This window comes from Xiphophorus couchianus, chromosome 14, assembly GCF_001444195.1.
Source record: "Xiphophorus couchianus chromosome 14, X_couchianus-1.0, whole genome shotgun sequence".
Classification (NCBI taxonomy): Eukaryota; Metazoa; Chordata; class Actinopteri; order Cyprinodontiformes; family Poeciliidae; genus Xiphophorus; species Xiphophorus couchianus.
Window position 1 is genome coordinate 12564883 of NC_040241.1, and position 263900 is coordinate 12828782.

Consider the following 263900-nt stretch of genomic DNA (forward strand, 5'->3'; position numbering starts at 1 on the left):
TCCTTTTTGGAGCAAATTCTGAAGTTTGTAACCCACTTTAGCAACTTAGCTAATGCTACACTTAATCTAGATCCAAAGCTAAGCTACTAACTTTGAGACAGCTGTCGTCATTTTGTACAAGTAAAACAAATAAAAACTTAACCATTTTTCTTGAGTGAGTGAAGTTCAGAAATGTAAAAATAGCTGGAGTGCTTAAGAAGTAGAAATTAAACTAATTTATTTAGGAGCCTTTTGTGCCTTAGTGTTTGTACTTTAAGCTATTTGTCCTCAGAAACAATCAAACATTGTTTAAGTTTTATTTTCTCCTTGCCAATTTGCCTAAATGGAAGCGACTAATTGGATAGTTGGGTTGTTTATTCGTGAAGAAACTTTTAGAAAAGGGTTATCCAGGTCATGTGTTACAAACTAAGCTCTAAACATTATAAAGGAGAGGTGGTGGGTAATTTCATTATCTTATTATAACACAAATGTTGTCTAAATTGGACAATTCCCACTGTTGCCGTCTCCCCGGATACAATTATCCATGATTGTCACAAAGGAAAACAATCAGCCCTTCTATCTAGGATACTTAACCTTTATTACACTGATTAAAAATTTAAAAAATGATGTAAAAAAAACGACTGGAATTTTAAAATGTCACTTGCTAATTCAAACATTTTAAAGATATCTATATTCATTTTGGTTGTTCTATATTAAAAAGAGACCAAAATAATGAATAGTATGTGATGGCAGCATTAAAATTGAGAGAAATGATAATAAACTGACTATTATGCATTCGTTATGTTATCTAAAACACTTACACTTGCTAGGTCATGAGGGGGGCTTGTGTCCATCTCCAGCAGCCATTGGGCAAGAGGCGGGTTACAGTAATAAACCTTTTTAATTTATTATGAGAAAGTGACAAGTGTACCATTTTATTAGCAAAAATTTCCCATGCATACGCACTAACTAAATCATCTTAAACTCAGAGTTGAGAAGGTTAGCGTGGAAGTGACTTTAGCATTAGCGCTATCAATAAACTAGCTTAACACAAACCTACGTTTTAAGCCTACATAGAAGGTTTCTCAATCACAACAAGTCTTATGATAGTTTTTAAATTTTTCTGAGTTGATGTATTCACTCATTATCAAATTTGGAATGCTTTATTTAATGTAGAGGGAAAATGAGTTATTTTCAGTTTAACCCAGTTAAACTGTAAATCTGAAACATTGAAAATCCATCCATCCATCCATCCATTGTCTGTTCACCCTTGTCCCTAATGGGGTCGGGAGGGTTGCTGGTGCCTATCTCCAGCTACGTTCCAGGCGGGAGGCGGGGTACACCCTGGACAGGTCGCCAGTCTGTCGCAGGGCAACACAGAGACATACAGGACAAACAACCATTCACACACAACACACACCCCTAGGGAGAATTTAGATAGACCAATTAACCTAACAGTCATGTTTTTGGACTGTGGGAGGAAGCCGGAGTACCCGGAGAGAACCCACGCATGCACAGGGAGAACATGCAAACTCCATGCAGAAAGACCCCGGCCGGGAATCGAACCCAGGACCTTCTTGCTGCAAGGCAACAGTGCTACCAACTGCGCCACTGTGCAGCCCAACATTGAAAATAAAATAAAAAATACAAAAGAGAATAACAGAATAGAAACTGTGGGACGGGAGAAAGGGAGGCACCTGCCACTCTTGTAAATCTTTGTATTAACATTAATTTAACGGCACAGATGGTAACACTTTTTTTATGAGGTGCAATATTTACCTTGACAAAACTTCATAAATGCCCACTCACTCCCGGCCACGCCTCCCTCTGTTTAGTCACATTGTTACAAAACTGCTGAAATTTTGTTTTCTCATTTGGTCTTGGTGTGCCGGCTCCTAGATTTAGCCGAGGCACCCCATCTGGTCACCCCTCTGAAAACCTTCTGGAGGCGCCTCTGCTGTTCTCTGGACACAGTAGCTATAGCCGAGTTAACGGACATCATCTGCTAAAAACAACAAACTAAACGTTTGGGGTAAGGCCTGTTACCAACATAAAAGTAGTTGATTTATTCGAACTGGCTACTACAACATTTGAAGTTATTTTAATAGGTAAAATTTAATATCCTCCAAAAGTCATTTTTACAGTGCAGCTGTTTCGAGCCAGCAAAGAAAGGCGCAAGATGGGAACTCACCTCCAGTTTTTTGAAGCGGCTGTCCCGTTTCCAGCACCCTACTGACCATCGGGAAGGGCGCAGCCCCCCAAACTTTGAACCCGGAGGTCTCCACGCTCTCTCCGGCCGAGGAATCCGCGCCGGATGTCCGCAGCAGATTCTCGATGTAAAAAGACGGAGCACCGAGTTGCAATCTCGGCGCCTTACAGTCTAACATTACGACTTTTGCGCTTATGGAGCCAGCTGGGTTTTGCGCCTTAAAAAAAAAAAAAATTCCCACGGATGAGAATATTATAAAATCCTTCCTGGGAGAGACGTCAGTTCTTTCTGCTCGACGTAAATCATCGCGACGCACTCCAAGAGGTCCCGTTGTTGGAGATCCAGGCGCAAAACTCACGTTGGGGTTGATCTGAGGACAGAAAGGCAGAGGTATTAACTACTCCGAGAGAGAGAGAGAGAAAGAGAGAGAGGGTGAAAAAGCTCCACAGCGTTGTTTCCTCGTAGCTTATCTCGCAGGCTGTGTGATAGTCCGCCGTTAGGGACAGCAGAGAAACTGGATTTAGGTCAATTAGGAGGAAAGCCACGCAGAGATACGGTGATGTCCTCAGGGCTGGAGACGGACAGCGCGTCCCGAGGAATGGCACAGTACCGCCTATCGGTTACATCTGTGCATGCACGCCTTTATTTCACAGTGTTTCTAAAAACTGATTTTCAGAATAGATTTAAGACGATCGGGAAAAGGGGAAGCTTGTTTTTGTTCCAATGGTCATTTTTCCACATCTCCTTTGTTGTTTTTGTCCCCCTCAGAAAACGTAATTGCACTCAACAGGAGACGGCAGGAAAAAATGTCAGAGCAGCCGAGGGCCCAGAAAACCTTTAATTGATCAGTTCTGGACACAATTTCGATGTTTGGTTGACAATAAAGCTGCTAATGCGAAAACATCTATTTTAAAATTTCGCATATTTTATGTTAAACTTCCGTTTTGAGTGTTGTATTTTTCCTCGGACAGGAAAAACAACAAAACATCACGTGTGTTTGTGACGTGTTTGTTTGCTGCTTTAACATACAGAAATAAGGATTACACTTAGTGATATGAAACGCATTATGTAGGTTACACACAGACTGTTATTTTTATGCCTTTTTTGTGTTAATTATGATATTTTTTTATTTACAACTAACGAAAACATGACATTCAAGATTAGACATTTGACTCATAAAATATTATATATATATATATATATATATATATATATATATATATATATATATATATATATATATATATATATATATATATATATAAATGTTTGCTTGATGAAAGGTTTGCCTGTTACCTACTTGAAAGTTGTTTTTTCCAAAAGTCACTTTTAATCTGACAAACAAGCCTATGAAAATATAACAGATAGATAGATAGATAGATAGATAGATAGATAGATAGATAGATAGATATAGCTACATTGTACTTTTATTTTACTTTTGTACTTTTTCTAGCCAGTGTGTGATTGTATCTTTTTGTTCTTTTCTTTCGTTCTTTCTTTCATTTTCTCTTTTTTCTGTCTTATGGTCTTTCGTTTTTCCTTCCTTCTTTCTTAATTAAGTCGTCTTCAGTGACAGCTGTACAATGTGTGTGTGAAGAATCAAAATAACAAAAATAATAATCATGACGATAAGAAAAAAAACATTACTAATGCTCAAATTTAACCCCCCAAATTATTGGCATGTATTATTGCATATAGGTCGTTAATTTAAACAATCCTAGTCATAATAATGATAAAGTTTCTCATTAAGTAAAGGAACATGAAGATATCCTCTTATAAAATGTCACAGTGAAAAATTGTAGCCCACAGTTATTTCCAGCCTGCTTGTTTGTTTATTTTTGTCCAGCCTGAACAAACTTGTCAGGTGGTTTTGTGACTGAGCTCTGCCTCTGACAGACTTAATGAACCAATCAGTGATGAATTTCGAAGCCCAACAATAACTTAACCTTCCAGGTCAGAACATTTTCTCCATCCTGCTCTGACAAACTGACACAGAAGTATTTCGCCACGGTTAGCGGATCCTCTCAGAGCCTTCAAGCCGCTGATTGTTCATGGGGGAAATTATTGGGAGTTTGAGCCTTAAAGCCCATAGATGGACTGACTGCGAGCGTTCCTGAAGGTGGGGAATGTTTAGTCATCTAAGGAGCTGTGAAAAGTGGAGTAAAATGCCACTGTGTGCGTGGAGTTGTAATCGGATTTTAACATTTTGAAAAGCTTTACTTTCATCTGTGGGCAGCAGTGTTAAAAAAAAAAAAAAGAAGAGAGAAATGCTCAGAACATTCCAGGCTGCACAGTTTTGCTCGACTGCGCTCACTTTTCACAGAAAACAACATACAAACCCTTTACTGATGGTGGGGATTAGTGAAATAAACAGAATGCGCAAAAAAAAAAAAAATCTTATCAGCGAGAAAGAGATCAACAGTTTGTTTTTTTTACCCAAAAGAAAAAAAAATGCTCTTACAGTTCTCTGCTGCACCCCTGAAGTTACTTTGTGAAATCCTCTTTGCAGTAATCGCTTATGAATCTAATAGCCTGGTGGCTATTTGCAGTTTAACACCTCCACTGAGCTCTGGAGGGAATTTGTGTGCACAGAATGATTTACATTTGGCGTCTGATATGTTTCTAATTTCCTGTAGAGCACAGAAAAGCTGAAGAAAAATATTTACAATTAATAACCTGGAGATTTTTCAGGCAAAACTATCAAACTCACACTTGAGAACTCACACTTTTTCTAAATGGGTACAGCTTCATCATCAGGGTCAATGTTTTATTTGTGACTATTTTGCCTCTACCCTAAATAAATGACCATAACTTGGACAGCCAACTTAAAAAAAACAAAACACACATTGCGTTCCCATGCAAAAAGATGTAAGAGCTCGTCAGGACGGTCAGGTTCACTTTGATTTAAATCCTATTTAGTTTGACTCTGGTTGGTGCAGGAGTGATGTATTTTCTTTTTTTTCTTAAAGAAAAGTCCAGACAGCTTTAACCCTGTGACCAAAGCCAAATACAAGACAATGAAAATTACAGGATTCTGATGTTAAAAATAGTCGTATGTTAAAGTTCACGCAAACCCCACTGCTTAAAATCCTCTCTTGGTATTTTTGTGTTAAATGTCAGACTCTAACATTTGACACTCTTCTCCAGCAGACACCAGCAGAAGGTTTTGGGTTGAAACTGACTGACATTTCAAAACGTTTGAGCCTTTTGAATCAAAGGTTCAAAGTTCAAGGCTTCATCAGCCCATAAGACATGCTTCCACACCTTAAAACCGTGCATGATATCTCTGGAAACTCTGGCTTCATCTAGTTTTTTCAGGTTTATTTTGTATAGCACATTTAGCAGCAAGGCAGTTCAAAGAGCGTTAAACAATAAAAACAAAATACAGTTAAAACAAGAATCAAATTGCAGAAATATCCAACTAAAGGATGAAATTGAGCAAATGGTGTGTCTGAGTTTTAATTCAGTGAACACTGAACGCTGGAACTTAATAAGTTGGTTCAGCAACGCAAAGTTGTGATACACTACATGTGATCAGACCAATTTATTGGATATTTTCCCTCTAATAGATGAATTGTACACAATGCATGTCACATTGAAGGTGGAAAAGGTTTGAAATTACTCATTTTTTTCTCTAAAATCATAAAAATACAGCATTTAACAATGGTATGCCAATTTTTTTTTTTCAAAACAGCAGGTGAAGGTTGTTCAAACTGCAGCTTCATTTTGTATGCCATGAAGCGTTCATGATAAAAAACAATTTTAAGTAATCTGTCAATGCATAATATTCACATGGTAATCTTTAAAACAGCATTTTTCTTTGGTAATCCAAGCAACACAGAAACAACGTTTCAATCTGCATAAAAGAGCTGAAAAAACTGCATGTTGATCACTTTATAATGACTGCACACCTAAATAAATGAATGACCACAACTACAATGACCATGTATGAGATCATAGTGTGTTTCTTTAAAGATAAAGATACTTGAAGAATGATCATTTTGTATGTAGAGTCTTTTTTATATATATATATTTTTTGCAGTTTTGTACAAAAGAACAAGTTAATAAATGATAAAAACATTGACCACAATTAATGTTGCTCGTGATTTATGTCGCTCTCATCCTCGGTTTAACCGCATATTTTGTTTCTGGAAAACTAGAAATGATCACGTTGTCATAATTTGTGCCTTTTTAATGGACTTCTTCAATGATAGGAGGTGCTGAGGTAAAAGCCACGTCCCAGAATGACAAGAGTGTACGAGGTCAGCGAGGTCCAGACGTCTTAACAGAGTCACTCAACCAGAAGGGCCCTTTTTATGCCACATGGAGCACAGAGTGGACTCATAATGACAGATCTGTCTGGGTTTTTAGCCTCTCTTTCTGCAGCATTCACTCTCTTTGCTTGATATTTTTTCTTTAAAAAAAAAAAAAGCAGAATTTTCCATCTCTCAGATTTGCTTCCAGATACAGACCTGGTTCTTGCTGTTGTTTAACAGAAAACCGAGCCTAAGGTGTGTTTTAAACCTGGTCAGAAACACTGAGAAAGTGCTGCAGACCACAACCACTGAGACTGACACATACTTGTTCTGCCTAATCCCCATTAGCTCTCACCTCACTGCACCATGAGCCTTATTCACTCTCAGCTGCTTGCTTTGCTGCAAAAACATCAGAAAAACCTCTACAAGACTGATGTTGCCTGTCTTGGTTGTGATTTGCCTAATTTGAACCCTTTACGGCATAAAATACAATAGATTTGGCTAAACAAACTATTAATGCCTGTTTGTTTAACCCCTGGACTCCAAATTAACCCCGTTAGAACCGTGCTGTCAGTTTGGCACAAAGGAGGGGAAATGCCTGCTGCTTTGAGCTCATACTGTGCTTGAAGCCATTTGTATTGACTAGAATCAAGCTTCTATGTGATTCCCATGTCCGTCTGCAGAAAACATGACTCCATATACAGTGGAAGGGATCAGGAATCATGTGGGAATAGTCAGGAGTGGAGTATGCATGCACAGGAAGCAGGTTTCATCCCCGTGGGTTGGTAATAAAGGAGCACTTCTGACGGAGAACAACAATAAAATGGTTTACGGACCATCAGATCAATGAGAAAACATCAGCTTCCCTGATGTCTGCAGCTGGGCCAGAAAAACAGGGTCAAAAGGTCAAGAATATGGAAAGACCTCTTGATAAAAACTCACATCTGAGGCATTTCAAGTTCCCAAAATAGAGCTTCCATTCCCCATTTTTGCATCCACTGTTTCCCTCAGTGCACTCAGCCTTTACACATGAACTTTAATAACTACAACAGAGAGCAGCAGCAGAACATGGAGCGGGAGACCCCTCTGATCGAGAAATCGCGTGAGAACCGAGCCTAGAACACTCAAGGAGCTGCTTCAGTCTCCTCCCCCCGAGGTCAAAGCACTTCTGTCATATTAGCTTACACACACAGCGTGCATATTTCTCAATAAATCATGGACCCTGAAGGATCACTGCGAGCTGCAGGACTCTTCTTTTAGTCTCTATGGCTAGATTATTTAAAACCTCTTATTGGAGTGAAGAAAATAATCTTTGAGAGTAACAAACAAAAATACTGGTAAAAAAAAAACGAAACAAATACACCAATAAAATCAAACAAAAATAATTCAATGGAACTTTTCAGTGAAAAATCTTTATAATTGCGGACTAAATTGAAATAAACTAAACAAAAGTAAAATTCAAATCAGTTCATTTCCAAGAAGGGAATTGTTCACCCTAATAATAATAATAATAATAACAATAATAATAATAATAATTAATAGTATCCAGGGTCATTCTTTATTGTAAAATACAAAAACAACACAGGACTTTAAATAAATGGCATGAATTATAAAATGCAAGAGTTGAATAATAATAATAATAATAATAATAATAATAATAATAATAATAGTTTCTAGTCGTCCGTTTGATCGCGAGCTGCTGGTCTCTGACAACCTCCTGATTAAACATAGATGAAAGATGAAAGAGTCCATAAAGCTCAGCTGCCCTCAGGACACATTTCTCCAGAAAACTCGTCCTGTTTTCCCTCTTCTTGTCACGCAAGTCCCCGCTGCTGCCGCTGCCCTGCTGGGAATCCAACCCACAACCTCCACCCCGGTCACACGGGGACAAGGCCTGTTTTATTTCGTTTTTCTTTCTTACAATATTTGATTAATTTATCTGCAACATCACATTTTTGTTCACGATAAGCTAAAAACGGCCCAAAGAGCCTGGAGAGAAAATACTGAATTGTTTTTTTCTTTTGATTCAGAAAATCTAAAATAAGCTGTAATTTTCTTTTCTAAATATTTCATTGAGTTTGACAAACTTGGACATGCATCGCTTTGCTCAAATCGCAGAAGTCTACTCAACATGTTTCTGTCTGTTCTTGCGAACTTTGCTGCGTTTTTTTTTTTTTTATCTAACAAAAACCCCGCAGATTTTTTTTATAGATAAAAATTAAATTGTAAGCCAAATCTTGATCGATGACGGCTAAAAAAATAATAATAAAAACACAACAAGAAGGAAAGACAGAAAGAAAACGAGAAAGAGCGAGAGAAAATGAGAATTAGATAAAAAAAAAAAAAAGAAAACTCGTGATCTAACTAAAACTTGATGAACAAAATAATAATAATCTGCAGATTAATTCGATGTAGAAAAAATAAACACAAACTTGCAAAACTTTAATAGAAAAAAGAAACAATTCAGCGCTATGTGAGATGTGGGAATTTAAAATAAAACTGCAGCAACAACAAAGAATAATAAGTAAAAAAAATAAATAAAAAATCGAAGGGGCATTTCATCTAAAAACCCAAATCTGCTACCAAGCAGCGAAGCCAGGCTCAAAGGAAATTATGACGCCTCCCCAACTACCTTTTACATTATTAGTCTTTTAGAAGTTTCATTTTTTAAATACGAAACTAAATGTAGACTGCATGAAAATAGTTACTTTAAAAGTAAAAAAGACGTAGAACCAACTGACGACGTCATTTCGAAAGTTTGAGCTCAACATATATCGCTGTAACAATGACAATAATTACCGAGGATGATGATCATTATTATTATTATTATTAGTGAGAATAAAAAAACCCAACAATAATAATAATAATAATAATACCATTATTATTTGTAAAAATGGCGATGAAAGGCGTTACTTTCCGTTGTGACCGAGAAGTTTTTTCTCTTCTCAGCATCTGAGTCAGAACAGGTCAGAGGTCAAACAGAAACCCACACAAGTTTTGTTGAAGTGCTACAAGTGTGTCGTGCTCTTCTCATTTTCTGTACAGTCCTGCAGCCAAACGGAGTGATCTGAGGTTCATGATGCCGTTTCCAAAACTCGAAATAAATATGCAGTTTACTTTTTTTTGTAGGTCAAAACGCCATCTGTGGGTTTAAAAAGAAAAAAAATAACCCAACCACTTCGTTTTGCATCAATTTGGTTCTTGAAATTCTTTCAACATTAGTGTTCGTGGGTTCAAGCTTCGTTTTTAATTTATATCAGCTGTGAACGTCACACAAGTTCATGACTGAAAGATGTGAAGGTAAAGAAACACAAAGTCAAAAATCCAATTGACAGAATATCTCATCTAAAACCTTAATAATATTGACTTCTCCAATTACAGTTATAAGGGATGACATGTGTAGATCTGACCAGCTGAGGGCAGCAAAGAGCAAATTTTTAAACGGAAGTTCAAGTTTCATTTTTTCGTTTGGAGGAAAGACTGATTTATACAATAAAACACAATTTTTCAACGACTTTATTTTGTGCTTTCTGAGGAAAGAGGCATACATTTAACTTCAGATTTCATTAAAACAAATGATTATGTAAATTATTTACAGTTTACTTTGAAAAATAAGTTACTGTTAATGGCGCCAAAAGCGTATGATGAACAGACGAAAATGTAACAACTCATTGCAACCACTAGATGGCAGTGTTACACTCTCTTTGGGTTGACTCAACCACAGTTTGTTCCGAGTTCCCACATCAGCTTTACACCCTCAGAGAAATCCAACAGCCAATCATTGGGAAGCTCGCTGATGCATCATTTATTAGAAACACAGTAAAACAATTCAGCCTCAGTGATCACAAAAACCGTATGGGCTGTCAAAGGCTTTCCATTTTGTCTGTAAAAAAAATTAATAAAAAAAGAAGCAGTTTTCAAATAAACAACCAAAGCAAAATCATTGTGGTGTGTAATCATAGCAAAATTACCTCTAAGAATTTTAGATGTTAGATATTGTACCATTAATGGGTAAACCACCGGGTCAGGGGTCAGTGTCAGCCTGGAGGAGTTCAAGTGCCTTGGTGGCTTGTTTACAATGTCATGATGGAGCAGAAGACGAATAGATTGTGACCTTCTCTGGATTAATGCTGACGTTGCTCTGGTCTATGGTCACGAGATAAAGACCATGATAGAAAGAACGAGACACAGCGCCTGAAATGAGCTTCCTTCACTGGGGGGCTGAACTCAGCCTTGTAGAGAAGGTTTTATAGGGTAAAGGATGCATATCCTGGGTACTCTGGGCACCACTCTCATCCACAATAATAACACCTCTCAAGAAACTCAAGAAAACTTCACAAAAGAGTAGATAATAAAGGCTGAAGGCCTTGCTGGAGGGATGAGTCTTGAGGAGTAGTTCAGTATTGTTGCATTTAGGAGCTCAGATGGGAGATGTGGGGTGTCGCCTTAAGGTTTGAACCCAAAAGTTGTAGAGGTTGGAGCGAGGGACATAAAGTCGACCTTTTTCTGAAGATTGCAATACTCACAACCATTTTTATCGGCTAAAGTTGAGTAAGTTAGATTGTAATTATATTTTAAATTCACTGTGACAGTGGAGGAAGCTGAGTGGAAGATTTGGTACTGAGACACAACTGTGTATCATCAGCATAGAAAGAAATGTCTCGAAGCAGAGACCTTGGTGGTGTACGATATGACCAGATGGTAAACAGAAGATGGCTAAGAACCAAACCTTGAGGGACTCTAGTCTAGGGGTGAAATGTGAGTCGTCCACGGTGACAAACTGCGGTTGGTTGGAGAGGTGGTGAAACCAGCAGCCTGGGGTTTTTTGAACACCTGCAAGTTCCAGGTTTTTCCCCGGAATGGCTTTTTGTCCCCTTTGTTTCAATCCTTGACTTCTTCATTCTACAATCTGATCTTGGAAAAGTTGAAGACAATTAGTGGGTTGATGACAATAGAAACTAAAATACTGATGGTTGCAGCTCGTGGCAAAACTATTTGCCATCGTGTCTAGACATAGATCTATTTTCTCCCTTCAGATCATCAGAAATCTTTAATTTTATGGAAGTCAATGGCATTAGTTCAGTGCTGTCCGGCAGCACAGTCATCAAATGTACAGCCAGCAGAGAAAGCCCCAAACTGTCATCGAAGACAAACAGAGCAGTCTGGAGGTTGAGTATCTGCATCTTAACTCAGAGGAATTAAAAGGATGCCCAGCTTGCAAATGAAGACAAAAACAAGTCAGTGGCAATCATGCACGGTTGGCTGGAGATGTGAAGAGTTCACGTCTGGGGCTCAGGCTGCATCTGGAAGCACTGCTTGATGTGCAGCTTAATTCATTACAAAAGAGATGGAGCTCTTTAGCATGCGGCATGTTTTCCCTCTTCAAAGCCAATCTAATGAGAGAGGTCCTTCAGATGGGCTGCATCAGCTGTCACTAAGTTCTTGTGGGAACGGAGAAAGAAACAAAATCTGCTTTCCCTTGCAAGAGAAAAACACTTTCATAGCAATTTGCAAGTGAGCTTCCAGATCAAGAAGATGTTCGGGTGGCGTTTGGGTGAGGCTTGTTCGTTTTCCTCGTTTACTGGAGAAAAATAATTTCCTTATCGATGGGGGGGAAAAAAAATCTAATGTAACCAGACACAGGTGGCTTAAAAGACAGTTCAGTTTTGCAGATTTAAGGACAGTTGTTACATTTCTGAACAATGAAGTTCTCATAACTGAACCGATACATTCAAATATAGTCCAATTTCGCAAAGAATTATCTCATATATTATAATTTTCTTCTACTTAGCTTGTCTTTTAAATTGTTCTTCAGAGAAGTAAATACATCAAAACCCGAACAATTTACGTTTTCATACCACTATAAATAAATTCAGGCTGTAAGAGTTTAAAGTGGTGTACTTGGTACATTTACTTTTGCGTTGCCCTTTAATGAAATTGTAGTACAGTAAAAAAAAAAAAATCTAACTGCTGACAATGAGTGAATTAGAGTAGCAATTGCAGCAAGGCTACACCAAACGTAAGACTTCTTTTATTATTTTGATCATATTGGCAATAAAAGACACTCAAACTATGGGATACAGCTCCACATCTTTAAGTTAACACACCCAGGAGCCAGATGTAGGTATAGTAGTCACAAATTGTACTGAAGTAAGAGTAGTGTTACCGGTACTTTAAAATAAAGTTCCTCAAGTAGAAGTGCAGTAAAAATGTATTTTACTGCACTATATTTTGCTGTAGATTTTTTTTTCCTAAAGGTTACTAAAGTAAGTGTAACTAGTGACACCCACCTCTGGAAGAATCACACCATCTGTTGTTACTAACATAAAATTTAATCCCTCTTGTTTTTCTCTTGCCGTACTCGGCGTCAATTATCCCTCTTTCCAAACACACACAAACACACAGTTAGGTTTTTGTTTTTCAGCTCTGCCACTTTAATTGTTTGCTCTCCTTCCATTTGGTCTACAAAACTCGTCTTGACGTAGAGGATTTTTCCAATGTTTGAAAAAATTTGAATAGTCCCATTATAAAACAGCTTTCATGATGTTCTAAAAACGCTTTAAAACAGAAATAAAAAAAGTACCAGAAGAAAGGAGTAGCATGGTATTCATAGAAAATCAATAAAAATACATAAAAACACCTCTCTTCACCTCTCCTTAGTAGAATATTTTACTTTTGAAGACATTGCCCACCATAACATCTGTTTGTCTCTGGTTTCTTTGGACTCTGCTCTGCTGGACCATGTGATGCAAAAGATGCTGCATTTGCTTTTTCTTCAGAGTAAAATCTGCAAACCTTTACCAACTCCACAGTAGTGCACTTTGAAACAGCTGTCATGGCACCCAGGTTTAATTCAATCAGCACATCCAGCCAAAACCTGGATTTGCTCTTATCTGTGCTGTTGAATTATTTAGCACTCCTCCTGCCCTCACAAAAACTCTGTTGGCTTTAAATAATACATGTGGTAATGAAATACATGCAGTTTCCTATAGGACTTATTGACAGTTTTCAAAGATCCAAATTCTGAGTTATGTTGAAGATTACTCATTTAAAACTGTATCATTCGTGTTTTAGACAAACCTATTCAAAGGTTATTTTGTAACGTTGGGCATTTTGTGTGTGTTTTTTTAGGGTGAAACTACACTTATCCTCATTTGACCTTTGCAGTGAGGTGAGAAGATTTGCAGAGGCAACAGTCACAACTTAGACAGGTGCAGAAATAACAGCAGCTCTCCAGAGACAGCAGAAGAAATGTGAAATCCCAGACAAAAGGCATGTTTTGCTCAGAATGCTGTTTCATCTAATAGAGGTGCACCATTCCCACATCAGAGGCACACTTTGATTTGAAGATCGAAGAAAATGTAAAGGGAGTAGATTCTCTGAGGACCACTGAGTTAAATTACTTTTTTTTTTGCAACCTTAACATTTTTTTTCTGTCTTTCAAGCAGTTTTTCTTATACGTTTGATAAATGTACATATTTGTGAAAGATGGCTTTGCTGCTTCCTGGTCAGGGTCCTGCTGTCTCCAGCAGCTGGTTAGAGACAGAGGCACACATCAGTGTTCAGCGACACTCAAAATACTCAAAAGCTGGAATTTACAATAATTTTCACAGCAGCTAGTATGTGGCCTTACAGATGTTGTATGTACTATATCTGAATGTTATTGTCTTGCAGAAATATATACTTAGCAAAGATTAGACAGGCACAGCAATTTAAATGTAAAACCTGATTCCATCATAATCATTTCCTGTATTTGCTGGAGAAACCGGGATATCTGAAAAGGGAACCCCACAATGAGAAGTGCTTGACGACATGAAATCATGATTTTCTGTCTAGTTATATAGTTATGATACAAACATTTACACATTAGTTAGGTACTGAATACATTACTGAGCTGAGTTCTGAGTATCCTTGTAGGAATTTGAGGTCTGTTAGCTTCCCTTGGTTTTGTTGGCTATGATTAAAGGATTCATTTGTCTTGCCGGCGCTGTCTGCAAAGTTTCAGCCTGCCAAGTAATTAGGAAGCAGTGGAATACCGACCGCCGGATGGCCTCCGGGGTTTTCACTTTTGCTTTCATGCAGCCATTAACAGCAGTGCCAATTCCTTCCATATGTACTCCCAGCCTGCAGGGTGTGTAGCGAGCTTCCTTTACGGGGGTCTGTTTAAATTGCATTTGATGTGTAATTATAGTATTCTTTAAGGCTTGTTGAAAGGTGGAGAAAATTGGACATATCATTACATCTGAATATAATTTCAACCTCTTTGCTTAAAAAGCCAGAGGGAATCTAAATCAGCGGCTGTTATTTGGTCTGATTTGTCAAACCCTGCAGCACGTTCGCCACAAATATATCGGGACCCAAATGCTTCTTGGCTAGTATCTCATCTCAGCCAGGTGGATTTGAAAAGCATGAACATTAGGTCTCAGACATCAAAAGGCTCCTGCCATGATCACAGATGTCATGAATTGGGAAATACTGGGATCCATTCAGGGCCGCGGACAGGTGGAGCCCACAGTGTGAACTCACAAAGCTGCAGGACGAAGTTAAAATCAAGGAGGATGCAGCAGGAACTCTAGAGGTGATCACAAATATTCATCCAACTGATTTTGAATACCTTTATTAATTTTAGTTTTTTCTGAAGCAGCTACAGACAGATTAGTGAAATGGCTTCTTTATTGCAACAGGAAAATAAAAGCATCCATTCACAGGAACATAATCCGGGATATGCAACCTCAGGCAGCCATAACCAGGTCCACGTCGCGACACTTCTGAAAGCTTCAGCAAGAGTCGGAATCAGCAGGTAGTTTTATTTTTGTCCATAAAAATAATAATATTGCATTACTGTTATGGCACAAGACTGCACTGTTGGAAAAACAAAAACATGCTGAAGGTCATTTAAAGCTTCCTGCAGAACATTTAGGCAAACAGTGAGATGCTTGGACATTGAAAACACAATGTACTTCTTCGGATGTATTAGCACGCTCCATATTTGGAAGGGGGAATGAAAATGCATCTCAAACACCCAAAACATCAGTAAAGCTGTTTTCAGCACAATGAACCCGTAGACATCATATAACAGAAGGATGATGAAAGGAGAAATGAACCGGGACACTATGGATAAGAATCAGAAGATAAAAGACAGATGAATATTTCTGTACGATAATGATCCCCAACACACAGCTGACCCAGTCAATCACCCGACTTGAATGTGACTGAAGATCTGGAGTGTGGATAAAGCTGAGTGCACAGAAGAGGCCCAGATAACTTCAACTTTGGAAACAGTTTGTGAGGAAGAATGGCCCTGATCTCATTTGTATAGAAATCTGAGTAGAGCTGAAAAAAGGTGTTTGGCGACCTACGAACCCGACTCCGTTAAACCAGTCCTGTCAGGAGGAATGAACCAAAATACCAGCAAGCTCTCATCAGAGTCTTGCAGAAGAAAACCCAAAACATTCCACCTATTTGAATTTTAACAAATGTAGCTAAAACAAAAGAATCATCTCTCGTCATGTTGCCAAGTAGTAAACAGAAAAATTTTGATAGTCATTACTGGCCTGAAGTCAGTAATTTAATGTCAAATTATGTTAAGAAAATTTTCTATTTGTAGTTTACAGTGTATGTAAATATGCAGTTTCAACTGCCAGGAGGTAACAGCTTTAAAAACTGGACAGAAAACTTAAATTTTTTTTTAATAATAATTAGCTCTTTTGCACTGCCCTCTAGTGGCTAAAAACACAGTTACAGACATCTGAAAATGTGGAGTAATGAACAGATTTTATAATCCACATTTTCATTGGAAACTGGTGGCACACAACCGCTGGCAGCCTGGGAATAAGCTCTTGTCGCGGCCCGACGGCTGTGTTTGAATCTAATGACGCATCGGGCTCAGGGGACATGCTTCAAAGTAGAGCATGTTTTTAGATGAGAAAAGTCCCACCGAGGCTTTTTTTTTTTAATTTGTGGGAATTTCTCATGGCAGCTGGAGTGAAAGTCCAATTCCCTCAACAACAAATCTAGTTAAAGAGTTTGAAGCATAGCTCAGATTTTTAATAACACCAACTGGACCTCCACTGTCGTTCTTCATTTTACAGTAAAACACTGTTTTTAATCACACGAAGCAGTCACATTAAAAGAAAATAAATGTAATCTTTTTTCTTAATTATTAGTTGCAATTGCATCTAAATTTGCAACATGCCTCTGGGTTGAAATCTAAGCGATAATTAGAATTTTTACATTTGATAAAAAAATGACATAGAAAAGCAGCTCTTTACAGCTGTAGTGACACTGGAGCAGCTACATGTCTGGGAGAAAAGGTTCATCTTGCTGATCAGGTTCTTTGTTTGGCTTCATGGCTTCCCTGAGGCTGCTTCACTCTCCACACAAACAAAACAATAAAAGTGACTTAAGGGGTGTTTAAGGATCTGCTTGTTCCTCTGTTGCTCAGTAAAATCTGTGGCCCGTCAATGAAAACAAGGCAAAAGTAGATGATAGTTCTAAGAATGTTGCTGAAATGCTTCCAAAAAGATGTGAAGGTTGAATAAAAAGCAGGCTGTAAGAATTTGACCCATTTCTTTCAGTTCTAATAATCATTTTAACCTATAGCTGTGAACTCCTGACCGCTGTTTCATAATCGTGCTTTTTGCCACCTTCCAAAATTTGCGCTCTTCAAAATTTGTATGTAGAGGAAAACTGACAAATATTTACACTTGTTGGCGATCACCTTCACATTTAGAGGACAAATGTAAAAGCGAACATCCAGTTTTATTTCCTGTAGGAAAATGATTGAGTGAATCTGAACAAAAGTTTTCTCCCTTTTTTAACTCAACAACATGTAAACAGAATATCTATCTTCCTTTGATGTTTCCTGTAACATTACTACAGGGTATGCTGTGTACAGAACCCTTTAATTATTCATGTGTTTAGATCTTTTCACTAGATTTGTTTGAAGACCCTCTGGCTTATTGTGCGCGGCTGGATGATTATGTCTCTATGATGAAGAAATTACAGAATAGCCCCATTCAAAGACTATTCTGTGCCTTTCTTCATGTCTGAATGTTTTGAATAATCAAACAAATTTTGATATTTTACAAAGACAACTTACCTAAACACTAACTGCACTTTGTGAATGAGGATTTGATTAATCAACAAGACAAAAAGAAAAAACAACCGACCTAGGAGGGAAGGATGGATGGGATATGTGCGTCATGTGGCATAGATTTTTTAATGCTTTATTTCTTTCAGATTGGACACTTTTTTAACAATTAATCGCCTGTTTGAAGTTGTGTCGCTTCATCTCAAGTAGATTTAAGTCTTTACTTTGACTGTACCAATACAAAATTCTCATTTTCTTTGAAAAAATTCATGGGTGGACTTGTGCGTGTCTTTGACTGAGAATACTGCAAGCAGATTGTTGAGAGCAAAAGTCAGCAATTACAAGAAGTCGTTTTCATTCTGAAGCAGCAAACAGCCTCAGACCATCAAACAGCCACAACCCGGCTTGACTGTATGTTTAATATTCTTTTCATGAAATGTCCTAAATTTACACCAGATGTAACGGGACACACTTACCTTTTAAAAAGTTACACTTTTGCCTCATAAGTCCACAGAAAAATTTCCCTCCAGGTCTTGAGTTTAGGTCTGCATGTTCTTCTTGGTCAGCAGAGGTTTTGGCTGTGAAGTTTAACCAAGTCTCTCCGAGTTGATTAATGAATCTTAACGTAAACAACTGAAGTCTGTGGTTCTTTAGATGTTCTGGCTTCTTGTAAACTCCTGGATGACCCAATATGTCCATGAGGTGACCTTGCTGTTCCAGACATTTCTGGGAGGGTTTTCCATCTTTCCATTTGTGGATTATGGCTCTTACTGTGATTCACTGCCGTCTCAAAACCAGTGTGATGGCTTTATAACACTAACTGATATCAGTGGCTTTGTTTCTCACCTGCTATTAAATTTATTTAGGTCAAAATACGTTACGTTTATGATCTTTCAGCCTAACTCATCTTCTAAGTGATTGCTTGATTCTTCCGGTCAGGCAGGTAAGACTAAACCAAAGCAGAGCGAAGGAATGATTTTTTTTTCTTTTGATAAAGGACACCTGAATTTTTAAACTGCTTTTTGTATTTGCTCAAGTTCTCTTTGTCTTGTCTTGTGGAAGCAAAAATCTAGATTAATGAGCTGAAACATTAGAAAAAGGCAAAATGGAAAATTATTTTAATTCTTTCTCAGTTTATAATTAAGGGAGTAATTGCTGCAGACAATGCACAAACTCACGCCGGGTTTCAGATGACAAAAATACTTTATTTTATATCAGTTTGTGTGACTGATTGTGAGCTAACCCTTTTGCTCAAATTACAGCAGTTGCAGGAGCCGAGTTACATGGAAAAAAATAAAATGCTAATTTCAGCTGTACAGAAAATCAGACAGACAACTTCGTTTGGATCCAGCTGAGTCAGTCTTATCATTTCCAAGCTGTTTGACACAACAGCAAACAATGGCTCCCATTTCAGGCTGCAAATTCCAGAAAGTCTGCTGCGACAGAGTATTTGGAGCTACAAAGCTCATAAAACCTTCAGCATATTATATCACTAACAATTTTCATGTCAAATCCTGTGTTATTGTGTGGCTGGAGCAGCGTAGGATGTGACGGAGGTACTGAACGTAGACCAGTACCTCTGTCACGTCTCCGATCCGTCCGGAACAGGTTATCAGTTCATCATATTTATCTGAGGCAGATTCCTTCAAAGCAAAATATGTATTTGTATTTTTATTTATTTGTGTGAAGGGCTAACCCTCTGCTTGTTGGTGGTCCTGCTGTGGCGGTCTCATAACAGCCTGCTCATATTTTTCCCTCTTGGGTTCTGAAGCTCCACAGAAAATTGAAGCCAGTCATGTGAGGCGGCATCGTATCCACAAGACTCAGAGGATTTCCGCCTTTCACCAAAATTTACTTCCTTTAGTAATGAGAAGGGGAACCTAAGTGGCTTTTTCAGACTCATCTTGAATAGCTGCATAAATGTATAAGATACCAATAAAACATGCTTTCTATAAAAGCCAGATGCCACCTCCCTCACATAGTGCCCTATGCACTTTGTGAACAAAACCCTGAAATCTTCAATGTTTATTATAGTAGAAAATCTCATCTGAAAACTCTAGAATAATCCCACTTTTAATTTAAGTACATTTATTTTCATGCTAAATGATTATTCGCAGAAAAGTCAAAGCGTCTACCTTTCGAAATGTTTGTTTGGGTGGAAAACAAGGAGAAAAAAGCTCCTTTTTACTTATGATTAAAACATAACTGAGTGCAGTTTGATGAAAATTAACAAGAACTTTTTCTTTAGCTCTGAGCTATAGTTAGATGTCACAAAGGTTATTCTCTACGGCCACAAAAAAACAAACAGTAGAGAAGATTGTTCCTTCACTGTTGAGATCATTTTGGTTGCACATATAATGAGAACACAACTTTCATAGAAGTCATGAATTCACATGTTTACGGTTTTCTTTATTAGCTCGGCTAAACTTGCTTAATTTCTTCCCGTCCTGTAAATCTACTAGCTAGAACAATCTAACTTTCCTTACGGTACTTTGTTTCATTTGGATTTTGATCCTAAATGAAAAAAAAAAGAGCAAAACCTCTGGAGCCCTAATATCCAAAATCTTACGGCATGCACCTTTAAACCTTTAGCTGGTTTGGAGAATCCAGTCGATTGTTAGAATCTGAGATCCAGGTTCATAAAGTGGACAAAAGGTATTATCACTGAGAGGGTATTTTAAATCATCTCTAATAGTCTTGCAAAACATTTTTTCTTGTTTTTAGTTTTTTCAGGTGTTCAAAGTGATCAATAAATTTCATTACTTTACACAACTTGCAGCTTCAGTCCTCACAGTGGGGTACGCTCTTGTAAAAAAAAAAAAACCCGAAAGAAAACGTCTTCATCAAAAGCTTTTGGTTACAAAAAATGCCGACAGATTTCCCTGCTGTCTTCTATCACACTTCCCACCCGTCACAATTACACGAGGTGAGGAGCGGTTTTATTTTTGTGCTTTTTGGACATAAATCTCCGGTGGCTGCGAATAGCATTTGGAACAACAGCAGACTGGATCGCTATACTCGCTACAAATGGCGTTTAGCTGCGTACATGCGCGCTCACCCACATGAGGAAAACGTGGAGTTTTCGAGTGGGGAATTCAGGTCCTCCTCATTCTGGCCCACAGGGGCTCCAGGGAATATTAGATTATGATGCTGCCAGAACCAACATCGAGTTTGTTGTGGCGAAAGGTCACCAACGCCCTGAAACACATATGGCGGCACTCCATAAGAGAAACTAAACGCCTCTTTTTCTTTGATTTAACTTCAGGCCCCTCTATTGCTTCCTGGGTGACCTGTGACCCGCACACCTGTCTCAAAATTTCCACTTTTTGTTGCTGCCAATCTGATGCTTACCAATTTCCCCTCTACCCTAAAGCAGCATCCCTTCTTTGTTGAATCAATGTTATGTCAACTAGGCCTGGGGAGTTAGTATTTTACTTTCATATAACAGCAGGCTAAGCAGTTACAACTATTCATCCACCCTTGATTTATTTTTCCTTGCACTCAGAAGAGCTCCCAATATCTGCCGTCTTCTGGGAGATCCCAGACCGAGTTCAAGCACCTGAACTAATTCAGCATTTTTGCAGACAAAGCTATGATGTTTCTGTTGGGGATTGAAAAAGAAACCGACAACAAACCACTGTCACCCTGGACACGAACCTGACCACCATTCTTCCTTCTAAATTATTGATTTTTCCCTTGATGTTAACTATAAACGCGTCTTTATGTGCAAAACAGACGAACAGTCATGAAATATGGATCTTGACCGAAAGGACGAGATTCCAGATCGAAGCAGCTGTGGGACGACTGGCCTCAGCTCCAGCTGTAAGATGAAGAGCTGCGTCATCAGGGAACAGCTCGGTGAAGAACGCCTGTTTTCTCCCTCAGAAATGAGTACGCTGTGGTGATGTAGACATCTGATCAGGATTTCTCCTGGGCGTCTCACTTTCGGTTTGCCCAAGCCCAATATCACATCTTGTCTGGGTAAACCTTGGGAAGAAATGTAACGAGTTCTACGTGTAGATTGACTCCCTTCTATGTAAACAAGAAATAAAGTCATGCTAGCATTTTCCAAGCAATTTATTCACCATTACTGTGCATGTTTCAGTATCACACCAGGTGGCATTATGGGTTATCTATCTTTTTTTTTTTTGCACAACAGCAAACAGATGAAGCAGAATAAGGATATGCATTTTGTCAAATCCAGAAGCAGCAGAAAATAACAGAGGTAGTTTTTTATTTTCTTAAATAAAATACTTTCAAAGTAAATGTATGTTTCTTAGCAGTTTAGGGTCACTGTGAAAGTTATGACCTTGATTGCGGGTCATAAGAACATTTTCTTATATCCAAGTGAACATAATGTCAGTGCCTCTCAAAGCTAAACACAGAGCAGATTTCAGTGTCAGAGACTAACGTATTATGTTCATGTCATCATCGGTCAGAGTTATGTATCGCCGTGACAACACTCAAGGCCCCCCAGCCTGACCATTACAGTTTTAAATTATGTTTACAGCAGGAATCATGAAAAATTCAACAGTTTGACGTTGGCACCAGCAAGCCAAAGCGAGGAAACTGGATGGCAGAAGGAATACCTTTCAAATTTAAGGTTATGGTTTCTATGCACACACAAAAAAACCTGACATACTAGTCCCATTATCCAATTTTTGGTGGTTAAAATGCCAGCCCAGTGTGGCGTCTCACACAAGAACTGGATTAGTGAAATGGCCCAGCAGTTTTTCAAGTGTGCAAACTTAGGTTTCATCATTTAATTTGAATTATTTTAATAAAGAGGAACAATCAGGGCTTGGTTACGCTTCCAAAATGACAACCAAGTTTCATTTTTAAGAAAGAGTCAACAAGAAAGAGCTGAAGCTGTGTATATAAGTTGACATCTTCAGAACTGCCAATCAGGTCAATGTAAACATGAATTCAGTTTCAGAATTAAAACTGAACTTTAATATTACTAAGGTTTTGAAAGTATGAGGATTTTGAAAGCAGGTTCTGTTGAAAAGTTATCTATCGACTACCTTCAAGTAGATGTCTCTCCTGTTGTCTTTATTTGGCATAAATACAGAATAATTAGTCCTGGAAGCTAAAGCGAAGCTAGTTAAAGCCAAAGTCCTGCAACGTTTAGACGTATCTTTGCTCCCACACCTGGACAAAATGAGGCCTGGAGTTAAAGATGGCTGTCCTAGACCAAAGTTTTGCCATCTTTAATTAACATCAATCTCAGAAACATTAAATAAATTCTCACAAGCTGCATTTTGTTGACTCTTGAGCCGTCATGCTTTCATTGGATTTTATTTATGCTCACGACGACAAATATCTACATATAAGGTTGGAGCCGCCAATGATCTCCTTGAACAAAATACACTGTGAAAAAATAAAGTGCAACGGTGTGACTTTAAAGTGCAGCAGTGTAAAAATTAGAAATATTTACAAATCTTTACTTTTATATCTCATTTTACATGTAAGTAATTATTTGCTCTGCTGTAAGTAACTGCGCTGCAGCACTCATAGGTCGCTGTGACATTTTTGAGATTGTGGTCGTTTTAAAACTCTCAGCTGCTTCAACCTGATTATCTAGATTTAAAATAACTGAAGGCTGAAGGAGAATTGTTCAATGCAGGTAAGATATTGTCTGCTAATAACGTCTTCAGAGAACCTCCCATCAAAAATGTGAGATTAGTCCTTTAAACTTTTTCCATTTATGGAGATATTATTATCTGCTGTCTTGAGAAGGTTTTAGATTTATTTCTTTTTAGCTTTGTCATATATTAGAAAAAATAACGTGATGGAAAGGCTGTTTCAACCAGCATTTCTTAGCTCATTACACATCATTTACTGGTCAAAAAGTGAAGCTTAACATTAGGGACTGACCCCACTTGTTACTTAACAACAAAATCCAACACCTCTGTAATGAAAAACTGACAAATTTTTCCTCAGATTGACCAAATTGTATAACATATGGGAATCTGGTTAAGTCTGAGGTCCATTTCCAAACATAAAAGCTAAAACAAAACAACCTGTTGCTTTTATTTTTCTTGCAACATGCTTGACCACTGGTTATACCTCATTTATCAGACACTAAGTTATAAACTACACTTCCCAAAATGTCAAGCTGTTCTTTAAAGTGTCACTATCTTAATGAAGATACTCACTTTGTGCTTCCTTCATGCATTAAAGCTTTGAATAAAACTGGGCAAAATGGGAAACTCCAAAACAAAAGCACAAACTGAAAATGGCTTGTGGCTTGTATCTACTTATTTTACCTTTCAGCCTCCACATAATGTTATCTTTTGTGGATATAGAGGTTTTTAAAAATACCCCTTTACAGCATTACAGCTCAGACATAAAGGATGGCTCCACTCAATAATCAGATCAGGAAGTTCTGTAAGAGGCATAGTGATAAAATATACAGCATGTCGCTCCTGCAGCTGGTTCAGGGTATGCACTTCCATGAAAGACGCAATACTGGACAATGAGATTTAACAAAGAGCAAAACACAATCCATCAAGTTTTCCTTTCAGGCCTAGAAGGACTTCTTCCACGACTTGCAGAGGATTTTCTGAAAGGCACGCCTGAAGTCCCGGTTGAAGATGGTGTAAATGGCTGGGTTGAGGGAGCTGTTGCAGTAACCGATCCAGAAGAAGAACTTGAAAAGCGGGAGGGGGATCTTACACGAGTCTCCACAAATCCCGTACAGGCTGTAGCTGAAGAAAAAGGGGAACCAGCACACCACAAACACCCCCATGACCACAGCCAGGACGAACGTAAACCTCTTCTCTCGCGCCTGGGAGACCTTTTTCCTGGCGAACGAGCTCCGGCGACACTTCCTCCTGGAGACGAAGAGGTCCACGGATTTGTTGCTAACCCCGGAGATGCGAATTGGGAGAGAGCTTTTCTTCTGGCCACTCACAGGGGCTCTCTGGGAGTCCCGCTGCTGCGGTTTGTGACCTTTGCCCTCAGAGGAGGAGCTCTCCTCCATGTCGGCCTCCTCAGTCTGCGGACCCATGGTGACTGTGCGTTGGCTAGGTGTGGGAGGGCACTGGCAGTGACGGTTCTCCCCCTCCCCATGGAAAGGCGAAGACGGCTTGCTCAGTCCATTCTCAGTTTGTGTGACACCATCCGGTCTGGGGTTCTTCCCCGACACACTCCTGGTTCTGGTTTTGGCCACCTGGTATATTCTGATGTACACCAGGATCATTATCAAGCAGGGCGCAAAGAAGGAGGCAGTGCTGGAGGAGAGGATGTACCAAGTGTCATCATTCAGCTCACACTGAGGCTGAGAGCCGACCTCCTTGTTGCTGTCGATAGACATGAGAGGAGGGGATGAGATGAAGGCAGAGATCAGCCACACGATCAGGATGATGCACTTGATGCGCTTTGGAGTCCGCTTCAGGTTGTACTCAACAGCCTGCGTAACGGACCAGTACCGGTCCAGGCTGATTGCGCACAGGTGCACGATGGAGGAGGTGCAGAACAGCACGTCCAAAGCCAGATAGATGCCGCACCAGACTTTCCCGAAATACCAGTAACCCATGAGTTCATTGGCCAGAGAGAAGGGCATCACCAGAGTGGCGACCAGGATGTCCGCGGTGGCCAGGGACACCAGGAACAGGTTCTGGGGGGCTTTCAGCGCCCTGCTCGTTAACACGGCGATGACCACCAAAATATTCCCAACTACTGTGAAAAGAATCAGGAAACTTACGAGAGCGGCGATGCCGGCTATCGCGGCCAGAGAATAGCCGCTGTCCGGGCTCCAGGAGGAATTCAGCTGGACCACCGTGAACGCGTCCATCCCGCTGGCGTTCTGCGACTCCATGCTGGGTGAATATTGGGATAAATTCACCGTCCAGCTCCTCTAGCAACACGGGAGTCCATCAATAACGCACGGCTCCGATGCAGGTTTACCAAATCTGACGAGACAGGCGCGCACCAGTAGACCCCCGGTTAGGGTGCAGTGTGCAGCTTTGACTGTCCGCTTCGTCGGAGGACAACGCATGTTGAGAGAACATGTCTGCTGCATGTTGGAGTATGCGTGCCATGCCTTCTCCGGCTTGTGAGGCGCTGAGCAGCGTCCAGCCGTAGCTCTGCCTCTTGCAGCACGGTGCGCTCTCGCTCCCAATAATGGCCCATGTGTTCTCATAAAAAAAAAAACCTCAGGCGCTGCCCCTCCCTCCGCACATTGATTTCCCGTTTGTGACACGAAATACACGCTAAATTTCCCTCAAATTGCACATTTTAACTTTCAAAAAATGTCCAAAATGGTACATGCACTGTACATTTCCCAAATAACAACTGTCAAGACAGCCACACTCTAAACAAATCTCCCCTTTTTCTTACAACAAACATCACTTCAGTGGAGGTCAGTGTTGCAGCGCTCAACATCAAGTATTTCCCCTCTGACCGCCGATCTCGCAAAGTCAGCTGAAGTAAGACTTTGAAACATGTGAGACAGAATCTTACTCAGGCCGAGATAAGGACCGGAGTCCTGGAGCTTTTCGCGAGCCAGCTGTTTTTTAGGAAGGGAGGAGATGATGGGAGACCATCACTCTGAGAGAGACTCGCGGCGCCGCTGCGTAAAAACCCAAGAGCAGGAAGACAGATCAGCCCCCATTGCGCACATTCACATGGATCAGATGGATGCACCGCGCTCACACGGTGGCGCGCCTGCTTGTTTTTTAAATGCGGTGAAATGGTTTGGAGGATGTGCAGCATCTGTTTTATAGCCGGCAGGCTGAAGATCCCGGCTGTCATCAGCATCTGTTCTAGTCGATCATCGGGTTGAGATTTATTTATTTGTTTACTTACTCTTGCATTCTTTTTTTCATTATTGTGTTATTTTTGATTTATATATTTTTACATCCACTTGTACTTTTTGATGTATTTATTGAATTATTTATTCTTTCGACTCTTTCTTCTGGACATTCGTCATTCGTCAAATTTTTGTATTAATATGCACTTTACAATAACATTTTATTTTGCTTATTTAGTTGATTCTTTGTCATTTGTGAAAAAAATCCTTTTCAAGTCAATATCATAGTTTGTAAATATTTATTTATATCTTAAATTGGTACCATCAGCTAGCAAACTTACAAACAATATTTCCTGACAATCCCATTTATTTTAGATTTAGCTCAAATCGAAAAATAAAACTCAAAAATTTTATGGAGAAATATTTTTCAGTCATTAATAGAAAGCTACCCAATGAGAGAGCGTTCTTCTAAGAGTGAGTTTTAGTCATTGCTATAAGGTAAAAAAAAAAAAAAGTCATGTCTTCTCTGCTGATGTTTTAGTCATCCTACTGTGGAGATGAGATGACCATGGAAGAAAAAGCGGATTTTGCATTTTAAACCATTTCTGTGTTCATTCGGCCAAATGTTTTGCATCATTGCCCTGCTAAAAGACCGAATGAAGACATATGTTCAGTTTTTAATAGAGGCTCAGAGAAGTTTATCTAAAATGTCCTCGCATTTCAAGAAGTTTATGATGCCATGGGCATCATTAGCAAGGTTTCCCAAGCTTTTGGAAGAGGAAGAAGCCCACAAAATTGATCCTCCAGTAAAGAGTTAACGATTTTTTACACATCTTATGGTGGTAACATTTATATGGGTCTTGTTGTGGCCCAGAGAAATATTTCAGTTTAAGTCATTTTAAAGGAATTATTGGAGATGTCAATAATTGTGCCACAATTGACTTGAACTATTATTTTTGTAGCATGGGATTCCTCCCCCAATCCATGCTAGGGTTGCCAAGAAGTGTATGATATAAAAACAGACTCTGTCAAAGTATTTATTGTAAAGTTCCTTCATCTCAGTAATTCAGCTCACCAAGTGAAACACACCATATAGATTAATTACACACAGACTGATATTTTAAAGCCTTTATTTCTGTTAATTATGGTTATTTTCCGCTTACAGACAATGAAAACACGACACTTGCGATTAGAATATTATGAAAGACAAATAATTAAGCACATCAGTAATGTAGAAATGTGGGCTTAGTTAAAAGTACTTTAATACCTACTTCAGACACGACTGTATATTTCTTAAAAATAGGTTAATGCTTCCCAAGTAGGTTGGGTCTCATGTCACAAACATTTCTCTCTCTACTTTCATTGTTTTCCAAGTGATCTTCAGCAGAGCTACTGTGTTGCTCTGTTTTCTTTTTTTTTTGAAGCTGTGCCTTTTGTTTTGCATTGTTGTGCACCTCCTGAATAACAATAAACCAATAAAAGTTTCAAAATGTTTTCAGTTCCACTGGTTTCCGATTGTTACAGTCCATATTGAGCTCATCTCTCCTTGTTGATTGTTACCAGAGGGTGTAATAGCGCCGATACCTTTTTCTCTCCATGCACACAATCCATCTGACTGTAAGAAGTTTAACCTCTAATGATGCTTTTATGGACTTTTGTTTTTCTTGATCACTATTAACTTCTCTTTTTTGGGGATCACCGGATGCTCTTTGTGTCTTTCAGAATAAACGCTAAGACTCACTGCGGAAAAACGTGCTGACTCAAACCTGACTGAAAATGCATGTAGAAAGCTCAGATGATGCATGGATGCATGATGCGCGCCTGTCTCGTCAGATTCCTTTGAGGAATGATGTTTTTGTTGTAGATATGCAGGAGAAGTAGATTATTCTATGCAGGAAGAAGGTTTTCCCTGCTGTTTGAGGCCCATAATGTCATTTTGATTCTACTTTTCCCATAAGATTTTTTTTTTTACTTCATGCAAAATAAGGAGTGTGAGTTAGGAAGTTTTTATTGGTTTGCCAGCTTTATTGCACAACAATACAATCTCACAGAAACTCTGCCTCTTTATTTGAACTCCCTATCCACCACTGCTCCATGTTAAGACCTCCTTTTTTCTTTAACTTTTTCAAAAATGGCTCTTGAGGTTTAAAGAGGACTTGAGCGCAGAGACAAACTCTGATAAAATGAGAATTTTAATAAGGAAAAAGCAAGAGGACTTGCAGAACACAAGGGAGACGGGGATAGTTAAAGGAGAAGCTGGCAATAAAACCGAGCCAGAAACTAAGAGGCTTAAATACAGTGTGATTGTTGAGAGAGTCAGGCGGTTGATAACAAAGAGGAAGTAGAGAAGAGAGATGGGGAACAGGTAGACTGAGGAAAGATGAATAATTAACACAAGGAGCTGAACAATACTATAAGAAACAGCAAGAAAGAATCCCACTGATCGAATACAACTAAACCCAATTGTGCAAAGAGCAGAACACGAGAATAAATACAGAAACTGAAATGCAAAGGATTGAACCAATATAGAGGGATCTTAATGAATACAGGGACCTGAACAGGACGTGGCTAAACCTTTTAAGAAACAACACAAACAAATAGAAGCCAAACCCAAACATCCAAGAGTCATAACACTTTACTATGTCGGTATTAATGAGATCTAGATCTCAATGGGGTTTACCTGATTAAATAAAGGAATAAAAAAAAAAATTTTTTTTAAATTATGTTTTTTTTAAAAAAAAACTTCTGCGTTGGTTGCACACCAAAATGTTTCACCATCGACTAGTCCGACGACCAATTTATATATTATAATATTTAAATATTTAGTCAAAATGAAGCTTTGGCGACATGGGTTACATTCTTTATGATCCTCATTGATTCTTACCTGGAAACTCTCCCTGTAATGTTTTTCTTTTCTTTTTTTTAACCCATTTTCTTTCTTATTGTTGAATAATCAGTTTTGACTGAAGTTGTGATTTTCTGATTCAGTTTTTTTATTTATACTTGTTGAGATTGAAGTGTCCTCTTCTTATTTCTTAGAAGGATTAATGATTTATTTTTTTATTTTCACCATGTGCTGTTAAACACGTCTGTTTAATATTTTGCAAACAAGGAAAATGAAGGAAATTTTCAAGCCTGCTCTGAACATTTTTCCCCCCTGACTCCTGAAACAAGGAAGCTAATTAAATGATGCCAAAGACACAATTTAATCTACATGAAGTTGATATGACTAAAATCATCCGCTTCTGTCATGAAGAAGCGTTAACAATGGCTTCCTGCTCTCAAAACGTAATCCTTTCCAGATGAGTGGCTGATGAATTATGTTCTTCTAATGGATCTTATGCTGTTTTGTCTAATGTGTGACCCTCAACCTGTTTTTGTCTCGCGAGGTTAACTGCCTTCATTTGAGTACAGAGGGCAATAAAGTTTAAAATGACAAAGTTTAAAATGCAAATCAGGATTGTGAGCAGTCCCATTCAGCGGCCATGTCCCACATATTTATGAAATAGTCAAAAGGAAAAGAAACCATGCCTGTATGCCCAATTTGGTTTTATGTAAAGATAAAAATCCATCCATGTTTCATGGTTGAATATGAACTGATAACATGATCCAAGGGATTGACACTGACCTGACACTGGAGCTCATCTAATGTGGATTATGTTTCCTGTTTCTGTTCTGATTGCATCGCTATTCCAAACAGCCACACAATGTCGAGTCGTTTTCTTTTCAGCTTTCAGGAACAGATGTTGGGCCGACTGTCGGAGCTTTCATATTCGGAGAGCTTGTCTGAAAAGCATCTGTGTTACACCAGCAGTCACTTCAAAATTCCCCTTTTAATGCTGAGCTCAGAGTCGGCTCTGCCAACAAAACAGAGGCCGACGCCGCTTCACAAAATCGTTCCCGCATTCAAAGTTCTCTTGCGCCGAGTGTTACTGTCAGTATCTGAACAAAATGACAAACATGAGCTACACATTTCTACAATATGACGTATTCTTGAGTTGTCTGAATAGGCAGCATAAACAAAATTGATTATCTGATATATTTGACAGGCAATGTCTTCTTTGATTATAATAATACCTCCTACCCCAGATATGTTTGCATACAAGTTTGCACTTTCTTTTCAAACATACTAAATATAGATTCAAAAGCAGCAGAATCTGGTTGTGGTTTAATAAATTGCGTTACGAATGGCAAGCTGGTAAATTTGCTTATTTTCCTCCCAGAAAGCAGTCTCTGAGCTTTCTGATGATCAGGACACGTTTGCAAACAGGCAGATATGCTAAAGTTCGCACCAGGAAAGCCTTTTAAAGATCAAACCCTGAGTCTTGTGCAAAGAGTTTATTTCGCATTTAAAACCTAAAAGAGCAAGCAACAGGATGTGAATTGTTTACTTTTATTTCCTTAAGCAACGACACATATAAAATCTCTACAATCCAAGTTATAAACAAGATTTTTACTCATTCAGGTCTTGTGCTGAATGCGGTTAGAAAAGGGCATCAATAGTTTGGAGCTGACTGTGAGAACAGTTCACGGTACTCTTGTAATGAACTCAGTCACATTGATCAATGACTATAATATGCAAGCAGCCTGCTGGCAGCATTTGCAACTGCAAAGTAATGAGATGTACATTGTCTCATTAAAGGGTATAAAGTTTTGCATTGCCAATAGATAAATGTTTAATGACAAATACTGTAGATGATCCAGAATGGCATTGATGCTTTCATCTTAGTGCCATGATGCTTATAGGGAGAGTTTTTGTCTTCATTAAAATGCTTATTGGTTGAAGTTGCAAAAACTTCAGTCTTCATGCTGAAATTGAAGACATTTTCTACAGTTTGGTCCTTTGTTGGAATTTTGAGCTTTATTTCACAAAATACTTTAAACACCATTCAATTTTCTCAGCTCGGATGTTTTTTTTTATGAGTGACTGAATCCCTGACATATGAACACATAACTTCTTATGCCTGTTGTTGGCGTACTGTAGCTGCTACTCTGCTTATAGCCAGAGAGTCAAGAGGTTGCTATTATTGGGGTTAGCTATAAAAAAAACAAGCTTTAATTTTATATGCAAGCTTTGCAAATGCATATGATTTTGTCGCTCTAACAAATCTGGGTTTTGGACTTAATAGAGATTTCACTGGTGCAACTTCCTGTTTATTTAAATCACCTAATTGGTGATAGAAGTTACCTAGCAACAACTTATCGAGTACCTTGCCCAGCAGCAGCAGTTTATAAAAATGATTGGGATGTTGTGAAAGGAGAAAACAATGCATAAAAACCAAAAGTTATGTCACTAGTTTGGCTGTATTTCAGATCATTAAAACAAACAAAAAAACAAATCAATAATCATCAACATCGACTGATGAGAAACGCTAATATTGTGATAGATTTTTCAGTCTTATCATCCTGCCCAACCAATCAGCTTCAAGCTCTGACTGAATGGACCTACTGCTGCCTCTCTATCATCTCTAACAAGCTCACCCGATACGCTCCGACTCATCAAGCAGTTTTGGTCCACACAGATGTTGCTCACTAGATTTGTTTTGCTTTTGTGTTAGCTAACGGTGTTAGCTCTAGCTAATACAGTAAACAGTAGATCACAAGCCAATCACGTTTGTTTGTTTCATCAAATATCTTGTGTACAGCAGCACATAAAAAAGCTTTGGGGCACCGCTATAACCGTACCGCTCACTGGTTTAGCAGAATTGTGCCAACACTTAAGAAAACATATCAGAACCCTTCATCATAAGGGTTCTGATAAGGCACCAAAATGTTTATCATAAGGAACCAAAATCTTCAGGGTATTACTACAACAGAAGTCATTTTCACACATTTTCTTAGATTTATAAACTCAGGTTTTAAATTATAACTGTAAGTTACAGCTTGTTTTTTTTTTTTTGTGTGTAACATATTTCCACAGAGAAATAACCTCAGGCAGTGGACCAGCGTGTCACAGAGAACCAAACCTTTGCTGGACTGTGTGTCAGTTTCTTGCTTTGCAATGATTGTTTCCTTTCTATTTATTCAGTCAGCAATGCATGAGAAATCTGAATAGGTTCCCCATATGCACATCAGTTAATAGCTGCCCTCCACTTTGTCTTTGTTCTGAAGTCAAGCAGTTTAAGCATTTTAACATTCATCAGGTTGAGGGCTGATGAATGTATTCATGTTTTTTTTTTCCATATTTCAATTGGTTGTTTGCTCTTTTCATACAAAGACATTAGACCAGATGTGATAATTAATTTATGATGAATGTTCACTAATGCTATCAAACAAAATTAACGCGTATGTTTTTGAAGGTTGAGTCAGAAGCAACACACTGATACAAGAACTTAAGGATTCCTCAGACGGCAGCATTTTCTGTATCATTTGCTCTATTTTGCAGGATGTTATAGAAATGAAGATTAGTTGTTGAATTTTCTAGTTGAGAGAATAAGGAGATAAAATTATATAAATTTGTTAGAACTTTCAGGGAAAATATCTGCTCTGCTGAGGTGTCCTTGACTGACAACTCACAAACCTTTCAGAAAGAAAGAATTCAGAATAGATCTTTTATTTATTGTTCCTTTCAGGACATCATGTTTAATTTCGCAGAATAAAAATCAAGTGAAGTTCTTGTTAAATGGTTGTTATTGATACAGAAAAAGATTAGACAAAAATACATTGATCGATTTGATTTGTTTTGTATTGTCCTATACAAAAAAAAAAAATGCATCTGTGCAAACATTTGTGAATATTTTTGATTTTTTTAGATTCTGTTTTTTGGTTAATAGATACCAACAACAAAAGTAGACAATTTTGAGGAACCAAATGGGCATGTGATGTTTTTACAGTTTATGCCAGTTCATAAATCAGAGCTTTGATAAACCCAATGTAAACTAGCAGAGGAAGCTAACGCATAGCTGAAAAGCTGTGTGAAAAAGAAACCACTATGTTCAGCCCTCCTGAAGTTGATGCATTACAGTCACAAAACGAAAACATGAAACGAAAATAAATAACTAATTAAATGATTTGCATCAGATTCTTGAAAATAACCTTCTTACATCTATTTCTGATTGTATTTTTTGTCTTTTTAGCTTTACTGGTGGCAGCTAGCTAAACAGCTAGCATGAGTACAGCTGAGATGGTGAGGAGCAGTGCAGCAAAAGCTGCTATGGTTACCATCAGGAAGGGAAAAAAATGAGTTTCTGGTACTTGCAGAAAGGTGTGAATATTATCTGGATACTATTTTAAGAGGCCAACAAAGAGATAGCTCTATGCTGGTATAGAGCTAACGTAGGCACACACACAAAGCCTGGTGAAAAGCAGCTGCCTCATATGTCAATAACTATCTTAAATAATAAAATAAAAGTGTCAACGACTATCTGAAGGGGAAGAGGAGAGCAGAGCGAAGGTCTACCTCATCATATCTTCCTACCAGTCATTTTGTTCTCATGTCCTTGTGCTGTATGAAACAGGTTTTTCTCTGTGTGAATGCAGATCTGTGAAAGTGTTCTTGTCCTCTTCCCCACAACAATTAAAACACACACTATTATATTTTCTTGGCTGGGGTCTGGGACCCAGAATGGCTTTGAATCTTGCATAATTTCCAGAACAACAGAAAAAATTTAAATACTCGCTTCAACCTCTGGAGTATTTTTCTAGATGACATCACTGATCTAGGATTTATTTTTTTTGTTGCATGCTAGCAATTGTTGTTACTGCTTAGCAGTGAAGCTGAAAAGCAGCATGTTTTCTCTTAGCACTCAGTAAATAAGACATAAAATAATAAACTGGTCTGTGTAAACGTCTCTGCTGGCTCCTGCATGCGTTAGAGGATGAGTTCTGCTGGCAGGTTACAAAAGGCTCCCAAACAGCAAGAACAAATATTTATGAGAGACGATCTAAAACCACGCTCAAAAAGTAATGTTTCTTTGTGTCCACTTCAAACCTGAATACAAAATGTAAAAAATCTAAGTAAAAAAAATTAAAACAACTATGAGATGTAAAGCATAGTCGTATGCAATCAATTAGAAAATGACTGAAGCGCTCAAGTGAAGCATGTTATATAGATAAATTACAAACTGACTGTTTCAAGCTTTTATTTCTGTTGATAACATTTAAGATTAGAATATTACATCAGATCAATAAAGAAAACGCACATTTTAATACAGCAATGTTGGCTTTATAAAAAGCATGTCTAATATCTCCTAAAAAAGTTATTTTCAAAAGGTGTTTTTAATCTCACAAATCAGCCTTGTTGTTACATATATTCTATGAATATGACTATAAATTCATATACTGGTAGGCTTTTCATAGTACCTACTTCCTCCTTTAGGAAGCTTATGTAACACTTTTAAAGTGTGACGCTTGAAACAAATAAGATATTGAGAATCTCTGCTTTCGTGTGTCGACTCTGGAACAAGGCGGCCTGCGCTGTAGTGGCTCTTATCAGTTCATTGAGCTGTGAGTGGGTCATCCATGCTACACATCGTGCTGCCATCTGTGTAAATAATGTCTGACACTGCATTAAAACGAAATTATGAATTACTGCGTCCCCTCTGATGCTTCAGTTCTCTATTCTCTGCAGCGGCAATTCAGCAAGCAGAAAAGTTGTGAAGAGCTCATGGACAAACTCCCTGCCAACATTCCTAAAAAAACAAAACTTGCTTCAGCAAACTGCTGTTGTTCTGCAGAAAGGGTTCACTCACACAATGACGCCGGGTAGATTTTTCATTTTGTTGCCTGGCGTCGGCACATTGTTCCTTTGTGGCTGCAGGATGTGTTAAATTACACTTTGATTGCTGTTGAGTCACTGACAATTTATCGCTGGAGATCGGGTTAAAAGGTCTGTTAATGGACTCCAGAATGCAAATAAATTTATGACAGGGAGGCAATTCCATCAAGACCCCCAGTGGATCATTTTAATGAAGAACAACATTAACCACTGTTGAGGGATGAGAAGCAAACACTGAAATTATTTATAGATGTCATGTAAAATAAATTAAAGCATACAGACAGAAAAAAGTTGAAAATCAAGAGTAGGAAATTACAATAATAATACTTTATCGCAACAGTTGTTAAGATGTTGCGCATGTAATTAGTTACACCTGCACTGAGTAAAAGAAAGTCTTCAGGATTGATCCCGGACCTAAAACACCTCAGTAACCTTATGCCTGTTTCAAATGGCAATATTTTAAAATTATCTGTCAATTTTTTAAATTGACAGATAAAAAACACACTTGACAATAATAAAAAAAAACCCCTCAGGTTTAGCAGGTTTGGGGTACAGCCTCACAGCAGGAGCAACACAACACACAGAAAATTCAGAAAATTATTATTCAGGTGAACACCCAGGTAAAATCCTCTTGTTGACCAGCATTCAAGTTGTTGTGTTTAGGAAAACGACATTGTGTTTTCCAGTCTCCATGTAGTTTTTAACTCTGCACTCACTTAGGATTCAGAGAATCATTTGTTGATTGAAAGTTTTGAGGTTTTCATAGATACTAAATCAGCTTGAAGTACCTGACGCCTCTGGGCGTCTCGGTGGTTCCTCTCTCTGGACTCCAAACCAAGTTATGTTCAATCTTAATCTTGAAAGAAAAGTTGGGTTTCTTGATTACTGCCAATCTAAAAAGGCGAAGCAAGAAATAAGATGCAAGAAGTGTGATCTGACTGGTTTGTCTGATCCTCTTTTATCAGATATAAAAAGGTGATGATCTGATTTGCAGCAGACTGGAAAGCAGTGGTATCTGCCCATGTAAAGCCAGGCAAAACAAATTCCTACGGGTATCTTGTTCCACCTCTGGTTCTGATAAGGGGATGAATGGAGAGGTTAGAAAGAACCCCTCATGTGAAACCGAATGCATTCAGGCTGAATTAAAGACCTGTGTCAATCAAGGCTTTTCTGGTAAGATTGAAGACATGGGCTGATGAAAGCTCCTTGACAACAAATTTATTCCACTTGCCTGCAGGCCTGATAAGCGGGACCCACTCAGTTGATTATTATTTGATTAGGCCTGTTATGAATCATCAAACATTGTGCTCAGAATGCATTTCACCTTTTCTAAATCTAATTAAAATCAAACTCGTTGATGAGCCCCAGAGATTTTATTACTGCTGCTGCACAAAGTATTTTTTGAATCCTGGTCAGCGGCACTGTGTCGTGCATCCACCGCTGGAACAGCTGAAGGCTACGCATACAGGCAAATTTCCTTTATGAAAGATGCATAAAAGCCTTAACCTTGTTCACCAGGAGAGGGTTACTAATGAAAGAGACAACGTAGGAAGGAAGAGCGCATACATGAGACTACGGTACTCTCTTTCAGCCAATCAGGTGCAGCCTAAATGTCAAGTTAGACGAAGGCCATGGTTAGGAATGGAAACTGTTGTTGACTTTCGGAAATGTCGGTGAATGTTTGTAACATTTTGGAGCAACTCATGTTGGAAATGCTGGTACACAAACGGCGCTGTGAAAAGACCAAATGAATCCACTGGGACTATTGGCAAAGTTAAATGTACATCAGTTTTTTGTGAAGTGAAAAAAAGAGAAAAATTCTAATTTGTTTGCAGATTTGTCGAAATTTACGTATTGACTGAATTGGGATTCTTTTCCCTCTTTCCCCCTCTGAGCGTTTTGATGAAGAGATTCTCACTGTCAGCCTTTTGAGAGGGGAAACTCGCTATTAAGCATTTCTTACTTTTCTTGCTCTTCTCGTGCATTTAGTCACAGTCAGTCACACGGCAGTTTAGTTAGCTGCCGAATATGCGTGAAAAAGAAATTTACACAAAAAAATACAAAAAGTTTAAAACAAGATCAAAGAAATAAACTAGCAAATCTAAAAAAATATCTAAGTAATATATTGATAATGATAATGTTGCAAGTGGCCAGTTTTCTGAATGGTGTTTTAAAGGCTTATCTTTATAAAGAGGAGCATTATGTAAAACTGACTTTTTTGAGCTTTTGATCATGTTATGTTATTCTGACATAAAAATAAATACTTGAACAGTTTGACTATTTCATACATGTTTAAGAAATCTCAGAATCTCCAATGGCAACCACTCAGGGATGCATAAATGCTTGCTCCCACTAAGCGCTGCCTTGTTCTGCAAAGCTCCTCCAGTGCAGCCGCCAGTCATGTTTCAGCCTTCAGAGCATTCCTCCCTCAGCTCCTCTAGACTAGCAGCAGCAGCTATTAGCAAACACCTGGTGGAACTGCAAATCTGCTGAGCTTGTCATACAAGCTTCTTCTCAAACAGGATAATGGAGTATTTTTGTGATGATGTGCTAAAGGCAGTGTCAGAAAGAGTAAGAGCTTCTTAAAGACATAGACGCTCAATTTCAAAGGGTCAAATTGCTAAGTCGATTCTCTTTTAAGTTTTGTTGTCATACATTGCATTTTTCTAACAACTGAAGGTAGCATAGTTCCTTGATTTTGCTATAAAATGGCACCATGTGCCTGGAAAATACATTACACTGGCCCTTTAAGTTATCATTTGTCAAAGAAGGCGGTAAACCAGGATGAAATTTATCTCAAATCAAAAGTATAGCCGTCACAATGCACACTCTCCCCATCTCAAACATAATTTTACTTTTGTGTGTTAGGGTTTTCTTTCCATTACTTTCTAAATAGATTCAGTTGCAAGTGTGTTTTCCCTTCAGGATTTCCTAAATCCTCCTTGGTATCAGCAGCAGTTAGATTGAAGTGCCAAGCCATGTCCAGGCAAAAATAAGTCCCATCACTAAGCCTGAGGATCAACAGTTAAGAGCTTTTCTTGCTCCCTTTCACGGAGAGCAAGTGTCCGTCTGCTCTTTGCTGATTTTCAACAGTCAAAAATTTTTTTCTCCAACGATTCAGAACTATAATATAAAATAATACAGATGTCAACAGTGAAATATAAACATATCTCATCTATAAATCTGCACTGTTTGTAAGGCTGGAGCTTTTAATCATTGCTATATACAGTAACATGAAGGTATCATCAATTTATTGTTTAGCCCATTTTTACACTAGTGGAAACAAATGCTTTTTCTAAATCAGATCCCAATAAGCCTTTATTTTTATTTTTTCTTTATTCTTTGCTTACTCGAGCGAGTTTCTCCCTGAGGTCTCCTGCTTTCTCTCCTCTGTTTTTTCCGTTTTGCCTGAAGGACTGTAGAGAGACGGGCCAGGTTAAATGAGAGGCAAAAGGGATTTTTTTATTTTATTTTGTTTTTAAAGAGTTTGTGCTTCTGTACGTCTTCATGTGCATCCCCAATTTTCTATTCTGACAGCCGGTTTGAAGGCTCTGCTGCTTTATAGTTTCAGAGCGTCATTTGCACAAGTTATTACACCCTAAAATACCAGAAACTTGAATGATATTTTTCTAAATCTGGAGCCTCTTTCTATTTTCTCACAGCATCGACAATGTCAACACATTGTTATGATTTCAAGGTCATTTTAAAAAACATCACCCTGCTTTCCCAAAAGCATTTATCCATTTTTCAGTTTTTCCCATTACAACCACAAACCTCGGTAGATTTTTTCATGATTTTGTCAGACAGTTCAGCACTGATGTTAAATGTAGGAAAAACAAAACATTATGTAGATTTTTTTAAATGAATGAATATATTGAAACGGTGTTATCAATTTAAATCCAGTGAGTCAGTGTCCCTATGAACCATGTTTCACTGAAATTACAGCTGTAAGCTTTTTAGGAAACGTCTCTAGTAACACATCAGGTTAGATGAGTATTCATCTTCTTTCACTTTCCTTCTAATGAAAAACAGTATTAAAATGACAATAAACTGCTGGGGTCTTGGTTTGTGGCTTTTTTTTATATGTTTTTGTTTAATGCATTTAAAACAACAAGGGAGGTATACAGTATCTACCCAAAGCTATTTGAAAAAAGCTCACAATGCCCCCTGGAAAAACCTTCCCTCCGTGCCATGTCACGGTCTCTGCTGCTGCTGAGTTAACAAAAGATTAAACATGACAACACATTTGCAAGTGTATCCTGTTGAGTCTGTTGGAGGTTTTGATTGCTTCAAGCACCGCTAAATTTGTTTTCCTGACAAGAAACAGTCTCAATCAAGGTATTGTTTGAACAACTGTTTACAGATTCTGGCTTTTCCGAGGTGTTCAGCAGAGAATAAACACACCTTGGCATCACTTTGTGTGGCATTTATTTCAGTTTTTGCTCTCGCTGCCTGGAAAGATTCCCAGTGTCTGATGGGAGCTTGTTGGTCTCCATCGGGCCACCCATGGTGGGTTGCTCCTTCCCGGTAAAGGTTTTTCAGCCCAAAGTGGGGGCGGCCATATTGATTCTGTCCTCACTTTCGATCCATTACCAAACCAGCCAGCAAGCCTGTGGTTTTCCTTTATAAATGCAAGTTTGAGTTTGCAGTCTGGTCTTTGTGGCACTGTGTGTTTACTCATGACACTCATAGCTGTATTTTTACTGGATTTCCTTTTTTATTTTGTCTTTCTTTACTTTGGCACTCCATACTTGGTGATGTTGTTCCCATATTGCTGATTGCAGAGCGGAGTAAGTGACTTTGTTATGCCTGAAGCCTGGTTTTGTAATTACACTACTAGGTCTGATAATTACTTTATAATGACTTTGTTTCCCTTTGCTCTCTTCCTTGCCATATTTCTCGCTCTCTGAACAGGAGCTCCTCATAGCTTCGGGTATTTCCCCCAAGTGTGCACCTGCCAAAATCTCAAAGAGTCTCACTCAATCTGGCTGATTTTTTTTTTTTCTGTTAATACAGTTTACCTTTTTAGTTAAGAACTGCTGACACTGGTTAATTATCCTTTTCTGGTCGTCACGTTGCTCCAGGTTTGAATCTATTGTGCTGACATGTTTTTATTTATTCATTTTTTCCCTTTTAGAGTATTCAGGCCTATTTAGTGAGAATAATTTAGAGCAGCGGTCTCAAACTCGCGGCCCACGGGCCAACTGCAGCCCTCGGGATGATAATTTGTGGCCCCCGCCTTAATATGAAAGTTTAATGTTAGTGCGGCTCGCGAGTTTGATATAATTGGTACTTTTCAGTGTTTGTGTGCGGAGATGAACGAACTTACCAATCATGGTAGAGTATATTGCTCTCGGGGGCGGGACATCGGCCAGGCCTATTTGCATTTTCTATTTGTCATTATTTGCATGCGGTACATGCGCAATTTCCGCGGCCGCTCCCCCTTCACGTGCTTCAGCATCCAGTCTAGACCCGGAAGTTGCTGATCAGTATAACGTAATTAAGGTTAGATGCTGTAACGCTTGGGTTGTGTTTAAGGGAGGAGAGGAGGCGGCAGATTCGTCAGGACGGTCAAAAACTCACAACCACACTGGTACTGGGAATTCCACAGTGTTGTCCTTTAATAAATACACTCTTCACCAACCTTACAAAGCCCGGTTGAACGGCTGCTATATTATCAGACATGAAAATTGAGCAGCGTCCAAACAACCCGTAACATTACTGAAAAGTTAGGGAGCTAACATGTCCGTCTAGCACATTTCTCCCAGGCTCTCTACAGAGAAGCCATGGCGCATACTTCTGACGTCATTAGCAATACTAGAGTATCTTAAAGAGACACTACACAATTATGGCTGTTACAGCACCTGACTACGGCCAAATATGGTAATAGGTAATCAGAAAGGTTCGGCTGAGGAGACAGTGTGTGTGAATGCGGCCCAGCCTCACCCAGACTCTACCTCCACCGGCCCCCGGGTAAATTGAGTTTGAGACCCCTTATTTAGAGTATTAGTTAAAGCAAGATTAAAACCATGGGAACACACTCTAGAACAAAACTACTCATGCAGAATCTCGTCCAACTTGGTGGTTCCTGGGTTGTTCCAGAACATTTTAGATTTTCCCTTTATTTGAGGATGACAGTTCGATCTTCCTCTACACCTTGGCAAAGTTCTGACACTTTGCTCTCAGGCAAAGACAAACTTCTAGATGCAGTTGAACATGATCACTATTGACAAATGACCAGTTATGTCAAGCTGAACGACACATCTGGCGGGGAATACAGCTGTATCCTGCCTGTAAGATCATTTCATACATTATTATTAATGGCAGCCAATCACACCAGATGTGCAAATTCCTTCAGCAATAGGAAGTAGCTGCTTGGCCGTTGTTTCTTCAAGTATAACTCAAAGGGACTTGGAGAAAAGTCGGTCAAAGGTCACATTCGATCAGAGCAGCATGGCAGCAGTCTCTTTACAATCTGGGTTGGAGACCTGCAAGAATATTGACGCTTGCTTATGGATTTATCTTAATATGTCTTTTAGCATAAATCTAAACGGTGTATGCCAGAGTTGTGTTAATCAGTAAGCTTTATTGGCAGCAGTTTTTAAGACAAACTACTCTAAGAAGGTTGTGACGTAGCTACGGCATCACACACATTGATTGGTACTACTGAGCAGCTGAGTGTTAAAAGTGTCGCCATTGAACACCATTGAGTTGCTACACAGTGTAAAAGAGCTGCTGGCTGATTAATACAGCCTGTAAGACGCAGGTACATTTAAATGGAAATCAATGGGAACATGAAGCATGGCTGGGAAAACAGCCATTCTTCTGTCCTCATTTATGAGCTTTTCAGCATCGTCTTTAAATAACACAATCGTCAGAATATTCACCGTGACAGAGCATTCAATACCGATGCCCAGTCAAAACTTCATACAATACAGCTACGGCTAATCACAACAGCATGTATGAGTCTCATCAGCTGTTTTTTTTTTTTTTCCCCACCACACATCATTACACCTACTTAAAGGGAGCAGCCATTACCCTTCATCAACAAAGCCGTGTCAATTCCCCCGCCTGCATTAAAATATATGTGAGCCAATTATTCATGAGAGCATTCATTACAGATTGCAAGAGGTGCAGCGCTGCTGCGTAGGTCCATTGTGTAAAATCTGTCAGAGGTGGCATGCTGCGACAAACACCCACTCACCCTTTTGTGTTCAAGGGAGAAGAAAATGAAGAAGAGCAGGAAGACTGCGGAGCCATTTCAGATTAATTTGTTTGAATAAGATTAGATTTAAATAACATAAACACAAAACTGCAATGAATTTCATTGTCGTACTTAATGTTGTATGACTGTTCAACGCTGTTTAACAGTAATTACGGATTACTGCTCAAAGAATTAGAGCAAACTAAGATATCATATACAGTGCCATTCAATAAATGAGAATGCTTACATTACCTCTTTGCTGAGACATAATGGAAAAACTGTTACAAAGACACTGAAGTGAAAAGGCAAAAGTTTAACTTTTATCCGGTTACTAGGGCAGTATTTCAGAACATCAAACTCAAAGTCAAACATGGTGATGTTATTGTAAATAACACATGTTCTGTTGACAGATAATTTTGTGCAAGGCGCCAGCAGGGTTACACACACACTGGGAACATTAGATTAAAAAACTCAGGTTTGGTGGAGAACCTAAGAGCCCAAAGTGAAAAACACTCATATCAAAGAGCTCTTCGTGGGGTCAAAGTGTAATAATTTCACGTTCGGATCAGCCGAGGAACCTCACAGTATCCACACACAGTTCACATTTATTGATCAAACTGAGATAATCGTGCAAACATTTTGCTCATTGATAGCTCTCCGTCTTCATGGCCCACGCTGTTGAAACCTTGTGACTCATTTCCAAACTGTCTAGGCTTCCTGGGTGTGTGACGAGGGCGTCTCATCTCATCTGGTTCTGCCTCGGAGAGCTAATCAAAGTCCACATTTCCGTTCCTCACAGATGTGATGGGAAGCCCTCCAGAAGACATTAAGCTAAATAACTCCCTTGTCAGAGGCAGTTCAGTTTATTTTCTCATAAAGTCACAAACTCTGGAGGAGTATTTTTTACATAACCGCCTTTGACCACGCTTCAACAATACCAGGGGCATGCTAAAAAATGTTTCATACGGCTGGGATGCGATGGCCCTCACAGTGAGCCAGACTGTGTGATCTCGGTACTTTGACAGGTTATTTAACTCTAAAAGTCCAGCAGTCCTCCCGGTCTGCTTAGAGAGACGGATGACGTTGCGTTTTCCTGTTCGGTCAGTAGGTGTCACATCTAATGTAGCACAATAGAAGCACCTCTGCTCAGGTCTCGCTCCTAATGGTGCTGCAGAACATTTTCATTCACCTCACCACATCAGTGTTTGTGATCCCATAGGAGAGGCCCCGGCGACTGCAGCCCTGCTCATTTCATGCTGCCATTTCCTTTAAACTTTGTAAAAAAAATAATAAATAGAGGGACACACAGCTCACTGTGTAGCAACACCAACACAGCTTTTCATGTGGCAGACGGATTTGTTTCACTCACCCCACTGTTTTATTTGTCACCCCACTGTCACCCCATTTGTTTTTATGTATTTAGAAAATGATAGAAGTATAAAACGACAGACATGAACAAGGAATGCAAAAGACGCATTTTTTTTTTTACCACAATAATCTTAATATGCTTGAAAATGAAGAAGAAAGAAACTTATGAACTCCTACCGCATAAACTCATAACATGTTTTCAGATGGACCCTCATGAATAAATCAAATAATAATAATTTTAAAAAACATAGGTTAATTCATTTTTTCATTTTATCAGTTTTTCTGTTGTTTTTGCCACGGACTCACCAAACACACATATACAGTATATCTAAATATATTCATGCACACATCCATGCCCTCACACACACGTTAGCTAACTCTGACTCATATTTCTATATCTTGTGAAAATGGCCTCCTTATATTTCCTTTTAAATTATATAAAATTTTGACTTTGTTTTAACTCCTCATTTAACTTCTTCCATAATTTTATACCATGAATTGAAACTCTCTCTTGTTGTGCGTATACTACGAATCCTTAAGTTTGAATAATCTCTAATATCCTCCTTCTCCGTCTTCGTTTTCTTGTGATATTTTATTATTAGTCAAATCCTCCTCACATTAAGTCGGAGTATCTGGAGACGTCCCACGCATGGGGAGAGCATCCAAACTCAGAAACACCCCATGAATCCACAACCTTCTTGTTTCATGGTAAGAGAGCAACTGTGCAAATGTTTGGCCTTTATTTTATAACGACATATCTTTTGAAGAAAAGATTTATTTCTTTGTCCTGGATGGAGACTGTAGAAGAAAAAAAACATCTACAAATAAACTTAGCTGGACGTCGGCTGACGTTCCTCATTTTCCTCTCCATTTCTTTCTCTCAAATTAAAATTAGGTCCTGTGAGTTAGAATTAAGCCATAAAATCATTTCTTTTGGCCTCTGACCACCCAAAATCTCTTGGTAATGTTTTAACATTAATTGTATAGTTAGCTGCCTGGAGAACAGTGAGCGTAGTTCATTTTTGTTTGCTAGTTTTGTGGTTTGAATTGGTCATTTGTAATAAATGTAATCCATGATTTTATGGTTTTCATTGTCCAGTGATTCTGAATTCTGAGAAAAATACAGAAGTGCTCTAAATTTTTCTTTTAAAGTAATAAATGTAGCTCCCTGAAAAAAGTACCCATTCTTTAGGAAAATGTTAATTTATGACATTAATTAAATAATGGACGTTAATGTAATTTGATGTATTTTGATTACATTTTAAAGACGGATAAAGTTCATACTGTGTGTATCCTTTTTGATAACAAACAGATGAAAATCAGTAGTCAAAATCTAAAACGGAAGTGTGTCACAAAGATTTTATTTCTCGGTGGATTGTTGTTTTCCTCTGAGCCAGTTCGGTGTTTTCGTTGTTTCTCCTTTCCAAGCATTGTTCATTAAATGAGCATAGGGCCAGCATGTTTGGGTTTCATTTCCCGCTCCTCAATGCCTAACAAATAAATGTCAGCACCCTGTTTGGCACATTATGCTAGTCACCCCGAAACAAAGCTCGCTGCAGCAGTTCAGCTCCCAGGCGTTTCCACAGAGAGGTCAGAGATGGAGCTTTCTTTTAAATTATTTTTTTAGCTAAAAGAATTGCTCAGTTGTTCAAAAAACAAAAACAAAGCCACATGAGCCGTTGGTCAGCTTGACACATGTCGTGTTGTGAGATCGACTGTTCAGATATGTCATGCGTACAATATTTGCCATCCTGTGTCCTGAAGCTGTCAGTGGGTGAACCAAATTAAAACATGGCCTGTGGACGCTTTAACTGATGATGCGAGACTGAGAAGTGACACATCAAATATGTCAGCTGGACTAATTAGCCCCTAATCTGCTCTCTGCTGCAAGAATCAAGCCCCATGGGACCATCTTACCCAGACATCTTTTTGCTTCTGATAACTTTTAACAACAAGAATGTCTCTGTTCGTAAAAGAAATCCGTTCATAGTGCAGGTTAAGGGATAAAGTAGTGGAGATGTTTAAAGCCGTAGCCATTGGATGTCCACTCCACAAATCCGACTTTTACTGAAGAGTTACAAGAGTACAAGGTGGACTTTTCTGATGATACCAAAATAGAACAAGGCGGTATGTTTGATAGAAAACTAAATGTCATTACCCTGAACACATCATCTCCTCTGAGACATGGTGGTGGCAGCATCATGCTGTTGGGATGTGTTTCTTCTACAGAGATTGGGAAATTGGTCGAAGTTCATAGGAAGACGGATGAGCTAAATAGACAACACAAAGCCCATAAGCTTACAGCCAGAGTCAGGGGTGGACTGGCAAACGGGTCTACAGGGAATTTACTCGGTGGGTTGATGTGTTAGTGGGCAGGTGGTTTAGCCTGTGGAAGAACAAAATCATAGTCATGCAGCTAGCTGTTGTTTTGCAGGCAACAATGCCTCAACTAGCCACATATCAATCACCTTCTCTAACTCTCCTCCACTGCAGTCAGGTAGATCTGAGGAGTAACAAATTTGAACATTTTTAACTTGTTTGGTGATCTTTCCTCTAGTTCTGGTTCTGGTCTCTCCACCAGACAGGAGAAGTCAGAAGGTACAGCTAATAGCAACTTTAGCGAGTATAGCATAGTTTTATTTTTCTAAATTGAAAATGTTTTTGTTCTTAATTCCACACCACTTTAAAACATGGACAATTGTGATTTGCTGCATAGACAGCCAGAGGACTCACAGCTCTGATTTTAGTCTTCTAGTTAGATTTTATGTTATTGTTGACCTTATAGGCTACACATATATATTGTTGTTTTTACTTTTGTCACTTTTTCTCCCCACTCTGCCCCTGCCAGAGCTAGAACGCATTGAATCAGACCAAAGCATATTCATTTGACAGAATGGTTTAGTCAAAGTCCAAAATTAAATCGTAGTAAGTAATAACTTACTTTGTTTTGTAAATGATTTAAATCCAGTCTGATTCACTTAGGTATTTTGGGCAAAAGTCTTAGTCTCTGGATGGGTAAAGGCTGGACTTTTCCTCACTTCCTCCAGTGTCCTGCACTTCTCAGGAACAGAACATGGTGAGAGTGTGAGAAAGAGCAGATGATAAGAGGTACCACAGCATCTATGATGTATGAGGGTGAATGTTAGTAAATCGGATAATAATGATGCGTAGAACCTCCAGCTGCCCCTTTCGCCATATTGACCGTCTGGAATATCGTACTAGTTTATGAGACCAGAGTGCAAGTATTGCAAATTATACTCCCTTATTTTCCACTGAGCACATTTGAATCTGAACACAAGTGCAGAAATCATCTGAACAGTGAGAATGAAGGCTGTGTAGAGCGGTAGAAAAAATAGATTAAGGCATATCCTCTCCAGATGCCTCGTGGGCAACCACTGTAAGAGCCTCTTTGTGTGTTTTTGTGAGACATTAGCAGTTGTAATTGAGTTGGGCTGAACAGGGCCAATGACCAGAACAAAAAGGTCAGTGGCTCGAGTTTATTGGGTTGGCGTTTGGAAATGCTACTGAACCCTGCAGGCTTTGACCATTTGCAACAAATCACCTCCGACAGATAAACTAATCAGCCGCTATTTGGGGATGCATAACATTTACTTAGAAAGCACAAGGCTTTAAGCATCTGTGCGTCGTGAGTAAGGAAACCACAGCCTAACACTTTGTGGAGCCATTCTCCACAATTCAGTCGTCTGGGAAGGACGATCTACGCTTCCATTTAAGCAGTCGTCTTACAAATAGCTGATTTCAAAGCGCTCTAGTGGACACCCCTTGGTAACTTAATCTGCTATGCGTCACTGATGAGTTCATACATTAAAGTGGGAATTCAAAGTTGCGGTGTAAAGATGGAGGAGGTCCAATTCAGCTCAATCAGGATCATATTGTGGCCGTTAGCAGATGATGTTGCCCTTTCAGAGTTGGTTTGTAGTCAACCTTGCAAATGCAGAACAAACTTACACTAGTATTGCAGGACTTGATGTACCAGGAACTGCAAACAATTTCATAAAATCTGCACTCTGACTATGCGTTGAATTTATTATTTTGACAATAAACGTTAACTGAGAAATATAGCAAATTTAGACACTTTAATGTGTCTTACTGATGACCTGAAAACAATATTCAATGTAATGCCAAACAGGGAAAACCAACATCTAGTTTTATCAGAACAAGAATCCAGAGAGTTTATAGTTTATAAATTATGGACAAGTTATTATTATTCTTATTGAACATGGGGAAACAATATGTAGTTTTATACTTTGTCTTTCTTTCTTTTGGTTTTGTTGTTTTGTTTGTATTTCCTTGTAATTTATGTGAAGCACTTTGAACAGCTCTGTCGCTGAAAATGTGAGTATATATAAAATTACCCTACCTTACCTAAGGCAGTTATAAGTAAAAATAAATAAATAAAGTTTTTAGGTCAATAAAAGAAACTTTAAATTGTAATGGTGATCATTGCAGAATTAGAAAACATATATATTTCTTTGAAGCTGGGTGTTTCCTTATGTGGACCCTTTTGTATCAAAATGTGGAAGAGATTTAGTTACATGCATGAAAATTGTGTTTCCTTTCTTACATTTTTGTAAATTAACAACTCATTTAGCCTGTTCCTTTAGAAGGAAATAATCTGACAGCTGCAACATTAAACTGGGTCATCAGCAACAATAATCCTCGACACAGCAGCAACTCTGAGTAAAAAGAAAAGATCAAGTTGCTGTAACATCACTGGAAACGCTTTTCCAGGGTCATAAATGAAAAGAAATACAGTAGCTTTAAATTACTTGCAATGAAGATTCACAGATCCATTAATTGTATGAGGTAAAAAAAAAAAAAAAAAGCAAATGCTTTCTATTCTCTTTGAGTGAAGGAACAAGTAATCACAAATTGTGATTATTGGTCCTGCTTAATGCACCTTTCCACTGAAGTTTAAAAAAACCCCTAATTTCTTTAAGTGTAAAACATCCAGTTATGGTAATTTAACAGTCGCTGATGGCCAGACTTTCTCTTGGGCCCAGATTTCTTTTCTCTGAGCATGCAGTAATGTAATTAATTTTCTTGAAGCAATATTAAAGCACTTCAGTGTGGAAATTTCCTGAGTGCTTTTTTGGTATCTTGTATCCAACCGTTTCTCGTGGTTCCTACATAATTAATTATACCGAAGTCAATAGTTCCTCTGTGAAGACAGAAGCTGCCTCAGTGATGACGTGTGAACATGCGAGCGAGGAAAAGTGACATTGCATGAATAATTAAGTTGACTGAGATGTTTGAATTTATTTTCTGACAAGTGTGTGCAGGACTGACAAAGCAGAGCGGACAGTTTGATTAGCAAGTACCAATTACTTATTCAGCAGACGTAATTTTCTTAGAGGCAGAGAAAGGAGGTTTCACATGACTGAACCAGTACAAGGAAAAGAACCAAATGCCTCGAGATTTTATGTGTGGCCTTTGTTGTTCGATCCCAAAAGGCAGAGCAATATAAAAACACCGGCCTGTCACATTCCTGTGAAGCATGCTCTTAGTCAGACTGAATCTAAACCATTAATTCTGGTTAAAGTGACAGTATGACCCACTTTCAGCCACGACTTACGGCTGATGAAGTCAATAACTGATGCTCCAGGCTCTGCACTGGTGGCTATGTGTTTCTGTAGTTCACTCCTGGCTTCTGCCAAACATACAGACTTAAACTAAATCATATTTGTGGTGGAAACCAGATATTAAAATGTAAGCAGCCACTATTAGGACTCCATCTCCAACCAGGTCTTTATTATGTGTGTTTTGAGGCTGATGTGTACAATTTACACCAAAACAAGTTGATCTTTTGTAACACAAAGCCAATCTACGATGGCTGGACATTAACACTGCGTTTACACTTATATGTTGGACGGATGTATGAATGAACCTTCAGGCATCAGGCACGGCTCCCAGAGATAAACCAGACTTGTGGAGGTCCGCAGTTCTGTTCCTGACATGTTAGCTGATTTCCTTTGACTTCCTCAAGGAGTTTTTAGTCAGATGTCAGCTGTGACAACATAATTGGACCTTCCTCAAATTGTTTAATTGCACAGGAAAGTATGAGGGCATGTAAACTCTTGAAGAAAGCAATAAAAATGTTCCTTTCATGATTCTGGCTTTAAGCAAATAGAAATAACTGGGGTAGTTTTAAATGACATGAGACAAAGTTGAGTCTAATTTAATGTCAAAAAGTGAGGAAAAAGTAGCTTTTTGTTCAGTATATATAAATATGCATACATATTTATTTGTGTTTATAGCTTCAGCTAGACAACTGTGCCTGAAGTAAATACGCCTCTCGTCCAGTAACCACTAAGATTGACACCAGCCTCCCAGTGACTCTGTGAGGTTTGGGACAAAGGATGGATGGATAATATAGTTGTTCTCATAAGGAGTGTCTGTCTCCTACGAGAGAAGAACATTTGAAGAATAAGTTAGTTCATTTTACTTCAGCTCTGAATGACGGAATAAAAACTCCCGGCTGCATTTTCAGACGAGAGGAAAACAACCGAGGTCGAAAGGTGCTGGCTCGTTAGAGCTTTTGTGTGGATTTATGATGATTTGTAAAAATTGTTCTGTTTTTTTTTCATGTGAAATCCTCAGGATGCTCACATTCAGTTCCAATCAAAATGCTCAGCTGGGGTGAGAACAGTGAGCAATGGCGCATATCTGACACCTACAGTCAGTGTCATGAAACATGTGGCTTGTGGACAGAGAATGTGTTTTTGCTAAAGTGTTACATTTTTCTGAGGTGAGCCTCATGTCAGCATTCAAAGAGCATCTTAACTTCAGAGCCAAACTCAACTTGATCCCTAAAAAACCTTGAATGTTTTACCCTTTTTCAAAGGTCTTTAGGGATGGAATATAACGTCTGTTGTTCAAAGTAGTTTGTTTCCACCACAAAATAAATCAAGTATTTGAACCTTCAAATATTAAGGATTTGAAAGTAGAACTGACAAAGATGAGTGTAAAAGATAAAAGCACCTGATTATTTCACCTCCAAACCAGCCAGGCTTCATTGTTATATTTAATTTCGAGTAGCTCTCCAGACTTTCTGAAGTGTCCTTGAAAGTTTTAATCTTATAGATGTTTTAGGATGTTGCCCAACAAATGATATTTTATGTTATTTTCCCAGATTCAGCTGACGACTTTGGTTCCTTGATGAGTGGCCACTGGCAAAGACTCAAACTGATCAACGAGGAAGACTTGAAGCAGAAACCAAAAACAGTTACCATACCACAATGATCATTTCCCCACTTTTTATTTGGCGAATTATTATTCAGAGTGTAACTATCCTAATGAATAAAAGTGATTGAATCATTTCAATAGCTTCAGAAAAGATTTTTGACAAGGGGAAATAGAAATAACTTTGTGCTCCACAACAGTATTTGATGTTTGGTCATAATTTCTTGGCAGAGGTCAGAATATTGCAGAGCCCAATGCATAGATTTTAAACCCTAATAACACAAATGATTAGTTTATGATGTAATGACTTTTTGCTTTTTTTCAAAAGTGATGTGAAAAAAAAGAGTGGTGTATCTCTGACCAATTTGGTTTTTTGTAGCTCCTTTTGTTAAAATGTGAACTTTTCCTGCAGTGCTGTATTCAGTGCTCCTTTGAAGGTAATTTAAATTCAATTGAAGGTGTTTATATAACACCAGTAAGTCTCACAGGTCTATATATCTGCTACCTGTGTGTCAGTGGTGAACAGATGGCGCTCACCCTGCTCTTTACTTTTTATACGAACCACAGCAGGGATTAAAGCCGAGCTGCTTCCCTCACAAACATTCACTGCGCTCTTTTATTGAATTTTCAATCTTCATTTCTATTTCTTTATTAAGATCAATATGTGGCCACAGAGACGCTCAGTCACACTTTCTCAGTTCATTTGAAGCAGAGGAATTTCTAAGAAACACTCGCAGTACGTCGCCCTGTGTGGTTTTGCACAAGGTTAGTCAATTTAACAACCAATGATCTACCTGCTTGTACGGTAAACCAATGTGAATAATGATGCTGTACGAGCTGATATTGGTTGTTCAATTCAAAGCACAATTGTTCTTTAATGAGTGACCAGTGATTGGTCACAGCTCTGTATGTTGAATATCAACAGTTTATGTTTAAATACTAATACATAGCACTAAATGTACTGTTTTATCACCAAACTGACTTCATAGATGTACTTCAAGTTGTGTCATTAAAATAGATAATAATACATCTTAAACTTTTACCAGTTGATTGTAAATTAACTTTGGGGCAGAGGAGAAATTGTTAGTCCTCTGTTTTAATGCTTTTTTTTTTATGTTGGACTTTCATAAGTCTGGTTCAATTTCCATGTGATGTCTGAAGTTGTCACATTCATCACCAGGCAATTATTAGGCAGCACAAATAACATTGGAATGTCCAACAATCATACAGTCGAGGAAGAAGATGGGTTTTTTCTGGAGATGAAATGTGGAAATTAGTCCCAGAACAAAATCAACGACCTTGTGAAGAAAATGGTTGACAATGAGCAGAACAAAAACTCACGAGACGACGAAGGCAACACTCTGAAAAAAACACACATAAAATGCCTGAATATAGTTTGTGGAATAAATTATATTTATTTCAGAGTATGAAAATGCGGTTTCAGCTCATCCAGGAGGAGGAAATGCTGCAAGTCAATAACTTAGTGCAACCTGCTGGGTTTCCTTAGATAGAAACTTTTTAACTTGAAAAAATGTATTAATTAATTAGAAAAATTAATTGAGCTCACTGTACTGTCACTGATAGCTAGGACCAATTGGAATGCATGTATGATTTAATTAAAATGATTCTTTTGAGACAATGTTTTTGTTAATTGGTGCCATATAAATAAACAGAATTAAACTGTATATTTAAGAATATTGCAATTAAATTGTTTAGCAGTGCTTCGTCATGAGCCACTTCTGAAACCTCCAGCTCTAAGTTGCTGACAAGTTGTCCAGATTATCCTTTCTGTACGTTTTAGACATTTACACGTTCTTCAATTTGTATCTTTTTTGTTACCTTTCCTGAAGTTGATCTGTTCAGGTTATTCCACTCCCAGCTGCCGATGGGAGATGTTTTAACTCCTTGAAGAATCCAGCCATCAAAATTAAATTAACACAAATTTTAAAAGGTTTAATATTCATCCCATTTTATTTACAATTTACATATTTTTGGGAAATGATTGTGATTCAGTTTTCTTTCTTACTGCATTACATGATTATCAAACTGTAGTAATCAACCACCAATGTTAGTGGAGAAAATTAAAGCCAGAGACATAAGACACTAACCTCTTACAACATTGATCGTTTGAAAACAATAAATCTGAATCTCTGACTTTTGTCTGCACTTTTATAAATGCATATTTCATATCCCAGCACATTTTGCATATTTTATACTCAGATGTTTCAGATGAAAACATTTTCTGCAGAGAAATTACAAAGGAAACTACAATGTCCCTGTCAGACACGAGAGTTCATCTTTACATTTTAACTTATAATAAGTGTTCTGGATGAAAGAATTCAGGATTACCGTATTTTCCGGACTATAAAGCGCACCTCACTATAAGACGCACCCACAAAGTTTAAAAAACAACTGGAAACGTACATATATAAGCCGCACCGGGCTATAAGCCGCTGGTATCTCTGCCGCTCTCGGTTTTTCATAAGGACACAGCAAAGAGCTGCGTCTTTAATAAATCTGCTAGTAAGGACGCAGCCCTGCGTCTCCAACGCCGAACCTTGGATACGTTCACGCCGAGCTTACGTACAGCGGCTATCGATCTGTACTGCCAGATCGATAGCCTTCAACTTAAAAGCTGCATCATATGAACTTCTCCGTGTGATTTCCTTGATGAGTGGGTCTGAGTTTGAAAACATTTCTCCGTCGTGCTGCTGCTAGCATGTGCTTGTTCTAAATGAAAATCAGCACTTTCTTCTTTGATTTCCAATTTTGACTTCCAATGATTCACTTCCTGCTACAGAGCCCCCTGGCGGTTGGAGAAAAATCCACAGAAGAGCCGCACCGGGCTGTAAGCCGCATAGTTCAAAGCGTAAGAAAATAGTAGCGGCTTATAGTCCAAAAAATACAGTAAATCTCTTTTTATTACATGTTGACAATGTGCAGTGATTGGTGTCTTTTTGGGGGGCATTCCCAGAAAAACAGTCGGGAAATCAGTACTTGGCACTCTTTAAGGTATGTAGACTCATTAATGTGGCTCTGTGGTTTCTCAATGCTACTCTATTAATGTCTTCTGAAAAAATAGACACTGAATCTGACTGGAGTTTGACTGTATAGTTCTGGTCAGAAGTTTACACACTATTAGCAAGAGCATAGATATTATGAACCATGGGCACAAACCAAATATTTAATCTTTAGCTTTTTTTCCCCCAGTTTAAGATTATTTCACTTACTTTCAGGAAAGTTTGGACAAAGACAAAAACAACACGCTCAGATGGAAGAAGATTAGTCAGTTCAGGAACACGCCACAAGGCTGCAAAGAAGTAGAAAATACAGGATCATAGGTATCTCTGCCCACAGAGTATCAACCCAAAAAGAAGCTGATGCTCCAAAATTTACACCTTGAAGAAAGACTAAAATGTGCAGCCGCCTACATGAATGAGATCTTCTGGAGAGAAATGTGACACTCAAAGGATTTGGTCTCAGTGTAAATGGGTGAGCTTGGATGAATCAAGGTGAGGTTTTCAAACCCAACAATGCTGCACCAACTATAAAGCATGGTGGGGGCAGAGGCATGTTGTGGGGGTCGTTTGCCAGTAGTGGTACTGGTGCATTATCATCAAATCAATCATTAAAAATATAAAACATAAATAAAGGCCCCTAATGGGTGCATGGAAATTTTTCACTGCAACTGTAAACACTGAAATACACACAAAGTTGTAGTAATAAATAACTTACTAAAAAAGAAAATTTTACCTAAAAAGCACAAATTATAAATTCTCCATATATCTTAACTTATGTATCAAATGTTATGCTTGAAATAAACGTCTTCTTGAAGTCAACAGCAGGGGAAACGTAGCAGAATATGAGACAAAGACAACAGTCTATCGAGGTTTACCAATGTACGCACAAGAAAAGAGGAAAAATTAAAGGACACAAAATAAACATTGTTGTCATTTAAAAATCTCAAAGAAAATTTCCAAACATTGTTTTTCTCATCTTTGCAGAATTCATAAATAGTTTCCCACAGTAAATCCCGTCCCACGATGACAGAAGAAGCAAAGAAAGCAGCACTCAGATTCTGTTCAAACAATAAACAGCATCTGTTAGTCACAGCAGGCCAACGCAGGTCACCAGGCGTAGTGGAGAAATGTGAAACAATTACAGATTCTCCTTTCCACTACAACTCACCCTTTACTTCTCCTGCACAGCTCTCTGAGTAAGACTGGATGGACGGTTTAGGCCAAATCCGAGCAGCTTAGCACAACGTAATTAATAATTACCTCGTGGAATAATTACCTCTTGCTTCATCTCTGTTGTTTTCCCAAATGATGATAAAATGCGCTCTGTGGCATGGTCCACAGAGGTGTAGCTGAGCGAGGGGGAGGTATTTGGGCTGTGACTCATCTCTGGGTCAGTGCCTTCTCCTTTCAGTTGGCGCAGAGCCATTTAATGATGCAACCAACTTCTGAGCTAACGAGGTGGAAATATTGCACCTGGCTTCATGCAAAACCGCACAACCGTTATCACAGCTTCTTGGTTACAGAAGCAAAAAGCCTGCCTAACAACGTGAACACGACATGTTCTTGGATTCTAGCATGTGTAAACCCAACGTGTGCTTAGAAATCGTAAAAGAACAGAAAACAAACGCTCCCATCAAGTTCTTCACATCTCTGATGGATACAGTCCAGTGCAGCGAATCCAAACCATGGAGTCAATGCGGCGTTCCCTTTCTCCTCTGCTCCAGGCCGTGCAGGCCCTCCTGCCTGCCCAGGGCGTGCTGCGTGCCAACTTTGTGAGCCATCTCTGTCGCGGTGATGTCGATCTGAGCATACCTGGTGGAGCTTTTTCCTGTCAAAATAATTGCAGAGGAAACAAGATTTTCATCTGGAATGAATCTAGAAAATGTCTTTTCTAAAGTCTAAACCCAGAAAAAGTTAATTATTTCACCGACTAAATCATCGGAGCTAGTAGAGTGCAATAAGAAGGCGATAAACAAAATCTAACAGTAAACATTTTCACCTGAATTGTATGAGCTGTCTAAGCCAAAATCAAAAGACTTCAAAAAGGAATTACCTACAGATATATCAGCCAGGAAATTCAGAAAAAAATCTGCTTTTCTTTAATTTATACCTGTATATAGCCACAGAACAAGTTGCGTCACTATGTTTTTAAAAACAAGAAACACACTCAGTGTTACTTTAATCAGCCGTGTGCATGGCGCTGAATGTGATTACTCAGTGCCTGAGCCTTTGATGTGTATGCCTGCTTAAACCTGCTTAAAGTTGAGTTCAGTTCTAATAAAAGAGATCACAAAGATGTCATGAACAATACAAACAGTAATGCCTTAAGCTGTTTGTGAACTGGAAGAAGAGGGTTGTTTCTAAAGCCAGGCTCAGGGCAAATTTGTGTCTGGATTGAACTCGGATGCGAACGGTTCATCAAAAAAAACAAAAAACAAAATCATCAGGTAGAAATTTTTAAAAAGTTGTTAATTTTTCACTGTCTTTTCTGTAGAATATTTGCATCCTTTTGCTGCTGGTAGTTTTAGTTCATCTGATAATTAATACAAATAGTCGGTCAACAGATTCTGGACCAGTACAAACATTATATAAGGAATTATAAGCTGCAGTATCTTCTGGTCTTTAAATTTCTCCTTTTGCGCAAACTGGATAAAGCTACTAACCACTAATGATACCAGTTTCCCCACATAAATCAGAGAAAATGTGCAAATAATTCAGCTGAATTTCCTTGACACTTTGTCTTTCATATCTCTATTAATACAATTACTGCCAAAAATGCTTCTTTTCATTCGTCTTATATAAAATTCAAATTTTCTGAAAAGCAACATCTTGTTTATTTCTGTTACCAAAGCTAACAGAAATAAACAATTTAAACACGTCTGTATGTAATGAATCATTATAACACCCCTTTCAGAATTACTGATGTAGATCTCTATAAACTGGATTATATCCCAATTTATAGAGTTGCACCAGTCACATTTAAACTCAATATTAATGCAAAAAGCTGATATTCCACACCTCAGTCGTGTTTCATCGTCTCTCAAAGTGAAAGAAATTCAACCCGGCTTCTCCCGGCCATCAGCGGCCCCGGTAGGATGATCCCATTAGAGAGGGCGAACTCACAGCTGCGATCTGAGGGCCTCTCAGTGGTGAGGCAGGACACCCTTCCTCCCAGGTGACAGATTAATAAGAGATAAACTGCAACGCTGCCATCAGACACTGACCTCTGACCTCCCACCCTTCTCGTGTTCTTGAAGGCAGCGACGATAAGACTGAACCCGTCGGTGAATTACAGCTCGCTGGTTCGTCTCCGGTAACAAGGACTCCGATGACTTTTGGTAAAAGTTTCAGTGAAAGTTTTGCGCAGTTTTGAGCCGAGTCACTGATGATTCATGTGGCCACAATGACTTTTTATCCTGCCCTGATGCAGCCTTGATATTAGCGCGCTGACTTATTGTAAGCAGGCTCTTTCAGAGCGGTCTGCAGGGTTTGAAGAGAAAATGCCTGATTTGAAAAAGCGGCTGCAAACAGAGGGTGATCAGAAATAGGAGCGCTTTGTGACAAAACAACGTGAAGGTTCAGTGCTTCAAACACTTGCTTCTATTTTTTTTATACCTCAGTGTAAAGTTCATGAACACACCAAATCTGAGCTTTTCTCACATTTGACTGCTTTGCTCCTGGACTCTTGTCTTGACTAAACATTAGCATGTTGTCTGAATGCCTGTGAATATGTGTCAAGAATGTTTCTTATATAAATTAGGTTATTTTGGAAAATTTAGAAATTCAGTCCATAGTTCTTTAGCTAGATTTAAACAATAACTAATATCTTACTACATGTTATTCAAAAGAATAAATGTGGCAAAGCTTTATTGTGTTACTCTGGAGAAACGTTCATGTACAGTGATGATTGTATATATTCTCTCTATAGAACCAAGACCTGATCAATATTTTACGATACAAATGCCGTGATAGTTTTTGTCTGGACTGAGCTGTGCTCTAATTATAATCTACATTTTATCAAGTTTTTATATTTTTTCTCTCAAAGACAACTTTCAGGCGTATCCCTCGGTTCTGAATCTCATGTGCATGAAAAAGCAGCACCAGGAGAAACCAGCACCGCTCGGCGTTTTAGGAGTGACCTCAGGCCAGAAGAGGAAAGCGCCTCCACCTGAGAAAGACTGAAGTCTCATCGGATTAACAGCAGGGAGCGACTGTGGATCCGGATGTTGTCGGAGCTCATCTCTCCTGCTCATTGGATAAATTCCCACTGGAAATCACGACTTCCTCCTGGTTTGTCTCTTTTACAAGCTCGGTGTTAACAACTTTTCAGCTGCGTTCTTCTCAGTTTCCAAGAGCATTTATGGATAAAAAAAATAACTATTTAGAGAGAAGCCACTGTAGTTATTAGCAGCAGCCTCTGTAACCATTAATTTGAATACTATATTAAACCAGTTAAGTAAGCTTGTATTGACAACAGGAAAAAAAAAACACTCAATTTTCCTTTGATTATCACAAAGATTTACTTTTAAAATCCACAAAGGGTTTGCTGAAGAATAAACAGATTGTTTCTTGAGATCTGTTGATGAAAAGTCATCAGTCATTCAATGGTTGAATTGTTTCCTTAACATATGGAGGACGCTCAGAAACCAAACCAGACATGCTTCAGGGACTGAGGATGAGGCCTCTTATTTAGCAGATGTCACTCCCAATAAATTCTTACTTTGAGACGACAGATGTGCGACAGTCCCTCTGGTGCTGTGGCCCGGCTCCTGCAGCTCCAGCTCCATGTAGTTGAGTTGTTTCTTAGACGTCGGGCTGACGGGAATATTCACGTACGTGACGCTTTCGCTCCGGGGTCTCTCGGGAAGCGCAGCCTCTGGAGGGAAAACAAACGCTGCCCCTGTAAATACAAAAGCAAACTAAAATCAGGCGGCTGCTTCGTTTTCTGTATTTATTTCTCTCGTTTCGATCAGAGAAACCAAATCCAGAATGGGACTTCTTTTTCTGCTGCACATCTCATTACACTCAAGTACCTCATTTTTTATTTATTTATTTTTTACACTGGCAAAATGTCATGCTAATGCAACGGGGTGCGTCTACTCATTTTGTCATCGCAAACGTAATCAAAAGCTAGACTAACCTGGAGGCTGAGAGGCTCTTGAGACTTCAGCACTTAATGACAAACTAATGTTATTTGGAGTTATTTAAATACAAAAGCTGCTAAAGGCTCTGCAATCATCCAGGAACCCTGCATCCCCCATTGCATTGTTCATTTGCTCTGGAGGCTAATTATGCACAATTAGTAAACCCGACCAAATTATTTTCCTTTTAATTACACCATTTAGTCATTTGTCGACTCCTTCATGCCGCCGGTTGCTTCTTATCCAAGATCCAAGCTGTTAGAAATAAGGCCCACAGTCACTTCTCTGCTAATACTGAGTTCGGATGAGAAAAGGGAAATAGAGGGGCCTAAATCTGTTCGCTCAGTCGGCAGAACAAAAAGCCAAAACGTTCCCTCAATCCATTTTAACTGAACAGCTTTCTTCTGTCAAACAGAAATTATATCGCCATGTTGCCTAAAGCAAGTTGTCGTCGGCATAATTTAGGGTGAATAATGAATGGGTTAAAGTGGGAAGGCGTCTAAAGGCCAGGCTCAATGAAGGAGTGTAAAGTTGTGATCATTACTTGTATTTCAGAAACCTTTTACTCTGAATCAGCTTGAAGTTCTTCAGCAGCTTGAGTGACAGCAGATCGAACCACACCCACCTGACCTCACTCACAGCACATACATGATTCAACCCGTCAAAGGTTCACCACCGTTCGCCTTCTTGGGCCAATTTTTACCGCTGCAGACGAGGAAAACCTTACAAAGGCTGCAGTTTTAGGAACAGTCTGACCCAGTCATCACAAGATAGCAAGTGTCAAACTCACCCAAATCACTAAACTTTCCAGTTTCCTCTGTTTTGAATGCATCTGCTGCAGCAACACAACACACCATTGTGTCCCCCCCTCCTAACTGAGGCCATGATGGAGAGAGAATGTGTGTTAGTCACTTCACATTTTTGTGGTTGCAGTTTTATGCTTGATTGGTGAAAGTGGACATTTTTGCACGGTGATTGTGTTTCTCGACAAACTTATCCATAAATACGACAGCAACCTTTAAAAAGACAAAACGTTTCTGTCCCTAATGTGGGGCAATACAAATGAGAGAAACATAGGGAAGCCTTTTGGATCAAAGTTAAGTCTGTAACTAAGTTGCTGATCAAACTGCTCTGTCATTTTCCACGCTCTACCACTTTGTAACTAAGTTGCATCCACTTGGGATGTAATTTGGTATGCAGCAACAGGTGTCTGTGAAAAAATCCTGACTGCGTTGATTCATTCTGTTTTGCTGCCATTATTTCACGGCTGGTTGTAGACAGTATCTGCAGGCTTAGGAGCTGCAGTCTGGAAGTATTTGAAACACCTGAATTGTACAAAACACTCTCAATACAGAGCACACACGTCTTGTGATTGTCCGGAGAAAGATCTAGCATTTCTACAGATACCAACTTAAAGGTGTGTTGATTCAGCCCCGCCTGACCTTTACGCTCCGTGTGGATAAAACACAGATTGTGTTGAGAAAGAAGAAGACAGACTAAGGTGAATCCTTATTTTTCAGGGACTCTTCCTAAATGGCAGCAAGCAGTGGCCATTACCCACAGCTCAGGAGCATCAACCCCAGGGGACACTTACGATCAGTGAGAGGCCATTAGACGCCAGCAGAATCTCGGTGGGTACAGCCTTTGGCAGCGACTAACCTAATTGATCAGACAGCAAGCCAGCCCTCACAGAAGTGTGGTGTTTTATAATGGCCGTCATTAGAACATTGGGTTTGCCCACCGCACTATGGCTGGGGGCCTTTTTTCATAACAAACTTTGCAGAGCCTTCAGGGGAATCGTTGGAGGTTCAGCCTGCTAGAGCTCAGCGGTGAAAACCCTGCAGACAGAAAAGGAAAACTCGTGGAGAGGCTTGACTTCCAGTTGGTCTCCCATCTTTAATGTGACACTGCTCTCTATCAGATGCAGCACGGTAAGTAAAACAAGTCTAAATAAAGCTGAAGGAGTGAAGAATGTAATCCGTAATATTAAGCTGTGCAGCCAAAGCTGCACAAAATAAGAATTATTTTCTTATTTAGATACCAAAATAAAGCATCTTTGCGTTATTTTGTAAGCTTGTTTTTGTCATGTTATGTAAGTTTGTCAAATGTTTACAATAAAATAATGACCTGGTTTCAGTATCTCCTGTCATTTATTTTTTCTAGCAGCGGACCTCTGCCTGTTTGCAGTTCAGTAGTCACAGATTCACCTATTTGTGGATTTTTTTGTGGAGCTCGACACCAAATTATTTGCAGAGATTGTGCTTTGTTGTGGGTTTTTGTGTAGATCATATATAAAATTTTAAAAACAAAAATGCACCTTAAGAAACTGAAATACCAAGATGTAATGGGTGGCACGTTAAAGGCTGGCGTTTTCCAAACAGCCAATCTAGGAGCGGCATTAATTTTCTTTCTATCCTCCGAGTGGAGATAAGGAGGAAGCATGCATTTTAGCCTCTGCGGTTGTGCTAAAATGATTTCCACTGTGGCCATTAATGCATATTATTGTATTTGAATGGTTAAAATGCGCAGTTCTAAGAGAGGGCCCACCAGCCGTTCAATGTACCACGTTTGGCCGTTGTACAGCAGTCAGTAGTGACGTGTGAAGGCTGCTGTTCAACTTGACCAGATAATTAAAAACTGTTTTACATTCATTATGTGACTGCACCGTAGTTGAGCTCTACTTTTTTTCATGGGTCACCATTTGGGAAGAGCGTGGAGTTATCTGATCAGGATCCTGCCATGTGTTCAGTCTGAATACTGATTCCTGGCTAAATGAAGGCAACTAGTCAAATAATTATCATTTCCACATGCATTTTAAGAAGAACCAAATGAAAAACTCATCACTACACTCTGACAAACTCTGCACTCTAAAAGCTTACAGGTGGTGAAATTAGGGCATCCCGAATACGACAATATTTTATTAAGCTTGCAAAGGTTCAAAATCTCTAAAAATGTAAGACTCAACAGGGTAAAAATGTGCCAGAATCATCAGTTTAACATTTAATGTGATGACTTTATTCACTTCAATAAGTCACAAAAGTTAAAAACGCAATAATCGGGTCAAAACGTATTTCAAATTTACAGCTGAATCCAACAATCCAACCTTCTTCTCTATTCATGAATAGCTATTTTTTTTCTTTTTTTTTTTTAAAGTTTAACCTTTAATCAGACGAAAAATAAATAAATCACAATTTGCAATTCTGCTTCCTGGTGCAAACCTGTGCCAGCGGGTCTGAGCACCTCCTGCTCATCCTCGCCCATTAACTGCCTGCTGAGGCAGGATAATGAGAAAGATGACATGGAGGCTGCCGCCATGTGTGTGCGTGAGAAGGTACCCGAACATGACTGATGGGTTCGGTGAGAGACCGTGGCAGCTGCTGTGGCTTCTCGGAGCAGGTACGCGTTGGACTTAGGCCGTGTGTGTGAGTGTGTGGGATGCTTAAAGTGGCCAAATGTCCACTGAGAACTGTCCTCTCACCTCACGTCAGCACAGCAGCACCGCTGCACGTCCCAGCACTCGTTTGGTGGCACTTCTGGTGGCTTTACATACGAGAGGCTGTTATGCAACTGAAGTCGTTGGTGTTACATAAAATGCAGATAGCGACAGAAGAGGTCCTCGGATACGTCACGACAGCAGCAGATGCCAAACTCTGAATTACATTAAAATATACACAAACTCTGCTGCTTTAAATCCCGGTGACCTCCAAGTGCGAACCATGTGCCATAGTAACAGTATTAACTTTAGCTTAGCAACTATTCAAATTTACATCTACAGGAAAATCACTGATGAAACCATTACTGAATTCTTAGAGCATTTTTATGTTTTTAAAAATAAATTCACAAGATAACTTGTATTTGGGTCAGTAGGTGATGAAGAACAATGTCTATGTCACATCTTTTGTAAAGTTATCGATTTTACAACCAAATGCTCCACTTTATTTTTTTTTTAAAGATTTTCTGTGACAGAACCAAACCAAGTGGTGTGTATTTATGACATCGAAGGAAAATAATTTGTGGTTTCAGTGACCACAAATAAAAACCTGAAAAGTTTGTCCAGTTTTCCGTCCTTGCTGAATAAAAGCAAAGAATAAAAGCTTTAACTTTTAAGTCATAAAAAGTGTTTTGCATGCAGATTAAAGTTAGATTTTGTTCACATCTGACTAGAACACGTCCTTCTACATATTTGCTGTGTCCATTCCAGGGCCTAATGAAATGAGTTTCCTTGTGAGCACATTCTCCCAGCTGAGTTGTGAATCTCTGCAGCTCCCCCAGAGTTGCCATGGTCCTCTTTGCTTCTTCTCATACCTCAACTGAGCGGTCCACCTCTCAGTTGAGGTGGACCGCCATGTCTTGGTAGGTTTGCACCACACTTTTAGAGAAACCGGATTACAAGGGGTTACAAACATTTACCAATTTTCATCTGCACATCTTTTCCTTTCAACTTTAAAGTTTTTCACTACTTTGAGTTGGTCTATTACATAAATTCCTGACAAATTACATCAAGGTTTTTGGCCATAACATTATAAAATATGGAAAAGTTGTGAATGCTGCTGCAAGGTAGTGTATTCATGTTTATAAGGTATTATGAACATAGAGAGGGAAACTGATCCTTTTCTAGCACTATGGCAATAAACTTGTGTTTATGTTCTTTGACTAATAAATCTAAAATACTGCTCCGTGATATTTACTAAGACAAGACATTAAAGAAGTTATTTACATCCTGCAATGTTCCAATTATCAAAATGTGATCAGACATTATTACCAGTCTTTTGTTACTGAATATGAAACCATCTTCAGTCAACTTGCTTCAATTTAAATTCATTTAACTTACTCTGTGATGTGACTGCCATGTGGGTGGCGGTCTTTGAAGAAAGTTAAACACCAGCTTGTCGAATCATTTTTTCATTAAATTTATACAAATTTAGAATAAAGATGTCAACACAGCTTCACGAGTAGATTAACTGGAGCTGTGAGGATTTCTGAGGGCTTTGAAAAAGTTTTTCCTCCTCTCTTTGTAATAAGCTTTCTGTTTGCACAGGCTCCACAATTACAACAAAACTGTTGAAACTTTTCCAAAGACGGACATTTTGACTTCAGCTAAAAGAAAAATTCTTTGGAGAACAATCGGAGCTCATGTTTGTTGTTCTGTCTTACTCAAAAACTTGTTCCAAACATAAGTAAACATCTATAGAGACAAGGTTAGGGTGTCTGAGGTGAAATGCAGATAGAATCCAGAGGAAAAACAACTTAAATGTTGTTTCAGTTTTTCGCCCAGACAGATACCGGGTGATGAACGTTACATTACTGCTTCTAAAACAATTTGTTCGCCGAGTTCAAATGAAAGTGCTAGAAATGTTCAGCCCAGAAGCACACTTGAGTTTGAAAGGCTGTTAGTCACAAAGACAAAATGAATACTATGCTTTTGTTTTCTTTTAACCTAAAATGAAAACCAGCAAAATATCACCAAACTATAACAAAAGCAGAAACTTTCAGTTTTGGCTGGTTGAAGCACTTCAACTCAAATTTAAGCTGTTTTTAAACCTTGAAAAGGCATCGACCAAGGTAATGACTTTTTTCTTAAAGTTTTAACTTTAATTAAAATGAAATCAAAAACCCGACGCTGGTAAAAAGGGAGATATAAACTATACAAACTATATCACTGTGGTGCAGTTGGCAGCAAGTAAATCCTGGAATGAGATTTGATTGGTTTATTTTGAGCTACATAAAGGAAGAAAAACTAACATGTTGTATAATTTACACGTATTATACTCCATACTGGATAAAAAGTACTACAAAAAAAATGTGTATACCGTATATCCTGGTGGATGTACAAAGCAAGACAATATTTTATTGTCTCAGTTTTAAATTTAAACTGCTGAAAATTTGGTAGAAGCCCAGAAGTTGCCAAGACAAACAAATCAGTCAACATTTATTTTAAGAGCAATGAAACGGACAGCATGGAAGAACAAAAATCCGTTTCAAGACATTCGTGAGGCCATGGTTAAAGCCGGAGGGAAACAAATTGAGATTTTGACTGAAAGGTTCTTGGCATCTTGGAAATGAAGAGTCACTGTTGTCAAAAAATAAATAAAATATCACAAATGTTAATTCTGTAAGAAATGTAAGAAAGAAAGCCGCCTCGTTGCCAGAATATTTCAAACCTTTTTTCGTCCTTATTTGGAAAAAGATGGCTAACAATCCAGGATTCTAATTTTCACCAACCATGAATCATTCAGTTAATTTTAACAACTCCCTTTGTCATTTTTACACCACGCTTTGTTTTTTGTCCATTTCTTTTTGAGCTCATCGATTCGGCTCAAATAATTCATCAAGATATTTTAAGAATCAACATGAGCTGCTTTCTGGTGGGAAGTTGAAAAGTAAAAAAAAAAAAAAAAGTCACAGATTCAAAGTCTGGTTGCATTATTTCCAAAGTGAGCTTCCCCTCCTCCACCTATTGCAGAGTCTTAGGAGAAAATAAAAAAAGATAACTTATACTATGGCATAAGGCATAAAAGACATCTAAACATGTAACTCAAGATATTATCTAAGCCAAAATAGTGATAGTAGTCACTGAGAGGTGACTCTAAGAGATAGAACGTATTATTCAAAAATCAAGATTAAAAAGCCACAACGCAGATTCCAAATGTAAACATCATATTTACAGAAATGTGTCCTGTGCCCTGGTTACATTATATTTCAAGTGTTTGGTCATGATGGCCACGGTTACATCAGAAGGAAAAAGGACGACAGTTACCGTGTCGTCCTGGTAACTGCATCACAGTTGTGATGCACAGGAGAGACGGGTTGAGAAATAAAATAGAAATTTGGTGTTTCCAACACTTGCTTTGGAAGTGTTCTGAAGACTGGAGACTTGAGCCAGTGTCCGCTCTGAAAGTTGAAAATGAGTCGATTCCTGTCACAAAACAATTTCTCAGTGCATTTTTTCAGAAAACAGCACAGGTGTCTGTGTTGGTAACACTGAGTGATTTCTTACACTAAACGTTGAGTTAAAAGTTGTTTACGACCCTCAACTTGACCAAATGTTAAAATGGGAAACTTTTTCTCTGCAAAACATAACGGTTTTGGGTATATGCAACAATTTTCTAGCCATACTTTCAAAGCTTACATAAATCAACACAAACTTTAAGGTGCAAATTTTGACAAGTTTAAACGAGCCACACCCGCTATGTTTGTGTTCGTCCTTTTTTTCATTAAAACTATTTCCACCGACAGCTGGCGTGTGACGTGTTGCTCTGCTCCATACCTGTAAAACAATTTGTAAAAACAATGTTCATCAACGGCACAGTCCACTTGGTCCATTTGCCTGAGCAAAGTGAATTGCAGTGTGGATGTTCCTCCCTCCTCAGGGATATTATGCCTTCTGTTAGTTTGCTTCTACAGACTGAGTTATTTTAATAGACTCATTTCGATTCTCGCACACCAAGCAACAGGTGAAGCGTCAAAGCAATCTTGATTCAAGTGGGTGACTCATCCATTTATTTCACTATCAGTAAGTGGCGTACGGTTATTTTAGGAAACCTGAGTACCGTAAGTTAAAGTCACTAAAATTGTAAATGTTTGACAGGGTGGTTGGATGAAAGCAAATTAAGTCAAAACCTGCCTGGATATGGTGACCAAATAAAGTGGTTTTCACTCACCTTCAGCCTCTTGGAGGAACCTCTGCTGGCTGTAGCTGCCCATTAGCTCGTATTTGCTTTTCTCTTCAGCCTGGAATACAGACAAGTGAGAACTCTTAAACATAATTTGCAGTGAGTGGCCATACCAAGTGCATGAATTCATTACGTAAGTGTGATTTTCTACTTTTTACCCTACTCAGTGGACATGTCAGGAGGATTTATGGACAGAGTGGATGAGCAGGATTTACTGAGAAGTCAGACCTCGTCTCATTTGTGGAAACCAAGTCTAAGGTGTTATTATCCAAGACGCTGCTACTCTCAGAGCGTGTAATCCCAGACACCCGACAGCAACGCTGCTGGGAAAATTTATCAAAGACCCCAGACTTCATGTGGCCACCATTACAATCAAGGCTGGAACATAAAATGTAATATATTTAGTGAACAGTTTCTATCTGAGCTCACTGCTAAATCATAGCACATTTTTTATCACAATGTTTCATGAAAGTCATGAAATCATAAGTCATAAAATTTGTCGCCATCACAGCAATCAAACCCTTCTTATAATTGCTGAATAGCGATTTTTGATGTGCGATTTCCAGTAGTATTTAAAAAAAATATCTGATGATGAGCTGCTTGGGATAATCTTTGTCTGTTCCCATAGATACGACATCAAATTCAAGTGGGATGCTGCCTGGGCCACTCTAAAATATTAAGTCTTACTTTTATTTCTAAGAGACTGCTGGGAAAATTAAAAGTTTACTTGGAACTTTAATCTACGAAGGCTACATTAAATAAAGTCCTCATATTGAAACCAGTGTTTGGTAAATATCAAGTTGTATAATCTGAAAACTAGTATTAAATTTCTATTAGAGCAATCATTTTAAAAAAAAATCACAGTCCACAGAAACTTATTTTAAGTCCTTTTTGCTGCTTCCATGTCTGTAATTCTGTGCAGCTGCAGTCTACATACTTAAATTTCACAATAAGAAATGACTTGATAACAATAAGAATAAAACATTGGGTTTGCTTTGTAGTTTATTGTCAACTAAAAAAAAGTTTGCGCTGCTGCTGTGCATTTTCACGCCAGAACAAAAGTTTGCCTGGATTACCGCTCACTTTCGTGCAACACTCATTTCTGTACGTGCCGAGTTCTGGGTAAAATATTGCGCAGGTTGTTTCTGCGTACACAATATTTTTATATGAGGAGGCAAAATACCTCAGAACAACGAGCGTCTTAAACATATTTGCCATTTTACCACAGATTTAAACTTTCTGCAGAAGCTGGATGAATTTTTGTAAAAAAATAGCCTTTAAATTGTATTTTTGATACATATTTTAGCAAATGATTTGTTCTGACAACCCTAAAAGAGGCCGCGTTGGTCACTGTATGTTAACTATTATGCTCCTGTCTGCGTCTGACGCAATCGGCTCTGTGGGAAGTGCAGAGCCAAGACGGTTGAAGTGTTGTCAGTGTAGCAATTCTGCAGCTATTATTGAGCCAGTTTTCAAATTCCCCTATAGAAGCTTTTTCAAAAAAGCAGCTAAGGCTTTTTCTGGTGTTACTGAAGACTTTCTCTGACATGAGAACATGTATTGTTCTTCCTCTGCTAAAGGCCTCCACCCCAAAGCACAGCAATCCTTCAGCTGCAGTCAGCACCGACTCTCTTACATTCAGGGTGGGAAGTAAATGGGATTTTTTTTAGAACGGAAAAAAAGAAATATTAACGCCCTTATTTGTCAATTCATGAGTTATTTGGGTTGTTAATGTAAGTTTTATACAAACTAAATTTTAAAAATGCTAAAAATATTTGTTTTATTTAGATGAACCTCTGAAAATCAATTCAACTGAGAACATTAATGTTAATATCAAAGAGTAACACACACTGTAGGTAACGTGCATTGTATGTTACTAGTTGAAATTACTGAAACTAATCATCACCTAAACCAAATGTCAACAAAAAAATCTAATAATCCAGTGATTTATTTTATTCCAAACATAAAATGAGAAACTATAAATCAGCAAGACTGAAAACAAAAAATGCTGAAAAATTCTATTTTATTTTTGAATCCGAGATTCAGGACTTATGAACTAACACGACGTCCAGTTTTCTGGTTTAAATAAAGTTACATGTGTGTAAAAAGCTGATTGTGTGAAGCGGATCACGGCGTTGTGTCGACGTACCTCTGGGTGTTTCTCCGGCATCCGACTCTCCATGACCTCATAAGCAGGATCAGCTCTGCGTCGTTCTTCTTTACCATCAAGCTTTTTCTCTGGTAGAACAGAAGAATATGTTTGCCTAAGTGACGCCATGCTCTATATTAAAGTCTATATTTAATATATGCTCTATATTAAAGTCAACACTCAGCACGTAAATTATCCTTTCTCTAAGAACAAATTATTCAGATACGTTCATTACAAACAAGAGACACACATATTTGTAATCGTAATCGCCAATCAAGCACAAGAGCCATTCAAAGAGGGAATACAATTCAGCTTTTTACTACACTTAAAATGCATTTTAAAAGGTCTTTGGTTAGTGTTTATTGTTGAATTATTATTGAATAGCCATATGTCCAAATATGTTAGCAAACACACAGGGTGTTCTAGGGAGTTTTTACAGGACTGAACTTTGCATGTCCAACACACAATAATACTAAAAACAATCTTTATACGTTGTTTAATCCTCCATTGTTTGGAGACACTTTTTTAAAAGAAAGTGTTTAAATTTGAGCCAAAGTGGACTGATGGATGACACAAATGGTGCCGACACTAATAGAAGTGATGGAAGTATCCGTGCTTTCTTGTTTCTGATACATAATTACCTACATATGACACAGTTACAGTCTGTTTTCATAATCAATTACAAAAGGACATTTTAGCACCAACAAGGTGATTTCCAAAGACTCATAGATCAAACCTCAGTTCGGTCTTTCAGACCTGATTCCTCTCATCCTTTCATTTGACTTCCATCATTTTATAAGCACACGCAGCGTGATATGCTGTGGTGGTCAGATATAAGGACTGTGATGAAAATGAAAAGAAAAAGCATCTAAAGTTCAAAGGAAAAACTGAAAGGTCTTCTGAAAATCTAAGTAACTATTAATCATAATCACCTTTTCAAAAAAGTCTGAGTATCATTTAGTGGTGGTCCAACATATTTGCACAGCACCAACATAAACTCAACATGTTTTAACTAAAGCACTTAAGAGGATAATTGATGCATATTTTGGTGTAGATCTTTGGTTGAATTGCACTTTATAATCTTGCATAAACTCTACCAAGTCAACAACCTTATTCATTAGATGTCATCTTAAAAGGAGTAGTTATTCATAAAATATGAAGAAAAAAAATGTACTAGAAGAATATGCAGCCAATATAAATAGTCTAATTCCTCAGTCTTTATTGTGTAAGTTCAGGTGAGCTTAGTTGAAAATGACAAAAGAGACAAACATCAACCGGTGCAAAGAGTAAAACCTTATTTGATTAAACAAAAGCTGGCAGGAAGAAGAAGAGGTGAAAAAAGGACGAAGAGAAGATTCATTTCAGAGGAGAGTCACAAAGGACACCGGGGGTCTTTCTTACCCTCACTTCCTGTCGAGTCATTTACATCTTCCGGCCGCTGCCGCTCATCAACGTCCCTGAGGAGTTCGTGAAGCAGCTCCTCATCAGCAGTTCTGTCACTGCCTTGGCTTTTCTTCAGGTACAGTCCAGTCGGGAAGCTCCGACAACTATGAATTGTCCTGCGGGGCATTTTAGCAGGCACGACCTGCAGCGGAGGTTGGCAGAGCTCTCCTCGACACTTCAAACAGTTTTCATAAACGACAGCTCTTTTGTCCTGCTGGGAGCCCCACGGCGGCGCAGCCTGTGCCAAAATGAGCTCATTTGCCGGAGCGGGGCTCATCGACTCGTACAGGTTCGCCATGTGCGGCTGGCCGCCTGCACTCAGGAAGCTGAGCAGATCAGATAAGAGGTCGGATATTTTTCTCTCTCCTCTCTTTGGCGGCAGAGACTCCTCACCCGGCTGCCCTCTTGGCGACTCGGTCATGCATCCAGTGGAGGCCCGGTACGTGTCCAGAGTATTCTTCACTGCAGTGGTGTGCATGATGGTGCACGGCTGATGGATTACTGAGTTTTCCCAGCATGCATCGATGCTTCTGTTCATGCAAGAAACAACACATGCACTATTTAAAAAGCTTTAAAGGGATTTGTTCTTACCTGGTAAGGTTGGTATTCCTGAAGAACCCATTTGGATGCAGGGGTTACCCTATGAAACAATGAAAATGTGACATTATAATGCATCTAGACTGTTTCCTTCATAGTTTGAGTGGCTTTAGAGTCAATCAGAGTGGCTGAATTTAGTTTATATCAGGTTGCACATCTAAAATATTAAAAATTAGCTGCCAGTGTTGTGTTTTTGAAGTTTGCAGTTTCCCATCTTTCCAGCTTTCCTGTTGGCTTAAGATGACTTCCAGCAATTAATGCATTTGGTATAAAAGAAACTGTGAGCAGCTTAAATGCTTCTTTGTCCAAGCTTGGTAAAGAAGTTTAAATTTAACAGGACCACTCATCAAGCACCTTGAAAAGCTTGATGAAGACAAGCGCTCAAATTTTAATCTATTTAAAAATTATTTTTTTCAAAAGAGTGAAGCTGATTGGAGAGTTTAAGAAAGCCCACCAGTTTCTTTGAGAAGCACTTTATATTTCATGTAGGAACATTAATTTTCAACGTATTGCTGAAAATTACTCATTCGATGGGTACAGTCATCTAATTATTTCAATACAGTCACCTTTTTAGGTTCAATTGTTCAATTGCTTGTTAGCAGAAATGGCAAATCGATCAATCACACAGCAGCAGATCAATGAATCGAGGCATCTAGACGCTGTAAAACAAAGCTGAAACGGAGCTTTAATCTGTCAGTGAAAGAGATTTTAAGTGACTTTGAATTGCTGAGCTTGTCTCAATATTTCAGAAACTGCTGCTCCACTAGTATTTTGAGACACACCAGTCCCTGAGATTTGCATGAAATGGTCCAAAACAGGAAAAAAAAAAATCAAGTATCTGGCCGCTATGTGGATGAAAATGCCTTGCTGTTGTCATAGGAGATTGGACAGAACGGTATGAGATGATAGAAAGGCAGGTGTAGCTCAAATAACGACCCTTTACAATCAAGGTTGCCAAGGTTACCAGTCTTAAATCAGGTAAAAGCATCAGACCACATATGATGCCACTCCTTGTCAGCCAACAACAGGATGCTGAGGCTAAAAATAACTCACACTCAACAAAACTGGACAATATGAAAAAGATGTTTCTCTGGCTCTATGAATCTTGATGTCATCTAAATAGGAGATTTTAATTTGTTGGATATTCAGCTAATGAGGTTTTCATGACAATATGGACCATGACATCTAAGGAATGTCAACACATTTAATCTGTGCCACAAAAATGTAAGAGAGTCCAGAAGCCAAGAAAGGGTCCTAACTAATCATCTGTACCTTACCAAGTAGCCGGTGCATCTTAAAAGGATCCCGCTATCAAAATTAGAGTCTGTTTTGATCAGGCAGTGAGCAAACTTACAAAATCAGCAAACAACCACATACATTACATATATAATTAAGGGAATATGTCACATTCATAATTTTCTGAGGTTTGATTTCAACCCACCCTGAAAACGAATTGTTAAAATACAAGCACTGAAAAAAATACGTACTAACAAAGAAGTTGATAAATGAGATGAATTACTGTATTTTCAGCCCCAAAACAATAATTTTGAAGCAGGAATATACATCATCTGTGGTGACGGCATAATCAGACAAATCTGAAGAATGAAGACTACATTTAGTTTTAATCAAAAGCAAAGCCTTCACCTAAATGCTTCAAATGTAAAAGATGCACCAACAAAAGTAGAAAGAAAAGAGTGAGAGACTCGCTGGCGGCTCTGTGTAAAGACCTGCTCTGAACAATGACGGTGTGAAGCTAAATGGGCGGCTCTGCTGACTTGTTAGACAGATGGGCCGTGGGTTTGTTAGTTGTTCTGCCACCAAAACGCAGCTTGAAACCACAAAGGTCAGTGTTACAGAAATCCCCAGAGCAGATGAGACGCTCGCTGCTGATAAAGCAAACACACAAGCTGAGGCTGCCTGACAAATCAAAAGGAGAAACGATCAGTTTTTCTTACCTTAAACCCACCACACACTGAGCAGATGGCCACTACAGTTTTGGAGGCAGAGAGGGAGCTGCAGGTAAGAGAGGACCCACTAGAGGGCAGCGCCTTTGTTTTCCTGCCGTCACTTGAAGGGCCCTGTGCCTGTGCAGGATCTGATTGTCCATCCGTCGCCTCTGACTGAACCTCAGCTGCTGTCGCTCCACCTGCGTCCCCCAAATCAGACTCTGTTGGGCAGTCTGAAGGAACAGGGTGGTCTTCAGTTGATTTAAAGGGCTCACAGTCTTTGTCGCCCCCACTCGCTTCATGAAACACTCTCCTGGGAGAGTCATAGAGGTACCCAAGAAGCGATGTTGGCACCTGGTACTCCTGTCCAGGAGCAGTGGGACAACTGCACGGGCTTAGCTCTTGAGCCAGCTGTGGGGGTAAACTGAACACGGAGCCAAAGTCCTCCCCTGGGGCGATGTCCAGGCTGCCTGTGTACGAGGAGAAGCTCCCGGAGTAGGACGACTGGCTGCCGGTGGCGATGCCGCTGTCTGAAGAGCTCTGACGGCCGATGTCCTGAAGCTGCCGGGGCGGCTTGGCCGAAGGTCGGCCCACGCCTCCCTGGCCGGCTGAAAGCTTCTCTACAGTCTGCAGCGGCACCTTAGCGCCAGCGTGGCAGACGCTTCCGGTGGCGTTTGAGGCGGGTTCGGTCCAAATGGCAGGCCTGCTGCCGATGCTGCAGTCTGACTGGCTGGTGTCGGACGTGTCGGAGGAGCCAGATATGCTGCGGTCGTCTCCCCCAGCAGATGGGAAGTACGTGGATGAGACTGCCAAGAAAAAAATATATATATTACGTTTAACATTTCATAAAGCAAATTAAAGCACAATGATATCATCAATTGGTTAAACATAAGCATAACTAGTGCTGTCAGTGGACTAAAAAATCTGATTAATCAGATTTATCACTCTAGCTCTGCGATTAATCACTATGCTCAAGTTTGTAAGCTTGAAATGTAAAATTGCGCCTTTTCAAAACATTTCTTAACAGAAACTATCTACTGTCTCAAACCAAACATGTCTGAAGACTTTGTTTTCCAGGTTTTCATATTCAGGACGTTTTGCTTCAAACATTAATTTAGAAATGTTAACTATAAACTGCTTGAGGTTTGGTGGAAGGATAATTCATCGTTGCAACATGTACATACTACCTTTGGTTTTATCCAAACATCCGTCACTGTGTTTTTTTTTAAAGCGAAATTTGCCACTGGTTACAAGAGTCTGATTCTCCTCGCTCATCCTTTGACTCGTGTTTGTGACTCTGCATTGCTGACCGCAGCACAAGACAGAGGAATGCACAGGAGAGAGGTTTTTAGGTCAAAATATGTAATGCAGATGAATCTGCTTTATAAAATGTAAAACTTTTTAGATTATTTCCATTTGTTAATGATGACAGTCCTAAAAGTAATATTTACAGTGGAGACGTGAGCGTTTGATCAGCATTTTGGTTTAAGTTTCCATTCTTGACAGGCTAAAGCACAAGCGTCAAACACCAGTGTCCAGCTGAATGAAGTAACTAGATAGATAATTCAGCCATTTGATTCGACTGTGTTGGACAAGGGACACATCAAAAAGTTGCAGGACACTGGAGGACTGGACTTTGACAGCCCTGGGTTGGAGGATCCCACCTGTGCTGCTCTCACTAGAGAGCATGCTCAGTCGCTTCTCCAGCTCCTGGGTTTCCAGGTTCAGCTTCTCCTCTGAATTGGTTTGGCCTGAATTTAGTTCTGCAAAAAAACGAAAAAAAAATCTTTAAAATTATGAACAAAAAATAAATCTTCAGGATAGATATATGAGAAAGGTGTGATGTAAGCTTAAACGGTGAGAATCCCAAAGCTTTGGCTGGGCCTGGAAAAAGGGGTCTAGCATTGCAATGTTTGTGCACCAGTACAGGGTTTATTTATAGCACTGCCACGTGGCTCTTTCGGCATGCTTTCTATTGCTGCTGCTGGTAAGATTCTTGGAGCCGAGCAAGGATCTAATGTACCTCGAATAGCCAAGGTCAACTCTGGCGCTGAATTGATTCAAAGGTCTGATTCCTGTTTGATATTTCCAATCCTGAGCAACGTTTTTAGTAAATGTTAGATTGTGTTTTGCTAAAAAGAAAATTTTTTACTTCGCGTGAAATTCCTTAATCTTACAAAAAGGCACAAAGAGACTAAACATTTCCCCTACTATGTTAGAGCGGGCGCTTCATTAAAAGCCTAGCATGAGGCGCTTGAGAAATTTTCATACAATGTATAAATCCGCGTCTGTGGTTTAGAAAGTTGTGACGTGCAGCGCTGCTCGTTAGTGTTGATTCTCATTTAAGCAACGATCCATGTATCAACATCAAAACAGCAATAAATGAATGTGCCAAACAATGCAATGTGACCTGCAATAATCATTTTTGCTCCAACTGTACAAGAAAACATAAGTTTTGTTTTGCCAAAACACAGGCCGGTTTGAGAGGAAGATCTCCATTTTGGGATAACAAAACACACACACAAGTGTGATGTTTTAACTAAATATGTGATTTAGCTAGGAGGCTTCCCTGGATTTTATTTAAGAGTAAATAAGTAAAGCTGGCTGAACACATAGATGCTGCAGTTTTAAGACTTTTTAAAGACCTTTTCAGAACATTGTGTTTTTTCCTTTCCACTCATTTCCATGGACCAGAATAGGACACACATTCACACCTAAGCGCAATTCTAGAAAGACCAAGTAAATTTATCACAGTCATGTTTTTGGACTATGAAATTAAGTATTTTTGCAAAGACTTTTAATAAGAGCTACTCTGTTTAAAAAATTTGACATTTTCTTTCAAAGCTCATGTTAAACAAACTTTGAAAATGTTCCTGTGTCTACAGGTACGACAAATAGAATGAAAGTTTAATAAAGGAATCCAGAATGACGTGCAAATTACAAAACATGCCAAAAAAGTCACTGCTATTTCTCTTTAAGATAACCTGCTTTTACATCTCTAATTAATATTTCAAACTTAAAAAATCTTAAATTAAGAATGCAGATCAGAAAGCTAATAGAGTTTATGATATAGGGGCCGGAGCAACATAACAGCTCAGAGCGACAAGCGAACTCAGCGTCATTACAGCAGTTAATCAAAACTGTCAGCCAACCTGCAGGACGATACGGCGAACCAAAAGTGAAAACAAGACGCATAACTGTTCACCACAGAGAAGATTTATGACGGTAGAACCTTAAAAAGTGACAAAAACATCAGCAGGGAGAGTTGAGCGCTGGTTGACTGATCAGTCGAGGCAGCAGAGGAATCCTGAGGATGAGGTTACACACATGCTCAGAGTGATTAGGAGGCTTTGGCTTCTCTGCTTGTGTGAACTGTGACTTTGACCCCTAAGGCCCCTCTCCAACATCGTCCCTGCTATTTATTGCTCTTCGCACTCTAATAATAGGAAAATTGGCTCAACCTGTGATTGGTCGGCGAGATGAGTGAAAACTGGGACATGCACAAACCTCTGCAGGTAGCACTGTGGGAAATAAAAGATAGCAAAGTTCCTTACAGGACAGAGGTCATCAGTGTTCTGCACTCAGTAGGTGTATAATAAAAGTATGTAAACTTCCGACTGACTCAATTTCACATATCAAAGTTTTTAAATAAAAAACAAATGTGGTTGCAAACCATTGTCTACTAATTAAAGCAGAAAAATATCTTTTTAAATCTTGTTTGACCTCATAGGTCTCGGTTATCTGTTTCCAACTCCTGATAAAAGAAAAATAATTGTTATTCAAGTTGGCAATTAACAGAAGTGACTTTTTGTTCTTAGTTCAGTGTTGGTTCCCCTTGTATCTGCAGAGGCTGGAAGAAAATCTTTGTACGTGTGTTACATTTCAGGTGGACCAAAGAATTTCTATTCCTTTCAAAACACCTTAAATCAGATGTTGTCTGAATTACTGACTGATTCACAGGATTATCAAACTGGATAAAAGGCATCTTAGTCAAGGATACTTGAATCCACCAACTTCTTTTGCATAAATTGTTTCACTCCATGTGAGCAACACGGCAGCTTGGATTGATCTTTGCATGAAACGCAGCAGACGAGTGCAGTACTTGCCTGGCAAAACGGGCCGCAGTCCGAACGGACCTCTGCTGGGGCAGATGCCTCTGACGATGCAGTCGAACAGAAAGCTGATCTGCTCGCCCTCTGCAGATGCCAGAAGAAAAACACCAGCCCCTGTAGGAAGTGGATGTCATCAGTCTAAGTTTTTTTTTTTTAATAACATCAATTGGCTAACCATGCTAATATCTCCATGAGCTTTAAATACAATAAGACTTATGGGCAAAAATGTAAAGATCACACAGTTGGTCAAATGTCCACCATAGCCTAAAAGTAGGTGAAGTCAAACATAGCAAGTGTCACGATCTTCAGGACTTCAGTCATTTCTTCAGTTTTAAGATTCCTTGTTCTTGACGTTTGTTTTTCAAATGTATTTTCAGCTCTTAGTGGCAATCTTTAGCGAAAAACTGTCTTTACTATATTTGTTTCTTCTGTGTTCGCTGGTCTTGAGTTTTGTTTGAATCTTGGTCATGTCTAACGTTGGGCTGAGTCTCTGGTTTGTTCACGTTCCTGTAATTGTTTCCCAGGTTCCCCGTGAATTCTGTCAAATATTTCTTTCATTGCCTGAGATCTACTGCAGTTACTTGCTTTCATCACAGCTGCACCCAGTTTCTAACCAGACTTCTCGTTCAGTAATCACCTCTCCAGGTTAAATATATTTTGGTGTTAGTTCAGATCCTATCGTTTCCTCCTGCATGTCCTCTGGTCCTCGTTATTCTTCCTGACTTTTGGTTTTCATGAGTTTTTAGTTTTTCGGATTTTGTTAAAGTAAGTAGCTTATTTTTTTAGCCTCCTGCCTCCTTTGCGCTTTAGGTCCTGCTCTACACTATTCTATAACAACAAGAGGATTTCTCGCATCAGATAGTCTTGGTAAAAACAAAAACACACCCTTTGCCATCTGTAGCATTTCAATAGGAAATATAATGTGGTCTTTATCAGGGTTTAAAGTTATTAAAATCATTCCCAAATTTCAGCTAAGACCTTTATGAGACACTACTAAATGTTGAAGATGTTTAAAAAAATGTTTTAAATTCATAGTTTATACTTTCCAAATAATCCAGAGGCAAGTCGTACACAGTGACTGCAGTTAATGAGTCCATTTCACACACACAGATGATCTAAAGAGGAGTAATAAACCTCAAAGCTGACATAGGTTTCACTGCTAACTTGTCACTAAAAGCTCTGAGGTGACAATCCTTACGCTCAGCACGTCACTGTTAAATTTAACATCAGACCAATGCAGTAGGTTGAGACTAAAACGTCCGTCTTTCAGCTCGGAGCCTCAAAGAAAACAAAAACCATCGTGAGGTCAAAGGTCTCCGACATCTCTGACTGTACAGCTGCCGGTCCACTTCAAGACACAAACAATAAAAAAGGTCACTCCATTCCTCAAGACCACCCTTGTAAATCGTCTTTCCAATGCCGCCGAGGTCAAAGGTCAGCAGTGAAGTCTGCTCGAATGTCTGCACCGGTTGAAACTGAGAATCTGCAGGCTGCTCGCTGTTATGTTATCTAATCAAGACATGTCTCGTCCAGCGAACTAGCTGTTTATGAAACTTGAAACCTGCGACTGTACACCCACAAGTCGAACTTTTATTAGCAGACAAAGAATCATCAGGTGCACTGCCAAAAGCTAGAGTGCAAAATAACCACAAAGCACAGGTGGCAGAGTTTATTTGGCTTGCGTTATTCAGAGTAAAAACAAACAAAATAAAAACTCAAGTGGACCCTTCTGGTCTCTGCTTCAACAAGTGACAAAACACCATCTCTATAAAAAGCAGCAGAACTGATTAAACTGGTTCAGGAGGTAGGAGGTGTGAGCTTGCCTGGATCTTCACAGGCAGTCAAGAGCCAAGAGATTCTGTTAACAGCAGGAAAGTACATGGTTCTTAGCTCTTTCTTAAAAATCTGAAAAGAGTGCCGCGCCGTTGAATTCAACCTGCTGAGGTTCACTTGTTGGTGTAAGTCAACATCAGCTTTTTTTTTTTTTTGCCCACTCGTTTTTGTAAACCTCACAAATCCTGTAACAGAATCTCAATTGGATTTACGAAGATGAAGGCTTTTATTTGTCCATTTCAATCTATGAATATCTTTCTAAGCCATTCTTTTGTAGTTCTGGCTGAATGTTTAGGGTTGTTGTGCATATGGAGGGACTCTGTCCTTCAGAGTTGGGCATCTTGACTGGTTTTGATTAAAGCTCTCCTTGCTCAGTGGGTCAGTTTAAATGCAGAGCCATGTCTGTGTAAGTTTGCATGTGCATCATTCTCTTCTCATGTACAATAGGATTAAAGAGATTCATAGTGATTTTATTTTTACTTCTGAATTCAGAATGATAAGATTGTTATACAAATATAAAATTTAACATGAGCCTTACTGAGTCCTTAGTAAAAAAATGTGAGGCAGTGAGTGTGATCCCAGCATTCCCTCTGCTACAGGTTGAAGTGTTCTTGGACAAGAGACTAAACCTGAAGCTGCTGAAGAAACTGGGCGTTTAAAAGCACTTCCAGTCCAGTCCATTTATCATTTAGCAAACAAAGCTAGTGAACTGGTAAAAGATTAAACCAGTATATGTCCCTCAAAGCGTCTAACAATGTTGCTGAGGTCACAGATGTGCTTTAGAGAATTCAAGTTCTTCTCAGCACTATTATGATCTACAGTCACATTTTAGAGGTGCTGGATGAGGTCCGAAAAGCTCTCAGAACCATATTAGTTCAAATTAAACTATCCAGTCCAATATATGTTCATAATTTATTCATTTCTTAAATGATATTATGCATCTTCTCTAGCATCTCCTCAGACCTCATTAGGCCTAATTGAAATGATTCTGCAACATGACTTCATTTCTTCTGATCATCTGAGACCCGGTGTGGGTTTGGAGCTACTCTCACAGCAAAACTGATCAATCTGGAAATTTTTATAAATGTGACCATACACCCGTTTCTGCAATATGCACAGGCTGATATGATTTATGGAAATTGTCCCAGAGAAAACGTGGAAACTATTTTGTTTCGCAGCACAAAGCAAACAATGTGCCAAAGAGATGCAGGCAGCAGGTTGCAGAATACACAGAGTATACTTTTATTGCTAATTATTAATGATGATAATTACCGATGTTAATCTAGCATACTGTTCACCGAGGTTTTTTTTAATTTTTTTAAGCTGTTTATCATCTGCTTTGCTGGAAAATTGCATTTGAGTTCTTGTGTGAATTCCTTACATAGATAAATGTCTTGAACATAATAAAATAATTCTGATGAGACCTAAGAAAGTTAATTTAGAGCAAAAAAATTAAGTGAGCTTGAAGACGTGTTTGAGGCAAATGTAATTCACAAAGCTGAAAAAAGTCTGTGGTATATTTCCAGATGTAATATAATAAATTATTCATAAAAATAATTCTCACTTCATCCATTTTAAATCAATCACTTGCATTATTTGGAAAGTAACCAGGCAGTCAAAGATTATTCTCATTACTTAATGTGTTGACCTTTTAAGATTAAATATATCAGCTTACGGCAGTAAAAATGCTGAACATTGTTGTCTAAGATTGGAGATAAAATCTAACTTATGAAAGTGAAGCTTACGGTAATTTGGGAAATTAAACTACTCTGATCTAAATGTGCATTTAATAGTACATTGATACAAAACTTGAGGGCAAGTGAAAAATTATTAACCTGAATCTTTTGCTGCTTTCATTAGCCATCTGTCAGTGCAGCACCAAGCTAAACACCCACTGTTAGCAGAAAACACTGAGCAGAACCTTAAGAGGTTCTGGGAGAGCGGCTCATGTTTCCTACAAAGGAGCAGCCCTGAGAGAGGACACACACACACACACACACACACAGACAACAGCTTAGTGTGCTGCCAAAAGAAGAAGCGTCAGCTACACTCGTCCCTGAGCTGCTGCGGATAAACTGTACTCAGAGATTACATTACCAGGTTGTACTTGTTGTTTTGTAAGTGAAAGTAAAAGCCTGGTGGTTTGATGTCCTGTATGTGGATCTGTTGCTGGAAAGTTTCACCATTCTCATCATATTCACTTTTTTTTAAATGTAGGAAATTATGCTCCTACATTAGATTGCTTCATAAATGAAAATGTCTAATGTTGCCATATATTTCCTCACTCCCAATCCTAACTGCTTTAAGTCAATTCTTTGCTTTGCAGAACTACGCAGTTAAATTCGCCAACAATCAAACATCTTCGTGTTTGGTTTGTTTGGATTTAGCCATCCAGCTGAGCCGAGACTCTCTCATCTCAAGCCACCTTCTTCATCCTCTGAGCTTGTTGAGCCCGAGGCGCTGAAGCCTCATACGCACCACGGATGAAGTACTGCAGTGCAATACCTTACCTGGCACCTCTAAAGCATCATGCTGCAGGGCAAACCTGACCATACAACATAGTTAGAGCTTGTTCCAGCCTCTTTTAGGGAGATTTAAAGTACAAGTAATCATCAAGTTTCCCCCAGAAAACCTGCTAAGCCCAGTGGTTGGGCGCTCAGCAGTCATTCATCCAGCGGTCCGTCATCTTATTGAGTTAAAAAATGTTTAAAGTTGACAGGAAATTTGAAAATATCACTTGATAATTATGTGTTATTGAAAGATTGGAATACCAACTATAAAGTCTTAAAAATGCAAATATTTTAAAAAGACTTTAAAAAATAAGCAATGCTTAACCTGGTGGTCCGCCAGGCTTATAATACACTGGGGGAAACCCTGAATCGTGCATTTTGAATCATTTTGAAACATTTTTCTCCATATTTGGAGAACAAGGCATTGGTTTGCATATTAAAATTGATTTCTCAACAAGGAAAAAGATCTTCCTAGTCAGAAGATTTTGAATAGATGTGTAGTTTGTAAAATAAAAGTTTGGAGTGAGAACTCTTTTACTTTCCCCAAAGATTCTTCACAGACTAAAAGGTCATTGATGCTCCCCGTATGCAGGCCGAAAGCTCTAATATATTAAAATTTTAGTTCTTCACTTAAAATACCTAAATAATTAAACAATAACACAATCAATGTTTGGAATAATGAGGCTAAAGTTGTTCTGAATGTCAGTTAAGAGAAACATAGAGGAGTCGCTGCAATGAGCTCGCACTTCTACACACAGAGCTGCACATCATATTGTGGTAATCAATGAAAAATGACAAATAAAATCTAACTAACAAATAAAATACTTTCTGAACTTTGAATTGAAGATCAAATCATGGAGAAAAAATGAACAACAAAAAATAGGACATGAAAACAAAAGTTACCAACGTAGATTTCTCAAACAAAAGCTACAAAACAAACAATTTAAAAATGTCTTCTTGGGGAGAAATCTGTGGAAGTACTCTTAAAAATTCTAGTTAACAATAAAATCCATCTGAAGGCTGTCTTGGTTAATGAGTCTGCCTGAGAGAGACCAGATGGACAAGAAGAAGAAAAAGAGAGTCTGAAGCCAAAAATCCTCCATCTTGACATTAAAGTTCAAAGAACTCAGATTTGACAAGGAGTGAGAAACATCTGATTAAACTTTATATTTTATATCCTTATCCACATGGTTTTAATAACCAAATCATAAAAAGCAGAGCAAATGCTTTGTTGTGTTCCTTCAATCATTTCTCAACGCTGGATGAATTGTACTTCACACGACTAATAGCAGAAAAAATCCCCAACTTGAAGCTAATACTTCAACAGGAAACTTTGGAAAAAAATGTTTGACACATCATCTGTGAATTAACGAGAGAACGTTTGCATTATTAAGAAAATCAAAAAGCTTCCCTGATTGTAGCATCAAAGGCTTCTTTAAGTGCCGAGTTGTATGGAAGCGATTGGCAGACAGAAAGCTGGAGCGTCATGACTAAATCTACTTACAGTATCCACATCTTGTTCCCCCTTCAAACACAAATCCATTCGGCACCGGTCCGTATCTGCGCAGGTCCGGCAGGTTCCAGTGGCCGATGATGACGGGAGGAAAGTCCCGGACGAGGGCCAGAAGGTTGTTGCACAGGTGAAGAGTGGCAGGTCCGCCCTCCAGCTTGGTCCCTGGTAAAACCCCAACGCCGAATCTGTGAACTGAGCAGACGGAGCAGCAACAGATGCAAAACTTTAATCCACTGTCCAACCTCTGGATGTGAATAATGTGCGCAAGAAAATCAGAGGAAAAAATGTAAAGTACCGTATTTTCAGAACTATAGAGCGCACCTCACTATAAGCAGCACCCACAAAGTAAAAAAAAACAAAAACTGGAAACGTACATAAATAAGCCGCACAGGGCTATAAGCCGCTGGTATCTCCGCCGCTCTCGGTTTTCCACAAGGGCGTCCTGAATACATCTGCTATTTAGGTCTCCAACACCGAACCATGGATTCGTTCACGTTTACGTGCAGCGGCTATCGGTCTGTGCTGCCAGATCGATAAATGATTAATCACAAATGATTAAATTACAGACCCTTCTCCAAGATTCTTTTTATGTCAAAGGGTTTTGAAAAGGTAGTGACTAAACAGCTGGTTTCTTTTTCTTTTTTTTTTTTTTGAGAAATGGGAGCCGTTTAACAAATTTTAGCCTGGCTTTTACAAATGTCACTCCACAAAAACTGCTTTACTTGAAATTTCTAGTTATATTTTGGGTTCTCCTGGACCTTCCACCACCTTTGACCCTGTTGATCAAAGTGTTTTTGGATGTAGTTGGTTTATCAAATATTTTAAAGCTGTTCTCCAGTTTTAAAACCTTTTCAAATGAATTTTAAAATATCAGTCTTCACTTTTAGAGCCCTGTTGAGGTCATGCGGTCTGAAACCAGAGGGGATAAATCCTCCAGAGTCGTTTTAACTAGCCTGAGTTTCTATAATGTTAGATGTCTGCCGGCTTATCGACTCTGTTCTCGTTTATGTTTCATTTCAACTAATTTTAAGCCCATTCTTACCGTAAGTCACTTTGTTAGATTTGAAAGTTGCTGTCGAAATAAAGTTTACTTACTTAAAATAAGCAACAATCATAATCTGACAAACACCAAAACTCAGACGTAAAAAACTGTGACGTAATTTCTCTCTGCCATTGTTTGCAAAGTTGTTTCCAACAGGACTGTCATCAGAGACATATTTACAATTCAGCTGCCAACTGATGAACAGTTCAATGCTATTATTAGTTTCTATGTAGGTTATATAATAGCTCCACAGGGTTACACGGCAGTGAGTCTCACTGCAATGCCAAAAATGCTCCTTGTACAAAGACAAGTTGTCATAAGTTGTATAATAGATGGTCTGAATACAAGAATTTCAAGTTACAAATCACCATAATGGAAACATTCACTTGTACTGCATTCAGTTTAGTATTATTATTTGATATTAAGTTTAATCAGAAGACTCTGGGGTGTCTTAAATGTCACACTTAAGTGTGACTGTTCACTGGTTAAAAAAAAAATTATGACGTACTCCTTTAAATACAGACAATTCACTTCATTATTCGTCTATTATTTCTGCTCAATACTGGTTCAGTTGCTCAATTATCTGGTTCTAATTTCAAGTTTTATAATCCTCTAAAATAGGCCTTTCTGATCATTTGTGAAGTTAAACAAATATGCCAACATGAGCCCAACATGAATTTAGCTTCATGTAGCTCCTCTACAAAATAAACTCAGAAGAAACCAAATAAGTTGCTTAATTTGACAAAGTATTTAAAACATTTTTTCATAGCATGGCACCCTCTGCACGTAGCTGAATTACTCTCCTGAAAAAATGTCAAGCTGATTCTAAAAATACTACAGAACCCGGTCAGTGACTGTACCTTCGTTAATAAAAAATAAATAAATAAACAGCCAAATCTTCAGCAAGTTGCCACTTTTTACTTGTTTCTTTTGATTGAAGTGAGCCAAGGCTTTAAAGGAGACATTAAAACAGAAGTGCAAACAAAATGGTGATTTGTTTGCATCATTACACCCCTAGTTCTTATTTAAGTCTTTTAAAATTTCTAAATTCTGAACCGCAAAGTTAAAATGAGTAGAAACTCGCCAATCAAAGAGACGGAGATCAGAATCTGACAATTTCCCTGTGATTAGGTCTGAGTGGCAGGTCAGCAGGTCCGACACCAAAAAATTGCAAAGTTTTATTCAAATATGTCAAACAAATAAAATATAAGAACTGCCATCATATTCGATCTATAACTACAAAAGCAAACATTAGATCCTCTGACTCAGTTATTTTAAAAACAATTAAAATCAGACAAACATGAGGGAGACGTGCTGAAGATTACATGGGGATGCTCCTGCATTTTCTCAATTTTTGTTCTAGTATTTACAACAAAATAAAAGAACTGGGTATTAGACGGGAAAATCCTTATTGGTTCAAATCAGATTGCGTGCTTACAAATGTATAAGTTTCCTTGTTTGGTAATCTGAAACTGAAGCTCCCAACGTTCTGGGATTTTATTAAAGAGAAATCTGTAATTTTCAAAATGTTTTGAAGTCCGTTGGTCCTCACCCTCTCCAAGGCCGTAGCGCAGGCGGAGCTCCCACGCCTGCAGGGCCTCCCTGCTGTCGAAGCCCAGCAGCGCGACCTGGTTCAGGCAGAGGATGGCCAGAGTAAAAGCCACGCCTTCATACCACTGTCCAGGGTCCAGGCCACAGATCTCCTCCAAGGTGAAACTCGCCCTCTCTCTGTTGCTCTGGAGTTTGTCTGATTTGTCTTTAAAAACCACTAAAACGAGGCAATCTGGAGTGGCGAGACAAAGAGTTTCACACAGGATGAGGTACAAATAAATAAATAAATACTGCAGGTTAGAGGTACACACGTCTAAATTAACTTATTTAGATTCCTAAAAGTTACTTGTTTTAGTTAAATACAGTTGAAACAAGATTTACATGCACTAGGTAAAAAAAATAACACTGTTTGACATTAAAACAAAAAGCTTTTCTTGTTTTCAGGTAAAATTATTGAAAATATTTATATTCATATTCATGAAATACTAAAATAATGAGAGAAATCATCTCTTATTACAAATATGACATATTTCCCTGTTTTAGAGGCTGATGCTTGGATACTGGATTTGATTTGAGCAGAAAAACAACACTTATGGACACAGAAAGAGCAGACTTGTTTTTCACATACTGATGGCATTTTTATCAAATAATTGATGAGAAGTATTTATAATTCAAGACGTTTTCTTTCCTCAAACACAACATAGGTTTTTATTTCTACTTTGACTTCATATTCTGACCGACAGTAGCCGCTGGTGTGTCCTCCAGTCTGTTGACACCTTTCAAGAACAACTCGGTGTCAACTGACAAAACAGCAGCATGTCCGCATTTTACTGTCCTTCGCGTACACACACACACACACACACACACACACCCCAGCACACGCAAATACACACTTAGAAAGACAAGGCATTAGTGCAGACAGCTGTAACAACACTGACATCAAAGATCTGAGGAGGAGCACCACTCAACCTGTGCAGCATGTTAAGCTGTGCAGCCCTACATACCTTCCACACACACACACACACACACACACACACACACACACACACACACACACACACACACCAAACACACACTTCACTGAGACGTCCCACATGACACCCAAAGAGCTTTAATCTGCACAGGAATCAAATTAAACTACTTTGTTTCATTGCAGACCTTGTTACATTTTAAAAGTTTAAGAGACAGGTAAATGTACATTGTAATAAGCATTGAGCTGAGCAGTAATGCAGCAACAATCCTGCAATGAGAAATGTTGAGAAATTGTTTAAAAATGTTGACAAGTTTCACATATGTCAACCTCATATATATCATTAGATTTTTTTTTTGATTGCGATTTTGAATTTTTCCATCAATGCGTTGTCTCCATCCACTTATGGTTGCAGGATTTTAGGCAACTAATAAACCTGCAAGAACAATTTATGGAAACCAAATAACCTGTACAGAACCCAAGCATGGACGGGAAGAACATTCAAACTGTGCAGAAATATCCCCAGATCAGGATTTTAACCAGGGACCTTCTTTCTCCAAGTCAACATATATCATAACTGTGAGACTATAAAGACCCCTGTTTATTTTTCTAACGCAAAAAAAGCCAAATGAGCACAGCCTTAAAAGGGGAAGCTTTAAAAAAATTCAGCTAATTTAGCATAATTCAGTTTAGCACAAATTTAACTTTGAGGCACGCAGATATATAAAGATATATTGAAGTCAAGTCTGAGAACGTCTCATGCTGTAATTTTGACAATAAATTGACATTTGTTGTGTTTGATGAATACAAACAGATTGATTTGATTTTCTTAATTTTTATACGCCAAACCATCATCCTTCCACCGCCGTCAAGTGTTTTATGTTTTCTGCATAACAAATATTAGACAGATGTGACATTATCAAAACTTACAGGCTCACGCTATTAACGTTTAAAGAAGCTACACATGCCCGTAAACTACGGCTCAAGTCCAAGTGACTATTTTTCTCCAAAGTGGCGCTAATAAACTTGCGCACAGATGTGAAAAGCACTCCAAAGCGCGCAGTAAACACATCAGTGGTTTCTTACCTGCTACAGGCGACGGCTTACGAAACACGAGCCACCTAGTCCTCCACTGTAAAAGAAAAACAACAAGTTTTACACAAGCGTGTTTGCGGAAGTTATTGATATTTTTTCTCCCTGGAGCGAATAAAGACAAAAAAATAAATAAATAAAAAGAAAAAAAAAATGAGCACCTTTTTCCCCTCTCTGAGTCTGGCGTATCCCTCCACGACAACAGATTCCGTCATCTTCAGTCATGGTTCCTGACAGCTGCAGAGTCGCTGCCTGAATGAGGGGCCACTTTCAAAATAGCTGCGCTGGTCGCTATGCCCCCACCCCTCCACCCACAGCAAGGGGGGCATGTAGAGGAGGGGAGGAAATGCCATGACCGGGGCCTGGTGTCTGTCCGTCCGTCCTTCAGCGCTCCAGCAGCCGGTGTTAAACTCCTGGCTGCCACCTGGACTGGGCTGAGCCACCTGCTGCTGCTGGGAGCGCTGGTGGAGACAAGCTACCACATAGTTCACAAATAGCTTAGTGCTTTCAGTCCCATTCACATTAAAATGTTGTCAGAATGCAATCAGAAGTTTTGACGTATTTTATTTGGACTTTTAAGTGACAGTCAAGACAACACTAGTGGATGCTACTTCCGGCTAACTGTGTCCTGTTTTGGCTGTTTGTCCTGCTGAAAGAAGAAGCGCAGAGCCAGCCTCAAGGCGATGGGGTTCTCTTCTGAACGAGGTCTTCTTCCTGTTAGAAGGCTGTTGGTGAACCGGTTCCCGGAACAGCTTTGAAGAAGAGACACTGATGTTGTGAGAGGTGATGGGTTTATTACTAAATAACCTACAGGAAAACCAAGATGTGACCTGGAAACCACCTGAACACGTTTCCCATGGTCTTTATGCTTGTCCAGACAGAGGGGACTTGACTAGCTTGTTTTCCAGGACTGCACTGCATTCTTCTCTTCTTAAGATTTCAGACAATTTCAAGAATTTTAATTGGCTTGGGGCCTGAGGAGGAGGAGCCGTCCACGCAGGACCCACCAGTGGGTTCTGTGGTGACCAGATGTCATGTCGTCTTCTGTTGGTCTTTTCAGGGCCACAGACTGTTCCACAGTGGAGTCTAAATATAATGTCAAAGACCTGCAGTTTGAATGTAGCCATGAAGTTTAAATCATGAGTTACAATTAATTTCTCCTCTTCCATAAAGCCCAGATTTATGAAGTGCATAAATAATAGCTGTCCTGTTTTTAGCTGTCAATCTCTGCGGTTCTTGCAGATTTACCGCACCTGGTGGATGTTTTTCTGAGTGATGCTCTCCTTGCTCAAAATGCTCATGTGGAGCACTATGGCTGCTAGAGAAGATATTTATACACTGGAATATTCTTTTTTTAACCTAACCCAGCATTACCTTCTCCACAACTTCTTCCCTGATCTGTCACACACTGCTATGTGTTTGACTTGATTTAATCTCTGTTCTTTTGTTACCTCAGTGTAATCTGCTCCAGTCCATCAGGGGGAAAAGAAGAGGTGGAAAAGGGGCAGAGCAAGGACATGAAGACCTGCAGATTGGTTCATACCAAAACATAGCATCACGAGGAGGAGAAGTGGTATTTTCTTATGCCATAGGTTCAGTTCAGTTTGTGTGTGTTCTCCCCTTTTTGTGTTTGTGTGGGCTGATCAGCCAGTGTTCAAGTTTCCCATTTGTCTTATTTAGGTAAATCTGTTTGTTTTTGTTCTTCTTGTCAGTTTGAGTAAAAGAGGTCAGCTCCTTTGACCTCTGTTATGAACCCAATATTGTCATTTTCTATTATTTACCTAGGTTTGTGTCTTGGGTTTTTTGGACTTAAACTTATCTGTCCATCGCAATTCCATTGGGATGAGTTTAAATCCCGGTTTTTAAAAACACGACTTTCACCTCCTGTTGACGGTTTCTTCAAAGATTCTTACATTTTAAGTTGATCAAAATGTTTTCACAGGTTCAACAAGAAAATGGGAGAAAATTCAACTTCAACTTTTAAAATAATCAGAAAAGCAGAAAATTTTGATCGTCGTCGTGCAGATAAAAACACGGTTCGATGTAATTGTTTTGTTTAAAGTACTCTTTTATTGGTCTTAAAGATTCACGGTTTGTCAAGTAATATAAAATATATTCAGTCACAATGTATTTCACAGTTAAAAAATATATATATTTTCTATTTACTTCCAAAAATAGTATAAAAACATACAAGTAAAAGATCGAGCTGATAGTCCAGGTGACACACTGTCATGTCTTCCCTTTTTTCCGTTTAATCACAGAATGGATCCAGTCGAGATAATTAACCACTCTGGTGTAAACTCCAGGTTTTCCAGGCTGGTCGCAGCCCTCGCCCCAGCTGATGATCCCGTACAGGAAACTGACATCACCCTTCGCACAAGCCAGCGGGCCGCCAGAGTCGCCCTGAGGAAGCACATAAGTAGACATGGCTCACGCATGTAAACATACATGCACAGATCAAAGCTCTCGCATGCAAACAGCTGAGTCACACACTTGAAACCCGATGCATCACTAAAAATTGCTCTCCGCCAGTGAGGTATAAACAGTCCTCTCTGACGTTCCCTGTGAGAGGACGGAGTTTAAATGCTTCAAGTGGCTGGTGTGTCGGTGAAGATGCCTGTAAACCTGCGAGAGCCTCAAAAACTTCCACTTCTGTCCAAAGAATCCCCGCCGACATCTCATGTGCTGCTACGTTTAATTAGAAAGCAGAAGCTTTTAACTAAAACTGAAGCAGGAGATCAAGTCTGGAGTTTATATTTCCCTAAATACATCATGACTAAACATCGCTTCCTGTGTTGAAGGGGAATTGAAGTCAGTTTTTATCCGTTTCCCCTGAATTTAATAATTCAACGAAGAAAATTGCACATATAAAATGTTTCTCTTAAATTCCTCCAAAACAAGATAAAATAAGATGCGAATGTTTTTTTCTTCTTCACGGTGTTAGACCATATTGCCTGTTTATTCTGTTGCCTCATTATTAGGCACTTAAAAAAACAATATAGTTAGTTTTTATTGAAAAAAGTAATACAAAATGATGCCCTGGAGGTGCTCTCGACCTTAATGTGGAATTACAGCCATCATCGCATTTTAGTGCGATTGCACAGAACTGCTTGGATGAAAGATTTGGCGGAATGTTAGATTTTTAGTGTGATGCATTCATACGCCGCATATCAGTCACGTAAATCTGGCCAGTTAAATAGACTTTAACTGGTGTTGATGCCCACACCTGATGAACATCTTCATTGCCTGAAATGCTAAAGTTTATGTAGCGTGTTCACCGTGATGGTCTAAAACTTTCCACATAGTGTTGCTGTGAAATATTCCTTGAAAATTGTGCAACTCTATTTTAACTTGTTGATTTTGTCACCTGCAGCAAAGCGTCGGACGGCCATGTTTTAGCTCAAAGACATAAATGAAGTCCAGATCTGAATCACACTGAGAACATGTGGCAAAAATAATCTGAGGGAATCAAAACACAGTGAATTTATTAAGGCAACTTACACTGATTTTTATTTAAGTGGGGCTAAATAGAAATGTTCACCACACTGGTTTTTTTTTTTTCAGATTTTATTTGCAAAAAGTTTTGGAAACCATTTCTAACGTCTTCGCAATTCAAAAGTATTTAGTCATTTATGTTCATCTCTGAAATAAAATCCCTGCAAATTACATTACACATTAGCTTGAATAGTCAGATTCAAGCAAATTTTGCAATGTGACAAAATGTAAAAACACATGAATACTTTCGATCAGACTGTAACCACTTACTACAAACTTTCACAGTTTTTCCTCTCTATGTGATTCCTGCAGGCCCGATTCAGAGTGGAGGCTTTAACCCTCCTAATCATTCTCCGCTCGTCTAAATGCGCTGCCTACCTGGCATGCATCCACGCATCCACTGAGCCCCGCGCAGATCATGTCGTCGGTGACGTGGTTCCCGTACACTTGTGGCCGCTTGCAGACGTCATGAGAAACCAGCCTGACTCCTGCCTCCTGCAGAGTAGAGTAACCATTTGCCTCTGTAAAGTCGAAACCACAAATGGCTCATTAATTATGTAGAAGATAGTAATAACAATTTTTTTAAAAACGTCTTCTTCTGTGGGATTGGGGAGTTAATAAACTCCTCTTTAGTGCCGATTTGACTCACTTTCACGCGTGCGTCCCCAGCCGCTGATCGCGCAGCAGTAGCCTGCGGGAAACTTCATGCTCTTTTCTGGGAGGCAGATGGGCCTGATGAACGGGGTTCTCCTCACACACCGCCCGTCCTGCTTTTTCAGCTTGATTAGAACTGAGAGAAAGAGAGAAAAAAACCCCCAAAAAACCAAACATGAGCTTACGAAATGGGTTAGAAAGCTGAAGAAGAAAGTGGGAGACTTGAAGACTCCGGGGGCAACGCCCGGCAGTAAAGAGCGCAGCTGCTGAGTGACGCACGGCTCCCAACGCAGAGCAGGGGTCTTAACTCATTTGAGTGTTTCTAAACAAGGACGGCGTTTGTTCAAACTAGATTGACTCACTGGGACATTTGTAACTGAATCCTTGCTGACAGAGGCAGTTTTTGATGCGGGACGATGGGCAGTCGCTCAGGGGGTTATGAAGAGGGGCGGCACACAAGCAGACGTTAAAAAATAAAAAGAAGTTGGCACTTAATGCCGAGCATGGGGAGACCGTTTTACAAGCTATTTGTTGAACTGCGCTGTGGTGAATCACGCTCCAAAAATGAGTTTATTTCCTACATTTTATTTGATTGTTGGATGGAAGGAGGAAGCACGTTTCCCGGTCACCAATAAAGCAAGGCTGCTTACCGATGTCGTGTAGCGTCGGATTAAAAATGGAGAAGTGTTTATGGAAGACGTAGTCCTCCACGTCGAAAGTCCGAGTGTTGGGACCGGTGATGTTGAAGTGGTGCTGACCGAGAACCACGCGCAGCTGAGACTTCAGAGGGCTGAGGGGGGAAACCAGTTTAAATCAGCTGTAAGCAACACAGGGTCACAATAAAACAATGCATTTTTATATGCAAATGAGCTTGTCTGTCTGAAACCAGATCATCACAAAACGCTCCACTGAGAAGAATTTTTATCAAGCAGCGTAAACATGCAGGCAAACTTTTCTATCCTCTCTAATCTCAAATAGATCAATAAATGAAAAAAATGTAATTGTGATAGTTTTTCTTGTCTTTAATGTACATTATTTAACATTTTCTCTTACATTAATACTAATGAATCACAAATGATTTGTAAGGAAATTTCTTCCTGTTGGACAGAGTGACTTATAGTGAACCAAGGAGAGGGATTAAATTTGAACGTAAAACACCCAAATACAAATACTTTATCTAAGCGCATCCGTATTTAGGTCAATGCAGTTGTTTAGTAAACAACCTGTTTACTAAAATCAGGTGAAAAAACTGTCTTCAAGCTTTAAGGCTTTAGTCAGAATGTGACTCTGAAGCTCATAGATTAAGAAAACGAAACACTGTATTCCCATCTACAAACCTCTAAAACATTTTGCAGAATATAATGCTTCCCTTTTCACATTCTGTTAAAGTATCTGGATTTAAAAAAACAATATTTTTTTTAGCCTATATTTAATAAGTAGTGCAGCTGAACTGCACCGCATACTTGCTGAGGAAGCAGTGAGCAGCAGAGAGGACCCAGCAGGAGGAGATCAGACTGCCGCCGCAGAAATCAGACTGTCCAGTATAAATGGCTGCCATCCACGGATGAGTTCCCGGCAGGGCTGCGTTTCCTCCGAATATCCGACCCCTGGCTACCGCTAACCTCTTTTTGTGTTTTACCCCGCACACAGGCTTTCCGGCTCGCTTGGAGGAGTTGGGCTTTTTGATGTTAGGCAGGGCGTTGAACGGGATAATCCGTCGAGAAGCAGCTGAAGAAAAAAAAAAAAAAAAGAAAAGGCAGATAAATATTCCAAGCAATAAGACGCAGCTGTTACTGTAGCTCTCTAAATAAATGAATGCCTCGGATCATCTAACAAATATCAATACCACACACAAATAATCAGATAAAACACAGACCTCGGTTTTCAGTTGATGATCAATAGACAAAAGTCATCCAAACTAGCCAACAATCATGTGAAAAGTAATTGCTTTTTAATTAAGCACCAGGGTTTCCCCCATAAAACCTGCTAAGCCCAGAGGTAGGGACGCTGGGGCCATTGATTTTTGTGTTTAAAAATCTTTAAATGTGACAGAAAATGTTAAAATGTCATTGGGTGATTGTGTATTATTGGAAGTCATTATTAACAGCACCTAAACTGTCTACAGGGTCTCAATAAAGGCAAACATGAAAATACTAAAATAAATAAACAATGCTTAGCCTGGTGGGGATGCAAGTAAAGCCTGTTGGCCCGCCAGGCTTAAAATACACCTCGGGGAAACCCGGAGCACCTTTTTTGCAAAGTGGAGTTTCACTATTTATATGGTTGACAACTTAAGATAAGCTAAAAGATCTTTAAAAAAGCATCCAATTGTTCCCTGATCCCAACGAATGAGGCCATTTCTAAGGCTTTGGGACTTCAGTGAACCACAGTGAGTCATTATTTATGAATGCATAAAAGATGGAAACACTAGTGAGCCTCCCGAAGAGAGGCGAGAAATCTAATCTCTACCAGAAAACCAACTATCAGTGTGTGTGACATTAAGCTGAAGCGTACCTGGATCACAAAGTGAGACAATGAGCCAAATCGCAACAATAAAATGAAGTTTCAAAGTGGTCTAGTCAAAGTACAAACTTAAAGCCTGATTTAAATGCAGTGATAGAACCTTTAGCAGGCCATCCATGCTTCAAAATGTTACATTGTGGCTGAGTCAAGACAAAAATTCCTCCTCAGTGAGGCTAAATCTACTTGCCAGTTATGAAAAATGCTTGGTTACAGTTGTTGGCAAGTTATTAGGTTTGGGGGTGTGATTACTTTTTCACATAAGGATAGCAATTTTACATTAACTGATGAAATCCTCATTAAAAAAAAAATTATTATTATTTTACTTTCTTTATCTTTGATTTAAATATTACATTGAAGATCTCTTCACAGCTCTGCTGGTAGTTTCCTTCCCAGTAACGTTCCTGGCCTCCTTCCTGGTACAAGAATCCTCTAAGTGTCTCTTTAAGGTGATAGTGTTTGGGTGACATAGTCTCCTCTCTCTATGCAAATCGTCTGCTGGAGAGCGGCTCCAGCAGACGGGAGAAGCTTGTGGATCCTGTGCATACCCCTGACATCGCGACAGAGAGCCGACTGTGCCAGATCAAACTCGGCTCATAAACATTCAGCTGCACCTGACGTGACGCGTTGATTCGGGCTGAGTCATGCCTCATTCTGCCCCGCGGTATCTGGCTGAGCCCAGGTTCCAGAAAAGCTCCTTAGATAAACTCTTGCTTTTGATTGCGCCTCGGCTCGGTGGAGATTAGCGGCGCTCACTGCGCTTTCAGTTTTTCTCTTTCAGATCAGAAAACGCCAAGGCCTTTAATCAAACGGCTGGGTGCGTGATGAAGCGCTGAGCTTATTCTCAAGCGACAAAGTGTCACCGGGTCGATGAATCAAGAGTTGCGATACAGAGGGACCTGGATGCTTTGGGACGGTAAAACGAATGGGTGTGGGTGAAATGAAGTTACGTTTTTGAAGAAAAGGTTAAGACTAATTCAAACTTAGTTCACCAGATATTTGCCTTGCTATGATGAAGCAACTAAACGCAGGTTCACATCTTCTGTGTTAAACAAGAAGCTGTTGAAATTTCCTTTTTTCAAGAAAAATAAAGTTCAGATTCTGAGGGTTGTGTTGGGTCATTGTGCATCTTTGCACAGCAATTTTGTTCTTATTTCAACGATTTAGGTTTGTGTTCAGTGTTTTCCTTTCTGTGTTGATTTTTGCTCGCAGGTTGTTTATGATGCACTTCAAGTGTGTGAGATCAATTTGCGTCTTTGGTCAAATTTAACAGTTCGGCCTCTCTCCCACGACAGCTTTGTAAAGATCATGGATGGATGGGATTTAATGATTCTTACATCAAACATGTCAAATATGGCTTCATTGTTTTAACCCCCATGACGATTAGGGGCCACATATTTTAGAGATTCCCTCTAAAAATGCTCATAACTTCTTATTTTAACAGTTCAAACAGCAAATATATCTCAATGTGCATCAATGTACACAGTTTAAACCGTGTTCGCGCCTCTGCAGAAGCTAAACTCTACAGTTTTCCTTTCTGCCTCTCTTGGTACCAGATTTACCAGGGGGGCAGTGTTTGTTTTGTTTTTAGAGGGAGCACAGAATAAAAATTAAGAAACAATAAAAACAGGACATTATTTCACCATTTAGCATATTAAGTGAGCCAAAGAGCTGATTACAGACCCCATATATAACAGCACTAAGGAATATCACTGGTCTGATAACCTGCATTTTCTTTCGAATATTCTAAATGTGCTTTACGAAAAGAAACCTGCGAATAGGCACAACTTCTGTGAATAACTTAAAGTTATGTGTTGAATAAATATCCTCAAATGCTGAACCGTGGTAAGATTAAACTACTAGACTAAAGAGGTGGAATTAGAAGTGCAGGAAAGGGAAGGTGATCAGACTTAAAGGCTGTTATGGATAAATAGATAGACCGTCCACCAGATTACTTTGAAATCACATCCTTCTTTCTAGCAGCAATTCGCTTTTGCTGTCAGCCAAGGTAGAAACCTTTTAGCGTTTTTTGATTTATCAGTATTTTCCAAGGATTCTTATATCTTGCTGGTCATGAATTGCGCTTTCTTTCTCGTTTTCTCTGAGCATTTCTTCCCGTTTTCGACATCATGTTGATGTTACAAATGCCGTTTCCTCTTTACCTGTCAGCTGTTGCCAATCTGGCGTCACGCAGGAGGGGACCTTGCAGTACTCCCAGGAGATGGCGCTGTCAGTTACTGTGTAGCACCACGGCTTCACGTCCCCATCTGGGTTTCTGTGCACACACAGATGCAGCGGGTTACGCAACACAGAGGCCGAGCCTCTCACATCAGATTTCAGGGTAAACACATAAAAATAAAAAAACTGTGTTTAAGTCTTTGAAGGATTTTCTTTCTTGTTACCAGAATGTAGCCTAAAAGGCTTCCTTTACCGATTCTTAAAATGGTCTCTTGGACGTCGGGAACATTTTTCAACACATACCATTTGATGTGGGTGTACCGTATTGCTGCGAGGTAGTCATGGCAACAAGAAAGGCTAAAGATAAACAGTGGGAACCGGACACAGAACAACTGTGTCAGAGATAAAGCCATTTTTCACAGCGCGTCTCTCAAACACTCAAGGTAGTTTTTTATGCTTCTGCGTAAAACACGGTGTGTGGCCTCATCCACTCGAGCGACAAGCGTTGGGAGATAAGGAGCGGCACCGCTTTTTAAAAGAAAGCTGGAAATTTCTGCCTTAGAATAGAATTTATAGGAAATATAAAAGCGAGTCTGGTTTTCCTGATAAGGCCGCCGGATTCGGGGTGCAGCGATGGCAGGATTCCAGCAGGCACGCACCTGCAGAAGGCATGCTCCCCGAGACCTTTGAGGGTCGACGCGTTCACCGTGCCGAGGTGGAGCTCGTCAAAGAGCAGGTCGGAGTTCCAGGGCAGACACCGGGCGCCGGACTCAGCGGTGCCCACCATTCCTCTGTAGCCCGTGCCCCTGCTTTTGTAGCACTTAGTCTCTGGCACTGCACAAACGCACACGACAGGCAGAGACACATGAAGCAAAATCAGTCAGATTTATTACAGCAAAAACTGAAGTCAGCTGAGAGAAAATGTCACTTGTCTCCTTGCCTGCCACTATAATTCACACAACATTCATGTATTTGTGAAAAACCAGAAAATTGAAACACTTATCTTCTATTCTAGATACAAGCAGCACCTAAGTGGGGTGGGAGGGTATTCATAATTTTATTAGATTTTTCAGTGAAACAGAGTCATGTTATGGTTACTTACCAAGGCTGCAGTCGGGTCCACCGTAACCGTTTCTGCAGTAACACACCTCCTTTCCGGTGGACGTGATCAGCCGACATATTCCCTGATTTTTACAAGGGTTTCTGCGACACTCTGAAAACACACAAAATATCACATAATCTATTTATGCATTTTACTATCAAATGGCATAAATAAGGAAGTGAAGCAAGAGCATCCTAGAGCTGTTCATGAATACACCGGCGGAGCAGCTCTTCCATCTTATTCAGTTTATTGGACAAATCCGGCCTCGGCCTTACTTGATGTCCAGTTAAGGTCCGAGTAACAAAAAGTCACATTCACCGTCATGCACAAGTGCCAATATTGCAAAATGTCTTACAAATATTTCTAAATTAGCACCACAAAATCTGTTTTTTGAATGTGAAAAAGCTCCAAAAAAAATCCCAAAATCCCAGAGGGACTGATCAATGTGAAAAGATGTTTTAAGAAGAACTTACTGAATGCAGAAACAGCTTTTTATTAATATTTCAATAGTCTGTTAATAGGTTTCATCGATACAGTCTCACAAAACTGGTCCTTGAGAACATCTATGGAGGTGATATGGGCAAAAATGAGTTTGTAAAGTGAAGTTTACCTTGATGTCCAAATAAAGTGCAGTATTTACGTTAATCTAAAAAGAGTTTGGGAGATTTTGCAACTCGCTCTCCACTATTTTCTGGAATCCTAACACTGTTGTGTGACACTAAGAAATTTGAAGTAGGTGTGTCTCAGGTGGAAAAAGAGTAACTTTTGAGTAACATCTTTTCTGGTGCTGAGGGAGCTCCCTGGTAGTTAATTAATTTGAGCTTCTCATGAATCATATCCTGGCCGGAGGGAAACTGGCTCCTCGCCTTATCGCCTCTGGCAAACAAGCACATATCCTGGTTCTTTCAACGCTTTTCCAGCCATTCAGCCCAACGTCTCTGGTTCAAGAGTGGCCTAACAAAAGCAAAACCAGACCTCCACGTCCTGGACGTGTCTGTCTGTGGGAATTCCTGAAACTCTTGAATGGGGTTTGTCTGTTGCTTGGGCAACTTTTTCCCTCCACTCAGTCTTCTATTAATGTGCTTTGATAGTGAACACCCAACTTCTTTCGCAGTGACCACTGATGGGCTTGCGGTCTTTGAGGAGGATGTTAATGACTGTGTACATGAGAACTGTCAGGTTTCAACTGAGTAGGCAAGATGATGGACAGATGGATTTTGGATTTTCATTAGTTGCAGCAGTCTTACTCGTCATTATTAACAGAAGTAAAAGCTTTAAATATTAATTTGTGTATAATTAATCTATATAATATACGAGTTTAATTCTCTCATCGCAGTTTCATTCACTCTTTGTGTGATGTATCCATGTCCCACTGTTATTTTACTGTTTTACAACCAACCTTTTTTTGGCCTGCTTATGATTTATTGCCTCCTGTTTGCTCTGCATCTCGTTTTGCAAATTCAGACTGAGTTTAATATTAAGTTATTTTCTTCTTTGCGCCAACCTGTTTGCCTCTTAATCGGAGTTGGGGACTCTCTCTCTCTCTCCGCCGCAAATCACAGCGGTGCAGTGGTGGACTGTATCAATGTTATTTATTTAATTTTTGTATTTGTTGTGGAAGTGAACAGATTTTTCTTTTATTTTGGGCAGAACTGATGTAATTTAAGCCCATACCATGATGACAAAAAAAATGGGAGAGTATAAAACGCTCCAGTGATGATCTCTTCTTCATGCGAGAAAATGTGTCAAATTCCCATGAACATCCCTCCGCTAAGATAAAAAGCTCAGCAAGGACCCGCGGGGTGTGTTCTATATAACACCTACCCTGAGTCACTGTGAGTCATATAATCTGCCTTTTATTCAAAGGCAAGGTTACTCCTGTAGCTATGGAGCTGTGATCAAAGAAAGGGAAGGGCTGCTACTGCTGAGGAGGTTGTTTGAAAAATGAAAAAAAAACAACATTTTCTTCAGAACAAGAGGGAAGGTGATCCTTTTCATGCAACGCAGTCGTTTGTTCAAGCTGTTCTTTCTATACGTTCGTCTTCGTAAGCTTCAATGTAGACACAGTCAAAGTTGCAGGTCGCCAGAGAGAAAACACTGCTTAGGTCAGCGCAAGCTCCCATCTTGGGTTTCGCTTCTTAACAAGCCAACAAAAAGGAGGCACAAACGGGACGCGCTGGAGGCACGGCGACAAAGGCAGAAAGCACATCTTACTTGTGTAGTGGACTCTTTGACAGCTGATTTCCCCCGCCTCACATGTGCACTGTTCCACGTTACGGAGGTGAATTCGTCCCCAAGACTCTCCGGTGTCATAGCGCCGCAGGTGTGTGGCTTCATAGCACTTCTCTGAAAGGCAGCGGGTGGAAACGTGAGAGGAGATTAAAGAGCTCAGTGGAGCGTAGAGAGGATGGATGAGCTGTGCAAAATGCATGCCAAGTGGCTGAGTTTTTTTGCGCTGTTGTATTGACTGCATGTGTTAAAAATGAGGAAACAAATGAGTCAGAACTAAGTAAACACTCTAATTTCTTTCAAATTGCTGGCTTGAAATCAAAAGTATGCTAAAATCCAGAGTGAATGCAATGATATTTTTTGTGCAAAGCTTATGAAATAAATAAAAAAAAGGAACATTAAAATAAAATGCCCTTTTATGTAATAGTCTTTCACATGAGCCTTCATTCTCCAAGGACTTTTTTGACAGTTTTTCACGTTGCAACCAGAAACTTCACTGTATTTTTCTGGGGACATATTATGCGATACCAACACAAAGTAGTGCAAAACCGTGAAATAATTAAAAAAAAAAGCAACACGTTTTTCTATTTCTTTATAACTAAAAATATGTAAACCAATAAATAAGCAGTACTTTTTTTTTTTTTTTTACCCCTCCAGGGGGTCTTTTGTGGGCTGTAGTGTCCCTTATATGACAGTAGGCTGACAGGAAAAAACAGGGAAGGAGAGGAGGGGAAGACATGCGGCAAATGTCGTCGGGTCCGGGGGTCGAACCCGCGACGGCCGCGTCGAGGACTCAAGGCCTCCAAAAACCACTACGCCACCACGGCACACCCCCTAAATAAGCAGTACTTTTACAACTCTGGCCTTTATGGACGAGTGGCAAGAAGAAAGCCAATGCTGACAGAAAGCCAACAGTCGTGTTTGCATCTTGTCACCGAGTTGCTCAGGTTAAATAAGACCAAAATGAATCTTTCTGCTCTATGAAGAAAACACAATGTTGCTGCAAAGGCTGGCGCTACAATGCTTTGATTTATGTGAGCTGTCTACAAATGAACACTGATAATGTTTTTTTATCAAATGTTGACACTATTATGTCATTTCTCCTTTCACGTCACAGTTTCCATTGCTTTGTTTCAGCCTGTCACAGAAAATCCCAGTGAAATACTCTGCAGTTTGTGGTTTAAAGACAAAATCTTTAGAAGTTTTATGAGAAATGAATCATTTTTGTTGCTGAATATTAACCCAACTGTAGCAGGAAATATGAGTGCTGACTAACTTTGCTCGCAGTGTCTCCCGGTGAATTTCTCGGGACACGAGCACTGAAAAGTTTCCGTTTGTGGGATCGCTGTGCAGACGCCTCCGTTCTGACAGGGATTCCTCCAGCGACAGGGATCGAGTTCTCTGCGAGACGCACCTCGAAAAGGAAGGGAAATAAAATTTAGTGGAGGAAGTGAGTGAAACCTCCACTCCGATTAAAAAGGACACTCACCAACAGATTGAGCACAGAAGCCCCACTGTCTGTCCCGGTCAAAGTTGTGTGTGAGGGAGCACCTACGACAGAAGAAACAGGGCGAAGCTTCCTTTTCAACAAGTTCAACAAAGATGAGTAAAGTGCTTAGATGCTGATGGATTCACAAGATTTGATTGATTTGTGCATATTGTTGAGAAACACTTGTTACCTCTACAATATTGTCCAGCAGCAATTTTTGTTAAGTGAAGTAAATATGTAAATGTTACTCAAATCCAGCAGCAATGAGCTGGTAATAATGTTATTCAATCTCAGGCTAAGCTGTGCAGACTCTCTGTCTGCACTGATGAAGACTTACCCACCTCTGTTAATGTCAGTGTTGATCATTCAATGGTGACACAGAGACAGAGCAGAAATGATATCCTATCGATGATTTTCAACATGAAAGTCACCAAAAGGAGCCAGGAAATATCTGGTTGATCAACAAAACTTTTGGGGAAATATTCTGTGAACAGATGAGACAAAAGTCGTGCTTTTTGGAAGGTCTGCATCCCATTACATCCGCCATGAAACCAGCAACATTTTCCTTACAGCCAAACACGGTGGTGGTAGTGTGATGATCAGTGTGGCGATCCAGATCTGGACGAATTGCTGTAATTAATGGAACCCTGCGTTTTCTACCTGGATGGCTAAAAAAAACTAAAATCAACATTCTGAAGTGGACTAGTCAAAGTCCAGAGCTAAATCGAGTTGAGACCTTACAATAAAACCTTAAACAAGCCGCTCAAAAACTTTCCAATGTGGCTGAAGGAAAGCGGCCCAAAGACTGTGTGACACAACCAATTATTAGGCTCAGGAATGTTTTCAGTACAGGCGCAGTTTGGTTTTTCTTCATCTGTTCGATAAATGAAATCGGGTCTCGTTTTAAAGGTGGCTTAATAATCGGCAGCAAAAAAACTAGTTTTTTTTTTTTTCCTTTTTGCATTCTTCAACCCCCCGCTCATCTTGTCACCTCGAATTTACAGCACAGAGCTAGAAACCTGCTGCAACACCGCTGAGCCCATGAGCTCATCACGGAGACATGTGGGGTCTTATTGCAAACACTTTAGGTGTAGGTGGACAAGTGTTGTTGGGCCATATATAATTGCGTATAGGTTGCTCGAACTTGTTGGCATCCACCCTTCCTGTCTCGACTCCAAGTGACGGCAACTGGAAAGATATTCAGCATGTCTTGGGTTGTTTCTTCCAAAATAATAAAAAAAAAGGAAGACGTTACGACTTGAAGTCATAAAAAAAATAAGCTTCATTACGATTTTATGGTGGCAGCTGTTCATACACCCCGAGGATGAACTGTCAGAAATATTAAAACATGGTTTAAACTTCAGCTGTTATCACAGTTTTAGATTAAGTGTCTGTGTTTATCTTGAGCTACCTTTTTTCACACAACCGACGGAGATAACTCAAGAGTAATGAAGACATGATGACATGATGAGTCCCGCCAACAACTCAGCAACAAGGAAATTATGCAAGTCTCCCCTTTGGGGGGCAGATTGCTTCATCCGGCACTCTGCTGTGATGACACTGCTGCAGGAATCCCCAAGCACAGCCAGCTGTGAATAGGTGTGACTGCACTGCTCGAGTTACAAACTGCATCAGCGATCACTCAGTGAATCGCTATGCTAACCCGCTAACCGGTGGATGAGAGAAAACAGTCGGAGTGAAGGGAGGTTTGAGCTTTAACGACTGCAGGTGTACCCACTGAGGCAGATCCAGCTGGCTGCCTGGGACTCACCATGGTTTGGAGCCGGAGGTGGTGATGCAGCGGTGATGGAGCCATCCACCCTGACGAAAAGGGAACTTGCATTCTTGGCCAGATGTGGTAAGAACTGGGAGAAGAACCAAAACCAAAGGAAAAAGCGGCTTTCAGTCTGTTCACACTGAGGAAACACTGACATCTCCAAAAAAGAAACAACAAACAAACAAAAAAAAGTTTATACTTCACTATGCCTGGCAAAAAAAATAAAAAATTCAAACTCGTTTAAGTAGGAGGAGCTGCAGAGATCAGAGGCTCAGGTGGGAAAGTTGGCCACCTGAAAAATATTTAAGACTGGGGCAAGGTTTCACCTTCCAGCTGGAAATTTACCCTAAACATACAGCCAGAAACATACTGGATCAGAGGATCTCCTCAGGACCCGCAGTCCTTCATGCACACTTAACTCAAATGATTGCAGATGTGCAAAACGTTCTGTGCTTCATCACTCAAAGCTGCTAAAAAGACTAAAATCTTGTACGTACTGCTCAAGAACAGATAAATGTGCTATTTTACTAAAATTGGTGAGAGGTTTTTCCTGGTCAGGACATCTCATAAGTGAATTTGTTATTTTGCAACCATGTTATTTTATTTTTTTTATGTTAGTCTTTAAAATATCAAGAATTGCACATAACTTCATTTTATTATATGTCTTATGACATCATGTTTAAATTTTAAATCAGATGCTATGATCAGTTAGTCAAGTAGACTTTTTACAAAATACTTTTAGACGGCTACTTTTTACTTTTACTTGAGCAAAAATATACAGAAGTAAATTTTAAAAAGTTTTGGATACTCTCCCAAACTCTGCCTACAAAAAAACTTTAAAAAGTAAAGGTAAAAGTGGGAAACCTAAAAAAAATTAGGTTTCTTCTGCGTTGTTCTTTTGGACACTTTTCTTTTTTTTTTACTTTTTAAAATACCAGAATTTGGTAAATATTCTATACGTTTCTCTGTATAATTAGATATTGAGATCAAATAGTCACTCCGTTAAGTAGACTCCAAATATAATATTTTACTCTTATTCTCTTCTTTTTTCTTCCTTTTTTTTTAAAATGACGTTTTATTTTTTACTTGAGTAGTTTCTGGCTTCTCTGCCCACCTCTGGATAAACACTATATTTGTACTTCTCTTCCCAAAACTTAATATCACTTCCTTTCCAGAGGACTTGTACCTCATTTCCAAACATTTGCTCTTGACTAACTGAAACAGAAAGCCTACCTTTCTTGGTCGGCGCTATGGAGAAAACAATTTCAGATCCAAACTCCAACATGCGCTGAAAATCAGTGGAATGAAACATTAATTATTTGTTATTCGACTATTTTGTTATATCCGCACGCAAAAAAAAAAAAAAAAGGAGAAAACTTACCGCTCCTCCACTGAAAGCGAGTAAGAGAAAAGCCAGCCTGACGTATCCCATGCTGAAAGTTCACATCTGGCGTTCTAGAGAGGCTAATTTCCTGAAGTCCGTGAAGCTGTCACGTTATATCTGTCAGCTTCAGCCAGCTCTCGGTCACAGGAGACCCGGGAATCCCTGCAAGCAGCGTCCTGTTCCTCGCCGTTTTAGGCTGCGGTGAGTAAACCCGTTGCGTCATTAGCCTGATCTAAGTCAAACGCATCCCGTATCCAGGTTGGTGTTCCTGCTGTTGCTTCTCTGCAGCCGCCCACGGTTCATCACTGAGGCTAATCGGCTGGGAAGAGAGGGCAAAACTTTCCACCCACAGGCGGAGAGCGGAGGTGAGGACGCGGCCGGTGGGAGCATTGCCGTACCCTCCCCCCCCCACCCCCACCCACCCACCCACCCAAAAAAAAAAAAAAAAAAGCCTTCTTATTTTTATTAATTATTGGTTATACGACTGACTGGTTGCCTTGGGTGAATTATTTATTTACAAAATAAAACAAATGTAATAGTGTAATTGCGTTCAATGAACGCAGAAGTTTACATACACTATATAAAAAAAAAACAAATGTAGTGTTTTCATTTATTTTATTTTTTTTCACATTGTCTGACGTGAAATCAGAATAAACTTTTCCTACTTTAGATCAATTTGCCCCCCCCCCCCCCCCCAAAATTTTCTATTTGCAAAATGCCAGTATAATGAGAAAGAGAATTTTTAAGGCAATTTTTATTACGGTTTTTAAAGTCAAGAGTTTAAATACACTTAATTTGGGTTTGGTACCATTGCCCTTAAACTATGTGACTTAAATGCATATTATATATTTATTTCACAGGTGAACATCTTGTTTAAAAAAATGAGGGAGTATGATCAAAAGCAGCGTTTATTCTTTAAATATTTGATTCTTTTTTTTTTAAATATATCTCTAAGCTCAAGTGTTTCATTTGTTGTCAGAACTCAGAAATTCTAACTTTGGAGTTGGAAAATGCATTGAATGCACGCGGAGCGTCAACAATAGTACTCTGTGGTGGGAGTGTGTTTATTTTTACAACTCACTTGCAAGATTGCATCTACATTCAGTGTTACACGTAGCACCTGCAACTCTACTGAGTAAGTTGAAAGTGGTGTTTGCACGTGGAAAATACAACTTGAATCGATGTTGGTTAGATGTAGAAACGGCGGCCTCTTCATATATAAATGTAACGCAGCAACTTTGTGTGTCTGAAATGTAAAACAGTTTAGCAGCGTGTCAGGAAACTGAAACAGCACAAGAGATGAGTAGAGTGTGTTGACAGAAAATATTACGGTACGGAGTTGTGGTACATGTCACATCTTGATGCAGTGAAAGGACGTGGCTGGAAACACCCGAGCATTTCCACATGCGATCACACCCCGACAATGTCTCCATGCCAACCGTGTGTTTTTAATATACAAAGTTTTCTCATTTCCGAACACTTTTGAATGCTTCAGCGTTCACGTTGGGTGATTCCAGGCTATTTATAGGCGTGATTTACTCTGGGTCAGAGAGGATCTGAGGAAAATGTTACAGGAGAAAAAAGTAAGTAGCATAATAAGTGTTGCTATCAAAACCAAATATTACTCAGAGTGGGACTTCTTTCCTACAGCACAAATAGTGCTAAAATAAACGTCACCTTATAAGTAATATAAAATTTTAAGTTAATGGAACAAAAGAGTTATATCTTTGAATGTGGAGGTGTTTTATATCGTGATCGCTTCTTTCATAGACGTGTCTCTAGAAACCCATCTGAATCCATCCCAGGGACACAACTGCAACCAATTACATCACGGTAATAATAGTGCATTGGACCGAGAGGTAAAGGAAGTTAAGAGTTTAAAAATTAGCGACTTCCACCTGTAGATAATTTCCTGTCGTGTGATTCTACCCTAACCACTGGCACACTATGCAGGAGACACCAAACATTTGCTATATCAGTGAGAGCAGAGATTTGCAGCTGATTTTTAAAGATACCTTACGTGTGTCTTGCTTCAAAATAAAATACCAAACATCTATCATGCCACAGCTCTGCAGCAGTTGAGAGGGGGAAAAAAAAAAAGTTTGAGTCACGGTGAAAGGAATATTTGCAGGTAAATCTCCTCAGCTGGGTCAACATGTTCTGTCACGCTCTTCTTTCAGGAAAGAGAAAGTCCGATTTAAGGCTGTATTTAACATTTGGAAGGAGTTACCGTTCTAATAAGGACCTCATTAATAACTAAACCTTTGAGATAAGGGTGGCATGAAAGCAAAGAGCCAGTCTGATCTTTTAAGCTTTGTGTGTTGTCGGGATTCCAGCTCTGACATGTTGCATCAAGACAAACGACCCGGTCCCACAATCAAACCTGTAATTTTCACCAGCTGTAATAATCGCTCTCCAGATGCTGAGCTGGAAATACAAAGAGGAGGCTGGACGGTTTATCCCTCGATCCCTCAGAGGGAGAAAGCCGGCTCAACAAAGGAAACGGCACCATTTATAATACACAGCACTGCCTGATTTAGCAAATACATTAAACATAGCAAAAAAAACAAAAAAGAAAAAATAGTCAAATAGGAGACTTTAAGTGTGCAACAGTAACACTTTGGGTCAAAGCTGAACAGGACGTTCCCACAAAAGGCAAGAATGTGAGTTTGCTGAAACTGTCACCATGAAGGCTTTTTAATCATTCAACAATTTAGACAATCTCAAAACCACAGAAGCAGAAAATACAGACAATAGAGGTACTGTGTAAGATATTACTGTAACAAAGGAAGACCATTAAACAAGAAATTACTCGTAAATTGTGCTTTGCCTGCTGTTTGATTGTGAAAACAGAGCTCTGCCTGCATCGTTGTTCTCCACACACCAGCGGCTTTAAATTAATCTATCTGAAAGTCAAACTGAAACATTAAAACAAGATCAGCTCCATTAGACAGTCTTCCACCACAGAAAAAAAACATATTTTAAGAGTTAACCATATGCAACCAACAACATTCGTACTGTAATAGAAAATACTACTCAAAGGGAAGTTTCAGGAATGTATTGTTTTTTTGTTTTGTTTTTCTTAAACTCCAACATGGCTAAAAATATAGTTACATGACACGTAAATATTGAACTATACAAAAAAATATTAACGTGTCACTCTCTAAAAATTACAATACTAAATGTTAACAACAAAAGTTGTAATCTTGAAGAAATGCACAGTCCCAGTGAGAGGTTTGCACTCGCAACGGGCGTGAATGCCAAAACGAATTATGTTTTTACGGATCAATTTGAAGCGTTCAGTATTCCAAGGTACGATAATCGTGGAACAATCACTCCAATGAATTTAAAGTTGTGGATTTTTCCTTTTCCACAAATAAACAGCATATTAATAATGGACACCTCCACTACATGCTTGGAGATAATCCATGCTTTATATTTCACTACTACTCTTATATATTCAGGCCGTTTTGTGTAATTTTGATTTTCAATGGGCTACAATTTCAAGCTTGTGACAGCGTAAATGAAACTGCTTCAAAGTTCATTCAAATAAATGATCAAAAACTCCCAAATTGTTGTAATCCATGCACGCGTGTGAGCATTTGTGAAGTTCTTACCATAACCACATCTGTCACCGTGAGATTTGTTTCAAAGAAAGAGAACGACATCTTTACATGCAGCTCATAGTTTAACATATCAGACATCAGTGCCTCGGGCTTAAAAAGTGCAGTAGTGTGTGTGTGGGTGTGTGTGTGTGAGGGTGGGGTTGTTCCCTTCAGACAATCGTGGCCTTGTACAGATCTGACTGGCAGTCTTTGCCCTCCGACGGGTTTCGGCCGTTCTGAGGCATCTGGGCGTTCCTCATTTTGGTCTGGCACTGCCGCAGCTCGGCGACGTAGCCCTGAAAGCTCAGGCTGAGCTCCGAGTCGTCGCCCTGGGACGCTTTGACGTTTCGGGCTTCTTCTAGGTGGACCCCCTCCACATCCATCACCTCCTGCGCAGCATCTGCTCTGTCAGCGGGTGATTTGGTGCCGTGGGGTGTTTCTTTTCTTCTCTCTGTGCACAGGAGAAAAATATAATGAGGATGAGTTTTTTTATTTTTTTGAAAGGGCGAAATATCTGAGTCTTTGAGGATCACCAGAGAATAAAAACTTCCAAAAAGTTGAAAACAACGTATTTTGAGAGAACACTGCTCAAAGCTAGAACTTAAAAGGGGGTGCTGGTCTACAGGGTTGATTCTTCTATAACAGCTACCACTGCTGCATTTACAGTTTTCCTCACAGTGGCGGACACTTGGTTTGTCGCAATACGCTATAAAACAGAAGAATTAAGAGTTTGTTCATAGCTACATCTTTTATTAAAGGAATCAGCTTGATTGAAATGTCCAATTTCTGGGTTGAGAAAATGAATGGACAAGATTTGTCTGGAAAACTTAGAATAATAATCTAACATGGCTGCTCTGCATCTAAACTAAAGAGAAGCTGCAGCTTTGCTGATGTTGAACTCATTGTTACACACAGTACCATGCAGCCTCCTTTAGTAAAAATGACCCTACCCTATTTCAAGTACTAAATGCTAACAGTAGCTAGCCTTCCCCTTGACTGCTTTTCCAAATGAATCGAAGCAGTAGTTGTACTAATAGCACAGTTTGTTCAAACAGCCTATTATCACTGAGTCATGCACATCTAACAACTAGGAAGCACAAACCATAATACAAATAAATATTTAAAGCCGCAGTGAAGACAAAACTGAATAAAAATATAAATGTAGTGTGAATTTGAAATCTAGTACAATCCAGTAAATGAAATCCAGATGTGTGTAATCTAATCTAATCTAATCGACATGGCAGCGTCATGGGTTCCTTCAGCCGTGACAGAGAAGCTTGTGCTAATAGGAAAATGGAAAATGCTTTATTTAAAAACAAACAAAAAAAACAGTTACAGGTTGCAAAAAGCTCCAGACTATTGCTGAAGTTCATCTTCAAGGCTACAGTGTAATGGTTTAGATCATATTCATCTGTCAGAATGACCTAGTTAAAGTCCGGATTGAAAACAATTGAGAATCTCTGGCATGATTTGAAAACTGATGTTCGGGAAGACGGGAAGAGCTGCCAAATGAATGTCTGTCTCCATCAAAACTGGTAGAAACGCCTCAAAACACCTGATGCTGTAATTGCAGCTAATGCTGGATCTGCACTGTACAGATTTTCACTTGTTAAAACTTTTGAACAGTGTGAGTTAATCTCCATCCATGTCACCACCATGAGCTACTTCTTGCAGGTATATTACATAAAGTACAATAACATTTATAGATATAATGTGAATAAATGTAAAAGATTATTGTTTTATTAAGCTCTGAAATGAAGAGCAAAGGTAAATTTAGGAAAATGTTTTTAAAAGGCCCAGTCATACTTTGAGCTCATTCCCTCTGAGTCATGTTTCGTAACTTCAGATCGGATAAGAGGAATCTCTTCATTTCTGTTTTTTTTTTCTTTCTTCCTGTCTTCTTGGCTTTAATCATCACTTCACTTTGATACTTTTATGTTTCTTTGTTATCTCGTTGCGCAATCGGCCGCTTTCACGACACGGCTGACGGCACAAGTACTTCTGCTCCGACTTGCTTAAACTGGGAGAGAACTGAATGAAGACGAGCACAGCGAAAGACCCGATGACTCACTGCTTTGATGTCATATAGCATGTTTGTAATCGGCGTTTTTATGTCCAATTCACCCGACTGACCTCATAAAAATGAAAGATAATGATAAAGAAAACATCCTCCTACATTGAGCTACCTCCCCCTTCTCCAGGTGGAGCCTAAAGTCTTGTGATGAGCGATAAAACCTTCCACAGTGTGGCCCCACAGACTCTAAACACGGGGCAGCAGGGCTCAAACCGAGCACTTCACCACAGAACTGCAGGCTGTGATTCATTCATGCTCTGTGCGGCTGTAAACAAATTCTGCGAGCTGACCTCCACTTCCCCTTTCTGAAAAACACCGACATGAAGCGACGTGGATGAGACACTTTCCTGAACGTCCAGGAGAATTCCAGAAGTTGTGAAAGAACATGAATTGTTTCGGCTGAGCTGGATTTTGGGGACAAGTAAAAGTTCTCAGCTTCCTTTTTAACGTGACATTCACGTCAGTGGGTTCTTCCACAGCGAGCGAAGCATCGGCGGCGGCGCGCAGAGCTGCTGGGTGACACGTGTGATGGAGTGGAGTGCATACAACGCCATAAATTATTGATGCCGAGAAGGAAGGCAAACAAAAAACAGATGGTGGTTCTCACATCCGTTGCCGTTTAAAAAAAAATTAAAAATGCAGCTCAGGATATAATCTGAACTAAGTTCTGATGGTTTTCTTGTAAAATATTAGTGGGAAAAAAATGGTTTCTAGCAATAATTTCAGCTAAGCAACAAGCAGTTTTGGAAGCGGTTTATGCAGATTATAATTTCGGTTTTTTGGGGTCTAAACTCCAGAATAGTCAGCAATCAAATTTTAAAAAAAAATATATATATATGATAACTTGAAGATTTATTCAAGTATTAGTGGGGGAGTATGTGTATATTTGGGTAATTATACCATTCATGTCAATGATCAGCAAATGTAATTTTGCCACCGGGCTGTAAATGTTTAAATAAACTTTCAAAATAATTGATTATTCTGGATGATAGACTGGAGAACAACCAGCGAACCAATAGATTTACAATCTATGCTTTTGGTGTTACTTCCTGTCTCTTTCAGCCACAAATGGCATTCTGTGGTGAAGCCCTCCTGTAGTTGCAGTGCTTGTTTTGAGTTAGGAGAGTTGAGACAACATGGAGGATTCTTGTTTATCTTACTCCTGTCCGCATAGTGACACCTCCCTCTGTGTTGTTCTGCTCTGTGCAACAAAACGTCATCATCTGGCATGGTTTAAATTTAAGTTTTCTATACTTTAGCCGTCAAACCCTGCAGTCGGACATGTTAAAATAACAGGGGTTTCAACACAGCCGGTGCCTCCTGCCCTCATGGCAGCAGCAGGGTTGGAACAGACCCAGGAACAGTCTGCACCGAGGCCCGCTGCCAGAGATCTGTGCCTCCTACTGTCAGATGGATAATGAGGCTGGCCCGGGGTCAGCGCCTGTCGGCTCTGAGGTCTGTCGCCGGGGACAACGGGAGGAAGACCATGAAAGAGCCTGAGGAAAACTGGAGGCATGCTGCGCCTCGAAGCCCACTGTTGAAACAAACAAGACCTGGCTTTGGAAAGCAGTCAGAAGGAAGCCTTAAATCTAAGTGATGCGCCAAATCATGACTCAATTATAGAAATGTGCCAAATTTTCCTTTGACTGGTTCCGACTAGGGTAGCCGAGGCCAGCTGCTACTACCACCTCCAATTATCAACAACATGTATGTACGCTTAGTAATTTAGTAATAGCTTTTTAGATTGTGCTGCTCTAGCTTGACCTGCTTTTCACACAAACCAATGTTAGTTTGGATAGTTTTTTTGTTCTATGAGGTATAATCTTCACTTTATAAATGATTCATTTTAATTAATTCAGATTTTTGCTGTCTGATGTCAAAATATGTTTGATTTTAAATTGAAAAAAGACAGAAAAGGGGGATGAGTGCACAAATATTTTTTCAGACCAACGTAAGATGAGTGAAAAATGTGATTAATGTACACAAATGTGTTAATATACAGACCAAATAACTTTTGCTTCACCTAGTTTCAAAATTGCATTTAATTTTACTAAGGAAACTTACAAACTAATAAATACTCATTTATAAGTCCCAGCCTGTAAGGCAAACAGATTATTATTCATTTGAAGTTCAGGCTTTTTAAGGTTATTTCTTGTAAGCTGAAGGTTGCTCAATGAAGGCTACTTTAAATTGCAACTTTGGTTTCCTTTTTTTTATTGGAATAAAGTTCATGCTGAAAACATTTTAATAAATAACTAAAATAAAACTTTTTGAGAAAAAACATATATAATTTAATAGATTTTTTAAAGTAAAGTAAACCAAAAAAACTCTACTTCAAACAGGTTATTATTATTAAGGTTTTGTTTTTAACTCAACAAACATGATTCACTTTTCAAGTTTAATAAAAATCCTTTAAGGGTTAGCACCCTACGCTTTGATGAGTAAATGGGGATAATCTTGTTATTTCTACATGCTCTACTGAATTAATAACTTTACAGCAGTTGGTGTGTATGTGTTATGTGGCTTAAACACAATTGTAAAAGTAAGCAAAAGGATGAATGGTTAATCTGCGCCGATGATAAACGACAGATTAGTGGCCTAAGATCCAAAAATATAGACGTCTGAGTGGATCTGTACTCTATGAAGGACTTTAGACTATGTAATGTCGCCCCCTTGTGGACGTTCATTCGACCAACAGAGCAGCTCCAGCTCTCTGGATTGGGACCAGATCCCCCTCAGAGTTTAATTTTAACTGTTCAATGAGGGATAATTTGCACCTTGCAGGCCAAGTTAATGCGATCAAACCGCATGCCAGGCTGGAAACACTTAGGATGCCTTTGCACTGTAGGCCCCATTGCTTTTTGTTTCACTGCAGCAGAAACTGCTGCCCAGGTTGAAGCTTTTTAATAATTACACACGCTCTCGGCATGGCGCCGAAGAACACTTTTATCCATCTCCGCTGTACTTCTGTCAAGTGTTTCATCATATGTGTGGAAGTGATGGGCACTTCCGCGAGAACAGCAGAGGGCGTCAGTAATGCACAAATTAAGCAGGAACTGATGCATAGGAAAATGTTCGGTTCCCCTCTCTGGATGCATTCAGAATAAGTCTTTATTTTTAAACATACTGCGAAGCCCGACCGGCACGACTTGCCACCTGAATACAAATGCAACAACTCCATAAAGTCTACAAAAAGTGGGAAAAAGCAGAGGCGTGTTAAACTTGTTGCTATTCCACGTTTTCCAGCAGCGAGGTGGCTTCACTGAATCATAGCCGTGTTTCTATTTTGGCTGGTGGGAAAGAAAAAAAAGAGAGAGGGAGAGGAGATGGATGAGAAGCAGTAGTGACAGTATCTATCTGTAGCGCAGTCAATCCGAGGATAAGGTTACCATGGCTCCCGGTGGTGGGAAGAATCGGTCTGATGCGCTCAGCGACCAGAGGAGACTGTGCCATCCTTCCTCGTCATCTTTTTTTTGTTTAGATCTCATGAAGAGACGCTGATCTCAACTGGATGTCTGTACACATTTACTGTTGAAGCAGCCTTCGATATAATCAACCGTTTCACTGTAAAAACTCTAAAACAAGCATGAAGTAATGCAAGGAAAAGACAACAAAACCCCGTGCCCCTTCTTGATCTCAACACACAAACCAGCAAGCAGTGAAGCAGAATGTTGACAAAAAGACAAACTCCACCGATCCAGAATATCAAAGTACAATGGAGCCCAAAAGTATTCATAGTCCTGGAGCTTTTTCATATTTTATCACCTTAAAACTGGAAACTTCCATATAGTCTGGAGGGTTTATGTGGTAGGTCAACACAAAGGAAGGTCACTTGGTTTTCAAAATGTTTAGCAAGTAAAATATTACAGCTGTGGGGTGCATTTATAGTTGCTTTGGAGATTCTTAATAGATTTCATGTCTGGACTTTGACTAGGCCATTCCGACACATAAATATGCTTTGATCTAAACTCCATTCCTCGAGGGTCAGAGTCCAGCTGCATTTAGACACCTCTGCTTCGACATACCTATATTTCATCATTAGGTCAATTGTAGGGCTCTGTAGAAGACGACTGCATGCTGAGGAGGTAATTCAGCCTCTGGGTTCAGGTGTGCTGACTCAGGGACAGATCTAAAAGTTGCAAGAGGCCAGCCTTTGTGGACTACAGCTTGGCCACCCCTGATCTAAACCATTTCATTGCAGCTCCAGCTGCAGGTTGAACCTCCGTCTCAAATTCTTTGCACCCTCTAACAAGTTTTCTTCCAGTGATTTATCAACTCTGAGCAGATTTACTTCAGTCTCTGCTGGAGGAAAGCATGATGCTGCCACCACCATGACCATGAGGATGATGGGTCAAGTCTAGCCTGCTCTTACAAACTTTATTTTCCTGCATGGTTTGTCGGTCACTGGTATATAGAGAACTTCCCAACAGCATGATGACCACGTTTTGCAGTGGGTGTGGTGTTTTTTTTAATCACATATAATGTTTTGCATGGAACCAACAAGCTCAATTTTCATCCCACCAGGGCAGAGCACCTTCTTCCTCTGTGTGGCTTGTGGAAACCTTTTGCTTTTCTTTCTTCTTGCCATGTTTCCAGAAAGGCCAGATTTGTGGATTGTGATAGTTGCCCCATCAAGAGATTATCCCTCCTCAGCTGTGGATCTCTGAAGTTTATTCAGAGTTACCAGAACTGTCTGATTAATGCTTTCCTTGTCAGCTTAGGTGGGTTGCCATGTCTTGGACGATTTGCCAAATTTTTCTCAAGGCGTGGGATCTTGTTTCACAATCTAACTCTGCTTTAAACGCGTCTCCACAACTTCCTCCTTGACCTGCTGTGTTCCTTGGTCTTTATGATGCTGCTTGTTCACCAATGTTCTCTGAAAAACCTCTCAGAACAGTTGGATTAGTAAAATATACAGGTAGACTCTTCTTACAAAATAGATAACTTCTACAGGCTGTTGTTGGGTATCAGAATAAAGGGGTTGGACTCAAATGCCGATCACAATTTAAGGTTTTGGTTTGAAAAAAATATGAAAACCACACATTATTTTCCTTCCTTTATGTTGATCTATCACATAAAATCACTCTAAAACACGGCACAATGCAAAAGAGGATTATGAACACTTTTGAGAAGCGCTGTTAAGCCACACACAACACAGCAGCGATCCCAACGAAAAATAAATATTACCACACAACGAGAAAGCAGATCAAGCAAACAAAAGACGGAACAAACAGGCCACAGTGAACAATCTGAGCAAAAATCACACCGCTCAAGCGATGCCGGCGCTCAACGGGTGCGCGCAGGGAAAGTACACAAAAGAGTGGGAGCTAATGAGGAGAACGGCACAAGATGAAAATGAGACAGAGCTAAAGGGGAAAACTGGAAAAGGCATGCGGAGGCGGAGAGAGGAGGCGGCAGCGGGGGCTGCTGGGAGAGAAAACTGATCTCACAAACGTGTAAAAAGACAGGACGAGAGTGATTTCCAATTCTGACATTTATTAGATCTATTCAGTCACAGGTACAGAGTTTATTGGCAGTGATTATCTACAACAGGCACCTAGAGAAGGAAGTGAGCGAGCCAGATAAGGAATGATGGGCACTTCAACAATGTCACTGACTGATGACTATTTTCCTACTGCTCAGATCGCTGCAACATGAGCCGACAAAGTTTGGTGACTCACTGCTTTTAAGGAGATGTAAAGAAAAGAAATTTTAGAAAAAGAAAAAAAAACTCTGATGGTGACATTGTTGAGTTGCTCTTAACTAGAAGTGGTGGGATGGAGAGGAACACAGCATTTGTTTGTAACGGCTGTTCAGGATTTGCAGTTTCATGGCTCCGGATTACTATCGCAGCTAATATCACCACTTTCAGTTGTTCAGCTGGTCTCAACTCTACTCTTCAGTACAACATTGATTGTGCAACAAATACTGATCAAGAAAACCTGTATGTATTTCTTTTTTTGTTTGTTTGTTTTAATAAATCCTAAGACCTGTAAACAAATCACATTTGCATGCACCCAAAACTATAAAACAAAGTGGAAATATATCCAGCTGGGGAAATCCCAGTCACATGTTCAACCCCAAAAGTTTGCAGCACTGGACTTTTTCAGGTAAACGTCACTCACGGGAGAAAATATACACATCACTATTTACAGGAGTGTTATAAGGATCACACACACACTCACACACACACACACACACTCACAGACGTTGAGTTAAACAGATCAGGCAAATTGAGGGAGTCAACATCAATTTGTCATTAAAGTGCGTCAGTCGGTATAGAAGGAGTTTTGCCATAACAGCGGTACTATTGTGACCGCACTATTACACACACATGCAAGTAAAGTTGTATTCAAAGTAATATCAGTCCAACTTCATGAACCAAATGAATCACTGCTTTTAGTTAAATAAATGTTTTCTACATAGAAAATAAGGCTACGCGTAGTAGAGTAACAGGAAAACCATCAGATGAATCAGTCATGACATGCATGCTGCTGATTCTGTGTAACTGAATCATTAATTTAAAGAGAGTTTTCATACAATAGCAGCGTGGAGTTCAATCAGTGAGGACAGTCACTCAGTGAACAAACGGGAGTCAAATAGGAGGTTTTTATTTAAGAACAAAGGCTGAAAATGTTGCAAATAGAAGAAAAAATTATGTCATAAAGTTGACTGGAGAGGAGGAAACATTTAAAGAAGAGGCGAAATGGTATGCTGCAAAGCTGCTTAGCTTCAGCAGAGCGACATGAAAACTGAAAAACTACCATTTAAAATGATTAAATAATAGCCACAATTTTTCAGCCACTGCTACATCCAGATTGATAAAAGAAGATATAAAGTTGCTTGTGAATACTGAGACAATTACAGGTGGCGATGTGAGGCAAAGCTGTAGACAAAAGGTTCCTGAAAAGTCCCAACATTGAAAAAAAGACTTTTAACTAAACCCTAAACTAGCCAAAAGAGAAATGATGCAACATTTTATGGGTTGATCAAACCAAGATCATCCTTTCATGTTTTGGGGAACTTGACCCCAAAGAGCTGAATTCAAGCCACAACAGACCAAGTCTACCACAAACTACAGATCATGGATCGGTTTGGATATGTCAGAACACTTGGAGAGTTCATGTTGCGTTATGCTGAGGAGGAAATACGATGACAATTGGTGGCCTTGTTGTTTCTTGCTGAAACAACAGGAAAGGTTTGGCATTGGTCTTGGTTTCGGACCAATGCCATTAACATTTATTAGCAGCCAGCCCAAACCCAGAACTTTAAAACTTATGAGGTGACATCAAGCATGCTGTTTCTGAGACTTCACCAATAAAAGCAAATGAGACTTTAGTGGGGGCTAGAAAATTTGGCCAGATGTGCAAGAAGAAAGTTTGACTCTATGTGAAACATATTTGAACACTAGATATAAAACTAAAATTAGTTTGGTGGTTCAAGCTGCATCCGCAATCATTTTCAATTTCTACGGTCGATCCTTGATTTTGTGAAGTTCTATTTTATTTAAATATTCTTTTTCTCCACTTTCCGTAGAGTGAGAACAGATTTATTAATGAATTATTATTTATTATTCATCCTGTAATTTGTACTATAATATAAAGGGTTCATGATTCATTAAACTAAACACACTGTTATTAATTTGAACACAACTGCACACGCCTACACACACACAGACACACTCACACAGTACTGGTTTATTACTGGTTTGTAGAAATACCTGAACTGGACTTTCCCTCTCCACCTGTTTCTTGGGACGGGGGGCAGGGTGTCGGTGGGGTGAAGTTGGCCTCAGGGAGGCTGCTCTCCAGGGACGGGAAGGATGGAGGCGAAGGGGGTAAGAGAGTACTGTTGGGGCTGCTGATGTCACCCTCACCCACGAGGGTCAGGTCGGCGTGGGCGTCCTCTTCCACTGTGCGGAGGCTCGGTCGGGAGTCAGGGGGCCGGGGAATGGGGGAGAGGTGGGTGCCGAACGTAGAGTGGCGGGGGGGAGGCAGCAGGCACCGCCTGGACGCTGAGTGTCCGTTGGCGCTGGAGCTGAGGGAGGAGTCCAGGCTCTCCGAGCGCAGAGCGGCCGTGAGGGACCCGCGGGGCGGCACGCCGTTCTCTCGGCTCGGCTTCAGGGAGGCCGGGGTGGAACAGGCCAGGTCGGAGGAGGCGGAGCAGGAGGAGGTGGGTGGAGTCAGGCGGAGGAAGTCTGGAAGCACCAGGTCTTCTTTTTTCAGAAGCCCACGCTGGTCGTTGGCTCGGGTGCTCTGGGCTCGACTTAGCAGCTCAAAGAATTCTAGAAAAACAACAAATTTTCCTTCATTTTGGCTTTTCAAACGGATCAGAGACGTTAGTTGGTCTGTAAAAGCGCCGTAGCCACCTCCCATCAGACACAGATCCTTATCAGTTAGTCCAGACGCAAAAGCAAAGCACAGAAGTTCACCAAAAGTTAAAATAACAGAAAAGAGAAATCAAGAAAAAGGGGGGCATTTACCTTCAGCTTCATCTATATTTATCTTTTTCTGTTTTCTCTTTTCCTCTGGGAGTGCTGAGGCTGGTCCAGCCGCTCTCACAGAAATGTCCTTTGGTGCTGACCTCTCATCTCCCTGCAGATGCAACAATAACAATGCACTCTGTTAGGGGATGGAGCCGTGGGGTGGGTTTGGGTTGGGTGGGGAAGGTGCGGTCGCAAGAGGGAAGCTAAGCACGAGCTGCTAAGCACTTTACTGAGCAGAGTCCTGATTTACTCAAGCCCCGTTCAATAGTAGAGCTCATCCATCTGTTGGCTTCGTGTCTTTGCTGATCTAAACGTTGTTTTGTTTTTTTTCCATTTGTGCTTTTTTATCGTTGACGCAGTTCTTTAAAGCAGGGAAAATGTGAATGAGTGCATCAGCAATAGATTGATTAAGAGTGGAGAATAAAAGAAAACACTGAGAGATCAGCATCAAGTGAATGTTAATAAAGACAAATTTGAGAAACCCTGTAGTAATGATGAACATGGCAGAAGCAGCACAGCAATGGAAGAGGACAAAACGACACCACCATAGAACCCGCTTCACTCGACATGTATAAAGGTAAAATGTGTCTCTAGTACTCACTGCAGCAGAAAAACTCCTGGGTGGAGGGTGGCCTTTTAGGGAGGAAGACTTGGATTTTTCTATTTGACAAACATGGAGAGAAGACATTAAAATGTATCAGTATGAAAAGAGGCAGAAGAAGTGGACACTTGAGACAGATCTTATTCTGTAAAACCGAACCGTGCCTCGATTGGACTTCTTAACGTTTTGTCTCAGTGGAGGAAAATGATTTTCAGAATGTTTTGCATTTGCATTAAGAGGATGAAAAATCTGCTGTGATGAGAACTCCAGCAGCACTTGAAGTGCTAAGAAATAACTTTATTAGTAGAGCAAAACACAGTTTGTGTTTAGATTTAAAAAAACACTACAGAGAACAACAAAACTTCAAATGAACCAATACCACAATCACACATAAACAGGCTGACCAATCAGCATTCAAATGGATGGTCTGATTGAACCAAATAGGCTCTCGGCTGAACCACTTCAACTTAAAGGGAGGAATCAGATTAAAAAGCTAAAAGCAGCTTAGTCACAGGGTACCCAAGAGCATGGAGATAAGGCAAAATAACAAATAGAAATCTCTTGAACTCTTAAAAAAATGTAGTTCCATACTAACATAAAAATCATCAACTAATTTAGTAATCAATTAATTGTTAACTGGAGTCTCTATACTCTAAAAGGGCCATTTGCTGAAAAAGCAACATGCTCAGAGCAGTAATTAAACCAAAACTTTACAAACAATATAAAACTTTTGCATTTAAGATAAAAAAAAAACTGTCTATATAGTAAAACAACATAGTTTTAGCTTTACCTGGTTCAAATTCTGTAAAAAAATAAAAATAAAAAAATACTCCTATTAAGAGCTGTCCAATTATTAATTGGTTAAAAAAAAGAAACAACACATTGCACTGCCATGCATGGTACTAATGGTCAGAAGTAATGAGTATATTTTTTAGCCACATTTGTATCTTTTGCTACAAGTTTAGACAATAAAATGTTTATTTTCTTATTTAGAAAAGAGATTATTTGTTTATTTGCATTTTTAATGTATTTCTAATACTGCGTACAAAATGCTTCTAAAACTGATTAATCATCAAAATAATCAATAGAAGAAGAATTGTGAGTTACAGCCCTACTTTAATTGTTTGACACCAGAGGTGACACAAAGTTTTGTACATTATTTCTCATCAAATAGTTTTATCTCATTAAATAATCAAATTAAAACATAAATACAACATAGAATCACTCACAAAACTCATTGAAAGGTACTTCCTCAAGCATGCCTGTGGGAAATACACTCTTCAAATAAAATATCCAAAATCTTTCTCTTTTTCCTAATAAAATTAATATCGCCCCCTAAACAGGTAAGCCATGTGAAGAGAACATGAATCAGAAAGCAGCAAAGAGCCCCAAGGTTACTTTGGAGGAGCTGCAGAGATCCACGGCTCAGGTGGGAGACAAATATTTGTTGTGCACTCCACTAATCCAGCCCTTATGGAAGAGTGGCAAGCAGAAAGTCATTGTTAGAAAAAACACTATAAAAGAACCTTTATGATTCGATCAATGAAGATATTCTGCTCAAAAGAGATTTTTTTCCTGTCTAACATACAAAATGCTCTGTGTGGCAGAAAACTAACAACTAACCCCAACCCTGACAATGCCATTGAAACATTCTAGTTGCAACATCATACTGCGGGGTACTTTCTTCTGTGAATTTACGTCGCATTTTTCAATAAGGTGATTTCAACACAAATACTACAAGCAAATTTTTCCTTCCTTTTTTTTTTTTTTTTTTTTTTTAACCAAAAAAACACATTTCGAAACGGATGTGAATACCTTTGCAAGGCACTGTTGGGTGCACAAAACGGGACAATTTGAAAAATCAATTTAAAAGCATCGGACTATTTAGAGGTATTTTAAGGGGGAAATAGTGTCAGGTGACTCACCTTTCCCTGAACATGGGTCTGCCCGCTCCAGCACAACACGCAGGCCGTCCAGACTCGATATGGGGGCCCCCAAATCCAGCGGCTCCGTCTCTCCGCTCTAATACCAAATACAGCGTGTTAGCTTCTTCACCTGTTGCTCGGTAAATACCTCACAGAATGTGGCTGATATTCGTCTGTGATTTATTTATAAGCCCTCTTTCAGCTTTGGTCTACTGCATAAATGTAGTTATGCCTGGAAGCCCACAGGACTAAAATAAACCTGACAGGGGTTAATGAGTGGGCCAAAGAGTCGGCATGTTTGAGGGGTGTCGTCATTCTTAATTGTAGCCCTGCTGCTCCATCTTCACATGCTGGGCTGAGTCAGAGCTCTAACCACCATGTAGAAATGGAAAAGGATGTGGTCGTCTCCCTCCCCTCCTGACCATAATACTCCACCCTTATTGCACAGGCTGCTGTGTCTCAAAGCATTAAAGCATTGTCGAGAACTCACTATTTTGGCCACAAGATCACTGAGATTCAGGCCGTATTTGGCCACCACGGGACGGAGGACCTCTGTGACTGGTTTCGTGGGCTTGGCTTTAAGACCCACGGAGCGGTTAATCGGCACCAGGTCCAACCTAAAAGCAAACACACGGCGAGAGTTACGGAGGACGCAGCCGAAGCAGAAAGGACACAGAAATTAAGTGAAAGTTTTATACCGAAACAAAGTACGCTTCTCCAGTCTTAGGTCTCGTGAGCAGAGAGTCATGCAGTCTTGATCCAAAACTAAAGGCTAGAGGAAGGAAATGCAAGACATCCTGTTGGATTAGATTCTGTTTATATTTGTCTAACCAGATTAGAAAAGGCTTATCTATCTTAATAAGTTAAAGAAAATCTTTCCTAACCTTCTCTCCTCCCACGAGGAACAGATCCACAGCAGCAATGTTGACGCAGATGTTGCGACACAGATCTTGGAGGACTTCTCTAATGGAAGCGCCGGGCCGCAGGGTGATGGAGGAGCAGGAGCCGTCGGGCAGCAGCACGCTGCAGTGCCTGGACGAGCGCTCCCACGCACCGACTGAGTGGCGATTGTCAGACTGAGGACGCGGGATTCATAAAACCAGACGATTTAACGCTCACCTTTGTTTATATTGCTCAAGAAAAACAGTGTGTGGGCTTAAACAAATTGGAAAAAAAGATACAATTCTTGCCTATTACGATTAAATCGTGGTATTTTGGGCTCTGTGTTTCCATGGCGATCTGACCAGAGAGAACTTACCTCCATTTTGGCGGCAGAGACAGAATTGGGGATCTCCAGACTGGCGCTTGACGACAGGGAGCCCTGGGACTCTCTCCGACCGTTACTCCCCCAGAAGTCTGCAAGACAACAGAGGAGGATGAGCTTAATGAAGAAAACCCCTTCAGGTTTTAACAGTGGTTCACCACCAAAAAAATGGCAGGATAATTCAAAAGGTTATTGGTTTTGTTTTGAATTTCAGAGGTTTGCATATACTAAGACAACTTTAAACAATTTTTAAATTTCAATTGACGAGATCATAGTTTTATATGCTTCTGATACAGTATTGATGTATTTTAGGGAATTTTCCTTTTGCGCCATTTTGGAAAAATGAAAAATGAAAAATAAAAAACTGAAAAAAGGAAGAGAAGTATCAATGTTAATATCTGTTCAAAGAATTATGGTCAAATTATGTTGGTTTATAGCAACATTATGTTTAAATAAAAAAGGATGAACATTGCAAGCCTTCCCAAATGTTAAGTACAGGGTTGGCAGCATTATGTTATGGTTGTTTTGTTGCAAACACAGGTAAAAGTAAAAAAAATTTTAAAAATCTGCTAAATGTACGAAATAATTCTGCCAAATATTAAGAAAATGTAAGATATGTTCTTTATCTGAAGAAAGTTGAACAAAATCTGTAAAAAATTCTCTTGAATTATTCTGAAATGTAGAAAACAGAAATACATTTTGTGAACCTTCCACTGTACATAAAGGTACTATATTAACTATAATTTAGAAAAGCTGCATTTTTTTGACTTTTTGTTGGTAAATCAGATAAAGCACCAATAAAAACTGTTAACGCTGTAATTGTAGTTTTAAGATCAAGTGGTATGAATACTTTTGCTGAGTCTGCAGCAAAAGAACATTTAGCCTCAGCTAAATAATTAAAAATGTTAAGGGTTTCAGCAATCAGAGCACAACGGTCACGAATTCTCACCCAGATTAATGTCTCCAATGTCTTTCTTCTTTGGTCCCTTCCCAAAGCTCCTGTTGCGAGACCAGGAGAAGAAGATGCCACGCTTCTTATCTGCGCTCTCGTCCTTGGTGTCTTCATTTAATGATTTCCCTGATCTCTGCTTCCTGATGTCCTGTGTGTGGAAAAAACAAAAATCACATATTACCCTTGACTCTGGACATGCGCAAACGATGGCAAAAATGACACTTGCACTTATAGAGTCCGAGTTAAAAAAAATAAAAAATTGCTACCTTTTTGGGAGTGGAGAGGGTGGAGCGGTCAGAGCTGGCGCTGTGTTTGGAGGGCGCGGGGCTACAGGGGATCTGGTAGGGGTCCGGCAGCGGCTGACCGTTCTCCTCAGCGTGCAGACACTCCAGGTAGAGGGAGGACTTCAGGAAACGCGAGTAGCTGTCAAACTTCATCAGGTTAAAGATCTAAGGACACACGAAGAACAGAGTGAAATTGAACATTTGGAGTCTAATAATATCCTGAGTCTGAAGACAAAAAGAACAAAGAAGAAAGGCAGTCCCAGTAATGACATGCAGTTCCAGCTGATGTTATGACAGCAGTCTTAACCGTTCACATGTAATCATGCTAATCTACTAGCTGGAAATACACAGATCTTTGACTGCATGTCTATGGCTCCCTGTCTGCATAATGTGTGTTGGATTCTCTGTGGGTGTATGCCAGTTTGTGTTTATCTCTCTGGTAAAGCCTCTGAGCCTTTCTGTAAACAAACCCAGATGGCCACCAAAAAAAAAGAGAAAAAAAAAACTCAATATGCTTCCACAAAGCGAATTGAGGCTAGATGAGAGCAAACCCCCGAAAGCTGACTCCTTCAAACAACACGGCCGACATTAAACACGCAGCGGTTCTAGTACCTGTAGCTGCTGGGTCTTGAACATTTCAGGCTGAGGTGAGGTGAGGACGTCGTCTGCCAGCTGGGCCTGGCTGTCGATGTTCACCGGCATGGTGGCCTTGCTGGACAGGAAGCTGTTGTAGATCTCCCCCGCTCTCTGGGACAGCTGCAGGCAGCAGAGCTAGTGAGGTTAGCTGCTGCTTCACACGGTCGTATTTAAATATTGGTGACAAAACCTAGCAAAGTCCAAGAAACCACTTTTTGCTCAACTTCTCTAACAGTGAACTTAGGAGATTTATTACCATATTCCTGCACTATTGTAGGTCCAGATTTTTAGTTTTTAAACAGCAAGTTCTTTTTCTGTATTTGGATAATTTTTAAAATATCATTTACTACTTATATTTATCTACTAAGTTCAGGCTCTAAATAAAACTTTTTAAAATATCCACTCAAAACACACGATGGACAGACAGACAAATGGGAAATGAAGATGTAGGAATGTAAAAATGATCTGAAAATACAATTTCTTTTCCATAGCGCTATGTTTATTTAACTTTTTTAGCTTTCCCTTTTTGAATAGCGGCTAAGTGTAAAGTCTTTGTGTCTCATCATATTTACAATGAAACAGGAAATCTTGGAGTACCTACTAGAAGCTCACTGATGAACTTCAAAAAGTGGAATAGGGCAGAAGAAATTAACAGGATTAATTAGATTACTGAAATCATTGTCAACCGATTTAGTAATTGATTAATTGTTAAATGTAGTATTCAGACTCAGGCAATTTACTGAAAGAAACCCCAACATATTCAGAGTAGTAATTAAGTGAAAACTGTACAAAAAAATATAAATCTCCTGTCCTGTAACTTCTATAAAAGATCTTTGTCAGTGGTGCCAATAAGTTTGGAGGGCTCTGTGTGTCGCATCAAATATCACCCCTACAATAAGCAGCATCTGGTTTCATCTGTAGCTGCTCTTACCTGCTTTTTGTCTGTTGCAGGGACATGACTGAAGTATTCACAGGCCTGCCAGAACAAGATATTCTCCTCACTGAACTCTTTCTTGAGAAATTCCTGTGGAGGCAAACCAGAGGTTTTATATAATCGGACGCAGCCGATTGTTTTCTTGTCTTACCCAGAGCTGTTGCTGTTGAGACCATTAGTGAGGGCAGAAATTACTGGGTGCAACGTATGAAGACTGGTGTATTGTAAGTGTGGGCGCAGGATGGTGTGGGCGAGAGAAGCTGATCAGTGTGGAGGGAGGTGGATCTCTGAAGCTAGCACTTATTGCCGAGCTTTCTGAAGGTGTTATGGGCTACGTTCAATGAAACATCTTTAGTGTGGGAGGACAGAGTACAGTATAACAAAGGTGGCTCTGGTTAAAAGGATGACTTCTGATCAACTATTCTGAACTGGAACCATTTGCAAATTCCAGCACACAATGCATGACTATGTAGACATGTACTGTACATTGTTGGCTCTGACTGGCTAAATTCAGAAGTCAACTCAAATTTCTTCATGAAGTACTGAACATGACATTTAGCAAATGCAAACCTCCAAGGTATAAATTCATAACTCGCCAATTCCTCCAAGGAATCATACAAGCCACAATGGTTGAATCATTATTGTCACAATTCTGAACAATCTTTCTCCACAAAGAGCAACGAATCAACTGAACCAATAAAATGTTTTCTCATACTGTTTTCAGTCAGAGAAACTTTATATCAACTTACCGAGAAATAACGCACACCCACGGGGTCCTGGAGAAGCCGCTCAAAGCAGGTGGACCAGCCGGCCACCCGTTGATCTGTGGATCCCCGATGGCCGCCGGCCCCTGGAAGACTGCCATTGCTGGTCAGGCTGCTATGACTGCAGCATCCCTGCAACTGGATTCCACTGTAGTCTGCAAGAAGCAAAATATAACGGGAAAGAGGAAACCCAAAAATGTTATTTACTTAAAACCCTTGAGTGTTATTGATTACACACAGTCAAGGAAATAAAAAAAGAATAGTCATTTTTTCCATGACTATTAGATAGAGCATACAGCTCCATGCACAAACCTCCGCGCCCTTGGTGAAGATGTGTTAAAAGCATTTAAATAACATCTTTTTTACAGTGGCGTAAAACCCCACTGAATATTTAAGAAAATCCAACCTTGAATTTGAGCACATTTATTCATTAAGTAAAGAAATACTAGTTCTGGAAACAGTTTTTGATTAAATCAGCCACAGCTACTTCTATAAACAAAATTAGGTCTGCATGATATTAAGAACTTAACTCTCCAGTATTATTGCAGAGTATTGGGATAACAATACTAATAATATGTAATCCACAATTTTCTGACTTCTTCCTATCAAAATGCCCAGAAATCATATAGACCAGAATTTACATAAATGCCACTTATATGAACACTCTATCCAAGCAGTCCCGTCTATGATATTGTACACATATATATTTAGATGGAAGTTGAAATTTGATATATGAGCAACTTTAAAATAAATGCAACTGAAATCATTTGATTTTTGTAGATCGGAATAGTAATTTTCTAAGATTTCCTTTTTTTTTCCCAGGTTGCAATGTTGTGTTTAGTTTGGAGTCACAGCTTGGATCTGGGAATTATGCCACACAGGTATGAAACACATTTAATTGTGAGTCTGGGGAGCAGTGTGGTTTGCTAATTGTTGGGGTGCTACTATCAGCAATACAAGAAGAAAACAACATACTTCTTTCACTTTCCCTCGCCATGATTACAATTTTCAAGGGGCGTTATTTCCGACCAGAACTCAGAAAATCTGACATTTGAGTATAAATAGAATTCACCATAAACATGACCTGACAAAGAGCACCATAACGCTAAAAAAAGGGAAAGACAAAAAATGTGCCATTCAAGTAAGACAGATATGTTGGGAAATAGTAACCATGTTAATAATTAAAAAGTTTTAAACAACTAGAACAAATGAGGCTGAATGATGACCATTACATTCTATAAAAAAGATGGTAAGGGAAATAATAATAAAAAAAACTTCCAAAGCTGATCGCAGGAAAAAGTAGCATCTTAAGGTCACCAAGACTCCATAGCAACTACAACTACATATTTTAAGCCGTTTCTACACAGCTCTAGGAGTTGTGGCAATAATTGTGGAGGGTGCTAAATGTCCAACCCTTTCCTGACTGTTTCTATTGCTTCTATAGTTTCATATACAACAACAGACTAAAACTATATAAGTACTTAAACCACCACTTCATTATAAGCAAAGATTTCTTCAAAATTACACACTGAGGTTTGCAGTTGCTGTCCTGCTCGTCAATTTCATAGCACAGAACAGAAATTTTAGAGTGGACTAATAAAAAATATAAAGTAAAAGAAACAGCAGATGTTGCTATAGGGATGGCGAATCAAAAGGAGAGCATCATAAAAGGAGCAGAAAGTGGGGTGGGGGTTGTGGCTGATTACAGGGACACAAGGAGCAAGAGTGGGCAACTATTTAGCAACTGGTGGGCGACTAAAGTAGCACCTTAGCCTGAGCAGTACCTGCTATCATGACGGCAGATGGCCACTTGAGAGCTGTGGGCAGACCAAACAAGGGGTGCTCAGTGAAAACAAAAAGGTCACAGCGGAGATGGTTACAGATGCACAGTCGTTCTCATTCTGAGCAGTTAACTGGTCGCCATGGACAACAGGAATTAGGTTTATGCCTGGTCTCAAAAACACACTTGTTTGTTGCTTTTTTTTTTTTAAGGTGCAGCTATGCATGCCTTCATGCTGCTAATACGCAAGCATGAGTGGGAAAGATTTACAAACAGGTGCAGTTCAGTTTCACCTTGTGAAATAATTTTTCTTTTAAAAAACACCATAAATAGTAGCCGAGATCAGAGAGTATGACTAAAGCCTCAGTGCGACCTTTTAAACCCACTCTTGAGTGTGAGTTCCTTTGACTAGGTAGGAGTGTTTTTAAAACTACATACAGAAACTTGGTGTGGGTTTATTTATTTCAACACCATAAAACCATCTGTTAGATTGTGTTACTGAGAGCGGCTGTTTAAGTATAGCTGACAAGCCATTTGCTCAAGTTTACAAAACAGACTGAAATCTTTTTTATTGCAGTTTCAGCAAAGTTTTTTACAGTATTAACCCCATACATGTAGAAAGATGTCATTACACTGTGAGTTTAGAGCTTAGGTGAATAAATCCCAGGAGCAGTAAAAACTAACAGGTAATCACTCAGTAAACCATTGTTTTGACTGATTTTAGCCATTTAAACCAAACTCAAACTGATGTATTTGATTCAAGTTTCAGTGTCAGGAAGGTGTCTAAAATAAAATCATAAAAAGGAAAAGTATGCCAGAAGCTACTAAAAAGGAAAATGTTTTTTATAACATCTCTAGTATTCACATTCTCTTGAATATTCACTCTGAGACTTCTTATTGGAACGCTAGCTTGAGTAACTGCCTATATAATGTACAAAAGCTAGGTGTGCCATTTTTATGTGCTTGTAATGTAAATTATTTAAGAATTCTCATGGTACACAGACGAGAAAAATAGTGTTCAATAGTGTTCTTCTATCTTAAAGAAATCAAAACTGGCCAAAATTGTTACCGGCAGGTCAGCTTCCATCAGCGTAATTTTGTGTAACAACAGGGACGTTGATTAGCTTTCAAAAACAGAAGAAAGCTGAACAACATTGGGCTACATTGGCATTGATCGGTTATTTACATCAATTAGATTGACTGTGTGGAGCATTGAGTAAAACAGAGCTGCCCCAACGCACTGCTAGCCAGCTGGCTGAAAGAAAGTGAGTATGAGTTCCTTATACTTACTACAAAGACAAATTTTGCAGATTGGAAAAATCTACAGTCCCAATATGTGAAAACTGAATGGGTCCAGGACATTTCCCTTATCGATGTAACTCTACTGTTAATCTACAGCTACAAAGCTACAAGATGATTCACAATCTGTTGTTTAAACGTGTCATGCAATTTTTTGTGTAATAACTGATACTGTGGTATTTCTACTCAAGGTTACTATGGTGTGAGAATCTCAGACTGTCCCACGCCTCACTCCATAGATATCAATATTTCAAGTTTATGTTTGTTTTGAATAGCTAAAATTTATGAACACATCAAAGCAGCTGTTAGCGTTCCACTTCTCAGAGTATTTCTTCATTTGTCTTCCTTCTTGCTGAGATATCACATCTGTCTACATTAAGTAAAGAAACTAATCTTGGCAACTTTAGAGAGAATCTCTTCAGAGAATCCAAACTATTGCTTTAATGCAACACGATCAAAGCTGTGGGATCTTCCTTACAACTCTTAAGGAGCCAGCTTTAAAGAGTCTGAGCCACATCAGCAGTAACAAAAGGAGCCCAGCTGGACTCTTTGCTGCAGACTTGAGAGTGCTGCCAAAAGTGCTATAAAAAGCGACGACCAGATAGCATGGGCGCTAACCCGACAGGAACCCCAAACACCCTCAACAAACATCCTTTGTTAATGAGGCATACTGCCTGCAATGAACACACCATCCCCAGAGAGGGACTTTTATTAGGCCATTTTTTATCATTTTATACTTTGCAAATGAACAAAACACAGAATCCTGGTGAAGCTGCAAGAGTTTTACTGTGTTAGTAAAAAAGGATAGATTAAATGAGAGCTTAGGATTTACATTGGATTAATTTTTACATAGAAAAAATAAGTTGTACTCACCACCATCTGAAGAAGCTGCAGACTGAAAGAGAACAAAGAGAGACATGAATGAGAGGCTGCCCTCATGACCCACAGTGCAAAGAGAAGAGACTGAAGTCTGATCTGCTGGTAGAGTTTCCTCTGGCATCACAACCAGCTGCTTTGAGGTGTGTGTTTCCCTGGTTTGCTTTCTTGAAGTGTGAGTCTGCACCTTCCACCAGCCCGCTCGTATGTTCGTGGGTTGACTTTTGGCATCTATGACACACATATACACACACACACCCACACACACTCAGTACCCACCCTTTCTCTCCCCTCCTTGGAGCGCATTCCTCCTCAAAGCAGCCACAACGACAAGGACTCATCAAGGCTGTCTACTTGAGAGGCCATCAGTGGCTGCAATGGCCCTCTTTTTACTTGCTAATGCAGGGAGTGAGTGACCGTTTCCCTGAGCAATCGCACAAGGTAGCCATGGCAGCCAAATGTTGAATCCTCCATAATTACTTGCATAACTGTTTCGAAAACCAGCATCCACACAGTCATTTTTGTTCTTTTCCTTTAGTGTAGAAGTTTATCTAGTTCCTCTTTCTGGGTCCTTCGGCGTTGTATAACTGTAAACTGAAGTCGTTTTCACACGTCAGTGGAGGTGTTATTCCTACATCAGAAAGTATTCCAGCAAAAAGGCTTGCTGCAAAAATCACACCTTCACACATTTGCAGACCGTCAAGAATTGGGGATTAGGCTTCCGAGCTGTCAGTAATAAGCATTTCTGCATTGACGTTAAAATCAAACGTTTGTAGATACTTGTAATGTGTGAGAGAGGGCAAAAGCATGACGCCGCAGCACTTCATCATGAATGTTGCAACATGAATTTGCTCTGATAAAAATCTTTCTGCTACCAGTTAACAACACTTTAAAGAAAATAAACTCTGGTTTTACAATATTCTAAAAACAAAGGACAATTTTAACAGTATACTCACTTATGTAATTTTTTTGTGTGTGTAAAGCAAGCTGAGGAACATTCTAAGCCCAAACTGTCAAGCTGTTTTCACCATTATATTTAAATGCTGGGAAGAATATCCTGGGACTCGGTTCAAGAACGCTCGCAAAGGATTGGTGCGTTGGAGGACACAATCTGAAACGGAGAGACTATTTGCAGTGGGGTATTTTCTGATCTGCCTCTTCAAAGTGAGAATATGCAAAGCTGAGAAAATGCATAAACAAGGTTTTTCTTTCATAGGCTTTATGTGGAACACAGATATTTAGCCTTTAAATAATTTTTAAGAGCTGGGATGTTAAAAAAAGAAGTAAAGCGAAAGCTGTCGGAGAGCTAATTTGACAACTAAATACTAAAATGATTTCACGTGAACTTCTGTGTAGGCCCAATTGGCCTTCTGAAAGCACACAGAGGGGATGACGTTCGGTTCTATTCCAGGACTGGCCACATGTAAAATCTCAATCAGACACAAACCACCAAACCACTAATTGCGTGTCACAGCCTCTTTTACAACCGTGCTGCAGAATCCACCCTTACAATCGTCAACACCCAAAAACCGCTTCTTCTGTGGTGGCTAAGCATGTGTTCAATAATCACAGGAGGGGAGGACCAACATGAAGAACACCCCGAAACAGAAGAGAGAAGCAGAAAGAGGAGAGAGAGAGAGAAAAAGAAAGAGAGAGAACACCCACTACATCTGTTTGTCCCTCTGGGTCTAAAAATGGCAAAACCGCAAGCTCTGAATCCACACGGGCAGAGTTCACTCTGGAGAACAGGGCAGACATCTTGTCACACAGAGTGACGTCAACTTTGGTTTTGGCCGAGCAAAAGGTCCACAGGTTAAACGCTGAAATTATGAGGTGGTGTTTTAGCAGTTAGAAATGCCTCAAGGGTCAAGGGCCTATAACAGAAAATGTATGGCTGACAAATATGATAAATACCTACTTTGTGCAAGAGCAGAGGTTGCTCAGAGAAGAGTGGGAGAGTTCCAGTTAATCACGCCGTTCTGACACATGGAGTTGATGCAATGTCTCATTGTTGTAGCTGTACTCATGCCAGAGACATAAAACAAGTCTAAAGATCGAACAGCTGACAATGAATAAAGTTTAGCTTCTATGGAAACTTGGCTGTGCTAGCTATTTGATTAGCGTTGGCTTAGCTTTACCCCCTTCAGCATGAGAAAATGCTTCATTTTTCCTGAGAATTGATTTAAAAGTTAAAAGGAGAAAATAATATATACCAGGATTTCTTTAGTATGCGAAAAGTAAACCAATCCTTTTGTGAAAATAAGTTATGTGTTGTTTATTTTACAAAGATATCCTAATTGGTATCATCCTATTTTATCAGTGCTGATTGGTGACTTTCACTGATTTTACTGACCAGTGAAAGCATTACACCTAAGTGCTACCACATCAGGCTGACACCAACACTGTTTGGTGTGAATGTGGAAACTGAAAAAAACCTTAATGTTAACTACGAGAAATTGCAGAGATTTAAAAATCTATGTAAATTGTTACTAAGTTTTGGGAGACATGATAAATGTCTTCAATTTAGGCTGAGAGAGAGCAATACTTTCAGAAGATAACAGGCAGGGTGACCAAAGTAAAGTTATTCTGTTTCAGTATTTGGAGCTTTCAACCTTTTGTCTCTTATAAAATATGACATATTTGGTACTGTTGGCAGTCAATGATATACATTTTTTGAAAGGATACTCAGACTGTTGTTTTGACAATGCTAGGAGTGCCAAATGCTAACAGAACTATTTATAATAGGATATTTGTTGTCATTTTAAAGAACAGATGTTTAATTTCTTGTCCTAGGTTTTTAAATCAAGAAAAATAAAACTTTAGAGAAGAGATGATAGATACATTTTCTTCTATGAGATGTTCATATTTGTGCGTGATTATGTAAAAACCCAACCTACTGAAGGAGAAATAGACTTTTTTTTAAGTTGCTGGCCCATTTATTGTAATTTATTTGTGGAAATTTAATAAAATATTTCCATGAAAAAACTAAACTGAAAAAATGCTATACTTACTTTGTTCATTCTAGATCATTTTTCACCAAATTTATTAAGATAAATGTGAAGGGTCTACAGAGTCACATGAAGCTCCAGATCTCTCCCCTAAAGAGACCATTTATCCTTGCATTATTGTCATATTTGAAGCTATTTAACCCCAATTAGTTTTCTATGCACCCACAAGCATTTAGCAGCTATTTAAAAGCCTATTCAAAAGGAACAAACATAGCCTTGGGCTTTGCTACCCACTTTAATGTCACTAAAATATTACCTTACACTAAGCAAAGGCCAGATGCAGAAAGGGGGAAGATGTCTGAGGAGCTCACAAAGAAGATAATTGGTATAAAAAGTTAAGATTTAATATCAAGAATATTGCAATAAGAATCCTGCATCCAAATCTTGTGGAATGAAACTCAAAGCTGATGGGAATCATAATCCAAATAATAGGAGAAACATTGAACCATTGAAAACCATCATTAATGGATTTCACTGTCTGACAGAAAAAGACAGGAGACCCAAGAAAGACACAAAACAGGGGCTGCATCTGGCTGAAAGAGCTTTGAATCTGTGCATGGCACGTCAGAATAACGAGGTAATTTCAGGTAGTGAAAAGTAATTTCCCTGCTGGGATGAATAAAGTAATTCTATTCTATTCTATTCTAAAGTTTCCTTGGTTGAAAGGTATGGACCTTACCAGAGGGGCCGCTTTTCATTGGCTGATGCCCATTCTACGTGGTCACGTGCGTGGCCGTCTCACAAACACACCGTTAGCTTCCCGTTAGCAAAGTACAGCATAATGGCAGAACTGATACAACTTCTACACCTTGAAGCCTGTCTGCTACACAGTCTTACGTTAGCTAAACAGATCAATATCCAATGTGTCTGTATCTGACATACACTAAAGATTTTATTTTTAGCAGAAAAGGCTTTGGACTGAATTGTTACTCGTGTTAGCCACTTTAGCACCAAGTACAGCTAGTCAATCAACCATCGCTGTGTTCAGGTAAGCGCTGATTAATAATCGAGAAATAAATATCAAGCCTGGAAACTTGGTATCATAATGAACTGAATGTTATGTTTTTAACGTAATCTTTGCTCGTCTTGCGGGGCGCAGGCGGTTGCCACGGTAACAGGTGTGCTTAAACTACAAAGAGAGAGAGAGAGAGTAAAAAGGTAGGAGTGGTTTTGAGCTTCTGGTCCCCCAACAAGTTAATGACCCAAAACATGAATCTAAAATGACTAAAAAAGCTTGAGGAGAAAACACTGAACTTCTTACATGAAAATATGCACTATGAAGATGTCAAACTTTACATTTGAGAAAGTGTGGGAAATAGTCACAAAACATTATAACGCTCAAAATCAATTCACTTCCTAATATTTAAAGTTAGTACCTGTAAACAAACCACTTCATACAATTTTACTTGAACCATTGTGTATTAGTGTTAAGTACTTTCAAATACTATCTACAGGGTTCCTCTCTCATTTTAAGTCACTGCATTTTATTATCTTAAATCTTTGTATTAAACTCAATTACTATTTACTGTTATACATTATAAACCCCGATGAAAATATAACAATTTTAAGCGACCTTCTGCTGGAATTTTAAATATATTTTTTTACTCATAATACAACATTTTCTTACAGAAGACAATGAATAGATTACAGACAATTACTTTAAATTGCCAGTAGTCAAGGCAGGTACAAAGTGTCCCCTTTCCAGGGAGGACATGTTCATTGCAAAATCTCCCAAAGCAGACAGGACCAAACCTCTAAATTGGAAGGGGCAAAATAATCAGGACCTTCTAAAGTCAGCAGATCACTTAATGGCAGTGATAGCTGCATAAGAAATCACAAAGTTTTATTTGTATTGAGTAAGGAACTAAAAAAGGTTCTTTAACTGGTTAGTCTGTATTTTGACTAAACAAATGATCCGTGTAGACAGTCACCACTTGGCCATATGTTCTCTTCCACAGTTGGCACCTCTAATAACAAACTTCTCAGTGTGGGTGGCTCTCCAGCATTTACATAAGACAGCAGTTTAAAGTCTAGCTGGGAGATATAGCTAGACTTTTCAGAGGTCAAATAAACGGATAACGTGCTCGATCTGAAAAGCCTATGATTTGGCTTTTAGTTAGGAAAGGTTTCTCTGTGATCTTCCCACCGTCTAGCCAGAATCATAAACACACCACAAGATGTATTAGTGTAGGGCATCACTCAGAGACAAAGGTGGCAAAAGTATGAAATGAGTAGAAAGAAAAAAGTGAACAAATTGTTGAGAAAATCTTGGAAACATTAAGTGCACGAGCACCACTCCCTCACAGGGTATCTCAGATGTTTCAAAAGAGACTTATATTATCTTTAAGACTTTGGGTTATTTACCCATTACCCATACTAATTTTCGCACACTTTGATGTACTCAAACATTTCAAAACTAAACTTTGACTCAGGCCGAGGCTGATTCTAACACGCCGCTAACAACCGCAGGTCCATGCTGAGACAGACAGCTGTTTTAAGTTGGGCAGAGAAAGAGACGAGCGACAGAGACGGAGATCAATGAGAAAAACAGCTGACTGAACAAAAGGATTCTCCTTTCTTCGAGGTCTAAAGGAAGAGGAGGCTCAGTCGGAGAGCCTACTGTTTACTTACAGTGTTGAAGTTCCAGCTCCTCTTGAAGGAAAGTCTCTTTTTGAGACTCATTGTTCCCTGGTCTGTTACACTAGAGGCATACAGGCAGAACCTCTGTGTGTGTGTATGCGTGTGTATGCGTGTGTGCATGTGCTAATGCATACCTGAACATTCCCCACCCAAAAACTCGGCAAACCATGTCTGTACAAGTTGGAGAAAGGGGGAAGAAAGGGAGGGTGAAAGAGGAAGAGACTTGACAAGGTGCTGGACAAAAAAGAAAAAGAATGAAAGAAAATTCAGAACAAGGAGGGGTTGGGGGTGCTTTCGAAGAGGGAACGAAAGCTTTTCTTATTTTGCAGCTGTTGCTATGGCAACCTGCCTCACAATACACACGGTCTCTGTCAAAAGTAGCATGAAGGAATCGGGAGAATTAACCCCCATTTATTCCCGGGCGCAAAATCCACACTCATTATTTAGAAAACGCAGAGTGGCTTGCCCCCGCTTGCTCCTTTGTCTCCAGTCGGGGCGCTCTCAAAGGCAGAAGAAAACACTGAGTCAGTTTAAATTGAGACCATATGAATTTTTGTTCAATCTAAATGAAAGTTGGGTAGGATCACAAGCTGAACTCGAGCCTCGTTATCCACCGTCGCGGAGCTTCCCTCCTGCAAACCCAACGGCAGTCGTGTCAATTAGTGCTTTCTGCTCGCAGTTAAGCACACATAGCAGCGAGATCTAAATATATACACATTTTTATTCTGAAATAAGTCATTCACTCCACAGCAGGACTCTCCCACCACATTTCCTAAAAGTCTGCATGAGGAGCAGTCTCATTTTGAAATAGGCCTGTGGCGTTTAGGATGAGACACTGAACTTGTTGAACATGTAAAAACTAGATGTGATACAGTGTTTATTAGAAGCTTTGCTTATTCTCAAGATGATTAGATTTCACCACAGCTTGGGAATTAGTGGAAATGACTGCATTTATAGCTAGAAGCATGGAGTGCCTTGTTGATCTCAGGAGTTGATGTGGGTAAAAGAATTAGTACAAAGAGAAGCAAAACAAAACGGAGGAAGGACATGAATTATGAGTGTTAATGAGGACAATTAAAATGAAAAACAAGCTTTTAAATTAAGAGATATGTTGTTAATGTGACCTTTTAATCGCAAAACAACTAGACTAGATCGTTTCCATTGCTAATTGTGTATTTATATCTCAGTCACAGGTAGATTACATAAAGCTGCAGTATGTAACTTTTGTAAAAAATAACTTTTTATATATTTGTTCAAACTTTCACTCTGTTGTGACAGTATGGTATGAGACAGATAATCTGTGAAAGAAACCAAGCTTCTTCCTCTGCTTTCTCCCAGTGCTAATTAGAAACAACCAGTCAGAGCCAGGAAGCGAGTCTTAGCAATGTCAGTCACCCTCTTTGTGGCGCTGTAAATAAAAGATATAATAAAAGATTCGCTTTACAGCGAATCTTTAAGACGGTGACACCCAATTCCTCAGAAAAATTTTCATTTAAAGAAAAAAAAAAGATTTATGGGATAACTTTCATAGTATCCTCTATCAATCACAACTTTGTCCTATTAAATTAATTCAGACCCCAAAGTTTAGCTTCTGCTTAGACACCCTGGTTAAAAGGTGATCCGTTTCATATTATACTGTCAAAACATAACAATAATTTTAACAAATATGTAAAAAAACACTTTTTTAAAGAATCCATTTGGTGGCCTTAATTTCACAGTAGATTGACAGGAAAAAGGTATAGACAGGGTGAAATAAAAGTCAACGGGCTGGGACTCAAATCCTTGACAGCCACATCAAGGACTGGGAGCCTCCATACATGCGTTGTTAGTTCCCCTACGCCAAAGCTGTGTCCACATTTTCTTTAATATAAAAGTTACATTCTGCAGCTTTAAGCTTGTAGTGTTATGTCCTAAAATGAAAAGAACTAGTATTTATTGACACTGTTTGAGTCATTATAGGATGTATTTTAAGTATTTTATTTAGTCTGAAAAGCTCAAAGTTTCAAGTTTCAAGTTTGAAAAACAGATAGAAAGCAAATTGTTAGTTCTAGTCATACTAAATTGCCTGCACTGGTGACTTAAAAAAAAACTGTTATTTCTTAAATCAGGACTTCTTTTACCATGATTAAATGTACTAAAATTAAGCTGCAGTTTTTTATTCTACACTTCTCAAGGTGGTTGTTTTTTCAAAAGGCTTCCACACATCTTTATCAGGTGATCAATACATGTGAAGACTGCTGTGTATTTTGGTATCTGAATTCCCCGGCAAGAACCAGCAGAGTATTTTTTAAACCATCAATGCTCAGCCCTTAAGATTCCTACACGTCTACACAAAAAAGGAAATGTGCTTGACTCAATCATCAATGTTTCCTACGATTATAAGTGTTCACACCTCCACAATGTTTCAATGAAAGATAAGGGCCGCAGACAGTTTAATGTGCGTGTGTGTAGCTGCACTATGAATAGAACAGCGAGCATCCTTCCTCATAGTCACGATCGGCTGCAGCCAACGGGATTTCAAATCAAAATTTATTAAATGCAATTGCTGAGGAGTCACTGTGTCATCCTGCATCCCTTTAGATGGTACAGCAGTTTCAAAGAAGAACCACCCACACAGAGATCGTCTCAGAGACCTTCCGCTTTGCTGTAAAAACAAGTCGAGCAAAAATGTACAAATCCATTTTTTCCCCTATTTGATAGAGGACACAACATCTTGCTAGATAGCAACACATCGCCCAGCAGCTGAAGTTCTTAAAGCTCTTTTGCCAACACAATTTCACATGTAGGTCTCTGCACTTGAATCCACACTGAAAAACTGTTGCAGTCTTGTTCTGACAAAAGAGAAGACTTCCTATTTTTGGTCAAAACGTAGCCTTCGAACAGCTCTCCACCTTGACGCGTTGAAGTAAAAGAAGTTGAGCTGAAATTTTCTATTACTTTCAGGGTTTCCCCTCTAAAAGAGGCTACAAATTTACAAAGTCAATTAGTATGCCTTTGATGTGCCCTAGCTGCAGCTGGAAGACTTTATAATTGTGAATTGCACTAGAACAGCTCCTGGTGCTCCGGAAAGCTCTGAGTCTAATGATCCCACTGTGTACTTGAGGCGAGAGCTCAGTATTGTGACACAGAAAGGGAATGGAAATGCTTTCATGTGACAATAACGTCTGTCATGTAGTAATTGGAAGCTGAACCCAGCAGTGAGCTGAGTCATCAATAACTGTAGTAACATGAATCTCCAGACACTGAGCGGCCCATTTCCGCCCTGCAGGTCTGATTTTGCCCTCCGACCTCCATCACACAGAAAGCCGACTGCTGCAAGGTGATACATCCAACAGTAGCAAACGTTGTCGTGACAGATCGCCGGTAGCAAAGCAACTTTTTAGCTTTACTCCTTGGTGCTTGTGACATGTGATGGCCAAATCCATGGCCACACTCTGTCGGTAACTCTTTTTATGCACAGTTTATTTTTTCATACAAACACAACACTTTAGTTTCAATAAAAACATTTATTAGTTGATTTGAATGCATTTGTTCTATTTGTTAGCGTGCACATTTAGTTAACATATGTATTTATATCATCTTAAAATTAATTTTGTTTGCTTAAGATTAATTCTGTTTGTTTTTCCCTCCGGTACTTACCTGCCTTGGAGTTACCAGACAAAGGATGGGGCCAGGGCTCAGCAGGCTTACATGCTGATTGGACTGCACCACTAGTTCCTGCTGGCAGGGGGAATTTGTAGTTTCTTTCTTTAGATAAGTTTTGTATTTAAGTAAATATTAGTATTTAAAGTTTGATATTTTTGATTTTCAGTTTTGGGACTTTAGTTTAGCCAAACTTAGCTGTACTGTTATTTGTTTTGTGTCATTTGTAATGGTATTCTGTTTAGTTACCCCTATTGTGTCTTAATTGGTCTGATCAGCCAGTATATAAACCCCTGTGTGTCATTTCTTTGTTAGGTCAGTTATGTTTGTTTGTGCAGCCAGTTTGTTTACATTTTTTGCCTGAGTTCAGTTTTGTTTCTTTGACCTCTTTTATGAGCTCAGTTTATCTTTTGTTATTTATAATCTTTGGGTTAAAATAAAAAACCCTATTTTCTAATATGTCCTGTGACTCCTCCTGTTTTTAACTCGGTCCATCACATGACATAACATACAAAAAGTGAGCGCAGAGGCTCTACTTGATTCAATCGATTCGTGAAACAATTCCAGACAGTGTTCCTGACATCAATAGTTAGTGGTTGTCATAAGGCTTAATTGCATGGTAAGTGCTCCGCTGAGCAGTCCTGACTGCAAAAAGGCTAAAAATAATCAAGGTTTGCTATCTGTGGAAGCAGATAATCTACCCCCAGAAAAAAACAACAAGAAAGAGCCAACTTCCTTTGGAGCGAGGGAGAGTGAGGGTGCGGTAACTGATAAAGTGGAAGACACATTTCTTTCCAGATCATGCGAGGATTGTGAGGAAGCAAAGGAAATGTAGAGGGTTGGGAACTTTGGAAGCTCTCGATGACAATATTTAATCTTAGACTAACATAATTAATAATCTATCGTGAACACCTGATAGTGTTAATTTGATTTTAGAAAATAGACAGTCAGATTTATTGTTTTTTTATCTGGGCAAATCAAACATGACAATAACGTATGCATCTGATTAGGCTTACAACGCTAACGAACCTGAAAAATGTATTCTTACTTCTTTTTTTTAGTATTTTCTTAGATTACAATCTCAAACGTGCTTCTTTGGATTTCATGTGCTGAATCAACACACAATGACTCAGTCAGATTTATTGGTGAGCTTCAGTGAGCATCAATATCAAATCTTGCTTCAAAATATGAATTAGGCTGAGGTCTGAACTTTGACTAGGCCTCCAGTATTTCTTTGAGTATTGAACAGAGTTTAGCTTTATCAATCTTCACATTAACAATGACAAGATTTCCTGCCCTTGTTGAAGAAAAGCATCCCCAACCATCACGGAGATGCCGTGTTCAAGGTAACAGGCAGTGTTTGTTTTCCACCACACAAAATGTTTAGCAATTAAACTAAAAAGCTGTATTGTGGTCTCATTTGTCCAGGGCACCCTGAAGAATAATAAATCAATAATTTAGTAATATTGTAATATTGCTATCAGTGTTTGCCTCATTATATCAATACATTAACTAGTAAATGTTTTGTTGTTTTTTGTAAAAACAAACAAATTAAAAGACTTAATTTATTTTTGCACTCAGACTTTGAAATTGTGATTTTGGGATTATGACTGTGAGGGGAAAAAAAGGTTGGTTCCAATAATACACCCATTTTTGATCGGGGTTACTAATATTCTAATATTCACAATGTGAGAGGAGGCAATGAAAAGATATGCGGAAAAAGTGGTACTGTGGTATACATCACTCATTGTATCAGATTACCTGAAAAACTCATCTAAACTAATTGCCTTCCTGAACAGATCCTCTTTAAAGTACCTTAAAGAAGCTGAGTGTCCACATGTCTGGCGCTTGGCCATGACTCATGTAAACACTCCAGACTTGCATAAAGAGACATGGCTTTTCACTGTAATCCCTTCTGCGAGCAAATGGGTTGCTCACAGAGGTGCGTGGACGATTTGCATGCAAACACAGGCCGACGTCACACTATGTTTCAGCTCTAAATCCTTCCGATCGTCACTAATCTACTGCCTGTTTCCCAACTCGCCCAGGTTCGGCACAGCAGATGGTTAAAGCTCTTCCTCTTTGTCCGGATTAAACTGGAATTATCATAATTTGCGAAGAGCATTAGGCACTTGTTGCTGAAAATAATAGAATAGAATAATTCTTTATTGTCCTTCAATAGGGAAAGTTAGAATAAAAAATAGATGAAATAATAAAAAAAAGGCTGACAATGAGAAGCTGTGGTTGCTATTCAATAAAAGAAGAGGTGAAGTCTGTTCTTTTTGCTCCTCAGTTTGCTGCAGGGTTTGTAACATAAAGCTTTAGCCCATATCAGAACTTCTCAGACTCACCTCAATGTAGGGTTTGATCCTAAAAACCCCTGAATACCTCTGCCTGTACTTGCATAGCCTGTAGAGACATACTCAAAATCTTAAAAACTCAAATACGAATCCAGCTCTATGAGAAGCATATTGAAGGTAGTGTGACACCCAAAACAAGTAAGAAACAAAAGGCAAAGTGGACCTTCACTACACAAATAGAGTAACTTCAGAGGGAAAGAAAATGCACTCATCACGACCCCTCCCACCACAATTTATTATGGCAGAGAAAGGACTGTGCTGGCAAGAGCCTGGAGGGTCTGAAGTGGATAAACCACATGAGATGCCACCACACCCTTGTTGTCCCCTTTCTTAAACCCCTGCAGAAATGGACTTTCCAACCTGAACCCGACACTTATAATTAGCTCTTTTTTAGCCCCCACCCCATCCTCACCGTTTTCCACTGAACTAAATAAAACTTGGTGTAGAATGTTTTGATAATCACGGGTGCATGGGTACGTTTGTTGTGTTTTGGTGAGCGCATAATATGAAACAGTATCGACATTCTGAAATATTTACTGAATGTTGCTGTAGTGTTACCAAGAACTGTTGTTACTGTTTACTTGCGGTGCAAGTCTGAGTGAGCTTGCTGCCAAATTATTTTGGTCATGGAGGAAATCTGAGTTTCCTCCATGACCAATAATGGAGGAATTGGTCATGTTCCAATAAAATGTTTCTGTTTAACTTTGCTTTTCAGTGCTTGAGGTAGAGTGGCCAAATTTCAGGTGGAAAAAAAGATGAAAGAACAACAGATTTTTAGTGCTGTAACTCTCTTGTTGGCATACCTGGAAAAAGTGAGTAAAAAATACTTAAAAACTATTATCTTTTAATGCGTTCGCAAATGCAGTACTGTTTAGGTATATTCATTCAATTGGAAAAAATCCAAATAATGAAATAATAGTTTTTAACAAAACCACCAGGGTCACTCGTATTGACACTACTAATTATTCTGTAATATAAAGTGTAAAAGGTGCATTTTTGTAAGTTGCACGGTACTATTTAAAAGGTGTCAAAATACCCAGGAACTCTTATTTAGCAATCTGTGACTTTCTGTTTTCCTGGGCTATAAATAAGAGGTGACACAGTGGGGTCACTTTTCTTCTCTTTCACTATATGCTGTACTGTGACTTTAAGTTTATTTTGTCGCCCTGCATTGAGCAAGCTTGCTTTTGGACAGCAGTCTTCGCCCATAATATTCAAGGCATATTTTAAGTTATTTTAGATCTTTAACACTGAGCTCAAGCTGAGGTGGTCATGCCTTATCTGTGACTGCTCTAAAGAGGAGCTGCTCATAGCTCATAGATCTATGCTTTTAAAGTTTCACTTCTGGCTCTCAATTTAAACAGAGCCCAACATTTGAGTCCAATTGAAATAAATTCTATTTTTATTGTTCAACATTTTTGATTATTTTAATCATCTGGTTTAACGTACCTCCTTCTTGTTGCTCTTGAGGTTACTTTTATTGTGGTTCCTGTGCAGGTCTTTTGAGCTGCATTTCTGTTTTAAAGTGTATTATAAATGAAGATGATACTGACAAATGAAAGAGTGGCATCTTGGGTCACAAAGGTTTGAGGGTAACGGGCTATGTTAGGGTTAAAAGTAGTGTAGCATTACATAGCTGCATTTCAGCTAATTTTTATTACATCTGAGAAGGATGTGGTTACACATGGTATGTGTTGTGAGAAAAGGATGACAGGGAATGACAAGGGAACACATTACCAAGACCTTTTTATTTAACCTACAAGAGGAAGATGTTACAGAGGAAAGTGTGTGTCAGTGCTTCTGGGCCAAGCTGCTGTCTGAACTATCCAAGTTTATGACTCCCACACTATGAAGTAGACATGACCTTGGAGCTGATTCTGCAGCATCTTGTCCTGAAGCCAATCAGCCATCCCCTCAACTCTGCACAAAGCAGAAGCATTTGAAGCAAACATGTTTTGGCATTAAAAGGGGAAAAAAAACGTCAGCAGTGTATAGTATGTCAGACATGTCTACACTGTAAACAGGAATCCAATAAAAAGCCTTCTAAACACATTCCTTGTTGAGCAACCTCCACACCCTTGGCAGTAGAAGTATTGTAGAAGTACTAGTGAGGAAGGTAAACAGACGGTGAAGATGAATCACTTAGAGAAGGTACAGTTATGGGTCACAAGGAGGAATCAGCAGGATGAGTGAGTATGAAGGGCAGTGTTGTTAACGGGGGAAGAAAATCCTGAGTGTCGAAAGATGATGTCATGGCAATGGTGAGAAATGAGCCAAGAATGGAGAAGCAGCTTTTCTCCATCTAGAGATAGTGAGTATTTTCCGTGGCTATGGTTTGGTCAAACTGCAAGCTCAGCAAAACCACATCCACATCTGTTCAGCTGATTACTGAATGTAGAATATTCATACGCTGAGCACCTGGACAGTTAAATACCATCTAACCAACTCATGATGTGTTATTGTTTTTTTTTTTCCTTCCAGTTTGGATAACAACTGAGCAGGTTTATGCAACAAAATATTTTCAAGGGAAGAGGAAAGTGGAAAAGAGGACAACAATGGAGACATTTTGAAAATGTCATCCCTTGGGGACACTTCATGAGCAAAACTGCCCCCCTCCCAGAGCTGGCCGTGTGATGTCAGAGAGATAAAAGTGTCTTGTTGGCCTGAATCTACCGCTATCTAACAAGATGAAGGGAAGTCTTAATATAATGAAGTGTAAAATCACACATCAACAAACAAAACAAAACAAATTACATTTTTGTTATTGCAGTGTATATTATTCCTTCAAGTCCTTAAAGCTCTTTAAAACCTAAGGAGTGATCAATCATTATGTGACCGAATTGCTACAGTACACTGAAAAAAATTATTTCTGGAGGGTATTAAATATTACTCAATTAAATAATTGAACAAAGTTAATTGAACAAAGTCTTTCTCCAACGATGACGTCGTAGCTTCATCTCTCTCTATCCCCCACATGCGCCTCACTCTGACAAATTACAAACATGGCAGCATTCTATGTTTGTTGTACTGTTTTGCAGCAGTGTTTCAGTGCCACTAATTGGCCAGCATAATCTTTTACGAAAATTTACCATGTTTGTCTGTGTGTAAATATAATCGCTCATTCAACCCTTATTCTCACATTTTTAGGGTGCCCAGCGCAGTGGGGCCAATGTAATCTAAAATCAGTGAAAAGGCTTGTTATTAAAAATGTTTCTGCGTCACAAAAATTAAGTTTGTATATGGTATATATCCAGTTTAGCCACAGCACCAATGCTAAAGTCAATATTGCAAACAAACTCAGGTCCTTGACTGTAAGGAAGCTTTAAAAAGTTATTGATCAGGGAATCACTGTTGGGATTGGTTGTCAGGGAAAAAGGTTTTCATTTCTGTCTTACATGTTCACATGTAATCTTGTTAGAACAGATCTAAAAAGGTTTGCATAATGCTTCAGCCAATACTGAGCTAATAAGGTTACAACTGCTAGCAAGCTCAGGCGGGCATTGTTAAAAATACGCACAACCTTGCTGTTTTTGGAAGGAAAAATAGTTGTATGTAAAGTTCATATACACACAAAAACGTTATTACGCTTTCAGTAAATGCCATAAATTAAGTCAGAGGAAGTACAGAAACGTAAGACGCTGTTGAAAAGGGAAGTGTATTTTCTATGCATTATCAGTTATGAAGTTCATTCAGGCTGTGAGGGAGTGAGATCACATTTATGGATATAATATTCTCCAAAGGAAACACAGCTAATCTCTAAAGATAACCCATTATTGTGCTAATCAGTAAGACAAGATGCTATGGACAAAATATATATAGTCATATGTAATAAATTAGTATATGTGATCAGTGGAGGTTCATATGTTTCATTTAAAGAATAAAGTTATTAAAACAAATTAACTTTTTAACAATATTGTAAATTAGTTTTTTTTGGAATTTGCCTGATTTATTCAATTGTCTTTTAGTTGTTAAACTTGCTCCATTTCAACTCAAATCTAAAAATCAACTAAAATCCACCCCAAAAAAGTAAGTCAATTTTTACACGTCCACATCAGTTTCATAGCTTAAGAGTGCAGTGCTGCTAAACTGGCGAATTAAAGCAGGGACATGCCTACACAAAGCAAATATGGGTAAGGTAGAACCACAGGCAACCACTTCAAGTTAAAACGTAACTGTGGCTGCAGCGTGATCACAGCTCAAAACAAAGCCACTAAATGTCACAGCAAATTTAATCCCATCTGACAGCAACAACCTCTGCATCTCTGTGTCCTTCACACTCAATGGAACTTGTCTTGGTGCTGCCAGCTGACTGCGAACAGGGTCATTTCTCAGGGCAAGTGCAGCAGAGCGCAGTTCATTCAAAAGGCCATGTATTTAATAAGCATAAGCCTGGGTCATAAAAACTTATAAGCGCCTTTAAGTCTCAGGATCTAAATGAAAGTCAGCTTGGATCCTGGTGTATAAAGCAGCAGCACATCCTGCTTCATACAGCAGCACACTGTGTGCATCATACAACACATGGGAGTTCAGCTGGCACTGGTCAAAACATTCCTCTGACAGACCACACAAGCTAACCACTGTATACTGCTACAACAGGAGCCACACAGAGGAGCCCAAGAAGGAAAAGTGTGGAAGATGAAAATGGCATCGACAGACAGGCTGAATGAGAAAGAGCTAAAGATATGACGACTTACAGAGTTGAGAGTTAAAGTTTGCTCCATGTATAGCCCTGTGTGCGTGCGTCTGGCTCGTTTTCAGCGCTGGTCCCTGCGGCTGGTGCATGTAAAAGAGTCCATCCGCTGGATGTCGGCTGAGCGTGTGTGCGAAAGCCTGTGCGCTTCGCAGTGCAGAGAGACGCAGCTGAATGGGGGAGGAGGAGGAGGTGAGGGAGTGAAGAGGAGCCTGAAAATCCTGACAGCTACTGGGAGTTCAAAAGCTCCCTCTCTCCTCCCTCTGATGCCGGTTCCTCTCCCTCCCTCTCTGTCTTTCTCTCTCTCTCTGCTTTGAATGTGTCCCCTCTCCCCTCTGTATTTACCTCCCTCACTGTCTCTGCGTCCTCATGCCTTCTCTGCTACGCCCACAAGATAGATATGTTACCTCCAGGCATGCAAACAAGTGCTACTAATGCCTCCACACTTAAAAGGAGAGGAGACACTCAAAGAGCAAAAAATTGCCCGGGATCTCGCAGCAGGGTGAAAACGGTGTGCTTCCTCTAACAGCTCACATTAACAGATGTTTTCATATGCAGCTATAAAACACCTCTGAAGACAGAGCAGAGTCAGCGTGAACACAAATAGAGCAGCCGACTAATGGTGTCATCTCCGCTGAGCTGAACACACAGTCGTCTGCTGAGTGCAAGCATCTGCTTTGGGGTTGTGAAGAGAAAATACGCTCCTAAAATTGGAGCTCTACGTATAGGAGGATGAAGAGACATCTGCCTGACGAGCTCTGAAAGGTAATAAGACAAGAATGTACAAAGCAGAACATTCTTTGACATGCCCAAACATAAAGAGGATCTGACTAACACTGTGCTGGAAGCTATAGGGGGAAAAACAAGTCAGACAAAAACAGACATGGAATATCAGCCACTTCTCCCTCTACTGAGAGAGAAATGCACAACAAATACAAACAGGTCATATGTGCAGTACACTGTGGCTTCCTTGCAGCAGCCATATTAATAAAACAAAGGGAATTAGTTCGCTCTTTTTAAACAAACCACTGCCACACCAACCAGTAAACAAAAAAAGACTACCAAAACCAGTTTGTTCTGTTCTTGTCTACATGCATCAAGGCTAACTAGGGCCAGAAAGGTCTGCCCTGGAGGGTAACGAGGAATAAAATAGTCTCAGAATGTTCTTGTGAGTCCAGATGCATGCACTAATTCAGAGGTTATCATGTATTTATGCTGACCTTGTCATTCACAACTTCCTGATGGCTTCAGTTTAAGGCTAAGATACAAGGTCTAGACAGGGTCCTGAGCTTAATCTTAAGTCAGGAGTTTAAAAAAAAAAAAAGGTAACGCAAAAGTTCTCCAACTGGTGTATCTTAAGGATATTGACTACATTTTTCTCCCATTTTGTAGGAGTGAGCTTTGGCTGAAGATGGACGACTAAAATGCCAGAAACTGAACATGTGCTTATTGATTGATTTTTTTGTGGATGTTTTCTTAAAAAAAAGAAAAAAAAGAGAGAAAACTGCGATTATGACATCAATAAATCACAGGAAATGATAGCACATCCATGCTAACTGTAAAGTGTTTTTCAAACAGTTGGTGATGCAAGATAATTTGCAAGGAGAATATTACGGAGTTTGTGTAATGATACAAACCTTTAGCTAAGATTGAAATCCAAACACCCATAGAAACCTTGGATATGGAGAGGTTTCTGGCACATTCTTCAGATCATAATTTCATACGTTCAAGACTCAATTTTCCAAGATTTATGAAAAACATTTCCACAGGAAACCTTGAATATTTCTGATTGTAAGGAAGATGGGTGGATTGATGACAATTGGAATGAAATCTTGGAATGCAAATATTACTTCCATACTTGGTGTTTCCATGCTTATCCAGACAAGAAAAACACATAAACACTTCAAATATGTAGATATTTTAAAACTATGTTTGATTTGAAACATAGAATTTCAAATCAAATCCTATACATGTTTTCCAACTTTTCCAGGCTGCATATGAACTTCATTTAACACTTTCCATTCCCTTATTAAAATTTCCATCTTCCAGGAAGGAACAAACAGCTGAAAGCACAAAGACCTCCAAACTTATTTTACTTCCCATATCACATTTAAGTTAAACAAAAAATGTACAATCTCTATCCACTTACTATCTCAAACTTTTAGGGTTCTTTAGTTCTACCCATGGCACAAGTTGTCATGGCCGAAACATGTTCACACATGTTCCAGTGGTACATGTAAGAGAATGTACCACTGGTATAAAACTGTGTAACAAAGCAAATTAAAGGTGTAGGGATGAGAAGATAGAGCAACACAAGTTGAGATTATGTTATACAACCACTTACAGTCTCTCAATTTATATTCACCAGGGCATAATCTTACAGCCAGATAATGATTCCAGGAAAAGCACTACATCAGTTGCTTGAAAATACTCAGAAGCAATTTCACTATTGATTGATGTGCAGCAAATTGCAACTCCTTGGAAGCTAAAGGAAATAAATATAAGTAAACACAATCAAGAAGGCAAAAATACTGAGCAGAGTGATAACCACTCATCAGCCAACTTTCAAAACTCTTTAAAGTGTCTTTAAGTTGTATAACTCATCACAACATACTGGATGCATGGAAGATGGCAGCAAATGAAACTGATCAGGATAGTGAATTACTAACAAAAGACGAAATGTGATTTTCACATCTGGGTCAAACCTGCTCTAAAGATGAAGCTTTAAAACTACAGCTCTGTTCAGTGTGTGCTGAGGCAAATCTAACAAGCAGGTTTATGGTCTCCCTCTCAGAGTGTATGACTCATGCATATTTATACAATACAGCATGCAATCATTTGGTTTGTTTTTCTGTTTTCTTCATGTACATTTAAAATGGTCATATTAGGTAAACTGGAGGCGAACATGAATCAGTAATGCAGGCTCGCAGAGGGAGGGGGATAGAACGAGTTGTTAAGTGTCATTAATATGAGACAACGTAAGCACAAAATTCAGAGTGTGCGGCAGGGCTCATTAGCAAGACCAAACAAACAGGTCCATGCCTCTGACTCACACAAAGACCACTTTGTGAGCCACTTCTCTCTATAAGTGGAGCACCAAACAGAGTTCAAGGCAGCGGAAATGAAAGGTTAGAGAGAACTGAAGGTGCAGCAAAAAGGGGTTTCGGTTGAAAGTCCACATTAAAAGACCAAAAAAAAAAAATGTTTGCAGTCAAGCACAGGTGAAGAAGTGATTTGAGCAAATCTCTAAATGGTACTAAAATAACTCATCGCTTAGTGAAGTCATTTCAACATATGCATTTGCAGACGTCCAATCTCCATCTGATACTTTAAAATCAATATCAAGCACTTGCAATTCCAACAAATTACATTTCATCAGCATTATATTGCTTGCTTGGTTTTGGGATTGTGCCTCACTTAACTCACTCATAAACGATGTACTGGATGCTAACATGTCTAATACTCTGTCCCAGCAGCATTTTCCACAAGACAGGCTTATTTTTCTAAAGCTAACTTAATAGACATAAGTAGAGTCTTTAATAAACTCTGATCTTGCTGCTGCTAACAATGTTTTCAGGAGGACACTAGCATTTATCAGTGTCTATCACAATGTCATATTTCAGAAGTTGTTCTCCTTTATAAACTGAGTGCTCTACTTTGAAAGTTATAAACAATAAATGCTAATGTTTCAACCTCTGTACATACATCTGAAACTGTGACCGCACTACGCAAAGCAGGAATTGACAAGAATCTGCAGCCAATATAGTCTCTCTTTCACTGTAAATGTGAGCGATGATTAATATATTAGCAATAAAATTAATATTGTACCATGTTAGTCATTTTTTTAAACATACAAGAAAAACTGGGCCAATATTAACAACTGATGTTTGTTTCTATCTTGTTGTCATTTGTCTATGTGTTTCAAGATGGTATGTCATACAAGCAATATTAATGTCAGATATCTATAGTGACCCAAATTTTAATATCAGTGCATTCTTAAGTAAATCTTACTGTAAAAAATGAGAAACAATTAGATTGTTAGAGCGGAGAAGATACTTGGGATTGGATCAGGGGTGGGACCCAATATACACAGAATCATACCATCACATAGCCCTAAAAATAACAACCCCTACCTCAAGATCATCCAGAGATCTTGCCATGCTGAGACGTTTGGAAGAACGACGCTTGGAAGCACGGGCAACACCTATGCCCCAAAGCCTGGATCCCTATCAGAGGAGAAGGTTGAAAAGAAAACACAAATTACTGCACTATTTAAATTATCACCATACTTTCTCCATTTTAAAGCAAGTTTACTGGTTTTAGATTGAGCACACACATATTCAAGTTTGAAACAGTGTTTAACTACCTGCAAAAAAATACAATTTAATAAGTTGCTTATCTGCAGTTTTAGTATGCAATTGCGATATATCGGAGTTACTCATCTAAAAGCTCAAGTAGACTAGAAGTAAGAAATTACTTTTAAGTGTCATCCACACGCACAGATCACACATTTTAAATCTCATCAAAGTCAATCAGCCCATCTGAGGCAGAACTACCTTAAAAGATAATGAGTTCTAACTTTTTTTCACACCCCAGCCAATTATTATGAGAGCCGAGTTTGTGACTGATGTTTAAACTAGAGTTTAAGAATTGCAGATAATTACCCATGTATGAAACTGGCTCTACCCTGTAATTTGCTCAGCTTCCTGTCTAAAGTTGTCTTCTTTCAGATCTAAGAACGCAGCAGGGGCACACAATCTAGCTCTGAGTTTGAAAATTACCATAATAAATACAGTGAGGTGATCTAAAAAAGGATGCAGTTTGAATCCAAACCTATCCAACACACATACTTTTGAGTAGTTGTTTTTTTTTTTAATGAACACTCATTTGTCATCATGGGGCCTAATTGGAGCCCTTTGTGCGGCTGGAGAGAGAGAGAGAGTGAGAAACCACTCCAGTGGATCTGTTTAAGTGCATTGCTGTTTCCCAAAGGGGAAGCTTGTTTCCGGAGCTACATGGATACATGGGGACATCTTGTGGTCAAAGGCAAAACCAACAAGGAGGAAAAAAAATCTTGACTTTTTTTCCCTACACGTCATGGTTGACAACAGTCAACATTTACACAAGTATCTGTGTTTTAGAAGATCTATCAAGCTAAAATGAATAATCAGCCACTTTAAACCAGCAGTTTAATAAACACATCCACTTATTTGTAATTAAAGCTAAATATTTAATCTGTATTGAAAAGTATGAAGAGAAATTAGGGCAATATCTTACATTTCTGTAGTTGCCATGTGCCCGCTGTTTCTGTCTTTGTTCGAGAAACCTCTTGGTCCATTCCTCTCTAGGAGGCATCATGGAGTGGTACCTGTCTGAGTGCACCTGATTCAGTGCAGATGGAGGGTTATTTGTGGTGGAGTTTATGTTGGTGGATGTCTCCTGATTTACAGAGTCGCTGCTTAGGGCTTTAGGCCATTTTGGCTTTGAAAACCACCTTTGGCTGCTTCTTAAGGGATAAGCCAGAAAGTTTGTTTTTTTACTCAAGGGTAACGGAGGAGGTGGGGGCTTGAAATAAAACTCCAGCCTGGGTGGGGGACCTCCGTAGAAGCTTGTGAGAGAATCTGGGCCAGGTAGTGACTCTGAAAGGGAATGTAGGCTGGCACTGTTCTCAGGCTCAAGTTTATGGCCATTCTTGATGGGGTTTATAGGGGTGACGACCTCAGTTGAGGGATAATCCCATGGACAGCTTGGGAGGTGGGTCCCAGAAAGATTTGGGATTTCAGAAGGGAAATCCCTGTCCGCTCTCTCCTCAGGGGGGGAAGAATTTTCAATCCCGCTGTCCCCGTTGCTGCTAGCACTGCCTAGTTTACTGGTGCTGTCGGTCTGCTGAGCCTCCATGTCCAGTTTAGCTCGAAGCCTTTCCACCGCCTCCCCCAGATCACTATATAGGACTGTTACAAAGTGTAGCACGTCTGGAGGAGTCTGAGGGAACTCAAGGCAACCCATAGAGTCTGGATCTGGCGTACAGTTAAAGCCAAACCGGCAAGCAATCCCTATGTGATCCTTGTGGTTTCCCAGCTCTGGGTCAATGAAAAACACGTGGCAGGACGCCCGAAGAGGACCATCATCTGGTACCCGGCCATTGATAATGTGTGCCGTGGTGACCAGGCAGAAGAAACGCGGGTCCTCAGCACAAACAGCTCCTAAAACAAGGTTCTCAGCAGGGAACGCTGCCAGAACGGCTCCTGCGTCGTCGCACAGTCGAATGCAATCAAACATGACCTTCATCATCACAAGGGTGTGGGTATCTTGCTCTGTGCCCAGCTGTCGGATTCTCTCCCGAATGGCCTTTAAACAGTCGTCCTCGGAGGCACTAGTGTTCAGAATCAGCTCTGTGGAGCTAAGGTAGCCCACCACCAAAGTCATGTTTAAAACACTCCAGTCTGGATTGACTTCTTCGGTGTCGGTAAAAACATAATCTGTGTCTTTAACCGTGGGTGCTTCCTCCTTTGTCTTTCCAGACAAAACATTGAATTGTTGTGACCACAGTGACATGTCGGGCTCTGAAACTGGCCTCTGTTTAGCAGCGAGACCGTTGTTAGGATTAAAGGACGGTCTGCTTGAGTCATGTGATACAGCACGGAGGACACCTGGCTTCTGGAATACACTATTTTTTTGCTCAAACCCAAACTTGGCATCATTGAGGATGGGGTTCCCCATTATTCGTCGTTCTGAGAGCACCACCATATGCAGGGGTCCTTTGCAGCCACCGATCAGCTGCACCACAGTTTCATGAGCAGCAGCAGAAACGTCGGCTCCATTGATGGCCATGATTCGATCTCCTTGTCTGAGTCCCACCACAAAAGCAGGACTACCCTCCATGATGCCACTCAGCAGACACGGTTTCTGTCCTGTAATAGTAAAACCATATCCAGCCCGACCGCGGATGACCTCCACGTCCCGGAGTTCACCAGTTGCATTCATATCCAGACGCCTCCTCGCACCCTCAGGCTGCCCTTGGATCCTCATTTTAAGTCTCAAACAAAAAACCTTGAGATTGCCACCACTACTGTATTGTTGTCATCCTGCAATCAGATGAAGAAAAAAAAAACAGTTTAGATTGCGTAATTCAAGCACTTCCATTACCAAGTCCAAACATTTTAATCAATTTGCTGAAAATAAAGAGAGAAAAAAGATTAATACTAGCAGAAAATCACTAAAGCTGCACCTATATTTATTCAACTCTCATTAAAATTTATTTATATAGTCACATAAAACAAGTATTACAATAATTTTATCCATCACTAAATATGACTTACAATGACTCCTGTAACCTCAACATTATTCAACCCTCTGATTAAAATTACTTGTAAAAGTACGTACTTGTAAATCCGGTGCAACCAATCACATGTGTGAGACAGAACACCTTAAAATACCTGAACTGATATTTCACTGCATACTAGAAATATGGCTAAGACGAAAAAAAATATTCTAAACCGTTCAGCGAATAAATTATTGTCTCAAATAAATATATAGAAGTGACACAAACTGACAACAAAGTCCCTAAATGTTGCTAGAGACACATCTGGAAATATACTTTACAACTTTAAAGTTAAAAGAACAGTAGTTAGACCACACTGAGGAAGTTCTGCAGCAAATCATGATGGCAGTAACCACTGAGGTGACCATTTCAGACTGCTTTCATTGCTATGTATTCTAAATGTATCGAAAGTAGGACACGCTTTGTTTTCGTGCCCAACGACAAAGAAAGTATTAAAGCAAGTTCAATATATTTCAACACTATGTGGGAACTTCGTTAGTTCAGACTGTATTAAAGCATAAAGATAATTTAATAACACCTCCACCTTAGTTGAATGGCATGCCATCTTGTCTTTCCCATTTTTAAAAAAGGCATGAGTTAAATTTATATAGATCTCAGACTAAAATAAATATGCACACATTTTCTAGAAAAACCTTTTGTTTGGACCCTGTGCTCAAAAATTTGTTTTTAAAACATATAAAATAACTTTCTCACGTGTACCCACATCTCGTTTAATTTAATTTCATGCTTCCATTTGCTTGCTAAATAAAAGCTAACCAAATTTAAATCAATCTTGCTTTACCAATTATCTGTCAGAGATGTAAAGAGATGTAACAGGTGGATCTTTCGTGCCCAAACACAGCTTTTATTACTCACCCTGTTTCACCCCTACCTCCCTAACCCCTCGCCCACCCCCTTCCACAAAACAGAGCGCCAGCTGGCTTTTTACTCACCAGCACTTTAATGACAAACACACACTTTGGTTCAGCAAACCACTGTTATTTTTAAAATATCCCAACTTACCACAAAAGGACAGAGTTGAACATAGGCAAAATGGCAGTCATATGTTTTTCTCTTACTACAAAAAAAGCATTAAAGCATCACAATTTCATTACTTTCACGCTTTAACTAAAACCTGTACAGGGGAAAAAAAACGTATTGGCTTACCTGTTTAAGCATTAAAAAGTTCCAATAAACTCCAGAATTTATGCGCACTCCTTGAAATAACTCCTTTTGTTTACGAAACTAATGCCAAACGTCCATGTTTTCTTTCGATTTATTTCCTTTTACACTATTTACAACATTGTCCTGCCGTGATTCAGGGGTCCATATGGCTACTCGCAATAGCACCTCCTCCCTCGTGGAAATCACAAAGCGTCTTTCATTGTAACCATGACAGCGTAACGTCTCTCGAGCACGTGACGCCTCCCTTTGGCCAATCACCACGGCTGTCACATTCAATATTCAAACGAGTGGAGTGACGCTATTGGCTGACACAAGCGGCAGTTGAAAATGTTAATTTTGCTCTGAATTTGATCACATTTTAAAACACAGATTGTATTTCAGCGTGATTTGTTTCAGAACTTAAAAACGTAGTAAAAGTTACTCTGAATTCTGCGTCAAACCTCAGTAAACATAACGACGGAGTACATTTCTATAAAGTTCACAATGGAGAAATAAGGGTAAGTTATTTTCCTAATTTAAAAAAATTAATAAAAGCATAAGTGTTACCTGGATGTTTTATAATCCTGTCGCATTTATTTTTCATGTTAGTAGCCCCAGCTTTGCTCCACACTAACACCACAACTGTTGTGAAAATAATACCTAAGTGGTCAAAGGGCTTCAACGGTTGCACACATTGTTTTTCTACACATGTGCAGTGCAGCTTACACTCCTACATATGAAAAAGGGAGGGACGGTGCTTATTTGAACAAATGTCATGTGATATCAGAGTTATCAGTCAACCAGGCCTGTTGTTATGCTTTGCTCCATTCATAATAATGTGTGTGGGTGGGCACATATATCATAGCTTGTGGAAGTCAGCAGAAAAAGACGAAAAAATAATCTCACCTCACCTTCTCCCCATTCACAATAAGAGTATACATTCGGGTGTGAAATATATACATTGTATTCGCCACAAGCTCTCTTTTAGAGTAAAAAACACTGCTGCTTTTTAAGTAATACAGACCTAATATATTCTGAAGAATAAATCAAAACTGGGGCGCGTTACAAGGGATCACTAAGCATGTCATCTTTCACACTTCAAATCCAACAGCTAAAAAGTTTTTGAATTTTACGCTTACATCAAAAACTCTGGCAGTACTTTGTAAAAGTTTCCTGAACAACAGCTGGATATTCTGAATGTCTTTCCCAAGATGCAAACTTTGTTTTACTTTTAATTTTCTTCCTTGTAGTAAGTTTTGGAATCCCTAATTATAAGCAATACAATATAGTACTTCAATATAATCCCATTTTTAAAAATACTTGGAAAAAAAAACTTTAATTTGAAGCAATTTGTAAAAATAATTATTTTTCACAAAAGCACTAGCAACATTAATGTTTTATATCAAACAAATAAAACCCAAAAATGTATGTATGCTTTTTTAGGTTGACCAGAGTGTCTAGTTTTGCATAGTAAGCAATAATCTATTTTTTCTTTATTTATGATTGTCATATGTCTCTCTGGAGGTTCTTTACAACTGAAAAGACAAGCAAACGTGCAATTCAAGCCGCTATTATGACAACACACAGGTTCTTTCGCAATCCAGGTTTGGGGTCAGCATGAAAAGGCAGTTGCTTCTGTCACAAATTGAACCAAACCCAATACTACCTGGCTAGAATGACACTTGACAATGGAGAAGGGCCTTTTATGTGTCGGGTATTATTTTACACAGTGAACCACTGCAAACATGTAAAATGTTTTAGGAGACAATTGAGCGTTGTCCCAGTGCCAAAGGGGGATCGTACTAAGTGTTAACACCACAAGAATAGCACCGGTGACACAGTACCAGTCAGTTTGGCAAAACTTGTTGAGTTGCACAGCAGTGTTTTAAATCTAAAGACACTTTACAAATGTTGAACAAACATGAGGAAAGGGTAGGAGCTGTTATAAGTGATAAATAATTCCTAGTGTTTCGAGATAAAATGAGTCACTAGACTAAAATAAGACAGAAGGAACCCTATTTTTCTTGCTATGTTATTTTTGTCATGGAGTTCAAGTATGAAAACAACAACAACAACAAAATTAAAATAAATTAATAGACTGTGCAACAGGTGGAACAGTAATAAAAAAAAAGTTGCTAACAAGTAAAACAATAATGGAAAGATTATTTAAAAAGTTTGTTAATTAAATAAATACATAACTGATACTCGCCAGGGCAGGGCAAATGTGGAAGAGATAAGAAACCATGTACCATGACAGGGAACATTGCACACTGAATATTCTTCTGGAAACATTTAGCTGCAAGAATATAATTTTATAAGACTAAAATAAAAAAAACATCCAAATGGGAAACAGACCTTTTTGGGGAAGTACTCAGTTTGAACTAAAAAAGTTTGACTTACTGAAGAAAAACATAGGACTGAGAGGTTAGCACAGTCTGTAACCGAAATGAAGTTATGCATGAGTATAATTCATTTACTTTTATATGAATCACTGAGAAATGTCATGTTTAGCAGTTACTTTCGAAGCAAAAGAGAAAAAATGGACAAAAATAGAAAAAAATTGACTTGGCAGACTTTTTGAAGAAGCAGCACCATGAAAGCTTTAATCAAACAAAACACCTCTGCTATACTCACAGCGATCTGAGTGAGACTCAGCTGTGTAATGTTGAGGCATCAAGACTAACTGTAATTATATCTAATCTGATGTTTGCAAGGAGGAATTTCCCACCGAAATCACATTCTCAAAAGATTTGAAGACAAATCTTGACACCAAAAAAGACTTTGTGTTGGTTCTTCTTTTCTCTAAGGGCTTCCTCCAATATCAGTGAATTCGATTTTTGCCTCATGATGTTACAAGTTAGCTTGTGTTGCTACAGGACAATCCTGATATGTAATTACAAAGGCACAACGAACAAAAAGGCAAGACTGTTTGTAGTTATTTTAATTGGATACTTGGCATGTAATTGAGAAATATTTTACACAACTAGTTCTAAGCTAAAAAAAGACTACATTGTTACCCAACATACAGTGGATACTAAAATTTAAACAATGTCCTTTTAGTTCTTTTAATTATTGTTTTCAGGCACCCCCACAGAGTTGGTGAAAGTATATTTTTTGGTAGTCCTTATCTGTGGTGTGATAACAGTTTTTGTCTATTTTGTATGTAATAATGCAGTTGAGACGCAAAATGAAAGAACCTGCTTTTCCTATGAGCGTTGGAAGATGCCATGATTTTTCCCGCCCTTCACGGTTTCCCTGGATCTTTTGCCCCACTCTGACTCCAAACCGCTGATGCTGAGCTGGGGAGCTGTATCATTTTCTCCAGGAGGTTCATCATCCTCTCCTGCAGCTGCAGACACTGGACCTGCAGGAGGTTCTGTTGGTGCATGGATCGGCGGAGCTCCCTGCACGTCTCCTCTATCGCCTGGCTGGACTTCTTGTGCTGCTGGAGCATGGCCTGCATGACCTGCAGCTTCTTCCTCTTCAGGGACAGGTACTTTTTGGCACGTCTCTTCCTGGCTGAGACGGGGTGGGAGCTGAGGAGCGGAGAGGAACATCTATAAAGGTTTACAACAATTTTAGGTTGGAATTAGGTTTAGAAGAAATAGTACCTATCAAGAATATAGTGTGTTCTTTAAAAAAAAACAAACCCCAGATTATTGACAAAAAATAGAAAAAGTTTCATCCCTCCAAACACCTGAACAGCCTGAAAGATCTATCACACTTAGGTTTATTATCTGTTGTTAGCCCAATTAATAATGTTTGCCTATGTGAACTAAAAAGTATCCTAGAACTCATATTTAAAAGCAGAATCCCTCTTACTGTAAAACCAGTTCAAAAAACATTTGGTTTCAGTTCATTTTGTCTCAGCCTTGCGCAAAATAAAATGCAATGCAGAATTGATTAATGTCTCAAAATTTGGCAGTCACCAGCACTATTTGCATGTCATGAGATGCTTATTAAATGTGTGATTGTTTTGGTTGGTTTTGGTTATAAACAGCCCTTTGTGGTGCAGTAGATCACTAAAACGTTCTAATACTGATGATTAAAATGAGCAGGCAGCTGTCAAGGTCCAGTGTTTCATTACTGTGGACATTCTTGCATTGTTTTGCTGTGGGGCGCTTTAGATGATTAAAAATCCAATTTAAGTTTAGGTTTAGTTGGGTGTAGGTTTACCACTAGCCTTTAAAAGGGCATTTATTTAATTTGTATTTTACTTAACTTGACTTGATTTTTTTATTTATCTCTATTTTATCTTACTTCTTACATAGATAATTTTAGAAAGAATTACACAATCCATTTATAAATTAGTATTTCATCTGTAATGTAGTTATTCTCTGTGATAATTAATATTTGATCATTTATTTGACTGTATTGTTACTTTTATTTTATTTGGCTTTTATCTCAAATATCTTGATCTTTGGCTTCCTAGATGTAATGTGTTTTTTTTCTTAATTAATTCGTTACTAAATCTAACAACTCGATTAAAAAAAAAAGAAAAAGAAAAAAAAACATTTTCTCTCTAAAGATGGTTAGGTGGGAGGCTAAAATTGAGTGTAAAAGCAGCTAAAGTTTAAAAACTCTGAGCTCATCACCAAAGGACAAATTATCAATTATCAAAATAACAGTGGAAACATACAAGAAACTGTTATAGTTATAAGAGGAGTTGCAGTGCCAATAGAGGGCATAGCCTTTACTACTATTTTTATTATTTATTTTTCAAGAATTAATACTCCTTTTGCATTGTTTTGTATAAATTGAGAGATGCCTGCCTCACTTTCTGTCAGAATCATTTTAAATCTAAGTCTGCCAGAGGCATGAAAAAAAACATAAATAGATAAAGTTATTTCAATTATTCTAAGTTCTAATGTGTATTTTTCTCAAGTGTGGCATTGAAAATAAACCCAAACAGCATCACATAATAGTAAGGCAACAAATATGGAATATTAGTAACAAACAATTACAAGCATCATAGTAGAAAGAGCCTAAAATGTGTTGCGTTGCCTGAAGATAAAACAGCATACTTGGACATGGGTGTTTGATTTTCCTGTTACCTGGAGCCCAGCATGTGCTCGCTGTCTGAACTCAAAGAGTCCAGCTCTTGTTTTATCTCCATCTCATCTGAGGAGCCAGTGTACTCTGGCAGGAATCCAATCACGCCCTCCTCCGACTGGGACAAGGGGTTGTCTGTGGACTGGGACGAAGTGGAGGGACCGGCGGCCGAGGCCTGAAACTCCAGCGAGTTCACCCTGCCGTTCTCCAGCGGCTTGGAGAGGATCTTCTCGATGGCCTTGTAGTAAGGCCAGTCCGGCGTCTCCCCCGATTCGTTGGCTGTGGCCTTCAGTCGCCTGTAAGAACAAAGAAAGCGGAAGGATTATTACTTTTTTTTTTTTACTAGTCGTGCAACATCTGGACCTGTGGAGTCACAGCTGCTGGACAAGGAGCACTTGCCTGAACTGGAAGGACATGTTAGTGATTTTCATCTTGATCTCCTCTTTGAAGCGCTGCTCTCCGGTGAGCTGGAAAAACCTCTGGGACATCTTCTCGTAAACCTTGGCGTTCCTCTTGCTGGTTTTCAGCTCGTTGTGGAATTCCTCCCACACGTACAGGAGGGCCTTCATTTCGCCGTCGGTCCAGTTCGGGGCCCGCCTGTGTTTCTCGCTGTGGCCTGGCATCAGGTAGCTGAAACTATCGTCCACTGCCATTTTGGAGTTGGCTTCGTCCTCTCTATGTCTCTCTTATGGCCTGTGCTGGCTGTGGGTTTCTCTCTTTTTTGTTTTTTTTTTGTTTTTTTTGCAAAGATAGGAGCTTTAGAGCTTGAATTTGAAAGTCTTTTTACTGTTATAAGGGCTGGGTTGAGTCTGCAGGGAAGGAGGGATACATGTGAGAGAGCATGCACAGCCACAGCCGTCCTGCCTGCCTCTGCCCTTCCCCCTAGCCTAGCTGAAAGAGGACTCAAAATGGGGCCTAAGGCAGGAGAGAAATCCGGTTAAAAGCTTTTAATACTGTGTGATGTCACCGTGACATCAAGTTGCCTTGGCAACGGTGAGAGAGGGCCTTTTTATCCTCCAAGCCCCCTCCCCCTCTCTTCGCTAACCACTCCCATCCGCTCTCTCTTTTGCCCTCCATTCTGCTCCACTGGCAGCACAAAAAGCTTTTAGCTGAAAGGCAGCAGTGTGAGCACAGCAGATTGCTGACACTCTTGAAATATGAGCCTCAAGAGAAGGGAAGGGGAGGGGTGGAAAAAGGAGCAAAAAAGACTAGCGACCACAAATGTGTGTTTCCTTGGCAACAGGGCAATGGATTTGGTAGTCAGCCAACACGCTGCTCCATTTAAAAGCTTTTAATAATAGACAAGCCGTTTTGAGGAGCTGCGGGGAGGGCGGATTTGCTGCATCTGGATTTATGCAGGAAGACGAAGAAGACAACAGTTCAGATCCTCACAAAAAGAAAAGAAAAGAAAGAAAAGCAAGTCGTGTCATTGGGAAAAGTGTGAATCTCCGAAGGCTGGCATTTCCAGGGAGGTAAAAATGACAACATGTGGTCATCAACTGCAGAGGATCACCACATGATCCTGCTGTCCTTTGTAATCAGCTTTCTTTGCACAGCCGTGGGTGGTGGACAATAGCGCCCTGCAGGAGGGGTTTGTCTGACCAGTTGAGAACCCCCTTCCCCCTGCCAAGAGGTTTCTGCAAATCCTCACACACCTTAATCTATTCTTTCATAATGCATTTCTTTCTCTCTTTGCAGTTCCTCTCGTTTCTTCCTCTACTTCATGTTGAAATACGCACCAACGTATCATTTTCTGCAGCTCTTCCCCCCACTATACCATAAAAGAGCGGAGACAGAGCGATGCAGTTATGGAAGTCATCCGTTATCACTTCATCTACATTAGTGCCAATAGTTGTTGTTGGTCCGGCTTAACCAAGGAGCGGCCCGATTAGATCCTTAACCCATCTGCTTCTCTTTAACCCAGCAGGTGGCCTGCTGCATTTTTTAAACTCCTACACATACTGAAGCATCACATCTGCCACTTAAAGCAAAGCTCTGTCGCTGCAGAAATGAAGGAGAAATGGAAAGTTGATCTGAAAGGTTGTCAGTGTGAAGCATTCTGGATCATCATCAAAGCGACAACATTTCTGGTACTGGTGCTGAAGTGGCCAATGTGTGTTGAAGTGCTTACAGTTTTTGTCACGTCATTGTCACATTTCATCCCATGACTGTTTCTTTTCCAAAGCTGACTCTTCTCGAAAGCTGGGGACCTTTATAATTGTGTTTAGTTGCTTCTGTAAATTCCTCATTCATTAAGGTGGAAGTAATCCCGCCAGCTAATCCAGAAACCAGACTAATCTGCAGATAAACTGCTCATCCTGAGAGAAAGAAGTCAGTATTGTGAGTGATCTACATAATCTAGCCATTTGCTGTACAAGGCACACAGGCTTTAAAATGTCCATACACAGCAACTAATTTAGCAGAGACTATGTATTTTTGTTTTGTTTTTTATAAATTAAGAATGATAAAATGTGAAAATTCTCATCCTAAAAAAGTCAACCAATGATCTTGCAAAGTAAATTTAAATGAATTTCTGATGGCTTAGTCAGGTGAGCTTTTTGATCAAAGGGGTCTTCTCATAACCAACCATAATCAGTTTTATCATTAGCAATTGTCCCATTCTCTTTGCACTCAGATCTTCCAGAAATACAACAAGAACCCTTCCTGAAGTCAGAATATTTCTGAGCTCTTTGAACAACCCCAAATTTTGTATCCTGTATAGGTGCCATGCAAATAGAATGCGGATAAACTAATATAAAACTATTTGCTAATATTTCTCGCAGTTGGTATCTTATTACACCAGTGTTCAAGGGTAGTGCTTAAAAAATATTTAACATGTTCTTTTTGTTTGCTTTAATGCATAAAATTGAGAGAAATACATTATGCCTTTTTGTTGGCATAATAAAAGGGCATCTAGTATTTTCTGAAGAACAAAACACTAGATGGGTTTTATAGAAAATAATCTGTAATGCCGTGGTCTTGCCTCTCCTTCATAGATGGGTCTAAGATTAATGTTTTGTAAATAAACACTACAGGTGTGTTTTGGCTTAATGAATACCATGTAAAAAGACCTAATCTCCATGGTTAGGCACAATGGAGGATCTATGATGCCATTGCTCTTCCAAAGACCAATGGAATCTCCAGGACATTTTAAATAGAAATCTGAAAACCTTTGCCCAAAAATTCAAAATGGGTCATCACAGCATGAAGAACCAAAGCAAAGGGGAAAAAAATCAAAGAAATGGGTTACATACAAAATCAACTTTCGTCCATGAATATCTAGTACTTCCATTCTGGAAGTGTTTACAGTTAAACTCCTGATATGCTTAAGCATACTCACATTTGCACAAAATGAAGGTAAACATCAGACTTCAGTTTGCTCCCTTAGAAAACAGTTTAATTCAAATCTGCACATAAAACACATACTTACATAAAGTATAAATGTTGACCCACATTAGTGTAACCCAACACACCTCCAACATACCTCACAGTAAAACAGTCCACTTAATGCAAACTGACTTTGGCCAAAACTGAATCCACTTCATGATAGTCGTTTTGCACCTTCTTATGATAAAAAGTGAACATGACAAAAATAATAAACATTGACCACATTCTGTAGTGTGACTAAAGGCTGGTGTCTTTTTGTGTCTTAGACACACAAAAACCACAAGATGCAAACGATCTTGTTTTCTTCTGATGCTAAGTAGTGTGCAAATCTGATGGCAGGCAGATGGTTCTAAAATGTAAATCCTAGCTTTTTGGTGAATTTGCTCCTCCTCGAGGGACTATAATCAATGATTCAAGGCTTTCATCTTTTAGTCCTGAACAATAAAACACAGAATGCTTTTAAAAGCACTCGTACTTTGAGCAACAAATGTTTAGGGAATGTTCATCTGTGAGCTTATCAAATACAAAATCCTGAAAATGGAGGTTAATGAAGAAAATAAAGTCTTTTGTACACCAACACCGTTGGCCCGAGCCAATAAAACAGTGAAACAACGTATAAAATAAAATGGTAAATAAAATATAAAAACAAGAATTAGTGTAGCCAACATCATATATCAAGTATTTGTAATACATAATACATTTATAAATCAGACCAAAAAAGGAATGCAGTTCTGAAAAAGTGTCACTAGAGGTCAGCAAATATCCATGCTCAGATATCCTGTTAAACATTTGATTTATCTCAAGTTAAAATGTTTTGCTTTGTTGACTAAGACTGAAAAAACGTTAAAAAAAACAAACATTTACCTTCAGTTAAATTCCTCTCTGAGTCCAGCAAAGCAGCAACAGTGGTAAACATGTCAAAAATTACTAAAAAAAAAAAACAAAAAAAAAACCTCAGTTACATTCTCATCATGCTTCTCTCTTACGAAGCCTCTCAGTAAGAAATGACAGATCGTTTTTAATCTACTGTGGGCTTATATGAGTCCTGTGGCCTTGATGCGTTTTCAGCATCAGAACAGCAAAACATCTGCCTCCGTCGTCAGAAGCTGAAACCATTCCTGCAAAGTTTCTTTGAACAGCTGTTAATTCACAATCAATCTGTTGCATTTGTCAGAAAATAGCTCAGAGAGCTCCGTCATCAGTCTCATATCAGGTCGTTTGTGCGCCAAACGTCTATCCGCTCAGTCTCTAGTTAGGCACTCCTCCTCGGTGATGCCCTGAGCCCTCAGCTCCTCCAGGACGTTGTCCAGGTGACCTGGGTCGGGGTACCCATGGCCCGTGAGGTTGGAGCCGAATTCGGTCTTGTGGTGCACCTCGTTCCAGATCACTGTGTCGGACTCGCCGGTTGTGCTGGACGTGCCAACGGAGAAGATGAGCCTGCGGTCCCACGCTACCAGGAGAAGTCTCAGAACCTGAGCAAGGAAATTAAAAGTGAAGTTTGCTCACTGGGTAATTATTGTGCTAGTAAAGTCATAAGGAAGAGGACATGTTTATTTACCTTGCGACCCTTCTCACTGTCGGGGAGATAACAGTGTCTGGGGAAACCACGTGCTGTGAACGGTTTTCCTGGATTTGGGTGCTCAGGGCCCTGAAGTACACAACATCCCCAAAATAATAAGCACTAAAATCCCTCTTCTGCTTATATTTCTGCTTTTCAATTATGTTCCGACTCTTACCTGAATGCCAGGCGGGATGTTGTAGATTATGCGGATGGTTTTGCAGTCTGGATGTCCCGGCAGTGAGTGAGGGATCACATGGTACTCCATTTTGCCTGGGGGCTGATTGCCCGTCTTGACCCCGTAGATAGTCTTGCAAGTGGGGCACTGCAGGCTGCCGTCCTTGTTGCCGTTGTTGTACATGGCAACAAGACACTGGAGGTGATACTGGTGACCACACTGTGCCAGACGGCCCACTGACTCGGCACGGGAGATGCCACCCACGCCAGGGCCCTTGTAGCCCGAAGGTCCTGCCAGGGCCTCCATGCAGATGGTGCAGTCCTGACGAGGAAAGATGAGTCAAGTTTGTATTATGAATCCATCCATCTTTGTCCATTTCATTATTTCTGGTGACATTATGACTCTACAATCACAAATTTCAGTGTATTTTATGAATTCATAACTATATTCCCTGATTATGCTGTTAGTTTGGCAAAACCTCTGAGGCTCTCAACGCACAGCGGTATTGACATAGAGGTCTCATTACACCAAGGTGAACTTACTACTTGTAGTGTTATATGGCTTCTTAAAGGAATTATTTGCAGTAATTTTTTTCAGGGTATTCAATGAAAAGGTGGACTCTACTCTCTTTTTACAGTTTGCACATGTTTGGTGTGGGGGATACACCGGACATGCGCTCGTCAGAGAAAATATATCATCCTCTCTATGAAATATGGTATTGGTTGCATCATGCTGTAGGGATGCTTATCTTTACAAGGGATGGGAAGTTAATGAGAAGATATATAGAGCTAAACTCAGGGCAATCCTAAAAACAACTCAACATGTCATTGACCTAAACATTACTCTAATTGTGACAAACTTCTATTACCTTTTAAACAATTAAACTACATGAAGTCAGAAAAAAAAAATATATATATATATTTAACACAAGGCAAACTCACCTCCTCTGGAGGATTTCGGACTTTGTGAAGGTAACGCTTCACCACTTCCTCTGGCGTTTTGCCTGTGAGAAAACAACAACGATAGACCAAGCTTATTATAGGTTTTGTCAGTCAAAAACAACAATGCAGCACAAGCCAAGAGGCCCACCTTTCCGAGCTTGCTTCTTTGTGGTTTTGCGGCAGCTCTGGCTCAAGCCAGGTACAGGTTTGATGTCACTCTTGCTGACAGGTGGGGGATGAAGTACCAGCTTAGGAGGGCGTGTGAGGCAGACAGGAAGTCCCGCAGCACTCATCAGGATGCCCGTAATACCTGTGAAGTATTACGAGGTTATATTTATCCTGCCTTCAAAATACAGCACCTTGCAAAAGTAGTGAGACACCTTCAACCTTTTCATCTGTACGTCTTATTTGTCAGAAGTAGTTCATAATTGTGAAATGGATGGAAAATTACATATATTTACCATTAAAACTCCAATAATTGTGTAATTAGTTCCCTTGAGTCAATATAGTTTTGTTGTATGTTCCAGATCTGCACATCTAAAGATTGTCTTTCCCGGATAGATTCAACTGAATCCAGCAAATTTCACATCTTGCCTCTTATTATAATTTGGCTTTACATCTGGACTTTGACTAGGCCACTTTAATACCTGAATATAGTTTGAGCGAACCCATTTCGTTGCGTCTGATCAGAGCTCCTTCCATATATTTGCTTTGTCCCCTATGTGTTTTGTGGCCATCAGCAAACAGAACTTTATATGGAACTTCATACAGGTTTTTATTAACAATAACTTTCCACTTGCCCATCCACTTCATAAATATCCCACTACTAAAGCTTTTTTTTTTTTAATTTATTTAATCAAAGCAGTTTAATGTTTTTGATGAGGCCGTTTGTATATTTTTACCTGCCAAGGCAGGATGCACAGGGCTGGATCCATTGAGGTTCTTTACTGGAACTGTTGGCACTCTGAAACACAAGGAAGACACAAACTTCTGTTAATCCGCAGACACACAGCTGCCACAGACAGAAGCCACATGACTAATTGGCCGGGTCAGCTCAGCACAAGGCCGGGCCATCAGATTCTGATGAGTCACACGTAAACAGGTAGAGCTGCAGCTGGCTGCAGCATATGCTCGCTTCCGGTTCAATGCGTGTCACCAGGTTAAGAGGCTTTTTGCCGAGTCATGTGGAGACAGGAGCAGATGCTCCTCGTCAGGACGCGACATACTGTCCTTTAATTCATCCAGATTTACCACTTCAAACTGCTTATGGCTTAACAGTATGATCAAACCCTTGTCTGATTGAGATTTTACTAAAAGGGACTTAATATATGAACCATGCTGCTGGTTATTTTATAAAAGCCAAAAACAAATCATGTACGTCAACTGAGCAACATTAATCATCAGATTAAAAGTTTGCCAATCACAGTTATCAATTTTATGTGAGACAAACTTTTAAGTTAAAAAAAATCTGAATCACCAGCTTTGATTTGTGTTTAATTTACATCATAAGCATGGTAAATCAACATAAGCATCTCTTTCACTGCGTCTGCTCAACATGACGTATAAAATCCACACAAATCTGCAATGTGTCACACAGTCTGTGAGGAACACCAGCTGTCCTGTCTGAGGTGTGTACTTACGGTCTGCCATGTTTAATAACAGTCATCGTCCTAGCTTCAATGCACCAAAGAGTCGAGATGTTTCAACAACAAAATCCACTCGTGGGACTGTTTTTCTTTCTTTAACGCAGCACGTAAACCACCTCTGTCTCTGCTGCACTCGTCCTCCGCTTGTGTGCTACTGCCTTACTTCTCCTCCCTGCTTTTAAAGGGCTAAGCCACCTGGTCCCATCTGTTGATTGAACTCCGTTTAGAGGCCAACGATTGGCAGCGGGAGGGATTACCTGTGAATTATCACGTCACTCTGCCAGGCGGCCTAACGGCTGGCAGATAGAAGCTCAAGCAACAGCACTCAACATCAAAATCAACAGAGATGTAGATATATTTACCACTATAAATGAAGACTGAATGTGAAACATTTCTGGGGCTCATAGATATTAGATTATAATCATAAAATGAGTAACATGTACCTCAATTTCTGTAGCTGTTTCTTCGGGTGTAATAATTTATGCTTCCATCTGTCCTCTATAGTTTTATGCAATCTGTCAAATGCTTGCTAGAGAAAATATGCATTTAGATTTTTATTAAATGTTAGAAATGTTTAAAAAAATTCTTAATTTATGTTTCTTAATTTATGTGCATAAATTAATCATAGGTATGAAAGTCAAATTGTTATGTTTTTGATTGTTTTTATTGACTCATTTGAGTTTTTCCAAAGAGAATTGATCATAAAGCATAAAACAGGAATTGGAAGGTCAACTTTCGATACATAATCAAAGTTATATATACTGTACAACATATTTGGTTTGCACATTTCACTACACTTTTCATAACCATTAACATGCTTCTGGCATAACTCAAGGATATTTTATCACTCTTCACATCAAAAACACTAGAGCTAATTTTAAAACGGTTGATTTCAAAGCACAGAACTGGTTTCCAAGCAGGTCCAAACGGATCTACGTCTGAAAATAATAAAATTATTCCTTAAACTAGTGTGTTTGAGATCCTTGTTCCTTGACTGGAAGAATACTTGAAGGAAAAATATGACTTCATCCAATTAACTGATGTAACATTGAGTTGGGGAAAAAACTCCCTGTGTTGTCCAGTTCTAGTATAGGTCAATCTGATTACACACTGTCACTGAACGCTGTTTACCAACAACACATCTATTGGCTTCTTCAGTTTGTGCCCCTTCCTTACGTTACCCAGAAAGAACATTTTCGTGTCAGGCAGGAAGATGTGAGATATGATGGGAACATTAAAGGAATAGGCGAGAAAATCAGAGAAAGGAAAGGAAGATAAAAAGAGGTGGAAAAGCATGTCACCTAGTCACGTTTGCTTTGATCCTGAACTAATCTTGTAGCATTAAGGCAGCCTCCATCTGCAGCAGTGGATGATGCCAAAACACAAGATGCCGTATGTGGCAGCAGATGCTTTTACAGATGCAAAGCTCATAGCTCAAATTGAAGGGATAAACTCTGGCAGTAGGAGCAGAACAACCAATGAGGGACAAACGATGGACAAACGTCAGACCCGACGTAAAGAGAGAGCAAAAGTGTGTGCAGCAGGTGCAACTTTCGTCACTGTGATAACCTGTGACGCTGGAGAACCCCCCGTCCCCCAGACTTAAACGATTCACTTACAGACCATCTGTTTCATTTCACTACTGTCTCCACCAAACCACATTTAAAACGGAGTTCGTTTTTAACCGCTATCTTTTACCAGACATTCAATGCTAATTCACCGATCTTATAAATTTAATCAAGATCTTCTTCAGCTCATTTGCTCGAATTAACTCCAAGCAATGCAAGCAAGGGCAGCCACAGACAGAATAGATAGATAGAACAGCTGTGCTCACATTTTGAAATCAAAATGTGATTTGTGGAATGAGTTTAGTATGTAAAATAACAAGAAAACAACCTCACTGCTCCCGAGCGCTACATTTTGCCGTCTATTAAAAGATAACACATGCTTTCTATAATCAATGTGCAATCAATGTCTTGAGAAAGGAGAAAATGGTATTTTTGGTTCAGAATCTCCTTAAATCAGGTCAACAATGAGCATCCTTAGCGGTACACCTAAAATATGTGTATGTTGTTTTTAATTTTGACAATCTGTCATGAACTGTTTAATTTCTGTATATTTGCAGCCTAGAAGTGACAAGATAAGAAGCCATGTAAAAATGCAGACAACACTTAGACAATGGAATACGCTAAATTCCCATTTAAGGTTTACACTGAAAAACTTCAATTTTCACAAGTTCACTGTATTTGCAGAACAATTATTTTGTATTTTTTTTCTATTGACTATAAAGCAAAATACAATGGAACTTGAAAGCTATATGTTTCATTGTGTTCAAGTCAACAGCAAACCTGTTGTGAAATAGAGACATAACTAAAATAATTTCCTTTCGCTTAGTCATTAGTGTTACTTTTCTATATTTGAGCCCTGTGACCCACAATGCTTCACTTTGTAAGATTCACGCCTAAGGAGGACGGATGTGCTTCTCAGTCCAAAACGGAAATCTGCACATATACTATATTTTAGTTTATCTTATGTACATTTTTTAATTTTTATTTGTATTTGTTAACATAATATTTCCAGTCTAGTCTAGAAATCAAATCTTAGTAAAGCTCATTTATGATTGTAAAGTAGCAAAAAGTGAAAAAGATCCAGGGGTATGAATATTTCTGTAAGGCGGTGTATTTATGTGCATTTTGGTCAACAAATCCCTTTTCATTTCAAAACCAGCTCCACCAACAGAGAGTGTTACTTTGAACTTTAAGTTTAATTTAATCTCTTGATTTAATCAGAATAAAATAATTAGAATATTTAGTACTACTTAAATATGTTCCTACATCCAACAATCCGTATTACCATCCTGACAACAACTAAAGCTTAGAAATGACACAAACTATGGGTTTAAAGGGTAAAACTTCACCATCTAAGGTTCTACAAATGGAGAAATAGTTGCGGTGAGTGCTGAAGACTGGAGTAATGGGATCACCCTTTATCTGTGACGTTCCACTGGGTTTTACCGCAGCAGCAGGTTCGGCCATCTGCTGCGAAGACAAACACTCTCACCTGCAATGTTTAAAGTCGCAGGCCACCACACAGTGAGCCTGACACAAAATTCACAGATTATCTGAGGTAAAAATATTAAGCCGCATGTTTTTTTTTTGTTTTTTTTATTTAACCGCTCTGTGGCTGTGGAAGTGGTGTGTCATCGGGGCTGTTTTTGGTAATACCAGGATTTATGGAAGTTGGGTCACTGTGCTGGGCCACAGTTGGATTTGGTCACATGGAAATGATCCTCGGCATGAGGTAGTGTCTTATTCATTGATCGCAGCTCAGGCAACTTCTTGGCAGAAACCCACGAGCAGAAAACATGGATCTGAATAATGCCGAATGAAATTGGATATTTTATTCCTTGCCCTCCATTTTCATTTAATTTTGCAGCTGTACATTATTTATAAATATTTTCTAGTGAAAGACAACATTTGGTTATATTTAAAATCAGATTACATGGAGGTAATAGAAACGTCAACATAAACAACCCAAACAGCACGAGCCTTAAACAGGGTAATTGATTTAAAACAGTAACAATAGAGTGAGACAACTAACCAGCGCCCCCTGGCTTTGGCACTTGGCGATAGCGGCATCATTCACTTCACACCTGAAAATCACCTTATGACAAAGATGTCGGGTTATTCCTTTTTCACAGTCAGACTGTGAAAAAGGACGTTTGGGACAATAAATTAGATAGCCTAATTTTTAAAATTACATCTGTTCCAAACTCAAATTTTCAAAGTTTTAAATTCCTTTTTTAAATTTTAGAAGTTCACGGTGAATTTATGACCAATATTTCGACAGTGGCCAGGCTTTAAATATAAACATTTATAAACATCACAGACTATGGATGGATAGATTGGTGGATGGATGACACAACTTTTTTTTTTCAAACTGTTCTTTCCCATACTTCCATACTCAAAACATGGAAAACAGGTGGAAACAGACGGTCAGAACACTGTTTGTCATTGTTTACCTTCTACATGAACTACAGAACCACATCCATTCTTTAACAACATAATTAAACACACTGCTTTTCTATGGATTTATGTTTCTTGCTCAGTGCAGCTTTCTTCACAACTCTACTTTACTGTTATGTAATAATACAACATAATACAACTGTTATGTAAAGTGAACTGTTGTCCAGGGATGAAGCAGACAAATAAAAATCAATAATACTGGACTGTAGGAATGCCCTTTGCACACTGACTAGGAGTAGATTCAGAACTTTAGCAGAGTTGAGTTTTTGCACACAAATCACATCAATAGGTCCAAAACATTTTTGTTTACTGGTGTAAAATGATAGGGAAAGTGGAGTAAATAGTAATCCTTAACCCACAGCCAAGCCAAGCCCAGGCACATTGAAATAAATACAACTCAAACAAAAACATCAAGACATACCTAAATCACTCCTTTTATATTTAACTGAAAACTTATGCTGTACAGAAATATTAGGTACACAAAAAATGTTGATCCTGAGAGACACATGAGATAGCCAGACAATTCTGATAAAAAAACAATTCCAAAATATGGGTAACTATCGACTTACAAACCTTACCGTATGCTGGTTTTATATTTAGTGTTTACCCTTTTTATTATCTTTGGTTCTATTCAAGCATTTTTGAGTGGTTTCATTATTGAACACTTGCATTTCAAACGAGAGCAAACCACTTGTACAAACTCAGCTCCTTCAATATGAATGGCCATCATTGTTTTCTCCTGGATGTGAACAAGCCTGCTGAACTTTGTCTCAAAGATTAAACTCTCACAAATACCAATGAGCACTGATGCAAGACGCCGTGTACAAAGGACTAATTAATAGGGAATCCCTTTAATTGTAATTCCTTACATGATCTGCTGTTTCTCTGAGCTCCCTCAATTTTTATACACAGACAACTAACATGATAAAACATCATCAACAGAATTTTGCTTTGTGAATACTAATTTAATGCCTACGTTCAATCAATTTTATTCCTAGGGTATAGACTATACTTTTACATACAGTGTGTTTGTACTGCGATCATAATTCATTGGCATTCTTTTAAAATGCACATCTTCTGCTTACATTTGGCTGCATACAATAATTTTATCAGGAATGTTGAGAAACAGTTTCTTCTTGTTACAAGCAACTCATTTCACAGGAAACAAAAAATCTACTTTTAAATCAGTATTGTTTACTTAAAAAAAATCTTGAATACTTTTGCAACTTGTGAAACTTCCCAGTTCATGAGTTTTATAAAAGAATATCCCAGTGAATTTGTTTATGTTGTAAATGGGATTCAGCGATACAGAAACGATGAGGGTAAATAGTTTAAGTATAACTTTCATTTTCAATTTCCTAACCTGCTGAACAAATCATTTCACCGCCCTGATCTTCTCCCAAAGTAGTTTTCTTGAGCATATATTAAAACTGTACTGTCTAAATAGAGTACATACTGTATATAGATGAAATCATACATGTACATGCTTTGTATAAAGATATAAACAGTCATTTACTACAGGATGCTTTCATGATGTCCAATAAGAAAGCAGAGTGTTTGAGACATTGCCTTAAATTACATTGGTAGCTATGCCTAAAGTTCACTCAAATGTTGCAAATTAATCTATCAGAAACTTAAGTAGCCATGGGTATGCCCAAATTATTTAAAGGCATCGTAATCTTGGTGCATGTGAACAAAAAAAAACTCTCTCTCTTACTCCCTGGCATTTGCCAAATAGAAATAATTTTGGTAATTCTTGTTGACCTAAAACAGAAAATGTTTAGTGTGAATTGATAAAAGACAGTGACAAAAAGGTTAAGTGTCTTTTAAACCCCAGAATGTAAATATTTGATTTTCTGCTGAAATTGTCTTTGGTTTAAGCAAGGCCAAAAATACATTAGCTTTCTTTAAGGCCAGCTGACTGGCAGGGCGCAGTAACAGTAACAGGGGGGTAGGTTGTGTTGCTCTAAACAACAGTGTCTGAGAAAATGTTGGTCACTACAGCACTTTATCTGGCATCTTGTAAAACGACATTAAATCCAAGGGACAGCAAAGTGGGAAATGTTGGCATTTGTAAAACTGCAATATTGGCAACACCTCAACATACCTTGACACTGATAGCTAGCCCATGCTACACATGATTCACAAATTCACCAAAAACACTCCTACTGTCTAGACTCACTCCTGGCAGTGTGTTTGTGTAAACAAAACTGCTTTTTGATCAAAAACGAAATGACATTTAATATACTTAAACTGTATGCAATTCTCAGTTAAAAGTATGTTGCAATGTTTTCATTTCCTACAAAACAGGTCAACTTTTTAGGAAACGCAGCTGCAAAAGGAAACCAAATTGGCCTTGAGGAAGTAAGGCTCAAATATTTTGTTCATGAAGAACCAAATTGTGCATGAAAACATATGAAAACACTTAAAACAATCTATCTAACAAGAAGTTAAGTACATAGCACAACCTCGCTGCATTGTACGTTTTTCCTACTCACCCGGAGGCAATAAGTGCTCGCGACTGAGCCATGGCGATACGCTGCAGGGCAGGACGACTCAGACCGGCGAGGCTAGACCGTGGCGGCAAGGGGGCCGCACAGGCAGCAGCACCAGATGAAGACACTGGACCGAGAACACGGGCAGAAGGCGACGGCGTGCAGGTGGAGGCGGCAGTGGAGATGAGAACTGGGGCTGGGTTTTGCTGCGTGGGGGCCGAAAAGGAGACGGAGAGGGTGGAGGAAGCTGAGGTTTGAGGCGGAGGGATGGAGGCAGACATGGGAGCTGTAGAGGGTGGAGGAGGTGGCGGAGGAGGTGGGGGGAGAGGAGGAGGTGGGGGACGAGTTGAGGAGATGGAGAGGGCAGCAGTAGCTGGTCCGAGCAGGGAAAGCGAGTGTGTGAAGCTACTTCCAAACCCGAAGGTGTTACTGCCAACGCCACCAGCACCAATAACCCCCATCCCTCCTGGAATTCCCATACCAGTTACATTGTAACCACCAGTTGCCCCAAAACCAGAAGTCCTGTGAGGAGAGAGAGATCTTGATGACAGCGATGGGGGGCGGGGGAGAGTCAGAGAATAAGAGCTTCCTGGGATGGGGTAGCTGTTTAATTTGGGACTGGGTGGCTTAGTCTGTGGTGGTCTTCGGCCCAGAGTGTGGGCAGTCGACATTGTTCCTGCTTTGAGACTTAGCACCAACATACACTGTTGACAGGCGCAGGGTTGTCCCAAAGAAGTGATTGCCGAAGCGGGAAGTGCCCCGCTTGGGTAAGCGCTCCCATTTCCAATCCCACTGCTGCTCATCCTCATCCCCATGCCTACACCGGAAACGTCAACGCCGAGCAGTCCTCCATAGCCGGGCATAGATGCAGGTCCCCATGCGTGATGGGATCTGGGTAAGGGTCCAGACACCAGTGGGTATGCCAGATCGGCGCGTCTCTGGATCCGTCGGCAGCGCTGCGTCTGCCCATTGATTTGGGTCATGCTTTCAAAGTCAATCAGGTAGCAAAACCCCAGCGGCGCCAGGTCCAGCCAGGGCTGCTGGCGATCACGAGCTGCCTGGATGGCGATGCCCACCTCTGTGTCGTATGCTGTCCAACTGCCAGCGTCGTTCTCCCACTCCCACAACCAGCCTTGGCCTGGTGCTGTGGTGGGATCGTAGAAGCTACGTCGAACAGGTCGAAGGGTACCTGAAGCAAGAATCACACCACAGGTAGTAGGACTGTATCTGTCAGGAAGATAATTTATTACTTCCTGTCACGGTTGGATGAACCCTACCTGTGTTGCACCATATATACTGTATATTCGTTGAATATTGATGGAATTGATTGTTATCACCCTTTTTTCCTCACTAGTCTCTGTCTTTTCCATCCTCTGAATGTCAACAAAACTCTACCTGAGCTAAGAACTATATCTAGTGAAGGTAGAATGGAAAATCCCTTTGGCTACACATAATATTTTTAAAGATAACTTGATTCCATGGTACTTGCAATGTTTATCCTACCAAATATTGCAGCAAGGTAATATTTTATACTTTGATATTATAGTGACGGTTGTCATTGAACAGATTTCACAGCGTTGTACCCTCAGCCTTCCTTAACACTTTCTTTCTAAGGAGCCAAACTTCCTTGGAATGTTTTTAAACTCTTAGTGTCGATCAATAGTTTTCTGAAGGTATTTTAATGTATTATTTTATTCGTCTTTATATTTTCACACAAAATACAGACTTTGTAGCTGATCATCACCTCATAAAGTTCAATGTGTTCAAGAAACACATATTGAACAATATGTGGACATTTGGAAAACAAACAAAAAGCTAAATATTATTTGAAGGTTAAATCTTTTACAATTAGGAGAAAATCCACAAAAGGCATTTCATTGGACCTGAATGGCGCAACTTCCTCCTAGAGATTCAAAAAATGTTCTGTGTGGATGTGTTCACTTGGTTGTAAATACCTGAAGTTTCTCAAATTCCTCTTATCTGCATATTGATAGATTCAGCAAGAGAAATGTGATAAAATACCACAAATCCCTCTGAGTATTGTTCTTTAAAAAAAAAAAAAAGAAAGTTAAATGCTGAAAAAGTTGTCCAAAGCATTATTTATTATTTTCTCTTCTTTATAAGAATTCCTCCCAAATTATTCAAACTAAAGGTAACATGCTGACAGCTCGTAACTACTCCACACATCCTCACTTGAAAAGAGTCCATGCAGTGATGTTATCTCTCCTGACTACTAAACAAACAGCATGCAGTTGTATGACAGGAGGTAGACACAATTTACTGCACTGCTATTTGCACTGAACAAGCAGAATGTAGCCCAGACTAAAATCAACAAGGATTTTATTTACTTGCTGTGAGTCTGGGCAAACATGTTGCCCCTGGTAACAACGCTGTGTTCTGGATTGTGACTAGCTGAAGGCCTTGATTTGTTACAGATGGATGAGCTGGTGAGGTAGAAATGTTTGAAAATACAAAATAGTTCCATCATACGTGTCTGTGAGCCTGTTTTCTTGTTCTGTTCCTATCACAATGTGAAGAATGTGATCCCAAACAATTTTATGACCTGAATTTAGCATAATTAGTGAAGAAATCTGATACAATCAGCAATTCATGAATCTTTTACACTGTCTTCGTCTCTGTGTGGATTTGCAAACTGCAGTCTGGCTTTTCTATGTTTCTTTTTAAGCAATTCCTTCTCACCGTGTGGCCTTTCAGTCCTTGTTGGTACAGAATACATTTCACTGTGGACAATGACACTGCTCATTTTAGACCAAATACATCCACAGGCGTTCCTCCACTTAACTCAAATGTGTCAGTTTTCCTATCAGAAGTGCCCAAAGCCATGGCAGCGTCATCTTGACATTTCTTCCTTGATTCTGTATGTAAACTTCAGATTTTGAAATCGTTAATAAATAAATATCTGACATATTATTTCTCTCGTTTACTGTTGCATTTAGCTTCAACATGAGATTCTTTCAGATTTTGTTTCCATGGGCCTTTTAAATCGGCACATCTCAGATTCAAATTCTTCAAAGATTAATTGTAAATAGCGATGCATGTTGGCAGGAGAGGTCTCTTGCAGAGGTCTGTATTATAGTGAATTTGAAGAAGAATGGCTACATGGCTACAGAAGAATATTTCTTTATCAAAAATCTGTTTTTGTGTAACTTTTTCCTAATTTTTATAATGGATTTAACCCCTTGAAATATTTCCGGCTGGGTGTTAAGTTTGACTTACTTATGGAAAATTAAATACATTAACTTTTCAGAGATATTTTAATGTAGCCAAATGCTAAATGTTTGAAATTAACACAAAGGTGTTATGTAATCCCATTTGAGGCCCATTCTTCAGACAATTTCGTTCCCACATGGGCCCCATATGTAAATACTAACTGGGTATTTTAAAGAAAATATTAAATAAAAAGCAATGCGTGGAGTCAAAACGCTATTTACGCGTGCGATTATGCAAATCACATGGAAACAAACCCAACAAGACATCAAATCAACAGAGGACAAATCCATGCAAGACAATTTCCCCAGAGAATCCAAACAAGAGCGTTACGATGGGAAGAAATGAGAAAAGGCCTTTCGCTTCCATGTCACTGTTCCACCCAAAGTCGCTCTCCTCTGACTCTCACCTGTGTCTTGTCGGAATTGGTGCATGGAATGTAAATCGATGATGTAGGGCGAGAGGCGAGAGTCCACTTGGCCGAGGACCACGCTACCACACCGCGGGTCGCTCCGGATGACTGCCTCGATGTGGTGACATACAGCCGGGCTGTACGGCCGCCAGCGTCCGTGCTCGTTCAGCCATTCCCATACCACCACGGCGGACGCTAATAACATCCTACTCCTGCAGACACAAAGCACAAATAAGCGCAACAACAGCTGGGCATAAGAGCGACAATGAACCTCGAGAGGTGTTGGCGGCGGTGGGGGTATTTAAAGACACCCTGCAGCCGCCTCTACGTGCATCCTTGTGCAAGGCGGCTTTGCATCCATCTTGCAACCTAAACGCGTCCTCTGGATGCGGATATAAGCGCACATTGCGGAATGACAGTCCGTGCAAAGTGTACCTTCCATGTTTGTAGTCTGATGTATGCAGCAGTCAGCGGGCCCAGTGTTTTTCCCTGGAAGAGACACAGAGGTTTTCAGGTTCCGAGGAGCCTGCTCGCAGGATGGTTGCATCTTACTCCCTATGCAGATGAGTGACGTCTGCTGAAATCATTTCTTTGGAACAGTCAAGTTTGGGTGAGAGAGGAAGACGCAAACTGAATGCACCAGCCCATATAAATAAGCCACAGGTATATTCTGACTGTGATTGTGGAAAAGCACGTTTATGTATCGGTAGATCGTCCTGATTTTCCACGACCATTGTCTTCGCCGTTAAGAGGAATTGCAGAAATGTTGAAATATAATTGTGTGAGAACTGAGAACATTTGCTCAATTAATAAGGTCGTTTAATAAGCAAATCCTTACTACAATTAAGTTAATCTGTTACACCTCCATAAAATAGCTTCATATAAAAATAAATATCACTTCCTTTACAGAACGCCCAGTATCCAATCAGAATCTAGGAAGAGCCTCTCTGACCAATCAGAAACTGATGTCATATCTATACTTATCAGTTTCTATGTAGCAAAAACAAATTTGTCCGTGTCATACTATGCTAGCGACATATTTTTTTAAAATATATATTATAAGAAATTATGCATAGCTAAAAGAAAAGAAAAAAAAGAAAGTCGTGGAGATGCCGGGGATTGAACCCGGGACCTCATACATGCGAAGCATGCGCTCTACCACTGAGCTACATCCCCATTGGTAGACGCGATTTCAACTTTGTAATATAAAGGTAGCGACAATGACGTCTGAGTTAGAAAAGTTATTTACTATAACATCTTTTTTATGATGTCAGACAGGAACAGAGAATACTATCGGGGGGGAAAATAACTAATAAAAATAACTACATATAAACACAATATTTGTTTATACTTATTTTTTTTAAATGGGCTGCAAAATTGCATTATTAATCTATGTGTTTAAAAAGAACTTATCTAAAATTAAGAATTTACCAAAACAAATGGAGAAAAAGAAAAATATTCTGAAATAAAAGGTAAGACATTTTTAAAGTTAGTATAACTTTTAAAAATAATAATGAAAAGAACACTACAGTAGAATGAAAATGTGTATATTTGAAAGATTGGTCAAGAAAAATCCAATAGCTTTAATTATTTTGAAAAGTTTATTTAAAAAGAATTCAATTATGAAATAAAAACATTCAAATTTGTAGTTTATTTTGTTTTTTAGCGACATATACATCATGAGCATGTGACAGACAGTTGAGCATATTGACACCTTGTTTCAAAGTGTTACTCTCTAGAGAATACAGCAACAAAAAGCCTTTATTTTACTATGAAATATTCACCTTTTGAGTAGTTGTTACTCTTTTACAATATATATAGTCAAAGAGAGTCAATCACTACTGAGAAAATATTATGAACCCGTTTACATTGAAAAGCTAGACATATATCTTTTTGTTTCCTAAAAAAATATTTTAAAGTCCAAAATGAGAAACTTTACACAAACTTTACAAGAACCATATAAATGCATATTTATAACAGCTTCATTCAGCCATTGTGTTTTCCCCTGACGTGTCAACACTAAAGGCATGAAGATAAAAGATGCACCATTATGAGGCTGAAGCTGTGCTGGCACTGTTTTCTAAATTAGATTTTTATTTTCAAATGGTATGACCTCCTCCCTGGCTTACTTGAAATTGTGATCCTTTTCTTTATAAATAGCCCATTTTCACACCTCCCTGCTTTATAAATTCTGCTCGTTTTCACAGTACAGTCACATCACCGCCCTGACTCTCATCTTCTTTCTGTTCCGACCAGATAGCACTTCCAGAGAACTGCTTTAGGTCTATCAACAATCCAGTCCCACCACTTGCTTCTGCTTTACCTTGTTCGTTTAACTCTTTCTCCTGCTTATCCCCCACCTCCTCATTCTCTTCTGGTTTATTATCTAGCAGCCTATCTTCCTCCCCTGCTTCTGAACTTTCTGCATCTGAGTTATCTCCTTCGTTCTCCTTTGTGCTACCACTGTGGTCCACACTATCCTCCTCTTGTTCATTCTCTCCATCCGTGCCACTCCCGTCACTCTGGTGCTGACTGTCTCCAGACTCCACTGCTCCCTCCTCGTCCTCAATTTCCTCCATCTCTTCCTCGTCATCATGTCCGCGAGGCCACATCTGGATTCCAAGATGTGTTTCCACAGCTAGTGCTGCGGACCTCACCCGGTCCCTGACCCCATCTTTCTTGTATATTATGTTCCGGACTGTGTATTGGTTATTTGCCTCCTGGTTCAGTTTCTTGTAGAAGAAAACCAGCAGTACAATTAGGACCAACAGGAGGATTGAAAGAATCGCCACAGTGGTGCTGGACATTTTCCTGAGGTGAGAAGAGGAAAGAGATTTAAAATAATTAAAACCATGAAAATTAAGCTGCTTAAACTTCCTTATGATTTTTAAAAAAAAAAAGTTTGTTACTGGGACATTATCCATATTCTAGTTAAGCTACAAAGTACAGGAACACTGTCAAATTTATGCTATAAGTGTTAGTTAAACTTTTTTACATGCAACCCGAACTGCTTTTCTGTATATAACATAAAGATGTAAAAATATAAGTTCCAGTGATTAGGTTTGACAAAAAATGTTTACATTTCAATTTAAGAATCAAAGTGAAATGAATAAAATCTAAAGTGGGAGCTGAAGAAAGCAAAGGCAACTGTTTAGATTAAGGAAAGATTGCAGTAGCAGTCCTGCGTGTAAAAAATATTATGTTGTTTTTTATTGTGATCACTCAGTTTTGTTTTTTTCTCTTCCTGCAGGTTTAGAGGCAGACTACCAGGGTGCTGACTTGTGTTGTTTCAGTGCTTCATTCTCTCCTCTGCTCTTGTCCTCTTTTGTCCTTTAGACTTTCCCCCCATCTTTCTACCATTGTTTACTCCCTTTTTTTCTGTTTCTGTGTCCATTATGTTTGAGATAAACCCAAAGCGATTTCTAAAACAGTTTCTCATAGACATCAAGTGGAGCATAATGGTGAAAGCTGACGATAAAAATTCTACACATCTATTTCATGACGAGCAAAGAAACAGAATAATTGGGAACATTGTTTGCTGGTTTGGACAGACATTTTTCAAGCTATGTTCTGTCTAAAGGTTTTAGGCAGTTAAGATCCTACCTGCAGTATAAAGCTCCTGTATTGTCCTAATTTTGAATTAAGGTAGATTAGTTGGTTCCAGAAGCTGAAGCAAGTCCAATATTGGCCTAAACCAATTGAGATTTCAGGCATCTTAAAGCAACATCAGCCTCAAAAAGTCATATTGAAGTCTATGCAAGAATTGTTTTACGAACATTTCATTGTTGTTTGTATTGGAAGGTTATTTACAGAAAAGCTGCTATTTTTACCTCATACGTTGTGTTCATGCCAGTACGTGTTTCATATAGAAAGATCAATGGTGGCGCACCACTTCCTGCCTCAATTTTCAGTGTAAATAATTATTTGCTTCCCTGTTAATAACCTACCAATTCAAACATGAAGAGGTTTGAAGGTTAAGAAAATTATTTACGTTGTATAAGTTGGCTGGTTTCTCTGGGATAAATTAATGTATTAAAAATGAAGTAATAAGAAAGATGTACTGCCAACACGATGTTAAAGGTTCAAAACATTTTCCCAAACTTTCCCTTCCAAAATGCAAAACAACCATTCAAGGCACAATGCATGCTGTTAAACTGTTTACCAAAGTTTTTGTTAGCTGAGGATCATGAAGTACATGATCCTCAGCTTTGCATTGCCTAATAGAAGCTAGGCAATGCAAAGCTTCTGCTTTGCATTGCCTAGTCTTTAACTTTTAAGAAAATGCATCTTGGTGTTGTGCTCAACAGCAAAGATATGTTTAACATGAGTTTTGTAAAATTAGGAGCTGCTTTTCTCCCCTAGTTTTTCAACTTTAGGCAGTCCTGTTGTAACAGATTATAAAATCGAAAATCACTGACGTTTAAGTGTGACAATGAAACAAAAGCAGAAGACGTCTGGAGAGGGGCGCATACATTGTCACAGCTCTGTATATGAAGTCATATTGCAGGTTTTTATCTACCTCTCATGTAAAACTACTTATACAGTAGTTTCCAAACTATTTCTTGAATAGTGCACAATTAGAGCTTTAAAACGGAATGAAATTCAAATATTGAGCCTCAATTGGTGATTGTCAATGTTATGCGTGCAGCTCTGACAATAAACTCTAAAGTTATTTTTCAAGATACTTTACCTTTAAAATAAGCCTTCAGTTGAGTGTGAAAAAATCTCAAATGCCTTTGTTTCAGCTGAAGTGTGCATTAAAAAAACCCCGGGTAGTTTCAAGGGAACCTGGAGCTTCTCATCTGACAATCCATCTGTATGTTTACATTTACAGCCTGTAGAAAACAGGGAAATTACAAAAGCAAAGGATAATTTATTACTCAGTTTATGAATATAATCACTTTAATAAACCACATTTTATATTTAACTAATTTGCTGCACTGCATTGCCAACTTGTTTATTTGTGAAACAATATCAGCACAGGATGAATGCTACTTCCCATTTCAAACAAATTTAAGCAAACAGTATTATACATACTCAAGAGGACTATTTCTGTTGCACTTTGCGCCGCCTGCAATGACTTGAAAGACAGGAAGCTCAGCAGATCGCTCTCAGTGCTGCTGGTTTCCTGTCAAAGTGATAATTGAGCAGCCTCAGTCAGTCTGCTGTGGCACAAAACATCCAACTTTAGATGATCACAATGAGACATTGTGTAATAAAACAATTAAAAAAGATGCTCTAAATAAACCGTAGAACTAGTAGCTGTAGTAGAAATACTTTAAGTTGTACAGTGACACGTGTTTGACAAATTAAACTCTTGAGATCAACAGTTACCATGTAAAAAAAAAAATAGACTTCAGCAGATAAAAAACAAGAAACCAGAAAGCTACGAAAAAAACTCACCAAAGTTGCTTGGGAGAGATAAACCTAAAGTTTGTGGCGCCAAAGACCGAAGACTGGCAATGAGACCAGGACTAGCTTACATGTCAGTAAGGGTGTGTTTGAAAAATGCCACTGCATGCCTGCAGATGAGAGGGACAGAAGAAGAGCTGAGGGGAGTGATGCATGACATGAAAAAAAAAAAAAAAAAGGTTAGCTGAAACTGTTTGAGGTGGGTGGAGGCTGGGGGGAGGGAGTGCAAGCACAGATTAAAGTCGAACTTGCAGCGAGGTGTGGTGGAAGGCACAGATATGAAAATGCACAAATATTTATAGAAAGAAGAACATGTCTTTGTGATTTTTTTTTTCTCTTTCAAGGCAGACTTTTGTCAGTACAAGTTGGCAGAACAGGTGCAGTTAAATGCCTTAGGACATAAAAGATATATTAAAAAAACCTTGCAAACCCACTGACAGTTTTCAAATTGAATGGTGTACATCCTGTTGAGTCTGGTTTTGTGGCAAACAACGAAGCTCTGCAATGGAGATCAGAGCTCATGAAACTAGTGTCGATTCAACTCTGATGTTGTGCACAAACAGCTAGTCGAGCAACATGAATCTGTATGAACCAGTGATCGAATTAGTGTCTGACTTAAGGACAATTCTTAAAAATATTGCATCTGCATAACTGGAACCCTCTACAAGTGTATGCAAAGTTTGAACATTGTGCAGAGCTTCTGAAACGAGTTGGCCACATCCTGTTTCTGCACTGCTGGCCGGCTCACACGCCGTCTGCACTTTGCAACAATGTCTCCAAGCCGTGCCGTAAATGTACACTGTACACCCGTTAAATAATTACACAAAGCTAAATTTAGATTTGGATACTGTTGTTGAGCCCACTACAATTTATTTTAAAGCTATTTTAACATGAGAGAATTGTACTTTAGAGCTGCAAAGGTTGTGGAAACTTTCATATGTTTTTGGTTATTTTCTGCATTGTTCACATGTAAAAGCTCTTCTCAGTTGGATAATATGCATAAAAAATTACTGACAGCATGGCTTCTGTAGCATTTAGTCAAATTCAATAGCTTTCAAATGGACTAATTTCTAGAAATGTTACTTTAATCTGAGGTCAGCTCAAGAACTTTTCTTCATTAAAACTTTGGATGAACTTCAGTTTTGCACAGTTGACTAAGTTTTCATCTTATCAGACCAGAGTTTTGTTTATAATGCTTTCCAGCCTCTTAACACACACTTGCTTTCAAGCACCAGAATTTATTTATTTTTTTGCCTTTGCTGTTCGTCTTTGTTCACTTCCCTTTTTTTTATCTGCTGAACTTTCACAAACTTTTACTCTCTACAACCAAATCAGACCTAAACTTTTTCTTTGAATGCCCTCTTCTTAATAATGTGTCTTACCAGACATTTTATTAAGCGTGGCAAATTGGATTTTTAAAGGAAATTTATTTATCAGCTCAAGAAACAATGAACACAAGTAAGAACAGTATTATCTCCCTGAAATTGATCACAAACACCTGGACTCAAGGGAACAGATGTTCACTCATGAGTTTGAACTCAGCATGTTAGAAAGATGGAGAAAAAAAACCAAAACACAAATAGTCAGCTTTTAGACTATGAGCTAAAAATACTAGAATAGTGGTGACATTTATTTCTGTCTATGAGAGGAAATAATTTAATGAGCAATTGCAGTGCTAGACAGCACAAATAATCAAATTCTATTTTGTTAATTTTTTATATTTTTGTTCTAATCTATGCAGAATTCAAGTGTTCATTTTAAAAAGTTCAAGTAGCACCATCAAATAACCGCTACAATTTATTTAGCACGGAGATGAAGTAGATGTCTGAGAAAGAAAAAAATGACACTTTGGATGTCAGGGTGAGCTCAAAATAATGCTAAAAACTCAAAGCATTGACTTTAAAAACTCTTAATTTGTAGCAAAAAACAAGATCTTTCAGTTTTGCTATAAATTTCGCTCGATGCAGACAACATTCCACTTAATCCAGAAAATCTTCTCAAAGTTCTCATCTTTATCATAGCAGCACACGCTACTGGTATTTCTCTTTAAGGTGTAATTAACTGTGGAGAGGCTACAACCTAAATAGTAATATTGTACTCTCTTCTACCTTCAGTCAGCTTAACCAGACACATATTTTATGGGATATTTTATTAAGAATGACAAGTTGGATTAAAAACAAAGTCCATTCATCATCTATTTAACAATTACCACACTCAAACACAGTATTTCCAAGGGTAATCAGAACTAGAACTGATCACAAACACTTGACCATGAAGGGAACATGAGTGTAAACCGAAAGGCTTTCTCGTACAAAACATGAAACAAAGTTGAGTCAATCATTACACCACTGTCTAGCTGAACCTGTTGTTCATAGGAGTGTTAAGAGGTCAGTGCATAATTAGAATTAAAGTATTAAAGGGCTCAACTGGAATGCAACATTGTTATCCTACTGCTACATAAAACACACAGTAATGCCTCTAAATAAAGAACGTTCACAAAAGTACGACTAAAATGAAAGAAACAGAACTAAACTTACATATTTGAACACAGATGCATATTTCGCTGAAACCAAAGGAAAAATAGTGTTATGTTAAATTTCTGTTGACTGAAACTGTTATAAATGCATGTGTGTAATTTCAATCAAATGCTTAACTTCAAAGTGACCCATAAAACACAGCTGCTGTTCTTAACACACGAAATCACTAGCGCTCGAGCGTTTCCATTACTGCAACAACACGGAATGAAACTACACATAGATACTCCACAACTTTCTCACCACCTATCGCTCACATGGTTCTCACTGTTGTATATTGAGATTTTAGGTTCATACATTTGAACAGAGCAAACTATATAAAATAGAGGGAAAACAAAGAACAAGTCATGTAAAAAGTCAAGCCATGACTTGACACTTTTGCACCTCAAACTACCTGAATAAGCCCTAAAAGTGACATTGATGAATGTCCGCCAGGAAAACACACGTGTTGGAGGTAATTAAATGCTTTGCTATAAAATGGCAACCTTCAGCTGAGTCAGCACAGTTCCACATTACGCCTATTATAACCTTTTGCGTTAATTTAAAGGAATCGTGTCATTGTAACTCAGTGGTTCCCAAAGATTTTCTGGGCCCTCCTATGGATTACAATAAAATCCCCCCCCCAAAAATAAAAAATATCAACAAAAAAAATCAACTGGGCACACACATCGTTCAACCAGACATAAACCTATACACATATTTTGTTTTCAAACTCCACTGAAGTTTATTTCACACTTCAGGTTGCAACAAAACACAATACAAACCATCTTGGCACTCCGCCGCCCCTAGGGAGCGCGCCCCACACTTTGGGAACCCCTGTTGTAACTCCTCTAGTCTTGCAGAATCAAAGTATTAATTTTTTTTAAAAAAGCTCAAAGTTGCAAGTTCCAATAACTGCTACAAGATCCTTTAGTTTTGCTATAAATTTCACTCTATGCAGATGACACCATATTTACTAAAAAGAAAAATCATCTGGGAAGTACAGCCTTGATCATAGCAGCTGGAAGCCACTGCGATTCATAGTCTTTACACACAGTTTTTACACTCACAAAGCATTAAGGTATTGTTAAGACTAGTAAGGCTACAGTCTATAGATTCTTCAGGAACGCGGTGAGTTTTATGCCTCCTCACACGTCGCCGTCTTCGATCCGGGCGAGCTGCCTCTCCAGCAGCTCGATTCTCTGGTTCTGAGCGAGCACGACTGCCCGTAAGGCCTTCATCTCTGCTAACAATTCACTCAACATTTCATCCTAAAACAAAGAAGAGCAACAAATCAGAAAGCAGTTACGAGAGCATAAAGATGATCGTCTGTGGCTGTGCGGACGGTTTAAAGTATTAGGCAAGGATCTTTACCTCTCTCCTCGGCCTTTCGGTATTTCCATCCGTCTCCCTTGCGGTCACTCGTGGCTGCGGCGTTTCTCCCTCCACTTCCTTGGCGGCAGAGGTAGGTGTAGGTGTGGGAGCGGCTGCTACGGTTGCTGCTGTGGCGGCGCCCCCGGCCCCGGAGTCCTGAGAGCTTAGCTTGGGCTTGCTTCTGAGGGTGTCTCTGTGTTTGGAGGGAGGAGCCGCGTACCCTCCGCTCAGAGAGATGAGCAGAGGTGCTGCGTCCTGTCCGGCAATCCATTCATCTGCCAGCAGAGCCGGCTCCAAGCCTGCAGTGTCTGGGTACAGGTCTCCCTGGAAGAGATCTGACTGGTGGGGCAAAAAATGAAACATAGCGAGAAAAAGTGTTTTATTTTTGTCTGTACATTAATCCAAGTAACATTCTTTTAAAGGCCATGTGTGCGACTTACTTTACGTGGTACAGTCATAGAAATGGGTTCCACTTTCCTTTCATGCAACTTGTAGAACCTGCAGGTTAACAGGAAATTAATAACAGAACTGAATAATCTTAATAGTTCTGTGTTGATTACACTAGAGGGAAGGTTGAGCGGAAACTATACGTACTTTCAAGTGGTATAAATACACCTTAAGTCAACTTTTGAATATTTTTCAGGAAGTAGATGAAGTTTGACGTGATAACTGTAGTGTAATTTTTCTCAGAGCACTGTAAACCACATGAAGACATTTTGCAATCTCTGAGGGTATTTTTGCATCAAAATGCGAGCAACCAAGATTGTACTATAAGTTGCCCACAGCATGAATCTACAAATGAGAGTCAGCAGGAAGGCATGTAAACCAATTTAACGAGCAGAATAAAGAAAAAACCTTGTAACACAACTTCCCATATACTTAGTGGCACCAGTAAAATAAATTATTCTTTTACTGGAGTGACATGACTTCATATTAATTGTTTTTTTTTAAAATCCTATTGACATCCAGTCCAAATATCTGAGTACATTCAGTCAGTTGGGGTAAGAAAACCTCTAACATAAGAAATGTCAGATGAGTGTTAAATAGGCCTGTCACAATAGTCAATAAATCAATTAACTTCATGATTGTATTTACCCGTTTCTGCAGAATATTCTAAACATAATATTCCAAATGATTACAGCAAAAATATGAGCAGATTTAAAGAGCTAACCTGGCAATTTCACACTTGTTGACATCCACGCCTCTTTTACAAAGAAACCCTGCACCCCTCTGAGGCTCCTTACTGCTGTATAAACTCAGGAAGTGAACGTAGGGAGACTCGTCTGTCACTTCAAAATACCGGATGGTGCAGTCCCCCTGAAATGAAGAGAAATCAAACTCACCTGCTTGAAAATGGTTGCGAGACTATTCTGCATTTAAAACTGCTATGCGTTTACCTTTCCACAAAGGTAAACCATGTTTGTGTCAGGGTCATAAAAGGGAAGAAGAACTCCGTTACTTGTATCCATTTCTTGCACAGCCATCGGCTCAGAGAGATCTTTCTGTAAAACAAAAAGCACATCCAACACATGAGCTTGCAAAGGGTAGTCACTTCTGTTAAAGATTACAACCACAAAAGTGTTGTTTAATTTGGAAGTGGAAGACAAAGGCCACGCAGCTCTCAAGTATGTTACAAGAACAAATCCTAAAATTGTGTTGTGAATCTTAAGAAGTCACCTATTTAGTGTACAGACTCCACCTGTGTGTAACTTAATCTCAGTATAACTTGAGTTTTTCTGTGAAGACCTCAGAGGTTTTTCAGAAGCGATGCTGTTTGGGTTTTCACAAACAGCATCGTGAAGACCCAGCAGACAGGTCTGGGAGAAAGACGTGGAGATGTGCAAAAAGAAAATCTCAAACTTTGAACATCTCACACATCTCTTATCAGTCCATCATATGGAAATGGCACAATGGGAAACCTACCAAAACATGGCTGTCTATGTCTATGCCAGGCAAGGAGAACATTACGAATTAAAAAGTACAGAGATGTTCTCTGTCGAGTCTCAGGAGTCTGAGTTGTTTTGCACAAAAGGAAAGGAAGGGCGGCGACTTCTAGATGTCAGAGACATACCATAAAATACTTAAAAGTAGTAATTGCAGCAAAAAGTGTTTTGACACAGCATTGACACAGATGTGCCTAATGAAATAATAATAAAAAAAAGTGAACCCATGTATCATTTTCCATCTCCTTCTAATTTATATGCCACTCTGAGTTGGTCTATCATGTAAAATATAATAAAATGTAGCTTGTTGTTATACCGTCACAAAATTAGGGGGAAAAAAAGTTCAAGAGGAATGGATGGATGCTTTCCTAAGGGACTGAATGGCTAGCAAACTATCCTGTAAAACAACATTTTCTGCTGTGAAACTCCAACGAGTTTGTAAACAGCTGAAGTCTTGTGGTGGAAACTCACTGCGTCCCACAAAGCGAGCTGCCTCTCACTCATACGGCTGAAGCCTGTGGTCAAAATTTTCCCATCGGCGAGGAAGACGGCTCTCATGGGCCTTGTACCATCATGGACCTTTTCTCTGACCTTTGGGAGGGAAGAGAGGCTGATAACAGACTCAACACACAACATGAGTAATGATACAAATGTTTCCTGCATGTCCGCACACACAGATATAAATATATGCGCAACACTGTGAAGCTACCTTCAGGACAGCGCCCCGACGTGGGTCGATGATGCGCAGGGCCTTGTCCTTGCACACAGTACACACGGCGCTGCCATCCTTATTCCAGCCGACGCTGTAGATCAGGTCCGGGTGGGCGTCGGCGAGCTGGTACACGAGTTCGCCCGTGCCCACGTTCCACACAAAAACCACGTTATCGCAGCCTAGACAGACGGCCGACAAAGAAGCTTGCATAAATCAAAAGACGGGGAGTCGAGCCATGGTTAATGAGAACTGGAAAGTAAAAGATTATCCCACCTGCAGTCAATAGGATGTTGAAGGCACAAGGGTGCCAAGCCAGGATTCCCACTCTTTTACTGTGGCCCTCCAGGGTCACAATCGGGTCCGTCATCGGACTGGTCAGCCCGCCGTCGGGGATCTGCCACACCTTCAAATGGCACAACAGACTCTATGTATTGTTGCACCTTTGCAGTGCTTGTCTGAGAAGTTGTTCGTCTTGGTCTCTGACATCCTTTTTTGCTTTCTAAAGCAGACCTGATTGGGCTGAGTCACTTGAAACCCAGCGTGTGCAAAAATAAAACCACTTATCTGTTTTCCTTGCGGAAGTGGATGATATTTTATTTTGTGTGCAACTGTTGCAACAACATTTTAGAGCGATAGTTGCTTCTGTATTTAATAGTTACCCAATTATATACATCAACCATTTAATTTCTTTGTTGCCTTCACTCACTTCGCTTTAAAAAAAAATAAAAATAAAAATAATAGAAACATATTTCCTTTAGTAACACACTAGTTTCTTATCTTGAAATTATTATAATTTTACAAGAATTATAAGCTTACAAGCACTGGTTCTGAGAATGAATGTGACGTTACTTTGAGGCTCATAATAATTTATCCAAGTTCCAGGTTAGAGTGATTATGTAACGTACACACCGTGAAGGGATTTTAAAAACAAGAATTGGAAGAATAGTCAGAGTTCTAGCTGTTGAGTTGAGCTGAAGATGTTGGAGCTTTAGCATCCATTTTATACAGCGTATATGAAGTAAATCAACTCCATACTTGGCAGTCTGCATTGTGTTCTTAAGTTTGGAAAGTCTCACTGTGAATCTTCCAAAGATTTCCGGTTAAACAGCTCAATCTTTGCCTCAACTGTCATCAAACTCGCCCTTGTCAAGTTAACAGTTAAAAGGTCACTTACTATAAGACTTGGTGACCGTACGTATATATTTCAGCCTGCATGTACAGTTTTGACAATGTGAGGATGGAATAAAGCAACCATGACAAATTCCAACTTCTGCAGCCAATAGTTGTTTCTAAAAAGGGTTGCATGTTTCAAAGTGATTCCAGCCTGGAAAACAAGTTCCTAAGAAAACCTCTAAAAGCCCAGAATAATATATTCATCTTAAACCCTAGCCGTTTACTTGTGGTAGGAAAGGATGCCAGTGGTTGATCTGAAACCAGCTGATAAAGGGCCACAAACCACCTCCACATGAACACTTGCCTTCACTGTGCAGTCCTCTGAGGCACTTGCGATGATGTTGTCGTCATGAGGACACCACTGGATGTCCAACACAGGCGCCGCGTGTCCGCAGACTGTGGGGCAGGACTGGTCGATTCTGCCGCTCTGTTTGGAGAAAACAAAAAGCTCAACTCCACTGACCTGAAAGGCTGCATTACAGCACAGCGCCAAGTCTGGACTGTAAAAGTGCTTCGCGTGCATTAGTGGGATATAAAGGGTGATGTCATAGAGAAGCTTTCGGCTTGAAAGAAACGTATTGATCCGCGGTTTTATCGGATACAGGATGCTGATGCAGAAGGTCAAACCTTGCCGATCGGAACGACGAGGAAGGCGCCTCCTCCCCCCGCTTCGATGATGACCGCGATGAACTTAGGGTTGACCGCGCTGAGGGGGCCGTCCCATGTCACCCGGGACACTCTGACGTCATCGAGGCAGTGCTCGGCCTTCCAGGCCTGAGCGAAGACGTGGCGAAATTTACTCTGCCGGACCACACCTCTACGGAACGACATCCCTGCGGACGGATGGATGAGGAAAATACTGTTACAGCGGAAAAACGTGGAAGCATTAATTTATGTGATTTAATTTGACAAAATGTGAGCTACTCATCAATTTTCGTTCCGCTGTCTACAGAATGTAATCTTACTAAATGTTTGAATGAAATGTTTTTTCACTATATATAGATGTATATTATATAAAAGCAAATAGGTCTTCAGAATTGTTCTTATTTAATTTTTAAAGGCAATCACTTTAATTTGCTATTGATTTCAAATAAAATTTGTGTTTTTATGCATTTGTTTCTATAGTTGTGTATCTAAATTAATACTTTCTAAAGCTCAGTACTTCAGAGAGATGCCGTCTCCTTTAGTTATATGCTATTTAGTATAAAAGGAAGTGACAACATGTTAAATATATTTGATAAGAAAGTAGAGAAATCGTAGATTTCAAATGCTTTTTACTATTATTTGCAGAGAAATGCAGATTTATGAAATGGGTTAAGGTAAAAGGCCAAGATGTCCATTTACCTTAACTAAAGGTTAAAGCTGAAAGTATAGGCTATCCTTATTGTAAAATATATATATATATATATATATATATATATATATATATATATATATAATTAAGTCAATTTGCAACATTGTAAAGCCCTGTGTGTCAAATCCTGTCCTCAGGATCCCATATCCTTCAACTTTTAAATATTTACTAATTATTTGATTCATATTTATTATTTACTAATTATTGATTCAGTTGAGGCCCATCTAAAAGTTACAGAACGCCAGACCTGAAGGACCGGAGTTTGACATCTGTGTTTGAAAGAAATTCTTAACTAATGTCTGTTAGAGAGAGAAAACAGGGCCGTCAAAACATCAGTCGAATTCTTTTATGCTTAGACTTTGTCCTGGGAAAGTACAGTCAAGACTGAGTGGACCAAAACGGCACGGAGCGGACCAAAACATGCTGGGACAGAGGAAGGAGAGGGGGGTTGGGAAGTGGAAGCTGCTGGCGTCCAGCTAACGCTCTACGGCTGGCGAAGCAAGGCACAACATGAAAACACACAGGAAGGAGGAAGTCTGCAGTGAATCACAAGACACACACCTGGAAGGTTTTCATCTTATTAGGTTTCTCTGTGGTGGGTCGACACGAAGTAGAGCAGAATCAAGAGTGACAAGGTGTACATTTGTATTAAATCCTTTTAGTCTGACACCCCTAAATAAAATCAAGTGCAGCCAGTTGCCTTCAGAAGTCACATAATTAGTGCATGATTTTATCTCACTGTAAATGCATGTTGTGAAGGCCTCAAAGATTTGTTAAAAAAAAAACATTACAGAACAAACACCATCATTAAGACCAAGGAACACAGCAGACTGGTCAGGGAGAAAGGTATGGAGAGTTCGATTTTGGACTCACGACCTGTCCAGGGCGCTTCCCACTTCTTACCCAATGACTACTGAGCCCCCCCATCTCTCGGCAACCTTGTAAGGAGAAGTGGGTATGGACAATGGATGGATGGCTAAATCGGAAGGCAATATCCCAAACTTTGACCACAGAGGGCTGAAGATAGCAGACTACAGCACTACTGTAAACCCCATCAACTCTGGGTCGTCCACCAGGTGGGAGAATTTGTCAATTTCCAATAGGCAATGTAGAGGGACAGCAAACGCGAAGAAGAAGATGCTCTGGATAAATGTCAACAACTGTTTGATCTACTTTTAAAAACTAGCATCCTTAACGGCCCAGTTCACACACTAAAGCATGGTGGCGCTTTAGAAGCAGCAAAAGCTTTGAGACCAGAAAGGAGTCTCTTCATACCGGACCAAAAACCCTAAACATACAGCCAGAACTTCAGTGGACAGTTTACATCAAAGCATATGCATGAGCCAGAAAGGTCTAGTCAAAGCCTAGACCTACACCCAAAAAGCTGTGGCAACATTTAAAGTTGACGTTTCTCTCCAACCAATCTGCCTGTGTCTGAGCTATTCTGCTAAGACAGGCCGGTAAAGACCTACCTACTCCAACAAAAGCATTTATTTTTCCGTCTCACAATAAAACATTCTATGAAAAACAAATCGTGGCAGAAAGAAAAAGCTCAAGAGATATAAATACTCATGCAAAGCATTGTTATGCATAATTTGCAAATGAGGACGCTGTTGCTTCAAAAGCCTGCAATATCCCGCTTTATGTAGACCGTATCCTAAGCGTTTTACTCTATCACCACCAAGCTTGCATCAATTCTCATCATTTTTCCTATTGTAGCCCTGTCTTAATAAAGACGTATTTAAATACAGCATCTCGACATGCAAAGAGTGACTAGGGGAATGAGCAACAAAGGATGGGCGTTTCAGCGTGGTTAAACCAATAGTGAGACGTTATTTAAAGAGGAACGCTCCCATATTTTAGGCATCCAATATTTTACCTGTTTTTTTCCCCCCTTCTTCTTCTTCTTCTTCAGCGATCGTGCTTAATTGGAAACAGGATCACCAAAGGCTGGTTGGTGGCAGGCGTGACAGGAGGCCAATAAAATAATCCGCCGCCAGCAGCAGTAACTTAATCCCCTCCCGTGTCCAGGCAGGCGTCCGTGGCTATTGCGCAGACCTATAATAAAACATGACGCTGGATGAAGAAGAAAAGAGCGAACAAGCCTCTGTCGTAAATTTCGAGCATTCTAAGCCACTCCTTGGTTTTATGGGAAGTCTGCTGCAGGAAAGAAAATATTCTAACCTCAAAGACCATGTCCCGCGCTGGTAAAGCCTCATAAATAGCGCAGAGCGACGGTGAAAGATCTCCCTCCTCTATTGGGAAGAGAAGCAAACGCTCCGTCCTCCCCGTGCAAACGCCTGGTTTTGGAGCGATGGATTGAGCGGAATCCCAGACACTTCCGCTCCTGGGAGGACACATCAAAGATACGGTGGGAGGACAAGATAATTATCTCCCATTGGCTTTCCTGTGTGTTGGGATGTGCCCCTCCACCCTTTCCCCCTCAGGCCGCGCGTCTACATTGGGAATTACTGTGACTTCACAGTGCATTCAAGTTCAGTCGTAAACTACGTGATCTATATTAAAAAAATATACAAAATTAGTACATCTTTTTAATATTACTATGAAAAAAGTCAGGTCAGTTCAAACTTATTAAAGACACAGTATCCTGGTCCATAGTAGACATAAAAAAATAGAAAAGACAAATAAATAAAAGAAAAATTTTGGGAGCTACTGCCGTCCACAGTGTTTTATCAAGTCCATAGTTGTGGCTGTGCTCTGAAATGTAAGGGCATTTCTGAACACATTATGCATACTCCAGCAGAATTCATGTCATATAGGAGGGCGGCTTGAATACAAATGTTGACGACACTTTATTACTTTCTTTAGTGAATATTGATAACCAAGCATAGGACATGACTTGAATGCACCACGGAGGTAAAACGAGACCGTAAAATGCTCTCTAGACGCGCAAATGTTGGAAAAAATTGATGAAATTCGAAAAGGCTTTGCTGTCACACGTGTGAATGAAAACAAACTGTGTCGAAAAAAAGACAGTTGTCAATCAGAAAAAAAGAACTGCAAAGTGACATCTTATTTTACTACCCTGGATTAGTATGACTCGTGGCTTTAGCGCCACCCTGTGTATTATTTTGGCAATACAAGTGGGATTACTTTACCGCCATATATAGCTGTATTCAGAAGGCGATGTCCTCACGGACATCTTTTTGAGGCCACACACAACAGGAGCTTCTCTTTCTGCAAAACTACAAATTGTTCCAGGGAAATTGTTGTGTTTTGTTCAAATTAAGCAGTGCTCGTCTGTATCAACAGGTGGCTCCGTGGCGCAATGGATAGCGCATTGGACTTCTAGGCAAACACGAAGTGATTCAAAGGTTGTGGGTTCGAGTCCCACCGGAGTCGCATTTTGGCGAAACAACAGAAAAGTATCAACTACTTTTAAATATGTTCTTTCAGCTGTATATTCGAGTGCATAAGTCTAAACACATTTTCATTACTTTGGTAACAGGTCTATTAGTACGAAATTAAATGGTCGTACCGACTATGCGTCTGTTCGTTCCTTTGCGGGGGACGGATGATATTCTCTTTGCCTCGTTGCCACTGCGGTTAATCTGTCACAAAGTAATTTGGTTTTATCACTCCCATAAATTTCTACGAGCAGTCGCTTAGATATTTTGCCATGTAAGGGTTTAGATCCAAAAGGTATAGAAATTAAGTTTTATTCACAAATAAAAATTCACCTGAATTGAATTACAGATTAGATCTAGCCATTTATTCATTAATGTTTTCTTCCTAATTTACGAAAATATCGTTTGCCACAGGAACATTCGTGATAACCAATGTTTTTTTTATCACTAGAGTTACTTTGTTTGGCGCTGCGTAAGAAACGATGCTGCGTCTCAGTGGTTGGGGAGTTTTGTGAAACAAAATTTTAAATAAGCTGAAAATGTAATAGTAACAGAATCCGAAAAGAAACTCAAACTTTAACGGGACCGCATATATGTGACGTAAAGTAACATATATTATCATAAAAAAGTCAGTTACCTACATAAATTAACTTGTTTGACTGAGATCATTTGAGGGAAAGTAGCAGCGTTTCCACACGGACTTCAATGAAGGTGCACAAGCTGTCTGGTAAAAGCTAATGTTAGGCTAGTGAGATGTAGCCAGCTAGCTTTAGATTATTATCATCGTACGCAGTAGTACGGTGAACATTACAAACAGTACTACTGAAGGACAGCGATACCATTTCGCAGCCCAATTTACTGAAAGTGACACCGTTGTCGTCGCCAACGTCCTCTGACTTATTTCCAGCTTTAGCCGAGTCGTATTAGCCTGAGCTAGCTCTGCTAGCCTGGCAGCGTATGGGGCGTCAGAGTTAGCAGTGACTTCACTGCCTGTCTGGTTTCCTCATCTGGCATTTTGGACACGTCAAGGTAAACATTCAACCGCCAGCGACTTTCAGAGCTAGCTACTTTTGAGCAAATTAATATCCAGCGTTGCATTTCGCCTGCATTGCTTCAATGTCAGCAGGTGAAACCATGATCAGAGATGTCAGGTTGTTTCCCGACTTTAGCTCTTGTTAGCTGTGAGCGGATATCGGCGCAGATTTTAAAGTTTCTATCTGCTGTCAGGACAGGCTAGCTCTTGGAGGTCAGGCTCGTTTGTGTTTGAGCAACTTCATCGAAAGTGTGGTGTCACTGTTCATTTACTTCTTTTCGTTGGCGATAGACCTTCACCAGCTTAGCATTTGTCATATTTTGACTTAAAAATGAGCAATAGTCAGTTTTAAAATCGCACAATGAGCCGTAGATCATTTATATAATTCAAAACAAATAAACGGCAGGCTTCATTTAATTCATAAGCTAGATTGTTTTTGCTAATTAGTAAGTGCTCTTGAATTCAGTATTACATTTTTGAGCAAGAACTGTCAAATGTGAACGTGTAATGATTCATTAGTTAACCTTTGACCTGTGATACCACATTCAAAGATCAACCAAAGCAACCAGGAACTGAAAATACAAATAACTTTAAGATATTTTAGTTTGCAAATAAGACTGGAATAAGAGCTAAAATGATTTATTACCATGACAAAAATAGAACATTTTCTCAACAAGTTGATGGCATGTTTGATAAATAAGGAAAGTGCATTCACAAACTGCCACCTGGAGTGAAAATATCCACCTCCCTGTTGAATGTCATGTATTAAAACCAATTAGACAAATTACACTAAAGGGAAATTAGCATTTTACATGCACTAATTGCAGTTTCAATCAAAACCCTGTTTCAGTTTGTCACTCTTAAACAAACCCAATATACTCATACACTTAAATAATGCATACATATTTCTTGTTCTGGTTAAGTGTTTTTTTTTGTTATTTATGCATTTAAATGATGATAAAAATTGTGTTTTCTCGTGTTTAATTTAATATTGAGGAGTATATTCAGAAACGCACACATAAGATATTTTGTGGCCAATTTCCAACAATGTCATTTTCTTTGACAAAATAAGTCTTTTCTATTGTCTGGATAAACGACAAAATATTTCTAGTGAGTTAAAGCTTTTTTTTTTATTTCAGCATCATTGACAATCACTAACCACTTTCAAATATTTACTGTTACAGTGTATATATTATGTTAAGAACAAAACCCACCTAAAAACAATTTCAGCATGCACCCTGTACAAGACAAATTGTCTTTTTTGGCAATTGGAAAATGTAATGTGCTCCACATATCTGTATTTATGTTACAACATATTTTTACATTTATTTTGGACCCTGGTAGTTGTTTGGACCAGCTAACCCCTATGAAATATGAGAAGTTATGACCTTTGATCTAGATGAAATGACTCTTGAGAGACATTATGTACATAGATATTTTTATTTCCTTTAAATCATCAGCTGTCAAAGAAGGTACACATCTGATCAGAAACATCTATACAGAGGTGTGACACAAGCAGAATGGCTAGGAGATGAATTGAGCTGTACCAACATTTTGAAAAGTAGATTTTAAAAATGAGTTACTTTCATTTTGCTCAGATGGAGAGGTTGTTGACCTGTCTGTTCTGATCCCAAAAACAGAGAAGTGAAACATGCACACATCTGCACAAAATCCATTTATGTGGATGACAAAAATGTGACTACTACTAAGAAGAAGAAAAAAAGTCCCAGTCAGCACATAACTTACTCCCACAGAAACCTATAACGGCTGTTAAACCATGTTAATCTTCCAGAGAAAGAAAATGTTCTTTAAGAGCAAATCTCTCTTCTTGGCTGCTGTTACTGCTGTTGAAAATTTTGAATTTTAGGATGGTAATTTATTTATTTATTTTTTACTTTTTGGACATCTTCCTTTTCAAGGCTTATTTTAAATCTGAAACCTGATTTCGGGGGGGTGTGATGTCAGAACCGAAGAGCCCTACTCCCACCCCGGCCGGCGACACGTACAAAGGATGGGTCTTCAAGTGGACAAACTACATCAAGGGTTATCAGCGAAGGTGGTTCGTTCTGAGCAATGGCCTGCTATCATACTACAGGTAAGGCTTCCTTGCAGAAAGCACGGCGGCGTCAGAAAAACATCAGTCGTCTTAGGCCACGTTCACACAGCATGCAAATGAAACCTGTATCCGATCTTTTCCAATCTTTTCACCCTCCAAAAACTTCAATGTGGACCACTTTCATATGTGGTATGCGGTCATAATTCTGCAGCAGAAGAAGCCAGATGCGGTAAAGCTGAAAATAAAATGATGAAATTATGAAAGAAGTCATCACTTAACAATCCCACCACTTCTGGTCCAACTAGGCATCCAAACAGTTGCAGTCAATGCTCTTCAAAAGGTCGTTGTTATTAGTTGTGCTTCCTTTTTTAAAGCTTCCTTCATGTTTTACGATCTCGTGACAATACTGTCAGCTCCCATTGCTGCATAAGTTTAAAAATTGTTCCATAGATGATGACATCCATTATTGCTTCTGCAAACAATGCACAGCTGAGAGGTGTCTATGTTCTTCTGTGCATGTGCTGTGTGGTTCGTTTGTTAACACAAGTCTGATTGCAGTCAAATCATTCAGAACAACCGCGTAAAAAAAGAAAGTCGGATTTCAGCAAAAATTGGAATCGAACTTCAAGACCTTCTGTATCAACATAGCCTAATTTCTTATTTATTACATCCATTCATCCTCACTGTTTCACCTATTTTTTTCTGTCATATTTACCATTCTGACTTAACATCTCATCTGAATTGAGGTCTGGTTATATCAGACTTGGAATTTGAAATGATAGTTGTTGCATTTTTGTCAAAAAGCCAAATTAGGATTTATGTTTTTCATTATAAATCATTAGGACCCAGGCTGAGATGGGTCACACGTGTCGGGGCACAATCAACCTAGCCACAGCGGTCATCTCCGTAGATGACGCCTGCAACTTCGTCATCTCTAACGGCGGTGCTCAGACGTATCACCTGAAGGCCAGCTCCGAGGTGGAACGTCAGCGGTGGATCACTGCGCTGGAGCTGGCCAAAGCCAAGGCAGCCCGCATGCAAGCTGAGTCAGGTACATCAAAAATGCATTTTTATCGAGGCCAGAAAAAATATTTTATGTGGTGAAAATCCTATCAGGCCCTCATATCAATTTGCCTCATGATATGAGGGCGGCTTTTGTCTTGTAAATATGGTAAGTTTTAATATTAATTTAACAGTTTACATCGGTCAAAACTTTGTAGAACCACGTTTCAAAACTGCATGTGGCTTTAATGGCAACATTAAAACAAATAAATGCACTATAAATGGTGATAAAAAGATAAAACAAACTTTATGTGCATCAGATGCTGCGTTTACGCACACAGCTGCCCTCTTCTAAGTGTGGTTATGCACTTAGAGTTAACTTAGAGTTAACTTCATGCATCGTGTTGATTACTGTTTCTATGTCGGCGACTTCAGCTCTTTGACGTAGAAAGAAATTGTTACTTGTAAACAAATTATAAATTACTTGGGTTTTCTTTCTGGCATTGCTGCGTGGATGTTTAGGAGCATCAGTAAAGGGGACTGAACACACAACATAATAGATTTTGTAATGTGATAAATGTTAAAGACCATGAATCAATTTCCCTACACTTTACAATGATCCACTGCTATGTGTGTCTTTCACATAAAATTACTGTAAAATACTTTGAAGTTTGTGACTTAACATGAAAAAAAATATCAAAGTGTTATGAATCCTTTTGCAATAACGTGTCAGGATTAAAGGTCATATGATTAATATAATAAATATAGCTATTATCCAAGTGAAGATTCCCCCTTACATTCTATAAATGATGTCAAACAGAAAATCTGTACCTCATCACTTTAAAGATATAAATATTAGTTTAAGAGTAGGTCATAAAAGATCGACCAGGTCCCTCCAAATCAAACAAAAAGTGTGTTTATTTGTGATAGTTATTAAAATAACTTTAAAACTGCCGGGGCTGTTTTAAAGTTTTACCCTTTAATAAATGTCTTTTATGGGTTATAGCTCCTCCTAGTGGTCACAAACAAAAGCCTTTTTCTTTTAAATTCTCAAACTTTGTCTTTATAACAATCATTGTACAACCATTGAACTTCACTCAAGTACAAATATTCTGTTTCTTTCCCTTTAAAGCTATCCTTATATATCTATATTCTGATAAGTCTTAACACATTTTCATCGACACTCTTAAAACAGATGTGTCAAAAACAACACATGATGTGTTAAATTTTTACACCTGCCGAATCAGCTCAGGGACAACACATGTAGTGTCGTTAATGACACAACTATTGTGTCATTGAAATCAACACAAACAAGTGTTTAAAATGTGTCATTTTGACACACAAATGTGTACAATGTGTTTTCACAGATTAGGTCAAATAAAAATTGACATTTTCATATGAGAATATAAAAATGCATACTTTTATTAAAATTAAATACATGTTACAACAATACGTTTTACGACAGCTACAATATCCAGTTCATATGTACAAGTAAAATTCAGATGTTCTTCTTGCTCTAATTGCGAACAGATGACTCTGGTGATGACTTCTCCCCATCGTCCCTGCCAGTGGGGGGAGGTCAGGGTGGGGGCCCTCAGAACTTGGAGGCCCAGTCTACTCTCCGAACGCTGGGCAGTAAGGTGGAGGATCTCAGCACCTGCAACGATCTGATCTCCAAGCACGGCTCTGCCCTGCAGAGGTCAGTCTAACACAGCTCATCGCATTGAAGGAAACTCTCTCACACAGACTGTCTGGCTTGTTTGTCCAGTTCTACTGCTGACTAAGCAGCATTTCACAGCCTTAATGTCAAATAAAATACAGGATTTCGTAAGTCTTTCTTAACGTCGTCGTATTTCAGGTCTTTATCTGAGCTGGACAGTTTACGGCTGACCGGAGAGGCCGGGGATAAGATTCGTCAGGTGACGGAAAGAGCCACACTGTTCCGGATAACCTCTAATGCTATGATTAATGTAAGTGTCACCTCCTCTGCCTTTGTATTTATTCTAAATAGAAACTGACACTGAAAGTGAGTCATAGTAATAAATACTTGACAGCAAAGATTTATAGCCCAACATGATTTACAATGTCCATCTTTGAGTTGCACGACAGACATTCTGACTGCATTTAATATACAAAACTGTTTTTTCTTACAATTGCTTTGGGTTTCACAAAGACTGAAATGATCAATCAACTTAATTGGGATGGAAAGATTATTGAAATAATTGTCAACTAATTTAGCAATGATTAAATCGTTACCTGGAGTATATAGACTTTGAAAAAAATATATTTGATGAAAGAACAACATAATAAGAGAAGAAATTAAACCAAAACTGTTCAAAAATATATACATTTTACATTTAAGTTTAAAGAAAAAAACTTTGTCTCTAAATATGTTCTATCCCGAAGTCCTGGAATGACAGTTTTCGCTTTCACTGGTTCAAATTATGTAAAAAAAAATAAACAAAAACAAAAAAAACACCTTTTGCTATCCAATTATTAATCGGTTAAGTAAAAAAATTGTCAACAGTTTAGTCCCTCACTGCGTTGTTAAGTCAGTCAGAAAGGGCTGAGCTCTTCACATGTTGTTAGAAGTAGATTTTTAGCTGCAGATGCATCCTTTGCTATAAATGACCACGCGTACCAAAGGCATGCTATGTTGTTGCAGCAAAATTTTCATTTTCCTCTTTAAAAAGGAATTATTTTTTATTTGCTTCTTCTAATGCATTTCCAATATTGTATTAAAAAGGCTTAAGTGGTTAATTGAAACATCTGCACACTTTTCTCTGATTAATCATCAGAATAATCAATAGAATTATTGTTATGGATTAACACAAAGATGTGTTAATCTTTTTGTAATCTTTTTAAGTAGAGGAGAGAAGTCTCCTCTACTTCTCCTAAGTAGAGGAGAAGTTCTACTTATGGCAGAACTTCTCCTCATCTCTGCTTTTTAAAATCTTTACATTAAAATCCTCCTGGTATGTCCATGTTCTTGGCGGCTGCAGGCCTGCAGGGACTTCCTGGCCCTGGCGCAGAGTCACAGCAAGCGGTGGCAGAAAGCCTTGCAAGCTGAGCGAGAGCAGCGAGTGCGGCTGGAGGAGGCCTTAGAGCAACTGGCCAAACAGCACAACCACCTGGAGCGAGCGTTCAGAGGGGCCGCGCAGGCTCACTCTATCGTAGACAATAAAGGTAAAGTTGAAGCTCTAATGTGAACCGGTGCTCTTTCTTTAACTTGCTTATCATCTCATAGCCTCTTGAACTTGTGTTTTTTGAAAACCAGAGCAGGGTTTCCCACAGTGTATTATAAGCCTGGCGGGCCACTAGGCATTACTTGTGCCCCCACCAGGCTTAGCATTGTTTATTTATTTTATTTTTATTATTTTTAAATTATTGCCTTTATTATGACTTTATAGTTGGTGTTTAGGTATTAATCTTCCAGTCTTCCAATAACGCATAACTATCAGGTGATATTTTCAAATTTCCTGTCAACTTTAAACATCTTTTAACTCAAAAACACGGCGGTGGGCTGGATGACTGCCCTAGCACCCTGAGCACCGGACTTAGCAAGTTTTCTGGGAGAAACCCTGCAGAGATTTCCAACTAATGATTCATTCATGATAGTTGAGCTTTTGATGTAATTTAAACATGTTCACGGGTAAACTACATTAGTTTTTATTTAAGCACAACCGCTATTAACTCCTGTCAGATTTGACATCAGCTTTTTAAATTCATCTTGGTGTGAATTCAAAACTACTCTCCAACAATTTAAAGGCAAAATAATATGATTGATGTGTAAAGTCGGGTTCCCTTAATGACAGCTGTTGGCACGGCTTTCATTCAAAGTTTTCAAGTTTCACCTCTTCTTTCCAGTGAGAAGTGACAGCGGAAACAAGACTGTTGTTGCTTCTCAGGTGTTGCTGGGCCAGGAAAAGGTGAGGCGAGCGACGAGGACGATGACAACGAGTTTTTTGATGCCATGGAGGACGCCCCCGAGTTTATAACCGTACCTGCAGACCCACAGTTCCACAAGTCAGTATCACTGCCTCTTTAAGAGCTTACATATTCGTTTCACATATTTACTCATTTGCAAAATGGTTTCTTTGTGTTTTTCCTGCTTTATAACATAATTGTTGTACGACAGGAAAGATGAAATGTCATGGTATGACAGACTTTAAGCAAAAATACAGCACTTCTGCATTTATACAAATGTTTATGACAAAATGGCTGACAGTATTTAAATAACAGAAAAGCAAATATTTCTAACTTTTGCTAAAATATGAGAACACATTAACTATTATAGGTAGACTGATAGTGATGGTGTTTATCTTATTAGTAGGAAAAAGTTCACCAGCCTTCTTTCAGCCAGCAACATGTTGGGGTGGGGCATCAGTGTTTCTCTAATTGCTGCATAAAATCTGGAAAAGCATTTTTTCTGACATCAATTAAAATAATGTTAAACCTTAAGGAAAAGTGTTGTGGAATAGTTTGAATCTGTAATTTTTTTTCCTATTTGACATAAAAGGAAAAATGTTTATTACTTTAAAATCTATTTAACTTATTGCGATCTTTATTACAGCTTAATGTGGTCAAGTAGTCAGAAACTGTGCTGACAAAATATCTCTTTCATCTCAGACGTTCGAGCAGTAACACGAGCGGGTTGAACACCGATATGTGTGCGGACGATCAGTCGGTAGGTCCTTTTTAAGCTCCTTTATGCACCATGATTAATATTGTTGTACCACCATGCAAAATCAAATTGAATCAAGAGACATCAACACATATATTCATAGCTTTTAATTTGATATATTTTAGCTTAACGAGGAGCCTCTCGCAATGAACCAGGAGTCGCCCTCTCAGGAGCTGGTGCCGCTGAGAAAGAGGCGAACACGCATCCCCGACAAGCCCAATTACTCTCTGAACCTCTGGAGCATCATGAAGAACTGCATCGGCAAAGATCTGTCCAAGATCCCCATGCCTGTGAGTAACCACGGCAACTGTCAGAGCTGAATCCGCTTGGACTGGGTGTATCAGCTGTTAAGAGTTAAAAGGTGACACTCAGTTGCAACATTTTTCTTGTGAATTGCAGAGAGGAAACCACCTGATAGTGCTGTTGGTTGTTGTATAAACGGAGAGGAGGAAGTTGGTTTCGTTTAATTGTTGACATCATAAATTAATACCCATATTAAGCATTTGGAGCCGCTCCTTTCAAAGGATGTTTATATATTTTGCATAATCTGTACTTTATAATTTAAATCTGACTTTCTGAAATCATTAAGCCTCATTTAACAAAAATAAAAAAGTGAAGAAATATAATCTAGCCATTGAGTATTAACATAAAGTAGAGCTGGGAGAAATGTCTTAAAAATAAAATCTCCAATTGTTTTATGTCAGATTTAATTTCCAATTTCAAACATGTATTTTTACCTCATGTTATTCCTTGGGGGGGACAAATGACAGAAAATATCTTGAACTTGATTATGTTTCAGTCATTCCTTCTGTGAGTTGACGTAAATTAGACATTTAAATAAGATCTTTAAAGCATGCATGTCAAATAAGATGGCAGTTCTTGAGTGGGTCACACTGAAGTATTGTTTCTATAAGGAGTGCAGTTGGTAAAAAAAAATCCTGACTTTTTTTTCTTTTTGTCAAATCTTCAAATTATCTTCAAAAACAGGAAACTTGATTAATTGATCAAATTAATTAATCGCCCAGCCCTGACCTGGAGGGATAGAATAGATGTAGGACATTAAGAAGAAGAGCAAAGGTTGTTATAATTTATGCTTTTAATATGCTTTATTAGGAGTACCTATTTAGGAGTATAATTATCTAAATTGCTGCTATTTACAGCAGTTATTTTTTAAACAACTAAGTTATCACTTAGTTTCTATAAGTTCTATAATTTTTGTTTATTTATATTTAAACTTTGTTTTGTTCAATTTTGTAATTTGTTGATTTGTTTGGAGCTTTTTTGTTATCAGGAGAAAGAAATGATCAACAGTTTAAAAAAGACTAAACTTAATATATATTCATTTAATTAATAAACACAAATTAGTATCATAAAATAGCTTTCAGTAGGCGTATATGGAACACCCTGAAGCATTATTCCACCAGCAAGGTGACCTTTTAGTTCTTTCTCTTGTATCGTTAAAATAATACATTTCAACCAATCGGATCCAAAGATCATAAGTCGCCGCCGGGCCTCTTGCATGTCTTGGCAACAGTTGACTTGTTAAATTCCAGTTGAGCTCCATCGACAGATCCTCCCCATTTCTGCCAAACTGGTGCAGCAACGTTCCGCTGACTGATCTGCTGCAGAATAGATAATTAAGCTACGCTTATTCAGAGGAAGTCAACCTGCCCACTGCGTCTGTGCTAGGCCTTACTCGCACGCACAGATTTTTCCCAGCCGCTGCTTGACGTCAAAACGCCGGCCATGTTTACATTATATTGTTCTGGATTTATACAGGTGATGAGGCTCTTTATTTCCTGTGGACTCCATAATGAGTAACAACATTTACATGTGACTGTGTGACTGAATTTGCCACACTAGTGGCACATGCTTTATCCCTTTTGTGGTGAATCAGTGAAAAGACACAACATGAAATGGACTAAATATAAATCTGGTCTTTAATATTCTTAAAAAGATGTTAAAGACTCGGAGTTGCAGTACTTGTGCTGAGGAACATTAAATCCAGTTTGTAAAACTGGAGCCTCGTCAGACTGAACTGAGATCGGTGGTCATAATGTGTCTAAACTACAGGTGTGTATCAGTACATTAGAAAGTGATCAAAGCTTAATTTAAATCAGTGATCCAATTCAAAATGGGAAACTTTTATTTAGCGTTGAGAATCTTCCTCAATTTGTTAGATCAGCTTATCTTTACAATCCTCCCTGTTGCTAGTGCTTCTTTGTCCACCGCACTTTTTCCATCCACTAAACTTTTAATTAATGTATGAGAGGCTCTTTTGTGATGATTATTTGTGGTTTAGCATCCTTATATCTTGGAGTACTGTAAAATCAGCACCCCACGCCTTAATTTTCTAGCCCATTATGTAACATTTCTGAATTTAAAAATCTTTTTTTTTTTTGTCATAGACATTATTGTACTTGAAGTATGTCATTCTGTTCATCACATCTACATAAAATCAAAGGTTTCACTTTTTAAAAATTGAATTAATTAAAGGAACAAGCATTTTAATTGCATCAAATTTCCTGTTTTTTCGCCTAAAATGACGCTGGGCGCATAAATTCCTCCTTTCTAGGTGAACTTCAACGAGCCGATCTCCATGCTGCAGCGGCTGTCGGAGGACCTCGAGTATCACGAGCTGCTGGACAAGGCAGCCAAGTGCCACAGCTCCCTGGAGCAGATGTGCTACGTTGCGGCCTTCTGCGTATCCGCCTACTCCACGACGGTGTACCGCACGGGGAAGCCCTTCAACCCGCTACTGGGGGAAACGTACGAGCTGGACCGCCGAAGAGAGAGCGGCTACCGCTCCCTCTGTGAGCAGGTACTTAAGAGCAACACAAAAGGAAATAAGGGATATGATTCAGGAAGTGATGGGAAAATAATAACAGAGGGAGGAGAGAGGAGATGAAATAGTCCAGTTACTGAAACTTTATATTGTGAATGGCAAATAAATGTTCTATAGATTGGCACACAATTAAGGATTAAAGCTTGTGTATATTCTTTTGCATTTAGGCAAAAGAATATTGGCGGTGCAAATCCTTTAATCTAATTGAAGATGAATGTTTGGATTTATATTTACTTGTACACATGGGAGTTTCTCTAGTGCACCACACTTGTGTGGGTGTCATTGTCTTCCTAAAAAGAATTTCTTTTAAGAACAGGGCTGGGCAGCAGGCACCGACAATTGCCCCACAGCAAATTTCTTTTGTTGAATTTATTTATTTATTTATTTTCTTTTCACAGGTGAGTCACCACCCTCCTGCGGCGGCACATCACGCAATCTCTGACCGAGGCTGGACTCTGAGGCAGGAGATTACTGTTGCAAGCAAGTTCAGAGGCAAATACCTGTCAATCATGCCTTTAGGTGAGAGACGATATGCGAGTCAAACATGTGCCTGGAGTTTTTGTGATTGTTAGTGCAGGGTGTGTTTCAGCCACTGCATTTTTGCAGCGTTAATAAAGACGTACACAAACAAATGGACAAAATGTTTTTTTATGCAGCCTGATAATAGCTAGAAAAATGTTTCTGACACACCTGTTTTTTTTTGTTTTTTTTCGAAGGTATTATCAAGCACCTGGTGTTGTTTTAGCACACTCAGTTTTTCTTTTTGTTGCGTGTATTTTCTCTCACAGGCACTATCCATGCCATTTTTGAGAAGAGCAGCAATCACTACACATGGAAGAAGGTTACCACCACAGTGCACAACATCATTGTTGGCAAGCTGTGGATTGATCAGGTGAGAGTGATCGGTGCCAGTGCAAATAAAACTAAGAAAACCTGGATATTGAAAAAGATATCAGGTCAACATATATTGTACCGTTGACCTGATAAGTTGAATCATTGCCACATTATTGCGGGACCAGTTTTTGATTAGTCATCAAGAAACATTTCTAGCATGAAGTTGATCAAGCTAGGGCTGAAGAACCTTTACCTAACATTATATCTTGACTTCAGTTTTTCTTTCAAAAAAAAGAAAAGGATGGAAAGTCATGCGTTATTTTCTACAATACAAATCACACTTTCTTTTTTATATAGTTTTGCTAGACCTGCAACTTTTAATCAGGTGTGACTCATATGGGTTTTTTTCCCCTTTTCATTACGCATTTATTGTCTGTAGCGTTAAATTTCAATTCATACTGACGGACATGTGCCAAGAATGAAAGATTATTGTCTGCAATTGCAAGGAAAGTTAATTGTGGGCTGAAAGCAAGTCCTCCAGAGCTGGAGGGATGAGTCTCCATACGGGTCCTTGAGTGTTGCGCCAGGTGGTTACCAGAGAAATGAATATAAATGACTTTACTGGCGGATGTTCTTGGTGTTTATCGCATCATGCCACACAACTACCTAGCTATCATCCCGGATTTACATTACGTGCGTCTCCACTTTGCTGTGCACTTCACCAGCAGAACAGAGTCATTTCTGAATATCTAGGTTTAGTGAGTCAACAGTTTCCGTGAGTTTGTTGAAAAGTAGGTAACTGATCACAGCGTGTCACCAGATCAAATCATTAACAGAAAAAAGATCCGCCAAACATTTGACAATTTCTAAGTAAATGCGACTCATACTCCAGTGCAACTTGTATATGTTTTTCTACTCCTCGTGACGCATTTTTTGACTGATGCGACGTATACTCCTGTGTAAGTTGTAGTCCGTAAAATCTGTAATTGTTTAAGATACAATTGGCCCCCAGTGTGATCAGTACCCTTCACATCTCGTGACTTTTACCATTTTGGTATTCCAGGCATTTTAACATGCTGTGCTGTTTCACAAGGTTCCCAAGGCCTTTAGCAGACAAACAGGCCCACAGCATGATAGATCTTTCACTCCACTTAGCAGTGGCCATGAGGTGCTTTTCTATATTCATCCTTTAATAGCAAGCTCATTGTGAAGTGCTTTTCTTTTCTTTTTTGGACAAGAAAATCTCAATATCAAGCTGCTCACACACTTTCTAATATTGCCATGGGAAATCACGCGTTACTCAGCCTGAGTAGATGAAAAGGAATTTCTGGAACATCAAGTTCTGTCACGGCTTTGATGTATTAATGCAGATGAGCTATTGTTCTAAAGATACTGAGAAGATTGATGTGGTATCCAAGGTTTCGTGCATCATACATTTTTGTTTTTCTTTTTCAGATTAATGGGTCAACTTGACATCTGAGAATTATCTACAGTGTTCCCAAGTGATAATTATTTGCCAGTTTAATCAGATGATAAACAAAGCCATGATGCGTTTCATGGCTCAGAGCTCCAGCAGACCTGAGGCTAACGGCTGAATTACCTCCTCAGGGTTTCTGGATAATGAGCCATTCTCTTTATTCAGATCCACTTAATTAGTGATGCATCGAAACGTTGAGCTGCGGTGGAAATTTTTCACATGGCCCAGAAAACAAATCAGTGATCATATTACAGACACTGCAGCATGATGAGATTATTTTTACACTTTTATTTTTTGGCATCATGTCTTGTTACTCCATTGAAACAAAAGCCTGATGTGTGTGATGGAGGTGTCGTATGATTAAAGTACAACGTTTAAGAAACCACATGGTTGTTACTGAGAAATCTTTGTCATTTCATCACTCTCAAACGCATCTAATGGCTGCTGTTCAGACTTCTAACCATTAGATGTCGCTCTTTGCAGTAGTTCTCAAACAGTAAGCCTCTGAGATGTTTGAATGTTGGATTCCCCAACTATCCTGCTTATCTAGTTGGTGGCATGAAAAATGGAGTCCTCATCCAGACTTGTTTATAACACTTCCAGTTGTTTAGCATTTTCAGAGATTGTTCTTTAATTGCTCTCAAATGTAGGGGAGTAATTAAATAAGTCATTTTTTGATTAATAATAACAATCATTACTGAGTCCTATTAAAATGGCATGTCTCTTGTTTCCCATATCGGAGTGAGTAAGAGAAAATTTTTGGTATGTCATATTCACACCCAGGTGAACCAGGATGATTAAGCCAGGTTTATTTATATAACACATTTCAACAACAGGGCAGTGATAGAATCATTATAAAAATATAATACAGTACCCAATTATAAGACTATAAACATTATATTTTGTCAAAAGCCATCATCAAGCACAATCATCAAATATATTGATCAGTATTCCAGTTATTAATCAAAGGCAGCTCTAAGCAGGTGGGGTTTTAGCCTGGATTTAAAGGAACTCAGTGTTTTGAATGTTTTGCGGTTTTCCTGAAGTTTGTTCCACCAGTTGTTGCAGTTGTTGTTGTGGAGAATAAACACTGGCCTGTAATTCTGCAGTAGTGACTTTTCCAGATTGTTTTTTTTTTTTTTGTTAGTGGTTTGACACTTGTTGTTGACGAAGCCTGAGGGAAAGCACCTGACTAGCGGAATGAGTTTCACATTTGAATCGGATCAGATGCAATCACAGGCAGAACCTTCTTAAGGAAAGTTATGGGTACAAAATCAAGCTAGCAAGAGGAGGGTCTTAGTTGATTTATAACTTCTTTCATGTTTTCATGGTTGAGTTGGTGAAATGTAGCCATTTCCTCCACATTTATTATGTTTGTGTATAGCAGCGGTGCTGGATTTGGTGTTGATAAGCAGACTGACCCTCTAATTTTTTCAATTTTCTCTAACAAGAAGTTGACAAATCCATTGCAGGCCCTGCAACAATTTTTTAAGTGCTGATTGATAGCGATGTAGTCTCTCTTTGTAGATTCCTTAATGAACTCGCCGTCGAGTTTCAACGCCGTTTTTGTTCAGTGCTTCAACAAGGGCTTCAATTACATTTTACAAGTGGAGTTAATGATCCAACGCTATTTTCACAAATTGTGCCCTTAAGATAGGACAATTATGCTTCTCCTTTAAAAGATAAATTTATTTTACGAATTTTCACTCATCTTTTCTAGGAATGCCAATAAATTTAACTGGCTTTTTATACATTTGCAGCAAAACAAAAGTTGTGTTAATGCATATTAACAGTCAATTTTTAGCTCTTCCTAATATGATGCGGACAGCTATCTTTTTAATGCCGACAATTTTAACTCCTCAAACTCTTCCTGTTTCCTCTCAGTCTGGAGAAATCGACATAGTAAACCACACCACAGGGGATCGTTGCCACCTGAAGTTTGCTCCTTACAGCTACTTCTCACGAGACGTAGCCAGAAAGGTCAGAAAGAAGAGGAAACGGCTTGACGTATTTATTTCTTCTTTTCTTTTTTTTTTTTTCCTGTTCTTCCGGTTTTGAGCTGTGTTTCTGTGTCTTGTTGTTTATAGGTGACAGGAGTGGTGATGGACAAGGACGGAAAGGCCCACTATGTGCTGTCGGGCACGTGGGACGAGAAGATGGAGTTCTCCAGGGTCATGCAGAGCAGTCGGGGAGGAGAGAACGGCACCGAGGGCAAACAGAAGACCGTATATCAAACCCTGAAGGCCAGAGAGTTGTGGAAGAGAAACCCTTTACCGTAAGTGGTTTTGGTTGCAGAGTTTTTACTGCAAGGCCAGAGGCTATGCATAACTATTTAAGGTAATTTCAGTTTGTTTAGCTGTTGTTTATCTACCTTTCTGTTCAAGTACTCACTTTAGTCCTCAAACGACAAACCCAGTGGTCATCCTGTAAATGTTAGTAGTTTTCATCAATACTCAAGTTAAAACGAGTTTCATTGTGCAGCACATTTCAGCAGTGAGGCATTTAAGACTGCTTTACACCATAAGAACATAATGCAGTAAACAAGCAATGAACATTACATTTTGTCAAATCAAACAAATACACCTCAAACATGTGAAACAATGTTCCAGTTAATACTAATCAAAGGCAACTCTAAACAGGTGGGTTTTTAACCTTGATTTAAAGAAACTCAGTGTTTTGGCTCTTTTGCAGTTTTCTGAAAATGTGTTCTAAATTTGTGGTGTACACAAACATGGAGATATATAATGTGCAACCTCATCATGCCGTACGGAGAGACGTTGCTTCAAGTAACAACTTATTTTTAAGTGACTCGTTGTAATAACTTAGCTGTAAAATACGATCCATGGAGTGTCCCGATACACAGGTAATGACAGTGCTATTGTCTGACACCAGTGTTCCTACTGCTGGAGTAGGAATACCAGCTGTGAAGAAGCACACACACGCCTCCAAATTGCGCATAGACTGGTTGCTGAAAGAGTGAGGAGAGTTGTGAGTTTTTTCTGGCTGCAATACAAACTCAAAACATACCTGTTATGTTGTCAAAGACAAACTCCAGCTTCTCACATAACGATGTGTTCTGTTGAACCTGTCAAACCACCTGATGTAGTAATTTGGCTAACGAGCAAAAACGGAGAACAGGATAAAGTTTGGCTTTCCAGACGTAATTTCACATTTGGTTATCCGACAGATAAAAATATGAATTTCAGAACATTTACGGTGATTTCTCTACTTTGCTTGACCTATTGTCCATATTGTAAAGAGTGTTGTGTTTTTTTCTCTCTGCCTTGAAATCTAGGATTTCTCCAAGAAGAATTGCTTTATAAAAAATATGGAAGTTCCTTATTATTTTAGAAGATGTGACTCAAGCACTATTAGAATCTGGTTTACAAAACAATGTAAAAGTAGATGGTGACTCCTGTTTTTTACTTTCAGGATTTTTAAAATCTTTTTATTATAATGTTTGTAATTTTAAGATGTTTTCCAAAACAACATCTTTAAAGTAAATTGGACTTTAGAAAATCCCCACATTTGTGTAATTTGCCATGATGAGCCGAAGATCTTTGTACATACAGATGTACATCAGATGTACATCCGACTCACTTTGCTCCTTGTGTTTGCTTCTCTCTTCAGCGACGGAGCCGAATCCATGTACTACTTCACCGCCCTGGCTCTGACCCTGAACGAGCCCGAAGAGGGGGTGGCGCCCACCGACAGCCGCCGCAGGCCCGACCAGCGCCTGATGGAGGACGGCCGCTGGGATGAAGCCAACGGCGAAAAGCAGCGGCTGGAGGAGAAGCAGCGCAGCGCCCGGCGTGAGAGGGAGCGGGAAGCGGCGAGCCAGCGCGCCTCCAGCCAGTCGGAAGAAGGTAAAAGGAGAAAGCGTACGCTCTTCGTTTTGTGTTCCTCTTTGGCTTGCTTGGGGAAAATCCTGGAGTTGATGAGGTAAAAACAAATCTCTGTGATCCCGCCCTTTTCTCTTCTAAAAGCTGTCGATGAGGACTCTTTTGTTGATCACTCCATGAAAAGCAAGTATCCCTCTTTAATCTGCCAACATCCCCTTTCCTTACGCTTAAATCGCCACCTATAAAGTCTTCCGTGCATGTTTTCACGAGTTCTCCCTCTTCCAGGTGCTCCGCATGACGCCCACAAAGCGCTCTGGTTCGAGAGCTGTGAGGACCAAATCACAGGTGAGCAAGTTCACATCTATAAGGGAGGCTACTGGGAAACGAAGGAGCTCGGCAGCTGGGAGGGTTGCCCGGACATATTTTGACCCCTGAAGCGCTCTGCGGAGACTGACGCACATCAGAGCTGGACGGACAGCTTCACAAAGCCCCGTTTGTCCCGATTGGACGGCTGCTCCCCTCCAGCGACTCTCTGTTCTAAGAGATCCTCCTCCTCATCCCGGACGATCACGACTGTCTTATTCAGAGATGCGAGAGAGATTGAAGGATCTAGTCTTCTGTGTCCAATCAAGTCTCAAACTACTTTTTTCCTCTCGCTGTTGCGTATCCAGGAGGATTGGGATTAAATGTTTTTTTTTATTATTATTATTCTTATTGTCAAGGGGTTTCTGAGTTGGCTCGGTCTGAAGAAATAAGCAGTGCTTCCAAATTTGTCGAGTCTGTGCCCAAGTCAAATCAGGTGGAGAGATTTCTTTCAGTGTGCTGTGATAAAATGATCCACAGAACTATCTGCTCAGATAATAACGCTAAAAAAGAGGGTAAAACCTGGCTAATATATACAGTTATGTTAAAATATGCTTACACTTTCATTGAAATGTCAACTGGTGGCCTTTAAAAATGTTTCTGTTTCTCTGATTTAGTGTCTTAATGTAAAGAAGTGAAGGTCTGCTTGTTTGTGTGCTTGTGGGTAAGACATCTTATCTGCTCTTCCATTAATGAAAAAAACAACAACATGGCGACTGGATTACAGTGCGCGCGAGAAAAGACTCGATCGTCTAGAACACTTATCGACCATCAACACTGTCACATTTTATAGATAGATTTTTTTAAAACAAGATTTAAAGGAAGATACGACTGAAAAATAAATAACTCGGCTACAAGGTTTAAACATTTATCGCCTTAAAAAAGAGCAACCTGCTCTCATCTGCTCTGTCGTCGCAGCTAAATGAACAAAAATGCCTGCATTTATTTGGTGTTTCATGTAAAAAAACATGTTGGAAAATGACAGAAGTCTCATTCACTCACAAGACGCCACGTCAATATTTGTTTTCATAAGTAAATTATATTTACTTATGAAATTTCAGATGAATTACAAATAAAGAAGAAGAATTAGTTGACAAAGTATGGGACTCAAACAATGACTATAAAGCAAATATTTGAGGTAAAAGTAAACATCACAACCCCACTGTATGTCTGATGGAGAGTTAGTTTATATGCAAATATAATTTAACACCAAAAACATGAGTTGAAATGTTTCCTCGTGTGTGTGCGTATGTATGTGTGCGTGTGAATTTCAAACTTTGTAAGTGTACTTAAAAATTAAGAGTTCAGACACAAAGATGTGGCGAATAACAATGAATTTATAAATGTATAGAAATTCACATTATAGTATTGACAATTGTAGGGTTTTTTTTCTCCAAATGTTTGGTTCTTGTAATGTGGGAGGACTGTCTTCATTTTTCAGAAAAAAAGGGAATTCTGTACTTGACCGAGTAGAGACTTGACATTGTTCAGTATTTTGTATTAACACAAAAGAGAATCTGTAATAAATACTGCAACGTCAAATATTTTCTCTGCCTGCTCGTTTATTTCAGTTCTTTTAATAGTTGCATTTTTAATAGTTAACCGTCCTGCCACGTTTTACACAGCAGTCTAAAAACATTTCTGATGATACTGTTTGTACATCCGCATTATAATTTTAATAGAATTATTTCAGTCATGATCTTTGTATACACAAATATCATGTTTGTGTCTTGAATAAAATTAAGAGTAGTATCTTAAAATATTAGTATAACACATGAAAGCCATGCAATAAACTGAATACATAAAATGTGAAATATTTGAAGATAAATATAACTTCAATATATTTGAAGTTATATTTATATAACTTAAAATATAAAGTTTGATATTTGATATTTACAGGGTTCACGGAACCCTGTAAATATCTTGGGTTCATATTTAGTTTTATTGTAGTTATCAGTTTCCTTTTATTCACATCTTAATATTTACAAATATTATCATCCCTGTAAAAATGTGGATAACTTTGAGTGCAAATACCTCTGGTTCAACAAATATTATTACTGTTGCTAATTTATTTAACACTGACATTTACAGTTATAATACTGTTATATGTTTAATTTATATTTGCTACAAAGAAATATGGGCAATATTTATGCTTGAATTAAGTAGGTATCCAGCGCTAAGTGAGCAGAATATCACACCGTTTAGTTGTACTCAGCCACGTCACACACAAGCTGGTTGCAGCTTAACCTTACCATAGCCTTATGTTGGGATAGTAATAATAATTGTAGTAATAATGTATGTTTTGGTACTTCTCAAGACATCATGGACACTTTCCAAGAAAAACATACATTCAAAAATTCACAGAAAAATGGAGGAGGGGAAAAAAAGAAATGAAAAATGACTGAAAAAGGGATGATGCTCTAAGCTTTGGAGATTTGTTTTTACCACCCATATGGTTTTACTCACAGTGGCAAAATAAACTTTGGCCGTCCACCAGCTTTGTTATCTAATTATCTAGAAACAAAAACGTTATCCGTCTATAGATAGTGACACATTTAGCCTTAGAATTGCATGTTCTCTCATCTTTCCCATTTTGAAGCAAAGTGGTCATGTGTGTCACATATTTGTAACCAAAGACCTTGTTGATATAACATTTTAGTATCCCAATTTTAAAAAACAGAGTAAAAAAAATAACAATAATAATTATATATATATATATATGTATATATATATATTTGTTTTACTCTGTTTTTAATGTGTTGATTTTTATTTACCTGCATCACTTCTGGTGTTAACAGTTGTTGCAACTTTTACTTTGTCTGAAACGTCTTGTAATCTCTGGAGTTTTTCAGCCAAACTTATCTTAAGGTACTTTCTGCATCTTTACCAGGAGTACCAATAGTTGTGCATCGGTGTTGCAAATCCTCAGTCGGCCCGTCCTGCTCTGCTCTCAGCTAGGAGAGCTGTTCCTTCCGCTCCACACATCACAGGCGCCTCTGTTCTCTTGCTGTGTCATGCTGGCAGGTTTATCTGAAAAGCCCGCTGGAACCTACCATCCCATCCATGCACGGAGCGTGCAGAGAACACGGTGAGCTGGGGGGCAGGGGGCTCGGGGTTCGGCTTGAACTCTTCATTTGTTTGCGACCAGAGGAAGAGAGGGACGCTCTGTGTTTCTACCGTCGGGGACACACCCTGCCTGCCCTAGAGCGGTGCAGTGTGATGAGAGGCTGAGAGAGACCATGATAGGCGGCTGCAGCCTTGTAGAGAAGAGAGGGAGGGATGGGAATGCTGAATCAGTGAAACTACAGAAAAGGTCCAGGAGAGGGTGAACGAGTGGGTAAATGGCAGGGAGAGAAAGGTAACAGGAGGGGTAGGTGGCAAAAGATGAGCTGCATGAGTCCTTTTCACTCATTTAATCAATAATCTATCGAGTTCACCACTATTTCGGCCATGTCTGTGTTTTTCAAAGAAACTTTAAGCTGAAGTAAATCCCAGTGGTGACTTTTGTTTACTTTGGCTTAAAGGCGACATTTTGCGTTTACAGTTAACATCAGCCCTGAGAAACAAGGTAAGATTTCACAAATCTATATTTTTCTGTTTTGTTTTGCACTGATTGTCCAACCCCAGTGTCATATTGGCTGCTTTTTTTTTGTTTTGGTTTTTTTTCGCATCGATGCACACTGAATAAAACATGAGAACATAAGCGCCACCCTTCGATCTCTTATTTTAACTCTGGTTTCCTCTGTCAGATGCAGGTAGATGAGCCGGTGCTTTTGCCGAGGTTGTCCCGTGTCGCAGTTTGTGGCGGCACGCATGGCAACGAGCTCTCAGGAGTGTACTTGGTGCGAGAGATGCTGAAGACGGAGAAAAGGAAGGAGGACGGGGAGCCCGCGTCAGTGCTGATGGTGCTGTCCAACCCTCGGGCCATGCAGCAGTGCAGCAGATACGTTGACACTGACCTGAACCGCTGCTTCACCCACGCAACCCTCAAGTGAGGCACTGTTTTTGTTGCAAAAACCATCCGCTTGTGTCACCGACACGTTGTTTTAGGTCATCAAACTAATTCAAATACCACACAGAGGAGCTCTGTAGGTTCAAAACAGAGTTTTTAAATCATTATTTATTGTGCTGAGAGAAAAAGTTCTTCAAACTGATCTGCATCAATGTAAAAGGAAGTAATTTACCCTGTTGTTAAATTGTGACTCAGCAAATTTATTCTTCCATCCATTATTTTTTGTTTATCTCTGGTTGGGTGTCAGAGGTACCAGCCTAACCATAAATGTAGCTTTTCATTGGGAAATCCCAAAGCAGAATGTCCAGGCACCAGTTTGAGACTATAAGCTCAACCTCAGTTTGGTCCTGCTGCAAGAGAACAATTCAGAACTCCTCAACAAGCCAACCTCTGAATGGCTCCAAACATAAAAACTACTGTTTTGATTATGTGACATGACCTTGAACAGGCCATTTGCTTGTATGTTAGAAAACTCTCCAATATGGATGAATCAAAACAATTATGCAGAGAATATTTTTTTTCTTTGTGGATATAGGAGGTTGAAACAACCATTTATTAGATTTCAGGGGGAATTAACTTTTATTTATTTATTTTTTTACCTGCGAACAGGTTGACTTGGATTCCACCTTAACCTTAATAAATAAAATCATATATTAAATTAGTACAGCACTCCATTAACTAAGGTGCTTGTGTCCTAGTGGCCCCGTATCAGAGGGGGCCCCCTATGAGATCTTCCGGGCCCGTGAACTGAATGCCCTGCTGGGTCCCAAAGGCAGCCGGGCGGCAGTGGATCTCATCTGTGACCTCCACAACACCACCGCCAACATGGGCCTGAGCTTCATCGCTTATTCTGACTGTGACTGGATCTGTCTTCACATATTCAGATACTTGCAGGTAAATACTTTAAGTTTTCAGTTTCGACCCGAGTAGAAATAGTGGACATATTAGTCTAGCTGTCGTCGCTGCGTGTCTAAAACTTTTACCGTGATGTTTGCAAACTGAAAACTATAGCAGGCTGTTAATGTTAAATATGATCATTTCTTATCACTCAGTTCTTTATGTGACGAGACTGAAGTGGAAGCTTAGAAGTTATGCTTAGCATAGCATTGGAACAATTTCCACGACGAAAACACAAAAATATCACTTCCTTCATCAGAATATCCTACCCGTTTAAAATGACAAGCTATCGCAGATGTTTGCAGTAATCCTTTTCTGAGAACTCTATATTCAAGGAAGAATTTGATGTAAATTGTACGTTTTGTGATTCATATCCTTAAACTGTTGTCCGCTTGTTTTTGCACCGTCCCTTTGTTGATGCTTTTTGGCAGAATCTTTGTGACTTTATCCACAACAACATAGAAGCACAATTTATGCTATTATGGGAAGATTCTTACTTGGCCTCACTAAAAGCTCAACAATTCAGAGTTTTTCATAAATCCTTTATTGTCACTAGCTAAATATCATATTCATTGTTCCAGGTAGGGAAAGCCATGCCTTGCTGCATTTTACAATGAATATAAGTTTTATTTATGTATAAGTTTTATGTCCTGACTATCAAAGACTCTGACAAAAAGTAGCTATTAAAACAATCGAAATCTGTATTGCTTTGAATATACAGTTGGGAACCGAAGCCCCTTAACTTTTTCTTTATCTTGAATACTGTTTATCTGTATTTATCTGTATTTGTTTTTTCTTGAGGCATAACATATACAGTGTGTCTGCGAATAAAGTAAAAAAAAAACCCATCCAAAATGAGGTTGATAGTTTTAATTTATCGTACGATTCATTGATTTATCGTTTATGGCGACAGGCCTAGTTGGCAAAAATAGACATTTTGCAGAAGAGCTGCAGAAAGAAAACGAGCAGCTTCAAAAAACGGTGGAAAACCTGAGGATAAAAATTGAACGACTCACCGGCAGCAGAAATAACAATGCAAGGAGCTGGCAAGCAGAGAATGAAATGCTGGTAAATGCAAACGACCATTACAAGAGACAGATTTGGGCTCTGAATTTTGAATTTTAGGAAGCAAGATGGACAATTAAGCAATTGAAATGCGATTCTGATGCAATGTCAAGGTTAAATGTGATCCTGGAACGGACACAGGTCACAATGAGAAGAAATGAAGAGGACTCACTGAGAGAAAAATCCAAAAACCTTACTGGCATGAAATGGAGAATGATGAGCTTAATAAAGAAATTGTTTGAAAGTCAAGCTGGACCGGATTAAATCCAGGGTGGCAGAAAAATCTAAGGATGTCCCGCAAATTGAAATATTTAATATTTAATACCTGTCACAGTTTCAAAAGTGGCTGCACTCAAGTGCTCCAGAGAAGCACTTGCGATTTGCTCCATGGACTCTGAAAGCTGAGGTATTTTTTTGTTTTCGGATGAGGATAAGAACAGTGATGTATGAAAGATAACAAAACCATTTATGTTAGCCAAGAAGCTGCATGGCCAATTGCAGGAGAGGAAGGCAGCTGAGCTGGCTGGAGATGTGCACTTGAGATTTTTGGAGTTGACAGTAATATTTGTCACATTCTCTCCCCTGAACTGTGGATCTCTGAAGCTTCTCGAGGATTACCTCTTGGCTGTTTCTCTTTTTAATCCTCACCTTGCTTAACTGGTCACTTTGTTTGTACTTTAACAAGTGTGTAAATGTTCAAGTGATACCAATATTTTCCGTAAGCCAGTGTACATAGTTACTTTGAAATCGAAGAAACAAGAACAAATTGTACCTTTGTAACAGACTGATGGTAATTGTGCAGAAAGATTAATTTCAAACCGGTTCCTTGTTAAGTTATCTGATAGTAGTACACTCAACTCTGGTTCATGCCTAAAGTTTTTAAATATTTTTACGTCTGGGTGATTCCTAGATAGATCAGGTCAGATTCGCAAAATGATCACCGTGGTCAGAAGATGAGATAAACAAAGTACAAATTAAAACTTAAAAAAACAAACTCCAGGAAACTTGAACAACCATTTCCATGAAAATCATTTGTTTATATAACTTTGGGTTTATTCTTATACTTTCTTTTAGAAGCAGATGCCGGATACGCCAATGAGATTCATCCATTTTGATGTCTCCACTAAAGAGTCATATTCCCTTGATTCCATTGGAAAACACGGCTTTGGTGAGTTTTCGCCTTTTCCTGTTTTTAACATAAATGTATCTGAACCCACTGAAAGGATATTTTCATTTAAATCCTGCTTTGTGTAGCCATGGAGATTGGTCCTCAGCCTCATGGGTGTGTCAAGTCAAACATTTACACAGCAATGAAAGAAGGCGTGCAGCACATGCAGGATTGGGTCCGCTGTTTTAACTCAGGTGAGTCCAATGTGAGCATGGCTCAGTTACCTGTATGCAGAGGTGGGTAGAGTACTTTAAAATTGTACTAAATTAAGCAGTATTAGTAAGAAAAATTAAATATTACTAATTACTAGATGCTCACTCGACATACAGAGTGACAAAGCATACTAGAGAGACCAGAGGCTGCATGGAGCGTAAATTTGTGCAGAACTTCCTATCCCTTTGCCTGTTGCTGCACACTGCCAGTCAGGTAGCTGAAGGAAACACTACATTACCATCACATTAAAGATATAATAGCCTGTTATAGTTTGAGTCTGTGAAGAACGCAACATCAACAATCTGCAACATTCTGCACTGTGAGCAGATTTAAATTTAGTTCATGTTTATTTTAAATGTGGCACATATCAATATTAAAAAGAAAACCTATTCTTATCGACACCATTATAGCTATCATAGTACATAGAGTATTTTTTGCAAAAGCAAGAAATAATTACTATATCATATTATTCCAATTTTATTTAAATTTTTGTGTTTGCACAGTGAAACTGTGGTATTTTTTACTGAAGCCCCTACCCTTCCTAACATAATTGGGGCCTCCAAATGCACGGCCTGCATTGAAATGCCTTGCAAAGCAGTATTTCAAAAGAGCTTATGTTTTATAAACAATAATTAATTTGTTGTTAAAAGCTTACCGTTTTTTTTCTGGTAACAAACTGCCATGAAGTATAAATCAGATTTTTACTTTTGTGTTAAATGTCTGTTTTATAATATATTTATCATCGATGACTAAAAAAAAAAAAACATTTTCACTTTTCTGTCGTATTCACCAACTGCACAATTCTTGTTAAGTAGTGTTCAAAAGAGCAGAAGAGAAATCTCATGTTTTTTGAACAATTACAATATTTGTTGTAAGCTGTTGCTAGGAGATGAGTGCATTTATTATCCATGTTTAGCACACTGCATAGAGGAAGTCAATGTAAGACAACATGCTAGTTATACCCCACAAGCCACTGGCAGCATTTAGGTTAACATTTGCATTTTGGCAAATTTTAGCTCATACACTAATTTTAACATATTGAATGGAGAAAGTCCATGTTACTCAACATGCTTGTAACTATCCACATACTATTGAGTACATTTAGCTAATTTTAGCATTGTTGCTAATTTTTAGCATGAGATTGCTGGGTTCCAACCGATGGGCACACTTTAGCGGGCCCCTAGAAAATCTAGTTTAATATCAGAATTCAATGTTTTTGTTTAAAAAATGGCACATTGTGTCTATTTTTAAAAGCTTCCATGTGATTTAAATAGTTTTGGCTTTTTATCCTGCTTGTATCTTCAGGTTGTGTGTTTGATGGAGGACCAGTCGACGTGTTCACCATGGTTAAAAACTTAGATTATCCCAGAGACGGCGAGACTCGCAGCATTACGGCAGCCATCCATCCACGCCTGCAGGTACAGCCTGCTCTGAGTAATTTGCTAAATAAAAGAAAAGCAAGCAATATCTTGCAAAACTGCAATTTGAGAAATGGTATCTTCTATGGTAAATTTAATAAAATCTTGGTAGCTTCACGTATAAACGCAACGAGAATGGAAAACATTAACAGTAAAAGCATAAAATTGCTTTCATATGACATGAATGTTGATGCAGACTTGGTAGCTTGGAGATGAATGAAAGTTCAGCCTCTGCCTGGCTGAGTGAAATAATTTCTCATAAAAGCAACACTATAAAATAAAAACATGATTTAACGCTAACATTTTTGAAGATGTTGCAGGCATTAAATTCAGGTTTGACAACTTTTAGTCTTTCAAAATACATATCCAACTTTAAATTATTAGTCTCAACTCAGGCCTCTAGCTCAATGTAACAACCTAAATATATGTTTATGCTGTTGGATTAACTTTTCGTAAATTAAGTTATATTACTTTGTCTGTAAAAAAGGCAATTTTTTAAAATTTTTTGTAGAAAATTGCTGAGTTTTGAAGCTCAGGAGAGCGGCTTCACTTGAATGACAGTTGCTCTTTTCTTTCCCATTTTAAGAAGAAATTACCCTTTTTGTGACATCATATTCCTACCCCAGGAGTTCAAAGATTATTTATTAAACGTTTCTGCTGAATTCTAACTTCCAGAAATGGAAATTTCTAGTTATTGTGTAAAAAGTTTTGGTTTTTGATTTTCCAACTGCTGACTAAATGTCCCTCAATTAAAGGTTGGATTTTTCTACATGATTTTATGTCAAGTTTTGCTGTTGCAACAAAACCAGGAATTTATTTGAGGAAATATAGGTTAATTTATTTATGAATCACCCAAGTTGACGTTTTAATACTTCACCGACATGCTCTTGTTCTAGCTTCCTCTGGAGCTTCAACAGTTTAAAGTTGTAAACATTTCCATGTTTGGTTTCATGTACAACATGGCGTCCCTTTAGGTTTTAAAACCTCAAAGTGCTTTCTCTCACAGGACCGAGACTTTTGCCTGCTCCACCCTGGAGAGCCCCTCTTCCAGGCGTTCTCAGGAGAAACGATAAAATACAAGGGCAACGAACCGCTCTACGCTTTCTTCATCAACGAATGCGCTTACTACGAGAAGGGCATCGCTCTGTCCCTGGCCAGAAAGAAGCGTGTGACCGTCCCTTCTATCCGTGTGCAAACGGATGAGGAAGAACGAGCGAGTGAGCAGAGTTTTGCTTCAGAGGAAGAGGAGTGAAGACTTTCTTCAGATGAGACTCGTGTGAAATGATTTTTAGCAACATTTTTTTTTATTTATTGAAATGACAACACGTACAAGCCTTGCACATACGCACACGTATTTACACACATAGCAACAGTTTCACTTTAGGTTCACAAACATCATGTTTCAACAGTGCATCAGGGATAGAAGAGCCGTTTGTGTTTGATGTTTGGATGAGTAAAATACAATCCAACTCAGCAGAACGTTTGTGAAACCATTCAGAAATGTCATGACACTTTGGAAAATGATGCTCATCTGTTACCATCCAGCAAGTGTGTTTATTTCCTCCAAATAAATATATATACATATATATATTTATCTATCAATGTAAAATTACATCAATATTCAGGATATGATTAAAGTAATGTAAAATTGCAGAACAAATTCAACAGTTCGTCCACATATGGCCTTAAAGTACATTCATAATTTATAAGGGGCAGGCATACTCTCCCTTATTTCTGATGACTTACTTTCACAACAGGGATTTTTAGCAATCAAAGAAACATCAAACACAAAGCAGGAAACAAAACCACAAAAATATCAGGATAGACAAAACAGAAGGTATTGCGCCACTAAATGACACAAATTAAATGTTTTCCTCTACAAAATCAGATCAAATATGCATGAAAAGTAACAAAACAACATACTTTGTATATATATAAAGAATAAATAAATCAAGTTAAATAGCAAAAAAAAAAAAAAGCCATGAATGTGGACATTTTGTCAGGACTAACATGGATGCAGTAATAATCTTTCACTTTAACTTCTCAGTGACAAAGCATTCTGCGTCAAAGCCTCTGAAGATGATTACTGAATGCTTTTGTGTTTTGCTTGAAACATTCAGTACTTAAGGTGTGCCTGTCACACAGGTGTGGTCTCATAACTCTGAGACAACCACTGAATTGAAATTCTTCACTGTAACTTTGAATAAGATCATAGGAGCAATTGTGACATAGCAGAAATGATGGAAATATGCTTCAAAGTTCATTACCTTTTGCTTTTGTTTTCTTTAAGAACATACCGGTAAAACATTATGTACTGATGTACATAAAATCTGTTTTGAATCAGATTTTAAAGACGTCGTTATAGCCAGAAGACTTATTAATATTGGAAAGATTGAACTGTATTGCCTTTACTACATTTTAAAAATTGCGTTAAAAAAAACAACATTAATTTGCTTATATGTTGCTTCGATAGCTGAACATCAACCACAAGCTTTGTGCAGCCTTCAACAAGTTTCTACCATGACTCTACCGGGATGTTTGGCCGCTCCTTTCGAAAGATTCAATGCTGCTTTTAAGCATAACTCACAGATTTTCTAAATACATGGCCTGCCTAAAGCCCCAACATCAACCTGACTGAAAATTTGTGCGCCATGCCTAGAAGCTTGGAATACGGCAGAGGTGATGACTACAAAAAGTATAAGGTTAAAGGTCAATCTGCCAGGTGGCCTTTTACCAAATATTACAGGGGACAGTATGAGTTTCATACTGTAAGTGTACTTTTTCCCATGGGTGGATTAGAGAAAGATTCACAACAATTTAAAACCTGAGCTTCCAATTGTTGTTTTTACTTATTGACATTCTTTGTTGTATAATCATTCCGACCTGGTAACAAGAAAAACTGTTAAATTAATCGGTAAATCCCAAAATGACATTCATGCCAAGGAGTGTACTGTACGTAAACTTCTGACCAAAACTGTTCCTTCCTTATTCTGTTTGATATGTACAATATTTATACAAATAAATTAAAAAAAGAAGCTCAAAGCAATTTAACGCACACTTGCTTAGATTGATGACTGGGTCTTAAGTGACGTCTGTGGTTTTTTTTTCCTGAAATCGTTAACACCACTTGGCTCTGAGAAGTGAACAGGCAGCATTCTGCTCAGCTCCTTATCAGATGAGGATCGTCAGAGGCGTGCGGTGTGCATGCACTGCTCACTCAACAGCGTGAAAAAAATCACAAGGAAGGAAGCAGCTGTCTTACAAAATACTTAAGAACCAAACTTACTTGAAAGAGGCCGCATGAAGGTTGAATCCTCTGTATCTCAACTAAATGAATGCGTCAAACTAAAACAGGCAGATGAATTTTCACTTTATAATTTAAGCCACATAATGGCTTTCCTTTGCTACTGCTAGTGGTTGGGGCTGTCTGTTCTTTTCCACTTCAGCAAGATTCTTGCTCAATATGAGGGATTGCTGCAAGGTCAGTGACTTGAAGCAATCAATTATGATTTCTTAACATTTTGCCAATTAGCGTTATAAACCGAACCCGATTGCAATCCATTATAACTAGAATTTTTGCATAGAAGTTAGATCTGCATGTTTTGTAAAGGGCTTTCAGATGATAATTGTTGTAAATTGGTGCAATATAAATACATCGATTTGAAGATCAAAAGCAACAACCGAAATAATCCAATTCTGCAGCGCAAGACTGAAGTCAGGGCGCTGCTGTCTAACTTCATAAACGTCCTCAACAAGAGCAACCTGCCAAAAACACCTGGCATCCGTGTCCTGATTTTTGGCACTCTTCCACTATGAGGATGTGTTTTTTTTATCTCTTGTGGTGACATGGATCGTTTAATAAGAGATTCTATGCATATATAGGTCAGGACTGTCAACTTTGTCAACTTAAAAAAAAACCTTTTCATTTCGTGCCTTTGTTTGGGGAGCGTTTGGCTCAGAAACTTCCTCCCAGGGCATTGCTTCGCGTGACACTGGTTGGTGCAGTTGGGTCTAACGTCTTTAATCTTCATTATTTTTTCAGCAGATTAAGTGATGCAGTGCCAATGACACACAAAGCCAAACCACAGGATAACAAACCTCCACCTTGCTTTGCTTTAGCTGACTGTAACAACCCAGTGAACTACACTTGTGGAGTTTGTGTTATCGTTTTCAGAAGACATAAAAGAAAAGGTGTCACTTTTAAAAGCATTGAGGAAACCTTGTTTTTACTCTTGTAGAAGTAAATTATATTAAAGCTTAACCAGAGATCCAGGCAGGTATTTTTTTTAATATTGCTGATTTTGAGGTTTTACCAACAAATCTAAATTAAAAAAAAAAAAAATCAGCTAATTTTCAGTGTTTCTGACCTGGACATTGACTAGAGAAAAAAAAATAAAAATGAAATGAATGCAGCATACCTTAGGGTTTTTACTCTAGACTTTAAAACATAAGATGGGATAGAAACCACATATTCACGCCACCCGGTAGGCAGTCATGCGGTAGTAGTTCTGACTGTGACTGCGCGCCGCCCACACCAGCAGCGCGGCAGCCATCATGTGCAGGGGCGAGGAGATGAGGGCCAGGTACAGGGACCAACCCAGGGAGCCATCCACCTTGTCAGGAAGCATCGACACCCTGTGGAGCAGGTCCATCCCAGCCAGGTAGCAGCACACTGTGGCCAGGGTGCACAGGCCTGTAAAATGCAGGATGACACAGAAATCTGTCAAGAGTTTGCTTTGCTAATCCGGTTTCTGACATGAATCCTGAGAAAAATGTGCCGCGGTTAACCGAAAGGTGAAAACATAAATGGACGCATGGGGGAAAACAGTTTGCATTTGTCTTAACGATCCTGTTCCCTGGGGTTGCCTTTTTGTTCTGTTCTTTGTCAAGACGATTCCACAGTATTTCACCATCTGTGACTGAACTCCAATCAGTCATGCTCCAATCCATGCTGTTAAATTCTTGGTATGCATGTATAGAAATGGAAAGTCGGTCACTTCCTAGATGAAAATCTGAAGAGGCTTTGATAAGAAGCTGCAACGTTGCTCACCGAATAAAACTACCAAACCACAAGTTTTTACTGTAGTCAGTCAATGAACTTTCTGTTCAGCATCTCATTACTCTGTTTTATGCTCTTTTGCGCTTACTTTGGGTTAGATGTTTTCCATTTCTTTATCCGTTTTACGTACACACTCACTGGCCACTTTATTAGATACACATTTCTAATTGGTTATTATAAAACTAGTGAATAATTCAAAGGGCCTGAAACTTAATGAATTAGGCAGTTAGATTAGATGAAGCCAACCCATTGAAGTTCAAACTAAGCGTTAGATTCTGGAATAAATTGGATTGAAGTGTCTTTGCATGTGGACCGAAATGCAGACGATTAGTGGGGAACATTTTTTGTGGCCTAAAACATCTTGTTGATGTCAAAGGAGTACAGAAAAATTAGCTTAAGATGACAGACAGGCAGCAGAAGCTCAAATAAAACACTTTAGTACCAGTGTATGGAGAACACTATCTCAGAATGCTAACTTTGAACCAATGGGCTAGCAGAAGAGCCCACCAGATGCCAGTCCAGACAGCTAAAATTAGGAAAACTAAACATACAATTCACACAGGCTCATCAAAATTGGACAGTAACAGATCAGAAAAACTTTTCCAGGATGATTTGAGTTGCTCCATTCAGGGTGGCAGTGGTGTACCTGTGTGGCATATATTTTGTTAGTACATTTTGAGTCCCAAGCAAAAATGATGTCTAAACTTGTACCAGAAAAGTTAACTATATACTGTACCTATAAGTACCTATATAAGATGTAGAGCCATAATTCTACATCTTAAGCCAATGACCATAAAAACCCTTAAGAGAGCTTCAGAAATCTGTTCTAGAAGGTCTGGTTTTACGGAAGTTAATTAAAGCAGGAATGATTTAATTAGTTGTTGTTTTTTTTTTTTTTTACAGTACTATACATGCTGGCACATAGTCAACAGGAAACATTGACAAGTAGGTCACCCTTTGAAAAGTTTGCGCTGACATCTTATTTAAAGTCATAAATTACTGACTGCATTAATTGCTGGCTTGAGATGCAGAGAAACCGGTCTTACCAGCCAAGAGATGAAGAACTCCGATGCCCAATGTGGGAGTGAGACTTCTGCAAAGGCAGGCGCAAAACCCAATCAGGCCCGCCAGCACAACCAGACCGAGAGACGCCAGTGGGAGCAGAAATTGGCACCTCCACAAATCTTTTCATAGGAGACACGTCATTAGTAAACCACACTCTGATGAAGAAGTACATGTTCATTGTCATGCAAATTGTGGTCATATAACGGGATGATTTTGTTGTGTGTGTCTTCTGAACGTACAGGTGCGGAGCATGTCCTCTCCACTGTTGTGGTTCCCTGGCTCTTTGTATTTAGGGGTGAACTGCTCCGGCAGAGTGAAGTTTCGACACTCCAGCAAGATCTTTGCATCTGAAAGTCACCATAGATTCAGTTGTTTACTTTGAGTACAAGTCAGAAAATGCAGTTAACTGGTGCAAAACTGGGTGTAGTGTTTAAAAATCCAACAATGTCGCAAAGAAATGCGACATTGTTGCATCAATCCGTCAATTTGCCAATCAGTGGAATAACTGTATTTATGCTTCATAAATGAGAAAACACAAATTGCAGCCATGTTGGGAGATTCCACTTCAGATGTTAATCAAATTCGGTTGAGTTATTTGTTCATAGCTCATAAACCAATGGTATGTACCACTTCAGTAAATAAGTTATCCAATAACATCATGTTCAGCCAGACCTTTTCACTTTATTGTGGTGTTAAGGCCCCTGTGGCAAAGTTGGGCTTTCTCCTTTTCTGTGCAACACTGATCCTTGATATGAGACACCTGGGAACCTACTTCTTCTTCTTCTTTTGCTTTTTATTGGTGGATGGCAACCAACTGAAGGTGCATTTACAGCCACCTACCAGACTGGAGTGTGGTAATCAATGATCTCAGAGGGAATTTAATAATTTTTCATAATTGTGCATACCTCAATGGTATGCACATGGCTGGTCTGTTCTGCATTTTGAATCCTTGCAAGGACTGCTCTAAGCTGCTTTTTATATTGACAGCATGTCATATTTTATTCTTATTTATTTTGTCTACATTGCTACTCAGTGGTGGATGTTGTGTGTCTTGTCTCTATGCTGCTGTAACTGCGATTCATCCCATTTCCCATGAATAAAGTCATTCTATTCTATTCTATTTTGGTTTTTAACTGTAGTTTGTGTTGAATATGTTTATTCCAAAACTCTTATACATGCGCATATTGTGACCTTTGAGTCTGGTCTGGTATTTTTGGAACTATTTGGTGCTTATTGCTTTTCTAGTAGAGCTCATATTGTTTTGTCATGGTTCTGAGTGTTTGGGTGAAAGTGAGCACATTGGCTGCTGCACTGGTACCAGAGATGCTGCCGACGGCCACCTACAGATGCACGGTGGCCAGGATGCTCAGCACGCAGGCGATGACAAGAACAGTGGCGTCGCGTTTGTATAATGAAAAACAAAACTGATAAGAATGGCACCTGGGGAAAAAAATCAACAATCGAACTGATACTGAAACGAAATGAATGTGGCCTAACCCTGCCTATCCTTCATCAACCTGCAGTGACTCATGTTTTTGGCACATGCAATTCAGTTCATTAGAATAGATGATTCCAGGTCCAACAGCTATGAGTCACATCTGCGGCGACAGCTGCAGTGAAAGGCGTGCAGCTCTGGTATGACTGCAGGTGTGTCTCAGGGAACTGGGGCAACTAGGTGTGTGTGTGGGGGGGAGGGTCACAGCCACATACCTGGCTCCCTGTTCCAGTGGGCAGAGGGTGGGACGAGCACGCACCGCCACCACAGCCCCACGGTCCCGTTGAGGCGGAACAGCGTGTCGCTGTAGGTCTTCTCGTCGAACTCCCCGGTCATGAACTCGTCGTAGAGGGAGCGCAGCTCGGACACGTTGGCCTCGCCGCGCACGGTGGGGCTGCTGTACTGGTACCAGTGCTGCGTGCCGATGGCCACCGACAGATACACGGTGGCCAGGATGCTCAGCACGCAGGCGATGACCAGAGCAGTGGCGTAGCGGTTGTCGACCATTGTTCACCCAGACGGACTTAAAGGGGATTAAGTCGGCGGGGGGTTGGTCTCGGCTCAGGCGGTACACGGACGCGTTTCGGTCCTCCAGTTGCATCCAGTCACTCCAACATGGCTGATTGTGTATGATGGAGGAGAGAGTCGCACAAAAATAAAACAAGCTGTAAAAGCGAACTATGTTAATGATGGCACCTTGTCTCTTGTGCTGGACAAAGCCCTGCGGACCGGCTTGGATACGCCATCTGTTCCGCTGTCCCACTTCCACAGACTGTGGGTGTCCTGCTGCAGCGACAGTCCGCAACAACAACAGCCCCTCCTCAACGGAAACAATAAATCAGTCCTCGGTAATAAAAGGTGTTTTATCCCAAAAAAGAATAATCCAGGCAGATTTCACGAAGAGTTTATTTTAAGGATGCTCGGTGCACCAAGGATGCTGAGTACACGCTATAATCCCTGCGTTTTCCTCTTCCGGTTTACCTTTTATGGTATAGGCAGTGGCAATACCAAAATAAAATCCGCACAGTTTTTTATCAGATCGCCACAAACTGAGAAATTCCCACTTCCCACAGAATCCAGTTATTACTTTCATTTTTAATTGTTTTAATTTTCAAAGAACTGAGCTGCTGTAATTTTAGTTTTTTAAAAAAATTTTTTTAAGCCTGATCAGTAATTTGGGAACTTTATTGTTTATTCAGATGCTGTTATGTGACAAGAAGTATTGCAGAACAATTAGAGTTGACTGATTTAAGAGTTAAATGAACAAGGAAACAGTTCTCTGGATGAAAAACCTCCCAAACCTGAACCGTTCATATTAACTGTGATAGTGAAATTGCTTGGCTTCACTGGTAGCATTCCCAAAGATCTTCCACAGTGAGATCAGTCTTGATTGTATCTGCTCTCTTGTTTTTATTATTTTTTTTGTCTGAAACACTGTTTGTCTGAAGCTTTTGTTCTCAGATGGATTTTTCTCACTACCATAGTTGTTGCTAATGATTAGTCACTCCCATCTCAATATCTGGCCTGCAGAAAGTCCCTTTTGCAAGTAAGTCCTGGCTTTTCTTTGTGCTACCAAGACAATGTCTGGTCAATAGGATTTAATGGTGATAGAGAAACAATGACCAACAAAGAGACTCTTCACCTAAATAAACTAAAAGCCTTTCCCAGACTTACGAATGCGCCCAAACCTGACCCACTGTTGAGAAAGGTGAAACTCGTACAGTAGGTTGATCACCTTTACGTCTAGTTTCCACTAAGATTCATTTTAGCTACAAAAACCAAAATGAGAGAACACACCTTCGTTTTGTAATCACTTTTATTTTCTCATTTTAAAGACTGAAAATTAAAATGAAACATACCAGTGCTATTTTAAGCACTCTTTGAATACAACTTTATAAATATTATAAGCTTAATAGGAGTTAGTCAAGGCTTAGAAGCATCTCAAGATATAAGTTACATTTTTAATCACAATTGATTTTTTTTCATTTTTACTCAGAAAAGACCATAAAATTACATAAACAGTTAATGTTTGAGTAGAACATAAATGTTTAAAGCATGCCTTCCCCTCAGCAGCAAATAAAATAATTGCTACATGTCTAAATCCAATTATTACAGCACAATAATTGTATTTTTATAGACATTAAGCTTTAGTACAAGGAGTAATATGTAATAACATGCACTTGTGCATTTGGTTTAAACCATAGTGACTCGAGGCCGATCTTCAGGTTTTCCACACCTCAAGCTGTAAATAGAGAAAAAAACAAATTAGTTCCAGATAAATAACTTGCTTTTTTTTTAGACTTATCTTTGTAAGTGGCATGCTAGCTATTTGATTGCCTGTATGAAAAATTTTTATCTTGTGAAGAAGATAGAATATTCACAGTTGTTGTATTTAAATGAAGTTTAACCTTAAAGAAATTTTAAAAAATCAAACAAATAGTTGACCCAAAATCAATATAACACTCCTGTAGATGTCTGGCACCTGCACCACATTCTTCATCTCTGTGCACTTTCTTGTATCTTTTCCTCCATGGGACAGAGATATCATAAAGTGATATTACTCTACAAACACAGATTTTTACTTTTGCCAAGAATGCTGATCGATTTCGTTTCGATTCTGAAGTCGACGACAGACGAAGCCGCCTCCATCAAAACATCCCGTATCTCATTATCGTCAGGAACAGACGTGCCTCTGAACTTAAGGTTCACGGTGTGGACAAGTGAGCTTTTACTGGAAACATAATCAAAAAGGAAACAACATATTCAGTGAGTTTAAATTTAAATTGACCTACGATGTGGAAGTAAAATTACCTAATTGTAGAAACCTCCATGGAGAAGAAGGCAGAAGAAAACTTTTTCTGGAAGAATGGTTCAAGCTACAGAAGCAGAAAAGAAGTCAGAGTGAATCACCAGAAGAGACGGATTCAACTGTGAACAGATAGATAAGGCACATTTTGAACGGACAGCATTCACCTGTGTCTTTATCAGGGAAGACATATTATTGAAGGTTACAGATGAGTTCAGTAAGTCCCTTGTTAAAGGGTCTTCAACAGATGTGAAAGATGCAACTCTTGTAAAGTCTTGCTGTTTGAGTAGAGAAGATCTCGATGTTTGTTTACATGAATCAGACACCAGTGTACATTTGCAAACCCTGGATGATTGACCACATGTAGCTCTGGAGCCTGTCAAAACAAGAATGGGAGAAAATATGTCAGAAACGAAGCAAATTTTAAACAAACATTAACGTAAAAAAAAAAGATTTCAGCTAATTAAATTAAGAAATCTTACGAATAACTGACTATAAATCTACACTGTTAGATCTCTATCAATTAGTCAATACCGGAAAAAGCAAAAGGAATAAAATAAATATCTCAGGACTTTAAGAGAAAATCCATGACTTTTTGCACACCTTATTTTGAAATTAATTAGGGCATTAAAGATTTTTTCTTGTAGAAAGAGAAATTTAGATTCAACTAGCTTAGATTAGAATATAACTTTTGGGGGGGGAGGGGTTCAAGAAGAAAAAAACAAACTAGAACTGCAAGCAGTTAACAGATTCCAAGCCCACTAGAAACCCTAGACATAGATTTTAATATGGCTTTTACACAGAAAACTTAGTACATGACCAAATCATAAAAAATAATATAAAATCCCCCAAAATCATCTTAGATAATCATGTCTACAAGAAAAACTATTTGACAGTTTTGCAAAAGATTCTGAAATTCAGTCAAAATGTTATGTGCAAATAGGTTATTGCATCATTTTATTCTTCACATTTCACTCTAACTGATAGGTATATTTCAAATCTTTATAAAAAGACAACCACAAACAACGTTTTAGTTTTCAATCAAGTATTTTGCAAAAGGAGAAAGCATAGCAAACCACTTCTCCAAGGAGTCCATGCGTTCTGACTCTCTGCATTAGAACAAGACATTTAATACAAAAAATGGAATGTGGAGGTAATAAATCAAGGGGGCCTATTTTAAAGTAACAAGAAGAGAGAATGCAGTAACTAACACACACAAGCCCTTTAAGGAGGATCCCTAGATTAGAAACAGCTGCAGCTTCAAGGTCTACAGTTTAACAGACTCTTCCTCTCTGGGGTGTGAATACTAAACCTATGAATGAAAAACAAACGAGTAAAATTACTAATGTAAGAATGATAACAATACATAATTATTCTAACACTAACTCTTTCATTGTTAGATTGCACAGCAAATGCGTAGTAAGACATTTCTATATTATATATATTTTCATAGAATATCTGTAGTGCTTTTTAAAGATTCCTTCTTTGTGACATAAAAATGAAGAACATCTTACTGGTAGCTGCCGTAATGTTGACTCCACTGCTCCTGATATTGTTAAAAACAGAGAAGAGAGTGAATGTGTATTTGGTTCCAGGACTGAGAGATGACACTGTGTGGTTTACTGGTCCATCTCCATCTGGTGCACTGATGGATGTCTCTCTGCCATTAAATTGGAGAACAAAGCTGATTTTGTTGTTCAATTTATTCCACTGCAGAGTGATGCTGGTCTCATCTTGACTGGATGCTCTGAAGCCGTCTGCATTTTTAGGAGCTAAAAACACAACATGAAGAGAGGCAGTTTATTCATGTCACTAAAGCCCCTTGTCCATGGAAAAAGCTTTAAATATTCTCCCCCACTCTACTCCAACGCGCTTCATCTCCGTTAGCAGGACCTACTAAAGGGGGAGGGCAAGATGTGCCAAATGTGGCATGTTTCTATTGTGATTCATTGAACTGCAATGAAAAAGCAAGAAATGGTGAAGCTCCACTACTCATTATTTGTAGTAGTAATTTGCATTTGGGTTTTTCTTTTCAGGAATGCTAATATGTGAATTTTGGTGTACAGCTTTTGACTGCATCATCTAAATATAAAAGATTGCACAAGTAGAAAAATAATTAATGCCAGAAATTTAATACCAGAATCAGCAGAAATATATTTCTTTGTCTTGAAAACAGAAGTTTATATAAACTTCTTTAATACTTGGTTGAAATCCATTTGAACTTTTGAAACTTGCATAAGGTACAACAATTTTGTCATTTCTGACATTATTTCAGACAAATATAAAACCTTAAGCAACATTTAAGATGCAAATGTTACATGTATATCACTGGTGCCAAATACAAAACTGTACAGATTGACATTAACACTACGTAGGGATTTTGTTAAACATCTTACCAGTGGCAGCTGTAAGCTGTACTCCTCTACTTCTTATGTTCTCAAACACAGAGAAGAGAGTGAATGTGTATTTGGTTCCAGGACTGAGAGATGACACTGTGTGGTTTACTGGTCCATCTCCATCTGGTGCACTGATGAATGTCTCTCTGCAATTAAACTGGAGAACAAAGCTGATATTGTTGTTTAATTTTTTCCACTGCAGAGTGATGCTGGTCTCATCTTGACTGGATGCTTTGAATCCATCTGTATTTTCAAGCTCTAAAAACACAATGAGGTTAGAAGAAAATTATAAAAGTCAGCAAGTCTGACATTGTACATAGGTCACTTTGTATTACCAAAATATTTGTAGCTATTTAATGCCAGATTGAACAAAACTGTTTTGTTTTTCACTTTCTTGGAGTCAGAGGTAGATGCACTTCCTTAAAGGTGACCCATTATTTTCCTTGATCAGGTTAGGACACGTCTATGGCTATATACAACATGCTCATTGCATTTTCTGCACAAAATCCTTCTTGGATGATGAGATTTCAGTTTGGTCAGTTCTGCTCCTTTCAGAATGAATTGTTTTAGGGCCTCTTATAACTTTAAATCCAAATAGGCTGCTGCTGGCCCCCAACTCTACATTTACACTCGCAGGTAAAAACGCCTGCAAACAGATGCTCAATTATACAACTATATGTTTATGAATAGAAGAAATATAGACTCCTGCACAACTATCAAGGAACTGTCTACTTTGTAACATGGGAATTCAACACTACATTTAAAATAATCGGGTTGAAATGAGTGTTTAAATTGTTAAATTGAGCTGTTGTTTCACCTGGAGACTTTATATAAATGTTTCCTCTTACAAAACAAAATGCCCCAAATGGTTTCTAATATTCTATTTGACAATATTAAGAAATTGTACTTATTCAAGTCCTTCTTTAAATCTTACTTGATGTAATAGAAATAAATGTACTATTATCCCAGTAGAGTAACTGAGCCACACAGTGAGTTGTGTTTTATAGCACAATCAAGTAGCTACTGAGTTTAAAAAAAATTAAATTTGTTTCCTTCTGGTAGGTTATTTTATGTAAATAGAAATGAAACGATTTCAAAAGAATGTTGCATTTTTTCAGAAGTAGAAGTAAATTTTACCTGAACAGATGACACCAGCATCCTCAATGTGTCCACAGTTGTGTGTCCCAAATCCTCTGTGCCGACACTGTGTAAGTGAAGTTTCATTGCCAGAACATGAAACATCATCAAGCCAGATCTGTCCTGTTCCTTGACCAAAGAAGGCTTCAATTTTAGCATTCACTGCTGTTCCACAGCCCAACTCTCTACAGACCACATTGGCATCGTTCAAGTCCCAATAATCATCACAGACCGTTCCCCAGATACTGTTGTGGTAGACTTCAACTCTTCCAGAACATCGAGAAAATCCAGCACCAGCTAACCTGATCTGATCTTGAAGAAGAAACATATATTATTTGGATTGGATTTAAACAATATTGCATCTTCTGAAATGCAAGAAAAACCAGCTACTTTCAGCAAATATATTTTCACAAATTCTGCTCATAGTTTGTATTTGTATATCGGACTGTGTAGTTTTCAAATTGTGTTTTGTAAGTTAAATGGCTGGGAATTTATTCCTTTTGCATGTGTATGTGTGCAAGTCATAAATTCATGTTATGAATTGTTCTTGTAAATAGAATATGTACTGTAGTTGTTCATGAATTTTGCCATCTTGTAAACTAAAAGTTTAATCTTCCCATGGTTTTGGCAAAACACTCAGGAGGAAGGAGAGGGGTTGTCCTGTTAGATCAAATCTTTCAAAAGCACAGATGAGATCAGTGAAACTGTACTGGACCGTGCACAGAGGTAAGAAAAACTCTTAGGAGACCCTGTCTCGTACGGCCACAGGAGAATTCAAGATCTCAAGATGGACTTAATGCTTCGAAGGAAGATTTATTGCAAGAGTTTTTTGATGAAGACTGGCAAGTTACATGGACTTTAGCTGACTAAACATACAGGTCATCCTTTGCAATCGACTCCAAGCTGGGTCAAGAAAAAATGTCTTTAGATGTATATGGATTAATGTATTTCTTCACTTGAAAAAGTCACTAAAGACTTTAGCCTCAATCTTTAGGCAGGTAATAAACATACTTATTATCAGGCCCACATATTGTAATCATAAGTTGTTTTTTTTTGGTAATTGATCTTATGCAATATTCTCATCATCATCATAAAAAATAGTGACAAATCTTTAAAATTTACAGAAAATATCAATCAGTGGGTAATTCCTCTACATAAGTTGGAAATCTGGAAATTGAGTTACTGAAATAAATATTATAACATACTAAATAGTTTTTACTTGCCAAAACAAATCCATTTATTTCCTTGTGCTCATTGAAGTTTTGGATGTAGATGAAAATAAAATCATTTGAGCAAAACAGAGGGTTTTTCTTTCTGACATGAAAAATAGTTTTACCTGAACAGATGACACCAGCATCCTCACAGTGTCCACAGTCGCGTGTCCCAAATCCTCCGTGCCCACACTGTGTAAGTGAAGCTTCATTCCCAGAACATGAAACATCATTAAGCCAGATCTGTCCTGTTCCTTGACCAAAGAAAGCTTGAATTTTAGCATTCACTGCCGTTCCACAGTCCAACTGTCTACAGACCACATTGGCATCATTTAAGTCCCAGTTATCATCACAGACCGTTCCCCAGGTACTGTTGTGGTAGACTTCAACTCTTCCAGAACATCGAGAAAATCCAGCACCAGCTAACCTGATCTGACCTTGAATCAGAAGAAGAAACATATATTAATATTTAACTTTGATTTAAAGACTTTTGCATCTTATAAAACACAAAACATTCCATTAACCTTCTGCGAGTAAATGTTCACAGATTCCACTCATGTTTTATCCTTGTAAATCAGACGGCATTAGGTTCCTGGTCATATGAACAAATAGACTACAAATCATAAATTGTGTTACTATGCTGGACTAGTGAGAAACTTTAATTCCTATGAAAGTTTTATGCCAAGGAGGACATGGATAGAGAAGTGACTTGAGCACAATTTCCTATTATTTTCTGGAGTGAACCTTCATATAAAGTCCATATCTTTCATTGTTAACATCAACATTAGAAAGCTTTTTATTTTCTCTACTCTGCTCCTGGAGGTATAACCCAAATGTGTGCTTACTGTGGAAAAAGCTGTGCTTTACAGTAGCAAAGATATATCTATAATTTTGACAGAAGCTATGCAGCACAGGGTCTCTCTCTATGCAGATGATCTCCTGCTTTATGTCTCCATCCCAAACGAATCACCTTCTTCTGCTCTAGTGTTTCTTAATAATTTCTGCAGTTTTTTAGGCTATCAGTTGAACATCAATTAGAGCGAGCCTTAGACATAACTAACCTCACTTTTAAAAGTATCAACAATTTTGCTCATCTGGAAGTCATAGTTATAAAAAAATAAAAGAATCTATCTTCAGAAAACTAAACTGCAGGAGGAGGAGCGTGTTGTTTTGCCAAACTTTCACGTCTATTACTTGATATTTAACTTTAGAAATCTTGTTCGTTGGTCCTGTTATTATGACCACTATAACTATTCTGACTGCATTATACTGGAGGTCTGCATACACAATAACTTTTTGCTTGTGCCCTTCTTTGCTCTGTTTGGCCTTTATACTCTATTGGATCACTTACAAACCGTTTAGATAAATATTCACAAAAAATATGAGTTCAGTTCAGGAAATGGTTTGGCATATGCAGTTTTTCTATTTTTCCTATTATATTCAGGGTTTTGCATATCTGGTTATAGATTATATCATTTGTACAATTTGTCGAGTACAAACTGAGGATGAGTTAACCATTTTAAGATGGTTCATCAGTCTCATTTCTCCAAATCTTAGCTGTCTTCTATCTACCTTACTGTTAGTCCACTATTCATTAGATGCAACCATATAGAGGAAACTTTCTACCATATGTTTTCCTCATGTCCTCTTTCGAGCAACTGTTGGAAGGAAATGTTTGGCACAGTATGAGTAATGGGTAAATCAAGTCCTTGTATCAGGACACGTCACAAACTGCCTCCTGTACAGTTGGGTACAAGAATGTAAGTGGTGCCAGGTTGCTACAAATGTAGCTTCGGGCACTTTCATGAGTCGTCTATTGGCGTCACGACCAATTGAGATTGTTGCCATGGATTTGACCACGTTGGACAATGAGTAGGGAAAACTTCTTATAATGACTAATGTATTTAGTGAAGACACAGTTGCTGTATCAACCTGGGACTAAAAAGCATCCACTATTGCCCCGGTGTTGCTGACTGAGTGGTTCTTTAGGTTTGGTATTAAAAGCCACATAATTTTGGATCTTACTTGTAGCTGCTGTAATGCTGACTCCACTGCTCCTGATATTGTTAAACACAGAGAAGAGAGTGAATGTGTAATTGGTTCCAGGACTGAGAGATGACACTGTGTGGTTTACTGGTCCATCTCCATCTGGTGCTCTGATGGATGTCTCTCTGCCATTAAACTGGAGAATAAAGCTGATATTGTTGTTTATTTTATTCCATTGCAGAGTGATGTTGGTCTCATCTTGACTAGATGCTCTGAAGTCATCTGCATTTATAGGAGCTAAAACCACAACATGATGAGAGGCAATTTATTCATATGCATTTCAGTGGTATTTCAAATGTATAAAAAGAAAGAAAATACAGGAAGTTTTTTTTTTTACAGTCACAAGTCATTTTGTATTACACCTGAATTTCCCTTTTGTGGTAGATACATTTTTTTGTATTTAATACCAAAATTAGTTTTTTTCTGTTGTGAAAACAGAGTTTTCTTTAATATATTAAAAAAAATGCTTTTCTGAATATTTAAGTCATCCCGAACAATATAATAATGTCTTGGCCAGTTGATGCTTCTCGCTAAGGGCAAGAAATATGTTCATGACAAACAGGCATCTGGTCTCTGGAATAAGGTGCAACAATTGGGTCATTTCTGACATAATTTCAGACAAATATAAAAACTCTGTCAACATTTAAGATGAAATTGATACATGTATATCACTGGTGCCAAATACAAAACTGTACAGATTGGCATTAATACTACGTAGGGATTTTGTTAAATATCTTACCAGTGGCAGCTGCAAGCTGTACTCCACTGCTCCTGATATTGTTAAACACAGAGAAGAGAGTGAATGTGTATTTGGTTCCAGGACTGAGAGATGACACTGTGTGGTTTACTGGTCCATCTCCATCTGGTGCTCTGATGGATGTCTCTCTGCCATTAAACTGGAGAATAAAGCTGATATTGTTGTTTATTTCATTCCACTGCAGAGTGATGCTGGTCTCATCTTGATTGGATGCTTTGAAGGCTTTGGCATTTTCAGGATCTAAAGACAATGAGGTGAGAAGAAAATTATAAAAGTCAGCAAGTCTGACATTGTACATAGGTCCCTTTGTATTAACAAGATATTTTCAGCCATTTCACACCAGAATGAGCAATACCGTTTTTTTCTAGCTTTCTGGGAGTCAAAGAGGTAAATGCACTTCCTATTATGTCATTTTATGCTTCTTTGAACAGGTTAGGACACGTCTGGCTATACAAAACATTCTCATTGCAATTTTTTTTTTTGCACAAAATCATTCTTGGATAATGAGATTTCAGTTTGGTCAGTTCTTCTCCTTCCAGAATGAGTTGTTTTAGGGCCTCTTGCAACTTTAATTCGAAATCGGCTGCTGCTGGCCCCCAACTCCATGGACCAAAAACATCTTGACCACTTAGTGGCACAAAGACATTTTTATTTTCACTGCATCTGAATTGCAGTGGTTGGATGAACCCCTTCATAAAAGCCATAACATTCAATCTTCCTCTAAATTCAAGTACAAATTTTATATAGTCATAATTCAAAACTCATTTTTCTATGTGTGGATTTAGTCATGATTGAAATAAGTTGGAATTGGAACTCTGTCTTTGTTTCAAGTATACCTACCTGGTACAAATATGATGCATCTTGATTAATTACAAATTCTTTAATTCATTATTGCAGGTTTCCAGCAAACATCAATATACATAAAATATTAGTTTGACTCAAAGGTAACAAATAAGAGAACCAGGACATTATTTTATCAAACTTCTCTGAGATTGAGCAAACTTTGTATATTTTACATAATATATTTTCTTTTATGTGAATGTAATTTGGCTTACATGTGACATCCACGACAATCGAACCTTTGTCAATAACAAAAACTGTGATGTTTGAAACTGCTTTGACCAAAACGTCCACAATTTTAGTGTTATTAGGAGCGGATGCTGTTGCAAATTCAAGATCAATGTTGTTGACAATTGACCCATTGCTGCAAGCATAAAAAAATATCAGTTAATTGGTGCACATATATATTTAACAATAATCAGAATTTCTTTGCAAATCATACCTGAATGAAATCACAGTGAAGTTACGCAATGAAGGAAACTCATTCCTGCAGAATGGTTCAAGCTGCACGCAGAAAGACAGATGTAAGATTTTTGTAAATGGTTAATTTTAAATTTAAAAATTCAAAACTAAGCACAAAGTTTGAAATATTTGTATTATTAAAACTAAACCATCTGTTACACGCACGCATGCATGCACACGCCCACACACACACATATATCATACTGTATATATCATAGATGAGAGGAATCTTCACCTACTGACAAATGCTAAACTATTGCAAACTATTTCTCGAGGATGTGACGTCTGAATAAGCTTTAGAAGGAAACCATTTATATCCAGACTATTTTTGCTTTACTTTTTTTTTTTAGTTTTTTCCCCCCATGCTCTTAATATTTTCATAGTTTGATAAAATGTATTCTGGCTCAATGCTTTTTACTTTTTAATAATCTTCCATTTATGCCTAAAGGTTATGGAGCAGAACGTGATGTTTTTGAGTCTTTGAGAGGTTTTACTGAAATTAAATTAAACTGATACATGCTGAACAAAAAACCTATCTGAAGAAAGAAAACTGAACAAAAGAGAGTTTAATTTGTTCATGATTTCTGTATTAGTGTATTAGTTAGTGGATGGACAGTTCTAATCATAGTTTAAATATTTTTGGTATTTTATTTATCGTTTTGATTTACTTAAATCTACCCATTTAAAGAAAATGAGAAAATGAGAATCGAATCAAAATTTGGATTATGTATGTTGCAGCAATACTGGATCTTCACAGCCTGAATTGGCCTCTTCATGTATAACTACAATTTTTATTTTCTGAAAATATATTTTTCCTGATTGTTCTTTTGTAAAATTGAAAGGTTATGACCCCAAAAACTGTTACATTTAAAGGCAATTTCCTGTAAAAATAATGATACAAATATTTAACTGCCAGGTAAAACAACACTTACATTGGACTTTAAAAGTGCAGCTCGATTCCTAAATGCTGTAGAAGACAGGTTCAGTAAATCAGTTGTGAAGGTCTCAGCAGTCCGAAAAGTCAGTCGCCTTCTTATCGTTGACTCCACAGTTGTAGGTGTAGTTGGTGTAGTTGTAGTGTTTGCAGTTATAGCAGTAATGCTAGAATTTGTACTGGGAGCTGTGGTTGTCAAAGGAGAGTCTGCCAGAAATAAAGGATAAAAATGCAACACAAAAAGATGCTTTAGTCAGAAAGATTGTTTTTAAAAATTGGTTCATGTTAAATCAAATCCAATGTAACATAATCTAGTAGGTAAAAGGCAGCACATATTTCAAATTAGAAAATTGTATTGTTTTCTGTTCGTTTTTTTTCTGGTAAGACTCAGAACAATTAATTTTTTGCAAAAACTTGAAATGTCAAAGAATAACGTTGAAACTCTTTGAAATTTAACATTTTGGTGTTTTTAAAAAGTCCCTTTTGTGTTTCATCAAAACTAAACCGTCACAGACTGATTGAAAGTACAAAACAGGCTACATGTTTATGTTTTTGCATAGTGTTAAAATTTTTTTACTTATTATATTAATGGTGTTAGGAATGAATGTAACGTTGAAAGTGGTGCTGTTTATCGCCTTGCGTAAGGTTTCTTGTACAACTTCATTCTTTGGGAGATTGTCAGAAGTTGTAGTTTTATTAAACTCCAACCCCACTTCTGCTTCAGTAGTAGTCAATCGTGCAGATTGTGTGGAAATTCTGCAACATAACCATAAATAAAACAAGTTAAGAAAAAAACAGAAAATAAAAAACCTATAATATTTTGGCTCTTTTTCATCAAATAACATAAATCATCATTCAGATCACAAATATGCTTGCAGAAAGAAAAGAAGTACAATTTAAATCTTACCTAAATGCAATGACAAAACTATGACTGAAGAGGATTCCAAACTTCTTTTTGTAGATTAAGTCATACTGTAGGAAATAACATTGAATGCAACCATAAGAACGAAGAATAAATTTGAATCATTCAAAATAGATGTTTACTGAATCTTTGCAAATATAAAATAGACATGGCTGTTTGGTACTTACTGTTTCTATGACTTTTTTCTCAAGATCCATAAACAATTTGCTGGATTTGTTTCCAAGTTGTTCATCATATGGTTCAATAATGGTTGCTGCAAGAACATACACTGGAGCAGGAGGTTCAGTTGTAGTTGTAGTGGGTACAAATGGGGCTCCTGTTGTTGTAGTTGGAGCTGCTGTGGTTGGAGCTGCAGTGGTTGTTGTGGTTGGAGCTGCAGTGGTTGGAGCCGCTGTTGTTGTGGTTGGAGCTTCTGTTGCTGTGGTTGGAGCTGCAGTGGTTGGAGCCGCTGTTGTTGTGGTTGGAGCTTCTGTTGTTGTGGTTGGAGCTGCTGTGGTTGTTGTGGTTGGAGCTGCAGTGGTTGGAGCCGCTGTTGTTGTGGTTGGAGCTTCTGTTGCTGTGGTTGGAGCTGCAGTGGTTGGAGCAGCTGTTGTTGTGGTTGGAGCTGCAGTGGTTGGAGCAGCTGTTGTTGTGGTTGGAGCTGCAGTGGTTGTTGTGGTTGGAGCTGCAGTGGTTGTAGTTGGAGCTGTTGTTGTGGATGCAGGATCTGTGACATTTATCGTAGTTATCACTTATGCACAGTTTAAAAGAACAATTGAATACTCAATTTTTAAGGTTTATATTAATAGTATTTATAATTTCATAAAAATTTGTATAATCAGCTAATTTTCAAACAAGTTTTCCATAAATTTTGTGTCACTCTATCTACTTTTCATAAATGTTCAGTCATTGCTTTCTTTCTCTCATTATTTGCATAAATATAGAATTTTCAGACATCTATTTATTTTTTCTTACCTGGGTCACTAATAGCAACCGTGTCTGCTAGTACGTTGAATTCTGTGATGTTTGAAGCCTCATTAACCAAAATGTCTTTAATTAGTGTATCATTAGTAGTAGATGATGATTCAAATTCAAGATCCACAGAGTTGATTATTGATCCAGCCCTGCAAATGTATTAGCATAATTAGTTATTGTCTACAAGTGCCTTCCTACAAAGTTTTTCTAATTTCTTGAGCAAACTACAAGGAAATTACCTGAATCTCATGGCTCCAGTCTTTTGGAATGAGGGGAAAGCTCTTCTGAAAAGTGGGTCAAGCTACGTGGAGAAAAATAATGTTAAGTGTACAATTTTTAAAAATATGTTTCTCAAAGTTTTTCTTACTAAAATCATTAGTACAATTAATACATTTTGTTACATTGGTTTATATAGAAATTCTGTGTACTTCTTTAAAAGAAAACAAATTAAATTATATGTTGTTATGCTTGAGAAAAATTAGACCTATTCTAGGTAAGTACTAGGATTTATAATCATTTAAGATTAGGATGTCTTTTTCTAATTTAGAAGAAAACTTAATTCATATTTTTAGTTTGAAGAGAAACACAAAATATCCTTTATAAACATACAACAGATTAGTAATTTATGTAGTAGAATTCATTTTTAAAATGTACAGTGTAAATTGTTATGTGAATAAGAAATGTAAACATACACGATTCATTATATGTCCAGAGCGTGTTTGGAATCCTGATGATGATGGGTCTCCCAAATCAGAGGTGAATACTTCATCAGACTTAAAAGTCAGCAGCCTTACTAATGCTGGAGCTGCAGTGGTTGTGGCTAATGCAACTGTTGTTGTGGTTGGAGTTGCTGTTGTTGTGGTTGGTGTCTCTGTTGTTGTAGTTGCAGCTGCTGTTGTTATAGTTGGAGCAGCAGTTGTTGTGGTTGGAGTTGCTGTTGTTGTGGTTGGAGCACCTGTAGCTGGATTTGGAGCTGTTGTGTTTGGACCTGTTGCAGTTGTTGCTGTTGCGTTTGGACTTGTTGTGGTTGTTGCTGTTGTGTTTGGACCTGTTGCAGTTGTTGCTGTTGCGCTTGGACCTGTTGCGGTTGTTGCTGTTGCGTTTGGACTTGTTGTGGTTGTTGCTGTTGTGTTTGGACCTGTTGCAGTTGTTGCTGTTGCGTTTGGACCTGTTGTGGTTGTTGCTGTTGTGTTTGGACCTGTTGCAGTTGTTGCTGTTGTGCTTGGACCTGTTGCGGTTGTTGCTGTTGCGTTTGGACTTGTTGTGGTTGTTGCTGTTGTGTTTGGACCTGTTGCAGTTGTTGCTGTTGTGTTTGGACCTGTTGCAGTTGTTGCTGTTGCGTTTGGACTTGTTGTGGTTGTTGCTGTTGCGTTTGGACTTGTTGTGGTTGTTGCTGTTGCGTTTGGACTTGTTGTGGTTGTTGCTGTTGTGTTTGGACCTGTTGCAGTTGTTGCTGTTGTGTTTGGACCTGTTGTAGTTGTTGCTGTTGCGTTTGGACTTGTTGTGGTTGTTGCTGTTGTGTTTGGACCTGTTGTGGTTGTTGCTGTTGTGTTTGGACCTGTTGCAGTTGTTGCTGTTGTGTTTGGACCTGTTGTAGTTGTTGCTGTTGCGTTTGGACTTGTTGTGGTTGTTGCTGTTGCGTTTGGACTTGTTGTGGTTGTTGCTGTTGTGTTTGGACCTGTTGCAGTTGTTGCTGTTGTGTTTGGACCTGTTGTAGTTGTTGCTGTTGCGTTTGGACTTGTTGTGGTTGTTGCTGTTGTGTTTGGACCTGTTGCAGTTGTTGCTGTTGTGCTTGGACCTGTTGCGGTTGCGTTTGGACTTGTTGTGGTTGTTGCTGTTGTGTTTGGACCTGTTGCAGTTGTTGCTGTTGTACTCGCTGGACCTACTTGTTATGAAGAATGAAAAATATAACAAAATAAAATCTAATAACACCAGAGCACCTGCTCCCCACTTTTGTCACACATTACAGAGGCATCCAGAAACCATATTGTTTGACTAAAACTCCACTTAGAAACAAGACATGTGTAACTAATGTAAACGGTTGTAGGTTTTCTGTGAGATTGAAACAAAGGTTTTAAAGACTTTACTTTGACTTGACATACTTTACCTGCTAGAGTGACAAGAATTAAAGTGATCCATCTAAAGTCCATTGTGACAGTACAGGAATCTGAAAAATCAAACATTCAAAACTTTAATTTCCTGAAGTTGCAAATCCAACACTTGACACTTAGTTCCATTTATTTTAATTTAAGAATAGAAGAGTTCCTGTTAGTGTGCAAAATTAGCAGCAACATTTGAATACGGCATGTCAAACTTTTGTTAGTACTTGCAAACTTGTCTATTTGGTAAAACTATGGCTAATTTAACCCTGGAACAAATCTTAGTCATAAATACATAAAGAAAGACTCATGTACTTCAAGAGACATCCTTGATTTTTCTTGATTTCATTATGAAAAACATTTACATTTAAACCATCTGCAAAGTTAGCCCACACTAAAGGTATTATTTATACCTTAAACAAAAGGCTGTTTGAGGTTCAGGCCTTTTGCTTTTGTCTCTCTGTTACAGAAATACTTCATTTAATATTTTCATGTTTGCCTTGAAGTCAGATAAGCAAATGACATGCAAAACATGCGTGCAAAAGTTTGAATTTCGTGCTTGGTCTGTTCCAAATTAAAAGAAGAACAAGGAAATTCATGAGAACTTCATTCATGGTGGATGAGATTTTGAATATATGTTCTTCTACTTGGTGTATAAATTGATGCCTCATGTTTATGTAACCATTCTTATGAAAAATACAATTGGCATCTTTGAATAGACCACTCTAATATAGAGAAAACAAATGTTCACTTATAAACTGAGGTTCTTCTGTAGATTAATCTTTCTGACTAGTTAGTCTAAAGCTGCACAAGAACTTAGTTCACATTATAAGAGACTTTAAGGTATATGGAATCGTTCTAATTTTCTCTATCAAAATAATTACTGCGGTTTTATAAAACATTTGACTGAATTTAGAGTTTTGATTACTCAATATATTTTTATGACTGGCAGAGACTGTTGTTCTAATCCTATTTGGTACTTTGAGTTTCTAAATGTAGATTCAGACGTATAATTTTATATTTTTACAACTACAGGACCTGTCTTTGAGATTTTTAGGGAAAGAGAGAGCAACATAGGAGGCTATCGAGTAAAACAATAACATTTTCAGCACCTTCTAGTTGGAGGCTTTAACTTCTTTGCCTAAATTTGGACATTACATTTTTTGTTTCTGTTCACATCCAACCGGACTTCGGTTCCCCCGCAATTCATGTGACATTTTGAAATAAAAAGCAGATTCAAATGTAAAGTGATGAAATTATTTTTGTTTCATTATTCTTTAGTTGTGTGACTATACAAAGCAAGTTTTGTTTTCAACAAGTCATAATAACATAACAACACAGATGCGTACTGTCACAACTCTAAGTTTTGTGTGTTTTTGTACCCTTATGTGCACTTTGACTGAGTACAGGCCTCACAGAGGGGCATAGAGTTTAGTGTGGGCATTTGGACCAAAATGAAAACGTTTATCTTGATTTATAAACTCAAACATGAAGCAGATTAACAAGGAAATAATCAAAATACAAAAATATAGATGAAGGCCTAAGCACCCCAGAATCATGGCATAGCTATGAACAAAGGTCGCCGTGAGAGCGGGCAGATGTTTGCTTAAAAAAACAGAAGAGTAGATTACTTGAAAAATATAATTAACAACAGTCTGTTAATTATACACAATCTAGAACTGTGAATTGTGCAATTCTGCAATAATTCACAGGTCCAGAGTTAACTATGGTTAGATAAAGGCGTTTAAACCATGTTTAAATTTAATCTACAAATGAGTAAAAATAAAACAAAGATGATGAAGATCAATTAAACATTAACAACAAATAACTCATTTCTGCATTTCCAACTAGGAGATTTACATATCCTCGTTTACACATTAAAATCGAAGCTCAAGCATTGTCGTTCTAAACATATACAACGTGGCAAAAATACGTACAGTGTGGTACTAAATGAACAAAAGTACTCACCAAAAATGAAAGCTGAAATGTTTTTTGACATATGCTAATGTCTTTATACTAGTATTTCCATTATCTATACCTCACTGATGAACAAATATTCTGAAATAATTACTTAATCAATAGACACTTGGCTTCCTTGCTCAGATTCTTCTGTATCCAGTGAAACATTGGACAGACTCTCAGTTGCACCAATATAATACCCCACTATGTAACTTGGACAAAAATAACTTTCTCCCTACGGCCATTATTCAAACAAGTTTCTTGCAAGTCACCTGAAAATATTTGAATATTGTCTTCAGGTCATACTCTCTAGCATTATCAGATGTGGTTGGTCAGTTTCCATACAGAGACGTGTGGCCCAGTGTTTTATAATGTCTTGTTTCTGTCCTGTCAGACTCAAACTGCTGGAGGTTTTCTTCTGTTAAATTGAGATAGTCATCCCCACTGTCACTTGATGCTTGCTCAGGATCAGAAACTCCAGATTCAATGTTTTGGTTTTCCTTATAGAGCTCCCAGTCGTTGCTTATAAAGTACTCACAGTTTTGAAGTTTAGGGCATAAAATGTGTATTTTTGACTGCACTTATAGTTCACGTAGATTAGGTTGTAATTTTTGTACGTTTCTGCTGCTTGTATATATATATATATATATATATATATTTACCCCTCCAGGGGGTCTTTTGTGGGCTCTAGTGTCCCTTATATGATAGTTGGCTGACAGGAAACGGGGAAGGAGAGGGGGGAAGACATGCGGCAAATGTCGTCGGGTCCGGGAGTCGAACCTGCGACGGCCACGTCGAGGACTCAAGGCCTCCAAATATGGGTCGCGCTATCCCCTTACGCCACCACGGCACGCCCCTGCTTGTAGATATATTAACGATTGTCCCCACTCTGACATATCCTCCTTCTGCTCCCTATTCGTGGATTGTTTGTAATTAACTTTGTATATTTTCTTTTTTAATTTTTCTGTCTCTCATACTAACCCTTAGGTTTCTTCCTGTTTGAAAAGGAAAGGTTAATCTCCACCTTCACTAGTTATTTGTGCTCAACTGGATCTCAACCCAAGAACCCAGAGTCCTGACAGAAACATTTCCTAAGTCAAGTAAATGGAAAACCAAGCAAAACTGGATAAGTATCACAAAGAAAAAGCTGCAATTAGAAAGTTTCAATTAACATGAATGGATTAAAGTTATGGCGTCCGGTAGAAGAGATGGACGCTGTGAAATGCTATAGGCTTGGATGAGCAGATTAGGATGAGGATTAGATACGTCTTCCCCCCGGGACCCGGACACTGGTGGAGGAGGCTAAGGAGAGGATGGAAGTCTGAAGAAGATGAAGGAACAAGGGTGGAGAAGAAGGGATGGAGGTGGGTTGAAGCCCGGCTGGTGAGCAGATGGAGCCGTAGATGGAGGAATTTATTGAGGTGCGCTCCGATGCTGATTGGTTGTGGTAGAAGCACATGACGCACCGATTGGATGACGCAGGTGAGGCTGAAGAAAATCTTCCAGTTTGTATTTATATCTATGCTTCATTTTGTTTACGCAATATTTGTACAATTAAGATTTAATGTTTCTTAAGAAACTTTAGAAAACAAAGTTGAACAAAAAAAACAACAACAACAGTATAACAGTTTGTTTTGTATATATATTCTTATATAATTTTATATAAATTACAAAAGCATAAAATTGCTTTTGCTGCTTTATAATTTCTGTGGTCAAGTCAGAAGCACAGAACAGGGAAGTTAAAATCCAAACAGAGGTGATAGGAAAATTATGTCAGTTGAAAACCAAACAGCAGTGCAGTTTTGCATTTTACTTTACATTCAGTGTTGTGTTTTGCATTCTGTTATGACTTGTTCAAATCTCACAGTGTGAAAAGACACAATTCATTCCTATTTTATATCAGCTGTTTTGTTTCTTAAACTTTTATATTTTTACTGCTGCATGTTTTTTTAGAACAAGAACAATAAAGTTCGATTTCATTAGTCACAGCAAATTTTTCCTGAGGATTTCCTGATCTTACCACTTACAGTAAATCGAATATTGTTTATCTATTTATGTATTAATTCATTCTGTGTGGATGAAAAGGTTAAAAAATAAAAGTAAAACATTACAATAACTTTATGGTATCTGTGAAGGGCATTAAAAACTCACTTTGTGTGCTGTCAGCCAGCTGTGGGGGAATCATGAGCTTTAAAAGAGACCAGCATGACCAATCTTGCTTCCACATTTCTATGCCCAGAAATGCTGCTACTGCTACTGGTGCCAGTTCACTTCCCCACATTCATAGACTGCCAACATAATCATATTAATAAAAATGCCACAACTTTAATAATAAAATTATGAGCAATCTCATCTCCCAGCATGCAAAAATGAAATCCCACTTCGTGACACAAAAACCTGTCAAAAGTCATTTCCTGTTCAGAACATATTTTTTACTTATTCTGAACAGTAGCACCGTTTCCCGAATGAAGGGAGTTTTACATGAGCACAGGAAATTATGCAAATACATTTCTAAGTGATCGCATGAAATTAAATAAGACCTTTATAATATGCCTAACTGTGATGATTTTAGACTGGCATATTAGTTCACCTGCTTAGGCACAACAGACTGAAACTAAATCCTGGTATAAAGAATTTCTTAGTGATTTTTTGCACATTGTCCCTGTTTTAAATAAAGAAATAAAGTGAAAATAAAATGAAAGAGATGTCTAAAGTCTAACTGAATCCAAAAAGGCTGGACTTGGACTCAAATGTGTTAAAAGTAATTTTTTTTTATCTGTCTCCTTGGGCTGGTATAAAAACAATGAGTGATTTACATAAAAAGTTGCAACTCTTAAATCCTTCTCACTTGCTGAAAGGTGTTTTCATTTCAGACTTATTCTCCAGCCTATTAGCTAAAGCAATACTTCCTGAAGGTTCAGTTGTATCAATAATATTTTCTAGGCCTATTTGTGCCAAAATCCATTTTGAATAATATCTTCCTTTTAAGAAATAGAAAAATTTAATATTCATACTGGCTCAATAGTAACAGTGACAAAGCCACCATGCAGAACAAGGAGATGAAGCTCATCTTGTGGATTTCTCCACTTGAACCATTTACAGTAGTGGTAAGGGCAGTTGTTGCTGTTTTTGTAGAAACTGTTGTATGTGCAACCATAGTTGTCCTGGCATTAATAGTAGTGGTTGGAACATCTGTGGTTGCTCTCCTAGTGGTAGTTGGTTGGGCAACAGTAGAAGATGTCCTTGTGGTTTTTTTCAAAATTGTGGCTAATGTTGTACCAGCAGTTGACTGAGTGACACTGGTTGCTTTTAAAGTAACTTTTGTGGTTGTAGGAGCAACTGTAGTTGTTCGTGGTGAAAGACGGGTTGTTGAAGCAGGTTTTGTTGTTGTTGGAGCATTTATAGTTGTTGTTAGAGGAACAGATGTAGTTGTTGGTGTAATTGTGGTTGCTGTTGCAGGACCAGTGGTAGTTGGTTCTGTAACTACTGCTGTAGTTGCAGAAACTACTGTAGTTGTTGGAGGAATAGCTGTAGTTGCTGGAGGAAGGATGGTTGTTGTTAGAGGAACAGTTGCAGCTGAGGTGGTACTTGTGGAAGCAGCTGTGGCTCTAGTTCTGGTTGTGGTTACTGTAGAAGGAATTGTAGTTGTTTGAGTTACAACAGTGGTTGTTGGTGCAGGGCTGATAGTCGTTGGAAAAACTGTGGCTGTCATAACTGTGGTTATGACAGGAGGAGCAGTTGGAGCAACTGTTGTCATTATTGGAGGAACAGCTATTGTTGTTGTTGAAGGAACAGCTGTAGTTGTTTGTGCTGCTGTAGTTGCTGTTAGAGGTACCACTGTGGTTGTTGGAGTGGCTGTGGTTGTTTGGGGTACAACTGTGGTTGTTGCAGATGAAATTGAGGTTATGGTAGGAGGAACAGTAGTAATTGTAAGAGGAACAGCTGTAGTTGTTGAAGCAGCTGAAGTGGGTGTTGTTGAAGAAACTGTAGTTGTAGGTGCAATGGTGGATATGGTAGGATTAACAGTTGTAATTGTTGGAGGACTTGTGGTCACTGTTGGAGGAAAAAATCTAGATGTTGCTGGAGGATTAGTGGTGCTTGTTGTTGGAGGAGCAGATGAAGTTCTAGTCACTGTTGTAGTTGCGGGGGCTACTGTGGCTGTTGCAGGAACAGTTGTAGTTGTTTGAGCATTGGTAGAGGTTGTGGTTGTTGTCTGTGTTGTTGTGGTTGGAGCTGCTGTCGTTGTGGTTGGTGCCTCTGTTGTTGTGGTTGGAGTAACTGTGGTTGTGGTTGCAGCTACTGTAGTTGTGGTTGGTGCCTCTGTTGTTGTGGTCAGAGCACTTGTAGTTGTGGTTGCAGCAACTGTGGTTGTAGTTGGAGCTACAGTTGCTGTGGTTGGTGCCTCTGTCGTTGTGGTTGGAGAAACTGTGGTTGTGGTTGCAGCTACTGTAGTTGTGGTTGGTGCCTCTGTTGTTGTTTTTGGAGCTGATGTCGTTGTGGTTGGTGTCTCTGTTGTTGTGGTTGGAGCTAGTGTAGTCATGGTTGGAGCTTCTGTTGTTGTGGTTGGAGCTGCTGTTGTTGTGGTTGGTGCCTCTGTTGTTGTGGTTGGAGTAACTGTGGTTGTGGTTCCAGCTACTGTAGTTGTGGTTGGTGCCTCTGTTGTTGTGGTTGGTGCAGTTGTAGTTGTGGTTGGAGCAGCTGTGGTTGTGGTTGGGGTTGTTGTTGTTGCGGTCGGAGCAGCTGTGGTTGTGGTTGGAGCTGCTGTAGTTGTGGTTGGTGCCTCTGTTGTTGTGGTTGGAGCTACTGTTGTCAGAGCTGCTGTGGTTGTGGTTGGTGCTGATTTGGTTGTGGTTGGTGCAGCTGTTGTGGTTGAAGAAATAGTTGTTGTGGTTGGAGCAGCTGTGGTTGTGGTTGGAGAAACTGTGGTTGTTGTTGGAGCAGCTGTGCTTGTGGTTGGAGCAGATGTAGGGGTGGTTGCAGATGCTGTCGTTGTTGGAGCAGCTGTGGTTGTGGTTGGAGTCGCTGTACTTGTGGTTGGTGTCTCTGTTGTTGTGGTTGGAGCTATTGTTGTCGTCAGAGCTACTGTGGTTGTGGTTGGTGCTGCTTTGGTTGTGGTTGGTGCAGCTGTTGTGGTTGAAGGAATAGTTGTTGTGGTAGGAGCAGCTGTGGTTGTGGTTGGAGAAGCTGTGGTTGTTGTTGGAGCAGCTGTTGTTGCAGTTGGTGCCTCTGTTGTTGTGGTTGGAGCGGCTGTGGTTGTGGTTGGAGTTGCTGAAGTTGTGGTTGCTGCCTCTGTTGTTGTGGTTGGAGCAACTATTGTTGTGGACAGAGCAGATGTAGTTGTGGTTGGAGCTGCTGTAGTTGTGGTTCTAACTTCTGTTGTTGTGTATGGAGAAGCTGTTGTGGTTGGAGGAGCTGTGGTTGTGGTTGGAGCTACTGCTGTTGTGGTTGGAGGAGCTTCTGTTGTGGTTGGAGCAGCTGTGGTTGTGGTTGGAGCTGCTGTGGTTGTGGTTGGTGCAGCTGTTGTGGTTGAAGGAATTGTTGTTGTTGTTGTCGAAGCTACTGTTGTTGTGGATGGAGCAACTGTTGTTGTGGTTGGTGCCTCTGTTGTTGTGGTCGGAGCTACTGTTGTTGTGGTTGGAGCAGCTGTGGTTGTGGTTGGAGCTTCTGTGGTTGTGGTTCGTGGAGCTGTTGTGATTGAAGGAATTGTTGTTGTGGTTGGAGCTACTGTTGTTGTGGTTGCAGAAGCTGTTGTGGTTGGAGCATCTGTGGTTGTGGTTGGTGTCTCCGTTGTTGTGGTTGGAGCAGTTGTGGTTGGAGCGGCTGTGGTTGTGGTTTTAGTTGCTGAAGTTGTGGTTGCTGCCTCTCTTGTTGTGGTTGGAGCAACTATTGTTGTGGACAGAGCAGATGTAGTTGTGGTTGGAGTTGCTGTTGTTGTCGTCGGAACTACTGTTGTGGTTGGAGCTACTGTTGTTGTGGTTGGAGAAGCTGTTGTGGTTGGAGCAGCTGTGGTTGTGGTTGGAGCAGCTGTGGTTGTGGTTGGAGCTGCTGTGGTTGTGGTTTTAGTTGCTGTTGTTGTAGTTGGTGCCTCTGATGTTGTGGACAGAGCAGTTGTGGTTGTGGTTGGAGCAGCTGTGGTTGTGGTTGGAGCAACTATTGTTGTGGACAGAGCAGATGTAGTTGTGGTTGGAGCTACTGTTGTTGTGGTTGGAGCAGCTGTGGTTGTGGTTGGAGCTGCTGTGGTTGTGGTTGGTGCAGCTGTTGTGGTTGAAGGAATTGTTGTTGTGGTTGGAGCAGCTGTTGTTGTTGTCGGAGCTACTGTTGTTGTGGATGGAGCAACTGTTGTTGTGGTTGGTGCCTCTGTTGTTGTGGTCGGAGCTACTGTTGTTGTGGTTGGAGCAGCTGTGGTTGTGGTTGGAGCTTCTGTGGTTGTGGTTCGTGGAGCTGTTGTGATTGAAGGAATTGTTGTTGTGGTTGGAGCAACTGTTGTCGTTGGAGCAGCTGTGGTTGTGGTTGGAGCAACTGTTGTTGTGGTTGGAGCAACTGTTGTGGTCGGAGAAGCTGTGGTTGTGGATGGTGTCTCTGTTGTTGTGGTTGCAGAAACTGTTGTGGTCGGAGAAGCTGTGGTTGTGGATGGTGTCTCTGTTGTGGTGGTTGCAGAAGCTGTTGTGGTTGGAGCAGCTGTGGTTGTGGTTGGAGCTGCTGTGGTTGTGGTTGGTGCAGCTGTTGTGGTTGAAGGAATTGTTGTTGTGGTTGGAGCAGCTGTTGTTGTTGTCGGAGCTACTGTTGTTGTGGATGGAGCAGCTGTGGTTGTGGTTGGAGCGGCTGTGGTTGTGCTCGGAGCTGCTGTGGTTGTGGTTGGAGCACCTGTTGTGGTAGAAAGAATTGTTGTGGTTGGAGCAGCTGTGGTTGTGGTTGGTGCAACTGTTGTGGTTGAAGGAATTGTTGTGGTTGGAGCAGCTGTGGTTGTGGTTGGAGACGCTGTTTTTGTGGTTGGAGAAGCTGTTGTGGTTGGAGCTGCTGTGGTTGTGGTTGGTGCAGCTGTTGTGGTTGAAGGAATTGATGTTGTGGATGAAGCAGCTGTTGTGGTTGGAGCTGTTGTGGTTGTGGTTGGAGAAGCTGTTGTGGTTGCAGCAGCTGTTGTGGTTGCAGCAGCTGTGGTTGTGGTTGGAGCCACTGTTGTTGTCGTCGGAGCTACTGTTGTTGTGGTTGGAGCAACTGTTGTTGTGGTTGGAGCTGCTGTTGTTGTGGTTGGTGTCTCTGTTGTTGTGGTTGGAGCTATTGTAGTTGTGGTTAGAGCAACTGTTGTTGTGGTCAGAGCTGCTGTGGTTGTCGTTGGAGAAACTGTTGTGGTAGCAGCCGCTGTGGTTGTGGTTGGAGCTGCTGTTGTTGTGGTTGCTGCCTCTGTTGTTGTGGTTGGAGCAACTATTGTTGTGGACAGAGCAGATGTAGTTGTGGTTGGAGTTGCTGTTGTTGTCGTCGGAACTACTGTTGTTGTGGATGGAGCAACTGTTGTTGTGGTTGGTGCCTCTGTTGTTGTGGTCGGAGCAGCTGTGGTTGTGGTTGGAGCTGCTGTGGTTGTGGTTCGTGCAGCTGTTGTGATTGAAGGAATTGTTGTTGTGGTTGGAGCAACTGTTGTCGTCGGAGCTACTGTGGTTGTGGTTGGAGTTGTTGTTCTTGTCGTCGGAGCTGCTGTTGTTGTTGTTGGAGCAGCTGTGGTTGTGGTTGGAGCAACTGTTGTTGTGGTTGGAGCAACTGTTGTTGTGGTTGGAGCAACTGTTGTTGTGGTCGTAGCTATTGTGGTTGGGTTTGGAGAACCTGTTGTGGTTGTAGCAACTGTTGTGGTCGGAGAAGCTGTGGTTGTGGATGGTGTCTCTGTTGTTGTGGTTGGAGAAGCTGTTGTGGTTGGTGCAGCTGTTGTTGTTGAAGGAACAGCTGTAGTTGTTTGTGCAGCTGTTGTTACTGTTAGAGGTACAACTGTGGTTGTTCGGGGTACAACTGTGGTCGATGCAGATGAAATTGAGGTTATGGTAGGAGGAACAGTAATAATTGTTAGAGGAACAGCTGTAGTTGTTGAAGCAGCTGAAATGGGAGTGGGAGCAATTGTGTTTGTTGTTGTTGAAGGAACAGATGTGGATGTCGGAGGAACTGTGGGTGTTGTTGGCCCGGTAGATTCAAGAGAAGATGTAGCATTGGCAATTCCAAGTGCAGCAGCAGCAACAGCAGCTGTAATACAATGAAACTTGTTGTATTGACAGTCAAATATACATTTCTTGTAAAAGATTTTACAGCAGAAAAATGATCATTTTTTTCTTCACTAAATGGTGGGAGAAGTTAATATTCATTTCATGTAGATCACTTTAAACACCCTCCACTGATTTAAATCATATGTTTTCTCAGTACACCATTGTTGTTATTTTTATCAATCCAAACTTATAATTTTTTTCTGTGCTGCATGAAAACGTCATCCTTTGTTAAATCTTTCTATTTCCAAGACATCTGGTTTTGTTCTGGTACTACAGAAATATCACTAATCTGTCATCAGTGACCATAGACTTTTTGCCTGTCAGAGAACGACAAAGTTTTTTTATTCAGAGGCTTCTTCCAATTTGCTGTAACTCAGATCACTACAGGAGAGCTTTTCTGTCCATAGCCCTCAACATCAACAATAACTTAACTTGGGTAAGATGACTTATAACAACATTAAATCTCCTTTAGAATTAACGAAGTAGTTTTAAATTGAATGAAATGAATCACCATCCAACTAATCAATTCAAAGTCTTTGTAATAAGTATTTGTTTCTGTTCGTCTTTCTTTAAATTAAGACATTTCAAAGCACCACTTTAAACATCTCATGCATTACCTGTAAGAAATAGAAGACTTAATATGACTCGAAACTCCATTATGATTCCAGTTGAATCTGCAAAATCAAATACAGACTTTTATCTGCTGAAATTATGCACACACATTTACATCGTACTTTAATTACTGAATGTTCAAAAAATCTTCTACTGCTATCAGTTAAGATTTAATTTTAATTATTTGACAAGGTATATGCAGTAACATATTTATTAGTCTGTTACTTATAAGGATTTTGTAGTGACAAGTCTATATATTTTCTGTTGTTATGAATGTTAAACTCCTCATATTTTATTTTACAACATACTTATGCTAATCATAACCCTAAGACTAATTTAACTTAACTTTAAAAGTAAAACAATAAATAAATTAATTGTTTTTTTTTTATTTTATGTTTGTATGTTATGAAAATGTTACAGGAAGAAGTAAAATTTTTATAGTTTTTTTTTTTCTGTATAGTGAAAACAGAGCAATTCATTCCTACAGAAGACAGTCAGCTACCTAAAGAGCTTCAGCTGTTGATGTTGTGTGAAACCGATCCTTGTAACTATGTGACACATTTGCATAAACAGTACATAACAGCTAGAATGGACACTTCCTCTACCTGTCCCTCTTTAACCTTTTGTTAGAGAGCAGTCAGAAGAACAACCTTATGATTGTTAGACAAATGCATGTACTTTATGGTGATCAACAGTGAAACTGACCTATCTCTTTATCCAAGACATTTTTTCATGATTTAATCCAGATAAAAGTTCACGTTAAGATCTTTTTAAATATTCCTTTGCTGTTGGAGAAGAAAAAACTGTATTATCAGAGAGTAAGGTGATTACATTCTTAGGACACTTTGTGTTAAACCAAGATTTACTCCAAAAAAGCAATGGCAGATCATAAACGCTGGAAGAGATGTACATAACTGTTTAAACAGTAATCAGCAGGTAATAATGAAAAGCCTCTTTTGAATTACAAAAAATACTTAATTATTTATACCCAGAACACTTCCATGTTAATATTTTAGTTAGCGTTAAGTGTTAGGGTAGTAGAGTGACGTCCCCAGAACAAGCTTCACTGTAGTCATGCTAGTGTCACCATAACTGGGCTTCTTCAATTTGATATGATTTGCCTGGGTTGAAAATGTAGTAGCTTAGATAAGTTGTGTTTTAGAAATGATTAGCGTTCTTTGCTATAGCAGCATTTTTTACAAGAATGTTCAATATAATATACAATGCAGTACTGGTACATCCTAAAGTCTTTGCAAATATTTGCACAACGTCAAATCTAAAAATACATAAACACAGAAATGTTGAGGTTAGAAAAGTGGACAAAAGTACTTACTCAAATGTGAAATTCAGGATGAATTATTTCTATTGTGATGTCCGTCACATGGTATTGTAACCTTACGTAGCATAAATTAAAGTTTTAAAAGTTTTTTTCAGGAATTCTGTGGTACCTTACTTATGTAATATTTTTAAATAGTCTGATTCCCAGGCTCAGATGGGTTGCATTCCTCTTTCAGCTATTCCCAGAAATGATTATGCCTATTGCTTTGAAGCTTTCATGACGTCCTACTAAGTTTGTCTTGACAAAAATAAATATTTCTGCCCACACCTATTATTCAAAGCAGTTACGTGTAAAAAAAGCCTCTATTTGAATGTTTTACAATCCTCTGGTCTGTTATTTGTGAAGCAGGCCAAATGTCAATATGACAAAGTCCAAAGATGTGCCTCAGTATTGAGAATTAGAAGGTTTCCACTCAGTTTAGTTAGCATTGACTCCCATCCTAGTGAAACCAATTTTTCACTTTTCTTCCCCTTGTAATTTGTTCAACCTTCCAATTGCGCTACATCCATTGCTAACTCTGAATCAGTTTCTGCTGGGAAAATAAGAACACACATGTCAGAAAACTTCAGCTGAATGTGGAACATCATCATCCCTCAATGGGTGTAAGGAAGAGTGCTTTCTCAGGCTGGCCTTCAGCCTATACAGGTTTCGTGACAGAGAAACCAGACACAGGCAGAACCGCCCCCAAAAAACTCAGGCACCATGTGAATATGCATCTTTGCAGGGGTGTGATCTTGCTCACCTAAAACTGCACTGTGACATTCAAAAAGAAAGGAGAAAGAGGTGGGTGGGGCTGAAAATATGTAGGGAGACCAATCCAAAACGTGCCTGCAGGACACATGGAAATGCAGCATATTAACACATTTTAGGGTTAGAGTTAACCCTGTGTGGAGGAGGTCAGTGATGACTAAGCAACAGGACTACAGCAGGTCAGCCATCATTACCTACATGTGTTTGTGTTCAGGGCACACACAGCATTAATAATTACACATGTAACGCTAATTAATAAAATCAGTCCCTACTGGCTGACCAATAAAAGGCACAAATTCCTTTAATGTAAGAGGAAACATTTTAGGAGAAAACCTGTGTTCAAAATAAAATATAATTTAAAAAAATCTCAATATAGAGGCTACACGTAGTTGTCCTGTTCTGTTTTAAGTTTAAATATGAATAATTTCCCTTCATAATGTAATAGTTCTGTATAGCCTTGGAGGTTGTTTTTTTATTCCATTAAATTTGCTTTAATTTTTATAATCTGATTGTTTAATAAACTTTTGCTACTTTTAACTGTGCCATTAAATACATATATGTTAAATGCTGATTATGTTTTAGAAACAGATTAAAGACTTCTTCAAGTCCCCAGGCTGAATTTCAACCCCAAGCGCTCTGCAATCTGGAGCTTCACATAATGTATAAAATGAAGATTTTTCTTTTTTTAAAATTTTTTACTATGTGCCCCCATAAAAAATATTATCACCCCACCTTGGACACTCTGATAAATTTAGTCTAGGACCAACGCTGTATCTTATAATTTATCTTTATTATATTGATATCTATACAGGAAAAAATAAGCAAAAATACTTTCAGCATACTGAATACAAAATATTTTTGTGATAAATACAACTAAAAGAAAAAGAAAAACTAAACAATCATACAGGACATTGATCAGACAGTCTTACAATATTGATTGAGAGAGAAATCTTAAGGATTACATAAACAGTCTCTGACCTAAATAATCCTTAATTACCTTCATGTTACCTTTCACAGATTATAAATTATATTACTTTACCATAATAATTAAATTTACATAAATAAATAAGAAAGAACTGATATGAACAAACTTAAAGAGCCTGACAATTCAAATAAACATATTCACTGTTATACAGTATCAAGATTCAATAAATGTTTTTAAAGTTTTAAAGTGTCATGAGTAAATTTTTAGAATGTCCTTCTTCACACCAGTAAGAATTGACATTTTCCAGCACATCTTCCTCTGGAAACCAGCAGAGACGTTATTGCTGGTTTGAAAGAAGCCATGACAGCAGGACCAAGCTGAGTGCAGTGATGAGGCTGATGTTGTGGCTTACTCCACTTGATACCTCTGCAAGTGAGGAAAAGAAGACACATGACCTTATTTGAAAAAACACCTCCTCTGTTATATACCAGATTTTGTATCATTGCAATGCTAACTTATTTTTATTTGAATGTAATTTAGCTTACGTATGTCATCCACAAGAAAAGAAGCAGTTTCAATGTTGAAGTCTGTGACGATCAAAGCTGCTTTCAGCAAAACCTCTGCAATTTGAATGTTGCTAGGTATAAACGCTGCTGAAAATTTGAGGTTCATGTTGTTGACAATTGATCCGTTGCATCCGGTAGAAGACATGGAAGCTGTGAAATGCTATAGGCTTGGATGAGCAGATTAGCATGAGGATTAGAGACGTCTTCCCCCCGGGACCTGGACACTGGTGGAGGAGGCAAAGGAGAGGGTGGAAGTCTGAAGAAGATGGAAGAACAAGGGTGGAGAAGAAGGGATGGAGGTGGGTTGAAGCCCGACTGGTGGGCAGATGGAGCCGTAGATGGAGAAGTTAATTGAGGTGCATTCCGATGCTGATAGGTTGTGGTAGAAGCTCATGACGCAGCGATTGGATGATGTAGGTAAGGCTGAAGAAAATCTTCCAGGACTACAGCAGGTCAGCCATCATTACCTACATGTGTTTGTGTTCAGGGCACACACAGCATTAATAATTACACATGTAACGCTAATTAATAAAATCAGTCCCTACTGGCTGACCAATAAAAGGCACAGATTCCTTTAATGTAAGAGGAAACATTTTAGGAGAAAACCTGTGTTCAAAATAAAATATAATTAAAAAAAATCTCAATATAGAGGCTACACGTAGTTGTCCTGTTCTGTTTTAAGTTTAAATATGAATAATTTCCCTTCATAATGTAATAGTTCTGTATAGCCTTGGAGGTTGTTTTTTTTGTTCCATTAAATTTGCTTTAATTTTTATAATCTGATTGTTTAATAAACTTTTGTTACTTTTAACTGTGCCATTAAATACATATATGTTAAATGCTGATTATGTTTTAGAAACAGATTAAAGACTTCTTCAAGTCCCCAGGCTGAATTTCAACCCCAAGCGCTCTGCAATCTGGAGCTTCACATAATGTATAAAATGAAGATTTTTCTTTTTTTAAAATTTTTTACTATGTGCCCCCATAAAAAAAATGATCGCCCCACCTTGGACACTCTGATAAATTTAGTCTAGGACCAACGCTGTATCTTATAATTTATCTTTATTATATTGATATCTATACAGGAAAAAATAAGCAAAAATACTTTCAGCATACTGAATACAAAATATTTTTGTGATAAATACAACTAAAAGAAAAAGAAAAACTAGACAATCATACAGGACATTGATCAGACAGTTTTACAATATTGATTGAGAGAGAAATCTTAAGGATTACATAAACAGTCTCTGACCTAAATAATCCTTAATTACCTTCATGTTACCGTTCACAGATTATAAATTATATTACTTTACCATAATAATTAAATTTACATAAATAAATAAGAAAGAACTGATATGAACAAACTTAAAGAGCCTGACAATTCAAATAAACATATTCACTGTTATACAGTATCAAGATTCAATAAATGTTTTTAAAGTTTTAAAGTGTCATGAGTAAATTTTTAGAATGTCCTTCTTCACACCAGTAAGAATTGACATTTTCCAGCACATCTTCCTCTGGAAACCAGCAGAGACGTTATTGCTGGTTTGAAAGAAGCCATGACAGCAGGACCAAGCTGAGTGCAGTGATGAGGCTGATGTTGTGGCTTACTCCACTTGATACCTCTGCAAGTGAGGAAAAGAAGACACATGACCTTATTTGAAAAAACACCTCCTCTGTTATATACCAGATTTTGTATCATTGCAATGCTAACTTATTTTTATTTGAATGTAATTTAGCTTACGTATGTCATCCACAAGAAAAGAAGCAGTTTCAATGTTGAAGTCTGTGACGATCAAAGCTGCTTTCAGCAAAACCTCTGCAATTTGAATGTTGCTAGGTATAAACGCTGCTGAAAATTTGAGGTTCATGTTGTTGACAATTGATCCGTTGCATCCGGTAGAAGACATGGAAGCTGTGAAATGCTATAGGCTTGGATGAGCAGATTAGCATGAGGATTAGAGACGTCTTCCCCCCGGGACCTGGACACTGGTGGAGGAGGCAAAGGAGAGGGTGGAAGTCTGAAGAAGATGGAAGAACAAGGGTGGAGAAGAAGGGATGGAGGTGGGTTGAAGCCCGACTGGTGGGCAGATGGAGCCGTAGATGGAGAAGTTAATTGAGGTGCATTCCGATGCTGATAGGTTGTGGTAGAAGCTCATGACGCAGCGATTGGATGATGTAGGTAAGGCTGAAGAAAATCTTCCAGGACTACAGCAGGTCAGCCATCATTACCTACATGTGTTTGTGTTCAGGGCACACACAGCATTAATAATTACACATGTAACGCTAATTAATAAAATCAGTCCCTACTGGCTGACCAATAAAAGGCACAGATTCCTTTAATGTAAGAGGAAACATTTTAGGAGAAAACCTGTGTTCAAAATAAAATATAATTAAAAAAAATCTCAATATAGAGGCTACACGTAGTTGTCCTGTTCTGTTTTAAGTTTAAATATGAATAATTTCCCTTCATAATGTAATAGTTCTGTATAGCCTTGGAGGTTGTTTTTTTTGTTCCATTAAATTTGCTTTAATTTTTATAATCTGATTGTTTAATAAACTTTTGTTACTTTTAACTGTGCCATTAAATACATATATGTTAAATGCTGATTATGTTTTAGAAACAGATTAAAGACTTCTTCAAGTCCCCAGGCTGAATTTCAACCCCAAGCGCTCTGCAATCTGGAGCTTCACATAATGTATAAAATGAAGATTTTTCTTTTTTTAAAATTTTTTACTATGTGCCCCCATAAAAAAAATGATCGCCCCACCTTGGACACTCTGATAAATTTAGTCTAGGACCAACGCTGTATCTTATAATTTATCTTTATTATATTGATATCTATACAGGAAAAAATAAGCAAAAATACTTTCAGCATACTGAATACAAAATATTTTTGTGATAAATACAACTAAAAGAAAAAGAAAAACTAGACAATCATACAGGACATTGATCAGACAGTTTTACAATATTGATTGAGAGAGAAATCTTAAGGATTACATAAACAGTCTCTGACCTAAATAATCCTTAATTACCTTCATGTTACCTTTCACAGATTATAAATTATATTACTTTACCATAATAATTAAATTTACATAAATAAATAAGAAAGAACTGATATGAACAAACTTAAAGA

The 263900-nt window shown here is 39.0% G+C and overlaps 14 protein-coding genes, 6 long non-coding RNA genes and 2 other non-coding genes across 32 annotated transcripts in view; 3 read left to right on the plus strand and 19 right to left on the minus strand.

Moving 5' to 3' along the window:
* Positions 1–2833, minus strand: part of LOC114156853 (homeobox protein HMX1-like) — a 5753-nt gene extending 2920 nt beyond the window's left edge. The window contains exon 1 of the mRNA XM_028037381.1: positions 2171–2833. Coding sequence (XP_027893182.1) covers positions 2171–2366 — 196 coding nt within the window. The 5' untranslated portion in view covers positions 2367–2833. The remainder of the gene's footprint in view (positions 1–2170) is intronic.
* An 18762-nt stretch (positions 2834–21595) lies between these two features.
* On the minus strand, positions 21596–26299 carry LOC114156795 (alpha-2 adrenergic receptor). Its single transcript, XM_028037294.1, has one exon. The coding sequence runs from the start codon at positions 25356–25358 to the stop codon at positions 24066–24068; it is 1293 nt and encodes a 430-aa protein (XP_027893095.1). The 5' UTR covers positions 25359–26299; the 3' UTR covers positions 21596–24065.
* A 26435-nt stretch (positions 26300–52734) lies between these two features.
* On the minus strand, positions 52735–87910 carry LOC114157960 (protein Dok-7-like). 2 transcript variants are annotated; one of them, XM_028039239.1, is made up of 13 exons: positions 87536–87910; positions 87369–87414; positions 85314–85544; positions 82711–82911; positions 76858–76977; positions 74416–74514; positions 72761–73557; positions 70800–70848; positions 70167–70670; positions 68766–68854; positions 66605–66674; positions 58523–58702; positions 52735–55630 (listed from the first exon to the last, which is right to left on the minus strand). In XM_028039239.1, exons 1-13 carry the CDS (start codon positions 87587–87589, stop codon positions 55494–55496), a joined length of 2577 nt encoding a protein of 858 aa, XP_027895040.1. In that variant the 5' UTR covers positions 87590–87910; the 3' UTR covers positions 52735–55493. The 2 variants fall into 2 exon arrangements, with proteins under 2 accessions (XP_027895040.1, XP_027895041.1); XM_028039240.1 differs by lacking the exon at positions 70167–70670 and having other exon boundaries at positions 87536–87782.
* A 1511-nt stretch (positions 87911–89421) lies between these two features.
* Positions 89422–104573, minus strand: hgfac (HGF activator). 2 transcript variants are annotated; one of them, XM_028039255.1, is made up of 14 exons: positions 104200–104571; positions 104052–104106; positions 102813–102906; positions 101042–101103; positions 100829–100966; positions 99538–99669; positions 97324–97434; positions 96881–97055; positions 96206–96318; positions 92987–93251; positions 92174–92313; positions 91519–91659; positions 91248–91390; positions 89422–89777 (listed from the first exon to the last, which is right to left on the minus strand). In XM_028039255.1, the coding sequence occupies exons 1-14, from the start codon at positions 104248–104250 to the stop codon at positions 89604–89606; spliced, it is 1794 nt and encodes a 597-aa protein (XP_027895056.1). In that variant the 5' UTR covers positions 104251–104571; the 3' UTR covers positions 89422–89603. The 2 variants fall into 2 exon arrangements, with proteins under 2 accessions (XP_027895056.1, XP_027895057.1); XM_028039256.1 differs by lacking the exon at positions 99538–99669 and having other exon boundaries at positions 104200–104573.
* Positions 104574–106866: 2293 nt separating this feature from the next.
* LOC114157392 (regulator of G-protein signaling 12-like) lies at positions 106867–155198 on the minus strand. Of its 4 annotated transcripts, none has more exons than XM_028038321.1 (18): positions 155074–155198; positions 151299–153106; positions 150155–150247; positions 129679–129700; positions 125712–125881; positions 124960–125052; positions 124005–124148; positions 123375–123557; positions 123106–123256; positions 122151–122248; positions 121777–121968; positions 121591–121664; positions 121383–121509; positions 120893–120989; positions 118968–119026; positions 118364–118475; positions 117602–118165; positions 106867–108258 (listed from the first exon to the last, which is right to left on the minus strand). In XM_028038321.1, exons 2-18 carry the CDS (start codon positions 153048–153050, stop codon positions 107978–107980), a joined length of 4212 nt encoding a protein of 1403 aa, XP_027894122.1. In that variant the 5' UTR covers positions 153051–153106; positions 155074–155198; the 3' UTR covers positions 106867–107977. The 4 variants fall into 4 exon arrangements, with proteins under 4 accessions (XP_027894122.1, XP_027894121.1, XP_027894124.1 ...); XM_028038320.1 differs by lacking the exon at positions 155074–155198 and adding an exon at positions 154510–154722; XM_028038323.1 differs by lacking the exons at positions 150155–150247; positions 151299–153106; positions 155074–155198 and adding an exon at positions 146026–146324.
* A 2231-nt stretch (positions 155199–157429) lies between these two features.
* msantd1 (Myb/SANT-like DNA-binding domain containing 1) lies at positions 157430–160720 on the minus strand. 2 transcript variants are annotated; one of them, XM_028037331.1, is made up of 3 exons: positions 159958–160720; positions 159561–159854; positions 157430–158063 (listed from the first exon to the last, which is right to left on the minus strand). In XM_028037331.1, exons 1-3 carry the CDS (start codon positions 160209–160211, stop codon positions 157751–157753), a joined length of 861 nt encoding a protein of 286 aa, XP_027893132.1. In that variant the 5' UTR covers positions 160212–160720; the 3' UTR covers positions 157430–157750. The 2 variants fall into 2 exon arrangements, with proteins under 2 accessions (XP_027893132.1, XP_027893133.1); XM_028037332.1 differs by having other exon boundaries at positions 157430–158042; positions 159958–160717.
* Positions 160721–162933: 2213 nt separating this feature from the next.
* Positions 162934–178095, minus strand: dtx4a (deltex 4, E3 ubiquitin ligase a). The gene is made up of 9 exons (XM_028039247.1): positions 177864–178095; positions 177426–177640; positions 173792–174977; positions 166525–166586; positions 165771–165932; positions 165623–165684; positions 164682–165002; positions 164504–164593; positions 162934–164417 (listed from the first exon to the last, which is right to left on the minus strand). Exons 2-9 carry the CDS (start codon positions 177631–177633, stop codon positions 164187–164189), a joined length of 2322 nt encoding a protein of 773 aa, XP_027895048.1. The 5' UTR covers positions 177634–177640; positions 177864–178095; the 3' UTR covers positions 162934–164186.
* Positions 178096–178532: 437 nt separating this feature from the next.
* Positions 178533–178604, minus strand: trnaa-cgc (transfer RNA alanine (anticodon CGC)). The gene has a single exon. It is a non-coding gene; the product is annotated as a tRNA-Ala (tRNA).
* A 7626-nt stretch (positions 178605–186230) lies between these two features.
* On the minus strand, positions 186231–194354 carry coro1b (coronin, actin binding protein, 1B). 2 transcript variants are annotated; one of them, XM_028037378.1, is made up of 12 exons: positions 194094–194354; positions 193789–193967; positions 191183–191388; positions 190860–190982; positions 189656–189785; positions 189380–189561; positions 189142–189261; positions 188125–188229; positions 187899–188044; positions 187168–187225; positions 186728–187066; positions 186231–186624 (listed from the first exon to the last, which is right to left on the minus strand). In XM_028037378.1, exons 3-12 carry the CDS (start codon positions 191384–191386, stop codon positions 186502–186504), a joined length of 1530 nt encoding a protein of 509 aa, XP_027893179.1. In that variant the 5' UTR covers positions 191387–191388; positions 193789–193967; positions 194094–194354; the 3' UTR covers positions 186231–186501. The 2 variants fall into 2 exon arrangements, with proteins under 2 accessions (XP_027893179.1, XP_027893180.1); XM_028037379.1 differs by having other exon boundaries at positions 193789–193985.
* An 830-nt stretch (positions 194355–195184) lies between these two features.
* Positions 195185–195272, plus strand: trnar-ucu (transfer RNA arginine (anticodon UCU)). The gene is given in 2 exon segments: positions 195185–195221; positions 195237–195272. It is a non-coding gene; the product is annotated as a tRNA-Arg (tRNA).
* Positions 195273–195982: 710 nt separating this feature from the next.
* LOC114156849 (oxysterol-binding protein 1-like) lies at positions 195983–214955 on the plus strand. 3 transcript variants are annotated; one of them, XM_028037375.1, is made up of 17 exons: positions 195983–196306; positions 198230–198405; positions 199209–199417; positions 200899–201067; positions 201227–201338; positions 202371–202554; positions 203277–203394; positions 203998–204055; positions 204178–204342; positions 206628–206873; positions 207296–207416; positions 207686–207789; positions 211093–211188; positions 211296–211483; positions 212839–213074; positions 213195–213233; positions 213336–214955. In XM_028037375.1, the coding sequence occupies exons 2-17, from the start codon at positions 198269–198271 to the stop codon at positions 213476–213478; spliced, it is 2325 nt and encodes a 774-aa protein (XP_027893176.1). In that variant the 5' UTR covers positions 195983–196306; positions 198230–198268; the 3' UTR covers positions 213479–214955. The 3 variants fall into 3 exon arrangements, with proteins under 3 accessions (XP_027893176.1, XP_027893178.1, XP_027893177.1); XM_028037376.1 differs by lacking the exon at positions 195983–196306 and adding an exon at positions 196380–196403; XM_028037377.1 differs by lacking the exon at positions 213195–213233.
* Positions 214956–216162: 1207 nt separating this feature from the next.
* LOC114157942 (N-acyl-aromatic-L-amino acid amidohydrolase (carboxylate-forming) B-like) lies at positions 216163–223483 on the plus strand. The gene is made up of 6 exons (XM_028039200.1): positions 216163–217404; positions 218124–218319; positions 220462–220555; positions 220642–220749; positions 222074–222186; positions 223193–223483. The coding sequence occupies exons 1-6, from the start codon at positions 217163–217165 to the stop codon at positions 223436–223438; spliced, it is 999 nt and encodes a 332-aa protein (XP_027895001.1). The 5' UTR covers positions 216163–217162; the 3' UTR covers positions 223439–223483.
* Positions 223469–230788, minus strand: LOC114157943 (claudin domain-containing protein 1-like). Its single transcript, XM_028039201.1, has 4 exons — positions 230021–230788; positions 228550–228657; positions 228292–228429; positions 223469–226879 (listed from the first exon to the last, which is right to left on the minus strand). Exons 1-4 carry the CDS (start codon positions 230310–230312, stop codon positions 226659–226661), a joined length of 759 nt encoding a protein of 252 aa, XP_027895002.1. The 5' UTR covers positions 230313–230788; the 3' UTR covers positions 223469–226658.
* Positions 230789–231676: 888 nt separating this feature from the next.
* Positions 231677–242853, minus strand: LOC114157866 (uncharacterized). The gene is made up of 14 exons (XM_028039036.1): positions 242829–242853; positions 242393–242601; positions 241441–241502; positions 241214–241362; positions 240141–240398; positions 239381–239638; positions 237481–237792; positions 236145–236456; positions 235008–235265; positions 234126–234383; positions 232779–232987; positions 232617–232681; positions 232388–232536; positions 231677–232047 (listed from the first exon to the last, which is right to left on the minus strand). Exons 1-14 carry the CDS (start codon positions 242851–242853, stop codon positions 232043–232045), a joined length of 2529 nt encoding a protein of 842 aa, XP_027894837.1. The 3' UTR covers positions 231677–232042.
* A 118-nt stretch (positions 242854–242971) lies between these two features.
* Positions 242972–243608, minus strand: LOC114157737 (uncharacterized). Its single transcript, XR_003598241.1, has 3 exons — positions 243484–243608; positions 243302–243366; positions 242972–243150 (listed from the first exon to the last, which is right to left on the minus strand). It is a non-coding gene; the product is annotated as an uncharacterized LOC114157737 (long non-coding RNA).
* A 176-nt stretch (positions 243609–243784) lies between these two features.
* On the minus strand, positions 243785–245077 carry LOC114157745 (uncharacterized). The gene is made up of 4 exons (XR_003598249.1): positions 244963–245077; positions 244510–244571; positions 244271–244419; positions 243785–243806 (listed from the first exon to the last, which is right to left on the minus strand). It is a non-coding gene; the product is annotated as an uncharacterized LOC114157745 (long non-coding RNA).
* A 126-nt stretch (positions 245078–245203) lies between these two features.
* On the minus strand, positions 245204–249000 carry LOC114157753 (uncharacterized). Its single transcript, XR_003598256.1, has 4 exons — positions 248338–249000; positions 246378–246437; positions 246144–246152; positions 245204–245258 (listed from the first exon to the last, which is right to left on the minus strand). It is a non-coding gene; the product is annotated as an uncharacterized LOC114157753 (long non-coding RNA).
* A 5611-nt stretch (positions 249001–254611) lies between these two features.
* On the minus strand, positions 254612–255979 carry LOC114157868 (probable beta-glucosidase btgE; the record flags this gene model as incomplete). Its single annotated transcript, XM_028039037.1, has 2 exons — positions 254612–254668; positions 255917–255979. Coding segments are annotated over 2 exons (120 nt in total), but the record flags the coding sequence as incomplete, so codon positions are not given.
* A 231-nt stretch (positions 255980–256210) lies between these two features.
* LOC114157750 (uncharacterized) lies at positions 256211–258735 on the minus strand. Its single transcript, XR_003598254.1, has 3 exons — positions 258517–258735; positions 257189–257245; positions 256211–256551 (listed from the first exon to the last, which is right to left on the minus strand). It is a non-coding gene; the product is annotated as an uncharacterized LOC114157750 (long non-coding RNA).
* A 1558-nt stretch (positions 258736–260293) lies between these two features.
* LOC114157734 (uncharacterized) lies at positions 260294–260878 on the minus strand. The gene is made up of 2 exons (XR_003598238.1): positions 260743–260878; positions 260294–260623 (listed from the first exon to the last, which is right to left on the minus strand). It is a non-coding gene; the product is annotated as an uncharacterized LOC114157734 (long non-coding RNA).
* Positions 260879–262058: 1180 nt separating this feature from the next.
* LOC114157735 (uncharacterized) lies at positions 262059–262643 on the minus strand. Its single transcript, XR_003598239.1, has 2 exons — positions 262508–262643; positions 262059–262388 (listed from the first exon to the last, which is right to left on the minus strand). It is a non-coding gene; the product is annotated as an uncharacterized LOC114157735 (long non-coding RNA).
* A 1180-nt stretch (positions 262644–263823) lies between these two features.
* The window catches only part of LOC114157728 (cell wall protein DAN4-like), a 3513-nt gene continuing 3436 nt past the window's right edge, over positions 263824–263900 (minus strand). For both annotated transcript variants that reach the window (XM_028038877.1, XM_028038876.1), the window contains one exon: positions 263824–263900. This exon is cut by the window's right edge and continues 253 nt beyond it. The gene's annotated coding sequence lies outside the window, so the exon portion shown is untranslated.

What these genes read in the sequence shown, in the direction of transcription:
- LOC114156795 (XM_028037294.1), bottom strand. Translation starts at nt 25,358, where the DNA reads ATGGAGTCGCAGAACGCCAGCGGGATGGACGCGTTCACGGTGGTCCAG.
- LOC114157960 (XM_028039239.1), bottom strand. Translation starts at nt 87,589, where the DNA reads ATGACGGAATCTGTTGTCGTGGAGGGATACGCCAGACTCAGAGAGGGG. An exon ending in ACTGCGGCCCGTTTTGCCAG is followed by an intron (nt 74,515 to 76,857) that starts GCAAGTACTGCA and finishes GTTTTTTTGCAG; the next exon opens with AACTAAATTCAGGCCAAACC. An exon ending in AGGAATACCAACCTTACCAG is followed by an intron (nt 70,671 to 70,799) that starts GTAAGAACAAAT and finishes ACACCACTGCAG; the next exon opens with TGAAGAATACTCTGGACACG.
- hgfac (XM_028039255.1), bottom strand. Translation starts at nt 104,250, where the DNA reads ATGGGATACGTCAGGCTGGCTTTTCTCTTACTCGCTTTCAGTGGAGGA. An exon ending in CATAGCGCCGACCAAGAAAG is followed by an intron (nt 102,907 to 104,051) that starts GTAGGCTTTCTG and finishes TTCTTCTCCCAG; the next exon opens with TTCTTACCACATCTGGCCAA. An exon ending in GCTCACTGCTTCCTCAGCAA is followed by an intron (nt 92,314 to 92,986) that starts GTATGCGGTGCA and finishes TTCCCCCCTCAG; the next exon opens with CCCTCTGAAGTCTCAGCTGC.
- LOC114157392 (XM_028038321.1), bottom strand. Translation starts at nt 153,050, where the DNA reads ATGAGGATCCAAGGGCAGCCTGAGGGTGCGAGGAGGCGTCTGGATATG. An exon ending in GATCTCTGGATGATCTTGAG is followed by an intron (nt 129,701 to 150,154) that starts GTAGGGGTTGTT and finishes GTTCTCTTTCAG; the next exon opens with TCTGCAGCTTCTTCAGATGG. An exon ending in GAGAAGCGTACTTTGTTTCG is followed by an intron (nt 121,510 to 121,590) that starts GTATAAAACTTT and finishes GTTTGCTTTTAG; the next exon opens with GTTGGACCTGGTGCCGATTA.
- msantd1 (XM_028037331.1), bottom strand. Translation starts at nt 160,211, where the DNA reads ATGGCAGTGGACGATAGTTTCAGCTACCTGATGCCAGGCCACAGCGAG. An exon ending in AACATGTCCTTCCAGTTCAG is followed by an intron (nt 159,855 to 159,957) that starts GCAAGTGCTCCT and finishes TTGTTCTTACAG; the next exon opens with GCGACTGAAGGCCACAGCCA. An exon ending in GAGCACATGCTGGGCTCCAG is followed by an intron (nt 158,064 to 159,560) that starts GTAACAGGAAAA and finishes AAACCTTTATAG; the next exon opens with ATGTTCCTCTCCGCTCCTCA.
- dtx4a (XM_028039247.1), bottom strand. Translation starts at nt 177,633, where the DNA reads ATGTTATTAGCGTCCGCCGTGGTGGTATGGGAATGGCTGAACGAGCAC. An exon ending in CCAATTCCGACAAGACACAG is followed by an intron (nt 174,978 to 177,425) that starts GTGAGAGTCAGA and finishes TTCTTGCTTCAG; the next exon opens with GTACCCTTCGACCTGTTCGA. An exon ending in ACATCCCGCCTGGCATTCAG is followed by an intron (nt 164,594 to 164,681) that starts GTAAGAGTCGGA and finishes TGTGTACTTCAG; the next exon opens with GGCCCTGAGCACCCAAATCC.
- coro1b (XM_028037378.1), bottom strand. Translation starts at nt 191,386, where the DNA reads ATGTCGTTCCGTAGAGGTGTGGTCCGGCAGAGTAAATTTCGCCACGTC. An exon ending in AGCTCGCTTTGTGGGACGCA is followed by an intron (nt 188,230 to 189,141) that starts GTGAGTTTCCAC and finishes TTTGTTTTACAG; the next exon opens with AAAGATCTCTCTGAGCCGAT. An exon ending in AACAAGTGTGAAATTGCCAG is followed by an intron (nt 187,226 to 187,898) that starts GTTAGCTCTTTA and finishes GTTAACCTGCAG; the next exon opens with GTTCTACAAGTTGCATGAAA.
- LOC114156849 (XM_028037375.1), top strand. Translation starts at nt 198,269, where the DNA reads ATGTCAGAACCGAAGAGCCCTACTCCCACCCCGGCCGGCGACACGTAC. An exon ending in GGCCTGCTATCATACTACAG is followed by an intron (nt 198,406 to 199,208) that starts GTAAGGCTTCCT and finishes ATAAATCATTAG; the next exon opens with GACCCAGGCTGAGATGGGTC. An exon ending in CTCCAGCCAGTCGGAAGAAG is followed by an intron (nt 213,075 to 213,194) that starts GTAAAAGGAGAA and finishes CTCTTCTAAAAG; the next exon opens with CTGTCGATGAGGACTCTTTT.
- LOC114157942 (XM_028039200.1), top strand. Translation starts at nt 217,163, where the DNA reads ATGCAGGTAGATGAGCCGGTGCTTTTGCCGAGGTTGTCCCGTGTCGCA. An exon ending in CATTGGAAAACACGGCTTTG is followed by an intron (nt 220,556 to 220,641) that starts GTGAGTTTTCGC and finishes TGCTTTGTGTAG; the next exon opens with CCATGGAGATTGGTCCTCAG. An exon ending in CCATCCATCCACGCCTGCAG is followed by an intron (nt 222,187 to 223,192) that starts GTACAGCCTGCT and finishes TTTCTCTCACAG; the next exon opens with GACCGAGACTTTTGCCTGCT.
- LOC114157943 (XM_028039201.1), bottom strand. Translation starts at nt 230,312, where the DNA reads ATGGTCGACAACCGCTACGCCACTGCTCTGGTCATCGCCTGCGTGCTG. An exon ending in CCACTGGAACAGGGAGCCAG is followed by an intron (nt 228,658 to 230,020) that starts GTATGTGGCTGT and finishes GGTGACTTTCAG; the next exon opens with ATGCAAAGATCTTGCTGGAG. An exon ending in AGTTCTTCATCTCTTGGCTG is followed by an intron (nt 226,880 to 228,291) that starts GTAAGACCGGTT and finishes TGCATTTTACAG; the next exon opens with GCCTGTGCACCCTGGCCACA.
- LOC114157866 (XM_028039036.1), bottom strand. Translation starts at nt 242,853, where the DNA reads ATGTTAAATTTCAAAGAGTTTCAAC. An exon ending in GATTGTCGTGGATGTCACAT is followed by an intron (nt 240,399 to 241,213) that starts GTAAGCCAAATT and finishes CATTGTCTTTAG; the next exon opens with ATCCTGAAAATGCCAAAGCC. An exon ending in TGCTGGTGTCATCTGTTCAG is followed by an intron (nt 236,457 to 237,480) that starts GTAAAACTATTT and finishes TTCTTCTTCAAG; the next exon opens with ATCAGATCAGGTTAGCTGGT.